The 285,698-nt window shown below is 39.8% G+C and overlaps 6 protein-coding genes and 1 non-coding gene across 16 annotated transcripts; 5 read left to right on the forward strand and 2 right to left on the reverse strand.

Moving 5' to 3' along the window:
• Positions 1–7,623: 7,623 nt before the first annotated feature.
• Positions 7,624–101,742, reverse strand: tcf12 (transcription factor 12). Of its 5 annotated transcripts, XM_042344067.1 has the most exons (21): positions 101,561–101,742; positions 99,484–99,576; positions 98,486–98,558; positions 79,852–79,925; positions 75,269–75,371; positions 54,809–54,873; positions 51,096–51,231; positions 49,180–49,232; positions 35,156–35,261; positions 34,424–34,569; positions 31,309–31,450; positions 31,007–31,071; positions 24,984–25,062; positions 21,356–21,426; positions 20,536–20,607; positions 19,856–20,062; positions 12,912–13,026; positions 12,601–12,763; positions 11,878–12,107; positions 11,111–11,313; positions 7,624–9,931 (listed from the first exon to the last, which is right to left on the reverse strand). In XM_042344067.1, the coding sequence occupies exons 2-20, from the start codon at positions 99,553–99,555 to the stop codon at positions 11,120–11,122; spliced, it is 2,166 nt and encodes a 721-aa protein (XP_042200001.1). In that variant the 5' UTR covers positions 99,556–99,576; positions 101,561–101,742; the 3' UTR covers positions 7,624–9,931; positions 11,111–11,119. The 5 variants fall into 5 exon arrangements, with proteins under 5 accessions (XP_042200001.1, XP_042200003.1, XP_042200002.1 ...); XM_042344069.1 differs by lacking the exon at positions 20,536–20,607 and having other exon boundaries at positions 19,856–20,059; XM_042344068.1 differs by lacking the exon at positions 20,536–20,607.
• Positions 101,743–113,346: 11,604 nt separating this feature from the next.
• Positions 113,347–113,418, forward strand: trnav-cac. Its single transcript has one exon. It is a non-coding gene; the product is annotated as a tRNA-Val (tRNA).
• A 9,866-nt stretch (positions 113,419–123,284) lies between these two features.
• znf280d (zinc finger protein 280D) lies at positions 123,285–160,256 on the forward strand. Of its 2 annotated transcripts, XM_007906528.2 has the most exons (20): positions 123,285–123,441; positions 130,150–130,300; positions 132,559–132,654; positions 133,108–133,244; positions 134,998–135,121; positions 139,347–139,523; positions 140,166–140,266; positions 140,538–140,758; positions 143,732–143,889; positions 147,139–147,239; positions 147,348–147,494; positions 148,766–148,900; positions 149,412–149,668; positions 150,341–150,481; positions 150,813–150,875; positions 151,237–151,358; positions 151,848–151,878; positions 155,480–155,525; positions 155,877–155,938; positions 156,250–160,256. In XM_007906528.2, exons 2-20 carry the CDS (start codon positions 130,165–130,167, stop codon positions 156,392–156,394), a joined length of 2,400 nt encoding a protein of 799 aa, XP_007904719.2. In that variant the 5' UTR covers positions 123,285–123,441; positions 130,150–130,164; the 3' UTR covers positions 156,395–160,256. The 2 variants fall into 2 exon arrangements, with proteins under 2 accessions (XP_007904719.2, XP_007904734.2); XM_007906543.2 differs by lacking the exon at positions 139,347–139,523.
• Positions 160,257–176,039: 15,783 nt separating this feature from the next.
• mns1 (meiosis-specific nuclear structural 1) lies at positions 176,040–182,883 on the forward strand. Of its 2 annotated transcripts, none has more exons than XM_007906544.2 (10): positions 176,040–176,139; positions 177,541–177,759; positions 177,901–178,028; positions 178,356–178,458; positions 179,176–179,405; positions 179,815–180,031; positions 180,152–180,259; positions 181,177–181,434; positions 181,773–181,898; positions 182,619–182,883. In XM_007906544.2, exons 1-10 carry the CDS (start codon positions 176,134–176,136, stop codon positions 182,709–182,711), a joined length of 1,488 nt encoding a protein of 495 aa, XP_007904735.1. In that variant the 5' UTR covers positions 176,040–176,133; the 3' UTR covers positions 182,712–182,883. The 2 variants fall into 2 exon arrangements, with proteins under 2 accessions (XP_007904735.1, XP_007904740.1); XM_007906549.2 differs by having other exon boundaries at positions 176,040–176,129; positions 182,619–182,882.
• A 492-nt stretch (positions 182,884–183,375) lies between these two features.
• On the reverse strand, positions 183,376–194,102 carry tex9 (testis expressed 9). Of its 3 annotated transcripts, none has more exons than XM_007906562.2 (12): positions 194,051–194,102; positions 193,165–193,265; positions 192,209–192,272; positions 191,836–191,915; positions 191,065–191,113; positions 190,767–190,843; positions 189,457–189,632; positions 188,883–188,965; positions 188,196–188,369; positions 185,282–185,416; positions 184,936–185,070; positions 183,376–184,764 (listed from the first exon to the last, which is right to left on the reverse strand). In XM_007906562.2, exons 1-12 carry the CDS (start codon positions 194,081–194,083, stop codon positions 184,690–184,692), a joined length of 1,182 nt encoding a protein of 393 aa, XP_007904753.1. In that variant the 5' UTR covers positions 194,084–194,102; the 3' UTR covers positions 183,376–184,689. The 3 variants fall into 3 exon arrangements, with proteins under 3 accessions (XP_007904753.1, XP_042200058.1, XP_042200059.1); XM_042344124.1 differs by lacking the exon at positions 194,051–194,102 and adding an exon at positions 193,363–193,520; XM_042344125.1 differs by lacking the exons at positions 192,209–192,272; positions 194,051–194,102 and having other exon boundaries at positions 193,165–193,213.
• Positions 194,103–201,419: 7,317 nt separating this feature from the next.
• Positions 201,420–226,412, forward strand: LOC103187181 (DNA-binding protein RFX7). The gene is made up of 9 exons (XM_042344059.1): positions 201,420–201,609; positions 210,435–210,468; positions 213,740–213,822; positions 214,198–214,320; positions 214,702–214,818; positions 214,970–215,054; positions 215,752–215,959; positions 216,708–217,015; positions 217,591–226,412. Exons 1-9 carry the CDS (start codon positions 201,443–201,445, stop codon positions 220,948–220,950), a joined length of 4,485 nt encoding a protein of 1,494 aa, XP_042199993.1. The 5' UTR covers positions 201,420–201,442; the 3' UTR covers positions 220,951–226,412.
• A 4,602-nt stretch (positions 226,413–231,014) lies between these two features.
• On the forward strand, positions 231,015–284,350 carry nedd4a (NEDD4 E3 ubiquitin protein ligase a). Of its 2 annotated transcripts, XM_042344060.1 has the most exons (29): positions 231,015–231,128; positions 232,190–232,263; positions 239,147–239,225; positions 240,288–240,326; positions 244,426–244,479; positions 265,243–265,293; positions 265,835–265,896; positions 266,854–266,953; positions 267,868–268,025; positions 269,261–269,384; positions 270,063–270,245; positions 271,429–271,491; positions 271,857–271,976; positions 273,796–274,002; positions 274,424–274,501; positions 274,668–274,722; positions 275,209–275,267; positions 275,716–275,781; positions 276,604–276,833; positions 277,284–277,405; positions 277,921–277,991; positions 278,219–278,314; positions 279,718–279,791; positions 280,251–280,311; positions 280,822–280,881; positions 281,534–281,641; positions 282,005–282,101; positions 282,340–282,412; positions 282,603–284,350. In XM_042344060.1, exons 1-29 carry the CDS (start codon positions 231,087–231,089, stop codon positions 282,703–282,705), a joined length of 2,709 nt encoding a protein of 902 aa, XP_042199994.1. In that variant the 5' UTR covers positions 231,015–231,086; the 3' UTR covers positions 282,706–284,350. The 2 variants fall into 2 exon arrangements, with proteins under 2 accessions (XP_042199994.1, XP_042199995.1); XM_042344061.1 differs by lacking the exons at positions 231,015–231,128; positions 232,190–232,263; positions 239,147–239,225; positions 240,288–240,326; positions 244,426–244,479 and adding an exon at positions 249,145–249,584.
• Positions 284,351–285,698: the final 1,348 nt, after the last annotated feature.

The following is a 285,698-nucleotide window of genomic DNA, read 5'->3' on the forward strand; positions in this document are numbered from 1 at the left end:
GTCTGACACACGTAGAAACCCATCACCGTGCTTAAGAACATCCACACCAAGCTGTGATCTCCATACATCCCACCCACACAAGATTGTGAATTCATAGTATAAATATATTTCGATATAAATTAAAAGTCTGCTGCATGCAATAGAGAGGAAAGCCTGAACTCAAATCCTAAATTCATAACGATAGAATTGTTAGCTCCCACTCCCCCAACCCCCCCCCCCCACCACCCTCACAAAAAAAATCATGATAATTTGATGTGCTCCACTCTCGACAGGGCTTTAAAAAGTGACATTTCAGCAACCGTAGTTGGGTTGGAACCAATTCTAAAGCCAAAGGCGAACCAAAAGTCACCTAAATCTGAGCTTCACTAACACAAGGGCCAGCCTTTATGTGCATAGATCACAGCTGGAGGTGCCTGTTACTTTTTAATAGTCAGAAGACAAAAGCAGCTTAAAATCAAACCTCTTCAGATTTATTCATTATCATTTCGCCTGAGCGTAGAGCCAGTTTTCAGCAGCGCAGCAATAAAGGTTCACCTACTTTTAAAGGACCAGTGTTACACAGATGAGCTCTGTCACCAGGAGGTGAGGTAGTGAGTGGACAAGTAGGAATGTGGGAGCAGCAACTCCCGTACACACACATAATAGTTTTACAAAATCCACGACTGTTTGTGGGACACCCCTGTGCGCAATTGGCTGCCTGGGTTTGCTCGCAAAAATACACAATCAATCCACTTCGCAGGATATCCTGTGGAACGCTTTGAAACGTCTCAACGCCGTGATAAAGCGCTATACCAAATGCAAGGATTGTTCTAAAATATATACGTTGAATTGTTTAATTATTATAGTGGCCCCGGCCAAAAACCCCCCAGATAAAATTGGTCATTCACTTCCCAGCCATTTGGGGGACATTGCACAGTGAACCCACGAGGCCCTTTGAGACATTTTGACGATGTGACAAGGCTCTGTATCGAATGCAAGGAATAGCATGTGTGTCTGTTATATTTTCTAAGTGATTTCATTTTTTGGCACATTCCCCACCAAAAAAAAATGTTGGCTCCACCATCAAACTGTTGCATTAATTTTATTCAATGCTTGTGATGATCTGAACAAATCTCACTGCTCCATGCGATGGATGTAAAGTTAGCAAACGTTGAACTGATTAAAAATGATTAATGTTTTTTTTTAAATGTTGTGGCATTGAATGAGTAGGCTGGGAACTATTTATATGTAAATCTATATTTAAAGTATATGTAAACCATGGTTCATTATAAGTCTTACGGGATTGCAAGTTATTTTTAAGGTTTTGTGCCTTTGAACTTTGGGTGCCCTATACCTTCTATTGCGATAATTATATTAATAAACATTACACTGTCAATAGGCTTCACAGAATGTTACTTTTTTGAAGGTCACGCTGTACGACACGCTCTGCCAATTGCTTTTATACATGAATGAAAGTTAATCAAGCAAAACCAGTACTAAAAACTAATTTGAAAAACGTTGGGGCCTTCACCATGTTGATCAGACACCCACAAGTCGGCACAATATCACAGTGCTTTTGGGGACTAAAAGAAAAAATGTAAATGTTGAAAAATCTCAAAAGAAAAAATGTAAATGTTAAAAAATCTCAAAATGCTCCAATGAAGGGTCAGGTACTTACTCCTGAAATATTAACCTAGATTTCTCTTTCAGATGCTAATTGACCTGCTATATGTAACATCTCTTTCAACCCAACACTTGCATTTGTTTTAACATTCATTTCCTTTGGATCTTAGGGTATGCAATATTGTAAACCTGACACACTGAATGTAGATAATGATAATAATAACTACATTTCCAGATCCATTTTATCTGCATTCTACAGCGCCCTGGCACGCCCTCCTGATGTGAAAGGAGCTGTACTGTTTCAATGCAATTTGTTGTTGTTGTAAATCTAATCTTATGATAACCATTGGCAGAAGCTATAACACTGATGAGTGAAGATATGCAATTGCTCTCACTATCCACCACCTCTAATGTTGCTCTCGTTGCCAGCTGTCACAGCACACGTGTTATCCAGTCAGGAAGCGTGTTAGGGAGAAGAATCAGCCCTTTATTATATTGGCACAGATAATTGGGAGCAGTTTTATATATCTTGTACAAATCCAAGCATAATCAATTAAATGTATTTTCAATTATCTACTGTTAATTAACATTGTAAGAAAAAAAATACCCTCAAAGCTTTGCTCTGCAAGGCATCAAAGCTCCATCCTGGTCGACTTATGTTTTTCCTGTCCCTGTTGTCCCTTCCCTTGACGGATCCAATTTTGATTGGAAATGGTGCCCGAAGCATTGAGCTTTCTCTAGCGGTGACAGTGAAGCCTTCAAGCCTGAAATAACTACTCAGAGAATGGCTCACCGGCAGCGAAATATTAGAATCTAAAGCAGAAGCCTGGTTAGTCAGCATACAATAAAACCAAAGAGGCTTTGTAAAGTACATCCTGCAAACGTAAAATATCCTTTCGTAAAAACGTTTCCTAAACGGATATTAAAATCCGTCTGAAGTTATACGAGGGTTGGTGACATTATCTGCAAATCTGCAGCACCCTCTAGTGTTTGGTTGAAATCAAGCAATTACCAATTCTAAAACCGTCTCCCTTCCGTTCTTCCTCCTTTCTGTGGAAGGGCTCTGGGGCGCTTACCCTGCTTTAGGGGCGCTTATATCAGTGCAAGTTGTGCTTGTGATTCTGTAGCCACACAATGAATAGGATAGAAATCACACGAGATAACGCAACAGAAGCTATCTCGGATATTACACAAGTAGCCAAAGGGGATTCCAGGACAATGCCATTTGTTTGTTTAAAAGGGCAGATATCCTGGAAACTTCAAGATGTGGGAATTATTAGCCAGAATTGCTTATTCCAAGACATGTGGAGGAGAACAAATGAGAGTACTTTCTGGAAATTGTTTTATTTTGGCACAGTATGACTTCTTATTCTTGCTTGTAGTATGATAGTTAGTAAGACACAAAAATCACTGCTGTACTAGGTTCTGATCCCAATGAACCCTGTTTTTAGAAGCCATGCTACATTTTAAGGGCAATCTTGTAAGCGTACCTCTGCTGTAACGTTTCCATTTGTCACATAAACTAATCTTATGGTCACTTTAAAATAGGTTGAAAATTTAGCCTTGAATTGTGGCCAGTTTGGGCTACAGATGCACACCCAAGAAGAACTGGATCAAGCTTGTCACACTTAATTTAATTTAGGAGCTTTACAAAGAACATCAGAGACAGAAAGCAACCTTTCATGTTAATCCTGAGGATTGGATTGAAGCCCAATCCAAGAAGCAAAAGAACTTTTTTTAAACTTTTCTCCAACATTTTGTTTTTATACCGCTGCTAATATTTCCACATCTGAAATACTTAAATTAATTCCCCTATTTACCAAATGTGCAATTTTCATGACACCAATGAATGGCAAGTAAACTCGGAGTGAAAGTTATTTGATCTATTTATACAAATAGCAAAAACAGCATTGACCTTGGGCTGTGAAATCTATGCCAAGTGTCAGTTTGGCTTAGTTAGAAGGACTCACGCTTCAAGGTCAAAAAGTTGTGGGTTCAAAACTTGAGCTCCTAATCCAGGCTGAAACTGAATAAATTGTGCGAAGTGTTGTCCTTAAACCAAGTCTCCTGGTGTTAAATATCCTTAAAGCATTTGTTTGGTCCTGTTGCTCTTTAAGTATTTGGTTATACATAGAATTCTACAACAGAATTTGCCAGTGGCCAAGGTAATGGATACTGATTTGTCAAGGTTTGTGGTTAGACCTGGGTGTCTGACTAACCACATTGAGTTGTGGTAGCAGGTCTGATATTGATACACAAACTTTGATTTAGTTGTGGGTCCATAAGATCAGGGTCCTCAGTGACACTAAACATGTTTCAACCACTTGAGGAGGAAGCTGTTTGGACAGACTGGTGCCTTCAACAAACCATGGCTCATTTCTTCCTCTCAATAGGTAGAGGTGTATTGTATAATTTAGTGACATATTGAGAGGCATTTATTCACTAGGTCAACAGTGGCCAATCAGTGCCCCCACATGGGTCGAGGTAAGTCAGTGTTCGATCTGTAGTGTGTTTTCAGTTGTTTCATGATTGAATATTTCTAGATTTACAGAGTAATTCAAGAAATTTCAATCAAGAACATTTATTTTGTTGGTCGACCATAAAGGTTGGTCACCACTGCACTCGGCCATCTGGATTGCTTATTCTATGTGGAGATTAAATAAATGAGGAAGAATGATTTAATGTGCCTGAAAACTATTAGGGCCATTTCGATTACCATTTTATTTTAAAATGCTCAATTTATTTTTCTTTTTCTTTCATGATCCTCAGTGCTCCACTAATCTTAATTATATAATGTCAAAAAATACCACACGGTAATTGCAGTTAATGATAGCAAGTCCAGCACTTTAGACCCAGACAGCAACCAACTGAGCCAAGCTGTCATATCCATCGGTTGACTTTAAACCATTTCTGGCGAGGCTACAATTTCATCATGATGAATCAGGTAGGAATACTGCAGCATGCAACATTGCGTTAATCTAATTAAATCAATTGGGAATTTTTGCTTCTAGTGTGTTCACGCTCCCTTAGCCTCAGTCACTTTGCACCCAAATCTTGCAAAGCCAAAGATTTCCTACAGAAATTATGTGGGTCATGATAGTTTTGAGGCATAAGGACTTTCATGTAAAAAACAAAATCACCTTGAAGTCTCCTTCCTTTAAAACAAATCGACTGTAGAGACCACAAACAGGGAGGAAACTAACTTATTAATGAACAAAAGACAGTTCTTTATTTGCATGGTTTCCCCCAGCGTGGTGAAAAGCATATGCAGCAGGGTGCAAGATGCATATTGAAGAATCAGACGTGCGCACAATTAGAAGACAGATTATTTTTCCCAATTGTTGTTTCTATAGACTGCATGTAATCTTTTTTTCTAATCACATTTAAAATTACATTCCTGTAGAGCAGGCGAAAGGTTGTCTTTTGTTGTTATTAATGCTTTAATATGGTTCTATGAAAGTTGCTTATGCAATTTGAATATACTTAAAACCAAATATATTTACAATCTAAGAATAAAGTTCAAGAATGTTAAATGCTTTTCGAACCATATTCAAAATAATTTGATTCCCCATAGCACATTTTGTAGGACGAATGCAATTCCTTCTTACAAGTAACACAGAATCATAGTACAGGAGAATGAGCAATACACCGTGATGAACAAATAATCCTTGAGACATACCTTTTGAAGCTTTTGTCAATGGCAGAGATGAAAATGCCTTTCAAAGCTAGCTCGTGCAACTTGAATAGTGGAAATGCGGGTATGTTTTTGGCCAAATATGTTTTGAGATTAGGGAAGTTACTTTGTGGTTGGTTCTCACAACACTCTGACTTGTTTTTAAACCACATTTTGTATTGTAGCACACTGGTTCATAACAACTGGAATGTTACTGTAATAACTTACGTCTTGTATGACACTTTTCCTGTCATGAAGGTATCCCAAAGCATTTCACGGGATATACTGTAAAGTGGAGTGGCTGTTTTTGTGGGCAAACAACATGAAGCAGGGGACGTGTATTGTGCAAATGACGACACAGGATTGCACAAATCTGGACAATCTCAAGATATTTTAATGGATTACGTCAATTTTTAAAGTCATTCAATATAGTTTCCCTTTGAAAATAAACATTGTAATTTGCAGTTGAAAGAATTTCATTCTCTGCCCCCTTCATGAGACTGAATAAGTATCTGGTTGGGAATGATTATCGTAATTACGGAGATGGTTATTAGGAAAATGAGCACAGACCGTGATGAACAAATAATCCGTGAGACAAGCCATTTGTGGCATTTGACAGTGGCAGAGATTAAAATGCCCTTTTAAAGCCAGCAGGTGAGGCTTGAATAGTGGAGATTTGGGAATGTTCTGCAGGCTTTTGCCCAAATACGTTTTAAGATCAAGGGACAGTTACAGATAACTTTCTCTTAAAAGAAAAAGTATGTGGGATGGAATCAATGACCAGAGTATGTGGTGGGTCACCTGTATGACCTGTATGTAATTTAGCCCATCTTGTCTGATAGTGCCAAATGGGAGGAGTGGAAATGGTGAGTCAAATCACGTGTAGTAAACTCCTGATGACTCATCTCTGACTTAACTTGTCACTACCGCTTAAGTCATCCTCTTGCCAATATCCCGACCGTATTTATGTATGTATGTATGCATGCATGCATGCATGCACGCACGCACGCACGTATGTATGTATGTATGTATGTATACTGAACTTGCCACTCCAGATAACTCGTCACTGAGCTTTTTTCCTTTGGAGTGATGAGTTATCAGTTTACTGTATTGTTATTCTTTGCTGAATAGCTGATAAATAAGATGTTACTCCTATTACTGGACACACAACAAAGTTTTTCTAAAAAAAATTAGGATTCAACAATATAATAAACAAGTACGTCAAGTCCTAATTGAAATGAGGTGTTGCAAACTTTACCTTGATGGGGACTTTGACTTCAAGACCAGATAAATTACCTGCTGATTAAAGCTGTTGTTTTTAAAATGAATAAAGAAATTAAATTTCTTTTCAGCATTAAGTCGTTCATTTTGTGGAATTATTTGTCACTTATAAGTGGGTTATTATTAAATGTGGTTGTTTTGAAGCTGTATTACTGTCCTTGTTCAAACAATTGAATGAATCATGCTATGGTTCAGAGAAGGTCATTAGGAAAATCAAGCAATGATTCATGAGGCAAGACAAAGTTGGCAAAGCTGTTTCCCATTCTCTTGGAAGTACATTTGCAGCTGCTATTTTTCCACAAAGAACAGGAATTCTTAAAGCGTGCACCCCCAAATATGTAGACTTTCCAACAAATTAAATGGGCAGTCAAACCTCGGAAGGTAGTATCAACAACTTGCACTATAATAGCTCCCACAAAACAGTCACTACACTTTATAGCATATCCTGGGAAGTGCTTCGAGACATCCTCCCAACGTGAAAGGCTTTAAACCAACTGTAAGTGGCATTGCAGGAGACGAGAGGATGTAGAGCAGTGGTGCCCCACAAACTACATTTTCTTGATGGAATATCTCTTGATTTATGCCATAGATCAAGAAATACTTAAACAAAAGAAAAAACTGAAAACACATTACTGATCAAACGCGGACTTACCTTGACTCGTGCAATTGTTTGAGGGATCGTTATTTCCAGCCCACGGGCCACAGATTGGCTGCCACTGGAGAAGAGGTATTTGAATTTGAAAGTAAAATAAGAATCTTTAAATTGATCCCTTGGGAACAGAGAACCATTGGAACTCAACGAGGCTAAGGGCGATTAGGTCACACAGCCTGGTGAAGGAATGATACGGACTAAGGTTCTGGGAAAGCTGGAGCTCCTGGGACAGCATTGGAGAAATCAAGTCTCAAGATGCCGAAGTCACGAATAAAGATTTTGGTTGTATTGTGGTGATATACAATAGGGGCAGAGGTGCCCAATACTGCCCGATCATTTGTTTTTACAACACATTTACAGATTTAGCTCCCACCATTCAAAGCACATTCCCAAAGAAACTTGAAACACATTTGACTTGTTAAAAAAGATGGCACATTTATTGCTACATAAATGTTATATACATAGTGTTTTCTGTTATCGTTGACAGAAAATTTGAACTTCTTGCCGTTGGATGGAAAGGTTCATCAACAATACCTTAAATTTGACACGGGTACAAATCTGCATTAACCAACAATTGAAACTTGGAGAACAAGATGTGAAGCAACTTATCTCAGACATTTAGCTTGTACAATACTTTATAGGTACTACACGGCTTAGCTAGAACCTACAATGGTTTTCGAATGCTATTTTATTTTTCTGATATTAATGGACAGGTTACGGTAAATAACCCTACAATTTTTCTACCTAATATAGTAAAATAAAGTAAGAAACTTTTTACTGAAAACTTTTGATTTCAAAAATCTAGAAAGAGTAATATTTAGAATTCAAGATTTTTTTAATTATTTTTTTTACAAGATTATTGTATAAAAGACTACCTACTGCGAAAAATAAGCCAAATGTTTTCTTTTTCGTGTTGAAGGAAAGCTTTTGGGCATAATCCAAAGTCTATTGTAGCCAAAAGGGAAAGAAAGCTTTGAACCAGGCTTAAGAAAAGGCCGGGCAGTGGCATGTGATCACTTTTGCACGTTTAAGCAACTGGCAGCTCATGAACACTGAACTGATGAACAAGGCCACAGATACAGTAAATTGGGTATTAATTTATCTTGAATTACAGTCATAATGAATCAATTAGTATGACGAAATCCTACACGACGGTCGAAAATAATTCATTCTTACAGAAACCTTCCAAAACAAGTGTTTATAACATTCCTCATCATCAGCCCGGCAAGACGACTAGTTTTGATATTTTTGTTCTTTCAGTTGTCTTTGCGAGTGCTCAAAGTAAAGAAATGCATAATTTGTTCATCCTGTAGCGGGCCAATTGCCAATATATTTTAGACATTCAAACATGAAGTAACCCGAGTCAGCTATTTTCTCTCTTATGCTCATTTTAAGTGGAAGACAGTTTACATGGAAGCTAAAGAGATGCAATCTTTTTTATTTTAAAAAAGGGGAGACAGTGGTTTGGAAATGCAAGCGATTTAAAACTCATGTCAGTTAGGGCTACATTGACTTCAAAGCTCATGTTATGGACTGCCATCATTCTCCTGAGCCCGCTCCACTGACTAGCCACATAGATAAGGAGATAACAAAAACAAAGTATGGTCTCAAAAAGCTGGTGACCCTAGTTCTTTTTCTTCTTTGGACAATTTTAATCAACTTCACAGCTCACTTGTTCGTCTTTACGCTACAGGTCCCGCTCAAACAAGATGAGCTCACAACCTTCAGAGCCTGAAACCATTGTTTTGCTTTTGTGCTTAATTACAGCAAACACTTTTCACGTGTACTAAATGTAGTAATTAAGCTGCTTAAAAAAAACTAAAGCAATTCTAAAATTAGAAATGTTCTAATTTGCACGTCACATTACAAGTTATGCTATTCGTATGAAGCCTAAAACATTTGTATAATTACAAATAAAACAAATAAGAATGCTTATTTTCTCGAAAGTTGCTCAAAAGAATTCTACCCTCAATCCAAGCTAAGTGAAGCTATGGTCACAGAACTTGCTCCTTTTCAAATAAAAAGCACATTTAATATAAAGTAAATTGATTACGACACAAGCATTAACTCAAGATAGGAAAATGTGTATATTGTGACTACAACTGTTCAAACATCCAGAGATCAAACAAATTAACAGTCACTCTAACAAGGAATTTTCTGATTCATGGAAAATGCTATTTGTGTGGCCAAAGGAATGGAGAGTACAATCTCTTCCCTCCCATTTTTAAGACACTAATAGGTTCTGGGAATGCTAGGTGTTAGAGGCTGTTACTGCTTTGTTCTCTGCATGCGAACAGCTTTGACGGATGCTAACATCAGCTAGCTGCGAATGAAACTACGATTTTAACAATTCCCTTTCAAAGTAGACCTTATAGTTCAATAATAATAAATAAAATTGTCTTAAATGCATTCATCAACCAACAAGTTTAGGCACAAGGCAATGTCCACAAACAGTGGATCGATTGCAACAGTCTCTGATTGTGTAGAAGCAGAGCCACTTTCAACAGACTGATATGTACTAGGTTTTGTATGGGCCAAAATTCAGATTCAGGAGAAAATATATTCAGAGAGATGAACATGACACAATGTTGATCAAGAGATTGCTTCTGGGTTTCTGATGTTATGTTTTTCCAACTGTGGCTTTAATGAAAGTTAGTTGGCAGGGTCCTTGTGTGGAAAGATGATTCACTTGTTATTTTACAAAAACTATCCAGACTTTTGACCTGGGGGCAAGAACAAACAAAAGTCAGCAAGTTTGCAATCCTTGCAGGTTTTTGCTAAGATATTTCTAATGGATAATTCCAAAAGCACATCCTGATTCAAATTGCAATTTGCAATGAACTTAACAGAAGGTCGATATGACTTACTCTTAACATGCCATTTACTGTTACATAAGCATGTCGATAAAACAATAATTTTGCAAAGGGGAAATATTTTCACAAAACAATTGTGCAAAGAATATTACACTTTCCATTATTCTTAGTATAACTATATCCTTTAATGGACAAACACAAACTCGTGGCTGCTAGTTTCTTCAGACTCATTCCTATTTACAGGAGGTAGCTTTTCGGCCCATAGTGTCTGTGTTGGTTCTCCTGACGAAAATTATAGCACAACTGTTTTTTTTTCAAAAAAATATTTCTTTGCAATTCCCGAGTCTAATTTACTTGCTAAACATGTCTACTTTAAACATGCACAATGAATCTTTCTTTTCCTTGTATTTTCAGCATAGTTTTTCTAAAAAGGATAATCAGACACCTCTCATTTCAAAGTGCAGATTTTCCAGTAATGTTGGATCCCTGACACACATTCTTTGCCTAACCACATCCTTAATGTTAAGCTGATCATTAACACTGCTTTTTCACATCCATAATCAACATAGGGCAAAATGATACCAGGCACTTTTCACTACAGGAAACTGGCATTTTTCACAACAAGAAACTAAGGGGGTGGGTGAGTGGATTAATTATACAGTCCACGTAGAGAATGCCTCATTCTCCATTCACTCTATACAACAGACCCATCTGTTGCTCAAAGACAATTCATTATTTTCATTCCATATACACGTATATCAATTAAAAATGTTATGTCGACTACATTTAGTTATTTCACAGCTTGTAAGTTTACAGTGAACACATATTTCACATCAAAATATGATGGATGGCAACTTTCGCAAAAGATTTCATTGCACAGTAAAGAGCATGAAACCAGAGCAGCCATTTGCTCTACCGTACAGACGTTTTTAAACGATTCATTTTTGCTCCAGAATCGATCGTGAGAAAGCTTCTATCACATGCAATTTGAGCAACTTTGTATTTGAGAGCAAACACTTAATTGTAACAATATTAAAGGTGCCTTACTCTTGCGTAAAATAAATTGCAATAATATATTCAGAAGAGTACCTGGCAGATTTACATATGACCAATAGGGTTGTTAGTGTCAGTGAGGCCAGAGTGTGCACCAGGGTGTGCTGCAGAGTGAGCTGCAGAGTGTACTCCTGAGTGTGATCCATGATGTGCTCCCGAGTGTCCCTCTGCTGATATGGCAGAAGCTTTCTCTTCTTCCCTTCTTTTAAGGCAGGCTGCTTTCGGGTTCAGGTTCCTCTCTTAAAACATTTAAAAGCCACAATCAGCGACTGTAATCCATTAAACAGTACTACACATCAGGATAAGACGCACCTCTTAAAAGAAGACAATTATGGGGCTTCAGATATCCTAAATCAACGAAAAACACCTATTTTTCGTGAATTTAGGAATAAATGAATTGGTTGGTCTGGGCTCGTCAGTTTCGAACAGTTGGTTGGTTTGATAAATTCAGTGTCAGGATCTCAAGACAAGAACAATGGATACTATTGCTGTGTCTCAAGCCAAGAAACTTGTGCTGTATGAAAGGAGAGGGCTAGCAGTGGGCTGCAAAAACTTGTTGCATGTGCAAGACGTATCCGCAAGTGCAAAAATACAAGACAAAACTGTCAAGGAATTTGCGATTGAAACGACTTTGGTTGGGGTGGGGGGTGGGGGGTGTTGGGGGTAGGAGAACTTTTAAATTCAACCAACAGGAGTAGAAGCACAAACCTTATAGACACAGTCGTACAGATAATACTCGGATAACAAACACCAATACACCAAGAAAATCATATTTAGAAGCGGTCTATCAAGTGCGTGCTGACCTCGGACTTGTTGTTCCAAGCTGAGGATAACGGCAACTGCCTGATGCAGAATAAGTAGCTTGGTTTGGGGTTTTTCACTTTTCATGTGAAGTTGACACATGCGGCCAAGCTCCTTAAATGCCTCATTGATGTCTCGTACGCGAAGACGCTCTCTAGCATTATTCGCCATCCTCCTCTCACGTTCCCGTTCTGCTTTTTGCTCGGGGTTTAAGTCATCTTCTTCGTGATTACTGTATTAGGAAATAAAGATACCATATTAATCACACCAGTTTTTAGCCAAGCTCCACTGGCTCCTCATCACCGAATGGATCGATTTCAAGATCCTCACACTCGTTTTCAAATCGCTTCATGTCCTGGCACCTCCCTACTTCTTCGACCTGCTTATCCCACAACCCGCTCGCTGCCTCTGGCCTTCTTCATGTCCCCCGTGTCCTCCGTTCCACCATTGGTGACCGGGCTTTCAACCACTATGTCCTGAAACTCTGGAACACTCTTCCTCAAGCACGAAGACCTTCTTATTCGACCGTGTCTATGGTCACCTCCCCCTCCCTCCGGCTCGGAGACGAGCTCCGCCACTGTCAAGCGCTCTGGGACGTTACCCTGCGTGAGGGGCGTTATAAATGCAAGTCGTTGTTGCAAATTGTGTAACATTCTACTGAAAACTGCATCGGTGACTTGCTGCCATAAGAAGGTCATGATACATTTTATGGCTTCTACATTTACCTGGATCTATCTCCCGATTGGAGTTTATCACTTTTTGATCCATCCTCATCTAATCCCTTGTCATCGGAGGAGAAGGAGTCACGTGTATTCTCATCTTTCTCTTCTCTCTTGACGTCAGCTTGACTCAGGGCAGCAGTCTGACTTTGCAAACTACTGGAGGGTCCTACACGCAAAAAAAACCCCAAGGTTAACTCCAGTTCCTGTGCACAAATGGCATAATTTATTTGAAAAGATTTAGATTGCTTCACTTTTTATTATTCAATAAAATGCACAACTGTGTCATTTAGAATTAGGTTACTACGAAGATATACCTCTGCAGTTATCCTGTGGATGGTGATTTAATTCTGTACTTGTTGGGGGGCCTGTACTGGGGAGGATCGAATGGCTGTTATGGAGACTGACAGATTCATCCCGATGAGAACCAACCTATAAAAGACGACAATTTATTCTACTATTGCCTACGACGGAATAATTATCATACGGCTAATTAAATATAAAGAAAAATCATGAAACGGGAGCGCTGTTACTCCACGGCTTCAGCATAAATTGTTTTTAAAAACAATTCACTTTATTTGGCAAGCTCTAAAATGTAGCTTTAGTAATAATCTTTAACGTGTCGTTGTCCCATTTCTTTTTTTGCGAATTAATAAGTCAAAACTCAAACGTTCTATGAATATGAATGTATTCAACGATATGAATATAAAATGGTGCAGGAATCAAAAATACTTCACTTTTATTACAGCACGAAAACAGTGATCAAGAATCCAGACTGATATTTTTCTCCCTCCTTATCTCAAGGCAATGAGGACAGCAGGGGCTCCGTTCTTCCAGAGTTGGGAGTGAGGAAGGAAATTATTGGAAGAAACGAAGGCAACAATATCCTACTTTAAACAGGTGATCTGCTGCAGCATTGGAAGAGCTTGGACGCATCATATTTGATGGACAATTTAAGAAAAGAGGAAATATCAACAGAAATCATGGTTCGATAATGCTGAACAATGACCCAATGAAAAGATTTGCACCTTCAGGCTGGAACACATTCATTTGGAATGGTGGAGCTTGACCTTGCAATCCTACTGGTTGGTGAGTGGATTAATGAAATGAAATGATGGCATGAGACACCTGATAATTTAGTGACTAACGCCATCCTTGTTAGGATGAGCTTATTTAACACCGCCCTTGCTCGTATCTTGATTAACTGAATGACTCAGTGCCACACTATTTACTCACTTAAATTTTCTGGAAAACTGAAAACATCAGAAATGTAAACTTCTCCCATTAGAAGTGTCGTTGTGAATGCCAAACCCCAAAATTGCTCTTGGGCGCACATATGTCTAATTTACTCCCAGAAGGCATCTAATTAAAATAGCATATGTTCAACTATCAGGTTTAACTATAGTAGCAATGGTAGCTCGCCTGCTTTTTTTAAAAAACGCACTGATTCAGAATGTCTGACTCATTTAAAATGTGTTTTCTTTCCTAAGCATGAAGATTTAAGAACAAAGTCATTCTGAATTTTTTTCCATCAAAAGTGTCTTCAGGTAGGATGGCGGCATTGAATTGGTGAAGTAGTAATAATGCTAAATTGATATCAAAAAGTGCAGAAGCTCAAAAAGGCTAACTTTTGTTATTATTGCCCAAAATAGAACTACGATTTATTACAACAGATGTTTTGAGGTTGTCGCTCATTCTCCTCCATTTTGATGAATCTCAAAATTAATCCCAGATTATTTTTTTAATTCTCCACAAACTGACAGTAAACAAGCAGTAGTTTATTTTAATCCCTAAATTAGCCTCAGATAACCTTATATCAATTAGAATAGGTAATCACTTCGACTAAAACCAAGTGAGTTCTGCAGCCCACTGTTAGCCCTCTCCTTTCATACAGATTCTCAAGTCAAGACTCTTGACTTGAGATCCAAGCAGTAGCATCCATTGTTCTGACGAAGGGTCATGGACCCGAAATGTGGACTCACTTTCCTTTCTCCATAGATGCTGCCTGACCAGCTGAGCATTCCCAGCGACTTCTGTTTTTGTTTCAACATCCATTGTTATTGTCTTGATATCCTGACAATGAATTTTCCATGGTATTTCCAAGCTATGTTAACTGTTTTACTATTTAATACTTGATTTTTAATTATACTATGCACAGCTCAAGATATAATTACAGTATTCTGTGTTACTCATATTCATAAAACTAAATTTGCTCTCATAATCTTCAGTTTCATTTTTCATTTTCTGGCAATAACTGAATTTAAAATTCAATTCAACCATTTAATTACAATAATCTCCTGATAAAGGACATAAAACTATTTTTCAGTATCCATTGTAGTATCCATGGTTTTGTCCACTTCAAATAGTCGCATTGAAATCAATTGTTTACATGGATAGTTTTGTGATCAAGTTGGATTTGTTTTATATGGATAGATGACTAAATGGTCTGATTAATATACAAGTTTCTTCCAATTCCATGCATGCTCTACTCCTGCAGACGCTTTCTTAGCCTTCAACCTGAAAAACTAGATGTGGAATTTTCCAACTTACCCACGAAAGATCGGATAGTAACTACACAAAAAAAGTGGGACACAAATGGAAAAATTGCAAAGGCTAAAGGAGCAAATCAAACACCACCATCACTCTGAACACACGGTGGCGCTTGTGCACCAATTCCATCCACAATCCAGCATTTAATATGCAATCGGCTCGACAGTAATTTTATACATAGGAGGAATAATTTTATTACAAGCACTTAGAAATATCTTTCTAGAGTTGTGTAAGATACATAAAAACAGTGTGTTCAGCCTTCATCAAAACACTAATACATGTAAATAGAAAACGTCAAGAGAGAAAATCCTGCGAACAAGTTCCCTTAACATAACAGTGCTCTACAAACAACCGGAGAAGAAACAAACTGGTGTACTTTTAATATTTTTCATTGGAGTCAAATTCTTCAGAAAGATAACACACTGTTCAGTGTTTTAAAACAGACGTCACAGGTGAGTGTTAGTTTGTCAAAATCTATTTCGGAAAGGAATCATTACCAACTCCTGAACTCCAAACTGGCTCAGACCAGCCTCAGACCTTCTTTTGATGTGAGCTATTCTGCAGCCACTGCTGCCCAGTAACATTTGGTATGGGTGGGGAAATCGAACACATATTTTAAAATTGTCATCATGCCATCTGGCAGCATGATGCAAGCATTTGTTATGCTGGAGCAATAGTGGATGCATGAGATTTAACGTGATTTTTAAAGCAATGTGTTGCAAATTAATAATACATCAGGGATATATATATACACATATATATATAGACACACACACACATACACACACAGGATTGGCTATAAACACTATTTAAAAATCTACCTACACACATCTAAATACCCGGTTTTGCATGATTTTATAAAAATCCAATACAGTGTAAATATTTTTTTTAAAAAAATAGATTTACGTGGTTTTACATATAAAGAAGATTTTCACCAGTGAACCTGTCCGAACACCACACCACAAAAAAAAAAGGAAAACCTTGCATTATCTAACCCTGTAAAGTTTACCAATTATTTTTTTTTTGCCTTCAATGCTCCAGTCCAAACTGTGGAAATAAAAAAATAGAATCTTGACATTTTGCCCAATTTATTATTCTCAGGGGTCCAAAGGCTTTGATGTTTACTGCCATGACTGTAGAATTAGAATAAATTGTTCCCAAATGCAAGAATGAGTCTGGAATCGGTTCAAACTGTAATAGGACCATGCAACAAAAAAAAATAACTGCAATGTTGAGATGTGACTGCCCTGTTCTTTTATAGGAGCAAACCAGAAATCAAGTGCATTTTCTGCCCAGAGTATTCGGCTGCTTTGTCACAAAGTTAATTTACAACCATCCTTTTCAAGAATTCCCTCAAATTTCAATGAATACAGTGCAGTGGTCCTGTCAGTATATCTTCACTACACTTCCATCTGGGCACCATGAATATTTTGTGGGTCTCATCAACAGCTTAAATTCATTTTCCCTTGGAGGACAAGTCATTTCGAACAAGATTTTTTTGGTGGTAGGATGGGAATGTTAGTTTCCTCCAAGTCCAATTAGAAGGTTCAAGCCTCAAGTAAGTTTCGATTAAAATTGGTTTCATGCATGTGGGAAAAGACAACAGAGGGAGGAAAAGGAGAAAGGATTAAGCAGGATGGATGGCATTTGTGTGGAGTCTAAACATGGGCACGGACAGACTAGTTGGACTGAATAACCGGTGGTTTCTGTGCTGTAATTTTCTATGCAATTCTATGTTTTTGAAGTGTGGACTGGAATGAGAAGAAGGTGGCAGAAGACAGTCAGGCTGTGGACGTCCATGTGTTTCATCTATAGTTAGTAAACAAGCAAATGGAGAGATTAGAATTTTTTTCCCCATAGAGAATAGGTAGGATAAGGGGGAGGCAGAACCCATATTAGCTTTCAAAATGGAACCAAATACCTAAAACGAAGCAAAGTACCGGGGTAATGGGGAAAGGGCAGGTCAATAAAACTGAAAGAATTGCTTTTAAAAGAGGCAGCACAGATACAATGGGCCAAACGGCCACCTTGCATTTCTATGGTTCTATCTGCTGTATGAATGGTTCCCACATTTTCAAGGAAGGTACGATCAATTGATACTGTCCGGGGACTAATGTACATATTGCTTCCCTCCACTGATACTTCCACTACAGCTGTGCTCAAACCCTTTCGCTAAAAAAGGCTCAATTTCAGAATCACAAATTAAACACCACATTCCTGCAGCTTGTTTCTCTGTTCATGTCGTTTTGGCTAGCTCTATTTCTCAAAGTAATTTTCCAAGTTTCTGCAGCTCAGGCCCAGCTCGCCTGTTTTACCCATTTGCTCCATAAAATTCAAGGACATTTGTGCCAGTTCTTACACATCTGGAAAAAATGCAACTATAATCTAAAAATTCTCTGTGGAAATGATTTTCTCCATATGATTACAGCAGAATCTCACAAGGCTTTGCAGTGTTTTCTTTTGCAGATTGGGAAAGAGGGAAGGAATACATTTGGACCACAAAGCAGGTGTACTTTACCTCAATTTTCCTGCTGTCCAGAGAACCCTCATTTAGTCTTGAGAAATGAATAATATTCTTATAGATTTAATGCCATGAAAGAAGTTTTTTTCTCTACTACAAAACTGGCTCAATTATAGACTGGCTAAACTCAGAGACTTAATGTGAATTTGATGATTTTTCTTAAGGCAGTATCCTGAGTTTCATTGTAGTAACTACAACTGTCCATGGAACAGAGACTTAGCCGTTAACGATAATAATTACTCTACTAAACAAGTTTTACACAACAAATCCTGCAATAATGCAAAATTCAGCCATCATGTGAAAAAAAATAGAAACTAAATTTGGCACAGTATTCCCTGGTAATCGATTATTTACATATCAATCCTTAATCCTTCACTATTCGTGATACCCTACATCAAGATGGGTGTGTACAGTCATGTCAGCAATAACTAAGCACCAAAGTGAACCAATCTTCTTCACCTTATAAATGATCACTAAATTGTATGCACAAAAATATACTCCAGAAAGTGTTGATAATAACCCCATCTTGTTTCAAATACTCGAGAACCATTTTATTTTTGTGGGTATAAATGAAATTTGCCATACTAACAGTAAATTCCGTTAAAGAAACCAAGTTCTAAATGTAGGCTTACATAATGTAGGACAAAGTGCAATATATGCATGTGCACATTTTAATCAAATTGACCCCTACGTAAATCATTTCTATTTATTCAAATTAAATTTGCATGGAGTTAATTTGATTTCAATTTATTCCTGATAATTCGGCTCGACTAAAAATATAATTTGCTAAATATTTTCAATAAAGCTTTCAACTTCCAAACTACACTCCTACAGATAATAAAATCCATAGTTTTTTCCAAATATAGATAGCTTTCTTTGACTTGGAAAATGAATGAAAAGCTTAAAAGCTTGTCATAAAACTAAGTGTTTTGTAGGCATGAGGAAAGGAACTTAAAGAGCAATCCATTTATGTAAAAGAATTAAACTCTTTAGATTGAATGTTCACATCGATCTTGTGCACTGTTATAAATAGTTAATCCAAAATTCTAATCATTTCAAAAGTATCTTAAACAGCAGAATTAAAATTAACAAACATTTTTGCTTTTCTTTCCCCATTTCCATTCTTCCTGTGACTTTTTAATGTTTCTTGTCCGATCTCATTTTGAAAGAAACTTTCTTTCAAAAATGAAACAGAGTTATTTCTTCAGCCTCCAAAATTCTCACTTCCAAAATAGATCGTGGGAGCCACATTAAAGGAAGTAGGTTTAGTTTGGCAAAAACTGTCCCGAGACACTGAATTATCTCTCAGCCAACCAAAAAGCCACAAGAGTGACGATTGACATGGTTGCATCAACCTATCTTTGATGTGGATGATTGAGAAATTGGGAGCATTTGAAAATTACTGTGTTGTTTCGACATTTTAATTCACAACAGCTGTCCAATCAGAACACGTCCACATCAGCAATGTAGTATAAATGCCGGTAATCGTACTGTGGCAGCAGATTATGCTTTACCACAATTTGCATGTGTAGCAAAAAAACATTCAGAATAGAACTTAACCTATAAACGACACATACCATCATTGACAGCTACAATAGATTTTCCACCTCTCATTGATATTTACTGAAGTCAAGCACAGTCACATTCAAACAAGAAAGCTAAATGCCTTACAACATAATATCAAACAAAAATCTCTTACACATTGTGGTTGAGTCCAATTGTACATAGTTGCAGTTTAAAGTGTGACAACATGTATTTATCCAGCATCTTTCATGCAAAAGTGTCTCAAAGAGCTCAAAACCAAGCAAGGAAATGAAAATGAGAGATTTAAGGATGTCGATGAAGTCATGGTCAAAGAGATGCTTTTTCTTGGGTGTTTTCTGAAGGCAAGGAGTAGGGTAGCAAGGCAAAGTTCCAGACCCAGAGGTATAGTAGCTAAAGATATAGTGGCTAACGCCACAAATACTGTTCTATACATTTTGACTGCTGCATTAAACCTGAACAGTTCATTGTATTGATCTGTTACACGAGTGGACACTCGAAATCCAACTGGGTTATCAAAACCTTATTTCAATAATTGCTTTTTGCTACGGCAATCAACTTTCCTTTCAAATAGTTGCTGTAGAAACTAAAATCAATCAATAAAGAACTCGGCAGCTTTCTGCTTTTCTTAATATAGAAAATAATTACCATTGATGCTTGTCGACTGGAAGTTACCAGCACAGATGCTCCATAGTTTGAATGCAATCCTCCAATTGGCCCATTTTGTGATGGTCCCAGTAAACTATGCATTTCACTATGGCAACCAGACATGCTTGTTGAAGGCCCTACAGCATGGTTTCTTAGAACGTGGATAGCATCATCCAATCGGTCTAAGCGATCCTCCATTCGAGTCTGCTGTTGAGACAAATACGGTGATAGAACGAACGTATTTTCTCTGGCACACGTCTGATAAAGGTAAATACACTGTGCGTCAGTTAATGCGTTAGGGTATAACCAGAAAGAAAATGACCACAAAAACACAAATGGTTGCAACAGCAGCTACAGGCATTTGGTGGGAAAAGAAGTTCAAATTATGTGGATATCTGGTAGAGTTTTTTTTAATATTAAAAAAAAGGAAAAGACATTCCATTTGAGGGACAATTTAAAATCTATGGATTTCTCCAGTACAATGAACAAACAGTTGTTTGACATGCTTCTTTCTCTGATGTGTAAATCTTCGAATAAACAGGAATGATTTAAAACAAAGTAAAATTGTGTTTTGAGGCCAGAAGAGATTCATGGAATAGTGTTGTAGTTCATGCAAATGGCTGACCGATTTGGAATGGCGAATCAGGGATGGAAATGTACTGTTGTAAGAGAAATAGTACCTCGCAGACATCCTTTAAGAAAGACATTGCATCTTGCAAATGCTCATGAAGTTGCTGTTCAACCCGATTTTTCTGGTAAAGCCAAGACAGAACAAGCAAAAGGCATTAATACAAACAAAAACACTTAGAAAGCTAAGCCAAGCCAATGGGTTAAATAAGTGAATGTTGAAACTATTTTAGCTGTTAAAAGAAGTGAACGGAAATTTAGATATCAATTATTCCGTGCTCATTTCAGAGTACAAACAGACATGCAGGCTGTTTAAATGGAAAGTAAATTGAACACAATTTTTCTTTTCCCTATCTAATCTACAGTTTCTGCCTTTGATCACACACCATATGTAATTCCCATCTGCACCAGCAACTTGGAGAATGACCCGTTCTCTTAAATCTTTCTGCGTCTTAGTGGAAAAGTAACTCTCCTATGAGCACCTCAATTCTGTTGCCCTTCCTCAGAATGTGTTTTGGGGGGAGGGGGGGCAGGCAGTGGGGATGAGGGAGACTGCACATGATGTCAGTATAGAAGATTGCCAAGAGAATCAATTTCACTGAGTAAATTAGCTAAATGTATTGTTAAAATGGAAAAGTGGAGAACGTTAAAAGAAATCAGTGGACCAAAATTTACTTGTAGAAAATAAGCATGAAAAGTGGATTGATGCATCAATAACGGTGATTACGGCCTTCACTGTTGATTTTCTCCAGCTCATTTGCTAGAAGAATTGGCACTCAGCAATATTATAACCATACACCAATTCTAAGCTTTCATATTCAAACTACATTTGGCAGAAAAAGGATTTCACAAAGTGGGTCCAGTCTGTCTTACCAGTGAGTGAAGAGAGTTTTCATAGCTGGGAGATGATGGGTTTGCTCCTGATCGAGACCACTGGTTAGCACCTATTTAGATCAAGATGTCCAAAGGAAGTTGCATCTCAGTGTACAATTTGAAAAAAAATACAAGCTTTAAAACACACAGAGACAATGAATGTACGATTTCAAAAAGTGTTTGGAATAAAAAATAAATATGTTCAGGCTCCCTGGGAAGCAAAATATGTCAGGTATGTCCCTTTGCATTCAGATAAATCAATGCAAAGTGACTATATCAGACATTCACCGTACAATCCTTTGAAATATTTTAATGTGTAAACAGATCACATTTTCACAGAAAATACATTGTAAAATACAATTTGGAGCATTACGCAGCAGGTATGAAACAAGAATGTACCTTTCAATATCTATTGCAAAATATGAAAATGAAATGTAATACTATATGTGGTACCATTCAGCAATGATGGGTTGTACTGAACTAATATTTGTTGATTTCTTTTCAAATTGTCAGCTTACAGATGTAAAAAAAAAAGCATTCTGAACAAGAAACACCACCATAAAAATTCAGTGATTACCTCAGTGACAAAAGCTAATCACTTTGAACGCACGGATGTCTGTTCATCAGATTGCTACCAGTTGGAATCATGCCATGCTGAGCCCAGTCATCACATTTAGAAACTGGCAGTGATGAATTTCAGAATAATTACATTTTACAGCTGTGAAAGTTTTCAGGAAGAATGTGCTCGCATTTCATATTAAACCCTACAATGGATATTGGGTGATCTCTACGTTACTTTCTCGTTAGGTACAACAAAATCTACCAAGACTTGTGTTGTTCATAACAACCCTTTCTTTTTAACTGAGGCTGGAATTGTCTCCAAATTATTAACCAAAACTCCAAGTACTGAACCGGTTCCAACTTAATCCGGACTCTTTCGAGGGTACATTTCATTCCTGTGGCCATTCCAAAATGTACCAATGTGAACTGGCTGCAATCTTGTAACATAAACCGTCTCTTCCCATACCATCTTTGTCTGCCCATCATACTAACAAAATTCACGTGTCATCAATGAAACACTGCCTGGTAACTGTCAATGTCTTTTGTTCACACTGAAGAATGACCGTCTAATAAGGCTTCTCATCGCTGCAGGTAATAATAATATTGCTTACAGTTAATATAATGCCTACATCATCGAAACATCTCAAAGCACTTTGTAGACATTTGCTGTCTTGTGTCATGATTATTTGTAGGCAAACATGTCGGCCAATTTGTTCACACTCGGCAATGCCCACAAATAAGTAGGCAATGAATGACCAATTGATTTGGAGAATTGTTGGACAGTAAGTAGATCGGGAGAAACTCCGCTATCTTTTCAAACAGTATCATGGGGACTTTAAAGACCACCTGAACCAGAAGATGGAACCTCTGTTTTAATATCTGACAAGAAGGACCACATCTCTAACAATACTGTGCTCCCAACTGGAGGGTCAGCCTAGACTATGAGCTAAAAGACAGTAAAACTTGACCAATAACTGACCCAAAGGCGAGAATGCTAACTGACCGAGCGAACAGCCAAGCTGACAGCTTTCCATAACGGAGAGTACATTTAAGAATGAAATCTGTAATTTAAAATTGAGTTGGTTAATGGAGGGGGGGAAATCAATTAGCCAGAAGGCTGAGTCCTATTAAGACTGCTAACTGGAGGATCTAGTGAAGGCATTCAAGATTTTGCTGCGTCAAACCTGCTATCTTTTCCATCGAAAGGGCATCCTTCACAACATTTTCCACCCACAGAGAAAAGGTGTAAAATTGATCAAAGTGTGTAAAATTAATGACATCTAGATCCAAATTTTGAAAAAATAAGTTTCATACTTTTTAAAAATAGGATTTGCTGTAATCCTACTCCAGAAAAATGTTACACAAAAGTGCGAATTAAAAAAAATTGGGATGTCTTTCTCGCTAACAGCTTTGAAATGCTGCTTTGTAATCAGCAAACTGCACCTGTGTAAACCTCCAGTTCTGTTCTGCAAGATCACACATATCAAATTGACACACGGCACTTTCATCTTCAATGTGACCACCGAATCAAATGAGAAACTCATTAATCCCTCATTACACAATTCAACAAGAAGCGTTTAGTTATTACTGTACGAACTGCCCAAAGCAGCTGTTCAGTAGATTCTCACAGATTCAAACTAAAGCTTTGCACTTTTTTTCCTCCCCCCAAAAAAAAAACTCAGCTCAATATTCACAACCATCTTCCAACTCTACATACACATAATTTTGTAACCAGTGTTCCATCGTAAATTAAAGATAAATACAAGTCCCAGGGTAAGTCAGATCACCCTCTCTAGAATTCTGACTTCCCAAACTGCTGCGTTTAAAAAAAAGTCAGTCTTAAGCGAGGTGTCTGATTAACATCAGCTGTCTAACTGGAGATAAGCAGCTGAGATAAACTCAGTGTACGTGGCAGGATCCAATGGATCTCGATATAGCGGACATTTGTACCTCATCTATACTGTAACATTTCACAGCAATCAGATAACTGAATAACAGTAAATGAATCTGAATAAAAGATTCTCATATAAATTGTTCTACAGATAACAGATGCAATGGAAAGAGCCACTAATCGACGAGGAGTCTATTATACAACGCAAGACCTACATGAAAACAAATGCCAATCTAAATGAAGGTTCAATAGCCAACTACAGTAATGTATATAGCAACACAAACACTGGATATTACGACAGTGTCTGTGGAAAGTTTAGCCAAGTTGACTTACGTCGCAGGTTTAACCAGAATAATGTTGTTAATAACATGAGGTCCACATTAATTCTATGGCAACTTTCATGGAAACTCCTAAAACAGCATTCAAATTATTGAGCAGCTGGAAAGTATTGCAATGCATTCATTATAAGCAACTTGCTTTGGACTCAAACTAACTTTCCACAAATGCTAAATACAGTAAATATAGACACTCCCAGCATCAAGTTTTCCAAAACCTACATTCAATCTTTACAAAGTTTGGAAGGTGGCGAACAAGCTATTGATGTTGGTGAAACCTTGCTGAAACAGATTAGCTGTCGCATTTTCCCCTACACAGCAGTCACTGCACTTTAAAGTAAACCATAGTTTGAAAGTGTTCGGCATGATAAGGAGCAACATCAAATATAGATATTCCTATTAAATTGTAATGTGCTGGATTGGAAACCTGAAACATATCCCAATTTCAAAAAAGTTTAAAAAAATCAGCATATCAAGAATTTGATGCTCCCTAAATATATGTTTCAAACAGCTGTAAATGCAGAAAGCCCGACTGCCAATGGTGGAGTGGACAGGGCAGAGGACAAGGAGCAGGCCACTGCCTGCTGAGTGGAGGGAATGGGTTGGCTGGTAACATTTTAGTGCGCAAAACATAAAACCCTGAGGTTTAAATCTTAAATTAAAGAGTCAACGTTTTGTCAGTTGCACAATACTTTGTGAGGTAAAAATGGAATTGCAATCAAGATACGGCTCCTAATTTGTCAGGACTCTGCACACTTTGGGAGTTGCCAGGTTTCTCATTTAGGATCGAAATGTGGATGTTTTTCCAAACTTAGAATGCAGTTTTGAAAACAAAACTTACCTGGCAGAGGTGACGGAGATCCAACTGGTGTTGATGGATTTGATGGGAAGCTACTGCTGGTGTGATCGGGTGAATAAATCTGCCAAAAGGAAATGTTATTTTACTTGTTACATGTATGAATATTGTACAACTGCAATATCTGCCAAATTTTGATTCAGTTCTTCTGTAGGTAATGCAGCAATTTTGCAACAAACGAGTTGCAAAAACTGGATCCATTAATCCTCCCAGCTGGCTCAACATCCAAGTGGCTATAAAGATGCTCGTAACATTTTGGAAGGCTTAAAATTCTAGAGCCCACCTTCAAATAACACGTCAAAACCCACAGAATACATTCTTTGTTGACACGGGCACAAAAGTATCAACGCATTTAAGAAACCTTCTATCTATTTAAACAAATGCAGTGCAAGTTACAGTTTTGGATTAGTGACCGTGTTTGGCACAATATTATGCCTCCACATACAAATAGGATTTATAATAATAATAATAATCCTTGCATTGGTATAGCACTTTTCACGTCAGGAGGACTTCCCAAAGCGCTTCACAGAACACACTGTAAAGTGAATTGACGGTATATTTGTGGGCAAACGCGGCAGCCAATTGCGCACAGCAATGTCCCACAAACAGTCGTAGATTGAAAATGACCAATTTATTATTGTTTTTGGTTTTTGGAGGGATTATTATTAGGCGTGTGGAGTAAGGAAACTTGCCCAAGGTTTCGCCCTCTGCCTGGAATTGAACTCAGGTCTCTCACTTGCAAAGCGAGTGCTCTAACTACTGAGCTACAGGACTCTGTATCCGTATTTGTCATCAGAAGAGAAAGATCAGGGCACACAACTCTGAGAAATTTCAAACTCTGTGCTGATATTTTCATCAGGTGATACTCCACACAACCATTAATGTATAAGGCCTTATAATGAAACACATCTACTTCTTTAACCAGGTGCTGACATAGCAGATAGATAAATTGAGGGTTTGAGTTAATGAAGCTTTTATGCATCCAGTTTTAATTTCTTCCAAAGCCAAAAAAAAGCCCTGGCACAGTGAATTCTTGAGAAACCTATAACTCAACAAAGCATTTTTCAGTAAAACAGTTGCAGATGTAATCGAATAACTACCCAGCAGACAGAAACCATTCCTCCGAATACCTTCTGTTGTGAACATTCTTTAAACAATAAATGAAGCTCCACTTCTCAAGTGTTCATTACTCGGTTGCCAATGTAAGGATTATGAGTAGGTGAATGCAATGCCACCCACATTCTATCCCTGGAGGTTTTATTTTTAAGCCTATTTAGATTTTACACATCTTTGCACAGGTAATTTTATTAAGACCACAATTTAAGAGACCTTCATTTATGGCTTGTTTACCAAAGCCTTTTTCATGCATGTACAAATCAAATCAGTGAAACAGGGCTATTGAAACAGCTATTACTGCAAAATCTCAATAACTACAAAAAAAAGATTTAATTTGTTATGGACGAAGCTTTGGTTTAAAAAAAACTGCACTGTTAAACTGCATAAGATCCAAGTCTTCTGGTTTGGCACTAAATGCTGAAATAAACCAGATGTTTCTGCTATAATACATCAGTTTGTGGGCATACACGTAAAAGGAATATGTAGTAGATTTGCACAGATTTTTGAAATACATTGAAAAACGTATGTATGCAAAAGTGATGCACGCTCTTAAAGAATAACTTAGTTTTATTTTAAGAGCACCATCTTCATTACAAAATGTTTGGCATATCTTTTTTTGGGGGGATGGAGAAGACTCAGAAAAGACATGTACCATTTCAGTCCTGCCATCAGTGCAGGTGATGCAACGATCGGTTTTGCTATAATCTGCATCATCATTTGATACGTTAGAAAAGCATAAACCATTTGCCAGACCTTTTTTTTAAAAAAAAAGTTGGTGCTGTTCTAATGGCTTTAATGGGAAAAGTGCAGGATAAGAAGATAAGAAGACAACATCGCAACAGTGTCCATGTCCAACAAGCAACAATTTAGTGTAGCACAAAGAAAAACAATCAATAAAAATGTCCATTTCAGACTCCAGTTTAGAACAGCAGAAAAGCTTAGCAGATCATTTATTAAAATGAGATTGAGGAAAAAGAAACAGGAAGAATGAGATGAGCTGATGATTGAAATATCTCTGTTAAAGTGGCAAAACTTTAATAAAAGATCCACACACGTATCTATTTTCTAATTTAACAAATAAAGGGCGACATTACATTATATATAGAATTTTCCTGCAAACTTTGCAGATCAATCTGGAGTAAAAATGTCAAACAGAACATCTGCACAGATTCCGGTACGCTTCTGAAAATGGGACACAAATCATGAACCTCGACAAAATAATTGATTTAACGTTCCCTGCACGATTGGCATATAAAGCAGGTATCAATCAGGCAATACATTAAAATTATAACCCAATTGAGGCCTGCAAAGAAAATATTTGCATCAGTTAGTCCCCGGAGCAGTGCAGTCATTTTTACCAAACAACATTTAATTAGTACAATGCAGTGGTCACAACATATGGCTCAAGGGCAAACTCAGTCGGTCTACTCTGGTGCAGTTGAACAATTCCTTTTCCATGTTCAGTACAGCAGCATTTTTACTCGTCTACAATGTGTGGCGCTGCACTGTTGAAGAATTCTCTCTAAAACAATGATCTATTTACTACTCTTTTATCCAAGAACCTGCAGAAAAAGAGAGACCAGTACTGTACTTTAACACACACACACATTAGAAAGTACCCATAAGATTTTCAAAGGCACATTGGTTCAGTTTTGAAATTGGGTCCCCAAATAAAAGCATGGTCACTGGTCCACTAAGACGTCAATTTTACTCTACCTGGGATTATTTACTAGGATGCACCCTGCACTATAGACATCTTCTGTGAACTCTAATGGCTAGGTGAACAGGTTCATGTTATCAATTCATATCATTTGAAAATGGAGTGTGTGACTATCTCAAACTGCTTAACGACAAGCAGGGCAAGTTTTAGGTCAGAAAGAAAAAGTATAGATGAAATTCAAATTTTATGCTGAAAATCAGGATTGAAAATATGTTGGATATGTTCGCAGCGCTGCGTGCAAAACGAGTTTTATTCACTTGATAATTTGCAACAGATGTTTTTTTTCCACCCTCCAAAAGAACTTTGGTGTTACAAATTTAATGTTGAAACAATTGCATAAAGTCAGGGAAAACAGATGGGACTGGGAAAATGAGGGATTTGTACTCCACAGACTGTGGTATGCACTGATAGAGCAGATGGAATGCATCACCATCAGCTATGACAGAAATGATTTATGGAGTGACCTAGCAGCTCCTGCCAAGCAACACAGGATGACAGAATCACGTTACTGTAGCAACCAATGCCCACCCACTATTGAGATGAAACATTTCTGTCCCGGCCTTTCCTCTAAAACCAGGCGATTTGTTCCAAGTAATAATTCAAGGAAAAGTTGTCGCACTCAATTCCTTGCAGTCACATTTCGCGTGGCGCACAGCTTGCTTTACCAATCCGAGCGACTATTTCAATTGTCGGTAATTTATAATTTTATAAGATCGTTACATTCCATATGAAAAACGTAAAACGAAGGACTGTAGGGTTCAGTGGATTAGCACATTAAACTTTCGCTTCGAGAGAATTCTGGCTCGAATTCAACGCAAGACCATTGGATGAAGGCCTCCTTTCTCCACTGTCTGTAAAGTGCCTTCATGAAATGATCCAGAGCAGTCTCAAACCCCGTACCCAAGTGCGTACACACCCACATCACGCTTTTGGGAGAAGGATGGAATCGCACTTCTTGCGCACAGTGTATATAGGATTAAACCTGACCTGGGAGGGCTTGATATCGTCTGTGGTTGACAAATGGAGGAGGAAAAAAGCAATCCATTTCCCTGCACAAGTCATTCACACGTCTTGTGAAGCACAAAAATAAACAGTAATATTGTCAACTTTCACACATTTATTGCAGTGAAAGTTTCCTCTCCACTTCTAAATCATTTGCTACGATTTCTGAATAAGTGTTACTAAGACAGACCCAACTAAATAACAGCTGCTCCCAGTCAGCCCAGACTATTATCTTTGGCACAAATAGTAACTATTCAGACTAGCAGCACTGGATTGTGTAAGCCTTGGATACCTCTGTATTCAACTTTCCTCCAACCTAGCAATCTTACTTACTCAGATGAGTAGTTTTTTACGTTTGGGGGAGAGGAGGGAGTGGGGGTAGGTGGGGAAAGAGAAAGAAAAGGAAGAATAAAATCTAGAGATTTATGTGCATTTCAATTAATATTTAGCAAAACTGTAGAACACAAGAAATGGAAAGAGGGAGCAACCCATTTTGCCACCCTACCATTTTACAATTATATTTTAGAAGCTCCTTCATTTTATTTATTCCTAAAAAAGTCACGCGCGACAATCACAATTTCTGGACACTGGTCCAGATGAACCAGAGAGACATGAAGGGATTTGGGTCAAAATTTTACAACTTTTACACACATTGTACAGTCTCTCTGTGAGCCAATTTTCTTTTACACTTATTTAACACAAACTGTAACAGAAAACTGGCTCACGCAAAGGCTGATTGGTTCATAAGAAAATGAATGCTCAATTTTGAACTGTAAACAAACAGATGATCTGAATTCCTCTTTTCGCAAATTTAACTTTAAACAGTCACAAATATTGTTTTTTTTTAAAAAAAAACACTTCAGCTTCGGAGATGTACAGTCTTTGGAAAAGTCAGGATAACAGTACTGTTTCATAAACAAATGAGCATACAATATTTATCGTGCAGTATTTAAACTATGCGCGTATTTTAAAGGAGAGCTATCTCCATTGAGGTAGTACTATAAACACAGAAATCGTGTGCACCTGTGTTAGTTCATTCAACAACCCAACACACTGTGGAACATGCCAAAGCACTGCTTGGATCTTCAATAGGCTTCATTCATGGACTGTATTTTTAATAACCTATCCTAACCTGTAAAAATGTGCACAGCTGTTATTCTTCAAATGATAAAGTAAATAAATGGAGACCAAATCTGAAAACGGGTGTAAAGCATTTCTATGATTACACAATGTGCATTACAATTGAGCATGTGTTGTGCATACTAGCATTTTCTTCCAACAATGTGTTGCAAATAAAATATGATTCAGTGCATTTTTTTTAAAAAAGGTAATCTCCTCCCTCTGGTCTGTGATCTAAATTCTAAGCGTCTCTCCCACCAGATATTTTCCAGGACAGATCTTCAAAGCCTAAAATATAATCAAAAAGGAAGATTTCCCTACAAAATAGTCCAAAGTACACATTGAAGCTTAAAAACTGTCACCTGACATTTTTCCCTATTCCACATTTTTATAACTATCATTTTGGATTATGTACTGCTTAGTGTTTATGAATATTTAATTACCATAATCCAAATATTAGTAGTAGGGTTTAGTCTACCTAATGTGACTAATCAGTTATACCTTTCGGATAACGTCAAACTTAGAATAATTCTGTTGGGTCAGTATTTTCCCTAAATTGGGAGCGTTTACAAGACTGCTGATATTATTACTGTGCACCAGAAAAGATGCTTTTTATTTTTCTTTTTAAAGAAAAGCATTAAACTAATGCCAATTTGAAAGAGAACTCAAATTGAAAATACAAATTCAGCCATAAAACTACACTGGAAATATGAGTTAACCCTTTGAGTACTGAATGTCCTTTGCAGCTTTCAAAGTAGGGATGTTTTCTACAAACATCTGCAAAATGCTATTCTTTAAACTTCAGGACAATTGCAACCTTACATTTTTGGGAAGAAATGTCACCGCTGTCCTCAAAGGGTTAAATAAGCAAACTTGTCAGTGGAGACTGGAAAATGAACCACACTTGAGGTCAGTATTTTGGCTCTAAAGATTGGTTGGGGAATGGGGGGGGTGGGGAGGTGTCAGTATTGAATTGATAGCCATAAAAAAATTAAGTCAGGCAATACAAGTTTTTTTTAAAAGATGCTAAAAGGTTTAATTCAGTACTCACAGATGCCAAAGCTTTTCCAAGTGCATCACCTGTCTGTGAAACCCCAGTTGTATTTCCTCTGTTCCCTATGCACAACATAATTAGAGCATAAAACACTCATTCAAAAGTTCAGCTAAACATTAGATTGTGGTTAAAGAAAAACTGGATTTGTGTTCCATACATCAGGTTTACTGCATAACAAATCTACGAAGTATTAAGGCACAAAGTTGCAAGTTACGCAACACAATTTTTACATGTACACTAACCAGCTAGCCACTATTTTCCACTTGGGGGTGGGAGGTCAATGCGTTCTTAGAACATACCCAAAAGGTTTTCTGATCCATTGATTGGTGGGGTGTGTGAGGCTGCAACATAAGGAGAGGAGCTGGTACCTCGATGGAAGCTAGACATTGGGGGAAGACTGGGGTTGATGTCTCTAGGTGAAACTGAATGTGGTGGAAAGCTCTATAAAATAAAAACACCAGACAACCCTGGATAAGAACAAATCAATCAAAATTACATTGGAACCAGTTCAATACTGATTCCCAACCGGCAAAGGTAATTACCTGCTTAATATTGGTTCCTAGTCCAGTAAAGCAAAATATTTAAAAGATGCATTTGATCTTAAAGACCCTATACTTTTAAGAATAATAAAGAAAATGTTAATAAAGAACCTTTGAACACCAAACAGACGGTTTATTGTTCACTGAACAGCAGCACCACTTTTTAAAAAAAAATAAAACCTGGATTTACAAATCATGCAGCAATTCAGTGAACAAGTTATGTGACATCTGAAGGCAGACACAACTATACAACCATACAGTTACAGTATTTTTATTCGTGTCTGCTCACATTCTAGCCCTTCAATCATAATGTCAAGCTACATTGAAGGATGATCGGAATATATATCTTAAACAGTACAGACAGACAATCCAGCAGCATAGTACATTGGCTCCATTGGTGCTGCAGTGATATAGGATGTGCATTCACCTCAAACCTGCCCCTCAGTGAGTTCAGTTTCTCGGCCAGCCGCGTAATATTTATTTTAGCAGAAAGACGTCAAACACTAGAGGCACTTGTTCAGGTCTTTGTCCAAGTGAAATGAAAAGAGATTTCACTCTTCTGTGCAATCTTCAGTTAACTATTTTTAAGAAGCATATTAAAAGAGGCAACCCTGATGGTGTGGTGGATAAAGCTGCAGCTTACAGACTAACCGCAGCAATTTATGCTTATATATAGCGCCTTTCACATTGGGAGGATGTCTTAAAATATTTAAAGTGTTGCACAGAGCTGACTGGGAGCCCAAGCTGGGGAAGGTAGTGGAGGGGGGGGGTGAGGGAAAGATGACTGAAAGCATGGTCAAAAAGAAAGCTCTTTAGACCAGGAGCTCGCTGATTTAAAATCTTAAAACGTTAAATGATGGATTCCATTACCTGCTGTAAAACACTACACGAGACTGAGTAGTAGTTTGTTCTTTCTCCCCCCAGACTTGCATTCAAATTAAATCCAGACTGATTGGATAAAGTTGGCCAACATTCTTAATCCAGATTTAGTGGGTTAAAGTGCACAGCGGAAAAACTGCGCACAATGCGTCAGTCTCAGACTCAAAGTACACAAGAGTAAAAGTAAAGGTAGAGAAGGAGCAGAATGATTAAGAAATCTATTCAAGAAAAACTAAAAATATTTACCCTCAAATCCAACTAACTGTTTTGATCAAAATGCTTATAAAATTTAAGACTTGGCAAAATCTATACTGAAATGAAAGTTTAACAACAACAAATTGCATTGATGTAGCGCTTCACACATCGGGAGGACGTCCCAAAGGACTGCACAGTGAAGGGTTTGCATCTGAACTGGAAGTTTGAATCAAGAGAAGCACAGGGCAAGTGGGATTGGTGGTGGGAAGGCAAGGTCAAAGAGGACGGTCAAGGGACGGGCTTTAAAGGAGACAAGGGAGGAGGCGAGGCGGAGGGGCTCCAGGATGGAGGCAGAATGGCTGAAGATCTGACTGCTTGTAGAGAGCAGCAAGGGGGAGATGGGGCAGGGCAAGGCCCTCTGAGTGGACATCACTGAAAATCTTTGAAATTCACACAGCAAAAAAAAAAAAAGTGTTTTACTTTTGGCATAAATTAAATGCCGAAGAAACTTAGCATAGTGCCCTGGACTTCGTGAAACCTAAAGATTACAGTGATTGCTCATTACATCACGTGACATTGCCAAAAAATTGCCAGTTTTGTTGCCTTCAAAGAGCACAAAGAAGTTATGTCTCTGAAACAATTTCAGAACTTCAAGGTAGAGATAGAAATCAAATAACCTTTCCAAATTCCGTGGGGTTTAAAACAAATTAAGATCAAGGAAGTGGTTTTCTCACAAGCCATTTTTAATTGTACAAATACATCCCTGAAAGACTTCAGTGAGAACTTGCTTGGTGTTTAAGTTTAAGTCAACGTTTCTGAATGCAAAGTTTATGGCACCCAATATGCCATTTTTAAAAAAAAAAACAATTAAGGTTTTAAAGGGACAATATTCATGGAAAGGCTCTTCGCAAATTATGTTTCAAACAAAACACATTACAGTATTCAATATAAGTGACACCACCAAGATAAAAATAACAGATTTTTTTTTGTTCCCCCCATACAAAAAACAATTGCCAAAGTACCTTTGATGAAGGTGTCCTTTTGAACTGGATACGATGGGAAACAAATTGTGGTTACATATTATTGCATCCTACTCAAACTTTGAAAGATTCCAGAGTGGAGAAGTTGATTATATTTAAGAAGTCCATTCCAGTCCTAAAGATTAGACCCACCCTCTGGGATTCAAATGGTCAGACTCGAGCTTAAGGCAACTCAGTAGCCCCACTGGACTTTCCGCTAGCTTGAGGGTTATGCGTTATTTACAGACATCTCTCTCTCTCACACACTCCAGCTATTTATGGAACAAATTCTAGTAAGGAGTTGGCAGAATACATTCATTCCTTCCAGCTGCTCTTCTTATTCTAATGAAATAAATAACAATCCGTGCAGATTGCATAATTTCAAAACATGAGGCACACATTCAAAATTGAATGCAAACCAGACGTAAAAGAGGTGATCACTCAATGCGAAGGACATGCATTCTCAAGACGTGCACTCTGTAAACTTTGTGTTGCAGAATTCAAAGATCAATGGCCATCTCTCCTTAGTTCTTTTTAAAAATTGATTCATTCTTAAAGCAGAATTATCAAGTTCACTGAAGCAAATGTCCTCGAATACAAGGCAAGCGTTGTCAAACCAGATTATTTATTTACATATACGTACGTTTGTAAATGTTTCAGGAGATACCTGAAGACTTTTGGGAAGGGGGAAAAAGGTGAAAAACAATCTGTAGCCGTAACCGGGTCTTGCAATTCACTGAAAAACATGGAAGGATCGCTATTTGAGCTCAAATCATGCTTACCAAACGGTCATGTGCATGCAGACTGCTGTAACTGCTAGACTGAGAGACGTGAGAGGAAGAGCTTCCTAGCATTCCTCCGTAACCTGGCTGATTCATCCCATTTGTGGAACTCCAAAGGTCAGAAGAATTGTGATTGTGATTCCCTTCTGAAAAAAAAATGTAAAAAATGGTATTTTATATTTATTTTTTCAAAAAGCTTTTACATCAAAACACAAATCTTTTTCTTGACCGCTGTGGGGAAACAAGATGTTTCTGGTAATCAAGGCTTTCAGCAAGAACAAGTTCCTTATTTCAGAATTATAATAACCCTTGCATTTGATATAGCGCCTTATCACGTCTTCGAGACGTCTCAAAGCGCTTCACAGAATATACTGCAAAGTGAATTGACTGCATATTTTATGGGCGAAACGAGGCAGCCAATTGTGCACAGCAATGTCCCACAAACAGTCATGGATTGAAGTGACCAATTTATTATTTTTTTTAAGGAATTATTACAGTAATTAATAGAACAGAAATAAGTTTTCATATACAGTATCAAAACGTTTTAACTTATTTGGTATCTGCGTCTTAAATATTGAAAAGTACATTGCAGATGTTTTAACCTGCAATGCAAAATGCGTGCACCACACACACACACACACACACGCACATACAAGTGCACAGTTGTTAGGTCTTTACTAAATGGTGAAACACAGATTGCTTTGTTTGAGTTTATGGAGGACTGCAGCTTGCCTTGCATAAAGAACGTGGTAGCAAACATACTGCCGGGTGGTTTGGGTGACGGGTAACTTGGAGACTCCCTGTTGAAGTCGTCTGAGCTTGGTGAAGGTGCATAAACCTGGAAGAAAATAATTTTAAACAGTCAGCCAGCAAATCATTTGAGTTAGAAAATAAGTTAGCTTTTTCTAGTTTAGGCACCCAGAAAAAGATCACAACAAAAGCAAGATCACATATTTAAAACAATGTCCTCTCATTTAAAAGACACATTATAAAATGTGCACTTCAATCAAAATGTGACAGTGAGATTCATTTAAACAAATGCTTAACAAAAATCATTGAGGAGGCCATGTTGTCTTACTGCGACATAAAATTCTGTGTGTGAGATAAAAATCCTGATAATGGTGACGATTTCTGCCCTTATGCAATGCACAATACGTCCAATGTATTGTATAATCTAATTTATAAACCTTTCAAGCATTATTAGTTTACCCAAATGTAATCCAACTCCCTACCATGCCGTGTGATCTTAAGCTTGAATGCAGAGCAACCTTTCAAGTCCAGTATTTGAAAAGCTCCCCGTTTGATTTGTCAAGGGAATGGCAGTTGTTTCCCAAACCTTTACCTCCGCAAAGTCGTGTGTGTTTGTAAATTTGAAACTGGCAAGGGCCCAACAGTATTGTCAGGTGTAAAAGCATTAGAGAAGCAGAGAATTATTCCCTCCCCGCCAAATGCGCAATTCCATCCGCAGCTTCTGCACGTGCGACAGACCAGAAGTCTGTAGCAAAAAAAACTGCAATGGCACAATTCGTACAATGTAGTCAAGTAAAAAAAATGAAACATCTCTTTGCTATGTGTCAGTGCAAACACATTAGCTTAAAAACAAGAAGAGTGACTTCAGTCATTGCGGGACAAACTAAAACAGCATATGCTGTAACTGCTGGTTAATCCATCACTGTCACCTGGAAGCAAAGGAATAAAGGCAAATTCACTGAAGAGACATGCCTTGATCAACAGACAAAAGCATCAGATAATTAAGAAGTCAGATGTATTATGCACACAGATTTTACATCAAATCCAGCTATAATTTCTGAACATGTTAAGGCTTCCCCAAAGTGGTAAGAGACGTTTACAAGGGCCACCTACTTTTAGTTTTCAATACCAGACCAAATCTTAAACACAAGTAGCCATATTTTTACTGAAGCATTATGTAGAATGTATATACACATATTATATATAATATATACATATATATTTATATATACATTAAGTGATCTCAGCTTCAAACAAGACAATTACAATCATTTTGCAAACCTCTTTATTCTACTTTCTTGCCTGTCCAAAATATGCATCCCTTCTGGCGATTGCAAATAGAAATTTAACTGCTCTGTTATGAAATGGCACGAGTGCCAGCCTTCAATCTGGGATCAAAGACTCCGTGCGGCAAAAGCCTTATTGATGTGGTCTCAATAATTTCATTATGTACAGATGGAGGCCGAACACTCAGCCAATACCACGGAAGGACCGAGTCTCTTTTGGTTATAATCAGAACAGTTCGTAAATTAGAACCAGATCCTTGGTCATCTGATCACCTGCAGATCATTTCCAATTCCTGGACTTTACCGTCTGCTTATGACTTTTATGTTGTTGTTGCTAAATGCAGAGCTACAAAACCAAAAGCAAACATTTCTTGCTATGGTGTGACACAGAACAAAAGTCATTTTTCCACTGTAATAAATTGTTATTTTTGCACATTTAATGAAAACAATTTCAAGAATTTATTATTATTATATACAGTTGAGATAAACCAACAACTTTTTTTCTAAATGTTCCAACTATTTTCTATGATTAATTTGCAACTTTTGGTTTACAAGACAAGATTGATTTGGGCGAACGAACCAGTCACTCTTAGACTGGGTACAATTTTAAAGAGTATAGATCAGGCCAGCAATGCACCTGGTTCACTCTCCCTTGCGCTTTGATGTGAGGGTGGAAATGGACCTAACCTTCACTTTGAAACATCAATAAAGTATGTTGTAGACAACATGCCCGCCTAGCAGGGAGTTGAGTTCAATAGAACCTTAGTGTAGTCCACAGGAGTGGAGCAAAAAGCCAATAAAAGTCTTCTCCGCTGACACACTTAACATCCCCCCAATGGTTTCAGAAAGAAAGCCACATTAATCCAGATATAGAAACACTATAAATTTATTGTTGGCAACAAAGCTCTCAAAACACCACATTGGTCGATAAAGGCCGCAGGACTTACAAATTTTAAGATTATATTTAAACACTGGTTTTTAAACTTTTAATTTTGATCAATGTCACGCTAATTAGCAAGGGCAAGAATTGCTCTGTTGGAGTGAGTGTTTATCTCCTTTGACTGCACTATTTATAGCTAATTTTAACATTGAAGTAGTGGACAGAAATGTTGGATTATTCTGATATGACGCGTGGAACTAGTTCAGAAATAACAAGGGTAGCGAACTTAAACTTTGTTTTTTTTAAATAAAATTGATCAGAAGGGTCAATATCATTTAAATCTTGTAGATAAGCTTCAGCTTTGACCTTGTCTCGACACCATATGGTAAAAGATGCATTTAATTATAGGCTATTCCCCAAGCTAAATGGTGATACATTAATAAAAGCTTCAAACACCAAGCCAGAAATTACCAAAGCCCCACGGTGAGAAGACCTGATTTCATATTAAAGTGCAAATGCTAAAATCCCTCCACTGATTCTTTGAAAAAATTAAAAATTTTAGAACTTGGTGAGAGATCAGAAAGAAAATGGTGATCATCAATATACTGAGCAAAGATAAATCACACCATAGCATCGGTTTGTGATTATACTTTAACACCTAAAAAATCAAACATGAATACTAAACAGTTAAAATACTTTAGATATAATCTTCCAGTATTCAACGTGGAACAAAAAAACTGAACAACCTACAGTAAGCAACTAAACTGTGAAATGATCATTTAGTCAAAACGAATCAAGCACTAAAGGAAAACCATCCATATCATTAAGCCACAAAAACATCTTGGGTCACAGAAGCCTCTGAAGAGTTTTATGTGTTGTTCGCCCAATACAGCACTAAGCTCAAGTGTTCAAATAGGGGATCTGAAACAAAGGCTTCAATAAACACGAATGCATTTGAATTACCAACACATAGTTTGACCATTTTTTTTTCCAAATTGGATATCTTTATGCTTATTTGTTTAGTTTTTTTGTCTTCATTAATTCAGTTTTTGATGATCCAAAAGGAACAGCCACACATTTCGCTATTTACTTATTTAGAATAAACAAATGGGGTTAAGCAAAGTATGGTGACCACAAGTAAAGATGCAACAATGTGTGTGAAATCTTCAATACCATCAACAAAGTTTAACCACTGAAAATAATCTACTCGTCTGTGCTAGAAGAACTTTTATGGTTACGGTTTGGTCAGATAGGTAACACAGCATCCTTCAGCCAAGCATCAAACTGTACTTTTGATGATGAATAATTCTTAAGGTTTTTATTGTACATTTTGCTACACTTCAAAATGTAGCTATTGTCTGGACAGCAGTGTGCAGCGAGGCTGAAGTGGTTAACTAAATGGTTAAGCTCTGTCCCACCGTCAGGGCCCTTTCCTTAAGAAGTTTCATGTTTCAAAGGTGCCGCCTTGTTTACACAGAACACTGGTACCTTGGACTCAGCAGTTGAATTTGCAATGCAGAACTAAATGGTACTTTTCAGCTTACAATGCTGGCGTTCAGCAATATTGTGGCATTAATAACACTGCATGCAGATACAAGGACACAATGCCATTGTTTTTAATTCGCTCATCAAAACTACACTGGAACTATGAAGATAACAGAAGGTTAATTTGACAGTATGTTCTTACTGCAAATAGTCCCTGAATGAAATATTACATTAATCCCTGAATGAACGATACCAGAGGTACGGTTGCTAAATATGCCACAACTGGTTAGAATGAACATCCCCAAATCAAGTATAGCACAGTTTTGATGCTCTGTGCATTTAAACTTCTCAATGATTACTTGAAATGTCATGCACATTAATGCTCGTCTGCTTATAATACTTCTCTATAAATGCATTCCAGTATCCATTTTGCCCCCTAATAGGATGCAATTTAGTGTTCAGAAGACAATACACATTGGGATCTCTTCTTCCATTCTTTTACGCAAGTCATTTACAACACTGCCACATTTATATTTAATGTAAGTATTGTACCTCAATCTTTACAATAATATGGTATTGGATCTTTGGGATAGCTGAGCAAATTTAGGGTTTAAATGGCCAATTCAGCCAAAAACTTTCAAAAGTCAACAAATATTAGATGGAAAGTTTTCTACAACACAAAACAAAATAATCTCAAATGCGGTTCCAATTGCAAGTATGTAAATTAACTTTGTTTTTAACAACAGTGTGAAAATATTTTAATTTGACAAAACACACACACACTTAAATTCTCTAATAGGAAAAAGTAAATGAATCATCTAATGATGGGATGACCCTGGTCATGGCAGTAATATGACAGAAACTGGAAAGTCAATTAACTGGTAGTGGTCTCAAAAATTATTTTGTTAAATTGTAATGTTTCAATGGATTTTAAAGTGGATACAACATTTGATTGAAAGGCTTTTGATGCCACCGGTTTCGAACTGGGTAGATGATAAAAACAACGCACTATGAGGCTGCAGTTAAGAAGACATTAACATACACCTATCAGGGCAAAGAATATGTTCCGGACAATATAGATTTACGTTCACAGCAGCTGGGCAGAAGACCTGATGAAAGGTCCTACCCAAACCATTAACCCGCTTCTCTTTCAAATGCTGATTAACCTGCTGTGGATTTCCATTTTTTCCGACCCAGATTCACAATGTTACTTTTAAAAGTACCACAGATTACAATGTAGAGAAAGGGATTAATTAAAACATCAATCTGATAAAATTGCAAAAATGGCAGAAATCAAAACTAACGCAAATCAGGCCTCTTTTCCCAAGTCTGGTCACAAGCTGGAGAGGATTGCCATCATTAAAATTAATTTAGAATTTTAATTGAATAAAAAGGGTTGTTTAACTGCTAAAATTGATTTTCAACAGGAACTTTTTAAATTAAAGTTTTATTGGAATTACAAAATCATTATTCCTTTTACAGATAGCAGAAATTATAAAAGTCCAAGACTATTATTAAATGAGATTTGAGCAAGTGAAACCCCAATTCCTTGTATTTATTCCAAAAGTTACTTTCCATTTGTTTTGGTTCCTCTAGTGCTACAATATTATGTACACAAATTATTGCAGGCTACCTTAATTTTGCTCACCTTCTAATAAAATATTTCTCCATTCACTGTGGACTTTAAAGCATTCAAGCCTGCACATAAGTCTCCGGCATAATTTATTATCTATTTACTCACTGTGCAAGCTCATAAAGGTCCCCTTTGACCTACTGCAGGCATATGCTATCAATTTTCTGTGGGTGCCCTCAACAGTATTGAACTCCACTATCCCTCACAAGCTGGAAATACTCAAAAGATCAAAGCTCCGCTTTACTGCTTCAAGAACAAAGAACATGTTCTAATGGAGCAATACAGCAAAGCATAAAAATTACATTAACTTTCTAAGACTCCTACGAGTAACACACAACATTGCATGTTTTTGTAATTAAGTGCACCATTCAGCATCTCCAATCAATTTTATATAAGTCAATTCAGATTCATTTTGCTCTTCAATGTTCAGTTGCTTTGCAAGACGCAAGGAACGATAATTTTTAAAAAAAAACTACACTGTACGGCAAAATGACAAAATCAGATTCGGCAGTGATCGGTTTAATTGTAACAAGGATCTTTCAATCGTTTGATATTGCACCTCGTACATTCACTCGACTTGCAAGTNAAAAAAACTCTATGGAAAACGGAAAAGGCCGATTGGTCACTTCCTACAACCATAGCGCACCATGTTGCAGGATAAAGTCCAATAAATGCTTACAAGGTCCTTGGTTTCAAAGAGAATATCAGTGACATGGCTGAGATTGGGCTAGACTCCCTGTAGGGTCAAGAATGCTGATTTGATTAGAAGCAGATGGAACAACGCTAAAGCCAGCTCCTGGACCTCATTTCTAAACAGGAAACTCAGAGCTAACCAGTGGGCTGTTCCTTAATTGTTCCCAGAGATTCATACGTGTTCTTCTAACTAAACGTAAAAGAAAACTGAATCTTTTTACTTTATCGTTTAAATAATGACCATAAACTAAAACACAAGATCGACAATTGACTAGAGTGCTTCACAACTCCAAAAGATTAAAAGCCACATTAAATTCATCCTTTTTTTTAAAACTGTACATTTTACAACAGCCTTCCGAATAAATGTGCAAAGCCACCGTCTACAGTCATCAGATACTGCATATGTACACTTTAATGCAGTTCTCACAACCAAGTGAAGCACTGTCTATGGTACTATGATCCTGTATTGAATCCTGACAGAAAACACGCACTGACTGGTATTATGGTTCAGCATCTTTCAAAAATGCTTACTCGTTTGAATCTCAACGATAATCATTTTCCTCTCTTTTTTAAAAAAAGAATTACATTAAGTTACAAGTGCCAACAGCTCTGTACAAATCTGTGCCACTAATCAGGTTATCCAGTTCTAACACAAAGAAAACTACCACTTACCGTTTTCCTATTGTAGTAATACATAAGAGAATTACCTCCCATACCAGGCACTGTGTAAGCACAATACATGTTGCTGGCTAAATCTAGTGTGGAGAGACAGCAAATGTGCACTTAACTGTGCAACACATTCATCTGCACAATTTCAGCAGACTAATTCCTTGAGTAATATCTTTCCACACATGGATCTACTCAGAAAGAACTTATGCAAAGTAGGGCTGAACCACTCTACGCAATAGTAGTGGGGGCGGGGAAAGAAGTTAAGCTTTATTGGCTGTACTCCATATTCAGTTATTGAAGCCATGTCAACAGCAAAAAAAAAGAACCATTTTGAAACGTTTACACATAAATATTAAAACAAGGGGAGGGAGTGGAAAAACATCTGCGAAAGTCTAAAGCAACTATTCTGCAACACTTATAATTTAGGACATTAACTTCTTCAAATGAAGCAGAGGCTAAAATATAAACAAGTACAGCTAAGTCTGCATTTAATCTGTTTTTGTTTTAATTAAATTAGCACACTTGTAGCAGTAAAGACTGTCTGATGCACTTCTGGCGACACTGCCATCTGTCCCTCTGTCCCTAGTCATTTCCATGAATGTAAATAAAGACATGAACAAAAGCACCACACAACAAAAGAGAAAAGTGACCACTGTAGTGATACATCCACTGCGCAGAAAGACAGGGCAACCACATAAACAAAGAAGTTCACTCCACCATCACAACAGTCAATGTGAGCTCAGCCACTTGGCACTTTACAATGAGGTGCCTGCAAAAATGAAGGTTTAGTGGCTTTATTTTGAGACAGCAACACAGACGGAGCCTTGCAATGAACAGCAAGCGCACAAATAAAACAAAAATCTCTGCAAAAGTGTAGGCCGAAAGGCTACTCATTTACCAGTCAGTCAAATATGTTTTTTTTTGCTGTGTATAGACAGGTCAAAATCAAGCCATTTGGAAAGTGGCTTCAAATTTTAACAAAAATACATACACCAGCAGAATAAGCAAATTCACTCAGAAAACACACACACACACACACACACACGACTCTAGCAAAAAAAAAGCAGCAGCTGCAAAAGAACAATATGCGTCAGGCTAATAAAATGCCAGGCAAAATGACGCTCGACTTCCTCCAGAGACCACGAGGGCCTATTTTGGTCCTCTGAGGCCAGTGGAAAAGCTTTGATTTGCAATTAGCAATTCCATTCACTAAACCTCCTTATGAGTTGCGTCTCGTCAGACAGTGATATGGTAAAAAGGGATTCAAATCTCCGAAATCTCTGTTGACATTAGTAGTCCACAAGATAAAAACTGAACTACTGCACGGAATTATAACGAAAAACAAAGATAGAATTAACTAATAGTTAACCGTAACGTAAAGCTGTTCAGTTCCCCAGCTTCGGGTCCAGGTTTGAATTATAGCAATAAGCAATCCACTAAAACTACTTTTTAAAAGGGACTTCATTGAAAAATGTTTCACTTTCTGATCAATGGCACCTCAGTTAGAGAAACTATTTGTTCCATTAACGTCATAGGAAACGTTAATCCTAGATTCCGTCTGACAAACAAGTCAGCTGGAGACGGTGCTGATTTTAAAACTATTTCAGCCAGACATGCGATTAACAGAAGGGATCACTTTGATGACATGCAGAAATGACCTGAATTAGTGCCACCCTGACCTCATTTACAGTGAGGAATCTTACACATAACAAGGATCAAAAAATATGCAAATTTCTATAAATAGTTGAAATCTAAAATTATGGAGATGGGCCTTTAAAAGCATTTATGCTGATCAATGCAGACCTCATGCATACTGGGAAATGAAATTCTTTCCCAGCTTTATCAACAAAAAAATTCCGGCTCACATTCAATGGATCAGATCAGATGCAGACCAAAGCTTTATCATGAACATAGCAAAATGAATCTTAAACCTCAGACTATACAAAAGTATCCCAGTGCACCAGTGGGATATTTCCATTGCACATTCCAATCATCCAATGAATTAGGGATGGCAATGAATGCCAAATTTTGCAGTTGAATCGTTACACAAGAAACTAGGTTAAACTGACCAAACTTGCCAACAGATGTAAGGATCTTAAGTGTTCGAAAAGAGAGGAGCCTCAATCCCATTAGTCTGGGCCGGATTGAAAGGTGAACAGAGTTCTAAGCCAGTCTCCTAAAACCAAGGAATTCTAAAAAGTCGTGTAATTTTTGCTTCAAGCACTATTATCCTAGGAATATATGCAACATCCGCAGCTGTTTAGAGGATTGAAATGGTGGTAAAGAATATCTTTACACCATCAAGTACTCTTATACACTGGGAAGCAAACTTATTTGAGTACACTTCTGAGCTTTTTTTCAAACCGAGCATTGTAGTTTGAAAATAAGGGTCTGCAATGCTGGAAGGAAAAGAGTACTGTACGGAATAATCACATTTTGAATAATGCTCCTAACTTATCTAAAAAAATCTACACTTCTTAGTTACCTCTTGCTACCCATTTTAAAGCTTTAAGAGGCAACATGAGAAGTCATTTTATGTGAATGTTCCCAGTGGGACACAATAACATTCCATCCAAACGACTAAGTGACAATGATAAGCCTTATATAAGTACAATTGGAAGAGACGATGGTGTTTGGATAAATCGACACAACAGCTATAAATTTATAAACTTTTTTTCCAGTGGTGGTTTCAAAAAATAAAAAAAAACAGATACACAGTAACATACAGATCACTTCAAGTGATTTCTAAACCGACTTGGCAAATTTCACACTTTTATTTCCCCCTACACAGTTCTTACTATTCATGATTGTCATGTTATATTACGTGAAAAGTTTTAAAATGTGAATGGTTTTATCTACCAATACTTAATGTGAACTTGAGTTAGTTTACTTCAAAGCATAGAGAAATTACTCTACTAAATTGCAAGAATTGTGCCATGTTTGCCTACAAAATCCAGCTACTACTCTTTTAAACACTGCAATTTTAAATATGCTCCTGACATGAAAGGCGCTATGCCAAATGCAAGGATTAATATGATTTATTAACCTTCAGAAATTTGATGGTCTTGAGGTAGAGAAGGTAAAGTATATTTTTAGCAATGCAATGTTAAACAATATATTGTAAAGCACAACATGTTACTGGAAATATCATGAAGCAAAACAATCAATATTCACAGAATAGGAATAAATGGTTCATTTATTTGTATAGAAATGCTACTTTAGTCGTCTATTAACCTGATTCAGATTGGCTCAGGTAAATACTAAAACAGTCTCAATTTTAGGCACTGAATAGATAATATCTGATGATTAGGCAATAAAGTGTTAAAATGTATTGCAGTACACTGTATTCAGTGGAAATTTGGAAAAAAGACATTATCTACACTAAGTACTTAATGTTGTACAATATGACCTCTAGGCACTGCCACCTAGTGTTATCAAGTTTCTTTGCTGCCTTTACAGCAGTGGCTAATGTAAATTGTTTGCAGTAAACGGCACTAGTTTGCAGCAATATAAAACTACAGTGACATCAGTCAATTGGCCATACTTACATTGCATTTGTAATTCCCATAAAACACAGCTCTCCAGTGTAAAAGTCTGCACTGGGCTCATTTAAAATACAGCTGGATGTTGTGGGAGGACACTAGGGTGGGTGTATTGGAAGGATGAGGTCAGATGGGCCGAAGATCTTTTTACATCCAAACCAATTGTGATCTTGTGATTACATTTAAGAATATAAATTTTTGGGGGGGTGTGGGGGGAGGGGGTGACACAGCTGCGTGCATGGATGCTCGTTCAATACTGAGGACCACTCTGTATTAATCTATTGCTGGTTAGGACAATCTCACTGCAGGGCAGAGCTTATGAGAGAGACAGAATTTAGAAAAAAAAGCCCAATTGGCCAGGATAAAGACTCAGAAGTCCCTACCACAGACACAAATGAGTTCAGGGACAAGAGAAGCCTTTTCTCGTGCTTTAAAGATTATTCTAGAGATATCGCTTTCCAGGAAAGAACACAAGGAAAGTGTTTTAAGATGTGATTTAGAGTGCCTGCACTATAATCACAGGGTGGCTGTCTAAATGTAGTGGGGAACAAAAGAAATTGCTGGAAAGAACCCAGATGTGGTACAAAAAAATACAGTACACATTGAAAAATGCTAGTACAATAAAGATCTAGTAAACTAGTGTTAAAATGTGATCTTTTAAAAATTTACCTCTTAGATCAAGATATCACCTTATTAGCTGTGTAGCCTACAGCGTGAAAGGCTATCTATCACGATGGATTTCATCTACAGCCATTTCACATTCCAGTCCATTTGTTTGCTGTACTTTCATCACTGTATGTATTTCTGCATGAGATCACATTTTACGTTAGATTATCTAAGACTACTGCATCAGCACATTGCATTTTAACCAGGGACAGAAATGTCTATTGCTGCTTCATGCTACAGCACCTCCAAATGGCCAAAAACACAGAAAAGGCTAAATATCTATTCAACCAACACATTTCTGATAGACAAAAACACCCTTAATTATTGCATAAGCACCTAATGTATGATCAAATAACTTTTGGCTAGACAGGACTTGAACATAGTATCATGAAACCTAATGTACAATGTTGCATATCATCATAAAGATGTGGTTAAAGCTTACCTCCCAGTGTCACGCCTGGCACAAGGCCCACAGTTCAATCATTTAAACCACCCTTTATCTCAAAAAGTTAAAAATGACAGAATGTGTCATTGCCAGATCAAAGAAAAATGTTTTTAAAATATAATGTATAACAGTTGCCTTTCACATCAAAGTTAAAATCATTTGAAAACTGAACTGTGTACGTTTAAACTGTAGCGTCTGATACAACTCCAAAAGGATCTTTGTTTAGTTTATCAGTTGCTTATCACATGTGTTTCTAACTCGCTGTAGATAAATCCACAAGGGACACAAAATCACACGTGTAAATGAACTATTAGAGGAATAAAGATAGCAACTTCCTTCAATTTATTCCAAAATGTGAAAAGGTTTGATCACACTAAATATTTAGGTCCCAAAAATAATAAATCAAAACATATGCAAGTAAATGTAAGGTAAACTATTTAGACAGCTCTACAATTCTGAACAGGTGCAAAGTGGTGCAACTTCTGGGTTTTCCAGTAGATGGCACTTTAATCAACAGGTTCATGTATTTGAACCTTACCCTTTATTTAAGTGGGTGTATCTTCTTGCAGTTTACTGTAATAGGAAACCATTAGACAAACAAAATTGCACTCTAAATAGAATAATCACCCTAGGTATTCTACAGAAGAGCCGATTGTACTCTAAAATAAGCGGTTGTGTCTGTCTATTCTCAATGTTCCTTGGATCTTGGCTCACCACAAGATCCAACAGAACAAGATTATTGTTTGAACAATCTATCAAAACCAAATGACAATCTTTTTGTCATTCACTGGCAGGGATCTAGAGAATGCTACTCCCTTAAGGGAAGTTTTCCTCATAAACTACCTCAGCTAATATAGAAATGTCACATCAGGCTTTGTGATTATGTCTGCAGGACACCAAGTTCTGAAGAGAGCCTATTCCCACATAAAGTATTTTAAACCACTTGCCAAAAAAACCCCAGCAGACAGTACATATTTCTTCTTTTTGCAGGTTCTTCACCGAGCCACAAGAATTCCTAATGAATATGTACAGATAAATCCTCGCTTCTTTTAATCATTATACCTCAATTTTATTTGCTGATGAAGCTGTCTTCACGTTTCCTTTCAAATGCTCTGTGATCAATTATAACACTGAACTGTAATAAAAAAATGTAAATTGCTAACTATCTTCACTTAATGCAAATTTTCCTGGCCTAGGGAATAATGATTGGAAGCTTTGTGTTTGTTCTGTTTTTCAAGTAGCTATTCAGCCTCCAGTGGACCAAGTGCTTATGCAAGCACAGCTTTTAAAGAGAGTTTGCAGCTGCACTCACAGCTTCCAGGTAGGCTGCAGGTTTGGCACACAGCTGCCCACAGCTACACTAACTAATGCAGTCCCATCTGGAAAGAAAGTCAAGAATATTTTTCAGGATCAGCCTGTGTGGTTTAGTAGAGGCAACTCTTACGAGATAACTTGTGAAAAACAGTCCACGTAGAGCACACACACAAAAAAAATGGTCTTCGCTTCATCCACTCTTTGTTCATACCCCGTGCTTTGGCAAGTCCATTCAGCGAACCCTGAATTATGATTCATCCCAAGTGCACCTGCGTCCATGTGTTAAGTGCTGACAAATAAAACCCTTGCATCCATTTACACAACAAAGAGACCTACCCAGCAAGCCAACACCACTTTCTCTGTCCTCATATTAGTTTCAGTAACCGAGCTCCCCTTGGCACGTAGTAGCGGGTTTTATTTCATACAGAATTATAAATGCAGAATCAGTCACAATTTTGTTTTAAAGAATAAAGCACATTTAATGCCACAGAACACCCTATAGCATTAGATTATCAGAGCCATTAATGATTTTTACCAAACCCTAGCAACCTTTTTTTCATCAAAGCATTTTATTCTCAAAGGATAAATTTTAGAGCAAAGAGGGATCAACAAACTAGTTGCTTGAAAGCCTTTCTGATGTAAGCCTGAAGTTAGGGAAAGGCTTAATGAAGGCTTTAAAATCCACGAGGGCTTCACAATGAACATCTGACTTGGTGATTTATGCATATTAATAACCTCAGCCTACTGAGGCAATCTGAGTTGTACATGTCCTCAGAATCTTAATGTCTTCAGCTCCACTGGGATTATTACAAATGTAAATTTCTAAGATTCTGAGCTATTAATCTCTGTCTGTCCTCCTGTTCAGCAACATAATGACTAATTAAACATCAAAAGACCTGTATAGGAGATCTTCTTTGACAGCTTCTGTCCTGGCTTGACTCCCAAGAGGACTGGGACAAGGGGCAAGATTGTACGAATAAGCCACATATCATCATTACTAAATCTAACAACTAGACGTGGCCTGTAAATTTAAGCTGCACAAATACTAGCTTGTAAATCTTACTTTTGTAAAAATTCACAGGATTTGTAAAAACCTATTTTCGTTTTTAAAAAATTGCCGCAACTAAATAATTATCCACCTTGGGGTTATAGGGTTGTATATAATAAATTGGTCACTTTGATCCACGACTGCTCGTGGGACACTGCTGTACGCAATTGGCTGCCGCGTTTCACCTACCAAATATACAGTCAATTCACTTTACAGTATATTCTATGAAGCGCTTTGAGACGTCTCGAAGACGTGATAAGGCCCTATATTAAATGCAAGGATTATTATTGTTATTATAGTGCATCCAATCGTACAATGTATTAAGACCAAAAAAGCTATACTCACAGAAGAAGGCAAACCAGGAGGCACCTTTCTTACTTTCTTTGTCTGCGGGGGATCTGTACAGGAAGAAATCACATCCAATAAGTAGGATATGGCAATTTAGCATTATTTTGGCTCTAAAATTATAGCATTGTAATTGTATTCCGTACATTGGATTTGTATCAGCAGACAGCAAAATATTCCTACAGGAATAGAATTGGAGAATTCTCCTAAATGTTCAAAGGGGATCCCTGAAGGAATAAATGGGGAAAGTTTATATCCTTTTCTGGATTGGCAGATCATGTACGATACTGCACTAGGATAGAAAGATTTCAAGTGGCAAAGCCAGCAAGTGGAGTTTAAATACAATATCTGATCAGTTTTTTTTGTTGCCGTATTCTTCTTGCTGTTGTGTTTATACATCATGTTTAAGAGCTGAAAATGTATTATTACAAGGAAAGAGAATTGTACCTTCTTTATTTCACTCAGATAGAAAACAAATCTATTCCAAAAAGTTTTACGTCAAACTTAAAACTATGAAAATGCTGGAGCAAAACACCACCACCAAAGAACTAGAATAGATTTAAAATTAAAAACAGAAAATGCAGGAAATTTAAAGCAGTTCAATTATGATCTGAAAGAGAAAGGAAATAATTCAGGTAGGTCCCTTCATTGGAACTATTTCTAACCTTTCTCTTTCAAATGCTGATCGACATGCTGTCCATTTCCACCATTTTCTGTTTTCCTTTTCATCTTTAAAATATAATTTGCATTTTCACTAAGTTCAATTGAAAACTGATTGGCAATTTTCTAAGACTAATAACCATCTTGTTACATATTACAGATTGCATACATCTGTGACCAAAGCTCGCAGACCATAGTACAATGGGACTGCGTAGCAGGAAAACTACGCTACGCCAATTATTACAAACACAGTTTGATTGCTTCATAGTAATTTTTAAATTTGATTTTCAGTCAAACTTCATTCAATAATTATAGAGGCACAAATAAACTACTAATACACGAATGCATCTGACAGCTACGTTTCAGTAATGTGTGAAATTAAATGTTATTTCTTCACACATTGGGAGCAGCAGTGAGACATGGTGGAAATAAATGACAAATACAGAAAGCAGCCTAAGGTTCTTGTTTTGAAGATGGAGGGAGAAGAATTTCAGCTTATGCTTCACCCTTCATTTCCAAACCAATAGATTTGAATGCCAGTTTCTTGAAAAAAAAATTGCTGCTGTAAACTTATTTCCTTAAGGCACATTAGGACACGATCCCTGGATTTCCGATGAATGTTTAGTACCTCACTCAAGCAAACTTGTTGGCTCTCTGATACAAGATCTCACCGAAATGTCGTGATTCTGCCCGCTCAAAGTGGACTGTAAATTTCTCTTGGCGTAGCATATGTCAGCAGATTGTAATTGTACAGAGATTTGGGGGAGGTAAGGGAACATCAAGGTCAAGCTTAGCCTGCCCTCACCCAACATCCATACACATGCACTTTCCTGCAGGGATCACATTATTATGAACCCTAGCTGTTTTTTCCCCCCTACCCCTCCCTCCCTCCCTCAAAGGTGCTTAGGTCAATTGTAGCATCCTAGCCCCAGCTGAGATCAGGTAACATATGGGGTAATTGCTCAGCTGCAACCAAAACCAATTCACTCACAGCAATAGAGTTATGGAATAGAAAAGCAGGTACAAACTTTCTGCTCCACATTTCGTAAAAATCAGGCACCAAAACAACCTCATAACCACATCCTTCAAGTTCTGCATGGTCTGCACCAGCTTAGTCCCTATCTGACTGGGTATTTGGCTGCAAATCCCTGCCAAATAATGGCAACTCAAATGTGTGCTACAATCTGGCAGTTTCTACCCGTTACAAGGAAGATTTGCAGTTAACTCAGCTCATAGAACTAGTGGGAAATACAAACCAAGTGCTGTAGAGTCATTAAGTGGTCTTCTGCGTGGATTTGTGGCAGTAAAAGGAAAGTACACAGTTCCAGGCTTTCCTGAAGATGGCAAAGTTACAGGGCTGCTTATTCCTGCTTCTGATCGAAGAATACTGGGCTGAAAAACAAATAACGTAACCATCACACAATTCTGCACCAACTGCTATTCTCGAAACACTAGCTGATACCAATTCACGTGTCGTAAATTCTGAGCAACAGCATAGTCTGTTGAATTTCAATCATTATTGAAAGTTTTTGTATAGAGGAAAAAAAAATATTCTGAATTGGAAAATGAAAGATCATTCTTGAGTACCTTAAAAACCAACTGGCAGCGAGAAATGAAGCGCGAATCATTGACAAAGATCAATGCGTAAAAACATTTCCAAGAATGGAGCAAAATGAAATACATCAGTTATGTCCAATTCAGCATGCAGCTCTCATGCCGTTCCTCTAATCGGTCATGGACTGCTGGTAGAATGCTGCAATATTAACCCAAGGTCAAAAAGTATGCCAACAACACAAAAGGATGCTTATTATGGATCCAGAGGGTTTAGCTATGGTTTTCAAATTAGCTTGTCATTTTAAAATCAATCATTGTTCCAATCCTCTCCAGTTATAAAAATGCACATGTGTCATCAAAAGCTCAAGATATTTCGACTCATTGCAGCAAATTTACTTTGTATTAATTCAGAACATGTGTGTAAAATTATTTAACTCTGTATTTTACACACAATTTGAATTAATCCGGTTCCCCCCGCGCCCCCCCACCCCCCCACCCCACACACACACACAGAATTGAGCTATAGGATTAATTTAATTTGCCTATGTATTCAGAAACAAAATAAATTGAATACAATATCAGAACTAAATCAGTACTTCAATGCACTCTACAGATTTACAAGTGTACTTTCATAAAAGACTGATGATAAATTGATTTGTCATATTGTTCAACGATATATGTAAGCAATATGCTTGTAACACCAATAAAATTGTATGGCAAAAACATAGATAATTATTTTCAGATAGACATTTTCAGGCAACTTGGTTATCCATTATTTTGAAAACTTTTGGACGTCTGTTTATTTTAAAAAATGTTACAACCTCAACTTTAGACAACAGTGTTACACCACTGATTACTGCTTGATAGTGCCCTTTGGGATATTGAAACATTCAAAGAGAAATTATCCCTGGGAAAAAAAGAGCAGAAGAAGTTCTTTGAACATCTCCCCCAGACTAGTGATACCAATTCTTATTAACTAGACAAACCCCAGTATAATTAATACAAAAAGGTCTGATTTTTTGCCATCTATTATTCAGCATTAATGTAGATCTAGTTAGTCTGGAATAGACAATGGGTGGTGGTGGGGGGAAGGGGTTATCTTTTTGAAATATGGCCTCAAATCCTTTAATTATTCCACATTGCACCCTATTTATTGTAAAGGACATACTGCAGTAACAAATCTTCACAACTTCAAAACAGTCTGAAAAAGACCCCATTACTTAGTGTTCGTTTTGAAATACATTGGCAGAAAAAAATCAAAATCGATAGTCTTCCCTACAGAAAATATAGTAGATGGAATTTAAAAATACTAAGATGAAGTCCTAACCAATCTCTCCCCCCCCCCCCCCCCCTCACCCCCAGGCTGTAGCTATCTTTCAAGTTGACAAAAGCAGTTTGGCAAAGTCGGATTATTTCAAACAAAACAACCTTAAATGAGTAATCAATAAGAGCCGGCAGAAAATGAAACCAATTACGATGCTTTCTCCAGTGTTTTGTCCTGAACAAGATTCCACTAAATGGATTGTGCTAACCTGCATGGCTTGAAGCTTAACAAATAGGCGTTACTACCCATTCAAATTTATTTTTGGAAGAAGGTTCAAGGCAAAAAAAAAATAAAGGTACGAATTTGACAAACGTCTGATTTTGCAACAGTAACAATCACAGCAAAAGTTTTCTTTTACTGAGCAACAAAAACATCTGTAAGATCATAAGGCTTCAAGGCAATCTCCTGAAATTTTAATTATCATCTTTGACGCTAAAATGTCTTGCAGACTTGAGGAGATAATGACAGTCATCCATCAACTGCATCCTGCCAGAGTAATCAGGCTAATCTAACTCACTGGAGTAAAAAAGACAGCAACCTGGGGTACTGAGTGCTGAAGCACTGCAACATAATAAACAGATGCAAATGAACGACATTAAGGCTTAGAAATCTTTGATTATCAGCGCACAAAATAATGCATCCGAATACTCGGATTAAAAAACTTATTTTGTCGTAATTACTGGAAACCAACAAACTTGTTATTTCCGCGCAAGATTCATTCGTTCCTAAACTTTTAACCGTGGCCAAACTACACGACGTAATGATGGGACACTGCTCCTCTCTGGAAATTCCCACATCAACTTTGCAGCCGTGTCTCCACCAAGCTTGGAAAAAGTCACATTTTATAATGGTTTCCATGGTTCCGAGACTTGGCCAAAAAGTGAGATGAACCAAGTCAATATTCTATTGTGGACCCTCAATCTATTAAGTGAGCCAGGCAGATGTTCAGTTCTTCGAGGCACTGGCTCATCATCAGGACTTCTGATGATCTGGGTGGAGAGATTTATTTTTCCAATAAATTTCAAGCAAATCTGCTGAAGTGCAGGGTGGCTGTCACTGGACAAGCTTAGCAATGGGTCCATTCCAACTATACCCCAATACACTTTGGGATCCATATTGCCTTCGCTTCTTTCACCCCATCTTTTTCTGGTCATCAGCAAGCCTCTCCTACTTCTAAATTAACCAATGTTTTAGTTGATTCGAGGCAACAAGTGCAAACAAACAACAACAACATATTACATTTGCACAGTGCCTTTCACGTCAGGAGGATATCCCAAGGCACTGGACAGTCTGCACAAATTCAAATGGTAAGCAAGTTTACCTAAAATTAAAGTAAAACTCCTTAGGTTTCTGATCAAATAAAATATTTGGTTTATTTCTTGAATCTAAAGATCGATAGGCGTTTTCAACTGATAGCATATCCCAACAGCTGCCATGTGCACACGTATAAAGTGGGTTTCAGATCCTATTTTAACAGATGCTATAAATATTCCAGAATAAATTGAATGTCACAAATAATCAGTGTCATTTTATTTTGAGACACCACAAGTAGGACTAAATAATGCAGTGTGTCACAACAGTGTCCTTTCACCGTTGGGACCTAGGTTTGAATCCAGCCTAGACTAACGGGCTGCAAGTCATCTTTCTGATAATTTTAACATTACTATATGAAAGGAATTCGGGCAGTCTCAAACCAGTTCCTTCTGGACATGCAGTCACACAAACACATAACTGCCCCAAATTTGTGACAAACAGACAGTTTCACGATGGATATGGAAATATCGCAAGAATAGGGAAGGTTCTTCTGAAATGGTGTTAAAGGCATGTGGTTGGAAAAGCGTGAAGGGAGCTTTGTTCTGCATCAGGCCTTGAATAAAATTCTATGTCAAGAGTGCTGCATGTCAACCCAGAATGTTAAAAGGAAGAAGTATTCTGTCACTTAGACAATACTGTACTTAAAAAAAACTTAAGTTGGAAGTTTTTTTAAAAAAAACTTCATTTTAATTAACATGTTCATACTCATGCTTTCAACAAGAATACCTACCAAATAGTAGTATGAAAGGAGTTTACACAACAAAACCATAGACTTACTTGGCACACTGGTATTCCTGGGTCTCTGCCATATAGTGCACGTGGCCCTCTTTCTGAAACTTTCCCTAGAAATGAAAACAAAATCATTTATAGGGTTCTATAGAAACTGTAAAACACTCATCCATAAAACTCATACAAAACGGTATAAAATCTTGCATCGTTTTTAAAAAATCCAATAAATTCTGTAAGACAAAATGGTATTCGAGCTAACACTGGGAGGAATATCAGGTGCAGGTCAAGTTGTTATACCCTTCATATGAAAACCTAACTAAAATCGCTCATTGAAGCAGAACCTATAGCAACTTTTGAAAGGAGAATTGGGCAAATATTTAAAAAAGGAAAAGTAATAATAAATAATCCTTGCATTTGATATAGCACTTTTCACCTCTTCTTGACGTCTCAAAGCGCTTCACAGAATAGACTGTAAAGTGAATTGACTGTATATTTGTGGGCGAAACGCGGCAGCCAATTGCACACAGCAGAGTCCCACAAACAGTCGTGGATTGAAAATGACCAATTTATTGATGTTTTGTTTTTTGGAGGGATTATTATTAGACATGTGGAGTAAGGAAACTTGCCCAAGGTTTCGCCCTGGCTGGAATTGAACCCAGGTGTCTCGCTTGCAAAGCGAGTGCTCTAACCACTGAGCTACTGGACTCCACTATGCATGAAAGTATAACAGAGAGGAGAAAGGGGAGTGGGGACTGAATGGATTGTTCTTTCAGACAGCCAGTGCAGACACAATCGACTGACTGGCATCCTTCTGTGCTGTTAAATTATATAGTTCCATAAGCAACACTTTATAGGTGATTACCTCGAAATGTAAATTGAACACTAAATGTGTATGAAAATGGAGTTTGTTGTATTTGGGGCAGAGGAGCTGAGAATAGTTTTCATTTAATATTATAGTTTTTTTTCAAAAGTTAAAGAATGAAAAAAATCATCATGTATGTCATACATCCATATATTTGGATGAGAATTAAGATGATCTACAAAAACAGCTGAATAAATCTAGGAATTTAATTGGATTCAGTCTATATCAGAAACTGAGCTTTTTAGCAATGCAACAATGATGCCTTGGTCATTATGATCCCACTGGAAACCTTTGCATCAAAACAATAAACAATTACGATGTAATAATAATAAAGCTTGCATCTTCGAGACATGTCAAAGCGCTTCACAGAATATACTGTAAAGTGAATTGACTGTATATTTTGTGGGTGAAATGTACGCTACAGAATACACCTGGCTCTTCCAGAAGCCAAAGAATTGAAAAAAGCACTATTAAATTTGAGTGGAAACCACCAAAACATTTTAAAAATTCAGTTGCTTTTTACAGTCTTATCAGTACAGTTACTCACAACTGCAGAAATGTCGATTTTAAAAATCAATGTAATTCTGTAGTCGCAACATTCCCAACACATACATCTTTATTTGGTCGACTGGTATACTTATTGCAGAAGTGGATGGCTCTTTAATGCACAAATATATCAGCACGCATGCCAACTTATCCCATTAAGTACACCTGACTGAAGTATCAACATTTTGTGGCTTTTTTGTAGTGGATATAAAACGCTTCAATGCACTACTGTCATATTACGATTTGTATATACAGGCATACTCTCAACACTGTGAACACCTGCTCTTGGTAACTGACATTCCAGTGATTCAAGGCAAACCACATAAATAGTTTTACTGTGCCATAAAGGCATCCATAGTTCCTGTGCATGCAACCGAGTGCAAGTCTTTCTGCACTTTGTTTTGCTTCGATATTTTTTAAATACTTGTATGCCTCGTAAATATCTAGCAACTGTTTCTGGAATGGACAGCTTAATCTTGCTCCTAATGCACACTAAAATACGTTCACTTTCTCACCGTAACTGCACTGTCACCAACTAGCGACTATCCTCGGGGTGGGGAGGGGTCTGAAGTGGCTCCAAGGTGACATGTTTGGCAACGAAATGTCAGAATTGAGCCAATTCTCTGTGGTGGTCTCATCAGCAGGACTTGGAAGGACCAGCAACTGGGGGTAGGGACTGACCCAAAAAACTGCACTTAACAGCAGATGCAAAAGAATTCACAATCCAGTCATCTACTCTCAAACCCAAGTCAAAGTTTTGATAAGTTTAAATGCCTGTTTCCCTTCTCCACCCACCCCCATAAAAACACTTAATTTAAGCACTATAATGCACAATTTTATATTTGATTCTATCCTTTTTATACTGAGGAACCTTGTTGCAATATGATTCTCTGGATCCAATAGCTCAGAGCTAGTGTTTTAAGAGAAGTGGTAAAAAAAAAGCTGGCTTCCAAGTTGAGTTTGACGTCATTTCCTAGATGCACTTTCATGAACATGTGCAGTGAGCAGACAACTTGCAACCTAAAGGTCAGATTTTTTTTTGTGCTCGGGAAGCCTGCTAGTCAGCACCAGAAGCCAGGTTTATCTAATTAGCTTGGGATCCACAGAAACCCAGTGCTATAAGTGACGCAGTGCTATATCCAGAGTGCTTAAATCACATTTCCCTGTACTATTCTAAGGTAACCACTAATTCTCAAGAAACCTGCTTAAGCACTTTGGCATGAAAAGGCTATCAAACAAAAAGTAAATGTGCTGTTAGCAAAATAAATTGCAACACAAATCATTTTGCTCACATTAACTAGAGTCGGAAATTTTCCCACGAGTATAATTTTTGTACAAGATAAACTGAGGGATAGTTTTGGTAGGCACTATGTAAATACATGAGGATGTCTAAAAACACAAGATAAATATTTTAGTGATTACATTTGTATTTGCTGTCAAATGTTTTTAAAATCACAGCAACTGTTTTATTCATTTGTAAGAACTATTCGTTGCATTTTTCTGAACAACCAAACAAAGTGATTAAGCCAGCAGCTGACAGGATACAGTTTAAGTCAACAAAAGTTCATGCAAAAAATGAAGGACATGGTAATATAAATTTATTCCCCACCATGTTGTGTGAAAAAACACAAGCATCTTCTAAACAATGCTTTTACTAGCCCAAGCTTTCAAGCCCACTCAAAAGGTTTACACAGATTTCTGTTTAAGATTAATGATAAACATCTTGTTATCAAATATAGGATTTGCAACACTACAGAGCAACTCGATTCTGCCATCGGGGTCAAATATCTCTGAATCGGTTATTAACAACACACCAAAAAATCGCCAACCTCCATTGTGTCATTACATCGTAGCTGATGTGCCTGCCTGTGCTCTATGCATAAGAAACACCTCCGATGTCAAAGGAAGGGATGTGACTGAGAGTGACTCTATGACCTGATACAGTTTTTTGATGAAGTAATGGGGAGGGTGGATGAAGGTAGTGCAGTTGATGTAGTTTATATGGATTTTCAAAAGGCGTTTGCTAAAGTACATAACATAAGAGACTTGTAAGCAAAATAAAAGCCCACGGTATTAAAGGGACAGTGGCAGCATGGATACAGAACTGGCGGGGAGACAGAAAGCAGAGAGTGGTGGTGAACGGTTGTTTTTCTGACTGGAGGGAAGTGTGCAGTGGTGTCCCCCAGGGGTCAGTATTGGGACCACTGCTGTTTTTGATCTATATAAATAATCATAAAATAATAATCCTTGCATTTGATATAGCGCTTTTCACGTCTTATCGACGTCTCAAAGCGTTTCACAGAACAGACTGTAAAGTGAATTGACTGTATATTTTTGTGGGCGAAACGCAGAAGCCAATTGCGTACAGCAATGTCCCACAATCAGTCATGTATCGAAAATGACCAATTTATTATTGCTTTGTGTTGGAGGGATTATTATTAGGCGTGTGGAGGTTTCGTCCTGCCTGGAATTGAACCCAGGTGTCTCGCTAACCACTGAGCTGCAGGACTCCAAATGACCTGGACTTCTAGGGAGTACAATTTCCAAGTTTGCAGATGATATTATGCGAGGAAAAGTAGCAAACAGTGAGGATAGTAGCAGACTGCAAATGGACATAGACAGACAGGTAAAATGGGCAGACAGGTGGCAGATGAAGTTTAATGTGGAGAAATGCAAAGAGATGCATTTTGGGAGGAAGAATGAGGAGAGGCGATATAAGCTGATGGTACAATCTTAAAGGGGGTGAAGGAACAGAGAGACCTGGGGGTTCATATAAACCTTTGAAGGTGGCAGGATCAGGTAGATAAAGCCGTTTAAAAAAAAGCATATGGTATACTAGGCTTTATAAATAGGGGCATAGAGTACAAAAGTCAGAATGAACCTTCATAAAACACTGGTTAGACCTCAGCTGGAGACTGTGTTCAGTTCTGGGCACCACACTTTAGGAAGGATGTCAAGGAAGTGGAGAGGGTGCAAAGGAGATTTACCAGGATGGTACCAGGAAGTGGGACTTCAGGTATCAGGAGAGGCCGGAGAAGCTACGATTATTCTCCTTGGAGCAGAGACGATTAAAAGGAGACAGAATAGAAGTTTTCAAAATTATGAGGTGGTTCATTAGGGTGAACAAGGCGAAATTATTTCTATTGGCGGGTGGGTCAGTAACCCGAGGACACTGATTTAAAATAGTTATAAAACAAAACAGGAGGTGAGGAGAAATTTTTCACACAACGAGTGGTTTGGATCTGGAATGCATTGCCTGAAAAGGTGGTGGAAGCTGATTCGATAACAACGTCTGGAGAGAAATGGATAATTATTTGAGGAGGACAAGTTTGCAGGGCTATGGGGAGAGATCGGGGGAATGGAATTGATTTGGGTTACTTTTTTCAAAGAGCCGGCACAGACACAATGGGCCGAATGGCCTCCTTCTGTGCTATATAATTCTATGACTGGCACAGTGCACACTTTAAGTAAATCCACATTCATTTGGGGGAGAGAGAAAGCCTTTCTGACGGATTGTCCTCGATTGCGTAAAATAATGGAGTTTCCGGATTGCCCCAATTACCACCTGATGTGCAACTTGTGTTTGTGCTCAACTCAGTGTGTGTGTGTGTGTGTGTGTGTATACACTGTGCTTGAGGAGTATGTACTTTGACCCCATTCACCTGCCGGAGCTGGTCAAACTCCTCTACTTGCTGTTGCAAAATGGGGTCAAAATAAGAAGCGAAAGCCACAAGATCTCGCTCATCTGAACAAATAAATTCAGCCGCAGAGCTGTAAGATTTAAATACAGGCTGGAGGCAGCTGCTCCTCTTACCATACAAAGAATTAACATAGCTTTTCACTTTTCGAGACTACAAATCCATAAAACAAAATGCTTCAAGAAACCTCCAGTTAGTTGAATTGAGGAAAAGGGATTTAACTGCCACTATCACTTCCTTCTGTGGTTCAGGGGGTGGCAGAAAACATTTTGCTGGTTTATTTTGGTGCCTAAAGGAATTAGCATGGTTTGTCTTAACAATTACAAGATTAGCATTAATGTCCACTAACTTATTACCTCCCAGTTGCTTCACACTCCTTTTCACTCTTTCAGAATACAATTTCTAAAATTAATAAACCTCACGGAACATGTGTTTGGCAAAGCAACAAGCTAGTTTATGTATCGCAATCTGACGGGATGTGTTTGTAACATGTGAGACGTTGTCTCTTGTTTGCAAACAAAAAAAATTCCAAATCACTTTTTTTTTTACAAAAACGATAGCCTTTTACTAAATCAGACATAATTAGCTGTTTAAGAGGAATCATTTAGTAACCGGCAATACACAAAATCGAATGCATCAATCGGTCCCTAAAAACATTTGGGGGTGCCTAATTTCAACCTTCCCTTTGAAGGTTGAACACAAACATTAAAGCAATAAATATGGCGCAGGCTTGACATTGAGAGGGGAAATTTCTCACTTGAAAAATCAGCATTTTCCTCTCACCAACAGTTCTATGCTAAATCCAAGCATTGCTGTGCTACAAATAAATCTAAGTTTCTAAAGCTTGCTACAACACAAGCCACTGCTTGACAACACCTTTACTTCCAAATATCATACAAATGTGAAGATTTCTGAATTGAGTATTTAGCGGCATCATATTTCAGAAATGCTATGGATACCAGTCAGTGATTTTTTTAAAATTATGTGAATGCCAGATTTGCATTTTGTCTTCAATTTGTATTTCCAATAAATATTCCAAACTCAATCTGGCTGCGATGAAGAGGTTAACTCTCCAGTGCCAGTAAGCACAGCTGCTGGACTAATGCACCCTCCACCCAACCTATTTGAGCCAAATTACTCATTCAGCTATTAACAATGGGAAAGCAGCACAGGAAAAACGCCAAGTGCAACACACAGCAAGATTAGTAATAAACTAAGACATCCCTACAGAGGTCGGTGATCTGTAATCACGACTTTAACCTAACCATTACCTCATCATACTCCGCACTCCATCTTAGCTCCATTCTGCCCTGGATGTCTACAGTTTTAAAATATCAAGGTTTGTTTTAAAAAAAGTGATTTTTAGCCAAACACCTCTGAGAAAATGGCCATTGAAAGCAAACTCAAATATCTTTTATTCAAATTAAGATTTTAGTTTAAAATAAATGATTTGGGCATAAATGACAAAAAGCTTAAAGAAACCAGATGTGCAAAACCAAATTCCTTTCACTTACAATCAAAAAGCTGCTTCTAAGAGTGTTTGAAATAATGTTGTAAACGTTTGTATTAGCAATGCAACAAACACAAATCCAAATTTGTAAGAACCAGTTCACATCCCGTTTCTGCACAATGTATTACCATCCACCCTGATTAATTGAGATTTCTACTAAAACTACATTCAAACTTCCACCAGCATTTAGATTGTCAGCTGATGGTAAATGCAGCTGAAACCAATATACTTAAAACTGTGTCTTAAAAGGTGGTGTTGCACTGAAGCAAGTCTTGAAAAACTGTACATGTAAGGTGTAGTTATTTAATGTGTTATACTTTTATGTAGCTTATGTAGTCTTTAAAAACAGTTTCATTCTAATCATTGTGGCTTTCTTCTTTTAAAGTTTTTTCCTATCAATTAAAACACACATTACCACCGTGGATCAGATTCTTAGTCAATTCACAGCAACACAACAGAGGTAAATGGAGAAGGACCAATTATTTGGTCAGCATTTCCTACACAATCTGTTAATGAGTTAAGACAAGAGTACAGTTTTTGTAGTGCCACTTAACAGAACAAAATGACATATCCTTGACAAATATGCCTAATGCCTGATACTCCCACTTTAGGGTGTGAAGTTTCCAAAATAAAAATTCTACTGCAACATGAAAAGTTGTTTCAAATCTCTTTCAACAGTTAACCATCTCTGCTCAGCCTGATAACGTTGTCACTCTAGTTTCAAGCAAGGAAATAGACAGGCTTGAAGTCGGTACTCATCACCTAGGATCCTTTGCGTTCCTCTTTGCAACTGACATCTGATGTTATTCAGAATCTCTGTGAAAACAGCTGGCTCAATGAATGATGGAACCGCTCTCAGTGGGAAAACATGAAATGATTTCATACGGGTTTACGTACATTCTGCCAAACTGTGTATAGACAGTCAAGTTGTCAGAGGCGCCCTAGAATGAAATTGGATTTCAACTACTATTGGATGGTGAACAATATCTGTACAATGCAAACATAAATATACACATATTTTCTACTATTGAACAGTTCTGGTTGTCATTTAAAATAGTGGCCCACTAGATTTTCTCTTCTTCTATGCTGGCAGCGTGCGAATGAAAGCCTAGACACGTGAAGCGTTATATTTTCTGACAGCCATAAGAGATGGTGATCTAGGTGGCTCCAAATTTGCATTATAACCTGTTCAAGAAAACTCTGCCTCCAAGGTTCATCAGGCTACATTTGAAGCTTGGTTACTGGGAATTGAAAACAGCACAAACCTTATAGTAAAAAACTTGGTGAAAATGAGGGTGGAGAGTTCACTTTCAACAAGGCCATTTAGGTTCACATGAACACATCTACTTTCTGCTGCAAGTTGATTAGTGGAATATTTGCTGTGTTTGTAAGCAGTGCTCCTCCACACAACCGATTAGGATATGGATTATGCAGGGGAAATTGTTTTTTTAAAGTGTATCACTGGTCAAAGACTTTCCCTCAAACATAGTAAACTTAATCATACATCCCTGAAATTGCCTAAAAATGGCACGGCTGGATGTCAGGTAATGGAAGAAATTCAAGTAAATTAGCTTTTGCTCTACACCTAATGAAGAGTGTTCTGAAATCAAAATTATTCCCTCACATAATAAGTCCACTTTTTCTTCTTGTCTCCTCTCCTGGGGGCATTTCACTTATGTTCCTTTTTCAGGGAAACTGTTCCAGAAACTAAACACCCTCCAATACATGTCCCAAGTGTTTTTTTTTAATTCTACATGATCCTTCCACTATGGGTGGACATCACAGCTGAACCCAAATCTGTTATTATCTAATATCTGCATGGAGTATCTCGATAAGAATCAGCTGGATGATTTTCCACTCCCTAACCCAGGGGCACGGAGAGTAATTGTAAGTGACCCCCAAACATTGCACTGGCTGAAACCAACTATCTGTGATTCAAACCTACAATGTTGTGTTTTGGACCCAGTGCTGTGTCCTTATCCACTCGGCCGCAATGGAACTTCTCTTTCTTTTTGATGACTTAGTTAAATACTACAAATTTAGCAAAAATTGGCGCTTGGGAAGTTTTGCTGTTTTTGTTGAACTATTTCCATATTTAAAATTGATTTAGTTTACAACTACATATTTAACTCTCTCTCTCTTTCTCTTCAACCGTGCCTTCAGCTACCCTCTCGACTGTCTACCCCCTCCTCTCTCCCTCCCTTCCCATCACCCTGACCATTTCCCCCCTGCTCGGTTCCCGACCCAACTGTCCAGCGCCTTGGGACGTCCTCCCGACGTGAAAGGCGCTCTATAAATGAAATCTTGTTGTTAACAATATTAAAAATGTGCATTACTGTACCAGGGCATTTGCTACTAATGCATAAATATGCATTTTTCTAAAACAAATTTGATATTATTTTTCCAAGAAATACTTTCCAGCGCTCAAACACCACGTGGTAACTTGGGACACAAATGAATTTACTTGAAGCTAAACAGCCAATTAGCTATCTGACATCTTCCCATCTGTGGAATACATTGAAACTTTCCTTTCCTCGGAGGGAGAGAGAGTGGGAAGGAAGGAAAATAAATCGATCGGTATGTACATATGGAAATAACCTGCATCCTTTCCTTCGAACCAGCATTCCCTGACCAGAATGAATTATAGTGAAGCTAGAGGCGAAATTGTATCCATACACGACAATCCATTATCCTTGTTCAAGTTAATGTTCCATGTTGAGCCAGATGGCACGGTACACATTCAACAAAGGAAATTTCTCAAACTTGTTACAATCAGCACTCATAGTCATCCAAAACACTGACATAAACAGCTTTATTGTCTTTTATGGATTTTTGTTACTATCCATGACAATAACAGGAAATGGAACAGGAAAATGGGAGGAATGTGCAGCGAAACTGGGGAAAAAATGCAGATGGTGCATATCAGGTACATTCTAAGATTCCAAGAAACTGATATTCAATAGCAATAGTAACTGACTAAAACAGGGCATTTGCAACTTCAACACAGATTTGCTAAGGATTGTAAAACATGTTAAGCTGCTAGTTTTGTCGGCAAGGATTTTTGTGCAATTAAATATTTTTCCAAAGGATGTTTTATATTTTACCTTCGTCGAATGAACCACACCTAATAAGATGTTACAAAAATTCACAAACAGAGAACGACCATTTACATTAGCAAAAATTTTCTGGCAGATTGGAGTTTCACAGCGATACTAAATTTACGAGTAAGTGTAAACCCACCTTGCACAATAAAAAGAATGTTTACATGCAAACCAATAAAACAATCTGAAATAAACTAATATTTCAAACACATTTCTCTAGAAATTTAAGATGAATATTTTAATGACTCGGAATTTGCAACTGATCTGCCCTGGTTATTTTATTTGCAGGTCAAAGATAACATTAAGAACTCCCAGAAGTCTAGTGTACCTGGTAGCAGACCTCACATCAAGCATATCTGGAAATACAACTAGAGCAGAACTTCATTTCAGCCCCCGCAGTGACAACAATAAAATGCTGAGAAAACACATGATCAAATCCTGAACTCAGCATCAATTTCTGTTAATTACAGCCTTGTCAGCAACACGATTATTCAAACTGCTCATGCAAATGTTAATGAGTCCTTATTTGCATATTTATTTTTTCCTTTGTTGAAATGTCATTGATTATTACATTCTATGATGATGAATGCTACTGCTGATGTGCTGTGATATGTAATTAGTCATTAGGTGGAATGAATAGATCAATTATGAGGAAGGACCAGGATTAAGCAATATAAAACAAGAAATGCAGTTGGCGTCCTCAAATATCTTTTAAAATCTTTACAAAGATGGCCAGCTATCCAAAGTACATCGCATGCATCTCCTTCCCGATGAAACTTGCTGTGGAGAATGTAAAGCTTCAATTTCCGTCACAAAAATCACGACAGAAACGGTATTTAAAACACAGCTTTTCCCATCCGGCCCATCTCGTGCATGGTTTAGAATTTTAATATCTCTGGTCTGCTGTCCCATAAAATTGCTTCCAAGACCATCAGACTGCAATTAGTTTACCATACGAGTAATGCAAATAAAATAAGGCCTGGACCTTCCAGTGCTGCACTGTTTCAAGAAAAAGACTAATTTGGCCTTTAGAGCCTCTCACTGTTACTATCCTCCAGCCAACACGAGCTATTCACTGACGACGACAAAAAAAAACACATTACTGCAGACCAGATGGGAACATTCCACATGACCAAACCAATCAATCACCTCTGTGGGGCGCAGGTGCAACACAGCCGTGCAGCAACACACCATTTCACAGTCTATCGGGCACAAACACATGGTCACCAATCAATGGCACCCTAAGGACCTCAGAAAGGGGGAGGCTCTCCTGAGTTTTACTGGTCCATGCCTGATGACTTCATAATCACACATCATTTCATTCACTGGAGGATACAAACAAGCAAACTAATAACCTTCCACTGGAAATGGTCATGTTGTGCATATTAATAAAGTTCTGTACTGATGATAGCAAAGCAATCTACTGTATATATTGTAATCTAACCACAGCATGCAAGACTGGCTGCAACATCAACCTAAAGTAGTATGCGCTGCACCTCAGGAGGTTTATGCCATTCAGACTATTATCAAATAAAATTTCAGTTCAGTGTTAAATTTCTATTTTAAAATAATCCACCTGAACAAAGCAACGATTCAACAATGCAACAGTGATGAAGATAAGGTCAAGTATCAAAAATGTCACAAACGTTGAACCAAAACTGAAGCGCAGGAAAACACGGCAAATTAGAATTGTTGGGACCAGCATGAAAAGATGTTGTAAAGCAAATTAATCTGGCGGTTTGACCCAACAAAATAAAAGAACAATACCACAGCATAGAGCAGCAAGATTCAGATGCCGCCTATGATTTTAACCCTCTAAACACCTGAGACAAATTTACTTATTCTAGTCAGGCGCCACACAGCAGCGAGTGCACTTGTTCCACATTCCTCTTCAACCGATTCTATGATTTGCCCAAACATCCAAATTCATTGCAATCTACCCACTTTCAACAATGAAAAATGTAAATAAATGCATCATTTGTCATTTTACATCTTACAACAAAAAAAAGCTAAACAGGAGGAGATTAATTGCTTTGTTCCTTGGTTTTAGATCTGCGCTAAGCTTACTTGGACACACATGTAACTACGTTTCTTTTGTAATGCATCCAAAGTTATGATCGATTGACAGATTAATTAACAAACATATGGCTTGCATGGAATTGTGTTAAAAGTTAAATTCAATAGGTTACCTAAAATGCATCAGGACTGCCAGTTTGGCTTTGAATAAAAATAATAATACTTGCACTCGATAACATCTCAAAGCATTTCACGGGTAATTGCTGTAAAGTGACTGTAGTGACTGTTTGCAGGCAAACACAACAGCTAATTTGAATACAGTAATGTCCCACACACAGCTATGATGTGAATAACCAATTATCTGGAGGATTGTTGGGCAGGATATTGGGACAAACTCTCTTCTTTTCTGAAACAGTGACATGGATCTTTAAAATTCATCTCAACAGGCAAATAGTGAGTCAAATTCGTAAGCATTCCATCCTGTGTAACAATTGGTTATCAATCAGTTCCAGATTACATTATAAACCCAAATGGAAATACGCTTGAGTGGAAATTGAGATGTGCACTAACAGAAAACATATTTGTAGTCCTAGCATTCCAATACACAATGCTAACCTAAAGCCAATTTCTGAAATATTTTTTTTAATAAGAATATTGAATGATGAGGAAAATTAACATTGGAATGAAACTAGATCAGTTGGCTCAAGAGGTTAAAAAAAATACCATCACTGACTTAAGGCCAAATGGCCTGCCTTCTGGGCTTTAACATTGCATGCTTCCAGGATATTCAATGTAAGGCCAATATATTAAAACTCCTAAATGCAGTACACTACTTTGAAGTGACAACAAAGGCATGCATGCACATTTTCTCTACATGGTGAGGTTTGCACAACCTGCTATGTATACCTTAGGATATTGATCAGAAATCAGGTACTTGCCCCAGTTATGGGGATGGCGAGAGGGAATAGACAGGCACAAATCACTCGAGACAATATTCAATAACTTTAAACTCATATGCCAAGTGATGAATAAATAGCATCACATCTGAGCACTACATGGATGTTTTAATACTCTGACAAGCTACTTCAAAAAAAAACTTCAATTGCAGCAAGACATCTCAACTTTGTAAAATCGGGCTGAACATATTTTCCATTTAGAGAATTACAGAAATTACCATGTAATCACACCGCTGCTTTATGCAATTTACCATTCAGAATGCTAATAATTATAATCATCAAGTATGCCTATCAGCAGCAACCACGTGAATATGTTACATCACTAAACCCTCTACCCATCCCCCAACTCTTCCCACAGAAGCTTCCTCGGGCAGATTGAAATGCAAAGTCTCAGAGCTTCGTGCAGCTGATCCAATGCAGCTGCATATCCCTTCAGGACAGGCACAAGCACGAAGGGAGAGCGGGCCACAGGAGGAAAGTGAGCCTTTTCGCTAGTACATGCACTGATGAATCCAAAAAGAGAAACATATAGCCTTGAGCTAACTGGGGTAACACAGAACTAAAAAGACTCACGTTCCAGTGTCTAACTTGCATCAGTGCTTTCCTTTACACACTATCACAAGTTAGTAATTTTAGTTATTGACAATTACACGACTCTGTAGGCAGGCCAGTATCATCTCATCTTAGGAATCGAATATTATTTTAAAGCACATAAGACAAAGTGCATAATATTACATCACAAATTATTTACGTAGGGCTGACTTTATAGTTTAGCTTTCAGATTTTACAGACTAAAGATTAATTGTGTACAAAGGAACTAGGATCATTTTGAATGTTTTCAATGTCTTGCGTTACAACCGTTTACTTTTCTTTTTCAACCAATGCATGTGCAGTCCTCAAAATAAAGTATCACAAACAGGATCCTCAAAGAAAAGCTAAAAGAATGGTATCAGCATCTTCCTTCTTCTGATCTGGCAAATTTGTTTTGTGTTTTGTTGCACAGGACATAGATAAATTTATTGTGAGCCTGGGCTGACGAAATTACTGAAGCCAACTTTGAGTAAGCTGAATTAGCTTCCATTAGAAAAGATAGTCATATCTAAATAGCCAGATACACTTCAGCTTCTATGCTAAATATTCATTTGAAACATTCACCCTTCTAAGCTGGCACAATGGTGATATGATCAGCGCTCTGTGAAGAGGATTTTAAACCCCAAACAAAACACATTAAAAACGTTGTTGATGTTAATCACAATTTTTTGTAACAGGCTGATTTCTGTAAGCAACCATAATGTGGAGAGCTGTTCAAATAAACCCTGTAAGCAGGGTCCAACACTGTACACAAGGGTGGGTCAGTTACACTGGGAAGAGAATACTATCTGGAAACACCTGGTTGTGGTACCTGATATTCTGCACATGATCGGCAATTGATGACAGTCATTGCTACTGCCATCACCACAGCTGTTAACTGGAACAGAGATATCTCTCTAGGGAATTCAAACCCGAGCAGACACCTGCTGCGGTGATTGTGCACAGGACATTAACTTGATGCTGAACTTTGATAAGCCTCTAAGTCCAATCAAAACGTTAAGCAAAAGCTTGAAACAATTTATTTTTCTCTATAATATTGAGAACAGAATCTAGCTGTAATTCAGACTTCATTTCTAATGCACACAAACCTTAGGCAATAAAAGCCCACCACACTTTCTGTTGTTGCTAAATGAGTGCATAATTTAATTTCCTGGAAGCCCATTATGTCTCATCAAAAGAAAATGAAAAACAGATGAGTGTAATTCCTCAGTGTGAGCAGAATTCATTTAGTACAATACTTTGAGAAAGACTACTTTTGTCTCATAAATTACATACGTAATAAAAACTGAGAATCAGCATTGAACTGCCGTGTATAAGACAATATTCCTTTCATCCTCTAAATAAATTTCTGTCCACAGCTAAACTCAAATTCTTTTAGAATTACAGATTTGCTCTCATTGCTGCTCATATTTACATTGCTGTACCACAGTGCTAATGAGAATTAAATGATTAATCTACAATTGAGGGAAACAAAAAAAAAAGCAGAGTAAAGCTACTCGTCTAGTTCACTGGAATGTCTATAGGATCTAGTTTATATTTCTAGTCATGATGCAAAGCCATATTTAATGGGCCAGTCTTATTTTTGCAGTTTTAGACTTTGGTGTATGCCATGCACTAATTATTAATCATGTCCCCCAACATACATATCAAAAAGGCAGCTTTGTTGTGCCAAAAGCAACACAATCAGTAGATAACGACTGTCAAATCACACAACAAAATATCAGTGCTAACCTTCATAAATGCAAGTTCTGCTAATGTGCCATTCAGTAATGAACTCTGAAAGTGATTTATTTTCATGCATTAAAGGCATTAACCATTCAGTAAAGCAAAACAAGAACCGTATGCACCTAATGGTCCAATTTACCTTATAGCACTGCCATAGGCAACACCTCAAACGTCAGCCACACTATAAAGTAAAAGAAGTGGCACCATTTCTTCCAAAGGCACTGAGATCTGAAGTAGTGGGTTACTTGACATATCTGCAGACAATATATCCAGAAATATATACCAACACTTTATATTGGCTGTAAATTCTGCTTCAAGTCAGTCAAGAATCGGGTTGACAATATTGAATAAATTTTGCCTCAGATGAGATGTTTAATTCATCTAATTTACAGAATAAAACAGTTCTTCACCATGTCACGTGTGCCAGAAAAGGAAACGAGCCAAGGGCTTGATTTACGCAAATTTTATTTTGTTTCTAAGAATAAGAAACAACATATATACCAAAAGCAGGTATTGCAGGTAATTGAACATTCTACTTCACTTGTTCAGCCATCACAAACAGAGTAACATAAGTGGTGGAAAAATTGACAATGAGGTTCGAGGACCTATACCTTCAAGTCTCAGCTCCAAATCGAGACAATTTTTAGTAAAAACATGCAAACGTGCGAACTCCTCTAGGTCACCACCTTATGGAGGATTCCTCTGGAGGCCACATATGTGGACTTAAAATGGCACAAATAGAATGAGCTCTTAATTTTTCAAGGCAGCTTCTATTATGATGCGGAGAAACTCCACTACCTGTTTCAACAACCTTTGTTCAGTCATGGGTTTATCCAAGGTATTATTCCCAAAGGAAAACTTTCCAGAGTGACGTTCAAACCAGAGGGGTCTGATGTGCCAGCAATTTGACAGTTATTAATTTGGTTTTCTCAGCAGTGAATATATCACACTACTTGATGCGCAATGTCTATTTTGGTCTATGTACAAGTAGCAACTCAGTCACTATTCACCTCTCTAATGTGTTAACATTTGCTATCTCTCTGTATACTGGAACTAACAGCTAAAATAGGAGTATTTTTACAGTTAATCTCAAGTTCAGAAAGCTACCTCTCTTCTCTACAGAATAGCACTCTGCCTGGCTTACTATGACTGATGACCCAAGCCAGTTATGTTGGCTGAAAATTGTGCTACCCCACTTCCCGAAGACCAATTAGTGGGCCAGTTTCAATCCGGTTAGGTCAGCTGAAATGTGTTCCCGTTCACCCCATTCATATTCTGGTGGACAACCAAGGAGGAATAGTAACAGGCTAATCTGGGGAACCAGAAACTCAAATGGTAAAAAAACAGTATTTAAAATAAGCAATATTACAGAGCACTGTTACAGGAAAACATAATTTTTTTTTGCAAAACGTGTGCAGGGATTACTAGCATACCGAATGAGGAAGCAGTTAAAATTGTAATTAAATCTGTAGCCGCAAGCCTTTGAGTTCTTTTAAGACTTTCTCAGATATCCAGCTTCTCCCTGGATTTTATACCACTCAACATCTCAGGAGAGCCCTACTGGTGACATTCCATAGATTCTCAATGCACATCAACAGCATTAATCTCTGCATCATGTCAGGACCAATTATTGTTGATGTAAACTAAACTGAGAGATAATCTATTATAAGATCTTATTATACAATGGGTGGGAAGTTCACACATTAAAAAAAGGAAAACGGACAATTGTTTTTATAAAACTCTTTTAAATGCACCCATTAATTACTACAACTGGTAGGTACGTTAACAGTCTGTCAGTGAATACATTTTACATATCAAGAGCACAAAAATGGAAGCTAGATTGAAATACTTCACTTATGCTGGTAAAAAGCCACCATGGAATTCCCTTGCCAATGTGTTCATAAGAAAATAATCGTTCCATCAAAGCCATAGAAACATTCACAGTATTAATGCAAGAGAATTACTCAGTTTATTTTTTTTTTTAAAACTACCAATCTCACAGCAACTTCATCTCCTGTGCAAAACAATTCAAACCTGAAATACATTTAAAAGTCCTTTTTTGAGCTCAATACTGCACATGATCTGTGGAGAGCGGCTAAACCTTGTTTTTTCAAAGTAAATAACTTTGGACAGGTTATACTTTATGCTGAATAATGTGCGTGACTTCAGTAATGCAGATCTGAGGATTGGCTTAATTATAGGATAATACCACTAGGCTAAATCCCAATCAGACAGTTGTCAATTGTGTTACTGGGAAACTCACGTTAGTTAATTTTATTTGTGTCAGAAGTGATTAGATGAGCAGTTGGTGGGTAAAATAAATAAAGGTTCCTTTCCACAATAGTTTTAAAACAGTGGTAATATCAGTAGCAAAAAAATGGGAACTGCCCACAAAAGCCAGTGCAGTTAGCAAAGTAAACAGCCATAAAATCCAGTGCTAGTCATTCTTTCTTACATGTTTTGATAATCCAAAAGCCTGAGGAGGAAGAGTTGCAAATTATGCACCTGTCTGAAAACCAGTAGTTTCCCCCCCAACCTAGTGATAAAACTAAACACATATGGTCTGGCTAGGTCATTGTAATGCCTTAGATCAGGGTGGTCCAACCTTTTGGTTGATAATGGACAGATGCCGGAGTTGAGAAATGCCTGCAGGGCACATGAGTAACATTATTGTGTTTCCCTTCCAGAAACATAACCTGTAAGAATCATAAAGTAATCCTATGTTTTAAATTGTGTAACTTAATTACTTCATTTCACTTTATTTCAGTTACAATGGAAACTCTAAATGGGCAACGTAAAAATGTATATGAATTTTAAAAGCAATAATACAGCCAGCGACGAGGTATCTCTGTGTCCAAATTATGTATTTCTGCTCATAGATTCTTGGCTATAACATTACTTCACACAAATATTCACTGACATTTTTTAATGGCTATATATGTAAACTATACATTCAAGGTCAGTGGAGGCAGTAAGCTGAGCGGCAATGGTTTTCTTCAAACCTGAAGACTGCAGCTGCTATTTTATTAAACCTTTGGCACAATAATTTTGCTCAAAAGGAAGGCTGGAAGAGAAACTGAAAAGAATATAAATTCAGCACATCCCAACTCTCACCAGTAATCAATTCTTCCCAAATGCAAAATGCAGTAATTTTCGCAGCGTGCCAGCTCACACTCAATTGATGGCATTGTGCCACACTAAAAATACCTCAAATCATTTCACTAGTTTCTTGCAGACTGTAGCTGGACTTCTTGGCAACAGATGGCAATAATCTTGTTTTTCTGGAGGCTGATACCACTTACTAAAGATCCTAGCTAGCCTTCTATGCGTTGCTACTCAGGTTTTCATGGTGACCTGCGGTTACTCGCCAACACACAGACTTGCCATCATACCCAGCGGCTTGAGACGTCCTCCCGACGTGAAAGGCACTATACAAATGTAATTTTGTATTATATTGTATTCCTGATCTGCACTGACCCAAGAATGTTTCCCCCCCACCCTTTGCTTTACATTTAAAAGTGAGATCTTGCTTAATACTTCAAATGCAATACTATCAAGTCCAAAGCCACAATTGGAAGTAACGTAATATAAACTTTCAAGTAGGTCAGTGAGAAATTGAGCTAGCTAACTCAAAAATTAATTGAGAAATATACAACTATGCTCACAGCAGTTTTGTTCACTGGCTTATTCAATTCAGTATGACTTAGGTTGGACCTTAAATATTAAACTGGAGTCAGCAAAATCAGTGAAACAAACTAGCATTCCCTTAACTTTTCTTCCACTTACTCAGCCCTAGCCTTCAACCAAAGATTAACAAAGACAAAGCAAGCAAAAGATTCTGAAAAGAAATTGCAGGCTTCTGGGATTTGGATTTAAGTAATCCAATTAGATTGCCATGGTTGCTGCTTAAGTGACAATGCTGAGATCATCCAAAATGTATATAAATAGGTCACGTACATGTGTTTTGCTATCTCAGCCTATGTTGTAATAAATAACTTACAATCACAAATATAGTTGTAATATGGCACACAATTCACAATTCGCAAGTGACCAAGCACAAAGTATATAACATTGCACATGTAATTTCAAGATCCCCAAAGCATACAATTCAATATCTTCTGATTAGTCATGGAAAATGATCCGGAAGGAATGATAACATCAACTGTGTCCAACTAAACAGATTTTGTGTCTCTACATTAATTATGAAAATACAAGATTAACGTCACATTGCAAGAGGAGTTGAATTGCATAATGTACTCCCACTGTGTGATACAGATGTGAGAAGACAAATTTTTTTTTTTAAAAAAGAGGTTGGCACAGTTGTAACATATATATATATATACACACACAAACATATATATATATATCAAACTGAAGTACAACAAATCAATTATATTATAAAACGGGATGCTCTTGTACAAAAGACCAAGCAAGTCGCTTGGTAGCTCTCAGGGTATAACACTCACTGGTCACCCAGGCAGAAAGCGAGGTTTGAATCGCTGCCTCAGGTGACATTAACTCAATCAAGCTTGCCCAGATCTCTGAAATGCCACACAGAGTGCTGTGCAGCAGCATAGTGCTTCACCTCCTCAGTATTTTGAGGCAGATTGTTTGTGTGTGTCGGGTGCGTGTGCATGGGGTGGTTGTGGTGTGTGTGTGTGTGGCGGGGGGGGTGTGGTGTGTGTGTGGGGGGGGGGGTGGGGGGGGGGGGAGTGTGGTGTGTGTGTGTGGGGGGGGAGTGTGGTGTGTGTGTGTGGGGGGGGATGTGGTGTGTGTGTGTGGGGGGGAGTGGTTGTGGGGTGTGGTGTGTGTGTGTGGGGGGGGTGTTTGTGGGGTGTGTTGTGTGTGTGGGTGGGGGGGGATGAATACTTTTCCTGCTAATCAATTAAAAGAATATCACAGATTCTAATGAGACATCCTTACCCCAAACCTTCTTGTTCTTCTGAAGGAATGGAACACGGATATAAAAACACACAGACAAACACACAGAAGTCTGTGTACTGGTTGAGGATCATGTCCCCACAGAATGGGTTTTTTTTAAAAAAAAGTTGCCTTCAATAATCTGAATATCTAACAACAGGATCACTGAATTAAAATAACTTTGAATAATAAGCTTATAAGATTGCTGCTAAAGGCAAAATGTTGATGAAGGAATGGAACATTGAAGCGAAAACTAGAAAAGGGATAACAGCAGAAGCCCAGCAGTCTACAACCTCCCAATTCTTACACAAGCAGAAAGGGCCCATCATGCTAGAGTTTGCTATGATTGTGGGTGCTTGTTAAGAATCCTTTCACAGAAAGCTAAGTGAAGACTCCTTTGTGATGAAAATAATACTGATGATGTGGCTCAAAGTCCATGGAGAAGGTCATCTCCCAGCACGATTGTCACAAACGTGCAGTCGCCTCCATTTGCATGATATATCAATTCAGACAAGTGATGACAAATGGCTTTTCCTGACCAAAGAGGCTTTGAGAGTCTACTTGGAAAGAATTACCTACTTACCCATTAGACTGGAGTTCATGAACGGTGTTGGTGACAATCCTTCATGGGATCCTAATCGACTGTCATTCAAGTGTTCACCATAATGAGGACTGTCTGTAAAACCCTAGGGGAGGAAAAAAGATCATAGTATTATAGAGATTATGAAGCAGTCACACTAATTATCTATAATGGTACTCATTACTTTGTAGACTAACAAATAGGTAACCGTCTCATTTTCTGAAATACAACTGCTTTAATCTCGTAGGCTCCCACTTTACAAAGGATTCTGTGACTTCAAGTTAGTATCAAAAATATTTCCCATCTGGTCACTTGACAAACTAAATGATGAGGTTTTGTGAATTATTACAACCTGGACTCTAACCATAGCAGTCAACTGCTGTGGGCTAAGTTATACATCTAAAAGCAGGTCAACAATGGAGACCATAAGTGTTTTCCCCTTCAAATTTAAGGCAAAATGCAAAAACAAGCATTTCTAACTTTTCACCACATTGTAATAAGTGCAAATATTATTATGATTTCTAATCATCGGTTAAAAATATATCTTCAGGTGCGGACACAAAGTGTGAGTTTACTGAAGGCCAAGAACGGAATTTGTTTTTAAAGTATCTGCACACTCAGATCAAATAACAAACATGACAAATGCAATTCAGACCTTTCCCCTTTATGATGTGCTCAATGTAAGAGCACCCCCTATTGAAACAGTATGACCATTTCCCAAACTACCTATTCTTATGGACTGAGTAAAATCAGACAGAGACAATTCTGCTCCATTTGTTTTTTTTTTAAAAAAGCAATTCATTTTAGAGATTCATTCATTAAAAAATTCCAAAGTTAGTTTGCTAACAAGAACTACATTTTCTGAACTATATTTGAACCGAGGACCCAAAACCAGATTCTGTTGTTGGTCAATGTGGCAGATTGTCCTCCAATTAACATCAGCAATTGAGAAGACAGACCGTACCATGACAATTAGAATGCTTATATCCATGAGATTGGGATTGCCCAACAAACAGTATTTCCTAGTAATCCTATGCAGGTGACATTTGTATAACTTTGCATCGATGACAATATATTTAATCCCCGGGGGTACGTTATACATTAAAAAAGTGACTACTCTCAACTATGTCAGCAATGGCACCACTACTGAAAAAGCCTTCCACAGACATCAGTACGAAATGGCATTGTTCTGTAGTTTAAGTCTACACCTGACCTGGGTATACTTAATGCCAAGTGCCAAAATTGGAAAGGATTTCATTTTCAAGCAACAGCCCTCCATCTTAATGGAAAGGGTCGATCGCCTGTTTGCGGGGTGTACCGTCCATGTAATGTAAATCCATGTAACATAAATCCATGTAACATAAGATCTATGCAACGTAAATGTTTTTCAAATCACTGCAGATTTTCATCAGTTTACAGAGAGAGAAAACATTAAGTGGAAAAAAAGTGAAAACCATGAAGAAAATTTTTAATATAAAATGAAATGTTAAAAGATTTGTTTTCCAATTCAGACAAGCTCTTGGTTGCCATTGGGACAGAAAGCAATACCAATATTGGAAAGCACATGTTTCTGCAATGGCAATCTGGTGTTATCTTACTAAGAAACAAGCTGTATTTATTATATCCGTTAATACTTGGGGGAAAAAAATGATTACAACTTGAATCAATTTGATGTCCCATTGATAAAGGTTAGCATGCAAAGTTTTTTGTGTAACAAGTGTTAAATGTCATTTAGTTAGACATTAGAGTGATGTGATTAGCGAAGTAGAATGAACATAAACAGTACACATTGTGGTTTCAAAGTTTCTGTACTAAAATAGGAGAATTAGCTTTGCTATTTTTATTATATACACATAGTCAGCTGTATATTAAGTAGCAGTTACCAAGTAATTGTTGAGGTTTGAGAAAAAAATGAAAACATGCTCTTCGAGTTACAAGAAAAAACTTAACGCACATATTTCTGCAATCTTCACTCGCATTACAATTACGTTTTAGCAGCAAAGTGCCGGAAGAAATAATGTAACCGGTGTTATTTTCAGTGAAAACACACCTCAAAAGAATAAAATTCTTGGACACAAAACCTTTCCTGCAAGTAATCACTCCACTACGATTCCTTTCAATTTCAGATAACAACCGGATGACCAAATGCTGCAAAAAAATAACTTCTTCACAATACAACGTACAAAAGTAGAGGCCACAAGGCAGAATGAAAGGCATTGGGAAAAAAATACTCAGGACCACTGCAGCCCAGAATCCTCTGGGACTATTAGATCATCAGTCACTGAACATTCATCATTTCCCAGACTGGAGGCCAACTTTCAAGACAACATTAATGGGGCCGAAACAGGCCACACTATCTGTGCTACGTGCTGTCAGTTCAACCAAAGGGCTAGTATCTGCTGGCTAAATAACTGTCAAATCACTAACTGCTTATGGATGCATGTCACAGCTTCTTCTGCTACACTGCCTTAAACTAATCTTTTGAGAGTTGCAAGTCCCAGGTGAATCCTTGCTTCAGTTTAACTACTTCAGAATCAATGATACACATGTGACAGACACGAGGAAAGCAATCTCAGTGACATTTACAGCTCAGCATGACCACAAGGGTATCCTCTGGAAACCACGACTGTAGCCTTGTCTGTCAGGAGCCAGCTCTCAGCAGTCACTGCCCCCCAAAAAACAGTAATGGCCAACAGCCAAGGTCAACATCGCATGGCTCTTTCTGCATTAAAATGAAACAAAACAAAGTGCAGAAGAAACACCCAAAAAGACAATGTTCTGAATTGCTGCGAGGCGATTCATGAACTGAACCACTGTTTATAAGAAAATGACTAACCATTTAAATGAACAAGGCATAGATTTGAAATCCCAACAGCATGCTTACAAACAACTGACGAACCCTTTATTCTTTCTAGCCACAAGAGACAGATTTGCCAGTGAAGAGCCAACTAAATAAGAGTACATGGTCTCCCACAATAATTTCTCCAATTATTATCCAGTTCACCATACTATTTAAATAACAAGTAACAAAATGGCAGTCATGTCAAATTAAACAACCCAAAAATTTGGATTACAAAATTTCTCTGTGTAAGCGGTTAGCTTGAGAAACTGGTAATAATCCTTCCTTGCTCAACAATACAAGAAGATTTTTTTTCAAGAGCACTGATCTAGTTTAATAACATGATGTAGAGGTTTTCTTGTGCTGGCTCAGCATAGTACTTAGAATGCCACAGTAATTGCAGCCCGCAAATTTCAGCAGGCGGCATCAGTTGACGGCTGGGCAGTTAAGAGGCAAAATCTCCCGCAACAGGGAGTATTGCCAGCTGCCAGAAATGACAGAAAAAGAAAACCTCCAGAATTGAGGGTGCTCTCAATGAAGAAAGCTTCGCAAACTGGGCCAACGGATCTCACTCCGTGTTGATGAGGAAGCAGTGTCGTGAATTAACAGTGGATCATACAGGAACGATACAAGCACATTTGGGACACTGAGCAAGGAAAGGTTTTATGGCTCGTTTCAAACGCCAAGAAGCCAAAATGAAATTTCCGTTCCAATTGTACTGGAAGTGCAATATGTAGTTTGAGGCACTTAAACTAGCCTCAAATGTTTTACAAATACATTTTAGGGTATGTGCTTGGGCTGTGTGATATTTAATTAGACAAGATCTACTGGAAGGTGTATAACAGACACTCAAAGGACTTTGCACCATGACTGCAACCAGATTCCTTCAAACTACAATTGAGCCAAAAGTGCCAACTTCTTGCAAGTATTGATGCTGCATTTCTCTGATAATTATTCTCCAACTTTAACTCCCGCTCCCTCTCTCCTGAAAAGTTAACCAAATTCAACCACTGTTAGCTAGAAAACTCTGGTACGGAGACAGACGCTGAATGTCTTTAATCAGCTTATTTATTTCTCACACACGACACAGTGTAACACTGGAGAGCTAAAAACTTCAACAATTATAAGCACTGCCCATTTTGACAGTTATATATAAACAATTAAAAATGACACCAGTGTGGAGTTAATCCTTGCTTTCAAATAAACAAATAACCAGCTATAAACAGCTAATTTAACTAACAAAAATGTAAATTCTGTATTATGCAGTTCCATCCATTTGGTTAACTACATTTTCCAATCACGGGAAACATCATGAGAGGCCCATTATGTTCTCATTTTTCCAGATTCTCTACCATCATCTCATTACAGCATCAAAAGGGATTCTTGAAAGAGCCCAGACATCTGCCACAACCACCATTTCAACCTTTACCTCCAGTGTAAAATATTTCCCACTGTCTTAAAATTGGGTCTTAAAACCCTGAACCTGTGATCCACTCGAAATGTTGCCTTGGAATATCTGAAAGAGGTTTTCTGGACTTACTTTCACTGTCCCATTTTAGATGAAGAAACTTTGTTTCAAGATGTGATTGATTCACATTGAAGAAATGCTACGTTGTTGGAGGTCCTATCCTTCAGATGAGACATCAAACCGAGGTCCCACCTGCCTGTTCAGGGGACACTTAAAAATCCCACCACAATATTCAAGAGAAGGGAGCAATAAAAATATTTATTAACAAAGCAGACTTACCCTTGAAGATTCATACGATGGGCTTGTTTGGCTACCTGTCCCCCAAGAGGCAGTACCTGTTCGTTCTTCCATTCCTAACGTAAACGAAAAAGGCACAAAATGTCATCATGAGTATGTTATGCAGACATGGACCAATAGTTTTTTAAAAAAAAAAAAATTCTACATTTGGCAACTTTTCTCACATAATTAACATTAAAAGTAATAAATCCTCAGATGTTTGTGCTTATAATTCTGTTCAAAGGTTAGTGGCGAAATTGCTGTTAGGCCAGTAGGGCAGACAGAACTCTACTGGCACAGATTCACAGAGATTGTAAAGCACTAAATCTGGCCATTTGGCAGTGTTTATTCTCCACATGGGCTTCCACTGCTCCCAATCTTCTCTTCCTATCCTCTATTCCTTTCTCCCTCATGTATGCATTCCCTTTAAAATCACTTGAACGATAATTAAGACAATTTGAAAACCATACACCTTCTAAAATCTTAAACTCATTCACAAGGTTTCCAATGTAGCAGGAAAGAAGTAAAAGTCATCCCTTTTAGAAGGTGCTATTGAAAAGAGTCCCCTTCAAAAACTACCACACTGACAAGTCTCCACTGGCCTAGCATTAAGAGGTTAAAAGCTTTACAACTGGAAATTAAGTCATTTTATAGAGTGTGGGCCAAACTATAAACAAGTTATTTAATAAATAATTCAGCCCAAGATGAACACACAAATGAAAGCAATACAAACTTTATTCTCAAAGCAATACAAAAGAACTACAGTCAGGCTTACCATCTGCCTTTGTTGATCAAATTATAGATCTTACCAGTACAATTAGATTTCTAATGGCTATAGTTTGTACTTTAACAAGAATATCAAGCATTGCCAAGGTTTCTAACTTTATTCTAAACGCAATAATGTGCCTGGCAGTACCGTTCCCGATAGTATAGATGCTCACTTAAACCAATTGCAGAACATTCTAGTAAATTAAGTTTTATTGAGAGCTTTCATTTAAGAAAGATTCAAATCAAACACGGCTAATTTTTCTCATTACATTACTATTTCCCCTGAAGATGCAACAACATTGAGGTTGCAGACATCTTCACCATTGGAGAAAAAAACCTTGCTTCAATTATTACAACAGTCTTGTCTTTAACCCATAAACAATTCCTTTTCATTTCCTGCAATGTGGTCAGGGACACAGTAAATTCCCCTGACACCAAAAATAGTTTTCTCTGCAATAAACTCGTCAGAATAACTACAATTACTAATTTATTGACTTGTTTGTCCATTTCATCCTTCTCTCCCCACCCTCCAAACGAATAAAACACACGCACACCCACAAACGCTTTAGAATAATTGAAACTTAAAAAGGAAACGTATGTTTCACTGAAGAGAAACAATACCATGAGTAATTTACTATCTTATTTGAGTTGGATGTATCAATCTATTACAAAAACAGAAGTCGCTGAGAACACTCAGCTGGTCAGGCAGCATCTATGGAGAAACTGAGGGAACCAATAAGGGGATTCTGTTTGTTTTTTAGCCCAGTTCTGACGAAGGGTCGTAGACCCGAAATGTTGACTCATTTTCCTTTCTCCATAGATGCTGCCTGGCCTGCTGAGTGTTCCCAGTGACTTCTGTTTTTGTTTCAGATTCCCAGCGTCTGCAGTATTTTGCGTTTTGTGACAATCTATTACCCTGATGCACAAGGATGAAAAATCTAAATCAAATGTTTGGAATCACTTTCTGTAGCTTTTTAGATTTACTAAAATTATATAAATAAACCTTGCAGTTGAGATAGCACCTAATGTCGAAAGCCTCAAAGTGCTTCACGGACTTTGCTGTGAAGGGTAGTGACTACTTTAGGTCAATGAAGTAACCAATACGCACAGGAGAATGTCCCACAAGCAGCCGTAAAGTGAATGCCAATTTTGATACATGCCAAGGATGACTGAGGCTAGTATGAAGACAACAGTTCAAAAAATTAATTCCCTTTGAAACAATGGCATAATTAGTTATACATTCTTAAGTGCCTTATTTAGGATTTACACCAAAATGGCATTTGCGGCTTTTTTAGCTGGAGATTTCATATTGCAAGGTCTTTTCTCATAGTGTGAGTGAACAGACTATTAAAGGTTACCTTATAAAGCTACCAAAATTACTTCCTATAAAAATCAGGAATGCAAAGAGAAATGGGAGAAATTTCTTTCCTAATGAGGAAGCACGTGCTACTCGAAATACAATTTCATAGGAGATTTCTTTATGAACACCAATATGGGTGTTCTGTTTGTATTAATCCTTGCTTGTGCGTGGGATAAAACTTCAACTTGAGAAGATAATAAAATGTTTAGGTAAAGAAACAGTAAACTGGAACAGTAGTCATGGCAGCTACAAATCCAATGGTGAATTCTAGAAGCTTTAACCATTTTAGTGACTTTTTCTGCGGTTACTTCTGTTATGACTCAGCTGCCTTCTTTAACCAGACACTAAATCATTGTAACACAAATGTCAAACGATACCAGGTCAGAGGCACAAACTGTAGATTAGTGGGTGACAGTTATAATTACCGCTACCTGTAACTGTCATTTGAAACTTAGCAATCAAATGAAATCTTCCGATTGTAAATGTACATAAATAAACAATATTTGATAAGGCCATGTAATATTACCGCAATCCATCTTCCCAGTACTGAAGATGGATTGATGTAATCTGATGCTGCAATCCAGGATAAATTCATCAGATTCAATTTCTTGATCATTTAGATGCTAAATGGAGTGGATGAAAGCTTTCAAAGTTACATTTGAGGCACGCTTTGGATACTCTTGCTGATGTCACCCACTCATCGACTTACTGAAATGCAAACAAACTGTTTTTCATCTAGTTTTGCAGGAGATTTCAATACATAATAGTTAAGTGGCATCACCAGCACACATCCCAGACCTGTTTATCACCACTTGCCCATTCTTCACATATTGCTCAACACTCATCTTTGTTTCAAACCCACATTCAGTCAATCGTTAAGAGCACTTTTTTCCAACTCCAGATCTGGTTTGGATGCTCAAGACCTGATGATGTGTTTCCATATGTGGCAGAGACCTGGCTGACCACCTCCCCCCTCCCCCAAAAAAAAATCCACTTCCAAAACATAAGCCCTCACTTCACGCCATTCACATTTCATCAAGGATAGATCTTTCCAATGCACTCCTCACCCGCTGTTCAGTAGGTAAAAAATAAGTTTAAATAAAAATTCTCATCTATGCAAAGCAACTGACCTTTTTTGGGATAGACAAAGAGGAACAAAATTATGGAAAAAAATCTTTTCATTGATGGTTTTGGAGAATTTCAGAAGTGCAGTCTTTGTTACAAAAAAAAGTGGTATTTTGAAGGGTTTTAAAGATCTCATTAAAGCCTTACATTTCCATTCATCATTCATCAGACAGAACTAATGTCACTGTTCCAGTAATTGCTTACACGCTTCTCATCTGTTACATTAAATCTGTCACGTTTGTACAAACATTTTTTATTTTTTTTAAAATGTATCATTCTTTGGAAAATGATTGAAGATTACAGCAGAACACCCAATACTAATCGGGGTGACACTCTTGAAGTCATGAAAACAAAGTTATCAAATTAACCTTTCAAATGTAAGTATTGTGCAAATAAATAGTAACGAACCAAAAATCATGCCCATTAAAATCTTTCATGTTATTGTGAATTATAGTATTTGCAGCACTATGACAAAATGCTGGAAAGGTTTTTACAGGCAATTACAGCTCCCATTAGAGCTGGATCATTTGCAAAGCAGTAGATGGGTTTCACCACTAATAATACCATTCAAATCACATGGGAAATCTGATATTCTGAAGTTCCCCCTTCCCCCAGTTGTTCAGGAACTACATTAGCTGCTATTTTAATAATGTTTCAATTAATTTTAATATACTGAGGTACTGTATTTAGGATTCCCACTGCAATATCAAGGATTTATTTCTGCAAGCTATGTAACCAATCGATAAATGTAACCACCCATTAGATGTATTTTGACTATTTATGTTTACTTACTTTAAGTAAATTCACGAGGTATTGGGAGTAGATCCAAAACAAGGGATCTCTAAAAAAAAATTATCAAATGTATTTTATTTGATCCTTATGAACTAATCTCAGTACAAAGGAAAATCATGCTGCCTTAAACATTAGGCATCCAAACAAGCAATCAACACACTGCAGTGAAAGTGTCAATTTGGCCGTACCATACGTCAGGACTTTGAGCACATAGGCTGACAATGCAAGACACTGTTGCAGGATATGCTACAAGTCTGGAGATGCCACCCTTCAGTTGAGACTTTAATCCGAGATCCCGTCCGCTGCTCAGCAGGACATTAAAGATCGCATTGGAACTTGAACTGGAAGACGATTTAACCATGAGAGCTAAGGCCCTCCAGGTTCAGAACAGCCATTTGATGCGTTAGCTTATTGTTGAGTTTCCTTTCAATGGAAAGGCATTAGAACTGCAGACTTAGCTCAAAGTCTTCAATCACCAAGTTCGCAATTAGAAGCGCCAATGATTTCTATTGGACCCATCAAGTCTTTTTTGGTTTGAAAACGGAACTTTTTCAATCTAACCTCTTAAAAGCAAACACCACCGTAGCGTTAAATCAGTTTGTGTCTCATTCTTTAATTAATTCCCTGGGACGTCCTCCCGACGTGAAAGGTGCCGTACAAATGTCATTTTGTATTGTATTGTAAAAAGGCAACCAATACCGCAGGGTAATCCACTCGGGTCTAGTTAAGAGGATGAAATTAGTTAAAATCCAGTTTGCATAATAAAGAAATGGTTACAACTATCTAGGTAATTCCAATTGACATTGACATTTTTCCTTTATTACTTAGTGTTAGCGTAATGGAAGCAGGTGGGTCAGAACTAGGATCAGGTTTGCCCTTCTTGTTCATTGCGATTTGGGGAGATTTGTAAAGTAAGTACGCCACTTCTACAATAAGGTCATGATATGATCCACAAACTCCTAAGTCATGGGCCCTTCGGTGGCATTCTCCAGGGGCCGCCATTTTCACAGCCAGTGCACCAGGACAACTTTCCGGCACCGAGACTGAGCTTCCAGCACCCCCTGCTGGTCACCATGATGAATGGAGACATTTTCCCTCTGCTACATACAGGCTGTCCATGACATGGAAAATCTATCACAATGCTGACATTCAGGGATTCTACGCCAAACTGCTGTATTAGGATTTCCACACATGTACAGTTTTCATTTTCTGGTATGAAGTGCTCACTCTACCTACAGAAGGATGGGGCCCTTTGACCCAATCTTGGAGAAATCAAGTGCAGGTTGGCAAAAGTGTGCGTAGGGGTATTGGTAGAGTCCAACGAGATAAAACCACACAGCTTACCATTGCAGAACACCATTTAGTCATCGGACAATTTGATTTGCTAATATTCGAGGGCTCGAGTTGGACCGGAGGTATTCTTCAAGAGTGTCTCCACTGATTAGACTAAGCAAATAGGTTGCAGGAAGTCCAGGCGGTACACTGAAATGTCCTTCTCATATACTGCTTTCAGTAAATCCAAGAAATAGTGGAAATGGCAGCAATTACGTAGACTTGCCCCCAATTATTTCTTTAAATATTCTCTTAACCTGCACTTCCACGGTAATCTGCTTCTGTCTCCAGTTTTCCTTGAGGAGTAATTATGCACTAAATACCTTATGAACCAAGAGGACAGGCTGAAGACCTTCTTCATGGTTCTGCCAACATCAGTCAACATCAGACATGTGAAACAAGTTTTAGAAGAACTAGACTTTTCAAGCTTTCCTATGGCAACGTATTAGCCTTGATCTTACCACCTCTCTATGGTTCCATGGTTGTTTGTCCTCACAGAAAAGAGTCTGTACCTTGGTATTCACAGATCACAGTAACTGTAGCTTCAATACACATAATTACCAATTTCCCCAAATTTAATATTCTATATTCCCAGGATCAATTAATATTTTTCCTTCATCTAACCCTGAAACTCATACAGGATGATTATAGAGATGACATATGCAGGGTTATTTTACAGGGGCAGGTTATGTGGATTAAAGTCACTACTTAATGCAAAATAATCAAACAAGCTCAGAGAAATAAATATGGAAGCCATTAGCTAAAGATGAACATTAAACCCAATATGGCTTTCAGTATTAATCATCCCTTTATGGCCTGAGGTTTATTAATCTTCAACTATTAAATGGAAAAAAAGGCTGACATACCTATATCATTGGGATTTCTGTAACAAAAACAAATGCTATCCTTTGAAAGCATATTTTTAGAAAACTATTCTAGGAATTGTTTTACGGCTTAACAAACAGCAGCAGAAGCTCAGTTGGATAGCACGCCCATAATAAACTAAGGTTACATTAGGATTTGTTGGTTTAACACTATATTCCTTTATCTGCACCATTTGCTATTGATGTTGGCAAAAGTGCCAGGTCTTCAAATAATCTACCTGGTAGCATTCTGAATCACGTCTAAGAGCCCTAACCCTAGACATCACATTTTAAACAAATATTCAATGTAAAAGATTTAGGATATTCTGAATCTGAAAGCTATAAGCCTCCCACTAATCCACCAACATATTGTAATGGATTTATGTGCACTTCATTTGCATTCTCATGCACCAGGCAATGCTGCAGATCCACAAGAAAAATGGCAGGTGGTGACAGCTGTGCAAGTACCTGGCTGAAGTTACACCATCAGTCAACTGCAAAGCTATCAGCAAAACCGCAGAATGTTTTAATGTCTAAAAGAAAAAAAAACATTAAAATAAAAATCTGTCAAACGAAATCAGCAATAAAGCTTTCAAGACAGTGGGCATCGACTCTTTTGGATGGAAAACACAACTGTACTTACGAAAATGGCCTTAATGCTGTTATCAGGGTGGGATCAGAGAGGAATTAGAACAAAAACAAATTATACTTGTATAGCACCCTTCACGTCGGAAAGATGTCCCAGGGTGCTGGAAAGTCAGGAGTTTTTGACCATAACATCAACCTAGACTATGATGTGGGGTGCAGACATGAGGCTTGAATTCACAAACTTCAGGCACAGACAAGCAACTCAGCTAACTGACTACTGTAGAAACAACAGGTACATCTAGAATACGGCTCAAGATCTCTATTCACAATGTGCCTCTGGTAAACTTGTTCAATCTGTTGGGGAATATACATACATTTTAATAGAGCCTCACAACACAGACTCAAGGCCCATAGAGGTACGGCTGCTTAAGCAGATATGAATTCCCAGATTTAAATTCTAATTCCACGAAAATTTGGAAACAGAGACCATAGTGTTAAATGTTCCATTTTAAGTACTTGGAGCAACTCTGGTTGTTTTTATCCACCAGTTAATGATCTGTCTGGAATGTTTACATTACTTTTAAAAGTGTACTTTTGGAAAAAATACAAAAAAAAAGAATTCTTTCAGGTTATAATCTGGTCTCTCATAGGAGAGCACTGCAATATTATGGAATCGTTTGGATCTAATAATCCTTTCTGAAATTATGGAATATTTACTTGTACCATTTGAAATGTTCTGAAGGCGATTGTATAGTCAATTTGCCTCAATACACTTCAATTAAGGAGGGGAGAAATTAATCAAGCCTTTTGCCTGCCAAAACTCAAACACATCCTCAGAAAGGTAAAAACACTATCTCTAGATCCTGCATCTCTCAATTCCACAAGTTCCTTTTACCAAGTTTAGATACATTTCAAACATCAAAACCTGAAATATGTACCCAGCTGCCCACAAAAAAAATACACCAGAAATCTTGTGACCTGGAAACACTTTACAATGCAATAACATGAAGAGCACACAGTCAAAAGGTTTATTATACACTAACCCCATGAACTAAAAAATGGCCAGCAATAATCAGTCAAGCGTACAAATCCTCATACATTTTACTTTGGAAGGAGATTTGGGACCAGCATTATTGTACAATAGATGTGACAGCCCAATCAACTGAGAGGGGGACATACAATGCAAGCTGCAACGACAAAATGTGTTTGTGCCCCATTAGGAAGCAGTGTGTTGGGATAAAACTCTACGTAATCCCATCAACTGATCTGCATTTTCGACATTTTAACCCCCGATTTAAAATACATAAACAAGATCATGATAGCCAAGTTTCAGAAGCATTTGATATTTTGTTTAAATCCAGTCTATTCCCCTTCATAAAGAAAGAACTTGCACTTGTCTTATATCAAAACTTCTCAAAGCACTGACCATCAAATGAAGAGATGGCATGAGTAACTTAAATAAATGACCAATTAATCTGATGGATTGCTGGCCAGGATACAAAGAATTTCCCCTCTCCTTTCAAATAGTACCTTTAACTATCCATATAAACAGGCAGACAGGAACTCAGTCTAAAGTCTCGTCCAAAAGACGGCATCTCCAACAATGCAGCGCTCCCTCATGATGTAAACATCAGTCTGGACTGAGATGCAGTGCAGACTTGGGGCTTGAACTCACAAACTTCAGACACATAGACAAGCAACGCAGACAACTGAGCCAGTTCACAATCCAATTTGACAAACCCAAAGCCTAGATCACAATTCAACGAGGCACAGGGCATCAGAAGACAATCCGGGTTAGAATTTTGTTGAAGTAGTCTTCCTTTGTCTGGTCCATATAATAACCAATCTTGTGTGGTGAATCTTATTGAGATGAGGAGGTCCTGCATAAATATTTATAGGCAACATTAACCAAGACTTGTGTGTCCAGTGCAGAATTTTATATAATTTGATTATCTCACTCAGATGATCCATTAATGTGGGACATGGAAACGTTCACACAAATGTGCTGGGTGGAAAACGAGAAGGCTCTTTGCATTTGAGATCAAAACTCTTTTAAGTCGGAAATTAAACCATTTAGCTAAACAGCTCCCCTATACCAACAGAGGAATATATTCCAACACCAAGCCTCAATGTACTGCATTTTGGCAAGCATTACATTTTAAAAAGTTAACATTATTAATACTGCATGCATCTTACAATGCATTCTCCAAATAGGTTGCCCTCCACCTTCCAGCAGAATTGCAATATAAGGCATGCCCAATTATAACTCATCAGTTGCTTAGCCTACTAACGCACATTTCTAAGAGAGAGAGAGTGTGTGTGTGTGTTTGTGTGATCACTGACTTTACCACATTTTCTGTGGAAAAGAATTCGAATACCATGACCAAAAGTGTGTTCACAGTAATGTACCATACCAACAACTGCTTTCATGGCAAACTAGTTATTCAAACCCACTGAATATAATCCATCAGTTACAATCAATATAGCTTTAGTTAATGTTGCATTCAATATTAATCTATTTTTGTTAAGCCGTTTCATAAGAAACATTCCAGTTTTCTATTTTTGGCTCCGATCAAAATAAATGTCAGTGGCTTACAGTTAGCTGCTCTTTTTGACTTAGACTTAACCCTGTCAGCACTTATAACAGGATACACAAGATCACTAAAATGGAAACTACTTAATCAACACTCAAGAGAAACAGCCTATCAAAGAAAATGGGCAAGCCACAACCTAAACTTAAAGTACAGAGAGATCATCTTAAATTACTGCATCAAAATCATATTGCACTTTTAAAAACAAATTGAAGAAGTTCTCTGGCACTCAATAGATCAACATAATTCCTATGGTTACAAAATGACATTTCATCCACCCCCATAGGGAAATAATATACAATGTAGATCATAGTGATACAAAATGCATTATTTATTTATAAGGATATGTAAACGCACAAGCACAACATTTACAGAAAATTCAGTTTTACAACAGTTGTACACTAATACACTAATACACCTATAAATACACAACAGAGATGGACAACATCATAGTTCCTTGAATCGACACCTCACTGAGTTTGTTTTAAGAAATTTGAACATAATTAAAGTGAATGTTTCTTGATATTTCCAACGCACCTAAAGAACAAGCGTAATTGAAAATACCAGTATAGTGGGATCACTGGCAAGGCAGAGACAAAGTCCGTAAAGGATACCTAGAAACAAAAATATCCCACAGACAATAGTGGGGAAATGCTCTGAATTTGGGCTCAAGGGAATGTGTTGCAGCAGAAAACAGGAGCTCCTCTCAGCAGTTATCTTATGCTACACCTGACAGTCGAGCGCTGAAAGAAAACATGGAAAATAATTATATTCCTACTTTAATGACAAATTCAGAGCTTATTATGCAACTATGAATTTCCTTTATCAGCTGAAAAACAAGCACCATCAGAACATTTATACATCTATGTAAAACATATGATCAAAAGAAATTAAAAGATAATAATAATCCTTGCATGTGATATAGCGCTTTTCACGTCTTCTAGACATCGCAAAGCGCTTCACAGAATATACTGTAAAGTGAATTGACCATATATTTTTGGGTGAATCGCAGCAGCCAATTGCGTACAGCAGTGTCCCACAAACAGTCGTGGATTGAGGTGACCAATTTATTATTGTTTTTTGTTTTTTCTCGAGGGATTATTATCAGGCGTGTGGAGCAAGGAAACTTGCCCAAGGTTTCACCCTGCTGGAAATCAAACCGGGTCTCTCGCTTGCGAGGTGAGTGCTCTACCCACATAATCTTGTGAGCAACAAGTTTGAATTTGTCCACGAACATGTTGCGTTTTCTACATTTGATTTGAATAAATTCTAACTCAAACTGGGGGCACGGATTCTTTCCACATGGCTCCTGCTAACGCTGTAGATAAAAGCCCTGACTGGTAGGGTGGTCACAGGTAGACAAGGAGCAGGAATCTTTAGCGGGTTAAACTCTAGCAGTACTCCAATGGTCACTCTGCGGTTCCCAAGCCTTGCTCCTCACAAACCAGGGCCTAATACTTTCCAGAATTAGTTAAGCAAAGAGAGTGTGCGTATTCCATTCCAAATGCAGGGAAACCTCCACGTGTATATGGCACACGTATGTGGAAGTCTGTCTGGTTCAGATACTCTGAAGCATGCTGATGGTTTTCCACACATTTCAGACACCCGACTGACCAAACTAAAACATTCAAATTAGAAGACAACTCTATCTGAACAGCCACTGCCAACCTCCGGCACACAAGTTGCGCAATGGCAATGCCAAGAAACAGCAACAAAACACAACCCAATTATCACCTACAACAGGGAACAGGGTGCACATCGGCAAACACAATTATACGAAACCTTTGCACAAAAACACGGAACAGTCATGGAATTTGGGTAGTTGCAGTGAATTCTGCTGCTTCTTCAGCCTCGCATGGAACAAAGTGAAAGTGTAATAACTAGCTTCAGCCCCCATGTGGATTTATAGCATCTCTTTGCTTCCCCCTTAACGCAGTTCAAAGGATTGAAATCTCCCTCACACCGCTTTATTTGTAGGCAAAGGCTGAGATATGCAGTTTTGTTCAGCACCCACTACAGGCAACGAGATGCTAGGCATCATGTTAATCAATTAACATTAAGCAGCGCTGCATGACTTCAGAGTGTCAGCAATTGTGACATATGGGATTGGGGGGAAGCGAGTGAATAAGCTTCAACTGGAAATCTTGCACTACAATTTGATCTGAACACACAAGCGACAACCTTCTGAAGCAAAGAGTTGACGATAAATGGACACAGATAGGAGGTTTGTGATGGGAGTACAGCAGAGTTGGTCAAATTACAGCATGCAGCCAACAAGTTAGCTATCCCTGGATGAGAGGATTTCAACCAGGCTGATAGGAGGATGACTAGAATTGCTCTCAATGCCTGTGATCCGGAGGGAGGTGAGGAAGTATTAACTGGAATTCCCGGCATAATAGTTAGCTAATAATGCCCATTGGAAAGTGTACACATGGACCCCAAGATCAAGCTCATCTGCAATGCCCTCATTCTCTGTGCTCCCTCCCAAACAAACAGATTATATACAGGAGTCTGGGAAGACTCGCAGCTTAAATCCCCTATAAAGTCACAAAACCGCAGACGTTATTACCAAGGCAATTTAAATGTTGCATTAATATCCTGCAATGTCAGTTTTGTCATCAATGAAATAATTCACACATCCGAGTTGAATGAATGAAAACAGCGCACAAACTAAGGTCAGAGGCCACAAATTAATTGTGCTTCTTACTCATGCTCTCCAAACTATAGTATTACTAATAGTCATTTCAATATCCTGTAGGACATTCTTAAGAAACTAAAAGACCGAATGTGAATATTCTTTCTACAGAGATTTACAATGATGTGAATTAATACAGATTTTAAAATAGCTATTCCTTCTGGTTACTTCCCATGGTCTATTTTGCATTAAACAAAAGAAACTTATGGATAAAAAGATATGGAATTAAAATTGCTGCTCATTATGATGCATAGGTCAACAGCAAGCAAAAGTGCCACGAGACAATAACACAAATATAGATGCTTCCCGTAGCAGCAATGATGCAGAGCAGAAACTCACCTAAAAAAATCTCACTTGATCAATCAACTCCCAAATACAGAATAAAAGTAGTCTTGTGAAATTTTGAATCATTTTATAAAGATAGAAATGGGAACATGATTGAAGATTAACTTGCAACTTCATTTTTTTAATAAAAAAATCAATTTTACTGGGATTTGATTCAAGACCTGAAACGAAGATAAATAGGCGGACAAACCAAAACACAGTGTATACAGAAACTGCACTGAAGTAGTTACCTTCATTGTGATGGTATACAACTACACCCATTATACCATCTAAAGGTACAGAACTTACTTACTGATAAATCAGTTCTTTAATACTAAATGAGTTTCTTAGAATCTAATAGACATGCAAGTTGGATTACATTTTTTTTCAAAATAGTTTGCTGCTTCAAGCCTTGCTATGTCCCATATTCACCAGGTATTGCTAAATAGTTATGTCTGGTTCACATTTTAATGGACTAGCAGTTTAATACCATCCCAAACAAGTCTGTTTTCAATTCCCATAGCTGCCCTCAGTCCTGACCCTCCTTTCCACCTGTAAAAACCTAACCTTTGACCATACAGAATTCTAAAGATATGTATTCTAGAAAGCAAGACCAGATGGACACAAAAACATTTAAGCAGCAAAAGCTAAAAGACAGCTTGTTTAAAAATCTATAGTTAAGTCCACCTAATCCAAGATGTATATTTATAACCACAAAATTGTAATGTTTTCATATTTAAGGAGTCCTTTGAAATCAAGACGCTACGAAAGATTCACGAGCTCTCTCAGCTACTGCTTGTCTTCAATAAACCACAATTGCTATGGCAACATCATGTTCCTCAGTAACGAAGTCTGAAATGACCTATGACACATGAATGAAAGATGTCCAAACTCTGACTGAATCATCCCTACAGCATCAGACACATTGTCATTTGAAGACACCAATTTTCAGTTGTGGGATTAGAAAGCATTGAAACAGAATTTGCCAGTGGTTAAAAGGTCGGGTAGGTTACCCCAAAATAAACAGCTGCTTCCAGTTAAATAAAATGCCTCTGACATCACAAAACAGGTGTCAAAGCTATACAGCCCTGTGATTCAAATAAGGTATTACAGGTATGAAGTTAATGCACAAACAATACAAAACAATTCAAAGATTGTGGGTGACGCTTTTTGATGTAAATTTCTGAAACTCAGTGGCACGTACTTACAAAGATTTTATGTTTTATGATTTATGCATCTACCCACTGGAACAACATTTCCATAAATGAAAGTAGTCTAGCACAACACAAGACCTAAAAAAAAAAAAATAACCCCACCACCAGTTAAATAGTCCTAAAGGATTTTTTAAAAATTCTCATTTGAATGCAAACCAAGCAGGAACGAAACATTATTGCAGTATGTGATTCACACCACTAAGTGGTGCTCCTGTAAACTTCCATATTAAATTTCAAAGTGGTTAGGACAGCCCATTTCAATCAATACATGATATTATTGGTCTAATATCGTGTACTTGGTTTCCACATAATGCAACCGAGTTACTGAAAAAAAGCTTCCACTAAATTAATAAGTTCCAATACACTTAGCCTATGCTTACACCTAGGTTTGAGCCATTCAAAACTGATTATTTGCTCAACCTCAGATGCCCATCAAAACTCTTTCACAAACTCTTGCTCAACTTGACAGCTTACTTCAAAATTAAGAGCCTGTTGAACAGCAGATCAAATTCCAAAATCAAATTTCGCTTCACCTTTCCAGTAAAATATTCTTCTGTCATTAACTGTCACAGACAGGTGCATTTGTCCCTAATGGTCAAATAGGTATTTGCAGCATCTTCCAAATTTGAGAGGACAAACAGATGTTATTGTACCGGTTGTGATGTTGGGAAACAGTAATGCTTTCAAAGTCTGCTTTCTACAACATCAAGTACTTCATGAGGACACATGCCACTGATTTGCAATTTACAGTGGAAAGATAAGCCATCAACAATAAGTTCTGCCTTAATTCCAAAATGAACAAAGCAGGCACTGATCTTGCCCCATTGTTAACTCATTGTAACAGATGTTACAAGCACATTTTACCCAGCCTTTGATTTACTGTTTATGATAGGCAGCAATTTTCTGGAGATGCTGGCATCATAAACAATCCAGTGAATAAATAGACAACTGCAGTGTTTGAAATATGCAGCTTTTCCAGAGACGAACTCTACTTAATTTGACATTTATCATATTCTGGAATCTTGACTATCAGTTGATTTCTCTAATAGAAGATGTGAAAAGCACTATAACAAATGCAACGATTATTATTTATCAGTATTATAATAAAGGGCTCATCAAATTTTGGTTTACATCAGTGTCATCAGCTCTGCTCTCAAAATTGTACACGTTTATGGTGTGATGTGGATCAAAAATGGTCAATCAATACTTTCAGGAATGATTACCAACAACCCATGGGCTGTGCTGAACTCACCAAAATTGAAATTATATGACTTCTCTCTTTTCAAGGATCTCAACACTGTAGAATTCCTCCTTCAACAATCTAAAGTTTTTGAAACCAAGATTACCATCAGCAAACTATAACTGCGGTTTAGGTTTTGTCTTCCACTGTTAGATCCACTTGGTGAGTTCACTTCTGAAACACTATGCGGTCTCCATATCGTATTTCAGATGCAAAATAATTTTAGAGGGCTACGAGATTAATTTCAGAATGGAGGAGAAAGAGCTATGATGAAAGACCCTAAGGCTATTCTCTTTTGAAAAAACTGAGGAGGAACCTGATAGAGCTGTTAAAAAAATTAGAAAAATTGTCTGCCTGCCATATTGAAAACTTAACGAAACATAACATTGCTTCAAAATAACAAAAACAAAGTCAAGAAGAATTTTACTTTTGTAAAAGTGAAAGAAGCAAACTTCCAACACAGGTGTTGGAACGGGGAAGTATGACTTTAAAAAGGGCTTTAAAAAGACAAGTTTTGGGAAAATAAAAGGATTCTGGGTGATTCGATCAGGAGAGATACGAGAAGTCTCAAAGAAATATTTTGACAAGTTAAATGAACCAATGATTTACCCCTGCCTAGAAATATTATTACTTTGCAACCATGGATATGTTCTTTATTGTGGAAACTTTTATCAGCTGCTGAAACACACAAAATGTTACACCACTTGCCAGTGCCTTGAACAGCATTCACCAGAGTCACTGTCAGTTCTTTACTTTCCACTTAGCAATGTAAACAGAGCAGGATCTTAGTTCCAGTTTGCTCCCTCAGGCCATTTGAAAAATGATTCTAGAATATCCTAAAATCTGAATGGCACATCAGTCTTCTATCCACATGTTAACCCAAAGAAAAATTCTTCCATTATTTAATCGAACTCGTACAAATTCCTGATGAGGTTGGTAAAACAGTTCATATAAGATCATTTCCTCCCTAAAAAAAAGATTGCTGGAACATTTTCTTCCAAAAAATGCAAAAAAAAATTAAAATTCACTTCATAAGCCAGTTACTTGAGGGAAATGTACTCAGGTTTCAAGGCTGCTTTTGCAGGTTAAAATCTGGAGGTTTTGCAATCAAAAGGTCTGAATGTTTGGTCTACAGAGCAATTAACCCCAAATGAGGAATAGGAGAGCAAATAATGAAGACAATATTTGGTCTTCCAGACCATTCCACTGACTATTTCATCAAATACAATACAAAGCTAGAAATGTGAACAAAATGATGTTCCAATTTAAATACCTTTTATGTGACTGTGCAAAGCAGTAATTACTAACAGTACACCATCAATGGTCATTTAATATTCTTAAGAATCTAATGCATTAAGTACTGCAAGAAAATGCAGTATATGCAATGCATTATAATGCATTTCAACATTTAAAAACCCAATAATTTGAAATAAGGGCACTGTGAATGCAGAAACATTGACTGGCCATCATGCCCAGTTATAGCACTGTTTCGGATTTTATGGACCCCAATCACTGTGTTATAATTTGTCTCTAATGTACTAACTTATCTAACAAATTAACCCACGTTTGGATCCAGAACATCATAAATAGCTGGACTACCTGGTTTTATGCGGTTTTTTTCAAAAAAAATCACTGCAAATGATTCTCAATCAAAACCTTAAGGATGGTCAAAAAATCATTTAAACTTAACGTTGAAGTTTAAAGGGTCGTTTAGAATCAGCTGCTAGAAAAATGGGAGTTTTGTGTGCAATCATTCATTCATATTGACTCAGTTCCAAAAAATCACCCACCGGAGGTGGTTGCAGGAGCAGGGATCAAAATCACTTCCAACAGAAATTATACACTAACTACGCAACATAAAAAGGACATTAGATGTCATAATAAATCAGATATTTTCACACAGTATAGAACATGTCCAAAATCAGCATCAATGGATTTCTTTCTCCTCTTCCCCCCCTCCCCCTTTTTGCAGTTGTGCAAAGAGTGAGGTTATCTGGTAAGACAGTCAAGCTGAATATTTGTGATGAAAGTAGAGCAATCCATGACCTTAGGTTTTGCTCTCAGGAACTGGAATATATATAAGCATTGCAACAAATATCATAACCCAAGACAGAAAATATCAGAAATTCAGTCACCTGAAGCCCAAGAATTAAAATGCTATCAAGTATTCAGAGATATCCACAAATACATTTAGATTTTGTTTGATAATGGGACAAGGGAGGGGGTTTATGTTCATTAATCATCAGTTTACTTCACATCCTTGATGCATGACGTTTAAACAAGAGGATTAAGAGTGACATAATTATTGAAGATTGAATTCCAGATTAACCCATAGTTTAAAAATATATAATTATTGAAAAAACTGCATCAGATAGCTAAAATATAAATGTAAGGATCAAAAACATTTCTTCAATCAAATACCAATTATGCTCATCAATGACTCTATGAAGGTTCTGTCAAATAGTGTGCCTATCCGGATAAGCATCCCCTCCCACTGTGCAGCATATTGCAAAGAAAATCTCTCGTCAGGACTAAGGAGTCATTAAAAAGCCTGTTTAATAATGATCCAATATTTTCCTGCATATCAAACGTGTAAGGAGACAATATATATAATCTATTACAAATTCTATGCAGAAACCACAAAACATCTACTTTCCCACATAAACCCACATATCCCCAAACAATGCAAACATTTCTCATGAATCTAAGATTTTGCTCAGTCCATAAATTGTTCTCAGAATCCATTGCTATACTAATTCCTCTCATCACAAGCCTAGTTAGGTGATGAGCTCTACTCCCAATCTGTCCCAAAAATACAAGAATTCATCCAAAATAAACAAGAGACCAAACTATAATACAACAACAAAATTACCTAGTTCTTATCAAAATTATAACTTCCACAACCTCATTGGGAGTATCAAGCCTTAAAGCTGTATTACAGAAAGGAATCCATCACTTGAACACTGACCTCCCACGTCCACTGTAATCTCACTACATGTAACACTGTAAACCCCATATTACTACGACACTATATCCAGTTAAATAACCAATACATTGTACCAAATTAATAAGAACCGCACTGCAGTTACAACTCACAAATGAGATCCACTGCATCAAACATTACAATTTAACCCACTCAACACTGAATGATTGAGGATTCCAAAAAAAAACTACAATTTATTAATCAATCTAAACGAATAATCTTTGGACTATGATTAAAGCAACTGCCACAGATTCAATGAAATTTCAAAAACAAAATTAAATTATTTAAAAATTCGACCACATTGTCAAAAAAGCACATTACACATTATATATGTTCACATATATAAAAGTATACCGATAAATTCACACTACAAGATATTGATTTTTATTTCCTACTGAACAGTAAAGATATTCAACAATGGCTTCCCACTTACAATCTTTACACTACACCCGTTTGAAACTTCCCGAATTACGATTAGCTTCACGGTAAAAGGTTTAATTGGGCCAAATCATTTTGGACACAATTGCGATTGGGGGGAAAAAAAAACACACACACACACTTTCCAGGGGGTTCGTGCAATGATGGCATTCAGACTATTTCTACAATAAACGCACAAACAAACAAGAAAGGATTTCTGCCCAACACAATTAGAAAAACGATTTGGCGAATTGTAAATATTGACAATACCAAGATATATATATATATATTATAAAAACTGGCCACTCTATAATTTGTACCCATTGATATTTCATTCAGTCTTACCTGAACCACTAAAGTGACTGCTGGCGAGCGTGATTGGTCCGTTTTTTCCGCTGTTAACAGGGGGAGAAAACATCTAAAAGGAAAGAAAAAACGATCCTGATTAATTATTACTGTTCGAGACCGGCTTCTGAAGTTACATTGTTACAAGCGCTGCTGCTGATAATAAAACACATCCTTTTACAATGAAAACCGACCGAAGTTTCTCATAAACAAAACAAGGCTCCAATGTGTGGTGCACATGTGTAGATGCAATCAAATGAAACCCGATGTTCAAAAAAATAAGCTTTCTTCACAACACCTCCTCGAGACAGTGTTACACACCCACAATTAAACAAACTGGATTTGCCTCAACCGCCTTTTCCCTGTTTTATTCCTCCTCTGGAGAAAAGCACTAAAAACCATGGATGCACTACCAATGCATTTTCAGGGTGAGGGGTGGAGGGGGTGGGGAGGGGGGAATGGGGGGGGATGGGGAGTTGATATCTAGTTTTTTTAAAAAAAAGTAATACGGGACGATTGCTTTACTCCCCCCCCCCTCACCCCAAAAAAAGATTTAAGTTCTTGCCAATAATTGAGGTTATCTGAGAATCTGATCAGTCGCAAAGCCAGAAGTGGGGACAGTTATTTCCACTTCAGTTCAAAGCGCAAAAACAAAATAACTCCACAGTGAAAACCTGAAGCTGGGGCTCAGGTGAATGAATGGTGACTGGAACCACACCACAACAACAACAACAACACACACACCGTCCAAATCATTTCTGAGTGAAACACGTTTGCCCCCCACACCCACACCCCCCCCCAAAAAAAAAAGTACTTAAGTCTAAGGCAATTGCATCAAACTTCAGGTGACTCCTTTCCACTAAAGCTGGACTCAGACCCTCGCCACACTTTTGAAGACATGGCAAGTGGGTGATAGATATTGGGGCAAATGGCAATAAAAAAAAGAAAGCCTCCAAATATTATTATTATCATCATCATCATCATCATCATCATCATACCGCACTAAAATCCAGCAGATCGCTCAATTCCTTGTCTGTTCCTATAACGGCCATCCGCTGCTGTGGATTCATCTTGATTTACTCTCACTAAACCTAAGAACAAAAGATACAGTTACAACGAATTACTGAAACGTTGGGGGAGGATTTTCTCTCTCTCTCTCTCCTCTCTCTCTCTCCTCTCTCTCTCTCTCTGTGTGTTCTCTTCTCTTTGCTTTGCTCTCAACAACAACAAAAAAGCTCGTTTGGGAAGGTTAGGGTAGGGTGGGGTGGGGTGGGGATAAAAAAAAACCTGCAAAAAAAAAAGGTGGTGTGGGGGGGGGGGGGGGGGAATGGGGAAAAAAAATATACACACGCTCAAAAAGAAAAGTTAAAAGGGGTTGGATGGGGGGTGGGGTGGGGGGGGGGGATAAATTCAAGGGGCAAAGCTACTCACCCACCGAGCGAGACACTCACAAAACAAGACAGACAGACTCCAGTGAACTTGTCGTGCAAAAAAAAACACTATCTACCATCCAGGTTGCAAACACAGACACATAGACCTGCCCCCACCACCCCCTCCTCTCCTCCCTTCTCCCCCCTCTCGCCTCTGCAAAACACAGGGGGGTGGGGGGTGGGGGGGGAGTGGAGGAAATTACTGCACAAGAAAAGGTGACAAGGCTCACTTTCCACACAAACAAAAGACCAATTACTACGACCTTCCACCAGCAACAAAAAAGCCAACAATTATTTATGTACTTTTTTTTGGATTGGGGGGGGGGGGAAGGGGGAGAGCGTGAGGGAGGGAGGGAGGGAGGGGGGTTGAAGAGAAGAGGGAGAAAAAAAACACAACAACAACCACAACAACCCCACAACAAAAGTAGTAGGTAAATCATCAGTATTAGGTTTTGCATAGAAGAGTCTCCAGGGGTTGGGGAGGGGGAGAAGAGAGAGAGAGAGGGAGAGAGGGAGGGAGGGATGGAGGGAGGCGGTAAGAGAGAAGAAATAAATGTCGCCTTTGGGTTATGTTATAGTAACTCTCTCTCTCTCTCTCTGTGTGTGTGTCTCTCTCTCTCTGCTTTGGTTTCTGTTTTGGAGGCGACTGTGAGAGGTTGGAGGTGACCCGCGCCATCCATACCCGAACTGTGTCTGTGTCACAAATATATAGTACAGAATGAAATGTGCGCGTGTGAGTGTGTGTGTGTGTGTGAGTGACTGTGTATAGGAGTGTGTGTGTGTGTGTGTGAGAGTGAATGTGTGTGTATAGGAGTGTGTGTGTGTGTGAGAGTGAATGTGTGTGTACAGGAGTGTGTGTGTGTGTGAGAGTGAATGTGTGTGTACAGGAGTGTGTGTGCGAGTGAGTGTGTATAGGAGTGTATGAGTGTATAGGAGTGCGCGTGTGTGAGTGTGTATGTGAGTGAGTGAGTGTGTATAGGAGTGCGTGTGTGTGAGTGTGTATGTGAGTGAGTGAGTGTGTATAGGAGTGTGCGTGTGTGTGAGTGTATATGAGTGTGTGAGTGTATCGGAGTGCGTGTGTGTGTGTGAGTGAGTGTGTCTGCATAACAGAGAGAGAGGAAACAGGGTAGAAAGCGGTGTCAGGGTGTCCCCAACACCATAACCCCCTCTCTCTGTGTGTCTCTCATTCTCTCTCTGTCTGTCTGTGTGTCTCTGTCTGTGTGTCTCTGTCTGTCTGTCTGTGTGTCTCTGTCTGTCTGCGTGTCTCTGTCTGTCTGTGTCTCTCTGTCTATGTCTGTCTATGTGTCTGTCTGTGTGTGTCTCTGTCTGTCTGTGTCTGTCTCTGTCTGTCTGTGTCTCTCTGTCTCTGTCTGTCTGTGTGTCTCTGTCTGTGTGTCTCTGTCTGTCTGTGTGTCTCTGTCTGTCTGTGTGTCTGTGTGTCTCTGTCTGTCTGTGTCTCTCTGTCTGTGTCTGTCTGTGTGTCTCTCTGTCTCTCTCAATGCCCAGTCCGGCCTCGACCGCTCCTCCTCCAGTGCTATTCCTCTCCCCCACAAACACCCCCCACCACCACCCAATAAAAAAAACACCAACCCCCCCCCCCCCCACTCCTCACTAACTTTAACCCACTCCCTCCACTTCCACTGACCTTCCTCTCCTCCCGCACATCCAAAACGCGTAGCCCGAGGAGGAGCAGTGAGTGAGTGAGAGAGAGAGAGAGAGAGTTTGGCCTCTGTGGCTGTTCCCGTTGGGTTGGTTTGGGTTGAGCTGAGCTGCTCTCGCACTCGCCGCGCTACCAACCCTCCACTCCTTCAGGCAGACATATTTTTTTTTGGCGGGGGGGGCGGGGGGGGTGGTGGAGAGCCGCCTCACCACTGTGAACCAAAAGCACCGGATCCCTCCGCGACGTCCTCCCCTCCTTGAACCTGAGCCACAGCCACAGCAGTGCACACAGAGAGAGAGAGAGAGAGGAATACACAGAGAGCAGTACACACACACAGAGAGAGAGGTACACAGAGAGACAGGAATACACAGAGAGAGAGAGGAATACCCAGAGAGAGAGAGAGGAATACACAGAGAGAGAGAGGAATACCCAGAGAGCAGTACACACACACAGAGAGAGAGAGAAGTACACACACAGAGAGAGAGAGGAATACCCAGAGAGCAGTACACACACACACAGAGAGAGAGAAGTACACAGAGAGAGAGAGAGAGGAATACACAGAGAGCAGTACACAGAGAGAGAGAGAGAGAAGTACACACAGAGAGAGGAATACACAGAGAGAGAGGAATACCCAGAGAGCAGTACACACACAGAGAGAGAGAGAAGTACAGAGAGAGAGAGGAATACACAGAGAGAGAGAGAGAGGAATACCCAGAGAGCAGTACACAGAGAGAAGTACACACAGAGAGGGGAATACACAGAGAGAGGAATACACAGAGAGAGAGAGAGAGGAATACCCAGAGAGTAGTACACAGAGAGAGAGAGATATACAGAGAGCAGTACACAGAGAGAGAGAGAGAGAAATATACAGAGAGAACAGTACACAGAGAGAGAGAGAGAAATTCAGAGAGAGCAGTACACACACACACACACAGAGAGAGCAGTACACAGTGATAGAGAGAGAGAGAGAGCAATACAGAGAGAGCAGTACACACAGAGAGAGCGAAATACAGAGAGAGCAGTACACAGAGAGAGAGAGAAGTACAGAGAGAGCAGTACAGAGAGAGAGAGCAGTACACAGAGAGAGAGAGAGAGAGAGAGACCAGAGTAGTACAGAGAGAGAAGTATAGAGAGTGAGAAGAGTAGTACAGAGAGCAGTGAGAGAGAGATCAGAGCAGTACCTCGTGCGCTGATGGCAATAGGTGCGCTTTAAATCACAAACCACATCCACCCACACACATACACCACGTACATATATACACACACACAGGTGCAAGTTACTGTTTTATTGATTAAAAAAACGGGGGGGGATTGACAGCCTCACTGCAATTTACAATTTGTCGTTTTTTTGCTTTTAAAGCTCCTTTGGAGGGGTGGCGGAGTGGGGTATTGGGGGGGGAGGAGTGGGGAATGGGGGGGTGGGGGGAAGAGTAGGGCATTGGGGGGGAAGAGTGGGGTATGGGGGGGAAGAGTGGGGTATAGGGGGAATAGTGGGGTATGGAAGGGGGAAGCGTGGGGTATGGGGTGGATGAGTGGGGTATTGGGGGGGAGGAGAGGGGTATGGGGGAAGGAGTGGGGTATGGGGGGAGGAGTAGGGTATTGGGGGGGAAGGAGTGGAGTATTGGGGGGAGGAGTGGAGTATTGGGGGCAAGGAGTGGGGTATTGGGCGGGGGGAAGAGTGGGGTATGGGGGGGAAGAGAGGGGTATGGGGGGAGGAGTGGGGTATTGGGGGGGAGGAGAGGGGTATTGGGGGGAAGAGTGGGGTATGGGAGGAGGAGTGGGGTATGGGGGGGAGAAATGGGGTATGGGGGGGAGGAGAGGGGTATGGGGTATTGGGGGAGGAGTAGGTATTGGGGGGAGGAGTAGGGTATTGGTGGGGAAGGAGTGGAGTATTGGGGGGAAGGAGTGGGGTATTGGGTGGTGGGGGGGAAGGAGTGGGGTATTGGGTGGGGGGGGGAAGGAGTGGGGTATTGGGTGGGGGGGGAGGAAGGAGTGGGATATTGGGTGGGGGGGGGATCGCTGTTGCCTCTCACACACCCCCACCCCCCCCACTCCCCCCCCCACCACCCCGGAGGGAGAACGTGTGTAAAATGTTTTGCAAAGCAACGAAATGCCTCGACACATCGACACTGAGCGGAGTGAAGGATCCTTTGTTTGCGGTGGGAGGCGGTGGGAGCGGTGAGGCGGCCCTGTCTGTGTGCGTTGCCTTCTTGTCACTGAGTGACAGGAGATGACTTGCTGGGGGTGGAATTACACGCGTGGCCAATCCGAGGTTATCTCGCTCCTTGGCTGTGCCAACATGTAATGCATGTGTGTGTGGTGTGTGTGCGTGTGTGTGTACAGTGTGTGTATGTGCATATATATATATATAATCCTTGCATTTGATATAATTCCCAGTAGAGATGTTTATCAAAGTATAAAACGTTTCACAATAACACACACACACACACAGATGCAAAATACAAGTCAAGTCTCCAGGAATGGGTTGCAATTAGCATTCCCACCCCACCCCCATCCCCCCCCCCCCCCCCCCCACACACACACACACACAGTGTTAGCTTATTTGTTTGCTTTCCTATATATATATATAGAGAGAGAGCGAGAGAAATTTCTATATATATATATACTGTTGACATTTATTTTATTGCCTGCGGGTAAATATTTTTTAAAAAATCAACCAGGATCACAGGCATTTTTTTTTTAAAAATTGCAGTTTAGTCGTTTATTTGTTTGTTTTTTTTCAACCCCCCCCCCCCCAAAAAAAAAAATAACCCGGAAAAACAGATCAAAGCTTTGAAAATTTTCACGAGTTCAAACTTTTTTTTCTCTCTCTCAATCGGAGATCTCTTGGTGCTCTGTAAGTTAAGTAGTGGTGGGAGGAGGAGGAGGGGATGGGGAGGAGGAGGAGAGGATGGGGGGGAATGGCTTAAGACGTTGAACGATATCTCTTCATAAAATATTAATAAAAACATGTTATTATGGGACGAACTTAGGCACTGAAGTGCCCACCGTTCAAAATCTGCTCTCAAGTTCGAGTGCTTTCCAAAGGAATCACCAAAAAAAAAAAGCCTTTGAAACAAATCAGACAGTTTCATGGACAGTATTCCACAGAAATATTTACCAAAAAGTAGCAATCAAGAAAAATAAGCATTTTATTGTAACCTTTTAAATAAATATTTACCAAACACTATCAATCTTAAAAAAAAACATAAACAAACGTTCTGGTCACAAAAATGATGGGTAGATTTTTATCCCCCCCCCCACCCCCCCATTTGAGACCAGCTGCCCTTCACGCCACGCAAACAAAACATTTTCTGTTAGGATTGGGTGTTATTTATTTGCAGAAACTTGTAAACCGAGTCTATCTGCCGAAAATTGTTCCAGTTCTACTTACTTGAGGTGACAAGTTGATCTTTTCTAAAGGGGAACGCGTGATACAAGAGAGTGTGTGTGTGTGTGGGGGGGGGTGGGGGTTGGGGGTGTCGGTGAGGGTGTGTGTTGGGGGGGGGGTGTGGGTGGGGTGTGGGTGGGGGGGGTGGGTGTGGGGTGTGTGTGGGTGGGGGGGGGTGGGTGGGGGTGTGGTGTGGGTGGGGGTGTGTGTGGGTGGTGTGGGGTGGGGTGGTGGTGGGGGTGTGTGTGGGTGGGGTGGGGGTGTGTGTGGGTGTGGGGGTGTGGTGGGTGGGTGTGTGGGGGTGTGTGTGGGTGTGGGTGGGGTGTGGGGGGGGTGGGTGGGGTGTGGGGTGTTTTAAAGGGAATCTCTCGAACTCAAACAGGGATCAGTATTTCCCTACAATAGATCTTCAACCGATTTTCTTTGTGTTTTTAAAGGTGTTATTGTATTGTCTGGTCCTATCCTATTTGTGTTACCCCCCCCCCCCCCTCACCCCCATTCATCCCCACCTCCGGAAAGGCAACTGTAGCAGCGGCGATGGTTTGAGGATGGAGTTCAGAGAGGTCTGTGCTGTGGTGTAGTGAGTGACATCTTCGCGAAGCGCAACATGTGATAACGGGATTGAGAGAGAAAAAACTGTCTGAAATCAGCCCTTTAAAACCCCGGAGCCTTTTGCAGAAAGAAAAACTGCAAACAAACACACACATACACACACACACACGCGGGGAAATGCCCTCGTTTGCTTACTTTATGTTGCATTTTACGGTTTGGGTGGACAGGAGAGCCTCAGTTGCTGTGAAGCACTGACGATGACAGCAAACAAAAAAGATGGAAGTTAGGGCTCGATCCACTCCATCCCAACATCCACTGCTGTTTAAAAACCCACAAAGAGCTTTGGACAGACAGACATCAGACAGACAGACAGAGACAGACAGACAGTGTGTGAGTTGAGCGCAGCACCAGCTTCACAGTGACAGACCGCACCGCACACACTGACTGACGGACTGAGCGCCTCTGCGTTCCTCGGGGGCTTTAACGTTGTTGGTTTGGGAACTTTGATTTCAGCGTCAAGGCGACCCCCCCCAAACCCCCCCCCCCAAACCCCCCCCCCCCCACCACCACCACCACAAAAAAAAATTGACGTGAGTCCCGGGATGAAATTGGAAGCCCATCGGAGCCCTTAACACTTAATGTTAGCCATTGAAATCACGGTCTCCAAAAAATATCTGATCCCTGACTTCGATCGGGGTGGGGGTGGGGTGGGGGGGGGGGTGGGGGGTGGGGGGGGGGGGGGGGACCTGTTCTGGAATTAAAAGAGGATAAACGATTCAATAAGTTGGAAGCACCGTATAGGTAGGCAAGGCTTCAGCATAATGTCATGGTCACTTTGCTGCTAAAAAAAATAAAGAGGGCTTTTAATGACTCAGATGGTACTTAGCGAGTCTGATATTTAGGATATTTTAGCCATTTTAATGATTGATTGAATTGATTGATTGATTGATTGAATGAATGAATGAATGAATGCAACGATGATATTTTTATTGTGAGGAATAGTCAGTCCCACACGTTGTGGTTAGCAAAAGGTCTGATTGAACTATTCCATTGCTGAACTCCCCCCACCCGCCCCCCCCCCAAAAAAAGCACAGCAATCTCAATTTTTTTTAAAAAAAACTTTTATCCTCATTTTACAGCTGAAGAGCCAGAGACAAGTTTCTCTTTGGATACTTTGGATGAAGATCGACACCTGCCAACTGATCTGCGTGCAACACAAATATGTTTTAACGTGTGTACATATAGTACTCGTTTCTGCAAAAAGTTGAGCTGAATGGAACATAAGATGGTTTCAATAATCCATAGCTGTCTGTCCACAATGAAGAGCTCGATAAAAGTGTTTGATTTGTACGTGGTGTCTCGTGTGTTTTTAAATAACCCCTTAATTGGTTTAAATTTACACACAAACACACACACAACGTGAAGTTGTCTGACATTACAGTTCGCACTGTTTACCCCAGTGGTGCAGTCAGTGTGCAAATAAGGGATGTGTGCACACAAGGAGCAAATTGGCCGCGTTGGAACCAATCTAACGTATTGCTTTAAATATAACTTATTGCAAAAAACGATTGGAAATCGTACAAAAAGTCACACAAAGCGTTGTTTTCCGCAGACGTCCCCAATGAATGCAAACCAGTTCCTGTTTTAAAATAGAAACGAGGACCCCTGTGAAAGTGGCTCCGGATGAAAGTGCAAGAATGTTTTCCAATACACCTATATAATTTCCGCGAATATTTAGATCTTCAATGACAACCATTGGGAGATTTATTTCAGCCTTAAACCGTCAGGTAGCTACTGGCAAATATTTATAATAATAATAATCCTTGCATTTGATATAGCGCTTTTCACGTCCGGAGGACGTCCCAAAGCGCTTCACAGAATAGACTGTAAAGTGAATTTGTACTTTGGTTGAACAGTCGAATTACAAGAACATGGCACGCGTCCGTCTTGGTGTTGTTGATCGATAGATTTCAGTTCACTTTGGAGTCCAATTTGAAGTTGTGACAATCTAACTGTGTTCCCTTTTCTTTCCAAAATCTAATGATTCGCTGAAGTTGAAATGCTGAGCCTCTGATAAGACTATTCCTTCGAAAAGGGTGGAGGGTGGGCAGTGATGTCCTGGTGTGGTGCAGTGTCAAACACACTGTGGCTGACACCAAACGCCAATAATCTGATGCCTATGTTTCGTATGGATTCAGTGTTCGATGTCAAATTGGTTCCAATTTCCAATCGGTAGTACGGTAATAAGATTGTTGGAGGGAAGGGGCAATGACTTGATTTGATTTTGAGTTCCATTTGCAGCAAATTGCAAATCAAACTTTGATTTTTTGGAAAGAAAAGGGTACGCAGTCCAACCCAGACAAATGAGAATTGGACAGTGGATTGGGCAATGCACTGAACGTTTCTAATGATACGCCAAAGCCACTTAGGTATTGCCTAACCCTTTAATAAGGCACTGACAGCATCAGCATCCAAGGCTGCACTCTCCATCTCTCAAAGCCAGTCAGGAACCTCGGCGTTCTGTTCGACCCTGAGCTGTCCTTTCTTCCTCATATCCGCGCCACAAATGGCACCTCCCTCCACAAGTTGCAGGTAATTCAGAACTCTGCAGCTCGTGTACTGTACCGCACCAGGCTTCGCGACCACATCACTCCCACCCTCTCTCGCCTCCACTGGCTCCCCATCCCCCAGAGGATCGAATTCAAGATTGTCATCGTCACCTACAAGGCCATTCATGGCCTCGCTCCCTCCTATCTCTCCGACCTACTATCCCCCTACTTACCTGCCCGTACCCTCCGTTCCTCTGGCTCCGGTCTGCTCCACATCCCCTGCCCCAACCGCCCTACCATCAGTGGCCGGGCCTTCAGCCTCTCAGCCCCTAGGCTCTGGAACTCCATCCCCAGTGCCTTTGCCTTGCCTCCTCCCTTTCCTCCTTCAAGGCCGGTCTCAAGACCTTTCTCTTTGACCGTGCCTTCAGCTCCCCTCTCGACTCTCTACCTCCTCCTCGCTCCCTCCCTTCCCTCCCCTCACCCTGACCATTTCCCCCCTGCTCGGGTCCTGACCCAACTGTCCAGCGCCTTGGGACGTCCTCCCGACGTGAAAGGCGCTCTATAAATTAAATCTTGTTGTTGTTGTTGTTAATAACATTTAGTGCCAGTTGCCAAAGCTCTGTGCATTAGTGGTGCAGCACTTTTGGGAGCAAAGAATCACTGGTAATAAAAGGGCCATTACTCTCCTTTTCCATCGTCCACTTGATCAAGACCAAACTACGAGTGCACTTCACAACTATTATTTTTTTCAGTCCTTCACTGATTCCTGGAACATTCTCTTCCAACCCTGTATGGTCCACCTTTACCTTCCCATGTTACCAAAGTTAATCTCATGATTCTCCTGTTCCACCAAACATTGATGGATTTTCCTTGGCTCCACTCTCTCTCTCTCTCGTTCAATCTCTGCCAACCTCTCTTGGTGCATTTTATTACTTCTATGTCAATAATTTTGATGTGTTTTTTTCTTTTAAACAAAAAAACCCATCTCTCACCAAGAGAACCTCTAGGTCCTCTGCTTAATCATTGATCAGCATCCCTGCATCCAGTATCGCCCTTCCATGCTTGGCTGAGTTTGGGCACAGAGGCCAAATTGTGAAGCCTTATCTGCTGACAGTACGATTGACGATCTCAGCAAAGACCTTTGATGGAAACATGCACATGTGTGGCCAGGCTGCAGACAGGTTCAGGTGCGGTTGTGATGTTCCCACACCATCTCCCCCCAACCCCACACACACACACACTTCTCGCCCACTTCTCCCCATGTGAAACAGTTTACTGATATCCCAACTCTGGGTTCACATCTGCCCATTTGGTCACGCTCCTGGAAGTCAGGCAGGAACCTGCAAAACCATACCCCAGCAATAAGTCAGTGTCATCAGGAGAGAGGGATGGAATCATTTTCTGCAACCCTTTAACATCGCCCCAACACCTGCGCATTGCCCAGTAGTTAGGTTTGTGTGTAGACAATACTATTTTCAGTTTGAGCAGCTTTAGCTGGTAAGAGCTGAGAATAAGTCTTGCCCTCCGAAGCTTGTCAACCATCATCATTTTTTTTAAAAAAAGACAACCTCAAGGGCGAAAGGGCTGAATGGAGCCATTATGAATTTGAACCAACAATCTTCCACTGCCATGTCATCTGTGGTCAACAAATTAAAAGGCAGGGATTCTTCCCACTGTTAATCCTACAAGCCAAAGTCCCAATGGATTGGGTGATCCTAACTGGACAAGTAGCAAGAAGCTTGTCAGAAGTGTTCACAATGGCAAGGTAAGTGACTGTAGCTGGTGGAACTGCATCAGTACTCCCAACATATAGTCTGGGATCTTGCCAACCTTCTGAAATAGGGGTAAGCAGGGTGCATCCTTCAAACAGGGTATATAGTCCATCCCAGACAAATGGGAATTTCGATGCCTATATGGTATGCATAAGTAGAATTCTCAGTCGGTTTTGGATACTCTTAAGCATGGCGATAGGTTACCAAATGTGTCAAACATTCGTCTGACCAACAAAAAAAAAAGTTAGTGGATAAAATGTTAACTTCTTAATGTCTTCATTTTCTCCATCTGATCCTCCTTTGACCTTCTTAATCTTCCAGGCTACTTGTTCCACTCCCAAATCATCCATCTGTCTTCTCTTTCAGATGTCGAGTGACCTTTGTGCATTTCCAGTTTTGTTATCCACAGAAGACTAACCAGATAACACAGTCCAGTAACTGATAAAAAATACAACTACAGTAGTTTGTCCTGAAATACAGTATCTACTTCAACAAGGATTTATGCTTACATCTGAAAGAAATGCTGTAAATAATAATAGAGACAGAAAAAAAAACAATTTGTAGATGCTTGAATCCATTCCCATTTAATTGTCCATTCAACAAAATACGTATTTTACATTTCCAAAATGTGCTGCTAAATATAAAATGCCGGTGAATTGACTGTGCGTTTTGCATTAAAACACAATAATTGGGCATCATTTTCTGCTTAGATTTCAACTTCCAGTGAAATGTGTCCCGCTGTTTATTTCTGTCAATAACAAGCAGTCAAACCCACTTACAATGTATGCGAACATGATAAAAGGAATGAATATACAATGGAGCCAGATTCCTGGCACAAGTCCTCACTTGCAGTGTTGTCAGTGTGTTGCTGTTCTCGTCAGATTATTATAAGAATCCTTTGGTTTGTCCAGGTTTAAGCTACTCCACTTAACAGTGCAATTGTGTCCATGTATCAGACTCCTTGTAAACCAGAGTGGCCAATATACTAACAGTGTTGTTTTCAGCATGACTTGATCAGTGCTTAGAAAAATGGTTTACATTTTACTGCTGTGAATGAGGACCGTAAAAATCAGTGAGCGATAACGATTGTGGGCTTGAAATAAACAAATACTGAGAGTCAGCACATTAAAACGATGGTGTCTGCTACACAACACTCCCAACACTGCACACAAATATCAGTATTGTTTTTCGTAGTCACAGCTTGGCTGATCCTGTTCCAAATTTAGAAGCGCATCGTTACCATAAGATTACGGTGGTACTTTTAACACGTTTACAGTAACGCCACTAAAAGTTGCTATCGGACTCCACCGCAATCCTTTCATAACAAGAGAATAAATAAATAGATACAGCAGGAATGTTATCAATGAAAATGCACGTACCTCAGGAGACTAAACTATGACAGTGTCAGTGAAACACTTTGCAAACTTCTGTGTGGCTGTGACTTGATTGAACAAAGGTGCTTTCTGTTTCATTTTTTTTTTAAAAAGGCGAAGAAACGCAAATAATCTGCAGAGAAAAACGTGCCAAACTCAATTGAAAAATGGCTAGTAAGTGAAACAATGATGTGTTATGCTTAACTGCATGTTAGCTATATTGGCTGTGTTAATAAGTGGTTCTTTTTTTCACAAAAAAAACACAAACTTACGTTATTACTTTTGTAAACTTAACAGCTGAGAGTAACCCACTCAGTTGCATAATGGATTTGCTGAGTTCATATTAGAAATGATTTCGTTCCACCCGGGAAATACTGGAAACAGTAGGCTTTGCTTTATTACCTTTACATGTTATCCGCAGAAAGGAGAGATTTAACCCCTGGATAATTCGTTTAGAAATTCAATAACACGCTGCTCATATCTGTGGGAGGTAGAGCAAGATTGTGGATCAGAATTGTTATCACTGGGTAATTCAGTTTTCTCTTTTTTTTGTTCAATTGCCACAGATCTGTTCCATGCAATTAGCGTCACCTGTTGGCTGTTGTGTTATCGCTCAGCTGAAATGTACAGAGTCAATGCTGCAAAAAAAGGACCAGATCCCAACTATTGAGAGCGCCGCCAACTGGGCAAGTTGTCACTCACTTTGGTTTTTAGTCCTTTGCACTTGCACCAAAGATTTTCTCAGGTGAGCCACGTCTCGGTGCAAAGATTTTGTCGGTGTGGTGCTGAACCGTAGCCAACAATCGCTTTTTAAAAAAAAAACACATAAATAAATAAAATGACCTGAAGCGTTACCAAAAAGCAACACAGTTGAAGTTGCCTTTGGCGATGGTGCTTGCGCCTGCTGGAATAATACTAATATTTCTTGCGGTGGATATAGCGCCTCATCACCTCGTTGAGACGTCTCAAAGCGTCTCACAGAATGCATTGTAAAGTGGATGGACTGTGTATTTGTGGGCAAGACGGGACAACAAATTGCCCCCAGCAGTGTCCCACAAACAGTCGTGGAGTGAATGACCTCTAATGTGTGAGACTATGCCTTTCTCAAGAAAGCTGTCAAGAAATTGTGCCACAGGCTGGTCACTGTCAAAAGAGGCAGAAAATATTTCTACATTTTGATTCACTGATTAGCAAGGATCAGATTTGATGTGAACTTCAACTTCAGAATTTGATTGGGAAAACCAAGAGGTCATTCAACCTCTTCGGCCTGAGATGGCGTTTGCTCATTCACTTGGCTCTAACCTCTATACTGTACTGCCAATTTATTTCACCCTTTAATATTTTCCTCTTCTCGTGTTTACAGAATCGCCATTTAGAGGAACATAGGAAAGAATCTGTGGTCTAATGCTCCATGACAGCCTGTGGGTGAATCAATACATAAAGGCAACATGGCACCAAGCCACCTGTTTGTTGCAGATGATTTAAGCTTCGTACATCATTTACCAGCAATCTCCAACCTATCTACGTTGTGTGTGGAGGAATGTTGAACTGTGAAGGAACTCTGCAAATATTATCATTGCGTTTCATTTAAAAATTTCATTCTTGGCTTCGGTCTCCTGATTGAGCATCTAGATATTATCATTCAGTTGACCATAATTAAGTTACAGATGGGACATCTGTCAAAATGATAAAGTTAGCCATATTTCAGAAATGTTCAGCAGAGCAGTGAACTCCAGCAGTATTATTGCAAAAATGTACTTTCTAACAATCTTAAATGCAATGGTTCATTCATCGTATAGTTCTTTGAAGAACTGTAAAATGTAGAACGCACAAATATATTTTTTTAAAAAGTACAAGCTGCTCGTTTAAATCTATAAAGGAACAAAGATAAGCATGTTATTTTGATTAAAAGTTCTGAGCTTTCTTTCAGTGAGCAATGCAAGTCACCGAAACAAAGTGCACATCTATCTCTTAATCAAAATAGTTTTACTTCCCTAACCCAGGGATATTGAAGTCAATTAAAGTAACACCTCCAACAATACCCCCAACTAAGATCAACTCATTCACTACTGACTTGGAACTATGAGATGAGTAAACTGAACAAGTAAGCTTAGATAGAGGTGGAAGCATTTGGAGCCCTGTAGCTCAGTGGTTAGAGCGCTCGCCTCACAAGCGAGAGACCTGGGTTCGATTCCCAGCAGGGTGAAACCTTGGGCAAGTTTCCTTACTCCACACACCTGATAATAATCCTTCAAAAAAATAATAAAGTTGGTCACTTCAGTCCATGACTGTTTGTGGGACACTGCTGTGTGCAATTAGCTGCCACGTTTTGCAGTCAATTCACTTTACAGTATATTCTGTGACGCGCTTTGAGACGTCTAGAAGATGTGAAAAAACACTATATGAAATGCAAGGATTATTATTATTATTATTTGCTGGTATGGCACGCTCCTTGACCTCCACCCTCCCTGATCCACCCGATGTGAAAGGCGCTGTATAAAAAATTACATTTTGTAAATTGTATGTATGGCTCAGCAGTATACACTGAGACATTGGAGAGACTTAAACCGTATATTTCTTTCTTTACCTAGTTCCTTGAAATGTTGCACAATATTTTGTGTTTTGCTTCAAGCAAGATTTTCAGTGGATTTGGCCTGTGAGTGCTACTACTTATCTGGAAAGAGTAGCTGTGATGTTTGAATATAAAACTTAGTTACAAAATATGCCTTCTGGGCTTTCAATAAAGTAAATTCTCTTATAAGAAGCAGTTTTTTTCTCTTTTTGCTGGANTTTTTTTTACATGAATTCTCCTGTTGAGCTTGAGTACATACTACAGCTGTTTTGATCTCTGAGGTATTGTTCAAACTCTGCCTGCCTAGAAAACGTAATAAATAAAGTGTGCATTTCACACAAAAAGGAAATTCATATGTCTGGTCGATAGCACAGGCTATGCAAGATGTATTATTCATTTTTTTTTACATTCTGAAACTAAAAGTTTTAAACTGGAGGGTGATACCCATTATCACAACTCTCAGTTCTCATAGTGGTGTGAGTTTCTTGATACCCTGTGCGTTTACTGTAAAATAATTGTTATACAGTTGAATTTAATAAAATTACAAAATAGTTTTTTGTACACTGTAAACATGTTATGATGGTGGATTTCATCAGTGTTGCCTTCTGTTGCAAAAAATGTAAATATTCCTTTGCATACAAGTTATTTGAGCCTCAATACAACCAAAGATGGCCCAAGACACCCCGAAGAAGTCAAACGTCAACAGTGCAGACAGGAGTTATTGTTCACCACAGGGAGAGCATTCCTCTCTTTGTGAAGCATTACAAAATTGACGATGTGTGTGAAGAGTAGTGGGATATTAGGAGAAAACAGTTGTGGATTATCTTTCAGTATCGGGAGCATTCCTACCCCTCGACTTAGAAACCCTTGTGAAAAGTTGGAAAAGACCAATTTAACTTGCCTTGTTAAATGTCATTAATGATCAGCTATGGGGGCATATTAAAAGGTTTTTTTCAAAAGGAAGTTCAGACGTGGAGCATATTAATTTGCAACCTGTCAAAATCATAATGTCAAAATTTGTAAGAACATTAACAAAGGATCACCAAACAGATTTGCGACAACCCTGAATACTATTTTAGCAAAAGTGATCGAAGGGTTAATTAAATGAAAAGGTTCTTAAATAGATGACACTACAAATGGAAATTTTACTTAGATGCTGAGGACTCCTACTGAGACTGAAGTGATTATAGTTTGACAGTAAAACAGCTGCTCTCTGTAGAAGCCAGAAATCCGCACTGTGTTACTGATATCTTTTGATAAAAATGGAGTTAAGCTCAATGATGTAGAAAGGATCAAAAGAGTCAGTGGGTTAGAACAACCACAGCAGCAAACAAAACTGCAAAGGGATCGTTCTGTGTCAGATCAGTCAAAATGGAGATACTGGCGCTTGTGTTTCTGCTACCTCAGGTTTTTCTTGTGCCCAATGTACTTGAAAGCACACGTGAGAAACCATTTATACCTAATACATTTTTGAGCATAACTTACTACTGAGGCAGAAAATTATTTGGAATAGGTTCCAGGAAAGCAGACACTGTACTTTGGGATTAGCACTGCTTTGTTGGTTAATGTAAAGGAAACAACAATGTTGAGATTGTGGCAAGAGACAAATTGTTGTGTTCTGCTGCATTAATTAAGGAACTGAAGCATTGTTTTATAATGAAGTCCATTACATGCATCTCAGCAGGAACCAGGAGCAGACGAAACACTACAGGCAGGGAAGAAGGTGCCAGATGATCCTACTGTCCACTTGCTCTAGTGAGCTCTACAATTGGGTACTATTATTTTTGTTTAGGCTTATTTACTAGCTATTACTTGACATTCCTGTTTAGCTTAGCCTTATGTTACATATCTTTTGTTTGGTTGGCTTTGCTTTTGTACAACTGGTACCTTCATTTTCAGCAAACGTAAACGCCACTCTGTGAGTTGCATTAAGATCAATGTTAGAAGTAATGGTGAAAATCTTTAAAGGACTTTGCTCACGCATTTCTCTTTTGAATATTGAGAAGTTGCTGTTTGAGATTATTCAGCTAGCAAAAATGCCATAGCATTCCATTGATATACCCGTCAGGAAGAAAGAAAATGGTCAAGAAAAATGGTCAAGAAAAACATAAAGAAATGATAGGAAACTCCAAGAGCAAATGTGAAGTCTGATCATGATATGGAAGTGCCGGTTACCTTTTGTTGTTCCCTTGTGTCAGTAAAGCAATCTGCCATCCTAAGCAAAGCACCTGTCATCTGACTTATGCAAAGCACTGACACCTATGGAAGCCTGAATGTGCTGGAAGCGTAAAGATGAGAGCAGCTGTTACCTTCACTGCTGCTGGTAAGGTTGTGGTCACTGCAGAATATATCAATATATCAGCCATCAACTCCTGACAGAGGTCAAGAATTGTTTGTGTTGACAACCAAAATGTCCTATGACATTCCTTGTCTGTCAGGTTAAGAATACATAGTTGGGCCAATACATCAGCATGGAACGGTGTCTTCTGCTTCATTGTTTCTGTGGTTCAACACCACTGCACACCTATTGACAGTTGTAAACTTGCCAACCCTGGACACCACAGGTTTATTTAACAGATTCAGCAACACAGAACTGAAAGGGAAAATTGCACAAGGTGGGCAAAGGGGCGACCAATACTCTTAATTAACGCATTTTTTAAAAAAAGTGCAAAGGTAGTCATTCACGGTGCTCCTGTTGCAGTATTGTGCACCGCAACAATACGCGTGCAGATCAACTCAGTGCAAGTACTGCATCTGGTGCATATGCAAACAGAATGTGATAATTGCACATTAGTGTAAGCTATTATGTCCTGNTTTTTCATTCCCAATTCTAGAAACTTCAAAGTGACATAAAATGAAAGTATCTGATGCATGTTTTTCCTCAAATACCCCAAATAAAAAAAATGGTCATTAACTCCGTGGCTATTTGTGGGAGATTGCTGCATCCTGGAAAAAAACTGGCTCCCCGGTTTCACCCACAAAATACAATCAATCCACTTTACAGTACTGTATATCCTATGAAGTGCTTTGAGACATCTTGAAGACATGATAAGGCACTATATCAAATGCAAGGATTATTATTATTATTATTGTTATAAGAGTATTCCTCTATTTCTCAAAAGCAAGAAAATACACCTCTACTGTTTCAAGCCGATCTATCAGACCAGACCTCTTGTTCCACCTTTACATACATTTCATACATTCTCCCCCTTCCCCACACAAATTTAATTTAGATATAACTTTTAAACAATACAAACATTTTGCAACAACAATATCATATTTATCAGAAGAAATATGGCTATATATAGGAAAACAGAAGGCTTTGAGTTTGTTACAAGTTGAACAAGAATTGAAGGATTTGTCCTCCCAACAACAAAAAACCTGCGAACAAACAAGCAATTTATCAATGTCATCTAAACCCAGAGAGGTATTTCTGCCTCGAAACACACACCTTGACAAACTATTCTTATAACTGATATATTAAAAGCCCCACAATTTGAAAGTGTTGGAGTTGAACAGTAGACTTCCAGGCATGATAGAATGGGCAGGCAAAATGCATACATTACATGATATGGTCCAATGCAGCTAATACAATATGTTGTAACTCAATGCAATGTTGTGTGTTGTTTTCTTAATTGACTGGTGGAGACAAATATAGGCTTTGTATATACTGTATTGCAAGTGAATAATAGAAAACATTTTGGACTTCCTTCGAAGACTTCACGCATTGAGTTTCCTGATAACTCAAAAGTTGCAAAATACCAATAATAATAATATAATAACAATCCACTGTGTGACTTGAATCTTTGCTCAGCTCAACCATTTCATTTATATTTTCTTCTTGTATTTAATTTATACCAAAGACAGTAAATCAGAAACTTTTGAAAGCTAGCCTCAATCAGAAATTACAGATGGCGAATTTTCTATTTATTAAACAAGCTGATAATAATCCCTCAAGAAAAAATAAATTAAAAAAATTAAAAAATTTGGTCACTTCAATCCACGACTGTTTGTGGGACGCTGCTGTGCGCAATTGGCTGCCGCGTTTCGTCCACAAAATATTCAGTCAATTCACTTTACAGTATATTCTGTGAAGCGCTTTGAGACGTCTAGAAAACATGATAAGGTGCTATATCAAATGCAAGGATTATTATTTATTATTATTATTATAACTTTTTAGCAATTGGGGCAATTTAATCTGGCAGGGATTAAACGTTTGCGGTGGCAAATAACATGGGGGTATTTAGTCCTTCTTCAGATTATGCACCGCGACCAAGGCTAATGCTTATGCTGGAGGTATTAAGAGTTAATCAGATGACAAAATTGAAGGCAAAAATATTCCATCACAATTTGTAGGGATAAATTCCAACATCAACCACTCGGGCATTATTTAGTCCAAATCAAATTTGAACTTAATACAACCAAAACGCTTTAAAACTAGTCACAGAAGCAGAACCTGCTCAAATCATTCAGGCAGTAGCTGTACACCAGTCTGGAAATAATCAACCCAGTTTAAGAAGAAAGAGCACCAATTTACATCGCCCTCACAAAATAACCTGTCTCTTACTAAATTGTGTTCAAGGCTTAGCACGCAATGCTTGAAGTAAGTACACGAAGAACTGAAAAGTGAATAAACTTTTCATAACCATTTATACTGTCCTGTCAATTACTCTAGGTCATTCAGCACACTATAGTATTTTCACTGAACTTACAATACAGAGGCAGTCTAAATTCCGTAGAAAAATTATATTAAAGAACACTTTGATTCTTCTCTACTACTTCCAGAGACCCACACAATTAGGTGATTCATCAGCAGGGGAGCATTTTGTCAGCTCCAGGATTTGCACTAACTTGTAGATTTAAGATGCACGCAGCTGAAGTATCCTTACCACACACATCAGGTGATCCAGTTTCTTGTGACAATTGGAACACTAATGTGAATACACAGTGAGCAAGGCACAGAATGTGTGAACCAATACAATTACAGTGTGAATTACAGAGCTTGTGACGAGGCTAACCTGTGAAGTTCTCTTATCTGCTTCCTGCCATCTCTTCTTACTTCTGTACAGCTCTCTTCTCTAATTTCCTTACTGTATAATGTTTTATTCTTCAACTCCAAAGCATGAGCTGCTACATTATTCTTAACAACTATCATTTATCAAGGAGCTTCTGTATTGATCTATATATAGACATCCTCTAGATTTCAGTGAGCCAGACTCTCCAAGGGGCTTATAATGGTTTTGGTAAACTTTCTCAATGTTGGTTCTCAGCTCTAAATTACAAACCATTTTTGCATGACTGAACATAGTCAGATATTCACCTCCATTATATCCCATCTTAATTATTCCTGGCTTATTGCAGTGTCTTCGAAGGGCGGTCAATTTGTGGGATGCTTTAGCAGTAGTAAGGAACCATTCAGGGTGAAGTCTTATGCAACACAATCTTGTATGCTTTATTGTCAGAACCTATTCCATCGATCCTACTTTGCACTCTTCAAGCTTCAGGTACATTAACTGGCAAACACCATTTTTGTAATGATTCTAACTTCTAAAAATCCAAAGGAACTTACAGTAAGTTTCTTTCATTTTCAGTCTATCTAGCTACTGGCAGTTCTAACCCATCACTGTCATCTTCCCCATCCATCATGACAGCAATCACTTCCCAAGGTGTAACATCTCTTTCAATCTTTTGATGCAGTGGTGTATGTCAGTGAATACAAGGGTAAAGCTGATAACTCAGTCCAATTTGATTGTTATTTCAAAGCGCTGTTTTCGGAGACGTGAAAAATTGTCCCTTCCTAAGAAGGGTATATATTTTTAAGTTCCCCAAGAATCGTCATGCATTTATATTCTATTAAGTCGCACCAACCAATATATATTGGTTGAATTTGAGCAAAGAAAACATTTCAACTTAGTGCTTATGTTATGCTTGTTATGTGAACATGGTTCACATCAGCTCATAGGCAAATTGAAGCTGGTGACCTGGGCCAATAGAAAAGTGCTCAAATATTTGTCAAAAATTGTGTGTGGGGTGGGTGGGGGGGGGTGGGGGAAGGAGGGGTGTGAGGGATGGTGGGCGGTTGAAAACTTTGCGGGAAATTGCGGGAAAATTTGACAAATTTTGCAGAAAATTGCATGGGCTTGATTGGTGCTATTGAGGTACGTTTTACTGCCAACTTACATTTTTTTTACTTTATTGATAAAAGCTAAACATGAGGAAATAACACATATTAGACTGTTGCAAACACTTATTAATTTCTTCTTTAACAAAAACTGTTTGGCCCATTTGGGATGGGGGGGTGGATGGGGGGAGGGCTGTCGCAGTGCGGGTCCATTGCGCTGTACTGCTTCAAGCACCCCCCACCCACAGTGATGTCAGGTAAACAAACAGAGGCAAAGGCCGGGGCTAGAAACTTCATGTTAGTGGTTTTATAGCTAAACCGGCCACACCTTTCTATTGGTCCAGCTGGTGACCCTTGGGGGTGATGTTCCATGTACTACACTTGCACAGTGTAGTCGTATAATAGGAAATCTCATTTACAATGCAAATTTGGAGTAAAAACCACTGTTCACTCATGCTAATGAACGTTTCAAAGAATGCTTATAATGTGAATTGTTCCGTAGCATTAGCAAATGGTACACATTAGATCCTAAAGTATGCTAAACGTATCAGCAGCACATGGAGTAACCCTCCTCAGAGGCAGAGCCAGCAGCGATTAATTAAACACAAGCAGATTTTTTTCAACTAAAAGTGGTTGGTTTTTCAGCTATCATCATCATTCATAAAATACTGAACTAAACTTTAATCACTTTCTGCCAGTCCTTCTGCAGTGTTTACCAGTGCGTTCAACTGTTAACAGCCTCAGCTTTTGCACAAAAGTGCAAAAACTTTTTGTGTTTCAGTTTTTAATTCTATGTGTGGGATTCTCTCGGAAAGCAGTGGCATGGTGCTTTTGATCTGGCTCGCCACATGTAATCTACAGAAAGTCATCACAACTATGAGAAAACCTACTTTGGGAACAGAAAACTATTTCAAGTGAGACGTGTTGAAATCTGTTCACAGCACAAGGAAAACCACATTGGAGCTGGTCGTCGAAGTAAACAAATCAGATTTTATTTAAATGAAAAAGACATGATAAATGTGATTTTTACAGCTTAAAACGGCATTCAGTGGTGGGTTAACATTCCACTTTGGGAGGCAATCAAATTTGGCACAATAGATAAACAGGCCACCCCAATGTTATTGGATGTGTTGAGTTACTAACCACAATGTTTCTTCTGGCAGGGAGGATCTGAATTGTCTGCACTGATCTTCTCCAGAGAAATTGCTGAATTGTATTGTCTCATTTCCTGACTTGCATTTTTCTTTTACTCTTAATTTATTTGTTGAAATGCAGACAGATGGGACAAAATGGAACCATGGCATGTTCCCCAAACTATTGATATGAGATTTGGACCGAACCCTGAACACCCTTGAGGAAAACAAAATACTCCTCCCTGGGCTCGCTTCCAAAAATCGCAGTCAAACAATAAGCATCAACAGCATTTTCATCGGAGCACAGACTTGATATTTAAAAAGAAAGAAGCCTGACTGAATGAGAATCATGGAGCAAAAGTGGGAAGGGACAAAACATGTGGGGGAAGGGAGGGGAGAGACAAAGTGTAAAGGTTCAGCGCAAAAGGAAAACAAGGCTGACGATTTGAAGATGGAGAGAAGACAGCAACTCTGCAGTAATCTTTGCATTTGATATAGCACCTTATCACATTGGGGAGACAGCGTCAAAGAGCGTCACAGGACCTGGGTTCGATTCCCGGGTAGGGCAAAACCTGAGGCACGTTTCCTTACTCCAAACACTGCTGTTTACCGAGCAGTAAATCGAATGGCGGAACGCTTTCCGGGGGTAATAATCGGGAGGGAGAAAGCAAATAGGTGAATTATTGAGGAGGGGGATAAAATGGGAGGTGAGGGTTGACGGGTAGTGCCCTGGGGGGTGTGGGGATAGTTGCAGTGGGAGGGGACCGGTTAGCAGTGCATGCCCGGCTGCTGGAGGGAGCAAACAGGCAGTGCAAAGAGGCAGGTAGTGGCAGGCAGACCGGTGGCAGTGGCAAGGAGGCAGGCAGTGGTAGAGGCAGACAGGAGGCAATGAGTGGCAAAAGCAGGCAGGAGGCAGCCAGGAAGCAGTGAGTGGCAAAGGCAGGCAGGAGGCAATGGTCGTCACAGGTATGCAGTGGCAGTGAGTGGCAGAGGCAGAGAGAAGCAAGCGGTGTGGAAGAGGTAGGGAGCAGACAGGCAATGGCAGACAGGCAGTGAGTGGCAGAAACAGGCAGTGGCAGAGGCATGCAGGGAGGAGGCAGTGAGTGGCAAAGGCAGGCAGGCAGTGTCAAAGAGGCAGTGAGTGGCAAGAGAGGCAGTGAGTGGCAGAAGCAGGCAGGAGGCAGTGGTCCAGACAGGTAGATGGTGGCAGTTGAGTGGCAGAGACAGGCAGGCAGTGTCAAAGAGGCAGTGAGTGGCAAGAGAGGGAGGCAGTGAGTGGCAGAAGCAGGCAGGAGGCAGAGGCAGGCAGGGAGGGAGGAGGCAGTGAGTGGCAAGAGAGGCAGTGAGTGGCAGAAGGAGGCAGAGGCAGGCAGAGAGGGAGGGGGGGCAGTGAGTGGCAAGAGAGGCAGTGAGTGGCAGAAGCAGGCAGGAGGCAGTGGTCAGACAGGTAGATGGTGGCAGTTGAGTGGCAGAGACAGGCAGGCAGTGTCAAAGAGAGGGAGGCAGTGAGTGGCAGAAGCAGGCAGGAGGCAGAGGCAGGCAGGGAGGGAGGAGGCAGTGAGTGGCAAGAGAGGCAGTGAGTGGCAGAAGGAGGCAGAGGCAGGGAGGGAGGGAGGAGCAGTGAGTGGCAAGAGAGGCAGTGAGTGGCAGAAGGAGGCAGGAGGCAGGGAGGGAGGGAGGAGGCAGTGAGTGGCAAGAGAGGCAGTGAGTGGCAGAAGGAGGCAGAGGCAGGGAGGGAGGGAGGGAGGAGGCAGTGAGTGGCAAGAGAGGCAGTGAGTGGCAGAAGGAGGCAGGAGGCAGGCAGGCAGGGAGGGAGGAGGCAGTGAGTGGCAAGAGAGGCAGTGAGTGGCAGAAGGAGGCAGGAGGCAGGGAGGGAGGGAGGAGGCAGTGAGTGGCAGAAGGAGGCAGAGGCAGGGAGGGAGGGAGGAGGCAGTGAGTGGCAAGAGAGGCAGTGAGTGGCAGAAGGAGGCAGGAGGCAGGGGGGGAGGGAGGAGGCAGTGAGTGGCAGAAGGAGGCAGAGGCAGGGAGGGAGGGAGGAGGCAGTGAGTGGCAGAAGGAGGCAGAGGCAGGCAGGGAGGGAGGAGGCAGTGAGTGGCAAGAGAGGCAGTGAGTGGCAGAAGGAGGCAGAGGCAGAGGCAGGGAGGGAGGGAGGGAGGAGGCAGTGGTCGAGGCAGGTGGGCAGTGGCGGAGGCAGAGCCGGGCGGGCAGTGTCAAAGAGGCAGTGAGTGGCAGAGGCTCGGGGGTGGGGTGTGAGTGGTGGTGGTGGTGGGGGGGGGCTGACTCCCTGTTTTACCCATGATGCTCCGGCGGCGGCCTCACGCCACAAACTCCCCCAAAAGAAAGATGCCGCCCGGCGGCGCCGCGAGCCGCGCCTTCTCCTCGTGAACCCGGCACCAGCTCGCGGTGAGTCGTCATATTCTCTCTCTCTCTCGCTCGCTCGCTCTCTCTTTTATTTATTTACCTCCCCCCCCCTTCCCCTCCCCTCCCTCTCTGCATCATTTCCATCTCTCTCAAGGCAACCGTTTACCTCACACACGTACACACACACTCCCTCACACTCTCTCTCTCTCTCCCCCCCAACCCCCTCCTCCTCCTCCTCTCCCCTCACCCCTGGCCGGTGGTTTTTTTTTGAGGGAGGAGGAGGAGGAGGAGAGAGAGAGAGAGGGAGAGAGGGGGGGAGTTGTGAAGCGAGGCCCCCGCCGGGAAGGCCGGAGCCGTTGAGCTCGGGCCTGGCTGGCAGTTGGCGGGCGGGTTTGGCCGCCGCCGCCCGCCCGCCGGCCGCCATGTTGGCTTCTTGTTGTTGTTGCTGCTGCTGCTCCTCCTTTGGTCGAAAGGCCCCCCCACCCCTCCCTCCCTCCCTCCTTCCCCCGTCTCGTCTCCCCCCCCCCCCCCAGTTCATTAACTTGTCATCCGCCAATTTCCCTCAGCTCTCGTTCGGTGCTGACCTGCCCCTCCCGATAAATATATTCATTATTATTTTTTTATATAGAGAGGAGGGGAGGGAAGCTGGTGATGGCATCCCCCCCCACACACACACACACCCCACCCCCTTCTCCCTCTTTTTCTCTCTCTCTCCATCCATCCATCCTCTGGGAGGGTGCAGTGGGTGGGTGGGTGGGTGGGGGGGGGGATTGAGTTCTCCTCCCTCCTCCCTCCTCGCCGTTAGGTAGAAGTCGGAGAGGGAAACGAAATGGTTTTTAAAGAGAAGCTCGACCTGACCCACCGAAGCCGTCCTGTCCTGTCCTGTCCGGTCGGTGGGGTCGGTGGAGTCGTCGCCGTTATCTTAACCCGAAAGCAAACAACGCGAGGCAGGAAGGAGAGAGCAAATAAACCCCCCAAAATAATAACAACAACAATAATAATAATAATAACGATAATAATACACCCCGCACAGTTACTCAGCTGTTGGCCCACAAGAGCAGCGTTCAGCAAACATCACTTTACAACGCGGGGAGGAAAGGAAAAACACGTGCAATAAACTGACACTCTTTTGACAGCCGTGTGTGTGTGAGGGGGTGGGGGGAGGGGGAGGGCGGTGTAGGGCTGTATTTATTTTTCTCACAGGCATCATGCGAAGTTAAGGTTGCAAGTGAAACGACAGAGGGGAGGGATGGGTTGACTAATGCGTAGTTTTTTTTTCCTCTCTCTCTCTCCTCCCAACCCCTAAAACCTAAAAGAAAAGCGCGGACCACTCGTACTTTTATACACGAACCGCTCGTACTCATTAAGGTACAGCGGTTGCAAAATGTCGAGTCACTCACTTGGCGTATTTTCGCCATTGCGATCGATTAGAAGTTCCGGAAATTAAACGATTGGGCCCCGACAGTCGCTACTGTAATGTATATATTCGGGGTGGTGGGGGGGGGGGGTTAGGAAAAAGAGGGAGAGAGAGAGAGAAAAAAAGAACAGTGACTGCTGAAGTTCCGAAATAAAAAAAACACACACATACTGCTGGAAATGCGCAGCCGAGCAACCAGCATCTGAAAGAGAAAATAGGTTAATTGTTTGGGTGGGATTCCTCTTCTGGACGCCTTATTCTCATTTCATCAGTCAACCATGTCTATTTTTAGAAGGGCCAGTGCCATGTGAGTGAGTGCACGCTTACTTTTTGATATGATGTAAATATACTTGAGCAAAGTTAAGTGTTACCAACTCAACCATTTTATAACGGAGACCGCTGGTTTTTTAACAAGTGGTGCATTTATTGTGATTCATAGCACTTAGATTGAAAGGATTAATGACGCCCTTGATGACTATTTTTACTCTTTATGTTTCTCCCTCCCTGAGGTTCCGGGTTCTTCCTGGCCTTGCTTTGCCAAGGGCACTGGCATTCTTCTGGTTTCTTGGTCAAAAAAACTATTCATAATAATAGCTGATGATTTAATCCAGCATTTATGTGTACACACTTTTGAGTTAGGCTACTAAGTAGTGAATGACCAATCTTTCCGTTGCCTACAAAATACAGTCATTACACTTTACAGTGTATCCTGATATGAAAGGTGCTATTTCAAATGAAAGTACTGTATTACTATAAATAGTGATTGGGGAGAAAGAAATACCAATTATTTCTACGGGATTCTAAAGCTAATCGTAGTATTCTGAACTGTTTTTCCCCCCCGTGTGCGATTGGTCAACTCAGTTGAATTTGGGTGCTTTATCCACTTCCACGGCTTGCAAATAGTGAATTCAGTAAGTGGTCGAACCATAATTAACTATAAATACAGCATGATCACTAACAATGTAAGTGTACCAAATATTTAATTGACAATAGGTTAAATACAAATCCTATCTTCCTGTTGATGCAGTAGGAATTGTAAATTGCTCGATTGATTTACGTCCAGAACAGGAGTTAAAATATTGTATAAAGCAATTAGAATTTTAAATCAGTTGAATATTTTTCTCATTTAAAATGGTGTTTGGGACCTTTTGACGCTTTCCTATTATTAGTGGTACAACAAGTTTTTAAAAAAAGTTTTACTGAAATAAAATTATTCCTACGGAGCTATTGCTCTTCCCTTCCAGGGAGGCAAACTTACAGTTGTAGGATGCTACTTTCTAGCTGAGCCATAAGAGTTGTGTTCTGATTTCATTCCATTGGAATAAAATGGTGAATCGCCTTTATAAATTCGACTACATAGCTGGATATTCATACGATTAAAGTGGTTTCAATGTTCTTTTCATTTATAGCAAAAAAAGGCATAAAAATGATCTACTTAATTTCAGATGTAACTGCTGCTAGTCATTTTTTGAAACACTTTCAGCCAATTGAGTGATCACCTTCTTGTAAAAGTCTGTGTGCAAACCATTTACCAGGAGATTTGTTAGTCTGTTTATAAATTGGCATACTCATCCAGTCTGATCAACACACTGAAAAGCTGGGAAATTCAGTAGATTAATTTTGATTAAATTAGAATAGTATTGATTTTAAAGACGTATAAAGTAAGGAAAAACAAAGCTGAAATTAATCTGAGAGGAAACAGGTTAGAAAATAAATGACCCAAATAGTAATCGACATAGCTATTAGAAACATCTAAAAGTAATTTGTTGTTGTTTAATATTTTTATGGTTTAGAAATGAGAATTTTTCAACTTGTAACTTTTTTCAAATTAAAAATGAACTTTTCAGTTTGCATACTTGCAATTCTTTCCCCTCCCCTTTTCGTTTCCTTTTTTATTCAGCTACAGTTGCACAGGTGCCAGTGGATTAATTGATCATTCTTCCATGTGTAAGACTTGACAATGGGTGTTCATTATTTTTACAATAATGAAATAATGGTGTATACAAAGTTCAGTGAGATTAACTCACTATAGATAGAACGTACAGAGCGCTTGTGAACAATGAGCAGAATGCTGTCTTCGTTTAACCCTGCCAAATCTTAACATCTGTGTGAGCCTTTTTAATATGCACAGCTCGTATCAGCAAGCCTCCAGCTCCTCCCAACCTTTGAGGCAGTTGTTTGATCATATAACCAAGTTCTTAAGATGTGTGTGAAGAATACAGGTGCAGCAAGGATACTTAGCCTTGAACCATTAATGGACCATTAGTTATACCTTTTATTTTTATAACATATATACACTTTCCATGCATAGTCTTTCTTTTCTTCCCCATCACATTATTATTCTAACGTACAATTATTAAAGTACAAATATATCCAAACTAGATTATACGTACACTGTGGCAGAGAACCATCATATATTGTAAATGAGGAAAATGCTGTGAGTGCTCCCATAATTCTTTGCAATAGCATTTGATGGAAAAATAGGTTTCGAAACATCCCTGGAGAGATTTGTCCACAGATGAGCACATAGTATTGGGAACAGATAGTAGGGAAATTCAACCAAAGATGGATAATTAATAGTCCTATGCAAAGGGTTCAGTTTTTTCTGGATTTTCACTTGAACTCATGTTAACTTGACGACAACAACAACAAAATGACATTCATAGGGTGCCTTTCACATTGGGAGAAAGGCGTCACATGATAAATATTCATTCGGCTTTGCTGCCTATTGTTTTGTTTGATAAATAATTAACTTAAAATGAACAATTGCATCTGTTTTATGCTGTGTTTTATTAAAAGTTTGTAATGTTTAATTCTTAAAACTTGCTACTAAAAAATTATTCAGGGGTCAAATCAATACCAGGAATCAAAAATTGACCCAATGTCTCTTGGAATTCCCTCAGAAGATTTCCTTAGATGCTGATATCAGTTAACTTATTGACTACTTTCTATATGCTGAAAATCCATGCATTCTAATCATATAGAATGTTGTTATTATGCTCTTTCTAGAAAATTGCTTTGGCAGAATCGTATATGCTGTGTTTTCTGGTTATCACAGTTATACTGTACTAGCTGTACCCGTTACAGAAACTTGGGCAAGTTTCCTTACTCCACACGTCCAATAATAATCCCTCCAAAAAATAAAAATAACAAATTGGTCATTTTCAATCCACGACTGTTTGTGGGACACTGCTGTGCGCAATTGGCTGCCGTGTTTCACCCACAAATCTACAGTCAATTCACTTTACAGCATATTCTGGAAGCACTTTGAGATGTCTAGAAGACGTGAAAAGTACTATATCAAATGCAAGGATTATTATTATTACAGGTACACTTGCAACCAGTTTCATTTAATCAACCTTCTCTCTTTCGTCTGGCATATTTATTTGTCCTTGAAAGGCTTGATCTTCGCTTCTTAGGCATCTTTATCTCTTAAGATTAAGAAACTGTGCCATTGAACTCGTTAGCATCCCTTGTTTACATCCTTTTGGGAAAACTCCTGGTCGGGAGGACTCCTTGGTGGGAGGACTCGTGTTGGGAGGACTCCTTGTTGGAGTTCATACATGTGTGATGAGCTTGTTTAGGTCACAATAGGTGATCCCCGAAAAATATATGCCCATGACACTCCCCCATGCAAGACCTTTTTGATGAGGTATAAATCATGTTGGTTAGACAGACACACAGACAGATATTTCTTCTTTGTTAGTATATATGTATCTCTCTAGAAGAGTGTGGATCTCTGCCGTTTACTTTGTTGCAGAATAGTAGTATCTTTTTGGGGGCTTAATTAAAGCATTTTTTAATATAGCTCATCAACAACAGGAGATGCCTGAAAAAATATGCCCATGACGCTCCCCATGCAAGACCTTTCCGATGAGATATAAATCATGTCTCTACGCCAATCGGTTATTGTGTTCTTGGTAGACACAGACACACACAGACATTTTGCCTTTATTAGTATAGATTATACCATATTTGTGGCATTGTCTTTTATTTTCCTATTTGTGTATCGGATATGTCAGGAAACTCCTTAGGACATCCTGCGTGTGATTGGTGCAATGGTGAAGGATCTAAGAAGTGCATCACATTTTGTATAGGAACCCAATTGATCTACTTAAATATATGCTTATAATCATCTACAGACCGCATTGATGTGTGAATTGATTTAATTAAAATGTATCTATTTTAGATACTCGTAAGTACTGATTTAGGTCTACAATGTGTGTTATAACCCTAAATTCAAAATGCTTTTGCAGTTAGTTAAATTGGTCATTGAAACCTTTTAAACTGAATTGTTCCAAGTGGATGAGTACTGTTAAAAGTTAATGTTTTTCTGTGCTTTAAAGCACTAGAATTAAAAGGCTTGTTGGTAATTACAGAATTTGTTTGGATTATAGTGCAAATCTATTTTTAAATTCTGGTTTAATTTTATTGGGGAATTGGGGAATTTTATTCACTGAGACCAACTGCAAAGACTTGATGTTTAAAGCCATAACAATCTAAATCATTGAGGGATGTGTTATGCTCAGTTGGAAGTGATTTGAGCTCGCCTGCAGAAGTAAATTGAGGAAGAGCGGGAATACTTATTTGTAATTCTCTTTTGAAACTCCATTGGCTAGAGGCGAGGCAGAGCATATACAATTAAGAATGCGCGCAGAACTCTGTAGTTTTCATTGTTATACAATCGTTCCATTCTTGGCTCTTCAATTAAACATCGCAATAAAAATGCTCCCTTCAGTGTTCTTGAGGGAGCCACCACAAACTTTAAAGGGGCCATTTTTGAGCAGAGACTGAATCAATTTGCAGCATCTTCAGTATATTTGCAATTGTATGAATTAGCGTGCTGGCAGAAGCATTTCTTTTTAGCAGGTGGCCTGCAGGGCAAATTGCAATGACTCAATTCTGGTTTAAAGTATTTGGCACATTACAAATAGGCATAATATGGTGGACATACAGTTAGAAGGAGAGGCGTGTGCTGAGTAGTAATGTGGCCTTCAGCGGTATATTTCATATTCCATGTTTTGTTTGGCTGCATTGTCAGGTATACCACTGTGATGTAATAATTTTGATTAGTAATTAGTCTTCAACCACAGTGACTTGAAGCAACTAGATTCACATTTGATGGTGCGTATGCATAAGGAGAGCCTATTAGAAGAAGAACTTAATTTTGTATTTAATATTTTAAAAATAGAATTCATATCAATCACAAAGTGAATTGGATTTTGTGTTTTTTTTAAAGTAGATCTGCATCCAAACCTCTTCCAATTTTAAGTTTGTGTTATAACTATAAATCCTTTTAGTAAAGGAACATTTTCCTTCCCCTCTCAAATCAGGTCTGAAGCAGCAGAATGGCAGAACTGTTTATGGAATGTGAAGAAGAAGAACTGGAGCCCTGGCAAAAGGCAACTAAAGATCCTGAAGAGGATGATGATGAACTGATTTTTGTGGGAGAAATTACAAGTTCCAAAACTTCCAACTATCCATGTATGATTTTTCTTTTTGATAAATTGACACTCTAACCCACACTATTTATCTGGTGTAAATAAGATTTTGACACAAACGGAACAGAACATTGTTTTCCCTTACATAACAGATGAACATTCACTCAGGTGTAAAGCAAATAAACCACTCGAGTGAATTGTGACTAAAGGAGGCTGGGGTCTAATTAGTTTACTACACAGTATTTTGCCCTATAAATGGATATGAGCAGGAGCAATAGAAAGTTGCCAAACATTTTATTGGAATTACAGGATGTTCATATCTTTTGAATGAAATAATGTAGGAAGGCAGTGATGTAACTATTAAGACTTTAATTGCAGTTGATTACAGTCCAATATGAAACTCTTTAATTGCAATGATTTTCCACCATTATTATAATTTAAAAGTATTTGGATATTTTCAGCTTTTGAAGTGGGTGGAGATAGCTGTTTTTGGTTACTTGAGTGCAAATGTTAAACCAAGCATTAAATCCCAATGAATATGTTCTTAAAATATTCTTCTGACTTGGATATTTTTGTAGAATGCTATAATTTGAAACATAATTGTTTTATGCCCAATGTGAAGCATTGCCAAAAAGTATATGTTGAAGTGACCATATTCTCTAGACAGTCAATTATGATTTTGTTTGTACTGTGCAAATCTAATATTCAGTTTCATAGTTGACGAGAAGGATTCCCTGCGATATTCCTTGCCGAATTGAGGGGTGACCAAACCTAAGTCTGATCCCCCAGTCTTTCCTGAAGTCTCAATTCGAGGATTCAGAATCTGCCTCCAGTAAATATTGTATTTATGGAGCTGTGAAGCTCCTTAAGCTTGGCCTGTCACACTTTTCAAGAATCATTTGGCAAATAGGTCCTCTGGGTCAGGTGTTTTATTTACTGCCTATACAACATGATATAATAATAAAAATCATCAGTCTTCTCAAGAGAGAAAAATATCTTTAGCTGCTCAATCAATTTAACCCTCTCTTCCCTCCATTTCTCTATGAATCTACTATAATTATTACCCCTTAATCCGTCCTCTTAAAACCAGACTTGCTCTTTTTGTCATGGTTTATTCTACACAAATAAAATTTCATGTATCATTGAAAATTCATCCTTTCTCTTTTTTCTATGAATCAAAGTTCTGTTCTGGAGTTACTGGGTTGGGTAGTGTATTAGTCTATTTTGTGGGTGTGGTCAAATTAATTCAGTATTAAGAGTTCTAATTGCTGTCAGAATACTTTATGGTTGGAGGGGAGAGGAGAATGTACAGAAGGAACATAATTCATTTTGGACGTGGAAAAGGGCCGGAAGCTGTTTTTTAAAAATGTTCTGAATAAAAGAACAGAAAAATTATTCACTTAAAAATGATTATTTTGCCCACAAAACACAAGGTAAATTTACTTTATAGAATATTCTGTGAAGCTCTTTAAAACGTCTCAAAGACATGATAAGACGCTATATCAAATGCAAGGTTTGTTATTATCTCTTATCAAAGTTTGATTATTTTAAAACTTAAACTTTTAAGAATAATTGCCATGTTTTCATTATTTTTTATATAAAAGGAACATAATGATGTTTTCAAAATTTCATGATTTATTTGGTTTGCAGTTTGAAGATTGGTTGCTGTTTGTACTTTCCAGACCCTTGTCAACATTTTGTTGAATGAAAACCTTGTATGCAATATTGATGCTGTTTATGAGTTGAGACCTGGTTAGCATTTAACTTTAGTTAACTGTGTTACAGCGGTATTGTAACCAGACCAATTTTGAATTGTGTGTCTTTTCCTGATACAGTAGTATGTGAAGTTATTGTTTGGTTCTTTGCCCAGATAATAACTTCCACATGATATGGGCAAGCTAATGCCAACAACAACAACAACAACATGCATAAATCTTAGCTATTTTTAACAAACGCTTACAATTTGTTTTGCCTATTTGCAGCTTTTAAATGATAATACTCTTGAGCTCAAATATCAGTGAGACTGATAGGCTGCAGAACAAACCTTGGCCATTATTTAACACTGACCAACCACTGAATTGTGCTTCGACTGTGGTGAAAGCAGAGAGGCAACAACAACAACTTGCACTTATATAGTGCTCTCCCACACAGGGTAGTGTTTCAAAGCGTTTAACAGTTGCGGAGCAAATCCTGACAAAGAGGATTTGCAGAATATTATAGTACTTCTTATTTTAAAAAACATTGCCCAACTTTCCTGTCTTCTGTAGAAAATGATTTGAATTGCTTATGTTTTTTTTTAAGGCAACAAATCAGCAAATACAACTTTTAATGTGACACAACAAGGAGGAATCCAAAATGGTGGACTTAGTAGAGGCATGATGGTCTCCTTTAATAGTGGTAAGACACATTAAAGTAATTCATTCTTTTAATCTTAAAATTATTTCCTTGTTCACAAATAAGTAGCAAACGAACAGCATCAAACTTTAGGAACATGGGCTCTTAGAAACAAGACAAGTGACTGTTGCCAGTCAAGTAATGATTTTATAAACTCAGATTAAAGTCCCTAAAATTTTGATGACACTAACGTTTAGAAAAATAGCTGTTGAAACTTTCTAAGGGGAGAAAGGTGGAAGTATTGCAGTGCTTGAGAGTTCATCTTATGAAACCTTTTGCAAAGTGCAACCAATGAATCAGTTTAAAAGGTATTGTCCCTGTGATTACCCCCTGTGCTGGTACCTAACAATAGATGAAGATTGCCTTCCATTCAAAGAATGAAGGTGGATGGTGCTTCACATGATGGATAATCTTTGCATCTTCATGGCCAAATTATTTTTTCTTTCCTTTTGCTAGGCTCATCATCCACACAATCAACCAACCAGCAGTCTGGGGCTTCTGCTCTATCAAATTCTAGCACTATGGCAGGATATCAACCAGTAGGCCGACCTCCAACTGCTTCATTAACAACACAACCTATGAAATTAACACAGGTAACTCTAATTACATAAGTTGTGCATCTCAATTGCTCTATTGAGTGTGCTGATAAATTAATCTTGAATGAAATGGTTGCTGTATTTGTTTCATTTAGATCTCTCATGATTCCCATCCTCTGCATCAAAGCCATCAGTGAATTCTAAATGGCTATGGGATGAATGTTGTTGGGGGTGGGAAGGTTTGAGGAGAGAGAGGATCGTTAAAAATGGAGAGCTGGAACCAACCAACTGATTATAATTCAGTAATTGCAATGTGCTTCTCATCTCAGCTGGGGTTTAAGATGACAATTAGAAATTGTGACGTGGTTTCAACCATAAGATGGTAAAACCATTTTGTTTTTAGATTTTTTTTCTAAATGGTAGTCTTTTTACTGCAAGCAAACCACAGTATGTGTTTTAAATCAACCCTTTCGAACATTTTTTTTAGAAGCATTCCTTTGTAGACTGTATTCTCCAAATATATTGAAACTCAGTATTTGTCCACAATAAACATTAAAAGTATGCTGAATATGCTTGCCCACAGGTGCTTTTTTTAAAATTCGTACTCAAAGAATAAAGACAATTGTTCTTGAAAGGAATATAATAGTTGAAAAATTGCTTGGAACTGGAAAGCTTATTAGGATTGTAAATAGTTCGATTGGTCGACTGAAATTTTGCACTGAATAACACTTATTTTTATATTTTTTAGTTATTCTTGATCTTACCTTAACCGCATATTTTTTGGGGGGTAAATGGTGATGACACTTGTATACATTAGATGAAGTTCCCTTTTATAGAGATTTTACCTTTGAAGTAGTTGGCTGCATTTAAGATGGTATGCAGGGTGGTGAATGGGGCCAGTATGTTGAAGTGGCAACACCTTAGATTATGAAGTGCTAAGGTTTGTGTTTACAGCTTCCCAGATGGTGAAATCCTTTTTTCAGCATATTGTGAGCTTTGAGGTGGAATTTGTTATTCCAGAGGGACGGACGGAAAATCGGGCGATTCTTGCACATGTCTTTATGACAGAATCATGTGCGGCTGTATCAGAGGCACATGAGTAGATTTTCTGCCGACCCTGTTCCTTTGGGAAATGGTGCATGACTTAAGACACTAGGGTTGAGAGAACAATGATAGCAAATCCAAAATCTTCGTATTTTTATTCAACTGATGGTCAACAGATTTGTGTCAAAATTGCCAAGTTCTAGGATGGGTCATATGCTAAGATAATTTCTTCCAGTAAACAATGTTCATGATTGTTAAACTTCACAAGTGATTTCTTGTGATAGAAGTTAATGGTACATAACCTTATGTCGTTTTATATTGATATTTAAAATAGATTCCTATTATGCTCATGTCATGTGGACATGTCTTCCTTTGAAGTTAGTGATTTGTACTAGAGACCAGAGTACGGTTGCAGTTTCTATAAATCCTTTGATGCTTTGCCCACTTGGATAATCTCCATGTGAGAGTGGTCAGTGATGTTGGCAGGGGAAGTTGATCTTATTTTTGCCTGACATCCACATATTACTTTCAGCAGTAACAGGAATTAAAGTAGGAATTCTGACTGATACTTTCACTTTTTCTTCCTCCTCCTTCCCCCCTGCCCCGCTTATACTTGTGATTGAATATACTTACTTGGTAGCATGAATTTAAAAGGAAAGCATCTTAAAATGGTCTATGATTAGTTGTCAGATTGATGGCATTTAAAACTGACTTTAGTTGATTACATCTTACTTATTTTTTAAAAGCTCTTTTTTCCTTTTTTTAGGGCTTTGTTTTAAAAGATACAAGTTCATCTGCATCTCAAAGTTCAGGAGGCGTACTTTTTAATGCAAGGCCGAACCCAAGTGTAACACGCTATCAAAGCCAACCAACTATTCCTGCTGTTTCAGGTATGTATGCTTTGTAAGACTAAAGGTACTTGATTATTTGTTTTCACCCAGTAACATTTATTTTTGAGCTTAATAGGTAGCTTGGGTGTAGGTTAGTAGTTTCTCTGAATCAGGAAAGCATAGAAAAGACAGTCATTTTGGGGTATTAAGCATGATATTCCACTATTGTGGATTTTTCCTCAAAAATTAAATGGGTAAAGCGAAAATTCAGCAAAGTTTCTGCCTGTTCCCTCACCAAAGGATAATTTGAGCAAAACTCCAAAATATCTATCCAATGTTGCATCCTACATTTAGTCATTCTTGACTAATTGGCTTCCTCAGTCTCATTTGTGGCATCCTAGTTTTTTTACATGTCCTTTTAGTTCTTTGCTTACTGTTCAGCTGAAAAGAGTCTACCTCCATCTACTTTATCCATGCTTCTCGGCATTTTAGAGACCTGGATCGCGTTCCCTCTCAATCTTCTTTTCTCCAGTTATAACAAGGTCAATTCTGGGAGTCTCTTTGTAAGTTGGAGCCCTAAGTCCCGAAATCAGCCCTGGGACTCTCCGATCCCTCTCCAATATACCGATGGCCTTTTGAAGGTAGGATGCTCAAAATTGCACACAATATTCCAAATGTGGCTTCGTCTCTACAAGGTTAGAATTATCAAACATCCACAGGATGCATCTCAGCATTCAATGAAAGGTAATAATCATATCCACATTCTTTTCCTTTCCACCTTGCCAGTGACATCCCTTAGTTAAATCCCATGTTTCATGTTCCAATTTCACAACCTTTTATTATTTTTCATTCAAATAATCCTCTATTCCTCAATGTATTTGGTGGAGAACCTTTTTTCCTTTAATTGTCAAAAAATGTATATGATGAAAAATCCCTTCTTCATTCCATTGGTGAATAATGTGAGTAGCAGAGGCCACAATTCTGATTTCCCTCCTCCCGTTACAAACCTGCCATTTTTTTTCCACTTACCATTACTACCTTATCTGTGTTGCCAAGCTAGTTTTCAGTACAATTAGTTAATTTCCATTTAATTTCATGAACTTTAATTCTATTTAAGAGCCTTGCTTGTGAAGCTTTATGGAATGCCATCTAACACTATCCAACTAAATTATATTCAACGGACTGCTTTCATCAACCAATTTAGTTACGTCCTTAAATAATTCCAGTGGGTTTACGAGGCCATGATCTATTGGTTTTAAATTCATGTTGACAACTCCTATAGCCTTCTTTCTTTTCCAATTGAACATTCTTGATATGTTATTACGATGGATGTTAGGCTAGCTGATCTATAGTTTCTGGATTCATCGTCTTTTTTTATCAGCTTAGATTTGCTGTCTTCTGGTGTAGCTCCTGTATTTACAAGGCTCCTGGAAATATTAACCAGAAGCTCACCTATTTCCTTAAGGATTCTGGGATGGTTGCCAACTAGACCAGGTGTCCAGACATTTCATTCTTCACGTCTCTTAATAGGACATGCTTTGCTCTACTCCTAATACGATGCCCAAACTCATTTCATTTAGTACTCTTACAGCTGGCAGAAAAGTAACTCAATTTCATCAGTCAACAAGATTCAAATGAAGAATTTGAATCCATTCTCTTTTTTAAAAAAAAGTAACCGAAAGACGTGGCCCTATATATAAGTGTCATGCCATCTCAATTTTATAACTGCAAACTTGATCATAACTATTATTCAGTCTTCGTGGTTAGATTACCTGGAAATAACTGGTGTATTATTGTTCCACTTAAACATTGTCACAAGTTTGTGATCTCGGTTTAAATATTTATAGACTGAGAAGAGATTTCAGATGCTTTTTTTAAAACAAAAACTGAACTTTCTGTTTCCGAAGCAAAAATGATGTAGAATCCCCAAACCAAGGTCTTTTGCAGGTTTTTAAACTTCTTTTGAAAATTGTTTTGTTGCAATGATGCTTGTTTGCTGAAGAATATTTTCTGTTCTTGTTGATTTATTACTAGTTCAGGTTTGTACATTCCATGACATTTGCTGGCTTTTGAGCACTGAACTTCATTAGTATCTTCAGTAATTCTTGTTTGAGTTTTGTATCCTTATCTCACTAAGCATTAGCGAGCACTGCCACTTAATGTCTACCTTTTGGTACCAGTTAAAATTTAATGGAGGGAGTATAGTTGGGTTCAATGTGCCCAGGCTAGGGAGGGGGGAAACAGTCTGGGATTCTTGCTGCTCATTGCTTGGTTGTACAGCAATTCTAAATATCAGCCATATTCCCATTCAAGTTAATTCACCTCTACAGAATGTTGCTGCAAATTCAAGTGGGCAAAGTTGATCCAGATGAATTATTCAAAGCCACCTCAGGTCATCAGTCATCCCAGTCTAATAGTTAAAACAGAAGAAAGAACGTCAAAACTTTTCACTTTTAATGGGGTGGGGCTCAGTGACATTAGATGTAATATTATTTTTGTGTGTTTGGTTGAAGTAGCAATTTTGCCCTTCCGTCTCACTGCTTTATGAATGTTGTAATGTACATTACACATTCTCTGTTCAGACAGCAGGTGATTGTCAGAGGTCTGTAATGTAATGTTGCTAATGACCAATTTTCTAGTAAAACTACTAAAGTATCTTGTCAGAATTTTTCTTTGGTTTTAGGCTATGAGTAATTCATTTTATTTTTTAACATATTTCCAGAAATCAGTGTTTACCTTTCAGATGTTCTTTTCATGTTTTATTTCAAATCCTGAACTTGTATATTTTTGAATTGAACTTATAATAAGCTTGGAATATCTGAATGGAATGGAATTGAAGGTAGTAGGAATATTGAAAGCCAGCAATAAATGAACTACTGTATTTAAAATGCAGTAACTGTGCTCTTCATACCAAGAAAATGTAATCTGCCACGGTTGAATAGAAGAGATGTACATGTGGATACATGCTCTGGAATTTATGCTTCATTACCTCATAAAAGTTAGGGAAACGTGCAGAATTTTTCCTTCACTAAGTGGAGATTCACGTAGTGGAGTACATCTATGAAAAAAGGGGCTTGATGGGCTGAATGGTCTAATTATTTCATGATTTTTCAAAGTTCTAATCAAAATGCTAAACAGTAAAAGTGAATCCTATTAAAAATTACCAGAAATCTTTGGATCATAAAACCTCATTTAAATGATTGTTGGAGAAAACTGGTTGTCACTGAGAATAGATTTTTCATAACTATTAAAGATTAAGGCAGGAAAATAGAGAAGAAAAATTAGTGGGGTAAAAAACGAGAAGTATGGACTTATTTTGTGACCTTTACTTTTACGTAAGTTGAGGAAATCCAAGTTTAGTTTAGTTTCTAGTGCATTATACACTTCTACATCACAGTTGCTTTCTAATTACAACTAATCATCTGTATAAAGCTCATGGTTTAAAGAGAAAGCTACTGAGAGGGAAACAGATGAAATACTTTTATGTATAGTTCACATTCCTTCCTCTCAAGTTTGTTATAAAATAATTCAAACAAAATATCAAGCACGTCTGTTTTGAGCTGATAGAAAAAGTCTATAAATAGATTGTGCATGTATCTGTGAAAAACATAGGCGATTCTCCACTGATCCGTAAATGCATTGATCTTTGTAGGTGAGTTAAATTATTGATCTCGGTGAGCAAGAGTATCTTATTCTTTACTGATCATAAAGTTTACTTGTACCATGAAATTTTCCAGGAGTAAGAAATCAGCTTGATTAATTTATCTGGGTTCCTTTCCAGTCAATTAGAAGAACATTGAGAGCAGTATTATTATTTCTTGAGTTCCTGGATGCTAGTCTTGGCTCAAAGATGTGCCACTGGCTGAGAAACTGCCTCAGCAGGTTCTTGGATATAGACGTGCATCTCTGAAGGTTTCAGTAACTTTCCATCATATAAATTATGGGATTGGCCTTTTCTGTGTGGAAATCAAATATGGCTTTTCTCTTCAAATTATTTTGTAAGTATTTTTTTAGGGAGGAATTTGTTTTTTTAAGGGAAGTTGCTTTGCATTGAAGTCCCAAGTGATTTTCCTCTTCAAATAAACTGGATCGTAGAAATTCGGTGGTCATTTTTGTGATTCTTCAACAATATACTTCAACTGAATAGGACATTTACTGAAGCAACGTGTCAGTCTATGTGTCAGTAACAGAGAAAATATAACAGTATTATTACTTGAAGAATACTGTAGTCTAAATAACCCGGCACTTTTAAAATATATATATTTTTATTTGTTTTTCATCACAGTGAGTACAACTCAGTGCACGAATGTCAGTAACAAGCGTCCTGCAATCTGTGAGATAAATAACATTACTTCAAAGAAACCAAAAAACATTGAAGTTGGACTTGGAATCAATTCACCAATTTTATCATCTTCAAACAGTTGTCCTACATTGGTGCCACCTTATAGCAGTACCTCAAAAGGTATTTTTTTTATTTCATCAGAATAGAGCATGCATATACATTACATATATATAATCCAACATTTATTTTCATTTCCAGTCAAAATAATATTTCTCAAAGTACTTTGCGACACTTATTTTTTATGTGCTTCTAAAAGTGCTTTATCAACTTGTTCTTGCATTATTTATATGTAAGAACAAGTTGATAAAGCACCTTTAAAAGCGTAAATTTACCACATTTATAAACTTGCATTTTTTCATCTTTTATATTTGATGAGAAAAGGAGTATGTAAAATCTTTTTATAACTTTGTGGGTATTAATGGCTTTACAGTTTGCGTTAGCTTCAATGATTATGACACTGTAAAAAGTAGGAGTTTAAAATTGTTAGCATCACTGCACAACACACAGTGATGGTGGAGATACTGTGCATTGAGACCTTGTGCATTGTGCAGGACCTGGAAAACAGCAATTGTTGTACTTCGAAACAATTTTTTTATTCTAAAAAATGTAACGATGTGAATTTTCCTCAAATTGGAGAAAATTGGAAAACTTCATCAATAAATACTATGTTTTTTTTACTGATATAAAATTGGGAGATAAAATATAGGATACAACGGTGTGTTCCAATGTACCCTGGCATATAACAATAACTTTTTTTGGCAGGAACACAAAGTAACATTAAGAATGGCGTGCCAGTCCCAAGGGCTTGTCCAAAATGTAACATTCACTTCAACATCTTGGATTCTTTGCGGCAACATATGGTTGTAAGTATCTTGATAGCAATTGCTTAGGAAATAAGTCAAGAGAAATTTTAATATATTAGTTATACTTGCCTGTAATTCAAGCAGAAATTGATATTCATCACTTTGAGATTTTTTTAAAATAGTTTGAAAAGCAGTTAACCAATATGTTTATGAATATTTGTCAGGTTTTAATTTCTGGCATGTACTTACTCTCATTTTAAAATTGTGTTAATTGAATTCAAAATTTGAATCTAATCCTGATAATTGACACCAAAATGTCTTTGTACTTGAGTTCTGCTGCCCAGATTTGGTGTCCAGCTACTGTCCAGTACCATCCTCTGAACATTGTCTCAACATGCTTGAGGAAACCGAGAGTGGGAAATTGATTATGTTGGTCAATGACTTTTATTATGGGAAAGATGATGGTGAAGCTCACCAAATATTGCCAGATCAGAAGACAAACACAACGTTTAAGTGCTACAGCTGTTTGAAGATTCTTAAGAATAATATAAGGTATTCATGTGCATTTTAATTACTTAAATGTAAGATATAACCGTAATACTACTAATATTCAAATTTATGGATTGAATCTTTTGAAATATTGAAAATGACTGTGACTGGAGGAGTTTTAAAAGCATAACCGAGTCCCTTTACACACTATTTATAAAATAACTTAGAGGAAAATACTTTGTGCAATATTATTAAAAAATACTGATGATTCAAAGCTACAATAAATGGTCAGATGAAAAATATGAGGTAGATGGAAAATTCATAAACAATCTTAACCAATAAAGCAAATAAACTAAGGAATGACATAGAATTTAATTTAGGTAAATGTAAGGTAATGCATATTGGAGCAGGAAACAGCAAATGTGGACATGATGAAGGATGTCCATTAAAAAGGTAGAGAAGGGAAAGGAATTGGCTATGATAAATCTTTATTCTCTAGGGGAAAAAAACTAATCAATTTGAAGATGTTATCAACTAAGCTGATCAAATGCCTGGGTACATCAAGGACAATTGACTCAAAGTCAAAATAAATATTTCAGCCTTGTATAGATCACTGATTAAGGCAGATTTGAAATATTATGTGCTGTTTTGGCATTGGTGCCTTGGAGTATCGTCAAAGAATGACAAGGATGATTTCAGGACATCGAGTGTTAAATTATGATGAGAGACTTGCAGAGCTGAAGTTGTTCAGTGAAGAAAAGAAGATTGAAAGATCTGATCTATGTCTTTAAAATGCTGAGAGATAGAAGTGTTATGGATATAAGCAGGATATTTGGTGTGGACTGTGAGAGCTAAACAAGAAAATAATTAAAATAAGCTTGAATGTAGAGGAATTTTATTTTCACCGGAGGAATTGGTTCAAAATGTGAAACAACCCCCAGCAAAAACGTGATGAAACGTGGATTTATTCTTTCAAAAAGGCACAAAAAAATATTATTAAAATATATGTTTGGGAATGGGATTAGTGGATGTAGGGTGGATATGGAGTGAGAAAATTGAACACATTGATTCTTATGTTGTGGCGGTAGATAGTAGGCCTGGTGTTTCTGTTTTAGGGTAGTTTTTAATCAAAACTCAAAGCGAATGTGGTTGTGGTAGAATGTGAGATACAAAGAATAATGCACTTAAAAAGACCATTTGGCTCAACTGGTCCATGCCAGTTTTATACTCCACATGAGTTCTGATTTACTCCATTGATAATGTGTGTTTTGTCTTTTGTTTTATTTTCAATCACACTTTACATGCTGATGATTCAAACAAAGAAAATAACCTCAATTGTATTGGGGGAACAAAACTTCATACACAGTCAGGAAACCAAAGTAAAAGTGGTGAATGTGCTTATAACAATCCCAGAGGGTGATTTTGCTGCACCATGAGAATGTAGTACAAAGCTGCGCAAGCTTCATTACCATTTTTTTGTACAGATTGATGGCATTATCAGCAGATTTCAGTGGAATTCCCTTCAGGGATGTAAAGTGAAAAATAGTTGTTTTATACGGTGTAAGAACTGTTCTTTTTGATTGAATAACTTTACTTTAAAATGCAGCAAAAAGGCTTCTGTAAGCTCTTTTAACAGCCAGACCCGTTTGTATCATAGTCATTTCCTGGCAGCTAAGGTCATAGTTGCCTTGAGTAAGAATCCTTTAAGGGAAGCTGAAATAGCAAAATGTGAAAATTGAAATATGGGCAGGGCTTTTAAGGGCACAGCTTGTATGATAAAATAAGTTGAGTAGTAGTAATAGGTGAGGTGAGCATTCTCAAGTAAAGAAAGAGCTGTTCATAATTGAGGGTATTTTAATCGCTATTACATGCACTTAGAAATAGAGACCTAAGTAGATGTACAAGTGATTTGTCATCAGAGCAACTAGAAAATCTAATGAATACTTGTGAGACGTGTAACAAGAAATAATAAATATGAAAGTGAGCTTTCTGTATGGATTTGCACTCTTTTTGGTACAAATAAAACGCAAATTAGCTAATCGTCTTTCTGCTCTTATATTCATCTTTTTTTTGCATGCAATTTTATTCGAACCACTGCTGATTTCCGTGGAGGCAATGTCAATCTTAAAATTCCTATAGGTGCAGTGTTCAATTAACAGTGATGGCTCCAGTGTCCCAAAATAACCTCTCTCCAATAGCAGCCAGTATAAAACTTCCATGTGCCCATTCCTCCAAAACCCAAGTGATAAAACAATAAACATAGTTTTTAAAAATGCGTTTTATCAGTCTCCATTCCATAGTTCAGCTCCTCAGCAGCAATGCAAAGCTTTGTACTGCGTGCCACACGTGAAACTGAGGTGTAGAATAAATTCACAGCTAGGGAATTTCTCTGTAATTTAAGATACATTTATTGAAAACTTAAACCTGTTAACACAACACACCTGACTTCTTGCAGGAGAAGTTGAGTGTATACAACTTGTGACTAGAACCATCGTATCTGAGAAGCTTCCTTGTTGCTTGGTACAGTTGATCTGAAAATGAGCATAATTCCAAGAAGATGCAGTTGTACTGTTATATGGTCATTTAGAATGTGTTTTTCAATAACTAAATAGGTCAAGGTTTTGTCAAGCAAAGAAGTCTATAATAATTTTAATACAATTATTATTAAAATAAAAAGTAAAGAACTTTTGGTGTGATCATTTTATATAATTTAACAATCATTATTGAGGTGGATTCAAGCTGCAGCGAAAGCTATTTGGTTGGAGGTGCAAAACAATGCTGTCTTTTTATCTCGATTATAATCCAAAATTGATGGCAAATACATTAAAGTGAACCTTTTCACTGTTTTTTTCCTTGTGTGCTGCATACATGAAATGTATTAAAAAATTCAACATTGTAACTGTATTTTGCAAATTTAGGATATTTTGCAGGTTATTAGCTATGTGCAATCTATTTTAATCTTATTTAATGTGATAGTTGCCTATGTTAAGAGATGAAATGAAACGTTTTAAGCAGCTGGCTGGTTGTCATCATCAGGTTTATGAACCACATGAAACATCACATGGAACTCGAGAAGCAGAGCAGTGAGAGCTGGGAAAACCATACCACCTGTCAGCATTGTTATCGCCAGTTTCCCACACCGTTTCAGCTCCAGTGCCACATTGAAACTGCACACAGCCCATATGAGTCAACGAGTAAGTGATTGCCCTTTTGTACGTTTCAACAGAAGTGTCAACAGAAAAGTTGCTTAATACCATCCTGTCACTCCCATTGTAAGTTTGATTAAGTGGCTCGAATGTTTCAAAGTGGATATTATGCTGCTTCATATCAAAAGAAACAAAATAAGAATGACAATCAGGTTTCTGTCCGCATTTAAGAGATCTTACATTGACATTTGGCCCAAATTCTCTGACTTGTTTTTCAAATAACTGCCTGCGGAATCTTGCATTGATCCCCTAATACTGGAGAAAACCCTGGTCAAGAATCTATTGTGAACTTTTTCAAGGAAAAATCAAAGATCTTTCTGAATTGGTCTGGGGATTTCAGTCATTACAGATAGGATTTGAGTTCAGAGTTGCCATGAATTGAGAATTGGTGTTGTGTGAGATGTGTCTGAACGTTTGTGTGTGTGGGAGTGGGGGGGGAAGAGGTGAATTAGAGGGAGGAGGTACAGTTGGAAGGATGCACTTTTGATTCATCTGAATAGTATAAGTAACTAATTTTGTATGGAATTTGGGGATGAAAGGGAGAAAAATATTAAACTAGTTTCCATCATCCCAGAGATATGATTACTGTTTGTTTTAAATGTATACTGTTGTGATGTTGGAGTTGTCTCGATGGGCAGTTCCAATAACTAATTGTGTTTGTGATCACGACTAATATTGTCAAACATTTGGGAAGGATTGGAGTGGAATTCAGTCCATTTAAGGTGATGGATTAAACTCTTTTCACTATGCCTGAATGTTATTGTGGAGGAATTCTGGGGTGTATTCAGCTCACCTCAAAACAAAATTCCCAACAATATACTGATTATTTTTGATTGAAATAGCAGCATTATTATTTAGACTGCAGCTCACGCTTTTTCTAAGCTTTTCTCAGTAAAATAGAACAGTCCTTGGTTTTTGCATTCGTGGGACCTTTTGCAATTCTTGTTTTCTTAGGTCCCCTAAACCACTTGAGAGGCCTAGAGGAATAGAACAACATTCTCATTATTCCTGCAGTCCAACTTCACATTTACAGTAGAATGTTGTTATTTTAAAGCTTGCTACAACTGGCCAAATAATGGTTCTTATGAGGCTCTTTCTTGAAGTTGTAGATTATTTGCATTGCGTGGAATTATTAACAACAACTTGTATTATCAAATATCAGTTGAGGTCAGTCGGTGCAAGATTTGGAAGAATTTTTTTTTTTGCCGCTTTCTTTGACAAACTATGTTTGGTCTACAATTCATTGTGGAAAAAATACAAAGAGTTTCTCTACTTGTCAGTGTCAAGTTCTATGTGCCTATGTTTATACTTTCCTGAACGGTTCAAAAAATTTAAGATTAAAAGAATTACCTGGCAAGTAGCTCTGTCACGCGTAACTTGAAAAATTTCAAAGTACTATCTTAGCTGAGTTTCCAAATCATTATTTGTTTTCTTCATAAATCTTCATCAAGTCAGAGCCTTTTAATCGGTGTTCTCTTTTCTCTCTCTCTCTCTTTTCTCTCTCTCTATCTCTCTCTCTCTCTCTCTCTCTCTCTCATTCATTGCCAAAAACAGCATAATGTGAAGTATTTTCCTTTTGATTGAATATTCATTTGAAAAAGTTGGAGCACCAGTCTAAAATAACAACGCAAAGTAAAGGTCTGGTGGTCACGGCACTATTCTCCATTTTTACCTGGTTATTTAAAGCGGATCCAGGAATAAATTGGGTGTGTGCTTTCGAAATGTAATTTGCTTTTGTGTTCTTTTTGCTGCCCCTCTGAACATGAGGAAAAATGATGTTGTCTGAGCAGTAATTAAAACAGCTACTTTGTACCACAGTAGACCAATGTCATTTACAACATGAATAAAACCTGACGCTGGAAATCAATAATGGAATCAGCATCTGAAAGAGAAAAATAAGTTACGGTTTGAGCATGACCGTGATGCTTTTTTGATGAAGAGTCTGACCCGAGAAAATAAACTATTTCTCTTTCAGTTGCTGATTGACCTGCTGCGCATCTAGCATTTTTGTTTCAAATTTCCAAAATTGTAGTTTTTCTTTTTACTTTGCATTTTTTTTTTAAATGATCAGATGTCACAATTACTCAGGACTCACAATTACTCACAAAGGATCTTTTTGATCTGTTTCTGCTAACATATTTTTAATAATGCGAACTTTGTTTTTAATTGAAGTTAATCTCTGAAATAACATTGAATTACTTTTGTGGTGCTCAGTGACCAGTGCTTTTCAATTTTGAGAAATGATTGTGAGCATTGAGTACACATAACAGTAGTTCATTGTGGCAAAATACAAAGGAAAGTTTAATTTTTTTTCTACTCCAAATATGGTGGACACTTGTGTTGAGGGTTCATGCCCACCACACATAGTGTAGACAATTCTCAGACTTATTTTCTGCAACTCGTAGAAAGAATCTGTTTTGCAATCAAATCAAGGCCCCAGAGGTGAAAGGACGTGAGAGGTGGTGTAGTTAGGGTAGTATTTAAAACACCTTTGTGCCCAGTCCACCAGTATTGGTTGACGTGATAGCGAAATAAAGTCTGCTGGAAAACTTGGAGAATACAAAAATAGAAATTTTTAAAGAGATAATAATAATCCTTATACTCCTTATATTTGATATAGTACCTTTCATGTCGAGAGGTTTTCTTAAGAGTGCTTCATAGGATTTAACTGTAAAATCTAATAAGTGTATTTTGTAGCTGAATGTTTCATGGAGGCTGCCATGGAAAGTTAGCATAAATTGAAAACTGAAGCTGAGTTAAAATGTGGAAAGTTTTTCAAAACTGTTTTGTAAGAGAAGAACAGTTTATTCAACATATAAATAGGAGCTAAGATAAAACGAGTATACATTTTAAACAAAGAAAAATAGATGCCATAAATATGAAATGTGGAAATGAACCAAAAGTAAAAGCCATTCTTGTCTTTTTTTTACTTGAAGCATGTGATGTCCACTCTGATTTTCCTCCTTATGCAATAAGAGCTCAGGTGTCTTAATTTCATTCATAAAATGCGTAACAGATTATACTTTTCAACAAAATGCATGAGATTGGTACTATTTTAAAAATAACTGATAGTTTACCACCATCAAATAATATTGTTAGTAAACTCGCCTCGGTGGCACAATTCACCTCCAGTTCAATTTTATTTTGATTTCAGTAAAATTATAACATAAAACTTGCTTGCAGAGGCAAATGCTATACTGCACTTTGTTGTAATTGTGGTCATTCTTTGTCAACTAGCAATTTGCAGAATTTGCGAGCTATCCTATGAATCTGAGCAAGTACTTCTACAGCACATGAAGGACAATCATAAACCAGGTGAAATGCCATATGTTTGTCAGGTAATTTAAAAATTCATTGACTTCCATAAATAAACAAATATCTCCTCTTGAAACTTTTTTTGTGTGAAAAATCTTCTAATGGTTTTTATTTGTCCCTTTCCCTTGTAGGCATGCAACTACCGTTCGTCAGTATATTCCGATGTTGATGCTCATTTCCGCATTATTCATGAAAGTACCAAGCAGTTGCTATGCCCTTTTTGCCTTAAGGTCATTAAAAGTGGAAATGCTTATGTTCAGCATTACATGAAACATCAGGTGCAGTATTGATATTAACATGAAATTGAAATTTTGTCAGTGTCTTGCTAAATGATTGTGAAGAATATTACATTTCTCCAAATGACAAATAATTTAGTTTTTAGTTCTTTTTAGTTTAGAATTGCCGCCATACATCTTCAGAAAACATTCCCGGTTTCAATACGTTTTCAATAAGAAACCGGGATATGCGGAAACATGCTTAGCATAAGGGGGAAAGGGGGGAAGAAGAAGTAGGTTGGTAATCAATTACATATTTTTTGACATTTACTGTTGGGTACATTGAACATCTCAGTTTGTCACTGTCACTATGGAGAAGTCTATTTGTGGCATACAACTGAACAATTTGAACAGTCAGCATAACTGAATCCAGCTATGGACCAACGTCTCCAGTTATGTACTGTCCCCGTATTGAACTTGAGGCACGGCTCAGACCTAATAGTGCAGCTTTATTATAAATTGAAATATTCAGCAAATATTGTCAGTCTTATTCCTCCTCCATCTTACTGGTTGTAATTTTAGAATTCAACTGTTTTGTGCTGACAGTCCAGTAAGTTCTGGTAAGTAATCATTCTCTTGATTTGTTTGTGAGAGCTTCAACCCTCTCCCATGGCTTGAGATTGCTCCTTTTCTAGATTGAATTTTTTTTTCTGTAAATGGTGTAAATACTTTAAAAACAACAACAAAAAATAGAGTTTAGCCAAAAAGAACGTAGACAATGTTCAGATAGAACTTGCAAATGAGATGTTGGAAACCATCTTGTTAAATGGTCCTTTTGCATTTTTTTGCCAAAGGCACTGAAAGAGTCATTGTTAAATTCAATGATGTTGTACCAGTTGGTACTTGGGTTGATTCTTTCTCTGCTTTGATGGAAGTTCTCAAGTCCCCACCCAGTATATTTGTTTCATTGAAATAAACCATTGAAATAAACCAACCATTAAATCAACATTTGTTTTAAATAACCGTATATTTTTGTTCCAAAAAAATGATGCTTGGCAAAACAAAGAATGTGAGGCCAGTGTCAATTTTTTTTACAATAATAATCCTTGCATTTGATATAGCGTCTTATCATGTTATTGAGACGTTTCACATCGCTTCACAGAATATATTGTAAACAGTTTATCCTCAAATGAGATGAGTGACTGTAGCCTGAACAAATTACATGTGAAGTACAGTCTAACCACATTCATAGAAAAACTCACAAATTTCCAGCATTTATCTTGCATAGCAATCTTACATTACAAATTCAAATTAATATTTTACACTTTTTTCAGAAAAAAGGAGTTTACCGCTGCAGTAAATGCAAACTTCAGTTTTTGACGTGTAAAGAAAAAGTGGATCACAAAACTCAACATCATAGGACATTTCGAAAACCTAAGCAGTTAGAAGGTCTACCTCCGGGAACCAAGGTCTGGAAACACTCACACTGCTTTGCTTATGTTTGATTGGAACTTAATTTTTTTCTGTTGGTGTTGCAAACCGAGCACATAAGTACCTCTGATGTTAATTTGACTACATCTCAGTGTGGTTTCATTTTGAAATGTTGCTTTATGCAGTGAATGTGAATTAAAGTGATTCGAGTAGACAGCTCCATTTAGAGATGATATAAAAAGTGTAATTTTTAAAACATAAAAGCTTAAAACATGCTATTGGAAGTGAGTGTACAGTTTACAATTGAAAAATTTAGGACTCTATAGACAGTGAGGTTGCAAAACGAATGTTGGGTAACGTGATTCAGTGGAATGCAGTTGTTAACATTTTTAAACGTTATATTCTGCTGTATACTCTATGAGAAAAAGTATTGTGTGAAAGTTACCTGGTGTTTATCCTAAAAGCTGAGCCATGCTCCTATGTTGGAAAAAAAATTGTATTTGTCAACAGGGAATTGTAGTCATTCTGATCATGCCTTTTTTGTAACAGGTTACGATTCGAGCTTCCATGACACCTTATCCGGTGGGATCATCTTCCGTGTCTTCAGATACAGCAACCGGTTCTGCACTCCAGTGCTCATCACCAGTCACATTAAACACTAAATTATCCTCATCAACCGCAAACCAAGTTAGTCATGAGAGAAAGTTACTTCTGGATCAGCAGGACCTTGACCAAGATGAGAAGAAAGAGAGTACAGTCAGCAAAAAATTAACCAAATCTTTTAATGTTGTGTTGCAGTCTTTGAGGTAGAGTCTGCTAAATTTATAGTTTCTATTATTTATAACCAATAGTTTCTGCATGCATTTCTTGCATTCCTTACGATTCTCAAGAATTCTGCAAGTTTTAACCACAGGCATTTTGCATTAAAGTAGTTTAAGTATCACAAATTCTTCATTTCTTGTGGCATATTCCCATGTTCAGGACATTCAGATTCTATTAACTATAAAGGCCATCTTCCACTGCCTGTCTCGGGTTAAGCAACTGCAAAATAACCACATAGAATAATCTACACCTGGATAAAATTACCAACTGAGGCTGATCTTAGTTGGACAGGTCAGAGATATCATCTTATTCCACACTTCCCTTCTACTGAATCAATGCAACTTTGATTCAGCTGAATTTAATGGCATCTGTAGAAAAGTCTTATGTCCTCATCTTCTGGTAGTAAGTGATAATATAAAAACTTCAAAGATGTTCTTGAGAATGTGATGTGCCACTTTGACAGTGGGTAGTCATGATATAGCGTACGTAGACATCTAAAAGGTTTTTTGATGAAGAAACACATGAGACGTTCCATTACAAACAGCAAAACTGGTTCTGTGATCTTGAGAAGGGAGAGCTGATTATTTTCTTTTCTATTTGAGCCTGTAGTTTTGAATGAGTAGTTCTAACTGTTCCCCTCTTTCTATTTCGAACAGAAACGAATCAGGTGTTCATAAATGTATTGAGTGTGACACAGAAATCAAGGACTTTCCCAGCCACTTTCCAACTTATGCCCAATGTTCCCTTTGCCGCTTTGGCAGCAGCTGCAACAAATCTTATACAACACATAGGATGAGGTAAGATGAACTTTATTTTGGTAACAATCCATCAAAAACTTCCAGTTTCTTCTGTATGTTTGGCAAATATTGAAAGTTAACTGTCAACAACAATCTCTTTCCAATATAGATGTTCCATGATGCAAAATAGAATTTCAATTTCAGATTGAATCTTATACAACACACTTAAACTGTATTTTTTTTGATTTGTCATCAATTTTTAAAATTAAATATTTTATAGTGTCAGTCGTATATAATTTTAAAAAATCAACTGCAGTCTGTGGACTGCCAGATTAACTGTACAGACATGTCTGCCTTTATTGCTTTCAATAACCATTGTGTATTTTTCTAGCTTTCATACTGCCCCGAGTAAAAAGAGATGTTGGATGTTCACAGATTATTCAAACAAACTGAGGTAGGAAATGTGCTATAATTTTAATTTTTGCATTCCACAAAGAGAATTACATTGCTTAGATTTGGTTCAGTGTAGGGAAGTCTTTAATTTGTTTCTGATGAGTAGAGGTTTTCAAAGCCAATCTTAAAGAGACCGTATGAATTCAATGAAGAGTCATTAAAGTGCTAACCTCAACTTTTTTTTAATTGATGGCATTGTAAGGTTGTTCAGAAAGTGTTCTTGATCATTAAGTCTTTCCAATTGAATGTATTTGCTAATAAAGATTGCTTATCAGAGAATTTATATATTATCCGATTGAAAACTATTTTTCACAGAGCTAATATGAAATGCATTTTGTTGTTTTTTAAAAAATCTATTACAGAGGTATCAAACTGGTGTGTGTTAGTTGCCCATTTCAGACAGATGGTACTGGTTCAGATGAAATGGCAAAGCATCTTGATCAAAATGAATTCCATGACTGTTGTTTCGTTTCGGAGTCTTGTGGTAAGTGCACAACTAAGTGAAAACCTTTTCTCCTTTAATAGCTTTTGTCAACATCAGTCCTCCCATTTCTAATACTCCCATCAAATTTGGTGTTTTGCTTGTATGTTTCCGCCCTTCTGTATCTTAAAGGAGTTACTCGCAAGTCAGTATGAGGAAGTTGAATTGTTAACACAGAGAATCATTCACACTACTACATATTCAGTTCTTTCGCATATTGAATTTGGAAGCTTCCATGCCAGTGTCTACATCATATCATCAGTGCTCACATTTGAACTAATGTATTGAAGAGTGTCAGTCGGAAAATAAATAGAATGATATTAAATATTAAAGCAATGCTTCTTTGTAATTTTGTTAAGGTTGTTGATAGTGATGGTTTAATTCTCTTAATATGGTAATAAATATATACTTCCCTTGCTATTAAATGCCTATGTTTATTATTAAGTGTATATAGGAATGCGTGGTTCTTAAAATTGATTTTTTTTCTTGCAGTTTCCTCCACTGCAGACAACAGTGCTGTTGAGTGAGTATGCTTTTATCATTGATAAATCGTGATTTGTGATCATTATTATTTTGGGGGTTATGTTTTATTGGTACATTCTTAATATACTTCACACTTTCTAACCACGAAAACGTCTGGATTATCTACATGATAATCTGGAATACCTGCTGCTGAAGCCGCATTAATGTAGTTGAAATAATTTTTTTCTAAGCATGCTAATGGTCTGGCCTTATTGCAAATGAAATCTGTGTATGGCAAAATTGTAGGTATAGCTCCACACTTTCCTCAGAGTACTTTGTTTGTCATCTTAAAAATTCTATGTTTGGGATTTGAACTAAAATTCTGAGCAGGTTTAAGCAATGCAACCTCATCAAACGTGATCTTTTTCTAACTTGCCATGTCCTTAAAATGTATTTAACTTTCTACCTTGTGACTTATTTGCACTCTGAATTTTACAGGAATAAATTTCATTTTTATCCATGACAGTCTGCATCCTTTATGCCAGGTTTGGTGATGGGCCACCTTCCTATTTCATTTCCAATCTGACATTTTATTCCTTATGCTCATAGTTCCATTGAGCCACAGGGATTTAAAATTGCATAGTATCCCGAAACAAATTATTATCTGTGTTTGGACCATTGACTGATAACTCCCAGGATCTCACAATTCAATTATGCAAATGGTGGATTGTTGAATAACAAACATTAATGAAAGATCTGTTTTATTCTGAAGAGGTATTGAAGTCTGTTTTTATTGATTAAATCTGTTGCGGACAATGATGTGCTCCCAAAGGTGTATTTCACAGATCTGTTGCATAATTTAAAAGAATACATTTTTATTTCATTGTCTTTGAAAATAACGTGATTTGATTTGAGGCCCTTAAGTATTATTAAGTATCAAAGCAAAGCCTGTGTTTCTTGTTAGAATAAAGGGCAGTTGTATAATTTGGATCCCCTAAAATACCAAACAATTTTAATTTGAGACCCTCTCCAGGCTTGTTTTCCACAAAAGGTTAGCATGGCTGATAATTCCTAACTGTACAATAATGGGCAGGTTCTGATTTATGAGGAACATTCAGTGTCTTTAAGTGTGAATGAGCTTTTCCTGTGTTTCAGATGTGATCTACCCAGTAACTCAGCATTCAGTCTCTGTCATGATTCTCTTTCGGTGCTTTAACCGAAATGTTGTTATCTTTCAGATCAGGTACTAGATATGTATGTAGATACATTTATCTATTGAACAGGTTAGTTGCTGGGAATTATAGATTTGTAATTGGATACTCTGTCTGCTCTTCAGTGCAGAAGACATAAAATAATAATAATAATAATCCTTGCATTTGATAGCGCTTTTCACGTCGGGAGGACGTCCCAAAGCGCTTCACAGAACACTGTAAAGTGAATTGACTGTATATTTGTGGGCGAACGCGGCAGCCAATTGCGCACAGCAATGTCCCACAAACAGTCGTAGATTGAAAATGACTAATTTATTATTGTTTTGGGTTTTTTGGAGGGATTATTATTAGGCTCTGTGTGGAGTAAGGAAACTTGCCCAAGGTTTCGCCCTCTGCCTGGAATTGAACTCAGGTCTCTCGCTTGCAAAGCGAGTGCTAAATTTCTAAGATGTTTTCTAAATTCTGAGTGGTCAGTGCTTCAAGACCTTATGATGTTCCAGGTAACCTTGCTGCCACTCAATACTTCCTGTAACTCCAGTTTCAGAATCTGTATTCAGTATTCAGTTTGGGGGCTTTTCAGTGTGAACACATATCTGAACCTATCAATGAAAAGAGACGAGCAAACCAGTGGAATAAATGTTGGCTCTTCTATTCCCTGTGCCATAAATTTTAAGTAAATCGTTGTTTATAACTGGAAATTACATCACATAATAATTTCAGGGATTTGGTATTGTATAAATGATGCAGACTATAATATAATTTCAGTACCCTGATTGAATATAGCAATGGAACTGAGAGTAAACACAGCTTCTGTGTACTCCAAGCTGCAAAAGGAGGTTACAGAGACTAATTTGAACAATGCACCATTCTGTTAGATCTTAAATAAAATAACGAAAATCTATGTTAAAATCCATTTAGTATTATGAAGATTGTCATTAAGGCCATGATAATTAATTATCTTGAAGCTGTGATGAGCAGTACTATGTGGATTTTTGAATCTCTGTATTTAGCAGTAAGGAATGCTACCCTCATGATTAAGTACATTTGGGAATTCTAATTCCCTGACCTGAAAATGGTTTGGAAGCATCATTTATTGTGTTCGGGTTTTGTATTTTCTCATTATTTTCTGTGATATTAATGATTTGTACTGCTAATTACCTTTAGGATATGATAATCTACTTGATAATAAAGCAGCATTTTATAAGAACAGATGTGGTTTGAGTAATTTTTAAATACTATTGCACAGCTTTATGTCATAAATCAGGCCGTTTTAAGGTAACTAATGGGGAAAGATTGTAAAGTAGTACCAATAGGTTGCTTTTTCCAGTAAGTGTAGTCAAATCATTAATGAAAGTTAACTTTATTATTCATCCATAGAGATAGTTTAAAATAAATTGTAGCAGTCAGGTTGGTTAGACTATTTTTCTTAGGCTAGACAATCTACTGGAAAACCAATTTGTTACTAAATTAGTGATCCATATATCATGTTTGAATGGGCATTACATCAGTACTGTTCTGGTTGATAGAATCAATGTATCTGTTTATTATGTTTAATGTAACATGTTTGGCAGAAAAGAAGCACAATTTAAACTCACAGGGTCATGAATCATACAGTGAATGATTAATAACTACGGTTTCAGACTATATAAGAAGCTCAGTTCTTCAGTGGATAAAACTTGACAGGTAGTATTTACCAAGCAAATAGTGGCTAATAATATTCTTTAAAAATTTGAATGAATGAAATAGTATTGGGAAAAAAAGTTAGTATTAAATTAATGTGCCAAACCTGAAAATATAAATGTTTTTTGAACTATTGTAGTTAACGGAATGTAGATACAGTAGTTAGTATATAACTGTCTTATGTGTTTTAAAAATTGTGATTTATTTTCCATTTTAAAGAAACAGTAACATCGAACAGCTAGCTGATGTACACAAACAATAATAATAATCTATGCATTTGATATAGCGCCTTATCACATCTTCAAGACATCTCAAAGTGCTTTGCATAATATACTCTAAAGTGAATTGAGTATATTTTGTGGGTGAAACACGTTAGCCAAATTACGCACAGCAGTGTCCCACAAACAGTCATGGATTGAGTGACAATGGAGGTATGTGTGTATCACAACCAGTCCCCAACCCTTTTCCATGCCCAGTGTTAACGCATGTCCTCTCCAGGGTCACTGAAAAGTGATGAGAGAGGAGAGTGAGAACTCTCTCTCTCTCTCTCTTGCCCATAGATTTAGATGAAATGCTGTGTTGTTTTAACTGAGAGTACACAACTTGTAACAGCTCTCGAATCAGACCTTTGACAATGATCTGATACATCTTTACACAGAACTGGATTATTTTATGTGTTGTAGGTTATAAAACATGGTAAGTTTCCTGAACCGTTATTGTGTGTGGCTGATCAAGAATTTCAAACCTAAGTACTTTTGTTTAACTTAACAGGTGCAGTACAGACGTTTCAGAAACTAACAAAACCAAGAAATACAAGGTAACTTCACTGTTTTTGTGGACTTTGAGGTGTTGAGCAAACATTTTATGTATTGTTCAACAAAATCTGACTGCTGATCCAAACTTTCCAAATAGCTGAAATAAAGATATCTGGTCATCAATGAAAACAGATCTGAAATGAAAATTGTTCAGATGGATTCAATTCCTACTTTTTTAAAAAAAAGACTGAAAATTTAGCACAGTTTAATTATAAGAACTATTATGCTAAATTAGTCTTAACCTATGTGCCCAAGTATTTTTCAACAATCATGTACCTAGTTTAATATTGTAGATAAGAAAATTGACGCATTTGTTTTCAAGATTTTAAGAAAGTTTTTCTTGTATCTTTAAGGAGAATCAATCGTCCACCTTACCTGAAGCAGAAAGTTTGGAAACGGGGTTATCTTTCGATGGGTAATTCAATTTTAATAATAATAATCCTTGCATTTTATATAGCAGTTTATCATGTTGTTGAGATGTCTCAAAGCGCTTCGCAGAATATACTGTAAAGTGAATTGACTATATGTTTTAGGCAAAACCTGGATTATCTACACATTGTTTTCCCAAAATTGCTAACTCAGCAAGATACACATACATTTTGCACTAGTTTGTTGAAAACTAGAAAATAAAAATTTGATGCACTTGAAAATGTTTCTGATTTGAAAATAAGTTTTCCTGCTTGCACTATTAAAAATGTTTACATATTGCCCTTTTATTTTTGACAGAACTCAAGAAAAGACTGACCAGACTTTAAGAACTGAGGTTGAATTGGTGGAAGAATTATCTTCACCACAAATTCCTGCTGAATTAAATAATCATCAAGAATCTGATGGCAAAGAAGTGAGCTCTGCTGAAGAATATAGAAAATAGTCACAATCCTGGAGAGAGCGATGGTCTGTCTGAATTGACTAGAGGAATAGAAAAAGAAAGCAATGCACAGACCGTACATGATGGATCCTCAGAAAAAGAAGCTGCAGCTTCAAATTCTGATCAAGAACAAGGTTTTTGTTTTGTTGACGAGGATGTTGATGTTAAAATAATAGAAGAATGTGAGAGAAACACCGTATTTGATGAAACGAAAGATCAAGAGACCCTGGAGAATACCGTGCAGAAATCCCAAGGAAAGGGGAAGGAGAGGCTTGGTTGCTTCGGTAGAAAAACGTTTCATCGATATGAGGGTGATAGTAAAGATGAAAATGTGGGACAGGACAAAGATCCCAAAGAAGATGTTTCCTTTGAACAGTTTTTTAGAAGCAAAGATGAACCAGAGGCCATTGGTTCTGATGTGAGTGAGCAGGGCAGCATTCAGCTCGAGCCACTCACCCCTTCTGAGGTTCTGGAGCACGAAGCTACTGAGATTCTACAGAAAGGGGGTGTAGTGATCTCAACAAAGAAAAAGGGTTCAGCTGCATCCGAGTACGTAGATGAAAATGCTAAAGACGCCAGTCCGGGCACAGTACTAATGAGCACAGAACATCAGGAAGAAAATGAAAAGAGTTGAAGTCTTGTGTGCGAGACTTATTTATCTTATTAGACTTTGTTCATAAAAAAAACACAATTCAAGCACACAAAATGCTTTGTTCATAAAAAAAAACTGTTAGACTCATACTGTTAAAGACTTTGATATTCTTACCTTGCTCAGACTCGAGTTCACATTCCTGTCTTTGTCAAAACAATTTTTTTAAAGAAGCATGTGAATAGAAAAGACTTACAATTCTGTAGAATTTCTGTATAAACTAAACACCTTTGTATAGGTGTAACTTTGCCAGGCTATCAGCTTACCTAAGTAAACTTTCAGTGAAAGTGGAATCATTACAATATACGTGATTGTCATTGTGCAACTGTGCAGAAACATCTGACTGCAGTCATGGACAACAGGACATAATACTGTAAGTGCTGTTGCTGTAACCCAGTGCTTATTGTTTTAATAGTCTTTAAAATAGGGTTAGACCCTTTAGGATGGGTTTCATGGTAAACCAAAGTGCTTCATCCTTTCCTTTTACTGTAGAAAATAGAATATATTGTGTTAAGTACTTATTTCTTTATATTGGCATGTATGTTTTGTTCAGCAGTTAGTCCTGCTTACAGAGGTAGACATAAAAGGCAAGGACTGCAGAATATGTAACAGTGAATAGTAAAAACAAACAAACTGCAGTACTTTGCCGTGCCAAGCTAACTGTGTATGAGGAAGAATAAAGCTGCTTAAAGTTATTCTAAATATTTTTGCTATGTATTTGGTAAATAGCTTCAGACATGTACTTTGCTCGTGACAGACAGTGGCTTGCTTTGATGTACTAACGGTTTGCATAAAACTACAAAACCTTATTTAAAAATCAAAACCATAGACTTGAATCCTTAGATGTATCTAATTTTACTTTGTTATAAAGCTTGTTTTATTTTAGTTATGAGAATAATAACCAGAGAGAAGGGTCATAGTTACCAAAATTTGTACATGGTGTGAATGCAAGATCGCCCTGATGCTGGCTGTTTTATTCTGAGTGCATTTTGCTAGAGACTACTTTTGCGTAAAGCAATTTTAAAAATAGCATGCATCAAACTTAATGGATATAATTTTTACTTGTTTTAATTTTGGCTCTGATTTTCATGTGGGTTCTTATTTTAAAATATTTAATTGTAGCCTCTTCGCTCTTCTAAATCTCACATTTCCAAACGGAGAACACTATCTGAAAGCTTTCGTGTTTGTCTGGCATTTTAAAAAAAAGTTAAGATTTTAAACAAAATAATTAATACTTAATGATGAAACATCTCGCTGATATGATAAGACGCTGTATCAAATGCAAGGATTGTTAAATAGAAACTTCCTTAAAAGGCCTGCAGATTCCAAGCCACAAAGCAGTGTTTGTGCCATTCACAAAAATCTTATTCCATAATAGACACACCGACAATATCAGCAGTTGTGTTTTCATTTCTGAGAGACAGATAATAGATTGTGAATATTTCATAGCTACCTAGTTTGGTTATAGGTTATAGTCTATTTCGAGTTGCTATTATTGTGCATTTTCTCAGTGTTTGCAACCCACCTAAAGTGACCATTGGTACTGTCATATTCTTCTAGATGCCTTATGAGATTAACATGAATGTTTGGGTTTCTGGTACCTAAAACATTAATCCGGAAGTGTGACGATACAATTTTCTGTCACTTATCTCTGCAGACTTTCAAACTTATAAACATTTCCATGGTTTGTTTTCATGCGTCCTATTTGAGGGAGTGCTCTGGTTTGAGGCTTGCACACTTGCTCCTGATTGCCATCAATGCCTTTCTGTAATTATCTACCTGGAGGTTTCTTTGATAAGTGTTTTTGTGTGTGTGTTTTCTCTTTCTCTCCCTCTCTTTCTTCCCCATTTGCAGTTGACACTGGCCAATTTGAATTGAAGGAATAACAACAGCGGCAAATTACATTTGTGTTGCGCCTTTCACGTCAGGAGGACGTCCCAAAGCGCTGGACAGTCAGGGATCCGCACCCTGTAATTCCCTACTGGGGACCTGTGATCGAAAAGCTTGCCTTATAATCGGAAAACTGCAATTCTCCCCTCGAATATCAAGAGTTCCTTTAAAAAAAACTGCAGATTGTCTAAAAGGTGCCCATTCTAATACTTACAATTACAAGAATAAACCTCTTGAAATCCTGGTTTGCTGACCAGATTTAACATCACAAAGTACTGTGTGGTGACCTAATGAGCAGTGTTCCATTGTCTCTGCCTTTCTCATTGTCTTTTTATTTACAAATAACATCACAAATCAAAATTAGTGGTCAGTCATTGATAGTATGAAAAGCTGATCTAGTTGCTGCTATAGATTTGTGCTCAGCCCTCAGTTTTTTTTTAAAAAACCAGGCAGATGTAATCCAGGGTAAATGCAATAGATTGTGCCAGGCCTCCTTCAAAACTATAAAACTCTCAAAATGTTATCCAATCTATTTGCTGTGGCATTAGAAATTCTCAACTATGTTTTATATCTATGTGGACATCACTCAAGATTTCCTTCACTGTAGCTGATTGTGCCAGTGGTTTTAACACATGCAATCTACTTTGTAGGGGAATTGAGAACTGATATAGAGCTCATCTAATATAATTTCCTTCACACAGCTAAGTTATAGCAGGGTTGTAAATACTTCTATTTTGTGTTTTCAAAATGCTTAATTTAGAATCATTTGCAGTATTTTACTTTAAAACAATGTATCTATTTGTATGTTGGATTTATGTTGTTTTTTGTTTTGCTGTTATACCTCCAAAGTGTGAATTTACTTGTTCCACTCCAAGATGCTCGCACTTGAGTTTGTGATCAATTCATGGACATTGGGTATCAAAAGGAACTGTAAACAAAGCAATGTGCAACTGAATACATGTTATAGATGCCTGTGCTTACGAATGTTGGAAAATGGACAGATTAGGCAATTTTGCATTATTGGACTAAGCTAGTTGTCAAAACAGATTGGATCTTTGTGAAATGTAAAAATTAGTAGTGCACAGTGCAAAGGCTTTTCCTTATTTCCATGCAACTGTTTTTTTTAATGCTGGTTAACTTTGATAATGACAAATATTTCCAATCATACAGTTGCCACTTGGGACTGAAATGATTCCTCTTCAGAGTAAAGTTGCTGTACACGGGGAGGGGGTGGAAAATAATGGGTTGTATATTTTTCTTCTTGTAGAAGTTAAATGTAACTTTAATGCCAGTGCCTGCAAGCTCAAATAAAGAAAATGCATCTAATGACCTGGAACTGCAGTTTTTTTGTGTCTGCATGTTTTCTGCATGTAGTGCAGTATCTCATTCAAGAGACGACTCGTCATATTTGAGAGAATGCTTGATGATCGTGTGCTCATCTGATGACTTTTCAACAGGGGCCACTAGATACTGATGTTGTTGTCCTTCTCACCTCTCCACCTTGCTACATGGTGACCCAATTGCACTGGCCCAGGTTAGAGAATTAGTCAAACCAGGAGAGACCATAATCAAATTTGGGACTGCTCTGTGTTTTTCCATATCACTTGACACCAACCGCCTCAGGAGTAGCTTTCATTGGAATAGAAAAGGTATGAACCCTTTCAGTACAAAAACTACAAAGCTGAACAACATTAAGAGGCGGTGAAGGAACAGCTCCTCCTGATGGAGGTTTGAAACACACTATGTACATTATAAACAAAAATAAAGCTATTGTTCCACATAGTTTACTGATGTGATTGAATCCTACTGATTGAATCCTTTTGAACACTAAAACTAATTAGGATGGAATCATGAGTCTTCAGTCACAATTCTAATAATAAGTTCATTTTTTTTCTACATAATCCTTTGGTCTGTTTCCAATACAATCTGTTGGTTTTCCATGTATGACAGATCTGCTTCAGTTGCTGCCCTTTGGGTAACTGAATTTATGGTAAGAGTACAGTGATTTGCATTTTGGAATATTCTCCCCAAATGGTTGCTTTGTCAACTGTGGCTCGGGCATAATTTAATATTTTTAATCGGAACATTGTTGATCATGGGTCTACCAAGGAATTTGAAATAGGAAGATAAAAGAACTTTTGTGGAATTAATAAAATGGCAGAGAAACCTCAATGGGCCAAATGCTTTTCTCTGTCTTGTCCCTGTTTTCCCAAGTGCTGATATAAAAATGTTTCAGCATCTGAAGTCTGGTAGTGCACAGTGCACCAATTTAAACAGCATCCTCATGGGTAATTTATTGTTGCGAGCTGTTTCAGCTGAGTAATAAAGTCATATTTTTAACCAACAGGGTATTGACAGTTACCATCACTAACGGTAATACTTGACTGCAAGTGCAAAGCATGTGTGTCAGCATGTAATATTAGATAATGTAGGTCTCCTTTGGAATAATAATTGCTTTTACTCGAATGCTACCAGTTGTGTTCAATTTGACACATGCATGCAGATTTATGTGAGGAAGATTCTGTCCAGGGACATATTTATCAGTACTGGGCATTTATGTAACCTGCAGCTTATGGAAACTCATTAAGTGACTGAAGCTGAAAGTCTGCTGCTCCAAACAAGCAAAATCACAAAGGGAATAGTGAAAATAGCTGACACAAGATGGACTCAACATATTTTAGGGGTATTGCAGTTGTGCTGCTGTGTAATCAGAGAACTGGGTTTTCAAACATGATGCCAAGGCATTTGGTGTATTAAGAATCAGCAAATATGATTTATAATTACAATAAACCTCCTGATGATTGTACTTCGGAGAGACAATTAGGCATTTGCAGTTGAGGGAATGAAGGACAGAATACAAAATGAAGACATTACATTACTAATTGCTGACAGTGCTCAAACTCTTCAGCTCTGCCTTCCTAAACACGATTTCTTCAGCAGAGAGTCAGGAATTCTGTTTTGGTTTTTTAAAAAAAAAGCTTTTACTTAAGCTAACCATGCCACGATGAATGTTTCTGTAACAATGACCTGGAGGGCTGTCTCATTATAATATTGCCTTCCATCAAGCTGCACATTTACTACAGTTGATATTTTTGTATGAAACTGACTCCAACATTCTTTTCAAATTTGGCCAACAACCCAGGAGTAACTCCCTTCTTTTTTTGGATAGTGGTGATTGGGATCTTTAACCTCCTAATGACTGGCAGATGGGACAGTCAGTTAATGTGTTTTCTGAAAGCCAGCACCACTGTCAATGCAACACCCCCCCACCCCCACTACTGCTCTATATAGTGCCAAATTAGACTTAAATGAGCTCAAGTTCCAGCATAGGACATTATACATTGTCACTCAGCTTTACGGACCAAGAAATCACTTTCCCTAATGGAATGCCAAATAATGTACCATATAATATTTGTGTTGCTGATCAGGATGAAAGTAACTCATTTCAGTTTATTCTCAGCATGGATTCCAGTCATTGAGCCTTATTAGTGAGAGTTTCACAGTGCACGATAAATAATTTTCTGAATCCCATTCCACTCATCATTGTACACTTCTATTGCAAATTACCACGAATTCAGCTACATTGAAATCCATCAGTTGTTCCATAGTTCCATCCGATTAATTTGTTTGTTTTAAATGCTAACAATCTCCTTCACACAAGTCCTTAAAGGTTAATGGGGACTGATATTAATAGGAAGGACAAAATTTCCTGTTGCGATAAGAATCTATCAGGTAAAATAGGTCAGTGAGTTAACAATCCAAGGAACATGATCATGATCAAACACTGATCAACCTCAGTGTTTTTCTGGTTGCGAAGCAGTTTGTTCTCATTTTCTCTGGTGGTGAACAAGTTCTGATCCAATCACAACAAGGAGCATTGCTGCGGCTTGGTGTAAATGTAGCCCACTGCACTATTCTAACAAGGTGCCTATAACTCCAGCCTCATCTCTATCCTCTGCTTAAATAATAATAATAATCGTTGCATTTGATATAGCATCTTATTACGTCTTCGAGACGTCTCAAAGCGCTTCACAAAATATAATGTAAAGTGTATTGACTGTATTTTGTGGGTGAAACGCGAAGCCAATTGCACACAGCAGTGTCCCTCAAACAGTGGTGGATTGAAGTGATCAATTTATTTATTATTATTTTTTTGAAGGAATCATTACACCCAGAAAAGTAATCCGCCAATCGACTAACGACCGGGTTCCTAATTACTGCTAGGTAAACAGAAAGCTGCCAAATTGCGACCTTGTTCTTCCATGGGTTTTCAGTCACTTTCACTGAGAAGTCCTGAAATTCTTTTCACTGAAGTCTCCTACAAACAGCAATGCGAGAACTCGCAGTTCTTCATTCATTCCGCAGAAAATCATTTGATATTTGAATATCAAAATGCTCTCGACATGACCTTCTAAATCGTAGAATATTTACATCAAATGAAGTTCAGTATTTCGAAACCCACAATGTTCCTGCTTGCTGGTTTTTCCACAATGTCCACAATTAAGTGGCAACAGACTTTTAATTTCAAAGGAGGGAGGGGGAAACTATGTGTTGCAGTTACATTAATTATTTCCATAAATCAGTTTACTTTATAAAGGCTTTATTGACTTTATTTCTAAATGTAAAAAGTACCATGAACTGTTTATTAAATGCCCTGCAAATCGGTATACCCATGATTTAAGAAGTAAGATATCTGCTCCTGATCTTTAAAGATAATCTTTATCACTTATTATCTGATCTTGAAGTCATAGAGTGCTCAAACATTAAAACCAATGCAGACTGTTAAAAATCCATCTGTTCCTGAGATCAGAGTAACTCCTGTATTTGTTCTTGTCTTTTTACTAAGGCAATGTCCGTCTGTACAGGAGCTCAGGGATGCATTGTCGTCCAATATGGTTACAACCACTGATGCTATCCACAGGGATTGGAAAGACTCAGTCATTCCTACCTTCAAAATCTCCAAGACATGCTGTCAGAATATTTCTTTTCCAGGGCAGAAGAGCAGGATTCCTCTCTCTTGGGTGTTTCAACTCTGATATCAATCATATGGCAAAGAGTTGTGGCCTTGCCTTGTTTAGTTATCAATGTCTGGGAACCGTGCCAGCAGATCGCAGATTAGGACAGCGGTGCAGCCAGCACAAGACAGTCTCCTACACATCTCAAGCAATTACTTATAGCTGCTGGTGCAATTCTTTCCTTGCTGTTCTTGGCTCTGGGTTAGAAGGTTGTGGGTTCAAGCCCCACGTCGCAACTTGAGCTTGTAGTCAAAGAAAACACTCCAGTGTAATGTAGAAGGAGTGTCGGATGCGACGTTAAATTGGCGTCCTTTCTGCCTGCTCAGGTGTGTGTTAGAGATTCCATTACACTACTAGAGAAGCAAGTTTTTCTTGGTTAACAATCCTCCAGATTCATTTCATGGTTATTTGTGGTATCAAATTGTGCAATCACAGATGTCTACAGCTATAAGCTTAATACAAAGCGAGAGGGTGTTGGGGACTAGAGCAGGATCCACTGACTGAGAATAGGGGAAAATGGAAAGAAAGATAATATAATCCTTGCCTTTGATACAGTGCCTCATAATGTTATCAAAGAGCTTCGCACGATTTATACTAAAGTGTTGTGACTGTCTATTTGAGGTCAATTGTAGGTGAATGCGGCAGTCAATTTGGGCAGAGTCATGTCCCACAAACAGCCATGAAGCGAATGATCAATTTTCTTTGAGCTGGGGATTGTTGGCCAGGATTCCAGGAGAAACTCCCTTCTCTTTTCGAATTGTGCCATTTGGATCTTAAAAGTCTTCCAGAACAGGCAAACAAGACTCCAGATTACCGTCTCGTCTGAAGCACAACACATTGTGACGATGCAGCGCTCTCCCATCTATCTCATCGCCTATTTATTATACCCATCATTAGCAGATTAAGTTTACGACATTCCTGCATTACTTTAAAATGCACCAATCAATGAGGTCAGATAACAAACTTTCGTTTGTTTGTCGGTTTTCATGGTTTTAGCCACAAAATGTCAACGCTGAAGGTTTTTTTCGCCATCTTGTGGTCAAAGTACCGCATGACACCCCGAGAGTAAAAACATATCTAAACCAAAGAGACCGTAACTCATAGTCAGTTTGATAGTTCAGAAGAGATTGAGTTCTGATTTTGAGTTTGCAGTCCTTCGATTGAATCATGTTCACTGAACACAGTACTATCCATCTTACTTACATTTGGCCAACTTAAAAGTTATTTTCTCCCGGGTCTGTTAAAACATAATAACAGAATAACAAATTCAGACAGGAGCAAACCATCAGTTCATCCAACAGGTGTCTCAAACGGCACCTTATCGAGAAATAGAAGATAGTAAATGGGTTAGTGAAAATCAACCCCAAGTAATACTTCAGGATATGCCAAGGCAACATAATAAGAGGCAGGTTTGTGTTTGTGAAGGGCAATTTTAAGGCAAACCAAGACTTATTTTGTTGCACAGAGGATAACCAAACAACTGGGAGGGTCGGTAAAGGCCAGAACTATGGACTCATGCTGGAATGGGAAGGTGATCGGTGGGAGGGGGTGCGGAGCTATTCTGAAAGAATGAGATCAAACAGGCTGATGGTCTTTCTTTATCTGTATCATAGGAACATAGGAACAGGAGTCAGCCATTCAGCCCCTCGAGCACGTTCCACCATTCTATTAGATGACAGCTGATCTGTACCTAAAGTCCATTTACCTGCCTTTTCTCCATATCCCTTGATACCCATACTTAACAAAACTTGTGATTTGATATCCTAACTCAAACACAAACCAATAACACTTGACTTGATTGCTAGTATGCAATTTGAAGCACACTTACACACGTTGTATATCTCATAGCAGTTGGGGGAATACAAGCTAGGAATACAGCAATGAAGTGTGCAGTAATAAATCACTCTTGACAAGGATGGCTATTTTGCATAATATCGACTGGACAAATAACAGTCCACTAATGTTTGAAGGGGATAAAGCTCATCTGATAAAGTTAGGCAGAAATCTAGACAACGGTTTGAACTTGTGATCCTTTGATTTGGAGCTGAGCACTCCATCAACTCAGCTGCAGGTTTTAAAAATGGGGCTTTTATTTTACAGTATTGTTCCTTCTGTTGCCTTTATGATTATGCTTTAATACTCCACAATCTTGTTTAAATGGTGTTCTCTCTATTGCCGTCTTTGGGGATCTGGGGAATCAATCCTTTTAAAAACATAAATACTCAGGTAACGTAACAGCCTTGAGTGACTGAAGTAAATGGCTGCCAACTAGTGCTTGAAGAGGGTTGGAGGCAACAACAACAAGAACAACTTGCACTTATATAGTGCCCTCCACGTATGGTAGTGTCTCAGAGTGCTTAACAGTGGCAGAGCCTGATTCCGAGCTGCTGTGGGGGGGGGGGGGGGGGGGGAGGTGGCCATAAACACAGTCGAAAAGGAAGGTTTTCAGGCGGGATTTGAAAAAGGGGAGAGAGGGGGAAGGCAGAAGGATTGAGGGAGAGTGTTCCACAGTTTCGGGGTGTAGTGGCTGAATGTGCAATCTCCAATGGTGGGGCGGAGGGTGCAAAGGACGAGCAGGAGGCCGGTGCCAGTCGAGTGGAGGTAAAGGGTGTCAGATTGAGGAATGAGGAGGTTAGAGAGGTAGGATAGGTGCCAGGGGGTGAATGACATGGTAATGCTGGACATGATGAGTTTTGCTCAGTGTGATGGGAACATAAACTCATTCATTCAGTCATTATTCAGATTTTTTGGTTACCCACACTTATGGCTGTTCCAGTTTATTAAATAATCAAACTGCTCAAGACATTGTGAGTGGAGGAAAATAAACCTAAAAAACACTGGAGAAAAGGAAAACCGAAGTCAGTGCTGCCTCGTTCACTCGCTATTAATTACCTTTCATGCAAATGCCTCAGAACAGTGGCTGGTGTCGTTACAAGATTGGTTTGGGTGAAGAAAGCCCTTTGGTCCATTTGGTTTCATCTTTCCATGAATCCTATCCTAACCATTGTCTTCCTATCATAGCATGAAACAAATTTTCAAATGTCTCCAGTGTCCTGGCCTCAAAAACCTCCCTGACAACATTATTCTAGGTGTTAATTACTCTCCGGATAAAGAAATACTTCCTGAAATTGTCATGTCCAACTCTAAACCCGTCTGCTCTTGTTTTACTATCCTGGTGCATCCGAAAGTATTTTTCTGGGTTTATTTTTTCAATCCCATTTAAAATGTTACATCTTTCTGTAAGATCACCTCTGAGATATCTCCTTTCAAGACTGAAGAGCTGTAGCTTGTCTAATCGGACTGCACACTATTTGAATAATCGGTCGATGCAGTCATTTTGTTTTGGAAAAAAATGATCTTTGAATGTCTCATTCTTTCTTTCGAGAGATATTCATGCACAGAAAATGCAGGGGGTGACTTACTGACAAGAGTATCTTTTTGCTGTTTTTATTGCTCTAATTTGACAAAGATGTAATTAGGGCCAATTCACAACATGTCCAAAGCTTCATGAATAGATTCCCACTATGGGCCCAGTGCAGAATGCTGATAATAATGATTTCCTACCTCCTCCTTTCTCCCAGTCTGTGCAGCTGACAATAACATTAACTCTGTCACTGCTGAATCTCGTTAACGTAAACTATGCATGTGAGAGCATTTTTCTGCACCTAAAACTTTTGGTTATGTTTTATTCCAGGCCACTGATGTAAGATAAAACAAAGAAATAGTGAAAAAAAGGCCTCGCTTTTTATTGATATTCCTTCATTTTGGAATTTTTAAATATAATAATCCTTTCATTTGGTATAGCGCCTTTCATGTCAGGAGGTCATCTCAAAGCAAGTGCATTTTGTAAGTGAATGCAGCAGCCCACTTGTGTTCAGCAAAATCCCACCAAAGAGCCATGAAGTGAATGACCAATTTTATTTGGACGATTTGGGCCAGGACTCAGGGAGAAACTCTCTTCTTTTTCCGAGTAATGCCACTCGATTGTTAACCTGCATCCAAACAAGCAGAAGAACCTTGGTTTAACTTCTCATCCGAAGGTTGGCACCTCCAAACATTCAGTTCACTTTTTCGGAGTGTAAGCCTAAACTATATGAATTCTAATTCCTAACTTGGGGCTTGAACCCACAAACTTCTGATTCAGAGGTGAGAATGCTACCAACCGAGCCAAGCTAAGAACAGGAGGTTAATATAAAATAGGAATGTTTGGCTGAATAGGCTTTACATGACTTTCCGTTTTTCACATGTATCAAAATTGATATTAAATTGATTAATTCAGATGTATTTGGGCTCCACTGATGATCGTGTCTATCAAATCAGGTGTGGTGGTTGGCTTTCTAAATTGACCAGAAATTTCCTGTGTTAGGGAAGTGGGAAATCAGCCTGAAATTCACAATCCTAACCCAGAGGTGCACAGGTCAGTGCAGCTGTGATCAAATAGCTCAACACAGTTTTGAACTCATCTTCTATTGGATTAAATCAGGGCTCGTAAAATGGGTTAAGATAAAGGAAGAAAATTCCTTGGTACCAGAGTCCTTAATTTCCACATTCTGGATAGAATGTTAAGGGAATCAGTAATATTTTTTACACACTCACTAAATGCTTTGTTAAATTGATTTAACATTGTGTTTCCAAACCTAGAATTGTACCTGAATAATGTAAAGCCTGGCCTCCTACAAGGAACACAGATGATTCATCTTCTGTAAATTGCTTATCCTGCAATGAGGATGTTGGAATCGCAGTGCGTCTAATGCTGTTATGAGGCACCACAATGTAATTTCAGTTTATTAGAACTATTTTAATGCCCATCTCCTGCCACTAAATCATGCTTTGCAGATTACTCATGCAGGATGATTGGATGGTTCTCCCCAGATCCAAGGGACCAACGGTGCTCTTCCTGCTCTGGTCATTGGGAAATACTGGTGCTTGAGTGAATAGATACCTTCCTTTTTCATCTCCCATTGCATTAAATCAGATCCCATAATATCCCACCGACCTTTCCAGTGCCAGTCTCTGGTAAAGTGCTAACCATGCCCCTGTCCAGGCTGAGAGCCACCATGGCTGGGAGTGAATGGATTGATAACCACTGCCCACGGCTCTGGTGTCAGGTTGTGCACATGGCAGAGTGTGTGACCTCAAGGCTGGTGCATGTGGGCAGGTAACACGTGGTGTTATCTTCGTTTGGTCTCACCCAGGAGCTGAGGCTAAGGTTTAGATAGATGTATGTGTAAGTGTGTGCCACTGTGGGGATTCCAACTCCCTCCTCGCTACGCAACGGGGTCTTGTAGTTTTGAATTACCTTCTTATTTTGTACATCATAAATTATTTATGCATAGTGGCTGCAGTCATTATGTTAATCATAAATCAAGTAAATGCGGTGTAAAGTGATACATCTGATACTTCACATATTTTTATGCATTATGAATGTTTATGTATTTTTTAGTGAATAAATTACAACCATTAAGGAGGAACCTTGGAGGCTTTCCTGCTTGTGTATTCTATAAATTACAAGGCAGCTCCACTCCATATTATTTGGGATTTGTTTTATTTGACGTTGGCCTGTCTGCAGTTCATTTTTTTAATGTGTTCTACATATGCCATTGCAGGTTCTTAACAGCTGGGTAGAGAATTTTTTTTCTTACTCTGCACCTGCATGTGTAAGTACGCACATAAACAAAAAGAAATTAAATCTTATGCCTAGGAGTGGAACAAGCAACCAGCCGTGAACCACAGGGGAACGGTATGACAAGTGCTTAGCTGTAAACAAGCTTTAGAGGGATTTAATTCTTTTGACAAGTGCCAGTAGTGGCAATCTCGCATGGGCTCGGCATATGCAGAGATTTGAGGAGAGGAATCACAGAGGAGTTTGCGTTGGGGGCTGTGAGTGAATCAGCCTCGCCGTTTCTAAAAATAATCAAACCCGCGACTGATATAATTACCCTTCTTTTCAAGATTTTTTTTGACGCTGTGCTCCGAGAGTGGCTGACATTAGCATCTCCCCTCTGAATGCTGGTAAAACGTTCCATAAATTTACATTTATATCGTGCAACGAAAAGAAACAGAAAAAAATAATAAAAATAATCATCCTTGTATTTTGATACAGCGCCTTCTCATGATTTCGAGACACCTCGAAGCGCTTCACAGAATATACTATAAAGTAAATTGACCAAGTTCAACTCAAACTGTTTGCACAGGAAACACACGTCCAGGACAAGCCACTGGGGTACGATGTGATGCACTTAATTGACAAACCTTCTTGACAAAGAAATAATAGAAAAACCTCTCTTTAGCTCACTCGGTTTGTTAGAGATGTTACTTTACTGCAGCGTGCATTGGAGGGATATTATATTGCAAGATTTGAAATCTTTACCAACAAATATCAGAGGACTTCATCTTAATTAATCTGAGCATTAATGCGATGGCTTGCAAAAATAAATGAATGGGTCCTGGCCCCTCTCTGTAAAGAGATTTGCTTTTACCGTTATTAAGATTGAAAGGGAGCAGAAACTAATCAAATTGGACATGCAATCATCAGAAGAAAAACCCATTAAGTCTGAAACAATATTAGAGGAGTTTAATCCTCACTCCATTAATTTTAATGCTTTGTGCTGTGTTTGCCTTCTCCGCGGCTCACAGCAGTAACCTGTGAGATTTGTCAAAAGCTTTCCTTCGCTTCTTTCCCCAAATGGACATTTAATGCTGACAGCTGGTGAAATTCTCAAGGTGCAGCTTCACATCTAAACAGCCTTCGTTTCTCAGACACCTGTGATGTATTTCCTCCTCTCGTACCTCTGTTCCCTGGGCTTGTTTCAAAGTGATTTGCATGTCTCTCCAAGCCTCTTGAATCACACTTGTATGAAACACAAAGGGGAGAGAGGAGGAGCTGCCCCTAAAACCCTCTTGTTTTGGTGACTGATGCCAGCAACTTTTCTAACAGGCACAAATACCAGCACGACTTTTAACTCTGGATAACTCTTCCTGGTCTCTCCCACATAATAATGATAATCGTTGCATTTATTATAGCGCTTTATCATGTCGTTGAGACTTCTCAAAGCGCTTTGCAGAGTAAGGATTATTATTATAAAACACTTTCTCTAAAGTAGGTCTCAACCCTGTGACCATGTTGTTTAAATTGAAGGATGATATTTGTGAAAGGCAGATAGGGTTAACATAGAAAGCAATGTGCAAGCAAGTGTGTATGTATGTGTGTATGTATGTATGTGAATATGTGTGTGTGTGTGGGGAGGGCTGGAGATTTCACATTTCATATTCCGCAAAAAGATTTGTTCAGTAATAAAAGTGGGAAAGTGGTTCGGTTCACATTTGCTGTGAAACAAATTATGCAACATTGCAGTACTTTTCTCGTGAAGAAGTCCATAAATCAGACAGAAAGCATGTTTATCCCCCACTCCCCTCCCCCAGGACTGTGTAGAAGTGTAGCCAATCACCGAGGAAAGAGTGCTAAATACATTCATAAACTTGAGACAGGCATCAGCTGTACATTCTGGCTTCAATTTCTGAGAGAAAGGTGGAAGTAAAAACTTGTCAGACCGCTGTACAAGCTCTTAATCTCGCTGTTTATTCCAGGCTTCATTAAAATCAATCTCCAGCACTCGGGCTGTCACTCAGGCCATGCTCACTGTCCTGCTGTCTGCTTTCCCCGGAGAGCATCCTTCATTCTGATAAATGGTCTGTTACCTGCACTGAGGCAAAGAGGAGAATGGTCTTACAGCTCAGGAGATAGAAGGGGACAGCTTCACTCCAAAGTCCCTGAGGGGAATACAACAACATGTTTGTGAAAGAGACCTGTCAGGCAGAAAATAAGTTTGGTGTCTGCGGGAAAACTGAATAATTGAGCCCTTTCCTGCAGGAGTAACGATATAGTGAAGCAGAACGAGCAACAGAATGTGACATCACTGGTTGGATTCCGAGTTTAGACTTCAGTGATACGGGTTAATCAGACTAAACATTTTTCATATTTAGAATTGAGTGGTAATCTCAAAAGAATTTCAGTACGTTGTACAAAACAAGGTCCATGTTACGTTGTCTGCTGTGATTTCAAAAGAAAAAACTCAATTCCATTTATAAAATGGTATCTACTAGGCGTGCCTGCCTGCCTATTGCCTACCTATCGTTCATCCTCTCCTCCCAACCCTACAACCCAATTAAACTCAGTTTGCCTCAGTTGCTAAAATTCTTGCCTTTGGCTTAGAAAGTTGCAGGTTCAAACCAACTAAAGTCTAACTTTAGTCTAACCAACTAAAGATTGCCACACCCTGGCAAGTTTTCCCACTGCTTGTCCAACTAAGACCACCCTTCCCATCAGAGCTTTTGTCTTGCAGGGTTAGCAGGAGCTGAGTGGGAAGACTCCCTGCTCCAGTAACTGGTCTGCCCTGCCTGCCAATGAGCCAGGCTGGCTGTGCTGTCATCAGCAGGACCCTGGAATACTGCAGATCTGCTTGGCTTAGGAACCGGACTAGAGACCACCCCCCCCTCCCCACCCCCCCCGACCCCCCCCCCTCCCCCCGGAGGATAGTCACTAGTTGGTCATTTGAGCCCCGACAAGCGTCGGTTTGAGCCCTCACAAAGTGGACGGTAACAGAAACTCCCTGCAGCGGTTACCAGTGAAGCTCAGATCATCCCCTGTTTGCACGCGTCTTTATTTTCCCCCCTAAAATTAGCCAAAATTGTCATATTGAGACCCAGATATGTTCACTGGACCAGAAACATATTCCTCCCCACCCCTCTCCCGAGACAGGTCGTACTGGCAGGAATGCAAATCCTACACAAAACTGCTGGTGCCATGTGTAAGTTTAAATACAGTATGCAAATGTTCTCTGGGGGGCCAAATTGTTCAGCTGGCACTGACTGCTAGGTAATTGTGTTCAAGTGGCAAGTGAGGAGGTAAATAATGTTTAAGACATGTCATTTTTTTAAAGCATCTTTTGTGGTAAGATGCACAGCCTTAATTACGACCTCTGAGCTCCTGGTGGCTGGAAAGATAAAGCCAGTTTTTATCTCATCTTATCACTGCTATTAGCAGATCAGACACAAGCGCTGTGCTGCCTTCCACTTCTCTTTCTGCTCAGATATCCTTCGGGTGTTGGCAATCATTCCTTATAACAGAGATGAGATGCAGCAGAGGAAAACTGGCCCTTATTTTAAAAAAGGAGTGTTCTTTAGAGGAAAACTAAATTACCGCAAGCAATAGTTCTACGGCAATTGACCCATCTTATCCTAAAAGGTAAATAAATAAATCAAATGAAATTGAGGACTGCTGCCTTGTTATTCAATACTTCTATTCAATTTGGAGTTTGTAGCTCACTGGTTAGAGCACTCGCTTTGCAAGCGAGAGACCTGAGTTCAATTCCAGGCAGGGCGAAACCTTGGGCAAGTTTCCTTACTCCACACGTCTAATAATAATCCCTCCAAAACCCCCCCCCAAAAATTGATCATTTTCAATCTACGACTGTTTGTGGGACATTGCTGTGCGCAATTGGCTGCCGCGTTCGCCCACAAATATAGTCAATTCACTTTACAGTGTGTTCTGTGAAGCGCTTTGGGACGTCCTCCCGACGTGAAAAGCGCTATATCAAATGCAAGGATTAATTATTAGGTCTCATTAATGCATTGTAATAAACCCCACCCCAGTAATTTATGCTGTGCCACATAAAGTCTTATATAAAGAAACAACTGGATAAGTACATGCTTGTGAACGGTATTGTGGGGCCATGGATGAAGTCCATAATAGGAAAACGTTCCATAGACTGGAGATACTTTTAAAATTATCGGAGAGCATTATTGGGTGAAACAAACAGTCAATTGATTACTCAAGTTTGGGTTATGTTTGCTTGGAGTTCATTTTAAATAAGTGTGAGATTATGAATCTTGAAGAACTTCATGAAAAGTTTAATGAAACTCACGTCTAAGACGTAATCCATTTCACATATTACAATGCACCACCATAGGCATTCACCAACAAGATTAATGGTGATACTTTAATTTATTGAGCATTGTTTTGTGATAATAGTGCTCTTTTAAGCATCAATTAGTTTAAATCAAAAGAATGATGTACAGTGATCATTTGTTTTCAAGCAATACTAAGACTTATTAGCATAACTATGCCCTGTGGGATTAGATGTCATGCAAGTGAAAAATTGCCATTATTACTATTAAAAAAGCAAAGTTTAATGCAATAATTCAATTTATTTGGCAACCTTCATTGTACAGTGTTTGCATAAAGAAACATGTAAGTCATTTATATTTACAAAGTGTAAGTATTACATTTTAGAAAACAATGAAATCAACTGCAGTCGCTTCCTAAATTCTGCATAGCTCTAGCCATACAAAGTCAATACATTCAGAAGTATTGTCTACCCACATCATTTGTTAGTGTCATACATCCTTAAACCAATATTATGCTTTCAGTGAGAAGCTCTGGGGAATTTAGAAATAATTTCACCAGAGATTAGAACACGGATATACTACACAATTACGTTACCTCAATAGAATATGCATTCTAAATTGAGAAGCCTAGGTAATGGGTCAACAACAGAGTCCAAAACAACACTAAAGTTTGAAAAATTAGCAGCAGCAGGGGCTAAAGTGTTGATAATGGCCCCAAATTCTTCAATTGGTAAAGCAGTTTCCATTAATAATTTTTAGATTTAATAGAGATTATTTCAGATCACATTCTAATAAGTGGATTTATTTTTCCTTTCAACATTTATTTGGAGATAATCTTAAAGGTATAAACAGCCTAAAAAGCAGTATGGTTTTAATAAGGAACACATTTGACTAAAGTCCACACAAAATACATAATATCTTGAACCCAACACTCTATTATACTGCAATTTCCATTCTTCATCAATTATTTTAAATATACTGTAGTTTGAACAGAATAGAATATAAACACCGGATGGGTGATTTGGGAATGTGTCAATAAGAGATTGTTTTGGGGATTTAAATTGAGAGGGACTTTTTTTAAATCTTTCTTTTCTCATGCAATAAAGTTGTAACGAATAAACTATCCACTTGCATCCATACATTTTTACAACCATCGAATGCATTAATGCCTTTTTGTTTGGTTTTAATGATCCCGAATTGCATTATATCCCGAAAGCTGTTTCGCCGCTATTTATTCAATAATAATAAGCCTTCCATTTGATATTAGCTCCTTTCAAGTCGAGACGTCTCAAAGCACTTCATAGGATGTACTGCAAAGTGGATTGTATATGTTGTGGGTGAAACACAGCCGTCGAAACGAAGAGCCGAAAATGGATCTGTTTATAAAATCTAAGATATGTCTCAATGACATGATAAAGGCACTGTATAAAATGCAAGGATTATTATTATTATTATTATTATTATTGGTGCCATCGGATCTTTAACATCCACCCGTACAGGCAGAAGGGACCCCAAGGTTTAAAATAAACCGCGGTTTCTTTTAGAAAATAATAATAATAATAATAATAATCCTTGCATCTGATATAGCGCTTTTCACGTCGGGAGGACGTCCCAAAGCGCTTCACAGAACGCACTGTAAAGTGCATTGACTGTATAGTTGTGGGCGAACGCGGCAGCCAATTGCGCACAGCAATGTCCCGCAAACAGTCGTGGATCGAAAATGACCAATTTATTATTATTGTTTTGTTTTTTTGGAGGGATTATTATTAGGGCTCTGCGTGGAGTAGGGAAACTTGCCCGAGGCGTGGCCCTGACCCGCCGGGGATTGAACTCCGGTCTCTCGCTTGCAAAGCGAGCGCTCTAACCCCTGAGCTGCAGGACTGCACATGGGAGGAATCCGGACATTAAAAAAAAAACGCACACACGTAGAAATAAATACTGGAAAAATCCAATCGGTGTCTGAACGAACAGTGGAGCAGAGGTCAGACAGACAGGTGGGAGTGGGGTCTCCAGCCATCAGGACCTGCAACACACGTGTCCCTGCCCAGAGCAGCTGCTCCAGTTGCGCGCGCACCCCCTCCCCTATTTGTTGACACGCGTCGCCTAGCGACCGGGGGAGGGGGCGGGGCAGGTGCCGCAGCTCCAGCCAATCGGAGCGACCGTTACTGGCCGCGGCGTGTCCACGGCAACGGGCGGCGGCGGAGGCTGGAGCGCGAGCAGCGGCGGCGGCGGGGCGACGATCTGACAGCGGAGCCACTCGTGGTCTTAACCGCCGGCGGTAAATGGCTGTAAGGCTCGCGTCGGCCTTCCCCCCCCCCCCCCCACCCGCACCTTCACGTGGCTGTGTCTCGCCCCGCGCCCCTCTCTCTGTGGCTGTCGCTGTCTCTGTCCGCCCTCGAGTCTGACTGAAGTGTCGGTTGGTGGAAGGCCTGACACCCCGTCACCGCGGTGGGTGGGTGGGTGGGAGGGAAAGGCAGTGGTGGGTCGGTCGTCGGTGGGTGTGTGGGTCAGTGGTGGGTGTGGGTCGGTGGTGTGTGGGTCGGTGGGTGGGTGGTGTGGGTCGGTGGGGTGGGTGTGTGGGTCGGTCGGTCGGTGGGTGTGTGGGTCGGTGGGGTGGGTGTGTGGGGGTGTGGTGGGTGGTCGGTGGGTGGGTGTGTGGGTCGGTGGGGGTGGGTGTGTGGGTCGGTGGGGGTGTGGGTGGTGGGTGGGTGGGTGGGTGGTGGGGGGGGTGGGTGGGTGGGTGTGTGGGTCGGTGGTGGGTGTGTGGTCGGTCGGTGGGTGGGTGTGTGGGTCGGTGGGTGGGTGTGTGGGTCGGTCGGTGGGTGGGTGTGTCGGTCCGGTGGGTGGGTGTGTGGGTCGGTGGGTGGGTGTGTGGGTCGGTGGTGGGTGGGTGTGTGGGTCGTCGGTGGTGGGTGTGTGGGTCGGTGGGTGGGTGTGTGGGTCGGTGGGTGGTGTGTGGTCGGTCGGTGGGTGGGTGTGTGGGTGGGTCGGTGGGTGGGTGTGTGGGTCGGTGGGTGTGTGGGTCGGTCGGTCCACTATATAATATAAAATCATATAATTAATGTTTCACCCACAAAATGTAGAGTGAATTCGCTTTACAGTACGTTCCGTGAAGCGCTTCGAGACGTCTCGAAGACGTGGTGAGGCGCTATATCAAGTGCAAGTATTATCATTTATTATAATAAACCTTGCATTTGATATAGCATATTATCATTTATAATGGGACATCTCTAAGCACTCCACAGAATACAGTATATTGTAAAGTGGACTGACTGTATTTTTGGGGGCAAAACATTTAGGTTTACAAACGGATAGGTTTATGGTGAAAGGGGTATAGGACGGAAAAGGAAAGTTTACTTCTGTGTCCTATATTTTAAATGCAGGCAATATGTAGATTCTTTTTTAACCTTTGAATTTCCAGTTATCTGAAGAACTGTAAGAAATCACAGATTATATAATAATAATAATCCTTCCATTTGATATAGCGCCTTAGAACGTCTTTCAGATGTATCAAAGTGCTTCACGGAGTGAATTGACTATATTTTGTGGGCGAAACGCATATTAATTTTGTCCATCCATGAAGATTGGAGCTCACTTGTCTCCCAGGGTTGATTTTGAAAGGAAAAAAATCTGCTTAAACACGTGTTGCTGCTTCTGTTGAAAATGTGCATTTCTTCCATCGTTTGCAGGAATTCGGTCCCCAGCGAAAAACAATGTTGCAGCGACAGAGGGAAGGAGAGCAGGCAAAACAAAAAGAGATGTTGTTTGAAAGTAATGTGAAAAAAATTGAAGAGGAACGAGCGCTTTTAAACAGGCTACAGATTGAAGAAATGGTGGAGAAGAAGCGCTTCCAAAAATTACTTCAGGAAGCAGAACTGGAAAAACAGACTGAAGAAGCAATTATAAAGGCAAGCTAAATTTATTGGGGGTGGGGGATGAAGGGAGTGGGGGGGGGGGGGGGGGGGCGGGGGGGGTGGGGAGGGGAGGGGTCTGGTTGAAAACCTTGAAAGCATGTAATGTTCCCTACTCATTGTTATGCCATCCAACAGTCACAAAAGAAGAGATGTTTGAAAATAAAACAACTGGAACAAGAGGAGAGAATGGCCAAGGAGCTAGACAGATTAAAGTATGAAAAACTCAGAGAAGAAAAAATGAGACAACATATCAAAGAAAATAGGTAATTTTAAAAACAACAGGAATATTATCAAGCTATTTACCCAATGTACTGACCAGAAACATGTCACGGTAATAGTGAAGGGAAATTGAAATATGCAACATTTCTTGTGAAACCTTTTCTTCTACAATACTGTACTAGTTCAGAGTTTTGGAGTGTAAGTTTGGAAGTTAATTCTTTCCATGGAAGGCAACAAGGTTATTTTTGGATTTGGGATCAGGCATAAGATGCTCATGCAGTTTGCCTGCACTAGAACACCACAAGTGCTGATTATGTGCTTACCTAACTTATTTTAGCTACTCTTGTGGGTTCTTTTCATATCTAAATTAGCATTGAGCTTCGTGAGTTGGAAGCCAAGCTGAAAGCTGCTTACATGAACCGAGAACGAGCTGCTCAAATCGCTGAAAAAGAAGCCATCCGATATGAACAGATAGTAAGTAAAGTATTTACAATGTAGATTACTATTGCTGAGTAACACATTTCTCTGAATGTGTATGATAAGCTTCTGTTATATGTGTGGTGAGTCCAGAAGCTGGTGGTATTTCTGTCCCGCCCCACCCACACCCCCAATTCCCTGTTTATTATTATTAATTCTAGACAACCGGAAACGTTTAGGAATTCCAGATTTTCTGAGCTAAACAATGTTTTCAGGGCGGACACGAATGGTGCAACTAACAGAAGTAACTATTACTGTATAGGAACAGAAATAGGCCATTCAGCCCCTTGAGCCTGTTCCACCATTCTGTAATAATAATAATAATAATAATAATATTATTATGTAAGGTAAGGTCATGGCTGATCTGTACCTCAACTCCAATTACCTGAATTACTGTATGAAGCCCACACAAATATAATATGGGAACAGGTATAAGCAGAAGCTTTATTTAAGGCAGAGGCTAATTTGTTAATGTATTAACATTAGCTTAGTATTGATGTATATTTTGGTGTTTGGATAAAACTATATGGAATTTTCTCTTCAGAATGTATTTTTGTAGTGAAAAATTGTTGCGTGGGTTTTGTAGGCTAAGGAACGCTTTCAGATCAGAAAATAATATTACGTAATCTTTATTGAGAAGCAAACCAATCGCCTCTTTCTTCAATAATATTTTGTAAGTTCTGTGCTGACAGAGATACGTTTTTTTTACACAAGAAACGAGATGCCGAGATTTCTAAAGTGATGAAGAAAGAGAGTGAAAGGGTTTTACAGGAGGAAATCAAAATAGAGCAGAAACGGCACGACGATACTTTGAGATATCAGAAAGAATTGGAACTGCAACTTAATGAGAAGGAAAAGAAGAAACAGGAAGCTTATGATGAATTCCTGAAAGATAAGCTAATGATTGATGAAATTGTAAGAAAGATCTACGACGAAGATTTTAGGTAAATTAAGAATATAAAAACCAGCAGGAATGAAAAAATCATTACAGGCCATCTGGCTCGTTCTCATTTTCAAATCTCATCTTTCTCTGGCTCTGAACACTGTTTTTGTTTTGCATTTCATCCGACAGCATCTATATCTGTGTTTTGTTTGGGATAAATGAGTATCTAGTACTGGTTATAAATCGACAGCCAAAATATTATAATCACGCATCATCTATTGAAAAGAAAAAGTTAACCCTCACACAGCAATCTCGTCAATTGTTTAAAATCTATGCTGTTTTCTTGAAGCTGCAATCTGCTAGTGACAGGGCTGTAAACTTCTTAATGAAGTTATTAATTTATGCTTTTGATCTGAGAATTGATGCTATTATCTGTTTAAATTATCTTTAACTCATCCCTTTCTGCACAGAGAGAGGGAGCTGAAGCTGGAAAAGGTGAGGTCCACTCAAAGGTATGTTGAGGAGTTCAAGAAGAAACGGACTGAATGGAAACAAATGGAACATGAAAGAATGGAAGAAGAAAACAGAAAAATTCTGGAATACGCGAATACACAGAAACACCGAGAAGAGGACCGAATGGCCAAAGCTCGAGAAAGGGAACAACAGAAGGAAGTCACGTACAAGAAGGTAACCAACCGTATCTTTACTTCGCTGACCTTACATGTATCCTTAGAAGTACAGTAGTATGATCCCTCGGAATTAGAGTTTTAAATTTCTAACAAGTGTTTGACTTGCTTTTACCCTAAGCTTTCTGAGGACATCGAAAAGGAGCGTCATGGCCGTGAAGAGATGGAAAAAATTCGACAAGAATTGTATCTTGAAGAACAAGAGGAGTTGTCCAGACAACAAGAAATGGTAAGTGTCAAGCTCGACCTCCGATCATTACTTTCTGATAGAAACATAATTCTTTTTAATTCTAAATACGCTAAGTACAATTCTTTCCAAATCAGCAACAAATATCTTGACTTGAAACGTTAAGATATATCTTAGCCTTAATCTTTGCTGGGATTTTTTTCCTCCTCAGAAAAAATGTTTGTGTATTGCAATTCAAATTGATGAAGTTCTAGTTTGAAAAATAAAATTGTGACACACGCTTAGAATTCCAGTAGTTGGCTTGCAATGTATTGGCAAGCGACAGTTCAGTGAGTGAGAAATAGAAGCTGCTAACATGAGAAAACACACATTGGGATATTGGTCACAACCTACATTATACAGAATTTATAAATATTGAATCCAGATGGTACCCAGAGTGGAGTTGGGGTGAGACACATCCAACATTTACAACCCCTTAATCTTGGGTGTTTTCTGGAAGTTTTCAAAAATATTATTTCTTACACAAACAAGGATTAAAAACGTGAAAAGGCTGTACATTTCAAGATTCAACTTTTGTTGCTACAGATTTCTAACAATTGCTTGTGCGATGTGGTTCTCACTTCTACTACTGTAGATATCCCCTTATGTGGGTAACCTAACATTAGTTGTTGTCGCACAAATTATTTATCGCAGCACAGTTGGAGACTTTGGAACTGTCTTCTGGATTCCTGATTGGGTGTAGGATGTTGACGTTGACTGGCTAATAAAATGATTGAGCTTCAAAAGTGAAGAATGGGAGACTACAATACCCCCTCCCCCACCCCCCCGCCCCTCCCATCCATGGGAGCACAGCTGAGGTCAACACTCCAGCATCATTAAGGATGAAACTTATGGCACGACACATTGGTGCTTTCGCTCACTGTGCAGCTGCATCAACACTTCTTCTTTTGCTTTTCTAGGAACAGATGGAAAACCAAATCCGTCAGCGTCTTGAAATGCAGCGGGTCTACCAGCAGCAAATGGTTTTCAAACAGAAACTCCAGGAGGAACACAAGAAGGAGGAAGCGGAATTACGGGAAATCATGCTGGCCAAGTTTGCAGAGGATGATCGTATTGAGCAAATGAATGCACAGAAACGTCGTATGAAACAGCTTGAACATGGAAGGGCTGTAGAGAAGCTTATTGAAGATCGGCGCAACCGATTCCAAGAAGATCAAGTACGTAATGTCTTATTTAAAATGGCACAGTATTTACATTGCAAGGTCTTTATCCACATTTTTATTTCTATAATTTAATATTTTTAGGCTGTTTTCCAAAATATTTTATTTTGAGGGTTACTTTATTGCACCTGAGGTATCTGATTATGAGGAAGTGCTTTGTATTTTATGTTGCCCTGGGGCTCACATTTTAATGGTTTTATATGTAAGAAAATTTTTCTTGCAACTGCAGTAGAATCGTTCGTGTTCTGTATTACTAAGTTTATGAAAAGAACTTCATATGCTTTGTTTCTCATGGTTTCCGGTGTCTCACGACAAAACAATTGTATTTTAATTAGAAACGTGAAATGGAACAACGCCAAGAGGAAGAGAGGCGAGAGGCAAGTCGTCAATACATAATTGAGCAAGAAAGACAAAAACTTCTCAAAGAGCATGCGAGTAAACTGCTTGGCTATCTTCCAAAGGTGAGTTTGTACCAGTTTAAAATTATACACCTGTTAATTTTTCATATAGTGCTTAACTTGTACTACTTGAAACAAAAGGTCCTGCTTTTATTTCCTGTAAAACTGGAAATTTAATTATTAATAATTATTATTAAGAATCGGTAAATTTCATATAACACTTTTCACGTTGGGAGAATGTCTCAAAGAGCTTCACTGTATTTACTGCAAAGTGGAGTAACTATTTCATAGGTGAATCCTGCAGCCAATTTGAGTCCGTTAAACAGCCATGAAGCGAATGGTCAATTGTATGTGTTGGTCAGGACACCATGAGGAACTCCCCTTTTCTAATGGTGTCGTGCAGTCTTTGACGTCCACCTGAACAGGCAAGATGTGATCTCGGTCAAATGTCATCCAATGGATGGCACCTCAAATAATGCAGCAATGGAATGTCAGCCTTGATTATGTGAGTTCATAGTCCCGACATGAGGTTTGAACCCACAATCTTCTGTCGCAGATGTGAGAGTGCGACCGGCTAAATTAGTGTCAACCAACCTGGTATTAGATATGCCAACAATATTTTAGAAATAAACTAGAAGTTTTCAAAAGCTGATCAGACAAATATTGACTGACCAACCTTTTTAAAATATTCTTTTAAGGTTGTTTCTAAACATAATGAAATTGTGCTTGCTGTTTGTTTTTTTGGTTATAACAACAATTAATTTCTCTCTGTGCATTTTAAAGGGTATATTTAGAGACGAAGATGAACTTAACCTATTTGACGAAAACTTCAAAGAAAATTTCAAGAAAAGAAGCGTTGAGCTACCTTCATGTTAAGGATGGTTTTAAAATGAAGAACCCAAGTAGACAAGTTTAATAATGGATATCAACTTCAACTATTTTATCACAACCATTAGCCTGTGCAGAAATCATTTTTGGTCGTTAATTTAACAGTGATGAATATAAGAGATTATTACTTGAATAAAACCATGTGAACAACTTAAAAATGGTATTGCTCGTCTTTACAGAAAGGATATATTATGAACAGTATGACATTGCTCCTTGTGGGTTATCAGTTTATAAATTATTTTATATTATTTTATTCTTCATAGTTTGTTCTTTTTAAATATATCAAGTTATATTAATTAGGACAATACAAACCCATAGTTGTTTGATACTTTGTGACAGCCACAATTTTTACATCAATTACTTCATTACTTGAATAAAGTCTCTATAATTAAATGGAAAACTGAAATAAGTTTTTTAAAATTTAAGTGATCATTTGGTTGAACTAAGTTATTGTAACTTTCAAAATCTATCACTATTTACCTTTTTCATTAAAAAATTGCATTCATTCTAAAGGTCGGTGTATTTTTGCTCATTGCCTTCTCTGGGTTCCATTGTTTTCAGTGGAAAATACAGCAAAAGGCTTTAGAGCTAAATGTTAAAAGCACACAAGCCTTTTAAAACTATTTCAGCAGTGAATGACAAAACCAAAGAATTTGTACTCCATTGCAAACATATTTATTGACATTCAGTATAATACAGTTTGTAGCTATGTAGGGTGTCAATATGTAGGATTCACCTGAAATTTTGTAAACATTTTAACCATTGACATTTTATTTTAAAATATATTGGTACTATATACAACTCAATATTTTTACATTCACTGCAAAACTTAGGTTAATCAGATGGCCTAACTGGAGAATTCTTACTAAATAGTACTCAGTGAGTTCTTGAGTTCTTAAGCTGTTGATGTCATTCCCTCTTCCCTCATATAAATTAGTTAGGTTCCTGAGTATAACTTATTTGTTCTTTTCATCCAAGCAGAGAGCTTATTACAAAGCACAACAAACAGTCGAACTTGAATAAAATCCTGCTTCTAACAACCCTCCGTTTTTAACAATTCCAACAGCAAAACCCGATTATTTTCAGTGGAAATGAGTCTTAGCACAAGAGACACTTAAACATGACCAACCCGGACACAACAATGGATTTCTGGGCACAAACTGCAAACCAGGCTTGTTACTGGTGCTTCAGAGCAGAATTTCATTGGCTTCGCTTTTTATTTTGAATCGTCTCGCCCTCAATGGTCCTTCAGCCCAAGCATGTGATCGGACGGTGAGTAGGCTGGCCTCTTGGCGCTGTGGTGAGGGGGTCGCGGGTGGCCTTCAGCTGAAGAGGCTGGGATGATGGCAGCTGCTACCGATGTGCGCTCCTGAGGGCTGTTGCTCGCTGGCTTGGCAAACCTGACTGAGTTCTCGGACCGCTGGTGAGATCACAAAGTATCTGGGAGGTCGGCTCGGAGATGCACCTCTTTAACTCTGACTATAGTGAACACCCTGATATAACAATCTTTTCTGACGGTCTCAAGGGGGTTCATTACAGTGAAATTTGACTGTAAAACAAATAAGGAGGCAGAGAGAACATATTGCCCTGGCCACTCTGCCCAGTGAGCATCACCTGGTCTTACCCAACCCACCACTGGTGGGCAAGTTTTCAAACATTTTGCTCCCACTCTCTAAACTCAGGATTCAGTGTTTGTGCTTTGCATGGGAAGGAGAAAATTAAATCAAACATTAAATGAAAACCAGTAACAAACCCTCCTCCATTTGATGCATTGCTATGTGAAAGAAAGGTTTGCATTTTTATGGTGCCTTCTGTTGCAACTTCAAAACATCTCAAAACACATCAATAATCCTTAAAAAAAAGTTAAATTGGTAGAACAGCGTATAAGTTTTAATCACAAACAAAAATGATTCAACACACAATCACTACTAAATTTATATTTTGCAAAGCCAGCTTTCTATTCTAATCAGTTTCCCCATTCCAATGCTTTGATAAATTCCTCTTCAGTGAAGGAGAGCATCTTAGCGGCTTCTATATGCATCTGTAAAAAATGAAAATCCTATAATTCTCATACTGCTGTTATAAGTTATCATTTAAGTCTTTTACATGTACTGAAGCACAAACATGGTTTCAAAACTCCAAACAAAATTATTGTCATTGTAAACATACTAATATTGAAAATGAAATTATCTTCTGAAAACTCACAGCTTACCTTTTGCCTTTTAAGAATATCTATTAGCTTCAGCTGCTTTTTAAATCCTGTCATTAGTTCAGCTTTCTGCTTCTCCAACCTCTTGTTTTCTGTCTTCAGCTGTTCAATCTTTCCTCTGTCTTGATTAGCTGTGTCCTGATGTTAAACAGAAACATTTAGTGTGTGCTCTATGTTAATAGCTTTCTAAAAATGGCATTTATGCATTTTTTAAAAAAAGTATAAGCCTTTTGTGTCATCTATTCAAAAGACATTCTGGCAATATGGTTATGAACCCAACATTAGCAAGTCCTTGAAAGTACTCATGTCTGTGTTAACTGGAGAACTAAGTATGAACTTTATACGTTACCTTATTGCCCTGCTTCAGTTTATTTAGCTCAGTCTTGTATTTTTCAACTTCTTCTAGTGCCCTGTTCAGACGAACTTCTGTGGCATTCTGGTTTGTGATGTTCTGTCTCTGGCTCCTCTTCAGGCTCTCCAAATCCTACAACAGGCAATGTACGACTATGAACATTTCTGGAATATTTTTAAGATGATAAATGACAGGAAATTGTGTTTGCTATTAATCAATCTTATTAATGGTGCACCCACTCTAGATATACATAATAGTTCTGAAAATTACTGACCCTATTTTATATGTGATGTTTATGTCAGCTTAGTGACACGCAGAAAACGGCAGAATTGACACAAATTCTTGCTGAGGAACTGCTAATGCCAGGTCTTATTTTCCATTATTGGTTCAACACAGCGGTAAAAGCTTGCCATCAGCAGATTGAGCATCAGTTAAGCTAATTATTGGGTAGTGGATTTAATTAAATAAGGCAGTATTTTCTGATATAACTAACCTTTTAAACAAGCCCTGCTATAAATCCCAATTGGAGAATTATTATTATTATTACTGCTGAAGGCAACTTCTGTGCATGATACAGCATTTATATTACTCGAAAATAGCACTAGCTAGGGATGGAATGGAGAAGTTTTACAATTGGAACTGTATCATAGTGGGAGAAAAACGAGTTAAGTTACCTTCCAGTAAAGGGAATAAGGCAGAAAATTAAAAACAAGTTTTGGCAAGAAAATAAAAAGATAAGTATAAAAATCTCTTAAGAATCAATAGGAATTCTACCTACTCACCAGCAGATGGCAGCAACAAGCCACTTTGTTTTTTAAAAAATGTAATTGTAATTTGGGGACAAAAATACAAATGTGTCTTATAGTCCATAAGCTATTTTTTGAGCTGTTGTTTAATTTATGGGTTGACCATTGTTAAAGTCAAATTATAACATTTAATTATGCAGTTAACCAATGAAAAGGATCACTGAATCACCCGCATTTCTGTTCATTGGTGATTAGTGTTATTAACATGTCTGACCAGTTTGCTTTATAGCTTCTCTGAGTGAGACAACCTCTCAGTGCTGAATTATATTATAAACCCTATTTTTGCTGGAGCTCACTTGTTTAATTAGTCCAAAATATTTTTGGGCTCATTAATAGCAGATCTCAGGCCATCATTACTTGTGGTAAATGTAACTTTGGGTCAGTAATACTGTACTATTCACCTACCCCTTTATTCATCATCAATCATTTTTCCAAGCCATAGTGGTAGTCAAGAGAGGGGAGAGAGGATAAGCTGGAAATTTACCAGTAGTTATTTTTACAGCATCTACCATGTGGAAAATTGCGTTACAGCCAGAAGCGGGATCAATCTGCACTACTGGCAACATGGAAACTTCAGCCCTCCCTAAACTCTGTTCTTCCATTCCACTTCTTTATTTTAGAATCAGTTTGAATAATCACAAGTAAATAGAGACTGTAAAATCCTACAATTGAGGAAGCAGTGTGCATTTTGCCCTAAAATGATATTTGCATCAATCTAAGTTATAATTAGACAAATATCTGAATTGAAATAAATAGCACGTCCAATCCAGCCTGAATTTCTATTCTTAGTGTATTTGTAAACTAACACTATCCTCCAAAAGCTACCTTTGTTTTACTTAATTTTTGTAAAAATATATTTCTGATTATAGAGAATGTAAAGTAAAAATACAAAGAGCGTTTTTTTGAAATAACTGTGCAACTAACATTTGACAACTTAAGATATTGAGTAGCAATTCACTTGTGTGAAATAATAGCAACAAACAGAAAGCCTATCAACAACACGGCCACATGTGTCTATAACTCTCCTCTTGACTCCTCAAGGCTATTTTTACTTGATATTTAATTTTATCCTGCTTCAGTTGAGTTGCTCAACAATTTTATTCTGGAACAATATTCATTAAAACGTCTACGTTTTGGCTCCTCAGCAAGACTGAACTACTCTTTTAGAGAGACTAGTTCAATTCTCCTCATATCACTTTGCAACTTTAAATCGATAATTTGTTAAACAACAAATATTTTTTTCTGCTAACCTTTGGCAAAGAAGATTTAAAATATCTTAAAAACTAAAAAAAACAGCTGCTGTATGGACATCTGAGCAGTGGACCCAGTCATGGGCAGATCCTTATAGGTTACCCTTGGTAACCTGTTCCCTTCCTTGCTGAGTCTCTCACATGGTTTGAACACTAGCTGACAAATAGAGGTTAAAATCATAACCTCCCTTCAGTACAGTCACCATGTTTGTGTTGCATGTTAGATTTTAAAACTGAAACAAGTACTGAAATCTCTCTGATACTCTTTGTGATCCTCTTTATTTTTATTGGCTATTGCACAATAAACTGTTAGGGAAGCAAAATGTAGCACTTTAGATTGGAAAATATTTTGCAATAAGTGTATTCTGCTAACATTCATATTTTTAAAAATCATCTCGGGTTTGGAAGTTTTTTTTAAACATAAGATTTTCAAAAGCGATAACACACACTAAAGTTTAACCCACATGAAATATTTAAGTTATGAAAAACTATCAAGTTTCCCACTTTTTCTCCTCTGTACCAATAATCAAAGTAACTCAATTCTGGTTAACTTCAAAACATTTTTCTGCTCATAATATAGTTATAACGTACAAACTATTAGCTCTCAAGGGATTCAGTTAACAGGGCAACAAAAATTGCAGGTTCTACTGGATTAAGAATGCCATATAATTGCCATGCACTGATGGTTAGTGTTAATGGGTAACGGCAATGGGGTCATCAGGCCTTGAGAAGGATGACTGGGAAACAGATGGTACCACACCTCCATCCTGGGAAAACTAAACAAACTCAGAAAAGACAATGGTCTTCTACAGGAGGTGAATTTTCTCAGACGTCATTGTAATGCAGAACAGATACCTTTTGTAAAGAAGACAGTTGCTGCTGCAGTCCATCACTTTTCTGGTGTGCCTCATCTGCCAAGTGTTTGTATTTTTCGATTTGTGTCTGCTGAATGCCAGCTGTTTTCTGTAATCTGCTCCGTTCGTCCTCTGTGTCTTTCAGCCGGTTGCTCAAAGTAGTGTTTTCATCATCCTATTTTTCACCAACAGAATAAGAGACCATAAGATACTGAGTAGGAAATATCCTTACCATTAGATTTCTATTGGAACTATTATTACCAATTGAAATGCTCACTAAAATTTTATTCAACAATGAAAGGCAAAGTTAGTGATGCAAAGTGGAGAAAGCTGGATCAATATGTAAATAAATCACGAATTTGTGCATTCACAACAGATTTGCGAAATAGGAATACTGATCGACCATTACAACCACTTAGTGAATAATGCATCAAGGCTACAGATTAGATCAGAAAGTCATGGGTAGAATATAAGTTATCTGATCACAGCCGGAGCAACATTTGGAGTGTTACAATTGGCTTTGTGCTCCTGGGTTAGGAACGGGAAATGAATTTTAAATCCCACAATTCCTGTCATGGGCAGGAAATAAATATAACACCGAAAATAATAATAATAATAATCCTTGCATTTGATATAGACTAGGAATATAACTACTACTACTCTGTGTAACTTGTATTTCAATTCTTACCTTCTTGTTATACTCATGAACCAATTTATCCAATTCTTCCTGCATTACTCGTAGCTTTGCTTTCAGAAATCGAATCTGGGCCTCTGTGAATTCAGATTAAATAATTATGGATTTTCGTAATTCTTTCTGCAAATAACAAGAATGTCTTAATATATTAAAATATGAATCATTAATGAATCACTGATAAAAGTATTAACACATTAAAAAGAAAGAACTGCATAATGATAAGGAAGTACATTCATACTGCAGACTATAGTAAAAACGTATTATATAAGCCTCAGTCTTGACACCTCTTAAATACAATATTAAACTGCCATTGCAGTTCAAAACACAAACTAATTTGTATAAATAAAGTCAAGTTACAGGTCTTCTTTAAATAAGATTCAAAGTATATCAAATGTTGATAATAATTTCCTAAAATATAGCTGCCAATGATACAGCAGTATTCATCTTCACCTCTAACTATCAAAACAAATTAATTCAATTATTTTTCCACCCAGTGTCCATACATGCATTTTCTCCAAACAACCAGAATTAATAATGCAGACTAACAACTGCACAAGGTCAAACCCACCTGTTCCCATTTCATTGCATGCACTGGGCATCACATCATCTTCCACTTCAACAAGCGAGCCATCCTCCAGTTTACCTTCAATCTCATGTATTATCTTTACAAGGGAAAAATCAGAGTTGTCTGCTGGAACTGCAACATCATCAGCTGCATGCAATTCAGTAGCTTTGTGTTTTACACTAAAAGTTAAAAAAAATGAACCCATGAGAACTGACCTTCCTATCTACAGTTCAGCATATCAACTTTTTCATCAATTTAGAATTAAGAATCTCCAAAGTGCAAATGTTAAGAAGAAAACACAGTTCAAAATAGGTAAATAAATTTGCAACTTGGCAAATTTTGCCAAGCATGTCACAGTACATTAGTGAATTAAAATTGGCTGTCATGTACAATAAAATAAATAACATAGAAAAAGCCTTAGACTAACAATACTATTGGCTATTTAACTGTATTTTAGCATCAGACATTAATCAGGCTTGAATTTACAGAGTGAATGTAAATGTGAGCCAACACATGTTCTCAATTATTTCAAAAATTCACAATTTCAGTAATACATTTGGCTGTTTTCAGATGTGAAAATTCCTTTTGATATTACCATCTGAGCTTTCAAAGTTAGACGCATTTCTTGACTGGATCATTAGTACACCTATTAAAAGGGTACCTAGAAATTCCACAAATTCTTACACCTAATCCACATATCCAAAAGGACCTTATTATAAAATGTTTTTTTTCCTCTTGATTGATGTGATAAATGCCAGGAAATATATATTAAATTCTCAAGGCTTACATTGAATCTATTCATAAAACTATGAATATTTTTTTTCTAACACTGCACTTATCCTAAAGATTGAAAACATACATTATTCATTTGTAACATAACCATTTAAAGCTCAAGTCATTCTGATTTGCTGTGAATTGATTCTATGCATTGCAAAGTACCAGTTTTTTTGAAGACATATAACCCTTCTCTCGATTCTATTTCATTATCCACCCATTCCCCTCTCTACCAGCATCTCTTGCATAACAGTGTGGATTTGGCAGGAAACTGCTGTTTCCCCACAGTGGTTTGCCCGAAACTAGGAATTCAGCAAAGCAGGAGGAAATCAAACCTCTGATCACCCGTTTGTAGATTGCCAGTGTGTTCTCCACTGTGCCAATAGCATTCAAATGTCACTTTTGTTTAGAATTAATCTACAACTAATTATCTTATTAAAACAGTTAAATGTGGTTATGTTTCTAAGCTTGCATTTTAATGAAGTTCAACTTTTTAAAACCAAGATGAATTAGATTTATAGATATAAAATATACTGTACTTTGTCACTTTCTTGCCTTTATTTGCTGAACATGGTCTGCTATGCTGTGTGGCTTTCAATCCAACCTTATTCTTATTCTGAGGAGAACAAAGAACAAAAGTGACATAGCTGCTAATGCTTCCTTATCAAAGTTGAAAGTGTTTTGAAAGGACACAAGTTTTACAGTGCAGGTTTTAACAATCTTTACCAATATTTAATAATCTATGTCATTAAAAACTGATGAGTTTAAATCCTTTATGTCCAAACCTAATCAATGAATTATCTGAAAAAGCTGATGTGAATACACTTCTGTTAATACCTTTGATACTTTACTTTCAAGAGATGTTACATCAGAGGAAAGGAATTCTCTAGGGAAAAAAAAACATTAAGAGGGTAATTGTTACTTGGAATTGGTAAAATACAGGGGATAAGGTCCTGTACGGATTATTCATTGACTATAGAATAAAATTGTTATGTTATTTCTGTTCTCAAATAACGAGGAGCCTACTGACTTCAGAAACTCAGTGCAGAAAATGAGCATCCTTGTACATATATTTTTTAGTCATATGTGCATTTTTAAATCATTAGAAAACCTTATCACCAAATTAATCTGTCTTATTGCTGCATTCAACTTCTAAAGCAATTTTCTCTTGCAGATGCTTATCAAAAGTAGAGAAAAGCTCAATGAATATGAATTATTTATCTTGATACCATCAATGCAAATGAATAACAAATAAAAAGCTTAGCAAGACTTCAAAACCCTTTTTAAAATATGAACCACATCAACACTGCAATGGGGTCACCATCTTTAGATGTACAGTAATCAGCTACAAGAGACTCAATCTGGTTAAGTGCGATAATACACGTTTGTCACTCTTCTTTACAGAGTATCCTGTGAGGAGCTTTGGGACATCCTATCGACATGAAAGGCCTATACTACACGTAAGTATTATTATTACTATTAATAACATCTATGGAATATCAGACTCCATTTTGTGAAGTAAGGAAAGAAACAGTTGGAGAACATTCATTATTCCAAACTTTCCTGCTTAACAATTCTTTCATTTTATTTAATGCCCAATTATCGTACCTTAGTTTCTCGTCATCTTCTAGGATATCAGTTCCAATATGAGACGATACTGGTTTAGACAGCATTTTTTCTTGTCCCTTCTAGATACATATAAAATAATATAAATATTGACACAAATTATTGCAAAAAAATCTGGAACCAACCTTCCTCAGAACATTTCTCCCAAACAAGGGCAATCATTGTAAAAACACTAATTGCCAAGGCGCGCACATAAAGAATGGCCAATAGGTTGATGGAAACCATACAATGATATCCCAGCATAAGAAAGTGAGTCAAAACAGGAAGGGAGGAAATAGGAGAAAAATGAAGGAACATCCTCTGCAGAGAGCAGTAAATTTCTAAATCCAGTCTCTAAATCATTGGCTGCACTTACCATAACTTCTTCAGCCTGGCGGACCAGCTCAGCTGTTTTTGCTTCAAGTTCTGCATTTAATCGCCTAACAAATTGTAGAATTTATTTTAGAAATATTCGATGATGACAAATTTAGATTTCAATTACAAACAACTCCAGACTAATTATCAAAGTTGCCACTATCCCTCCAACTCACTCTCTCTGTCTATCTTCAAATCCCATCCCCTCATCCCCAACTCGGTGCCCAACCCCTCCACTGTGAAGCGCTTCAACATGTTATGGGTGCTATATAAATGCAAGTTATTGTTACAGGAATGGAATGCAGTCTCCCTCCCTAGAGGATTGCACCCTGCTTACTTAATTCCACAGAGTATTACAACAACAACAAAATTACATTTGTATAGCGCCTTTCACATCGGGAGGTCATACCGAGGCGCTGGACAGACAGAGTTACGGACCCGAGCTGGGGGTTGGGGTCAGGAAGGATGAAGGACGGGGGGGAAGCAGAGAGATCGAAAGTACGGTTGAAGAGGAGGGTCTTGAGCCTATTCGTAGCAGGTTGGTGAAAGACAAGGCTTGAGGACCCCACAATGTGTATTCAGGATTGCTGGAATTCAACCAATTAAAATTGTACAGCTTGCTGACTGAGAGCATTGTCTGGCAAACTTCTCGCTGCTAGGACCGCCTTACTTGTTAGACCTTTGTCTTCCAGGGTTAACAAGAGGCAATGGCACGAATCCTGCACCCATTAGCCAGCCTCACCCAGCCTGATGAGCCGGGCTGGCTGGTCTGTCACCAGTAGTGCCCTGGAATACTGTACTGGACAACCGAGACCACCACAGTAGGGTTGACTCAATTCCAGCTCAGCTCTTACCATCTCTCCCCCTACCCCCCCCCCCACCACCTACCAGTCACATTATAGGACATAAAATGCAACATTAAACATATTGTTTGTTTCATTCAAAAAGGTGTTATACTTGTATTCTTCTTCCTTGGCCAGCAGATCTCTTGGACGCTGTTTCATTGCTGGTGCTGAAGATGGATGGATGTTTGATCTAGCAGGTACAAAGTCCTTTACCTTGGTGTAATTACAATAGAAAATATCGAGGTTAAAAAGACATTTTCCAAACAGTACTGTCAAACAACATTGCCAAATTTCAAGGTACGTTTCTCACAGATAATCGCAGATATTCAAACGGCAGTACTGTCAGGAGTTGTGGGAGCCTCAGAGCTTTTTAAACTTATTTAAGTGGAAGCAAGCAGACATTATAGAAGGATCTCTGCCCTCTCCATTTTCAAAACTTGTCGAAAAATTTCTCCAGTGCCCCCCCCCCCCACTCCAGTGGCCCCCCTTTTTCCAGGGCCTCCCCTCCTCCAGAGGCCCCCCTTCCTCCAGAGGGACCCTTTCTTCCAGAGGCCCCCCCACCACCCCCTCTCCAGTGTCCCCACCACCCCTCTCTCCAGTGCCCCCACCACCACCCTCTCCAGTGCCCCCACACCACCACCTTCTCCAGTGCCCCCACACCACCCACTCCAGTGCTCCCCCCACCCCTCTCTCCAGTGCCCCCCACACCACCACCCTCTCCAGTGCCCCCCCACCACCACCCTCTCCAGTGCCCCCACCCCCCTCTCCAGTGCCCCCCCACCCCTCTCTCCAGTGCCCCACCACCCTCTCCAGTGCCCCCCCACCACCACCCTCTCCAGTGCCCCCCCCCTCCCGGCTGATTGAAGGGGCGGGAGGGAGGCCTCAGCACAGTAACCATTGCCAGGGCAACCGATGGTGTCGGTGACAGACATTAAACAAACCCAGGCTCCCGTTGTTGCTTTCGGGCGACCATCGCGGAATAGGTTTTGTCCGTTTACCTGCGACGCCGCCAACCTCCGGCCCGCGCTCATCCCCCCGCCCCACACACCGCCCCGCCGCCGCCTCTCGGTCTCACAGCGTCTCCCCGCCGCCGGAGCGCGGGCCGCCGCTCGCGACAAATTCAAAATAACCGACGCCAACCGAAGAGTGGGCGGAGCCAGAACCGTGTCACTCAGGCCAGAGGGGAGGAGCCACACGACCCGCGTCGCTCGACAAGGGGGGGTGGGGGTGGGAGGAGCCACATGACCCGTGCCACTCAACAAGGGGGTGGGCCCGGATACCCTGTCACTCAGACTCGAGGGGTGGAGCCCGATACCCTGTCACTCAGACTCGAGGGGTGGAGCCCGATACCCTGTCACTCAGACTCGAGGGGTGGAGCCCGATACCCTGTCACTCAGACTCGAGGGGTGGAGCCCGATACCCTGTCACTCAGATTCGAGGGGTGGAGTCCGATACTCTGTCACTCAGACGCGAGGGGGTGGAGCCGATACCCTGTCACTCAGACTCGAGGGGGTGGAGTCACAGGACTACTTGGTGGGGAGAAGCCAGAGCCCCCTGATTTTATGTCACTTGAGAAAGCTGGAGCCCCCGTCACTCAGAGAGGTGTTCAACATGGAGCTGGTGCTTCGTTTCGCCCCCACGAAAGATAGATACACAGTCGATCCACTTCGCAGTATATTCTGTGAGGCGCTTTGAGGACGTCGCAACGGCGACGTGACGAGGCGCCGGTCTCCAATGCAAGGATTATTATTATATTATTATTGTGTTCGTGCCTTGTCTGCTTTTGCAACGACTGCCCCAGATACTGATGCTGTTTCAAAGTTCCATTAATAAGCTTTTTCCATTTGCAAAACAGCTAAAAATAAATTGGACTGGAGTGACAAACTACAGTCCAACAGCTGATTATTTAATGTGTTTTCAAATTATGATTATTATTATTACTATTATTGTTGCTCAGTAATGCTAAAGATTATTATGACGGCCATTCATTCCATCTCAAAATAAAATAATTCCTTTTGCAGTAAATCGATCAGCTTGTTTCAGACCGAATACTCGTAACAACAACAAAACTACATTTGTACAGCGCCGTTCACGTCAGGAAGACATCCCAAGACGCTGGACAGACAGAGTTTCGGACCCGAGCTGTGGGTCTGGATTGGGGAGGGTGGAGGGCAGGGGGGGAAGCAGGGTGACCGAAAGCACAGTCGAAGAGGAGGGTCTTGAGATGGGCCTTGAAGAAAGCAAGGGAGGGGGCGAGGTGGAGGGACTGCGGGATGGAATTCCAGAGGGTGGGGAAAGAGTGGCAGAAGGCCCACCGGCCAATGGTGGGGTAGGCGAAATGGGGGACGTGAAGCAGGCCGGAGCCCACTGAGCCAAGGGAGCGGGCAGGATGGTAGGAAGTTAGGATGGCGCAGAGGTAGGGGGAGCAAGACCATGTTTGTAATAAGATCTGCCATGTTTCGCCCACAAATATACAGTCACTTTACAGTATATTCTGTGAAACGCTTTGAGACGTCTAGAAGACGTGAAAAGCAGTATATCAAATGCAAGGATTATTATTATTATTATTATTTTATGGTATCAGCCTGGTACCTGGTTGCACTCTCACCTCAGAGTGAGAAGGTTGTGGCTTTAAGCCCCACATCAGGACTTTTGAGCCTGAAGGCTGACATTCACTCACTGCTGGAAGCTGTGGTTGAAGTAAAAAACATTAATGTATTTAAGAGGAAACTTGATGCATAAGTGAGGGAGAAGAGAATAGAGTGGAATATGAAGGATGGAGGCTCATGTGGAGAATTAACACCAGCAAAGACTAGTTGGATCAAACGGCCTATTTACATTCTATCTAAAGCTATGTAATTTTTTTTGAAAATGTGTCACTGTTACAAATGCAATTTTGCTGCATAGGACCTGTGAAGGAATGCTAAACAAATAAAATTATTCACACACATATTTAGAACAGCTAAAGAAGTATTCTCAAACAGAATTTGAAAAGGTTTTGAACATCTATAAAGCTTTACCCTGTGCCCTCTCTCTTGGTTTTAAAGAAGTGTTGATAAGTGTGAGAATGTGATCAAGAGATTCCTATATATTTTAAGCACATCTGCCACCCATAGCCACCAAATAAGAAATCAAAATAGTGTGACAGCTCCACAAGGTGTAAAGTGGATATAGACTGACCTGGGAAATCTATCCTCAGTGAGAGTACTTAGGTACTTGGCACAGGTTAGATTAACTTGTAGTTGTTAATCTTTGTCAGCCTCACTTCAACAATTACTTACGGGTTCTTTTCATCCCCCAAGGCTACGGAGACCAAAAACAAAACACGTCTGTTCTATGGTAAATTTTAACAAAGAGAATCTGCCATTTGAGGTGAAGGCACAAAGACGTTGAAGAAGCAGAGAAATATGATGTTCTGTTACATGAGAGGAGTCTGAAAGGGTTCTTTGCAAATTTTGTGACTGATTTAGAGAATAAACCTCTTTTGCATACGACTGGAAATCGGTTTCTCAAAGGCAACAAGAAATCTATTTTCTGAAATGTTCTTCGGAATAAAAAGTCTTGTTTCAATGGCGTCATCGCTCCTCAAACAAAAAATCCATTGCAAGTTGGAAATTGCATAACTAATGTCGAATGAAGATGCCCTCCCCTCATGAAGGCATTGGACTCGTTTCTTTTATTTAAGGTAAAATTCTACGAATCCTGGTTACTGTGCAGAATCGTGCTCATTGTTCACTTCTGAGTCTTATCACTGAGGATAAGTAGATCATTGAATGGGCGGGGGGGGGGGGGGGGGGGGGTTTATGGGGAGGTGTAAACATCCACACATTATCATGCAACAACCACACATGCAGGCCTCTGCCGGAGATTGCTGTCGTACAAGACCATTCTCCTTTGACCTTGTCAACATTGCATTAAACTGCAAAGTGAAGAGGATTGCGAGTTGACTCATGTTTTAACATATCCCCTGGGAACATGGCTGGGTCATTCCAATGCACAGACCAGTTGAAATCAGGATCTCAAAGCATAGGGAATCATGGTGGAGTTCCAACAGTCTCTCATTATAGTATATAGCATTTTAGTGCTAAACCAACAGTGCCAGACAGGGATCCCTTTAAAGACCTTTAAAACAACAACAAAATTACATTTGTTAAGCACCTTTCACGTCGGGAGGACGTCCCAAGGCGCTGGACAGACACAGTTACGGACCCGAGGTGAGGGTTTTGGTGGGGGAGGGTAGTGGGGGGAAGCAGGGAGATCAAAAGCACAGTCGAAGAGGAGGGTCTTGAGGTGGGTCTTGAAGGTGGCGAGGGAGGAGGTGAGACAGAGGGATGTGGGATGGAGTTCCAGAGGATGGGTGCAGAGTGGTGGAAGGCCCACCCGCCGATAGTGGGGCGAGCAAGGTGGGGGACGTGAAGCAGGCTGGAGCCCGCTGAGTGGAGGGAGCGAACAGGGCGGTTCACAGAAATACTCTTATCCCGCAGAACAACTTCTACAATAAATTACCAATAACTTACTATTTGGGTCTAATCTTTTTGATGAACAAAACTGTCAGCTGCATTAACCTTAGGCCTATCTTAAATTTTCTTAGGCCCAATGTGTTTTCAATCTACATTGTTATGTCTATTTTGGAGTTTGCCGGACTTCACTGAATGAAGCCAAAATCAGATAATTGACCAGACTAAACAAAACTAGACCGACTGAAATGTTGGCGGCCCCTTCATCTGTTTTCCCTATTTGAAGATTATCTTCATATATAGAAAACTCGAATTTGTGATTTGAATAAGATATTTTACAGATGTCTCCAAGTTCTATGGAAAAAACATCTACTTATTGTGAAAACCTTCATTGCTATAAGTAAGTAGCTCCTTGCTTTCTTTGCAAACAACAAAGCAACATGACTTTGAATGTGAAAACCAAAGAAAAATGTGAAAAACAAAGTCAAAGGGAAGAGACGGCTTACATTTAATAATTAACAATCAAGAGTATATTTTCAGCATCAGACAACCATTGTAAAGCAGATGCAACCAAAGAATGAAGCCATGAGTGACCAAGTGACTGAGGTTCAATGACATGATGACAGTGGAGTCCTGTAGCTCAGTGGTTAGAGCATTCGCCTTGCAAGCCAGACAGCTGGGTTAAATTCCAGGCAGGGCGAAACCTTGGACAAGTTTCTTTACTCCACATGCCTAATAATAATCCCTCCAAACCAAAACAATAATAAATTGGTCATTTTCAATCCACGACTGTTTGTGGGACACTGCTGTGCGCAATTGGCTGCTGCGTTTCAAATATACAGTCAATTCAATTTACAGTGTGTTCTGTGAAGCGCTTTGGGACGTCCTCCTGACGTGAAAAGCGCTATATCAAATGCAAGGATTATTATTATTATTATTCTGTGAAGCGCTTTGAAGAGTTGAGAAGACGTGAAAAGCTCTATATCAAATGCAAGGATTATTATTATTTATAAATGAAAATTGAAATGATGTACCTTACAAGTTTTGTGTGTCATTGCAAAGATTATGCAAAACTCTGATTTGGACTGGTTCACTTTCCCAACGAGAAAAGGCTACTTCAAGGTGAGAGTTTATGGTGGAAAAACAGAATGAACAAAAACAGTTTGCTTTGTACTTCTGGATACGACAGACAATTATTGAGCGCTCTGTGTGATATTCCCAATACCTCTTATGGTTTGTCAGTACTGTATTGCTCAGTGTGTTTTGCTCTCCCATCACCTGGGTCACTTAAGTGCTCTGAGACGTTATCCTGCTTGGATATAAGTGCAAGTTGTTGTTGTTGAGTCGGTTTTTACAAACGTTCCTGTCTCCACCGAAGGCTGCAAATCTATACACTCTTATATATGACCAAATCTGATTTGACTCATTGAATTGCATCGTTCATGAGTCACGAACAGAGGTTTAAACATACCATTGGTGTCACAGCAGTGGTTACCAAATACAATTGCAGCAATGCCAATAGAAGTGCACACATAAATAACGCTGATTAACCTAGAAGGACATGACTATTTGGCCCAAATAGTCTGTGTTGGGATTTATACTTCACACAAGCACTCACACCTCCTATTTCCCTCCTTACCCCTCTTTTCCTTTTCCACTCATGTCTCCTCTTCAATATGTTGATATTTTGTGCTTCAACCATAGCTTCCGGCAGTGAGTTCCACATTCTCACCCTTCCCCCGTATAAAGAAGTTCCTCCTAAACTCCTAATTTAGATTTACCAGCTATCATACTTGTAAATAAACTTGTTGAAACCTTTCATTATCTTAAACATCTCTTTTGAGCCCCCTCTCAATTGTCTCTTTTCCAGAGCGGAAGCTACAGCCTATCTCAAACCAATCTTTTTTGATAGCTGAATCCATTCATTCCAAATAAAAAACTACGCTGTCCTCTCTCCAAAACTACAATATTCAGGATGGAGACCAGATCCGAGTGAACTGTGACGGCCGCTTATGTTTGAATGGTATTTACCATCTAGGCTCACACTTGAAGACGTGTAAATTTGGGCAAAGCATTGGAAGGCTGACACCTATCTCTGGCTCTCCTCTTGTCGTTCTCCGCACTGCCTCGGACAACCCTCCGTGAGGGGTGGTGCGGAGAGAGCCGGAGTGAGAGGGATCAGACAGCGAGGGCGGTGATGGGAAGGGAAGGTGGCAACACAAGTGGCCCATTGACACCCCCCTCCCTACACACTCCCCCCACCCCCCACCCCCACCACACACACTCACTCCCACCCCTCCCCACACACTCCCCCACAACCCCCATTGCAAAATCCCTCACTTCTTACCCACCCTCTGCTCTCCCTTTCCCCAATCCCCTTTCTCCTTCACTCTCTCTTCCTACCCCCCCCCCCCCCCTCTCCCCCCCTTCCCCCCACCAACTTCTTCCACTCACACTTTTACCGCACGGCGCTTGCGCTGTGATTGAAGGTAGAGAAAGAGAGAAAGAAGAGGACAGAGAGGGAAGAGAAGAGAGGAATAGAGTCGTTGTCTGCGTTGGGAGGGTTCTCAAACTTTTTTTTACATTTTTTTTTAAAAAAGGAAAAAAAAATATATCTATATATTTCCCCCCCTCTCTCTCTCTCTTTAATCCTTACCCTCCTCCCCTCCTAAAATATATTATATATTATACAGAAAAAAATAAGCTTCGAAAACGCCTTTCGAGAGGGCAATCGCACTTTTATCCTCGAGAATTATATATATGTATATTAATATATATATTGTTTTGTTTTGAGGTTTTTGGGGGTGAAAATTCGATGATTTGATTTGATTTTTTTGGGGGGTGAAACCCCCCCCTCACACACACACACACACACACCCCCACACAAAAAACGTCAATGGGTTTGATTTTTCTCTTTTTTTCTATAAAAAATATAACAACGTAACAAGAGATCAAAATTAATTTCATGCAATAATAAAAAAAGAGAGAGGAAAACACATTGCACGGAAAGAAGAAGAGAAGAGAAGGAAGAGCGAGAGAGAGAGGGAGAGAGAGAGGGAGAGAAAGAGAAGGAGAAGAGAAAGAAAGAGAGGAAGAGAAGAGAGAGCGAGAGAAAGAGAAGAAGAAGAAGAAGAAAGAAGAGAAGAGTTTTTTTTTTGACGTGTGTGTGAGGAGGAGGGGTTGTTTTTGAGAGAGAGGGAGAGAGAGAGGGAGGGGAGGGGGGTGTGGAATAGAGAGAGAGAGAGAAAAATATTAAGTCAGAGAGAGAGAGAGGGAGAAGGAAGGAGGGAAGGAAGGAAGGAAGGGAGGAAAGGAAGGAGGGAGGGAGGTGGGGTAAACAGAAGCCCCCGGTGGTTCGGCTGCCGAAATCATGGAGGCCCTGAGCGGCCAACGGTGTCCGGGTGAGGTCCAGGCGGCGGCGGCGGTTTGAGGGAGGAGAGGGCCAGAGAGAGAGAGAGAGAGAGAGAGAAGAAAAGAGGGAAGGAAGAGAGAGAGAGAGAGAGACAGAGGGAAGGAGTGTGTGTGGTGGTGGTGGTGGGGGGGAGGGAGGGAGGGAGGGAGGGAAGGGTGTCCGCCAAGAGGCTGGTTTTAGCGGGTGCTGCTCTACTACTACAGGCCGGTCGTGTTTGCGGCCTAGTCGCTTGTGCGTCTCTCTCTCTCTCTCTCTCTTCACCCCCTTTTCCTCACTCCTTCCCTCCCTCACTCCTCCTCCTCCTCCTCTTATCTACCCCTTCCTCCCCCTTCTTTCTTCCTTCCTTCCTTCCCTCCCCTCCCTCCCTCCTCCCTCTCTGGCTTTCCCATCGCACCTCGGCTTGAACTTACTGGGAGCTCTCCCCCCCCCCACCCCACCCCCGCCCCCCAACATCTCTCTCCTCCTCTCCTCCCTCTCCCTCACTCCTCCACTCCACCACCACCACCATCATTCCCATCATCATGGCTGAGGAGCAGCAGCAGCAAACACCAGAGCCGGGCCACCATCACCAGCCGCCGCAGCAGCCGCTGGAGAAGCTCGACAAGGCCGGGGCTTTGCCCTCCATGGTACCCGGGTTGGCGGAGTCGGAGGCCAGTGCACTGCAGCAGAAACTGAAAAACTCCATCTGGTGAGCCATTAAAATAACACCAGGGCCTTCCCCCCCCTCCTCCTCCTCTTTCCTTCTTACCTTCATAAACAACCCCCCCCCCCCCACACACACACCCCCACCCCCCCCCCTCTGTCTGTCTCTCTGTCTGTCTCCCTCACTGTCTGTCTGTCTCCCTCTCTGTCTGTCTGTCTGTCTGTCTCCCTCTCTCTCTGTCTGTCTGTCTGTCCCTTCGACCACAACCACAGAGAGACATTATGTGTTCAGTGTAAGATCTCTACTGTTGGGAGATAATGTCTCTCTCTCTCTCTCTCTTTATCTCTTTAACTCTCTTATCTCCCTCTCCCTCTCTCTCTCCCCCTCTCCCTCTCTCTCTCTCTCCCCCACCCCCCCCCCCCCCCCCACATCGAAGTTGGATATAAATAATTGGACCTAACTTGTATTTTGTTTGCTTTATGTCACCCCCTCACCCCCCCCCCCCCACCGTGTATTAATATACTGTACTGTATTCATGTTTTTTTTTTGGGGGGGGGGGTGTTGGTGATGGGTGTTTAATTTTTTTTTCATGATTTAATGTCATCTAGGATTATTTTTGGATTATTATTATTTATTATTAGGAATATTATTATTAGTTATCATTTAAAATGTTATATATGTGGATGTATGTGCGCGCGCGCGCGTGTGTGCGTGTATATATAGTCACAAAAGAGTTTTTTTTTTGTGTTAAAAAATATATATTTTTACGTGTTAATGTGACCAGACGTTACGTCGAGGTTGGTTCTCGATGATGTGCTGAAGGTACAGATTAGCAGAAAGTGATGGTAATTGTTCCAAGGGCAATTTATTTTTATGAGGGGGGGAAATATTAATAGGGTCAAGCTTGTTAACTTCTGGCTGTTCTGAAAGGATGCGTCAAAGTAGAAAGGCAGGATCTATCTGGGAAACGCTATCATTTCAAAAAAAAACAGGCAAAATATTGTTGGTAGATATTTATCATTAATTGGTGGTTTGCCATCTCAAAAATTCATAAAAGGAATATATATATATTAAACAATTCTTGCACAGTTATTCGTAATTCATGATCATGCCTCAAAATATTTAGTACAATATCTTTATTGGACCTATTTTTGTTTTGGTATGATTCATAAGTGCACTGTAGTATTAATGTTTTATCATAGTTTAGTCCTTAATTTTCACAGGTTCACTTAGTGTAAATAGTTTTACGCTCTCTTGCCAATTTACTTCACAACTTTCCTGAAGGTGTGTGTGGAAGGAGGGGGTGGTGGGGTGGGGGCATGTACACTTCCACCTGACTGTCAGGAGTGAGAATCCTGTTGGAATTTTTTCCTCACCTTTCCTACCTGGCACCTCCACCATACTCATGCCCCCAAAGTTCCACTTGCTAAAGATCAGGTAACTCGGAATAGATCTGGGAGTGACCCTGGGATCTCTATGGCTAAGCTACTCACTGAACAAAACCTGTTGAGCCATCAGGAGGGCTAATTTAGTAACTTTTTTTGAAGCAGGGTATTATTCTCAGTGCCGAGATTGAAGTTTTAGTGCCACTAGGTTTTCTTGGCTAAATACAATTTAACTATATACAACGATTATTTGAATGTGGGTCTCTTCATCCATTTTTAGCCTGTAGATTTATGGCTGCACAAGTTGTACATATTATTGGCCTAAAATTAATTTGAACTCTGTTCTTCCATTAAGCTTCTTCCTGATAATGAACTACTTTGAATTGAAAGTACAGACAAAATGCTAGGTGCAAAAATCTATTACAATTCTCTACATTGTGCTCTTTCTATTGTTCGCTACTGCATAGTGTGTCATCTCTGAAGACACTATTATTTGTGCCGTGCACCTCAAAAAATTCAGTAGCAATTACCAATTTGCGATGATAGATCTGAAAGTATTGAATATGGAACTCATGAAATATGGCAGCATGAAGTATGGAAGTATTTCAAAGCTAAATCCATTTGCACTCAATTGTGTGGTGGAAAATAACAGAAGCTGACAGGAGAGAAGGCAAAATAAGACATTACCCCCTCCCTTGTCCCCTTTCAAGACCCATCTCAAGATCCTCCTCATTGACCGTGCTTTCAATCACCCTGCTTCCTTCCCTGCCCTCCCCAATCCCGAACCCCAGCTCGGGTCTGAAATACTGACTGTCCTCCCCACGTGAAAGGCGCTATACAAATGTAATTTTGTTGTTGTTATTGTTGTTGAAGAATACTGATGTTGGGCAGAGGAATTCAGGAATGATGGAGAAGAGAAGGGGATGTAATAAATTGTACTTGTTACACGTCCCAAATCATTGTTGCAGTCTTAATTGTTACAGTGCAACAATTTCCACTTGTAAAGACAGTTACCTCATATTATTCAGAAATACCACTGTGCTGCATGAACTGGGGCTGCAGCAGGGTTGCTGTAATTTGCCCCGGTGACCAGCGTAAGGGAAGAAGAAAATCTTCTTTAAATTGGGCTCAGCTCGTATTCGAATATCTTGTCAACCCAAAATGTACACAACAGCTTGCATTTATATATTGCCCTTCACACAGTGAACTTTTTTGAATTGCTTAAACCTATATCTAGGGCCGTGCATGGAGTATGGGGTGATTTGGGTGAGGGAGGTACTAAAGTCTGGTTGGAACTAATGGGATGGTGATCACAGAATGATTTTGTCCCTTGAAGAAGAGGGAAAACAACAAAAAAAACTATTGCTTGGGTGCTATCAACATCTTCATTATTGCAGCATGTGACTATCTGGATGGTAGAAGGCAGAATGGATGGACCTTAATCTTTTTTCATTTAGCGATTCTTCTGGAGATTGTGTTGCATCGCGATAACCAATAGTGATCTCCTATTATGCACATACTATGTATGTTCGGCTCATCTGAGCATGCGATAAGGTTTCCAAAAGGTGTTCGATAAAGTACCACATAATAGACTAATGAGCATGTGGAGTCAGGGCAAAAATAGCAAAATGGATAGCAAGCTGGCTGCAAAACAGAAATCAGAGTAGGGGTAAAGGATAGCTACTCAGACTGGCAGGGGGTGGTCAATGGTGTTCCACAAGGATCAGGATTCGGACCACTGTTGTTCACAATATACATTATTGATTTGGATTCGGGAATCAGCAGCACAATTTAAAAATTTGCGGATGACACCAAATTTGGGGGAATAGTTAATACAAATGGCAAATGCATTTCAATGTAGAAAAGTGTGAGGTGGTACATATTGGTAGAAGGAATAAGGAAGTTGCATACATCCTAGAAAATAAAAACCTAAATGGGGTAGAGGAGCAAAGGGACCTAGGGGTACACATACACGATTCACTAAAACTAGCAACGCAGGTTAATAAGGCCATAAAAAAAGCAAACCAGGCATTGGTGTTCATTTCTAGAGGCATGGAAATGAAAAGCAGAGAAGTTATGGTAAACTTCTGTAGAACCTTGGTTAGACCACACTTAGAATACTGTGTGCAGTTCTGGTCCCCACATTATAGAAGGGATGTAGAGGCACTGGAGAGGGTGCAAAGGAGATTCACAAGGATGATCCCAGAACTGAGAGGTTATGGAAAGGCTGAACATATTTGGACTCTTTTCTCTTGAAAATAGGAGGGCAAGGGGTGACCTGATAGAGGTCTTTAAAATGCTGAGAGGTTTTGATAAGGTGGACATAGGGAAGATGTTTCCACGTGTGGGGGAAACCAATATCAGGGGCCATCAATATAAAAGTCACAAATAGATCAAATAGGGAAGTTAGAAGAAATTTCTTCACACAGAGAGTAGTGGGAATGTGGAACATGCTCCCACAAGGAGTTGTTGAGGCAAATAGCATAGATGTATTTAAGGGAAAGCTCGATAGGTACATGAGGGAGAAAGGAATAGAAGGTTATGTTTGAAGGCTTAGTTGAGGAAGGGCAGGAGGAGGCTCATGTGGAGCATAAACACCGGCATAGACCAGTTGGGCCGAATGGCCTGTTTCTGCTCTGTATATTCACGTATTCTGGTTAATATTGGTGTAGGTGTAATTATCTTACTGCCTGAAATGGAGTAACTGTCTTTGTGGGTACATTGCCTATCCAGCCATTGTCTATGCTGCCTTTGGCCCATCTTTTCTGCCAGCATTTTCTCGTCATTTAATCTTTAACAGGCCCGGATCAGTGGAGGTGCCCTGCTATATTAATTGTCACCCTAGTATTTAAAGGTTTACCCTTTTTTGCCTATATGGTAATAATAACTTTATGAAAATCGTTCAAAAGGAATATATATCGGGAAAGAGTAGACAGAAGTACGGATTCGGTTTGCAAATCCTGTTGACAAATCATGTTGCCATGTGTTGGGATTGTCTTCAGAGAAAGTCTCATCTTGGCGGTTCATCACTTGAGTTGATTTGGGACTGCCTTCCTCACTCTATTCGCCTCGCTCCCTCCCTTCCCATTTTCAGGTCTCTGCTGAAGACCTTTCTTTTCGACCGCGCCTTTGGTCACCTTCCTCCCCCTCCCCCTGGCTCAGTCCTGGGATCCGTTACTGTAAAGCGCTCTGAGACGCCGTCCGGCGTGGAGGGCGCTATATAAATCCAAGTTGTTGTTGTTGTTGGAGAGCCTTATCACATTTTCGAGGCATCTCAAAGCGCTTCACAAAATATACCGAAAAGTGAATTGACAAATCGAATATTTGAATTATGTAATTAACTACTGTATTAGGCAGTTTAAACAGCAAGCTTTGTATACTTGAGAATAAGATTAACAGCAGCCTTAAGTGAGGTTTTATTTGAGACTTGCACCTTGCACTTAACCTGTTGAAAATTTCTAGCTATACATTTAATGTGCACAGGCCAGCAAGAGTGAAGCAAACCAAAATATTTTGGGTGTACAAAATGGAGTGAATCATTTAATTTGTTTGGAATAGGATTTCTCGAGGGGCTGCACTAAACACAATGGATTCTGATGCTTTGAGAAATTAATTTTGTTGAACCTTTGAGGAACTGGTGGTAGGCCTGCGATCTATTGCTTTTGTTAAGCTTGCTTTTATTCTTAAAGGGGAGATAAAAATTCACCAGGTAGCTCAGGTGCCGCGAGGAAAGGTTTAAATAACCTGTGACTATGCACTTCTAGTTTTGGGGCAATTTAGGCAGTGCTGTAAGTCATTGAAATGGGACAGTTGTGAAAATCTTAATAATTAAGATGATCTGCTGTAATGCTATACCACTGTAGGAGAAATATCTAGAGGCAATAAACGTTTGCGTTTTTCTGAAGGCATTTACAATTGTCAGATTATTCAAACAGAAAAGAAACTAATATAGTGCCAGATTCTCTATTGTCTTGAGTGGCTGAGCAATGCTTCCTTCAATAACATGTCTGTAAAGTCACTTGTTGCAGTATATTTAATAAACTAGTGGGGCGGGTGGAGGATACGGGTAAACCCAGAAACAAAAAGAGAATACACTTCCCCTATTGTTCACTCAGATTGCAGATAGGAATATATGCTTGTACTCAATGGCGAAAACATAGGGTATCCTGTTGCTTTAACACTTTACACCCTAGCAGTAACTACACCGCCTTGCTCTAAATTGCTTCTCAGTTCTTTTGTCTTACATTGGCAGTCGCTCCATTTCACTTCTGGATAAATCTCTTTGACTTGCTGTTTGTTAGTTAATTTCTACATGATTCATTGAGTTAATTATTAATCTCGTAGTTAGTTATGCCTCCCGATTGTTACTTTTGTCAGATTTCTTAACATTGCCAGTGTTTCGGAGGTTGAAACAACAACAAATTGCATTTATAGATTGCCTTTCATGTCTTGAGGTGGACCTTGAGGGAGGCTCGGGAAGGCGAGAGGCGAAGGGACACCAGCATGGAGTTCCGGAGGGTGGGGGCAGAGAGGCTGAAGGGCTGACCAGCAATCGTGGGGCTGGCAGGGTAGGGTCTTGATACGGGCGAGTACCTGCCGAGCAGATGGATTGGGCGAGTTGATGAGATTTTAGCACATCGCTGTTTGCGGGATACTCTTGTGTGCAAGTTGGCTGCAGTTTGCCTGAAAAATACAGTCACTCCACTTACAGTAAATCCCATGCAACACTTTTGAGACATCTCGTCGACGTGATAAAGCCGTGCATTAAATCCACGGATTATTATTATTATATCATTAACAACGATTGCAGGTACTTTTCTGGTCGTATTCTGGCAATCTGCTGTTGAATCGAGGTTCTGAAGAGCATGATACCGTTGGAAAGTATGTATCGACATTGGATGAGGACTAGATTGGAACAGGCTGATATTCTTTTTCTTCCCCCGTCCCCCCCGTCCCCCGTCCCCAATCCCACACACAGTTGTATAGTCTGCCATTACTGACTGACTGTTCAGCTGCCCGGGCTCATACATGAAGACTGATCCTCACCGTTGCGCACTGCATTTTTCCTCCCAACACCTAGTGTCACCTGGCACACATTCTGGCGAACATTGAACATTTCTTCTTACAAACTAGAACTGGAAGTTGTGAACATTATTCTGGGAAATGAGAAGTATTTTTTAAGTTAGATTTCAATTTTAGTGGGAACTATTAGGGATTGTTTGGCCCTGATTTCATTCCTCTACATTTGACTGAGGTACCTTGATTTCTTCAGCAGCTTTACAACTGTATTAATGTTTTTTAAGAGGGGGATTGGTTTGCACACTATTAATTGTTACAACCTCAGAGATAAGATTTATTGTTAGCTACAGAATAAATGCAAGTTTTTAACTTTGTAACTTAACGGAATAGTACTTGGGAAAAATCAAGCATTGAATAAAAAGTATTCTAAAATGAAAACCAAGATCTGACCTGTTATGACATTAGTTCAAAAATTAACCGTAAAAAGAAACTATTACCCTGTGGGGTTAAAAGCCATATGAGAAACATAAACAGTATAAATTGTTTGAAATTATTTGCTTGACATGCAGTAATCTCTGACATTTTGCATGGCATTATTCGGGGATGCATAAATTGATTTACTGAATAGCAATGGGTATTTTTTCAAATTATTCAGTTTGCTAAATGCTAAATTAATAGCTGCTTCATTTCATCCGTCCCAATTGTTCCCTTTTTGCGAGGCTACTTACTGCTGCAGTATTGAGGAAAGCGAGAGTAGCTGGAGGAATTGAGGATGTTTGGCAAACTGACTTTTCTGGTTTTGCTGAGAGCTCTTCAATTACACAGTGATGTTTGTGACTGTATTAAGGGAAAGATAGATGAGAGATATGAGTCTGAAAAGCAGGCTGTTCTCCAGATGAGAGTTGAGCCAATGGATGTAAGTTTAGATATTGGGAGTTACCATCAAACTAACTCACTAAAATTAGGAAAAAGTACCTTATTAATTGTGGCGATAGGCCTGATGGGACAATGTATCTGCAAGTGATAAGCAAGTGACTGGAGAAAGATATAGATAATTGGAATTAAAATAATTTTTTTAACAACACAAAAAAACTGCGATGGACTAAATTAAAATACAATGCAAAATGATTGCCTTTGTCTGCATTTGAGGCGTAATACGGAGTAAAGGAAAGGAGGAATATTTGTAATGAGCAGAAAGTTTGAAGCGGGGAAGGGAAATTGCAGAGAAAGCCAGTACAATATGGTCAAGTATAGATTTTAGTTTTATTCTTGCAGTTGGACGGTTTTGAAACAATGTGTAGGATTTCTAAAATATCTCTGTCATGCTTCATCAGAATTGTTTGTATCAGCAGAATAGACCTCGATACGGCTGTATGATTTCATAATGTATTCCGGGGGATTGAATAACCCCTTGGGCATTTTGGCCAGGATCTGATCAAAGTGATCAGGCCGTGTACTACTGAATTTCAACCGCTGGAGGCCCCAGTTACACTGTGCGCTTGTTAACCTCCCTCTAGTTGCAGAGAATATGTACTGCTACATGCAGTTGTTTTTCTACTCTTTGGATGTGGGTGATGATGACATTGAGAAAGTGACAGTGGGTTTTCTTTTTAAAATCATTGCAGCGATAGTGCCAACACAATAGCATTTTTTTAAAACCCCAAAAAATCTTTTATGATTAAAATCACAATGTTAAATATGTCCAACTCATTCTGCGACACATTAAAGATTCAGATTTGATACTGAACCAATCAATCAATGCAAGTTGTTGTTGTTTTTGAGTTGTACTGCACCTTTGAGCAGATTCTGTATCGCTTTTTGTTTTTGATTATAATTGACAGTTTTCGATTGATGACCTGAAATAAACTATTTTCTGCTTTCCTGTTTTGCGCTACTGCAGATGTTTTTTTTTTAATCGGTATCTTGGTTGGTGAAGTATTCCTTTCTGTGACTTTTATATTGCTCAGTTGTTCCGTTCAGCTTTGAATCATGTAAGCAATTCTAATTGAGACAAGATTAGTATTAGAACAGGCAGCCTTTTTTGTGGAAAATATGGTATTTTCTGACAGGTGATGTTTCATTGAAACTCTAGCCCTTTATGTTATGGTTGTTTCATTCTACCATGTGCAAGTTTTTAAAAATATATTTAACCTGAGTATGATTAGGTCCAGGATTTCTGTAAATTTTCAGTAATGCCAAATACAATGCCAATAGAGTAACAAAGCTCGGCAAACACCAGAATATCAACCCTGATAAATAACTAAACAAAATGGCAAGAAGATTTCTTTCGGATTTTAGTGATGTTAAAATGTTTTCAGTGATAATATGCATGGATATTGCAAAACTATAAAATCTAGTATCATTATCGTTTCACTGCTGTAAACATTGCAAATGGTGTTGTTCTCATTGCCAGCATTAGCTGTAATTACATGTTGTGCCACTGATTAATTTTATTTCTTTACACAGCAAAACAGTACAATCAAAAGTGGATTGCATTTTGGTGAGTATAAATTGCTTTATGTGAATTCAACAATTTGAATATTTACAGTGTTCTGAATTTATGTTGCTGACCTTTTTTTCTTTTTTCTTTTAAATCATGATGACAGTTTTAGTAAAATACCTGTCTCTATTGACTGTGTAGTTAATGTGCAGTTTAGCTCCTACAGTTACTCTGACAGCAATATTGATGCTGCAATAATAAGGTTAAATATTAGGAATAGTTATTGCTGTAATATTAGCCCTAAAAAGTTAATAATTATTGACCTTTTTTAAGCTTAACGACAACACCAACTTGGATTTATATAGTGCCCTCCACCCTGGACGGCGTCTCAAAGCGCTTCACAGTAATGGATCCCGGGACCCAGCCAGCGGGAGGGGGAGGAAGATGACCAAAGGCGCAGTCGAAAAGAAAGGTCTTCAGCAGAGACCTGAAAATAGGAAGAGAGGAGGCGAGATGAAGGGAGTGAGGAAGGGAGTTCCAGAGCCTCGGGGTATAGTGACTGAAGGCACGGCTGTCGAGGGTGGAGTGGAGGACTCGGGGGACGAGGAGGAGGCCAGACCGGGAGGAACGAAGGCAATGGGCACTGTTATGAGGAGAGAGGAGATCAGAGAGGTCGGGGAGTGCAGAGGAGTGGAGGGATTTGAAGACGATGGTGAGGATCTTGAAGTCGATCCTCTCTGGGACAGGCAGCCAGTGCAGTCTGGCAAGGACTGGGGTAATCGGGGAGCGGAGTTTGGTGCGGGTGAGAATGCAGGCGGCAGAGTTTTGAATAATCTGGATTTTGTGGACGGTAGTAGATGGGAGACCGGCGAGGAGGGCGTCAGAATAGTCCAGCCGAGAGGTGACAAAGGCATGGACCAGGGTTTCAGTGGCTTTTGGAGAGAGGTATTGGCGGAGACGGGCAATGTGTCGGAGGTGGAAGAAAGCGGTGCTGGTGAGGGACCGGATATGGGGGAGGAAGGATAATTGGGGGTCGAACCTGACGCCTAGGTTGCGTACGGGTTCAGAGAGTTTTAGGGGGAGGTCAGGTAGGTGGAGGAGGTTTAAAAATATACTTTGTGATTTCATTCCTTTTTAACCTTCTTTTCTAAATGGTTATATTAAAAAAAATTCTTACACATAATCTGTCCTATCCTACTTTTTTTTAAGCTTCTTTGCAGCTTCCACCATCTATTTTTGGAGGTGGATGCAAGATATTGTGGGAAAAGCCCTTTTGACTGACTGAATATTGATCTTAGAGAGGCTGAATTTGCAACCAACAAAAGGCCAGTCTGATTCACAGTCATGTCTGTGTCACAGTTGTAGGTAGCCAGGTCAATTTGGGATGCAGTAAAATGTGTTTAATCTGGCAAACAATGTAGTAAACACCAGAATGATTGAGCTCTCAGCAACGCTCATAAACCTAGACTAAGCTATCATGGCCTGAGCAAAACTGCTTCTCACACTGTCAGCTAACACAAATTAATTGCATTATATGTAATGCACCACTGTTATTTGCAAACAGAACAGAAATACAAATGTGGATTACATATTATATAAAATTTATCATATATAATTGCAAGCCATCATCTCATCACCTGAAAATGTACCTTTTGTGATAAATAAGTGAAAATTAATATTTTCATGGGAGGGGACATCGAACATTTTTAAACACGCACAGGGACTGAGCGATCTAGGCTTAGATGGAATTAAGGCAGAGATGAAAAACAGTGGTATCTTTTGCTCTATCGGAGACAAAAAGTAGAAGTTTAAGAATGAGTTTAAATGCATCCAACTCCACTTCCAAAACAACGTTCTCTTAAGTTTCTGTTAGGTTCTACATATGATGTAGAAGCACTCAGCTTTGGTGAAAAGCCAGTTTATTTCCTCAAGATTTAGCTCTCATTTCGCAGTGCCTTCCCACTCTGAAAAATCTTTGGTGTTTTTGGTCTTCGAGATGTACTCACAGTAACATAATACGTGTGCAACATTAGCAGATTGCTAACTTTGTTCACATCCGAGTGCATCTGCATGTACCTTGAGCCAGTTTTCAATGGAATACTGCTGGTCCAAACTGTGAGGAGATGAGATGACTCACTATCAAATTTTACTCTTCTACTGGATCTGGAAGAGGTCAACTGAAAATGGAGAATATAGCAACACAAAAAAAATCTTTTAAGTAAATAGGAATGACAAGACTCTTGGCTTTTCAAGCCTGCTCTGCAATCTTCTTAGATTGTGATCTGCAATCCACATCATCCTATAATGAAGATACAATCTGCATTTTAGGAATCCATCAGCAATTGTGATAACCAATTCCTTTTGATTCAATCTTTTGTGTTGATAGGGGTACCCAGATCAGAGTAGTAGCTGAATATAACTATCTGAGGTGAATTAATATTGACAAGGGTGCAGGGTGCCTCCAGCATTATCTATGCATACATTTGCCTGATCAGGTGGACATTAAAGATGACACTTGTCAAGAAGAGAAAGGAGCTTCTCCCTGTTTGTGGGACAAATTGGCTGCCATGTTCCCCTACAAAATAAAGTTGCTTCACAGTAAAAAAAAATCCTGTAATGCTCTTTGAGATGTTCCGATGATGTGATAAGGCACTATACCCCAAGCAAATCTTATTGCATTTTGTACGTGTTCGTACATAATATATATTTTTAAGCGCAAAATAACCTACAAAGGGTAAAAGAAAATATAAAAATGAATTCTTTCATTCTTTCAAAGAAGGATTGGTGATCAGAATCCATTTCTCAATTCTTTCTCAATTCCTTACATTTGAATAGTCAGACCTGTGGACTGATGGACATAGATAGGCAGTCGTGTAGTGTTGTATTTAGGAGTTTGAGTTTGTTGGGTTTGGGCCTGGAGACTATCAGGTTCACATGTGTCTACTTTTCAAGGCTGAGGTTAAAAGGTATTACACTTCTTGGTCTGCAATTATGACATTTTAATTTAAAATAGGCAGGTGGCAACACAGTATAACATATCACACTAATAATTCAGTTGACAATTATGATTATTTGAAAGCATTCTGCTAGTTGTATTATATAAAGAAAAGGCAGATTAATAGACACAAATATGCGCCTAATGATGTAGAGTGCAATATGAGAAATTAATCTTATTTTTGAGGCAGCAATTCACCTCCTTTTTCCTCCTTAGCAAAGTAGTAAATCTCCTTGGTTTTACCTAATTTTTTTTGTAGTTTCTTCTTATTCTGTGTGTTTCATAATTTACTTCTCGAAAATATATATTTAAATTAAGACTTGGTTCTGTTTGCAGCAAGAAGTGATGAAGTTTACAGATCTAGAAAAACTCTACCTCTACCTTCAGTTGCCTTCTGGTACCACCAATGGAGACAAAAGGTAAAAACAAATACTATTAATATTGTGTCTCAGCTCTCTACTTAGCATTTCAGCAACAGCAACATGACAGGCACCAAGTAAAGCTTGGTAAAGATAGGGGTAAATAGATGTGTTTGTGGCTTAGTTTGGGCGGGAACACAAGATGAACATATTTCGACAGCTTTTGCTGGGTGGAGATAGAGAGGCCAACAAAATAAGTTTAAACAACAAATATGTAAAATATTCTACACATACTAGTTTTGATTTACAGAAAAATGAGTTGCAATTGAATGAAGGAAATATTATTTACTCAGCTCCTTGATTCATCATGGTAGGAATTAACATTTATTGTTGCCCATATTTACAAAACCTGATGAACTTCTGGTTTCATTGCAGCAATCCGAATTCTTTGACATCCAGCCGTACCCAGCAAACGCATGCTTTCAATTGGATCCGGAATCATTTGGAGGATCATCCAGATACGTCACTGCCCAAACAAGAAGTCTATAATGAATATAAGTAAGTAGTGATGTTAGAATATCATGATGTTTCTTTGGACAGTTGAACGCTTCCAAGCCAATATATCCTGAAATCTCCAGTTATTGGGCCAGGCAATCACAAAATACCTCCCTTTTGCAATCACTGTTTTCTAAAATTGATACAACTGAAAGTACTTCATATCTTCTCAAATTCTGATTTCCTTAAGTTCCTTTTCAACCGTGTTTATGGTCACCTCCATCTCGGAGTCAGGCACCGCCACTGTTAAGCGCTCTAAGACGCTACCCTTCATGCAAGTTGTTATAAGAGCATTTACTGGGTTAATCTAGCATGGGACCACCATTAGGTGTTCACATGTTTTGGGATTCGTTGACCACATGGAACTTTACATTTATTTTCCAGAGGCTATTGTGACAATCTTGGCTACCATTCTTTAAGTGCAGCTGACTTTGGAAAAATAATGAAGAATGTCTTTCCAAACATGAAGGCTCGACGTCTGGGCACAAGAGGCAAATCTAAATATCCTTTTCAAAGATTCTTCTTTTGTTTCAGTTTGATTTTTAGTAATGCCGGTTCATTTGAAGCATATTTTTATTACAGAACTTTGTCGCCATGTGTACCCTTTTTTTTTACTCTTAAAAAAATATTTTTATCCTTAACTTCTTAAAACGTATTGCTACAGTGGATTGAGAAAAAAGGCTTTTGTACACATGCCATCTCTACCTTGTCTGGATTTTCACAAAAATGGAGATGGGGTAAATGTATATTCACAATCACTGTTATTAAACTATGAAGATAAACAGTTACTATAGAATATGTTAAAATCTGAATTTGTTGCAGTAAGTTGCACGTAATTAGGATTTAATTCAACAGAATTATTTTTCATTTCTGGATAGCATTCCAGATGTACGCTCTTCCCTCATTCAGCCATTGTGTACAAATGAGTACTCAGTCAGCTAGGAACACTGTTCCTTTACGATCTTTGTGTAATGCACAATAGTCTTGGTTTAACAGTCTTCCTTATCCCTAGTGTTCATAAAGCCACATCTTGTTAATTTCTCCTTTAACTTTAGCTTTTCTTAGATGTTTTGTTTCATTGGACTTTTATACAGATGTCATCAGTGCCCTCCATCTGAAATGCACTTATTTTGCATTTCAGTTGGTTGAAATGTGGCCCAGTGCATATCGTTGTTAAATAGCCTTTGGCACTAGTTGCCCCAGCTCTAAGTATGAGTAGCTAAATGTCTTGTATGTGTTTTAGACCAAGAAGCTCCAGTTTTAAAAGCTTTTATGACAGAAAGTCATTGTAACCTGAAACAAACCAATTTTTATTTGTTTTAAATAAGCATTTTAGCTTGAAGCATTTTGATGTCCAAGTTCTTTTGATGAATTTTAAAAACATTCTTGCTGTAGCTATAACTGGAGTCTGATGTTTGTTTATTTTGTTTCTAGTCTGATGGATCAGACATTACAGGGCAGCTGCAAAATATTGATGAAGAGGTCAGATCTGCTGCTTGCAGTCTGGTGTGTGAATGGGCCCAGAAAGTATTAATCCGAAAATTTGATTCAGTTGTTGATCTTGCTCGCTTCCTTGTTGCCAGTCATTATATTGGTACCAAATCTGTTGCTGCGTTGTCTGTGATGGCTGGTGCACCTTCAGGTGAGTAATAATATGCCTTAATCAGAATGTTTGATATTTACATTTCAACCATTTATTTTCATCTTTTAAGACCTAACTGCTTCCTTCTGTCAAAGTTCTTCAGCTGGTTTGATGGAATGAAAAATCCACCAGCCTGGTAAATGTCAGTCTGATTAGCTTTTCTGTGGGCATGCCTGGTTCTTGCCAGACTTTATCTCCAAAGATTGATCTCCATCTCGCAACACGTCTTATTATGATGACTTAAAATTGCTGAGAATTAACCAGGAATAATGGATGGGTTTTATACTGAGTTGAAATGGGGACATAACTTTAGAATCCCCTTGGGAATTTAGGCATCCACTGTTCAAGCTGCCAGTCTGCCCAGGTGTAGTTTGCTTTTGTACGAAATATAGAAAATTTGCTTAACACAATCACCATATAGGTGGGATGCTGGAAATCTGTTTGTATTGGTTACTTAAACTTGGTGATGGGTGTGTCAGACACCCAACAAATTGTATCAACGATTGAATCAATTACTTAAAAGCTGCACATTGCAAGATTGAGAACACCCGTGTTGTGTGTGTGTGTGTGTGTTTGCAAAGTAATTGCATGTAAGTTTGCCCCATCTTTCTCAGCCATGCCAAATGGGTGGCACAAGGCGAGGCTAAGTTTAATCTTCAGACAGATGAGGGAAACCTAAAGTTCTAAAGAGTGACATTAGGAAAGCTAAAGAAAGAAGTTCATGTAATGACTGTTTTTTCTTCTACAGGAGTGACACAAGCTAGTCAGCCTTCTGCATTTGTGCCCATGGCTGAAAGCAGTTCGTTTCAGCCCCAGGTGAAGACTCTGCTAACTTCCCCGTCAGTCGATGCCAAGCAACAGTTGCAGCGTAAAATTCAACAAAATACGCTGAAGAAACAACAGGAGCAGAAACTCCAGTCTCCGGGAGAGCAGCACATAAAGAGAGTGGAAGGTGCCACTGTTGGAGTGACCAACATTCCCAATGGAAACTCTGCTCTACTCGCTCCTCAGCCTACTATTGGCATTGTGGTGGCCACTGTTCCCAGTCCTATTCAGGTAGGTTTCTCCTAACTTCAGTGTTGCGATTGAAAACTCCAGTAGGATGATGAGACGGAAGCAAGAAGGGAGAAGGGAAATGATACCAACAAAGATTGTGTTATTTGGGCTTTGAATTATTGTTTGTTTAGCTTGAACTTACCGGATATGTTATTGATTACCCTGACCAAGCTTATTTTTTTCTAAATGCAATATAGTTTACATTTATGTTTTTTTTTTAACGTCAGGAGGACGTCTCAAAGAGCTTAAATCCCAAAGCACACAAAAATGAAAATCACTCCAAATATTGCAGTTTTACAACAGTATCGCATGAGCGAGATGGTATTACTTGGGGTGACCCAAATGAGAAGTGGGGGGAGAACATTAATGTGAGCAAAAAGAATATGTTTGTGGCACAGTTCAAATTCATTTACATTTTTAAAAATAATTTGGATATATCTTGAATAATTGAGGATGGCGGGAACATTTTTGATACCACGGAAGTTTAAGTTGACGTGCATTTTTTGTCTCTCTCGGATGAGTTGATGATGGATTGCCATCAATTGATTTTCACATATCTGATGTTTCAATTGCAGGTGCAAAGAAGCAGACCACTGATGACATCGCCAAGTCCGTTAGGCTCACCAGACAGCAAGGTCCTCCCTTTGAATGTTCAGGTTGTTGCTCAGCACATGCAATCAGTCAAGCAACAGCAGAAGACTGTCCAGAACATTCCTGCCAGTCCACATAATGATCGCTCAAGACCTCGTTACCATCAAATCTTGCCGAAACCAGCCTCAACCAACGCACTCACTCTCAGCTCTCCAACGACAGTGCTTTTGGCCAGTAGCCCTATCAAAACTGTGGTATCTGGAACCACCCACGTTAGCCCATTGAATATGGTGAAGATGACACCAATATCTCTCCCACCTGGCAACACTGTTGCATCTCCAAAACTTTTATCTGCAGTAAATCACAGTGCTGCAACGGTTGACAAATTAAAAACTGGCCCGACATTAAGAGTCAGCTCAGCTGCCTGCCCTTCAAGTGCTGGCTCCAAAACACGCAGTGCCACTAGTACCCCAACTGCTGAGGTCATTAAATCCGAGCATGAATCAATATTCACTGATGAAAACCAGACTGATTGCCAAGACCATTCAATTCGTTCAAAGGATCCCAGACGAACCATTGTTTCCTCTCCATGTGGTCAGAAGAGTAACGGTGAACCTAGCACAAAAGTGAAGATGTCAAATGGGAAAATGGCCAACGAGAAGATTTCAAAAGTCTCCATTGGTCAGAAAACTGAAGTAAAACGGACCAAAAATGAAGGCAAATTTCTAGCGAATGCAAATATGGTAGTTTCGCTTGCGAGCAGTCATCAAAATACTATTTCTATTTCTTCTGTTTCACATTTCTGTACCACCAGCATTAACTCGAATTGTACTGTCGATACTGCCAGTGCTCACAAAGACAACTTGATGTGCCCCAAAAGCCCAAGAAAACGCTCTCCCTCTACTACTGCCTTTGAACCACAAGGAACTCCTGTAAAGAAACTTATGCTTTCAGAACACCCTTCAGGTAGTGCAGACCATCAGACGATATGTAATAGCATTGCAGTCACGACAACGCAAAATTTGTCTGTAGCTTCGCAAGTAAAACATGAAAATGCACCAGCAACGATTCTGACCCCGAGTAAAGTTACTGTGAAATTGAATACTACAGGAATAACCCGTATATTAGCAAACCCTTCCTCCGATATTCAAGCAAGGAACCTGGATTCCCTTCAAGTTGTTGAAGAACCAAGATCTAGCTTTCCTGAAAACAAAACTATAGAAATTAGTACATTCAGTCTGCAAGATGACCGGAATGCAAAGAAGATTAATAATCATTCTGATGTCCAACATATCAAGAATCACCAGTATTTCTTGACTAACACAGATGGGCAACAAATTATCAATGCGAACCTGATTGGGCCTTCTGGGACAACTGGCATTCAAGTGTCTGTGTGGGAGCCAGTACAGTGCAAAGGACTGGAGCAGCAGTCTTTTGAACAGTATGTGCAGCCTCAGAACCAGTTACAGAGTTCCACTTCAGGTCAGTTGCAGGGACTTAATCAAGTACAGACCCCAAACCAAATACCTCTGCAGGATAATTTGGTGGAACTCGCACCTTCAGGTTCACAAACCAATGAGAACTACTTTCAGTTTGATGATGATCTTACGCAGGACAGTATTGTAGAGGAACTAGTATTATTTGAGGAGCAAATGAATGCTGCTCATGCTTACGGAACTGGTCTGGGAATACCTCCTCATAGTCATTCCACAATAGTGCAAGGTACACTGATGTCATCTCATCAAGCTGGACAGTTCTATCATTCAGTGCATACTAGTGGCACTCCAACCCCAACTCCCACACCAACTCTGACACCTACGCCTAATCCAACACCTACATCAGAAATGATTGGATCTCAGGCTTGCTCAAGTCCCAGTTCCCGAATGGCTCAAACAACACCGGTAGATAGTGCTCTTGGAAGCAGCAGACACACACCGATTGGCACTCCTCACTCAAATTGCAGTAGCAGTGTGCCTCCTAGTCCTGTTGAATGCAGGAACCCATTTGCTTTTACTCCAATCAGTTCCAGCATGGCATACCATGATGCCAGTGTTGTCTCCAGCAGCCCTGTTAAGCCTATGCAGAGACCGATGGCCACTCACCCTGACAAAACAAAAATTGAGTGGATGAATAATGGATACAACAGTGGAGTAGGCAATCCTGCAGTTTCTACCAGTGGTGTTAATATCCCAAGCTATCAGGAACTGGCTGAGGACCATTTTCGAAAACCACACGCCTTTGCTGTGCCTGGACAAACGATGCAGTCATATCAGCACAACGCCATGCAGTCTCAGACCAGACATCACGATGCTCAATTGAGCCGTTTGACTCCAGGTTCACCCCTACAGCACCACATAGCTTCTATGGTGAATGGCAATAAGCAGGAAGGCTTTGCAGTCCCAGCACCCCTCGATAACAAAGGCATCCATTCATCGGTAATGAATAACTTTAGGTGTCGCAGTGTCAGTCCTGCTGTTCGTCAGCGTAATCTTAGTGGAAGTACTCTGGTTCCAGTGACTAACCTACCAAGATCAAGTTTGGTACCTTTTGGAAGCCCAGTGACTCTTGAAGTTCATAACATCTTCGCTAATAATCTTTCAAATAACAGTGCCAACAGTATGGCGCAGCGGAGCCAGTCTGTCCCTTTGTCTGTTATGATGCAAACACCTTTTCCATCTTATCAGAAGCAAACCAACACTAAGAAAATTACAAACGTGTTGTTAAACAAGCTTGACTCTGACAGTGATGATGCAGTAAGAGGTCTAGGAATGAACAATATGCCCTCGAATTATACAGCAAGGATGAATCTTACGCAGATTTTGGAGACAACATCTAGTTTTGGTAGTGCCAACCAGCAAACAATGGTTAATTCAAGCCCTTCTGTCTATGATTTCCAGAAGCCTAGTTACCTCACAAAACACACAAGTAATGATCACATGGGTTATTCTTCTGGGAATAATCAAGCACAAACAGAAATCGGAGAGCAATCATTGGATTTCAACAGTACAGTCAAAGACTTGTTGGATGAAGACAGCCTACAATCAAACCAGCAAGGGGTTGGTCAGGTACCATCAGATCTTAATAATGTTGCCTCTGATTTCTCCAGTGAACTCAGGTTGTCCTCTGAGCTCTCAGGCAGCATAAATGATCTGAGCACTTTAGACACAAATCTGCTGTTTGACCCGAGTAAACAACAGGGACAAGACGTTGATACCACACTGGAGGAATTGAATGATGATGCAGTGTTCCAGCAAATCTGTAATGAGTCCATGAACTCCATGCAGTCTTCAGGATTTGATTGGATGGAAAGTAAAGATCATCCTACCGTTGAAATGTTGGGTTAAATCAAAGAGTACTGTTAAATATACTGCCCACAAATTGAATTTTCTGACGCATCATATTTGGCCTAACAGAAGTGCCTGCCTTAAGAGAAACACTTGCTCCTAAAAGGGTTGTGTTCTAGGAGAAAGCTTACTGCTCTGAATACTTAAGTTTCATATCTAGAATTCTAACTTTTTTTTAAACATGTATCTCATTTTTAGATGCCAGCATTTGAAATATCTTCATGCATGTTTTACTGTAAATATAAGCACATGTACATAAGGTTGTTAAAGCGTTAATCTGTTTAATGCAATTACGTTGATTTACATACAGGGCTGTGAGTTGGATTCCTGGAGGAAATGTAAATGCAGAGGACCCCATTTATGAACAATTGTAATGAGATCAAACTGTGCTCAAGATCAACTTGTCCCATGTACAAAATTGTTTCCATTCACTGAACTGCTCTATTGCTATTTACCTTCATGAAGACCAGTTGTATGCCATCCAGCTAAATTTACAAACTAATTTAATTGCCACAGTTTAAGGTAATTCAAGGTTAAATTCACAGTCTGCCATCCTAAATTGCAATAACTTTTTGACTGGCCACTGTGCGGAAAGGTCTTATTGGCTATCCATCAAAGTAATACCTGACTTGCATATAGAAAGAAGATTCTGTATGTTTGCGGAACAGTTATAAGGGGAAATATCGTTTTACTGTGTTTTGTGTGTTAGTAGTTGACTAGAAGTGGGCATTTGGGTTAAAGGTTTTCCTTCAGTGAGATCAAGATGTTCCATTCTAGGGGTAAGCATTTTCCATTCATAATTGTCACCAGAATGGAGTTCTGCAGATAATGTGGGATGCCCCTAACTAGAAGGTTTAAAGCACAAAATAAAAGGATGAATGGAGAACACTATTAAGTGTTCATTTAGCTTGCTCTGACATTTAGGATTATGTGACAGTGAAGTGGATTCCTTGGACCATCAACAATGCTGATGTTTGTTGAATTGTTCAATGTGCAACCATCAAGAGCTCCATTTACAGTACATCATTGATAATGGTGCAATACTCAGCTACTTTCACAAGCCAGATGGTATGCAGCATTTGCATTTTTTCTTTACTTTTAATTCCTGAGATATTGATAAGCTCACCAACAGCTTCTAGGAGCAAAGTGGTATTTCACCCTCGCTTTAATCCAAATGACCTTAGATAAATAGACCTCAAAAAAGAGTTTGATCGAAGTTACAGTAATTGCTTTTAATATTTATCCCCAAAGAAAAGTGCATTAAATTAAATAATCAAGAAAATACACTGGTGAGAAAAAATAAGTAGAGAGCTCTGAGTCTTTGAAATAAGAATATTGTCGAAAGGGAGAAGGAGCTTTGTTGGTATTAACATATATTAATACACTGTATTTATAACCTGGATTTCTGAACAAAACAGACAGTGTTTTTCCCTCTAAGTTTGACAAAGTCCATGTTTTCACAGGCTATGATACATCACACAATATATACCCTGCAATGCAGGCTATTTGCATTTAACTCTTTACATAGTAAATCTATAGTCTATTTGATCTAATAAATTGGAATTGATCTTAAGTAGGCTACTGTGTATCTTAAACATTTGTAAATTGATATTAAAAAAAAACTGCTTCCCTGATAGCTCAGTCGATAAATTCACTCTGGCACTAAACCCTGCAGGCTATGAAGTTCCTGAGTTCAATTGCTTGTCTGTGCTGAGTTAGCCGATTTTAGCTGAGACAGTCGTGAGATGAGTGCTAATAGTGCCCTGAACCGCCTATCTTTGGAAAGATGAAAATTGACTATGGATCCCACTTCTATTCAGTTATTAACTACTTCCTTGGTGGATGGGTGTGTTTGAATGTCTGATGACAGGCTTGATTGACTGCCCCCCACAAATGAGTAGCCTGCTCGTACTTTCTGTCACGGTTCATAAATCGCCACTCATTCGAGGTATTGGAGGGTGTCCCATGGAACTGTACTCAAGCGTAAATCAATGCCTTTAAAAGAAAGATTGGGCAACAGATTTGTTTAAAAGAACTATATTTTTTAAATGACAAAATTGTGAAAGTACAATAAATTCCCAAGTTTTAAATAATTTTAATTTACCGGTGAATTCCTCCATAGTATATATACATCACTGTCAGGGGAGTGAATCATTGAACACAATCGTAATATAAATTTTAAGATAACTTTTAAAAACAAATTCAGGCAGTTCATTTTGAAAATATACTTTTAAAGGTGTTTGAAGATTAGCAGAATTGTAACTTGAATTGAACTGAAATTCCGTTAGGGAGTGTGATAGTGCACAGACACTGTGATTTGTAATTAATTCTAGAGCTCAATAATTTACCGTAATAAGTTCACATAATTTTAGCAAGTTTTGCTATTGAATGGTTTGTCAAATGTTTGCAAAGCTATCTACAGTAAAAAAATATTTTTCAACATCCGAGGTACATTTACACACCTGGTTTTAATTTGAAGTACAAGTCTCTAGCCCATTAGTACAGTGGATAAGGTCTCTCAAGGCCTGGGTCCAAGCTGTGCAAGTCCCATCGCCCTTCAACTTCCACTGCTCTGACTGAAAGCATGATTAGTTATGTGGTGAGGTAGGCAAACTGATTAAATCTGAATCTGTAGGTGCAATTAAAGCACAATTGAACCAAGTGTCTTTATTTTAGCTTTGTGAGTTCTACACAAGCAGATATTTTATGTTCTGTTGGGTTTGTTAGCCTGTAACACCAATTTTTATGTTAACAATATATTTTTTAATGAGAAGAATTGTGTTGTAGCTTTCTAAGCACTTTCTTTCCATCACTCCATCCTGCATATTTTGATGGTGTCTGTAATTCCAAGCATTGCCTCTATAATGCGCAGGGACAGAGATAGAACAAGTGCTTATGAATGAATTGTAACTCTTAACAGAATTTTTATCCCATGATTTTATACATTGCTTCCAAAAGAGGCAAATTGACACACCTATAAAAAAAGAGACTTAAAAGGTTACTGCAGAACAAAACCTTGTGATGAGAATCTCTGTTGCAGCTGTATTTCATTGGGTTTATGTATGCATATTAGCCACCAATTGCCTTCTGTTGTCATCCACCTTTGTCTTTTTAATTCATTAATATAGTATTGTCTTTTTAACTGGTCACATTTATGGTAAACCTTTGCAAGGCAGTCAGTATTTTCCAGGTTCTTCATGACGAATCAGGCTGCATAAGCTGGAGTTTGTCTACTTAAACAAAAAGTAAAACAAATTGGGGTGGGGGAGGTGAAACAACTTGGCTGGTTATATTTACACTACTAACATCACCAATAAATTTGGTCAAACCTAGTCTTGCAAAGAATTTTATCTGCCATCTCTAAAAGTCAAGAGTGCAGTTGTAGCTTGAAATTGGATTTCATTAGGGTATTGATTTTCCTTTCCCAAACTTTGGCTTGAGACATGGATAAATAGAATTATTCAGGTTACAAGTGAAAGGTGTTTCCCTGTATTTTTAATGATAGGAATTCTCAAACAGCAATTTGGAAAAACATCTGCTCCAGATTTGCTCTGTTTTTTTTCCCGATAAACTTAGCTTTATTGGCTCAAATGTTAGGGTTAAATTCTTCAGATCATGAAGATTGCACCCATGTAGAATGGCCAATATAGAAAATGTTCATTCCGTGTAGCTCATAGCTCCGTGAAAGAACTGGCAAAACAGTTGGCAGGGCTAAATGTGAATGACATTTCCCGACTGTTGTACAGGAGGAGTTAAACCATTTCCAAGCTTTTGATTTATTTTGTTTTTAACCACATTTAATAATTCACATTAGCACACAAAAACATGTTAATTTCTGAAACAATAGCTCCAACTCTACTGAGGAATCATGAACCAATAAACATAATTACAATATTTCATATTGTAATTAATTAGCTAAGTGATTACATTTTATACATGAACCTTATTTTAAAATTCCATATTTTATTTTTTATATAATTTCCCTTTTGCATTTTTCCCCTGCATCCATCCATCTCCAATCCGACAAAGATTTCTCCAAAGCAGACAAGGCAAGTAAAATGGTCTCATGTTTGCTTATCCTTTCTATGAACAGCAACTCTGAAAATTGACAACTCCACAGAGTGAGTGATATCCAAAAGAGGGGAGAGTGATACACACATAAGCTTGATTATTTCAGTATTAGCCTAAGAAGAAAACAAATTTACTGTACTTATAAAATATTCTAAACAATAAATGCAAAGCTTAATAAACATGCTATTTCAAATAAAACATAAACAGGCTAACGCCTCTTTCTGTCAGTGGCTCAAAATATTTTCCTTGTGCGTTACATTCTTAATTCTGTTTGTTACTGATGTGAACTCTAATACTCATAGAGCATGAGAAATTGATGTGTACCAACAGCTAAATTCCAATGTTAGTAAACATGGTCGCCATCAGTACAGCTTTTTGAGACCGGTGTCCCAACTCTTGTTCATGATTCACTGCTCAAACGTCAAAACAATTGTCTTCTTTACAAGCTCTGATATTCTCAGATGCTTTGGAACAAATTTCAGCTCGGGGTAGCCTATTTCTTAGGCCAGATTTTCGCGAACGATAGCTATACATATAGGCAGTGATCGCAGTAAGTACATTAAATTCAGTATATTAATTGCTTTAAGGTAACTAATTCATATTGATGCGCAGTCATCCCATTTTCTTTTGAGAAGTGTTTTAGAAAGACATTTGGCATTAATTACATTTATAAAAACCACTTTATCCTAGGATGTGAAGGATGATTTTCTAAAGTTGGTACTTGAAGCTGCAGGCAAAATAAAGTCAGGAGGAAAATAGCAGTTCTATTGGGGCCTAATTGTCAGAAGTGTCTGAAATAGTAACTGTCGCTAAAAATTCAGATTGAGCTGGTCATAATTAGCGTAACCAAGAAGGAAATCTTTCACCTTGATTCAATATTTAACCAAGCTGATAGTTGTTCGATGAAGGTTATTCAAGTTTTAATTAAACGGTGCAGGGGTGGAGCAAAGGGAGGGATTGCAGTACCACACTGCACCATAATGATGGATTTGAATTTTGTTCCTTATGGGAAAATGCATTTAGGTATAAAGGCATTTTAAATGTTTGCATTGGGTACTGTGTTGTACAGTCATTGCTTTAAATGTGTATGGCTTAACTCCATGGGCAATTTAAAGGCCTTGTGGTATTGATTCACTGAAAACCTTTAAAATCTTGAATTCTGATTTTATTTTGTGTATGTATGTCACGCAGCCTAGGCTTGAATGGCTTCCTTCTGTCTTGTAATTTCTATGGATTCTGTGTCATGTAATTGTTTTCAGAATAATTCCTTTTCCTAACGAGTATTCCAGGGCAGTGCAAAAAGATTTTAACGTCATTTTGGTAAACCTCCCATAAACTAGGCCCTTTCGAGATGCATTCTGACTGAACAAATTTTATTCGGATTCGGATTTTACCAGCATCTTCAATGTTTCAAAGATGTTTCATTCATGCAGTAGATGACGTTTGCAGTCTATTAAGCTTGAATTGGTCAATATTGCGACAGGTGAATTAAGCTTTCCAATTTGTATCGGTGCTGAGTTTTAACCGTGCGCAATTAAACATTGCAAGCAGAAGTTTTGACCTATTTGCACCTTAAATGATATTGAAGGTGCATTTTGGTTCAGTCCAATTTCGGTAAGACGTGAGTTTATTTCTTTTTGCACTAAATGCTTAAAGGGAGTCTCTGACCTGGCACATCGCTTAGGACAAATGCAGCAGTTACAAGCCAACGAAACTTTCATTGAATACTATTTAGAAAATGAGTCAATATACAAAAACAAGTGAAATGTCTTTGGGAGAATGACAGATCTGATTGTTTTATGTAGCAATGTACATTGATCTCAATGAGATAATTGTTTTCCTTTATTCTCTTGTACGAGAATATTAAAACAGGATGAAAATTTAAAGTTCAGTTTGCTTCACCATGTTCATAAATGATCACAAAGTGTGCATGTGTGTTGAGTTATATTGTACAGTGCTAGGTATATTTCTGTAACCACTTTTTTGCTGAAATAAATCTGGTTTGTTAGTGACCAGGAAAGTGCAGTTATAAACATTACAAGTTATTTACCTTTTTGAAGTTTTAACAATTCACCTTAGACCTTGTTGGATATGTTCAGTTTTCAATTATGTTCAGTTGATTTTTGTGAGAATTAGTATTTCGCAAACTACGATGGAAAGGATTCCAAGTGATTTGCTGTTTTTATTTGCTATGTAATTGCCATTAATGAATATGGACTGACATGAATCAACTGGTTTCAGTTGTCATTGTAACTAAAGCACATCAAATGAACCCATAAACTGACCGCAAGCCCCAACTCTTTACTACACCATAAGGTAATGCTTGCCTGTACCCACAATTTTATTTAGCGTAGGACCTGTTTATTTTCCATGGTGTTTATCTGTTGTACTGCTGGGGGGGAGGGGGTGGGGGGGGGGGGAGGGGGGCGGGGAAACAGTAGTGCAATAATGTTGGAATAGCATTTCAGCTGAGNTTTTTTATTGAAAGTGCTCACAGATATTGTTGAAGTTTTGTAAATGGTTTCAAAAACCAATAAAAAAAATTTGTACGCAATCCAGTCTAGAAAATGTCTCAATAGCAGTCCTGTGAAGTAGCAAGAGTCCACTTCTCATTTGTAATTCTGCATTGTACTTGCAAATAATTTTGTACTAATGTTTTGAATAACATAAACCTCAAACGTGGTGATTCATTTTCTTATAGCTCTCTCTGCAACAGAAAGTGCTCTTGGCACTTAACTCGCGATTCACCATGTTGTGTCACAGCACAACTTAATTTCCCATGATGTATGCAATAAGGTATTCCCAAGTTTTAACAGAACAACCTATATTTCTCCCGTGCAAAGCAGCATTAGTAAATACAAATAGCGACTAAATAATATAATTTGAAATGTCTATTGTTTGCATAAGATGCAACACCTTCAAACCTCAATCCCCAGCATGTGGCCACTTGGTTCAATTGAGAAGTATGAATAATCAACTCGATATCACTTGTGGTTAATTGCCTCAGAATTGCACTACATCGACCAACATTCAGTTTCACAGTAGGAATTGCAACAGTTCACTGTATTTTAAATCTATAGATAGAGAAAAAGGAACCGTTTTTAATTTCGTACAGCGGAGCTGGTCAAGGAACAGCTATAAAAAGCTATAGTCCTCACCCTTAGAGAACTATGTGCTCCACCTAAACTTAAAAGATTTTTTTTACATCGCAATGATTGAATCATATTTGTAATGTGCAGCTTGAACTTTTAAGGCACAAAGTTGCGCTAGAGCCTGGCATGGTTTTTTTTTAAAAAAAAGAATGCAAGTGAAAGTTTCAACATAGCTGCTTTTGTCTTTGTAACGGAGTCCTGTAGGTCAGCGGTTAGAGCACTCGCCTTGCAAGCGAGAGACCTGGGTTCAATTCCTGGCAGGGCGAAACAATGGGCAATTTTCCTGACTCTACACGCCTTCAAGAAAAACAATAATAAAATCGGTCACTTCAATCCACGACTGTTTGTGGGACACTGCTGCGCAATTGGCTTCCACGTTTCGTCCGCAAAATGTACAGTCAATTCACGTGACAGTATATTCTGTGGAGCGTTTTGAGACGTCTAGAAGATGTGAAAAGTGCTATGTCGAATGCAAGGATTATTATATTATTATAACCAATATCTCATCCAAAAAAGCGAACATCCTTGATTAGAGTTCATTTTCTTTAACCAAGATGAACCTGGATGGAAGCACCTTCTGTGTGTGTTAAACCTCTGAAAATTGTAACACATTCCTGAAACATAACATTTTTATTTTTTGTTTTTGTTACTTGTATAAGACTCCAGAGTATAACCCCCACTCCCTTTCCACAGAGTAAATATTTCTCCAAATACAGTGTAAACAAAATCATTTGAATAAATATTGCCATAACACACAGGCCTATTTATATATATTATTTTCCCCTCACACTTAATGTACTAAGAAGCAGATCAACTGATCTAAAACTAATCTGCTTCACATTAGCAGTTAAGGAATGGGCAGCCATTCTTCCAGCTCTATCGGAATATCGGGAATGATTTGTGTGGGATATTGCAATAGATTTTACCAGCAAGTTTATATTTGAACACGGGTTTGAAGCCATCTCTTCTGGAGGATTTTGTTCACTCGAACCTGATGTGGAAATGACCAATTCAAGTTTTTTTCCAGTATTAACAAACCAGGTTTGGATTCTATATATATATATACACGCGGTTCACTGACCATATACACAGTCATTGCACTTTACAGTATATCCTGTGAAACACTGTGAGATGGGACCAACATGAAAGGTGCTATACAAATGTAAGTACTGTACCATAAGTAGAGTAATAAGAGCTGCTATTCTCTAAACTACATATCAATATACTATGTCAAATGCGGTTGCTTAATTGCGCCATAAAACTTTTCAGTTCAACGCTTCTGCTGGGAGATCAAACCATTCTAAATATGTGTGTGAAAGGTGCAGTTGCTGGTCAATGTTTTCCTAATCTTGCAATTTCATAATAATAATAATAATAATAATAATCCTTGCATTTGATATAGCGCTTTTCACGTCGGGAGGACGTCCCAAAGCGCTTCACAGAGTACACTGTAAAGTGAATTGACTGTATATTTGTGGGCAAACGCGGCAGCCAATTGCGCACAGCAATGTCCCACAAACAGTCGTAGATTGAAAATGACCAATTTAATTATTGTTTTTAGTTTTTAGCAATAAAAGATCATTCCAGCTCTCCAGCGAACACTGAAATCGCAATCCAAACAGAGATTCGTTATCTGCATTTGCTTCGTCGTGACGTCTTTCAAAACTTGAGAGGAGAAAATTCCAAAGGCCAAAAAAATGAGACGTTTCCAACTTACTCTTAGTGATTCAGCATTTTTTTTCCAGAGTGTAGAATTTGGTCGAAGGAAGCCGTTTGATTGAATGGCCAACCGTTTTTTTTGGTCACGATGTAACTAACCCTATTTCAACACATTTTGGGGGAATAATAACCTTTGCGGGTCTTTGAATATGGCGCTACATTGTTCTTTTTCAGTATTCTCCGCAACAGTTTCATTTAGTCTTTGCTACATTTTGATTTTTTTTAATCTGGAAAAAAAACGCTGTGTTTATCCAGTACTGTATTGGATGAATATCAAATCATATCACACATGTACTATTAACGTGAGTACAAAGATCACACATGCACTATTACATGTGAGTACAAAGATCATAGATGCACTATTACATGTGAGTACAAAGATCACACATGTACTATTACACGTGAGTACAAATATCACACATGCACTGTTACATGTGAGTACAAATATCACACATGCACTGTTACATGTGAGTACAAAGATCACACATGTACTATTACATGTGACTTTTTTGTACTGTTCATTGACACATTGTATCATGTGATGTGTAGTGGGATGGGGCTGAGAGGGGGGGAGTGGGGGCTCTGTCTGTCTGTCAGGGTTGGCCCCCTCCCCCCCCTCCCCCCCCTCTCTCCCCTCCCCCCCCCCCTATCTCCCCTCCCCCCCCCCCCTCTCTCCCCTCCCCCTCTCCCCCCCTCCCCCTTGTTCTCCATTCAGGAAGTTTACTCAGAGCGGAAACCACAGTCACAACAAGGAGGTACAGATGAGATACGCGCAGAGGGAGGGACAGGGGGAGTGTGTAAAGGGAAAGCAGTCAAAGCACTCACTCACACACACAATTACACACAGACACAACGACCTGAACTCGTTGGCCACACGTCTGGGAACCCAACAGCAGCCCCCACCCCAACAGCCCCCACCCCAACAGCACCCACAGCACCAGCCCCACCCCAACAGCACCAGCCCCCACCCCAACAGCACCCACCCCAACAGCACCCACCCCAACAGCACCCACCCCAACAACCCCAACAGCACCCACCCCAACAGCACCCACAGCCCCCACCCCAACAGCACCCACCCCAACAGCCCCCCCAGCCCCCACCCCCCACCCCAACACTCAGCCACAGGAGAAAGGCGTTTTGAGGAGCAGCCCTTCACTGGGAGGTGTGTGTACAGGAGACCGACCGACCGACTAAATGGCATCGTTTCCAGAGGTGCGGGGGCTCTCCACACAGCAGGTACATCGCCTTCGTTATTTGCAAGTTGTTGTGAAACAACAAGAGGGAGAAAGAGAGAGAGGGGAGAGAGAGAGAGAGGGGGGGGGGGGGGGAGAGAGGGGGGGGGGAGAGAGAGAGAGGGGGGGGGGAGAGAGGGAGAGGGGGGGGGAGAGAGGGAGGGGGGGGAGAGAGAGAGGGAGGGGGGGGAGAGAGAGAGAGGGGGGGGGGAGAGAGAGAGAGGGAGGGGGGGGGAGAGAGAGAGAGGGAGGGGGGGGGGGAGAATGTTAATGGAGTGCAGGGCAAGGGGTGGGGAGGGGGTTCTTAGAAGTTTGAACCTCAGAGGGTCGTGTCCAGGGATAGAGGAGGAGAGAGAGAGAGAGACTCTCTTCCTTTCCCCAAGTGAACAGCACAGACAACCCCCCCCTCTCCCCCCACTGTGCCTCCTGCTCCCCCTCCAGGAGGGGGTGAGGGGTGGGTGGGTGTGGGGGGGGGGGAATGGGTTGGAAAGGGGGCAGTTGGGAGTGGATTTTGGGGGTTGTATATATGTGTTTAGTGGGCGATGCTCCGTCAATAGCCTCTGGTGCTGTGGATCACTGGACATGTACCACAGCAGCCAGTGAGGGAGCAACAGCCATCAGCTACAGCTTAGGCCCCAAATAAGGGGAGGGGGGAAGGAGAGAGAGAGAGAGAGAGAGAGAAAGAGAAAGAAAGAGAGAGGATGGATGGATGGATGGGAGGGGGCTCTTAAAATCAAGTTCATTCTCGAACATCCCCCCTCCCCCCCCCCCCCCCCCCCACACACCCTAATCCCCCCTCCTTACCCTTTCCATCAGTTGCAACTAACTCCCTGAGTGCAGGTCTGACCAGTGGGTTAGATCTCTCTCTCTCTCTCTTTCTCTCTCTCCTCTTCCTTCCCTCTTTCTCTCTCTCCTTCTCCCTGTGTGTGTGTGTGTGTGTGTTTGTGGGTTTAAAACCTATTTCCCCCAGTTTTTTTAAAAAAATAAATGGAACCCCCACCCCACCCCCCCCTCCCCACCCCAGACACAGACACAGACACAAGGCATCTCTTCTCTGATCCACAGCAAGGCTCGAGGATCCTGCGAGTCAAAGTTTTCGCTGGCATCGGCCTGGCCAAGAAGGACATCCTGGGGGCCAGGTAAGGGGGGCTTTTTTTTGGGGGGGGGGGTGGGGGGGTCGACCAGAGAGGAAACTCCCCCTCTTTGTGTGTGTGTGTGTGTGTGTTGCTGCTCTGGTGTTAAAGGGACGAGCCACAGATTGCCACTCACTGACAGTGACAATCATTGGGGATTGGATCCAATCTTGTGAAGTCTCATCCAACCCCCCACAACCCCAACCCCCCCCCCCCCCCACACACACACACACACACAAACCCCCCCAAAAAGAAACATACTGGAGGGTGATTTTGTTTTTTTTAAAAAAAAAATAAAGTTTAAGTCACAGATTGCACTCAGACTGCACTAGATGTGGGTGGGTGGGTGGGTGGGTGAAGGTGGGAGAGAATCAGTAGGGTGTTGCCCACTTCCTGAATGGTGTAATGTGAAATCTACACACTTTTGTCACCTCCACCCACCCCCCCACCCCACTACACACACACACACACAATACAATCAATACTCCACTTTATAATATATCCTGTGAAAACGCTCTTGAGATGTCGCGATACGGCGGCGTATCAAATGCAAGTGTTTTTATCATTATTTTTATTGCGGGCGGGTGGAATGTTTGTGACCTTCGACTCTTTAAAACCGAAGTTGGCTAATGGCATGGATTTTTGCTAAATGAACCGTCTGGGAGAAAATTCCGGCCCGGGAGAGGTCAGTGTGCTGAGAGAAAAGGGGGGAACGTATTTATTTACCAGTGTTTACCTTTTTGCTTTTTGTTTAAGTTACTGAAGTTGCCAAAACACACCTTGTGTTGTGGGGAGGAGTGTTTCTTTATACATACAATTGAACTAGGTGGTACTTGCGCAACTATTTGGTAGTAACCTGGGTGAGATTTGTTTTATCCCCAGTTTCTGGATCCTTCCCCCAAAAAATTTACTTTGTGTCAAATTCTGACAATGTCGTGTTTTTAAAAAAAAACCCTTCTATATTCTGTTGTTTGTTGCACTCTTGCTTTCTGTATTTTTTTCTCCTTAGGGTTCTCCTGATAAGTCAGCTAAACTGGCAAATCTGGGTAGGGTGTTAGTTGTGTGTGTGCGTGTGTGTCTGTTGGTAGGAAAGGTTATTATATCAACTGTTCAGATTAAAATGCACGTGTTTCGATAGTTCAGTAGGTCAGTGATACAAAGGCAAGCTTTTCAGAACGTAGGGAACTCTTAGGCAATTTAGGGATTTTCAGTCTTGTGAGAAGATGACTCAGAGGGGATCTCATAGAGTTATACAAAATTTTAAATGGGATTGAAACAGTAAACCCAGAATCCGTACTTTAGGGTGTATCAAGACAGTAGAACAAGAGCACACGGGTTTAGAGTTGTAAAGTATAATTTCAGGACAGATACCAGAAAGGGTTTTCTTTATGCAGAGGGTAATCAACAACTGGAATAGGTTGTCAGGAAAGGTGACAAAGGCCAGGACAGAGACTTAAAAAAAACACAGGATCAGGAGAAGGCCATTCAGCCCATTGAACCTGTTCGAGCAGTTTTATTCGGTCTTGGTGGATCTTTCAATCCCACCCTTTTGCCACATTCCTCAGTACCTTCAATATCCAAGTCTCTGTTCATCTGTACTTTAAACATCCCTATTGATTCTACCTCTACAGATTTCTGGGGCAGAGAGTTCCACATATACGTGACCCTCTGTGTGGAAATGCTTCCTGGCCTCAGTTCTAACCTAGTCCTTTGTAACAGATTTCTCCATCAAAGGGGAGAGTCATCTGCCATCTAACCTGTCGATTCATGTCATTATTACAAATATCTCAATGAATTTATATATCTCAATCAAATCACCCCGTTCGTCTACCCTGCATTACACAATAAAATGTTTTTTTCCTATTCTCTGTAAAAAAACAATAAAACTACATTGTGTGTGGGGCACTGCTGTGTGCAAATTGGCTGACAAGTTTGCTGAGTCCATGATTAACTTGAATGTATATCATAGGAACACAGAACCATCTTGTTCCATTTATTTCACAGTGCCTCAATCACTCATTACCTTGTCATCCAAGAGTATTGTGGAATATCTCAAATTTTCTTTACAAATCTTTCTAGGGCACGACTTTTGAGGTTTTCCTGTGCCAAAGGATTAAATGTTGCCCTGGGACTGAAACATACACAGTAACATTAATTGCTTATAATTAACATTAAAATCTGGTTTAGACCATGTAATTTTTAGTTGATTAGCTGTAACAGTGAGTCATAGATGGTTATAACTAGATTGTCCTGTATATGAGCCAATGTATTATTTATACGAGTTTATTTAAATTGACAGCAAAGAATTTGTATCTTTATCAAATGCTGAAAATTGTTCACAGATGTTAATAGTGCATAACTCATCCACTGAGAGTTGAATCCGGGGCCTTTTGGTCCTAAAATCACTGTTTAACCAACTGAGCACTTTTACGGGTGATCAGTAGGTAATGTGATCATTTTAAATAATAACAGTAAGTACACTTTACAGTAAATCCCTTGAAGTACTCTGCGGTGGCCTGATGTGAAAGGCGATATAAAATACCAGGATCATTATTATATTAAGAGAACTTGTTCATGCTTCCTAAATCACATCATTTATTTATAATAATAATAATCCTTGCATTTGATGTGGTGCATTATCACATATTCGAGACGTCTCAAAAGTGTTTCACAGAATACTATATACTATAAAGTGAATTGACTGTATATTGTGTGGGCGAAACTCAGCAGCCAGTTACACACAGCAATGTCCCACAAACAGTCGTAGATTAAGTGACCAAATTACTATTATTTTTATTTATTTTTTAAAGGGATTATTACCCTTGGAAAAGTGATCCTTCAATCGACTAACAACCGGGTTCCTACTTACTGCTAGGTAAACAGATGGGAGTTAGGAAACCCGCCTAACGTTTCGCCGTGCCTGCAACCTGGGTCTTCTCGCTTGCGAGGCGAGTGCTCTAACCAATACACTACAGGACTCCAGGATTTGGTGCTTGTTGAATGGGATTGTGTTTTTGCTAGGATAAGCTTTCTGCACTCCTGCCCTCCCGGTTTTTATGGCCATGTGCTTCCTGCAGCTAAAGATTAAGGATTGACCGATTTCATTCTTCCTGACATTTCACAATAGTCTCGCCTTGTAATAGTTCTTGCTCTCAGTAGGATTAAAAATCATTACTTCCTATAGAGAACACCTGGTCAGTCACTAGTCAGCATCATATGATCACAGCGTGACCGAAAAAGGCGTGGGGAGGAAGTGAAAAGCAATAGTAAAGTTATAAGACTTTTGTTGTTGCAAACACTTGTTGCGCAAAGGGGCTCCAATTCACCCACCAGCAAATTGCCTCCAGTCTAACCTGAAGGAGAAGTTAAAAAAGTTAAAATATTAAACATTCCTGTTTGGTCGGATATCACATCATCTCCTTTGTTTTGAATTGTTTGCGTTTGCAACATTCTTGATTGTTTTTCTGAAAACAAAAAAATCTGTTTGGGAAAATCCCTCATTCCTTTGCACTGGTTTCCTGTAATGTCGTTCGATTAGATTTGGGTGCCAGATTTTTATTTGACGTGCAATGACTTACTTCACAGGATCGAGACCATACTGGAATTTGGACTTTGTAACAATTTGATGCCATCAGGCTACTTACAGAAAGTTTTATTTTGTGAGAATTATTTAGATTTTAAGCGTTCGTCATTGTCTATCCCAACCAGCCCTACACACTCTCATAAAGAATCTCTCCGCTGTGAATAATAACACAGTGATTTAATAAGGTGGCTGTTGATGGACTGTTTCCACCTGTTGGTGGGTCCAAAACCGGAGGGTACGGGTATACGATAGCTGGTCTAATAGGGAGTTTAGGAGGAACGTCTTGAGGCAGACAGTGCTGACAATGTGAAACTCACTGCTGGAAGCTTTAATTGATAGCAATTGGCATTGACAGAAAACTTAATGCCCACTTTGGGAGAAGGGAATGGAGAGGTTCTATCTAGGTGAGGAGAATAGTGGCTTGTGTAGAATATCAACTCCAGCAAGGACTGCTTTGGCCGAATGGCCTGCTTGTTTGCCTCGTCACTCGAGGTAACTCAATGTAAGTGGCGAGGATTATCCTGGGGATTAATTATTAGGTGTATCTTTGACTTTAGTTAAGTTTAGATTTTTCTGGAGGAGGGGAGATAGGGTGGAGGTTTTTTTTTATTGAGATTTGACAGTGTTGTAGTGAACGATTGATGCCCAGATTGGAAATAACTGGCAGTTCCTTGGGTCACTGTCTTTACCTTGCCCCTCGGTGTTTGGTGGTCCGAGATGCCAGCGTTCAAATGCACGCTCCCAAACTAGTTTTCTGTAGGGAGCAGCAGCCGCAGATGAAAATGAGGCAAAATCATATCTCCGTGCCTTCAAGATCTGGTTATTTTTAGACGTATCTGCTGTAGATGCATTGTGACATGCTCAAACCCTGGTGTGGTATGTCTTTGATTAAAATGTGCTCAGTTTCTGGATTATGGCTTTATCCGCTCCTATTCTGTTATAAACAGGAGGTGATAAGAAAAGCAGATTGGTTGTGGTGTCCCCAGTCTCTTTGATTTATACTTGGCTGACATCTCAATGGTTTTAAAACCCAAGCCACCAAATTTCCCACGGCTTCAACCTTCTTTTCAAATTTTAAGAACTTGCGCCGTTTTTGGACAAGTCTTCAATCCAATTTTGATTCGGAAGCTGTTAGAACTTGCATCAAACTGAAATTATATAATAATAATCATAATAATAATAATAATAATCCTTGCATTTGACATAGAGCCTTATCATGTCGTTGAGACATCTCAAAGCCCTTCACACGATATATTGTAAAGTGGATTGACTTGTCTATTTTTCGGGCCAAACGCAACTGCCAATTGTGCAAGCAGTGTCCCATCAACAGTCGTGAATTTAACTCGAGTTCAAACAATTTTCGAAAATTCATCATAATTCTTTCTCTCAGTCAGGAATGAACTTAAAGCTTATTCCCCCCCCCCCCCCCCCCCCCCCCCCAAGTAGCACAACAAAGTTTCTTTGAGAGCACCTCAGCTTCAGACAGTTATCACCAGGGTCAGTGTGCTTTATTGTAAGTGACATATGGTAACGATAAAAGGGAATTCCATTCCCCTAAAAGTTCCTCTGCCCATATTTCCTTTCCCCTGTAGATGGTGCTGTTTATATTATTTCAGCAATAAAGCTGCTTGGAGCAGCAATGATTTCATACAGCAGCGTTTAGTTTTACAGCACTGACACAATTATAGTTCATTTCCCTGGTCTCTCTGCAGGGCCACCAAAGCCTTTCACTGTATAATACCTATTGGTGAAAAACACCAGACATTACTGCAGTGGTCACAGCATGTTAGTGCAACCAAGTTAGCTGGAACAAATCCATTAGCCTCACTGGTTTAATGCATGTCATTCAAAAGCAGGAACATCTTAAAGTTAAACTACTTCACATGTGCACATGTTATAGGACTGCTTTAATGAGAAGCATTTCTTGAATCCCCTCGCTGTTGCCGGTGCTGTGGAATTCGTTCTGGTTGTAAAGCGACAACAACTTGCATTCGTCAAGTGTCCCTCATGCAAGGTAGCGTCCCAGAGCGCTTACATCACCCGTTGTTTGGAAAACAGGGTTTTGTTTCTGGACACCGCAAGTGATCCTTTCAGAAATTAAATTCTGCCCAAACCGATGGGGTAAAAGTCTTTCTGTTCTGTTCGCTTTTAACAGCCACATGGTAATGCCTCCGCGCGTCACAACCTGGTTCCTCGCGAGGGTTGAGTGAGTCTCAAAAGAGTTTCCGATGAAGGAGGTCCATTTGAGTCCATAGCTCGCAATAGCACAATCTTATTGGTAGAATGGCTATTTGTGTGGGAATGGAAACATTTGCTCTGTGCATCAGAGTGTTCTTCTAAGACTGGGATATGACTCATTGAGTGACAGCGTCGAGGAAGCTGTCTTGTGCATCTGTATTTTCTGCTTAACGCAAAGTGGAAAAGTGTTCTATTTTAAGAGCTAATACCCTTCACGTCAGCTCGGCGTGCCGACACTCTCATCCTGGGTCAGAAGGTTGCGGGTTCAAACCCCACATCGGGGGTACTTTGAGCTCATAATGTAGTAACATTACAGGATAATGTTGAGGGCGCACTGGATTGCAGGATGGGCCGTTCTTTCAGACAAGATATTAAATTAAATAAAGTGCAGCGGGATTAGAAAGATTCCATGGCACCATGCGAAAAGAGAAGGGTTGTTCTCTAATGTTGTGATCAACAGATAAATTGGCCATTCACCTCCTGGCTGATTGTGGGACATTTCTGCGAGCAAATAGGCTGCCACATTCACAAACAAATACACACTCATTACACTTCACTTTAATTACTGTAAAACATCTTGAGATCTTATAGGCGTTGTCACAAATCGTCACAAGGAAGCCTAATGGAAACGCAACAGGTTTGACGCCATTTTTGGGACACGATTGACCATTTAACATGGGGCGAGGGCTAGGTGTTCCACTCTACTATTGTGTTGCCTATTTTCCGTGTAATGTTGAACAGTATTTTGCAGAGATAATTGCAAATAAACTTTTTTTTCAAAAAAAAAATTTCTGAGTTCGATGAGGATGTCAAATTGAAAATGAGTTTGACCAAATTGATCTGAACCGTGACTGAACAGGAAGCCAATTGAGACTTGGGTTAACATGTTGCTTATAATAAAGGGTTACCAGGCAGGAACTGATGAAATGTGTAATTGGTAATATTACTGGGAATTTGTTTCAATATCTTGCTTATCTGTGCTAAAGACAAAGGATTTGCGATGGACGACCGAGATTTAATGTACATCTGGAGCGATTTTCACTGGAAATTTTCTTTCTCTCCACACAGTGACCCATATGCCAGAGTGTCTTTGTATGATCCGATCAACGGAGAGCTCACCAGTGTGCAAACCAAAACTATCAAAAAGGTAAGTGAGGAATTGTACAGCGAGCTTTTTGGCTTTTCCTTCCAAGATTTTTCAGAATTGTGTAAATTACAGAAAGAAATGCCAATTGAGAACCGATCGACATCAATGATGTAAGGTCCGTCACTGTGAGTAAAGTAAAAATGTGCTCCATTACCCCACACTGATATCTTTCCCTGTGGAAACCCACTCACTCGAGGCTATTTATCTTAAATGCAGTGACTCATCCCAGCAAGGCAAGCAAAGTCCTTTCTCGTAGCACAAATTCAGGGGATGGGAAATTGGCTCTGGAAAGGGATTTCAAATGGTCAGTAACCTGATCTCTCAAATAACAACATGCCTGAGTTGCTGCACATAAATGGGAAAGACTCTTTAAGACCCGAGGAGGGCAGTGGGAGGGTTAGCATCAGCAGAGACCGAATGGCCTCCTGCTGTGCAGCGAATTGTCTGCGGTTGATACCCATGCAGTTTGGGTCTTGATGCAGCCTGCCTGCTGCTCTACCTGCGACAGTGGGTTCAGCCTTTTAAATCAGACCCCCACCCCCCGATGAGTGAGATGAAAGTGCTTCTCTCTGACTATGATAAGAATCAGGTCCTGGGAGAATCAAATCAAGGGATTTCCAACCCAGGTTGCAATTGGGCATGGGTACCCAGCAAAAAAAAAAACACACGACAGAATAGCACTCAGAATTTGGCAGCAAATTACTTTTTAAAATAAAGAGTTGCGGGGAGGCTGGAAACATTGCTCGTGCGAGGAATGGACTTATCTGCCCTTTGCATTTCAGACAATGTAGCTAAAACACGAAGCAAATTTCTCCTTTTCCCTTTGGCTTTAAAGAATTATCATTTATTCAGTGTGAAATTTTGATGCTGCGTGTTCCACGTTTGAAGCATGAATTTAATTTTTTTTACAAAATTCACACTGACTGACTCATTCCCCAACAGAAATTACCCACTTGGATGAGCACAAATTCCAACAGACATTTTGCTCTCTTTACATTTATATTTAGTTTAGTTGTATTACTCTATAAGCATTTTAATCCCGGTCTTATTATATTTCCTCAGACTCTAGATCCAAAGTGGAACGAAGAATTTTACTTCAGCGTAAGTGTGCTTCATTTGTTGTGTTCATTTGTCAGTCTGGCTCAGTTGGTCATGCTCTTGCCACCGAATATGAAGGTTGTGGGTTTAAATCCCCATGTTGGGGCTTTTCGCTCATCACGCAGATTGATGCTCCACTGCTGGGGGGAGAGCTGTTTTGTCAGTGGAGCCATCCTTCTGATGAGACGTTAGAAACCAAGTGTTGGTTGCAGCAAGGGATGTTAACAATCCTGTAGCACTATTTATAAACAGTTTCTGCTGGCATCCTGTCCAACAATCAACAAAAGTGATCATTCACTCCATTACTGTTTGTGACATTGCTGTGCACACATTGTTTGTCTACGAATACACAATCACTGCATTTGACCAAAGAAAAGCTGTGAAACACCGTTAGCCATTTCAATATAAGGCGCTACATTAAATGCAAGGGTTATTATTAATTGTAGTTGAAAGTTGAGTTTAATAAAAGCAAGCAAGCATTGTTGTATATGCAACACTTGACAGAAGAATGATTGTTGTATGTATGTGATTTTTAAAATGGTGAATATAGGAGGGAATAGGCTGTAGAAAATTAGGATTCTGTGAATTAATAACATTTCTGTTGAGAAATAGCTTTGGAGAGAAGGTTGCAACCTTAAACATTTGTAAGTGGGATTCTGCATTGATCTGTTTATGATATTGATAACGATATGGCACAGTTGATATAAACATTTGCTGAAGAGACAAAATCAGGTGATCAGGTGGTGAGTGTAGAGAGATTTGTACCATTCACAGTGATCTGGACCAAATAAACAAATGCTCAGATATTAGTGTGAAGAAATGAACTGTATTTCTTTTTGAAATGGGAAACAAAGAAATTGGTGAAGAAGGAAGAAGTCTTTGTTATTTGACAAGGGGAACTAATTTGATTCCTATTACTGACCATTCACTAAAAGTATTCAGACAATGTGAAGATGTTATTAATGGAGCTAATCAAGTACTGGGAGGCATCTCAAGGGCATTTTGTTATGAAGTGGAATAGGTTATTTTAACCCCATATAAATCACTGGTAAAGGCACATTTAGAATATTGCGTGCACTTTTCGAAGCTCTGCTTTCAAAGGAACCTGCATCTTTGATCATTGTGAATAGTTCAGGTCAAAAAAAAAATGTAAGTTTGTGTGTATTGCTGTTGTCTTCCTAGCAGGAAGTCTGAAGCAGTGTGAGTGAGTGGAATAGCTCTTTCTGTTCGTCTTGCCTGTTTTTAATCCTGCTTTCATTTTGAATTGTCACAAGTTGAAGTGAATGGAAAATAATTTGACACACGAAAATCACTGCAGAAAATAGTGTGTATGATGCTCTGGTCACCACTTACAAATGGCCTCTTAAAACTTCTTGCCCCCGCCCTGCTGAACTTCCTGACGGAACATTTTCAATGTTATTTAAAGAGCTCTTTGCTGACATTAAGGGCAAATGCTGGGTAGCGGAGCTCTGCATGTGTACACATCCTCCCGATGTTTAAGGTGCAATATAAATGTAAATCTATTGTTGTTGTACTTTGTTACATAAAAAGACATTATCGCTGGGGTGTCAGTGATGTTTAGCTACATATTTACTGCCTGCAAATTAAACTACAGTGTCCTTTAACTGGGGATCATTTGGACTGACTGTGACATTTTCGATGATAGATAAGTATCCTTGATGTTTCACTGTGAATTGTATGCAAGGTGTTGCAATGTGAGTTGTATTTCTACAATTATTGTCTTCATTTATGTGGCAGACCATTAAGTAGGTGTTGGCAGCTGTAATATACAGCCCTTACGTCAGTTTACACTGAGGGTAAATTTCATACAACATCTGCGAATTTATTGTGTATTTTCATATCCTATTAAATGTTCTGCTTTGCAATTTTAAAATCACTTCTGTGCCAAGGAAGTCCCAAGTGCAAATAATTCTCTGACCTAACTTGTTTCACAAAACCCTGTGATTATGAAATAAAAACAGAGAGAGCTGGGAAAGCTCAGCAGGTCGGGCAGCATCTATGGAGAAAGGAAAGTGAGCCAACGTTTTGGGTCGTGAATCTGAAACGTTGGCTCACTTTCCTTTCTCCGTAGATGCTGCCTGACCTGCTGAGCTTTCCCAGCTCTCTCTGTTTTTGTTTCAGATTTCCAGCATCTGCAGTATTTTGTGTTTTGAGCCCTGTCATTATATTCGGTTATGAAGTGCTGTGCTTAATACTTAGAAACCTTGCGTTTTGAGTTCTGGTTTAAGGACCCAGTGTGAAACAGGAAAACCTATTCAAACTGAAATGCCACAAGAACTCACAGTCTATAACCAAAGCAGTACATCACCTTTCGACTGGAGCGGAGAATAAATTAAGTCAGTGAAACCCTAAACTGCAAAGACCGTAAAGCAAAAAAAAAAAGAAGTGGGAGCATTTTATTTTCTTGTTTTATGGCTTGGAGGAAAGAAATTCACACACGATAAATTCAGGAAAACTTTGAATTAACTTTAACGTTAAGCTGCATGTAATTGCTGTCACACAAATTGACGTTATCTGCCCGTATAAGCTCAGTTCTGCATGCTTTGAAGCAAAAACACTTGTGTTTAAATAGCACCCTTCCCACGGTTTAGCAACTTCCTGAAAACAAACAACCCTGGTGTAAGAGCTTTCTATTTTTGTTACTAAGTTGTATCCAAATTGATTGACAGTATCTTGATTAACTTATTGTTGAGACGATGGGTTCCAGGGGCAGTCACTTAAAAAATACTGATGCGAGTGTGGGTGGGCGGGGGATTTATTTAGGGAGAGAGGTTTGGAGAGTAGGGCAAGGTATCTGAAGGCTGGCACTCCCGTCGATGGGGATGAGAGATGTGGAATTAGTCCAGAGTCGGTTGCGTGGGCAGAGTGAGCGACAACTTACAAACCAAACGAGAGAGGCCCTTTGTTATTTACTCGCTGTGTTGTACAGACCTGCTCCAGCTGTAAGGAAAGTTTGGCAGCTAAATACAAAGTCCACGAAGAGCAACTTCATAACTGAACACATTGCAGTTAATTTTTGTAAGAACAGGAGCAAAGCCAAGGATGAAAAATACCATTCGGCCCCACCAAAGCCCACTTCACCAACTCACCCAAACTCCGCCCGCCCACGTCCTCACCAGAATTTCATCAAGACTTTGCATTTAATTGGGGGGAGAAGCAGAAGCAGTTTTGAGAATTGAGTCTTTTATAGATGGGAGCTGTATGTTGATGACAGGTCGTGCAGAGGTTTTGATGATTTATTCAGCGACTGGCAGCAACTCAGAGAAGAGCCTTTTCCACACGAACATGACCAATGTTTCTGGACTATTTTTCTAGTTCCCTCTGCCAATTTTCTCATCTGCTCCTGTTCTGGAGTGATTTTTAGCCCCTTTTTTCTATTCTTCCTCCGGCAGGGCTGGGTTCCTGTTTCTCCCACGTTCCGTGTGTCAGCCAGGATCTTGCATTTCAGCTGGAGTTTAAACACATCGGCACTGCCCAATCCTACCCACAGCCACCTGCCAGCCATAACATTTACTTTAGTATGATGATAATAACAATAATAATAATAATAATCGAATAATAATTGCTTTCTGGGATTATAGTCCCTTAAAAAGAAATGGCCACTTAATCCAAGAGTGTCTGTGGGACACTACTATGTGCCACATTTACAAAATACAGCACACAGTCTATCCAGTTTATTCTGTGAAGGGTTTTGAGATGTCTCACACACAATGTGATAAGGCACTTTTTCAAATTCAAGGATTATTATTATTAAATACTGACTGATTGGGAGCAAATAAATTAATTATCATCCTCGTCGAGATTTAACTGCTCGCTGCCAGTTAAATGTCTGAACGGTAGATGGTACCCAGTGGCACTGTTACCCGAAAAAGTTGCTACACCGATTTGTGAAGAAAATGCAAAGCCAGTTTTGAAATAGTTACTGAATTGTCCACCAGGAATCCTGCAGGTTTAACAATGCAGAAAGAAAAACATAAACCTGCAATGTATACGCTATGATTTTTGATTGCATGAAGTTACAGCAGATACAGGAACGATTTGCTAGTGTTTTTAAATGTTTTTTTTGCCTTTGTTCCGCCAGGTTCACCCAAAGCAACACCGACTCCTCTTTGAAGTGTTTGATGAAAACCGCTTGGTAAGTGCCTCATTCTGAGGATGATTCACATCAATCAGGATTATTTTTAGAGTGAAATCAGGGGCTGTAGGTATGTTGGAAGCGTGATCATGTGCTGTGACATAGTGCAGAAATCCAGCTTGTGTTTTGTTGTCTATTTGGAAGAGAGAGATGCCATTGTTTCACCTCCTTGTGGTATATTCTGGGTTGGATGACCTAGCTGGCTTATGTTCTGTAGCTGTTGTACAGCACGAAGTTCGACTAATAAATCATACGGGCGAATATGTTTTCGAGCTGACATTCCACGGACAGTAGCTGCAGTGAAGTCAGTTCAGTAGGATTGAGAAGCCAATGGGAAGCTATGCAGTGTTACCACTTGTATTTCTGTATATGGTTCAAAACTCTTGGCAGAGACCTGTTGAAATGAATGATTCCACCAAAGAGGAGCGTGCTTCTGCTTAAAGCAGCAATGTCTCCCGGTTAACAATCTCCTCAGTTTCATTTCTTGCTGACTCTGTGCGTCCTTGTAACTTCTCCAGCTGGAGGAATGGGTTGGAGACTCATGGATCAATGACTGTCTTGCTGTAAGGCAGTGTGCAAGATTGATGCCTCCTCTGATTTCCCTTTCTCTTACTGTGGTGAAGTGCGTGGCTGGCTTCAGCTTGGCGTCTTCCTGCACACAGAACTGTTCGAAATTGGGAGTTTGCTCGGTGGGATTTGCAGGTGAAATGAGCTTCCAGTGCACTGATCTCCCGTGTCAAATGTCAACGTGTTGTGTGTTCCAGTCCTCCTGTGGACCGTGATGTTCTGTGCCTTTGCACAATTTTTCTCCCATGTCATTGACTAGTCTTTTAAGCTTTCAATTTGACAAGTTGGCAGTCAAATGTGTTCAGGGGGTGGGGGGTGGAATAGACAAAGACAACATAACAATATCTTAAGCAGAGGAACATGACTGTGTTCTGGTGAGGACACCACCGAGAATGAAATCCACTCATTCCGACTGTCAGTCTGAAATTCCGGTCGGTGTTTTGCGTAGCGACTGACTCTGGCGATGCCCGATTTTTGACTGGGAAAGCCCTTCAGCAGCTGATGTTGCCAAAGGCGCTCAGCTTAAGGTCAACTGGAAGTTCAGTCAGCACACGAGAAGTTTGATCGCTGCAACTTGAGTCGGTTGATCATAACTGGGCAGGGCTCGGGGTGGGGGGGGGATTACTGTTTTCCAGGGCTCTCATTTCTGATTGCAATCCAACAGCTCTGGGGGGGAAATGCCTGTGTATGGGTGACGAGTGGATTCGGTTATTGCGATTGACTCATTCCCTACGTGGTCTAATAATCTCCGGATCATATCATTTACAAATGCGCAGTCACTACAGGAGTACAGTGACTGTGCGTTTGTAAATGAACAGATTTATTGCGTCGCGCTTTGAGACGTCCTCCCGACACAATGCAAGGATTAGTATTTGATCACGTAAAGAATGGCTATTCTGATATAAATGGACATCACCAAGCATTTTATTATAGGTGCAGGGATTTCTTGTTAAGCGGGCACATCAGCCAAGTTACACACAGTGTTGAAGTGAAACCTGGACAACTTGTGTGTTGGAACCGCACTGAATCTTACCTCTTGTCTTGAGGAGAGGTGAGAGAATTGGAGTGGGCACATCAATTATTTCTGTATTACCTATGAAGCGTAACCAATTATTCCTCCACCCGCAATAGTAAGTCAGAACATAGATATTGGCGTAAGTGTGAACACTCGTGGTCAGCAAAATGATTGGGAAAATAGAGCTGGTCTGTTATGAATTCTTGCTGGCGATGTTGGCTGGAACTCTCTTTAGGAAAAATTCTGGACTCGAAATGCATAATGTGGATTTTCTTCCCTATAAAAGGAACATTGTTCTTTCCAGGTGCATATGAAAGTTTTTTTTTTGCTATAAAAATGTAAATCGAGCATTTATTCCACACAAAGTCAGTACCTGTGTAGTTTGTGAAAAGTTCTTCAGTCAGGTTGGCCCCTTTTTTGTTGTTTTTGTTTTATCAGGAATGCAAAGTGAAATGCTCAAAGGGCCTTTTTAATTTTTATTTCCAGTTCAGAATAACTTTTCCCCTTCGACTCCGCGGAAGAAATATTTCTATAAAAGGCATCTGTTAGAAACACAAGAGTTAAATCGATGTGGTTCTTATAGATTTTGATTAAAACCAGCACATTTTTCCATTGTGTAGCCTATCCACTTCCAAACCCTCAGGACACTGAGACGCCCCATTATACAGTATCCAAACACTTGCTGTGGCTTTGCAGAGAAAATGCCACACATTGTACCTGATGGCTTTTGCTGAGTTGAATGACAGTTTTCTGCATTGTAGTGGTTGATTGTTGAATGGTGTCTTTTTTGGGGGGTGGTGGGGGGGCGCGGGAAAGGTATTATGACGAGGTTTGTTGTTCAAATCTCTTTTCTGACGTTTGTGAACGGAAATCATTCGTGTCTCTGAAAAGCTTCAGAGATTCCCTGTGTTAGAGACGCAATATAGATACAAGTTGTCGTTGGGCAATTGTGTGCAGTAAACTATACGTTGGTGGTGGGTGGGGGAAACTTGCTTTGCATTTTTTAAAAAAATTACTATTGAATCTCTGCAGCTGATAGTTGGGGGCGGGGGGAATAGAGAGTGGGGGGGGAAGCTTCGGGAAGAAAAGAATGTAGCTCCCTTGGCACAGACTGTGAGTTTCAAATGTCAGAGGATGTGGCATTTCTGTGTGTGTACGCGGAGAAAGGGTTTTCCACAGTCAGCCACACTGAACAGGCTTGAAAAGTCCTATCTAGTGTTTCAGTCCAGTGGGAGACTAATAATAGTTTTGTTTTTGTTTTAATTTTTTTTCTTTACAAGCTGCTCTTAAGTGGCTGGATTTCAGTGCACAACGATTTTTCCTGATTTTTTTTTTTTCTACGTACGCACTGAATGTTTTTTTTTTAAAAAAAAAACAAAAGCGAGTTCAAAAAGTTAAGGATCCATGACGAATCGATTCTCGACTCTCCTTGTTCCATCAAAGAGCCGGTGGATTCGCGTTTATTTGTAAATGCGATATAGCTGTTCTCTCTTGGAATAACTGGCGGTAGCTTCCTGCGCATTTTCCTCATCCCAGAAATTTCATATCATGGGTATTAGTTGGAAACCCTTTGATACCGAAGTGTGCGAGATGTCTTTCCTCTAAACTTCCTGTAACTCAATACTGTGGGGTAAAAATATGATGTTGGAGAACCGATAGAGGCTTTTAATACGTAGAGTGCTGCCGCATACTTACTTAGCCTGCCCGGTGAGGCGAGAAGTAATGTATACGAAACTGAAATGAAGGAAGATTGTTGTTTTTGGGTTAGATTCAGTCTTTCATGCAAATCAAAGAAGTTTAATTGAAGCAAGACTGGCTGGAACTCAAACAGTGCACAGCAGCTGAGCTCCTCATAAAGGTTGTTGAAATTTCACTGCTCTCGAAAGGGAGCGTGCCTCGATTTCTTAACAGTTCTAGATATTGATGGTGCCTCGGACTTTTGGGAGGTATTCCTGCACTCGTGGTTTTCGCTGCTGGGACGGTGGGCACTTCTGACTCTGCAGCCGAATAGCTTTTCGTCCAGTAATGATCGGAATGCTGGTTATCACTTCGGCTACTTCTATTTATCTGCAGCAACTGATGGCGACTGTATCCTAGAGTCCCCGAAGCTGCTTATTATTGCCTTCAGCTCTCCCTGCAACATGTGAGTTTTTTTTTTACCAGTTCAGTTCAGACCCATTCCACCTCAGGACCACGTTTCGCCTGCTTTTTTTTTAGCGAAAACGATTGTATATATTTTTTAAAAGCGAGAGAGAGAGAAAGAGAGAGACAAATGGCTCGTCGATTGCGACTACATTTCGCGACCAGGCGCAGCAACACTGACCCACTGTCGGAGACGACCGGGGAGGGTTTGGAGAGCAACATTCGTATGACCGTAAAAACCGTCCCCGTGAACTCGGCAGAGGATGGGGCCCGAGTGACAGCGCAGGCGCCCGTCACCCCGTCGTTGCCGAGGGACCCTTGCGGCCTGAGGCGGAGCTCGTCGCTCTTTATACCGCAGGTCAACGGCCAGGAGCAGCGGCGGCTCAAGAGCTCGTCCCTGCAGATCCTGCTGCAGTCTCGCCGGGCGGGCGCGGGTGCGGGCACCGGCGCGGGCAGCGGCAGCGAGGATAGCTCATGCCACAGTAGCAGCAGCAGCATCTCGCTTGACCAGGACCCGCAGGACCGTGTGGCTCCGGCCATTCCCAGAGACTCGCCCGCCCTCGGCAAACCCAAGGTCACGCTGAGGCGCTGCACCTCGCTGGTCATCTTCCCCCACAGCCCGTGTAGCACACCACCGGCCACCCCCACCAGCCCGGACCCCGTCTGCGGGGCCAACCCGCCAGCCAACCGCTTCCCCGCCTCGGCCCAGGAGCCCGGGGCAGGCGAAGAGCCCGAGGCCCCCAGGGGCAGGGATGCCAGCCCCTGCTTCGTGGCCACTGCGGTCAACGGGCTGCGGCTGTCCAGCCCCGCTCACCCCCCCGGGGAGGTTCGAGACATCCGGCCACTTCATCACGAGGGGCACCAGCGCGGGACAAGCTCAGCGGCGGACAAGCAGGAGAAGGCGCGTCGACATTCGTGTCTGGTTCTGTATTTCAACCAGCCACGAGCTCCAGGCCCGGGGAGAGAGACCAAAGAACGGCCCAGGCTTCCCGAGTTGTGTCCGGAGGCCAAGCTGTACCCCGGGAATGCTGGACCCACTTGCCACAATCCCGTCAAGTTAATCAGGAGCACGTCAGCATGTTTACCTTCGTACGGGCATTCGGAATGCCAGGTCACCGTCAATGGAGAGCTAGGGAGGGAGTTTGTAAATACGCAGAAGAAACGACCCGTCTTTCAGAGGAGTCACTCTCTCGAAGGCCCTTGTCAGCCGCTCTCCAGTTATCCTTCCAAACCTAAATGTTACCGTTCAAAGGTAGGGATCCCTCACATACACATTCACCTCGACCCAAGTTCGGAGCAAAAGATTCTTAGTTCCCGAGAGCAAATCAGTGGAGTCTACAGGAGGAAAGCTATCGGAAGTCTTTGTGGCCAGGATTACAAGGTAAGCTGATTTCACGAGCGAGAAGCAAACTTTTTTTTGTATTGGATTCTGGTAATTAGTTTTCTTGGCGGAGTTGCACGGTAACCTGCTCCCAAAGACTGCTTTCAATTAAAATAACATCACATTATCCTTTTCCTTCCTGTGTTTCATAAACTTGACATGGATGGCTAAATGCTCTTGACTGTCGTGTAGTGACTGGTTTGCTCTGTGCGTGATGCGAGGGCACTTCGGGAATTGTAACTTGCAAACAAACAAAACCTTATTTAGTGTTTTAAATCTTAATCCAGGGAAAAGGGTTGGTGGGGGGGCAGATAAAGGTTGTCAGCTACTGGGACCTGTTGCCAATTTGTTTTTGGTGAAAATATACCCATAAATAAGACCTGTTTTCAGTAATAAGGACAGATTTGGGAACAAAACCTGTACCTGTGATCCCAGCTGCAGGCTCTTTGAAACTTGGTGCAACTTTTTGTCGATAAGCTGAATGTAAAGTTATGTTCTGGACCCAAGAATTTACTCTCACAGCGGTAGTCAGTCATATAATGAGAAACTGATCACAGCAAGAGAGACTAGGTGCTTTAATGGATTTCTATCATTTACAGTAAACAATTTACACAAGGTGCATGAATTTCCCAGATGTGACTCAAGCCAGCAGGGAACCATGTGTGTGATTGTGATGTTTATATATCATTTTCTTTAAAAAAGCGCCTTCCTGGATCTGTGTAACTGCTCAGAAATGGGGAGACATGCATGAGCTCTGAAAATATGCGGGTTATGTCACTTACTGTCGTCCTCCAGATAAATCTAGTTTACAGTGAGATTGATATCGACTAACAATTTAGCTTCACACGGCACCAGAAAAATCCCCTTTTCCCTCGTACTGAGAACATCGCATTGGAATCTTTAATTGTGTCGCTGGCGCGTCCCTATTTAAACATTCTGTCTGGTGTTGAAACTCACATCCGAGTTCAGAGACGCTGCTCAATGCTGCGCTGCACTGAAAATATCTTACCCAGTGCATTGGGATCTATTGTACATAGGAATGCTAATGAGAAGTGTATGTGTTTTTTAAGGTACGTACAGTAATACCCCAACTTACAACGTGCCTGTTCAATCATCATCTAATTTTAATAACAATATTATAATAATAATTGCATTTGATGTAGCGCTTTTCACGTCTTCGAGTCGTCCCAAAGCGATTCACAGAATATACTATAAAGTGAATTGACTGTATATTTGTGGGCGAAACGTGGAAGCCAATTGCGCACAGCAGCGTCCCACAAACAGTCGTGGATTGAGTGACCAAATTATTATTGTTTTTCTTTTCTTGAGGAATTATTATCAGGAGAGTGGATAATAATTTAACACAGTTAAATGCATCTCTTTCTTGAAAGGCTGTGTGCCACAGCAACAAAGCTTTATAATACTGATGTAGGGTCTGTCCACCTCTCCCTGTGAGTTCCTGATTAAGCCCATGCTGGATAGGAAGGAGATCAACATCACCAAGTTTGTGTGGGAACAAGGAAGTCAAGTGTGAGAAAGCTGCTCCTCACTGTCACAAATTGTGAAAGAAGCAAAAAAAGGTATATGAGTGGGGCATTAGGAGGGGTATTAGAGGCTTGTGTGGAGCATAGACCCCAGCCACGGACTGGTTGGGCTGTATGGCTCATTTCAGTGAGCTTTGTAACTCAGAGTCTGAGTACCTGATGCTCATGTGGGCAGCTCTCCCTGGTGGTGCTGAGCTTGCTGTGGGGGGAGGGGAGGAGGATTGAAGTCTGCCACCTTCTGTATCGCTGCCACTTGTGCCAATTTGGGTTTGGCTGACAGTGAAGCCCAATTGCAGTATTTTTTGCCAGTTACGTGACTGGCATTTAACAATAGTTACTAAAACAGACACCTGCCTCCGGTCACGTGCGCAGACCGTTAACAAGGTTGCTGTTGTTTTTCCCCTGGCGAGATTGAAAGCCATGCGGAGGAGACAGCTTCCTGTACTCTGGGTATTGGTAGCAAATCATCGAATAAAATCCGACATTCACTTCATGGCTGTTTGTGGGAGATTGCTGTGTGTTAACTACCATTACCCAACAAAATACACAAGGCACTCCACTTTACAGTACAATCCTGTGAAGCGCCTTGAGATATTTTCCCGATATGAGAGGCGCCACATCAATTGCAAGGATTATTCATTTATTTCCCGCTTGGCTTCCTGCTATATAACCGCAGCATTGATGTCAAAAGCATTCCCAGCCTTCAGATTTAGTAGGTGACCCGTCAAAGCCAGGCATCCTTGAACTTATTCAGGTGTTTGGAGGGAATGTGAGCTAGACCCAGGCTAGTTGGCCTGGCCATTTATTGCCTCTCTTGCTGTGAAGAAATGTACCTAATCTGACTCTGCTACTGCCCACTAACAGCAAAGACAAGACAAAGGATAATTGCCATGTGGAAGTGAGGAGCAGCATCAACTCATTGCACCACCTCTGCTTGGATTGTTTTAAGATGTTAAGACGCATTTCCCCCGATGTGACCCACCCCCCCCTCTCCCCCCTCCCCATTTTTCCCCATTCCCCCTTGCTTTCCGCCTGCGGGGGTGGGGGTGGGCCCAGCGATGCCCTTTGTTTCACTGCTGCTCGCTGCGGGTCTTTCTGAGAAAGTCGGCAAACGGTAAAAGACGAAGGTTGAGGTTTGTGAGTCGGAAACAGGAGGGCGCGCATCAATTAACGCACCCCCGGTTATTCCAGTGTTGCCGTCCACTTTGTGAAGCCCAGCCCGAATTCCACAGAACGTCTGGGTCTCTCTCGCTCTCTCTCTCTCTCGCCTTGTAGAGCGGCCTTGACGTGCGATGAAGACACAGCTTTGAATTAATTACTCAATTAGCTGTTAAAATCAGCCACTTCTAGATGATGCCTATTGAGTTTCCCATCTGGCCTGGGACTCGATTGCACTACTGATTGTGACAGAACAGATTTTTGGATGTAATTTAAAAAAAAAAAATTCTTTGGGCTCCGATCAAATTCATAGCTCTCTGCCCATGATAGTTACATTGAACATTTTTGTTTTGTTTTGCAGGAGGCATTTCCCGGGTTGTTGGAATATACAGACTGTTAGGCTATCCCCTTTGTTTTATCAAGTGAATCAAAGTTGGGCCGGCTAAAATATAGTAACCTTTGGACCCAATTTAAATATACTACTCCCAAAATATTTCACATGACTCCAGATAGTCTGGCCTGGCGTACTGATATGGAAGGTCTCAGTTCAAATATAACAACTTGATATTAGAGTAGTGCTGGTGACTGTCAGCCATCTGCACACAGCAGTCATGAAATTAGATCAGTGCAACGCTCAGGTTCTGTTGTGCTTGCAGACGTGAAAGGTCTAGTTCTTCTTTCGCTTGGACACTGGTCTTAAGCAACAACGTATTGAGTGTCCTCTCTATAATTAACAGCTTGTTAAAGGCTGCTTTGAAAAATATGTAGGCAGCAGGATCGCACTACTGTGTGTGTGACAGGCCACTTACCCTCACACCCACCAGTGTCTATAGGTCCTTCCTTGGTTCACGTAGTGAAATAGAGTAAAGGAGGAAGGTGGGGGGGAAGAGAGTTAGATGTTTAATTTCACAGGTGAGCTCTTTAAACCCTGGTTCCTCTTTTGTACGACTCTGACCAACAATCTGCAAGTTGCCATAACTGCCCAGGACCATTATCCCTTTAAGACATGAATTCCCTGAGTGGCTGGGTTATCTCTCTTCCTCTTCCTGTGTGTCAGATCTCATTCTTTATCCTTATATCACTCCCCCCACCCCACTCTCCCTTTGTTGGTGATGGATCTGTGTCGCTCTGTGGAACCCTCTGAAATAGCTCCTGATTATCAATTCTTTGGCGGCAGATCAACTTCAGACATTCCCCGCAGTCCTGCCACCTCGTCTTCTGAAAGATGTACAGAACGCAGAACTTTATTTGTAGTTTAAGTTGTTAATGTTATGGGGGCAGGGGGGAGGAGGTTCTGAACCAACCTGAAAAGCAGCTTGTGTAACTGTGCTTCACCTCACCTTGATCACAAACTAACCGGGATATAAGAATCAAAACCTTTACCGTGTGACCCAGAGCCTCTCACATGGTTATCTCCTCTGTATGGCTGAAACGGATAGTCAATTAAGTAATTAATTAAGTAAAAGCAGATTCCTCAAATATATTTTAAACCCCACATTGCCAGCCTCTGCCACTACCTCCCCCATCAGGCAGTCGAGACCCTCATCCATGCATTCATCACGTCCAGGCTTGACTTTGCTAACTCACTCCTTGCTGGACTTCCCAACTCTTCCCTCCACAACCTGCACATTATTCAGAACTCCGCAGCCTATGTCCTTTCCCGTCCCAGCCCTTTCCCAAATAAATGCAGAATCCAACCTTTTTTTTTCCATCGCATGTTTTTCCTGTTAAGAGCAGCAGTTTTTTTAAAAAAAAAACACATTGAATGCCTAGAAAAAATGTTGTTCCAATTATCAGTTTCATCAATAAGTGCAATGTAACTGTAGGTGTATCCAATGAAGATTCAGAGTAACACAAATGGAAGCACAAATTTTTGATGACCGTTGTTGATCAAGTCATGCTTACCTATTTCACGGCCCTTTAGTTCAACTTTGTCTTCAACCCCCTCCCCACGCGCCCATATCATTTTCAGCTGTGTCAGCATTTGACACTCACATAGTCTAAGCTGACACTCTGATGTGGTGAGCTAGCTGCCTTGTTGGACATTAAAGATCCCGTGGCGCTATTTTAAAAGAGAAAGCAGTTTTTCTCGGTGTCCTGGCCAACAATCCCCCGGATAAAATTTTCTCATTCAATTCGTGCCTGCTTGTGGAACATTGCTGTGCGTAAATCGGCTGTCACGTTCACTTTACAGTATATACTGTGAAGTGCTTTGAGACATCCTTCCGACTTGTAAGGCGCTATACCAAATGCAAGGATTATTATTACTATTATTTAAATTGTAATTGTTGTCATTTCGACATCATTTCAGCTGTTGGCTGTTCATCAAGCAAGTTGAAGCCGTTGATTTAAAAACAAATCCCGCGTGTTCGTTCTGACGCTTGAAAATATGTAGAGAAGCATTTCATTGCCGATATTGTCCAATTGCCACAAACTGTTTATTTAATGTACAAATATGTTTGCCACCATGTGGAGCACAAAGCTTCAATGGTGTAAGGTGCCCACTTCTTACCCCCTGACCCCCTCCCTCCACCTGTATAATTTAGTCATCCAAAAGGTTTGCTTGTAGTTTCTGGTGGAAATTAACTGGGGTTGATCTCTGTTGACAACTGGATCTTTTAGTCTTATGAAGAAAGTTCAATGTTTAGATGTGAAAGATGCACTATTTTTTAACAAGGGAAGCTTCGAGTCTTTGGTTTTCTTCCCGTGTTGGTCCAGATTGCTGTTTGCTTTTTTTTTGTTTCATCTGATATGTTCCAGTCCTTTCAATAAAAAACACACACGATCACCTTCTCCTGTTAACTGTTGCAGACCTGTGTGTGTAACAGCTGAACTCCCATCTGATGGCGCACACAACTGCATTCTGTGGGAAAGTTCATTCAGTTCACTGCCTTGAATAGAGGGACACATTTGAGTGTGACTTAACCTGACTCTTCCCACCCCCTCTTCCCCTCCTCCCACACTCCGCCTTTCCAGGAATTGAAAAAGCTAATGTTTTTTTAAATACAACCTGTCCATTGCACTATGCTCAGGAACATTTGTGTTGCAGAAAATGTACTTTATACACAATTGTTACTCCCTATAGTTTGTGTTTTGAAGAATAATAATAATAATCCTTGCATTTGATATTAGCACCTTATCATGTCTTCGAGGCGTCTCAAAGCGCTTCAGAGAATATACTCTAAAGTGAATTGACTATGTTTTGTGGGCAAATCTGTTGCAAATACATTTATTGTATCAAAATGATGCGTTGCTCTGGCTGGTAATAATGCATTTGGAAAATTATCCCAAGTCCAACAGATACCATATCAAGCAACAGCCTGCAAAAGATGGACGGTCTCCAACTTGGATAATAATCATCATTAAGTGATGTTTTATTCTACGAGGAGGAAAACCAAAGCCATAAATCAAAGCAACTTCCTCCAGCCCTGTTGCTTTGGTTCCCAGAAAGGTTGGCTTGATTCTCCACAGCAAGGAGGAGCATGGTAAACATGGGAAGCTCGTCTGGTCAGACGATGGAAAGGGCCACTAAGATCGTTAATTGAACAATGCTGGCTGGCCGTTCGATCGACCAAAGCCGAATACACTTGAAAAAGCCTTGTGTGCTCAACAAACCTTCTCGTTCAATCTTTTCTGACAGCTGGTCTGTCGGTATTTGGTGAGGAAGCCTCGCCTTTTTGAGCGCAGCAAAGTAAACCATTTCCAAGTGTTGTGATAAGGTGCAACCTCAAATGCAAAGATCAATATTATTATCACTCTTAAGATGACAAATGTTATGCATCAGAGTTGCGAAAGGCGCTATATAAATGTAATTCTTTATAAATGTCATTTGTTGTTTTTGTTTAGTGCAACAATATCAAATCTGACAAATAAGTGCAGAGTTTTTGTTATAATATCCTTTCTCCATCTGCAAGATATGTGTATCCATTAGAGGTTAATACTGTGTGTATTTAGCAGAAGCCCCCATGGGGTGAGGATAATGACTGCGTTCAGTAAACGAGCATCTTGTAAAATTCCGCAGTCTGGTATGTCTTGCCCAGACAACATAAATAAAAGCTGCTCCGTGGCCAAACTCGCTGCTTTTATGTGTGCGAGTTTCTTGTTTCAAACTTTTGAGAACCCTCGGAGAACTTTTGAATTCCAAAACCTAAGCTGAGTGCTATGGAAAGGTCATAGCAGAAGTGGGTGAACTACCAAGGCAGCGGACTTTATTTTCCCCGTTTAAAGTTATTATTATTATTGTAATATTATTGGCCCCATCCAGGAAGATCTTTTTGCATAGCTCCTTGGGATCATTAACTTCCACCTAAATAGGCAGACAGGGCCTCGGGCTAACAACCCCTTATGTCTGAAGGACATAATGCAGTATTCCCCCAGCACTGCCTTTACGTTTCAGTTAAGGGCTCCTTTTAACGTTGCAAATGGTGTCAACCCTAGAAAGATGCTCCCGTATTTTTAAGTTCTGCTGTTGCTCAGAATGAAACCTCTGGCATTTGTGCAGCGCTTTCCACACTGACTGTGGGTATTCAGTGACTCCAGTAAATAACGGGCTGATAATGCTGAAGAATACAAAGCTCAATAGGGAAACTCGGAAGGGAAGGCTCGCTTAGTGGGGGAGGGTGTTGGAAAAGAAAGTCTTGCCTTTATCAGAGAGAACAACAAGGGAATGACTTCAGAGTCAGCTGCAGTGTGTTTGTTTTCTCAGTTAATGATTCATCCCCAGTGTGCTGTACAGTTTAAACAGAGCAAGTGACACTTTCAATCCCACTGCCCTGGCCTATCCCTATTCCCTGGGATCCCTCACACCCTTCTGTCAACCGCTCCCTCCACATCGTACTACAGAACGTCCTCTCCCTCTGTAATAAGGCCCTGGTCATCAACGATCTCATCCTTGATGAGAGCGTTGACATCATGGCCTTAACTGAAACCTGGCTCACCCCAAGCGACACCTTCGCCCTCACGGAGGCCACGCCACCCGGCTACACCTCCCACCACATCCCTCGCCCCAACCGCCGTGGCGATGGTGTAGCCCTTATCTCAAGGACACCACTTGCCCTAGCCCCCTACTCCTCTGGCTCTTTCCCCTCTTTTGAGCACCTCACCCTCTCCCACCCCTCCCATCTCCCACTCAAAATCCTCCTCCTCTACGGCCCCCTAAAACCTCTCCCACCTTCATCTCTGCCATTCTACCCTCCTAAGATCTCTCTGCCTCTGCTGTGATCGCCTCATCATCCTGGGCGACTTCAACCTGCACTTCACCCCCTCCTGCTCCACCTCCTCGGACTTCTCCTCCCTCGTCTCCTCGCTCAACCTCTCCCTCCACATCAATTCCGCCACTCACGTTCACGGCCACCCACTCGATTTGGTGATCACCCGGGGCCTCAGTGTCTCGGATGTCACCATTACCAATAAGGCCGTCTCCGATCACCACTTCATCTCCTTCACCACTCCACCCCCCTCCCTACCTCCACCAGACCCACCACCATCTTCTACTGCCCCTGGAAGAAGTTACACCCACAATCCCTAACCGCTGCCATGGAGTCCTCTGAACTCCTCTCCCTCTGGCCTTCATCCCTCACTGACCACTCTTCTACTCTCACCCTCCTCCACAACACCCTCTCCTCCACACTTGACATTCTTGCCCCCATCACCTCCTGTACTGTCTCTTACTCTCGCTCCTCCCCCTGGTTCACCACCCACCTCTGCTCACTGAAGAGCCAGGTGCGGGCCGCTGAACGAACCTGCCTCAAATCTGGCCTTACGGTCCACCGGCAAATCTGGCTGGACCTCCTCAAAACCTACCGCTCCACTGTAGCCTCGGCCAAGTCGTCCTTCTACTCCAGGATAATCCTGGAGATGAAGAACAACCCCAGGCTTCTGTTCTCTACCACGTCCCGACTCCTCCATTCCCCCCCGCCACCCCGCGCAGGTCATCTCCTCCAACCTTCACTGCGAGGAGATGCTGGATTTCCTTGAATCCAAAGTCAAGGGAATCCGCTCCACGGTCACTGCCCCTTCAACTTCCACCCACCCCCCACCCCTTCCTTCCCACACTCCGACTCCTACCCATCCTCCCGTGCACACCTTCGAACCCATTTCCCCACCCTCTGTCACCGACCTCATCATGTCCTTGAAACCCACCACCTGCTCCCTGGACCCCAATCCCCACTCCACTCCTTATCTCCCAGCTCCACCTCCTTGCCCCACTTCTCACAGACACCATTAACCTGTCCCTCTCCTCTGGCTCTGTTCCCATTCCCCTCAAAACTGCCACCATCACTCCCACACTGAAAAAACCCTCCCTTGATGCATCGCAGCTATCGAGCTACCGGCCCATCGCCAACCTCCCCTTCCTGTCCAAGGTTCTCGAAAGAGTCGTCGCCTCCCAGCTGCGCTCTTTCCTCTCCACCCATTCACTTTTTGAACCCCTCCATTCTGGTTTCCGTGCTGCCCATAGCACGGAAACCGCCCCGGCAAGGTCACTGATGACATCTTGACCATCTGCGACCAGGGCTCCCTCTGCCTCCTCGTCCTCCTCGACCTATCGGCCGCATTCGATACGGTCGACCACTCTATTCTCCTCCACCGCTTGTCCTCCCACCTCAACCTTCAAGGCCCTGTCCTTGAATGGTTTAGGTCCTACCTCTCCCGCCATCTTCATTTTGTTTCCACTAACGTTTTTTCCTCCGGCCCCTGCACTGTCTCGTGCGGTGTCCCTCAGTGTCCCCCAACTGTCCAGCGCCTTGGGACGTCCTCCTGACGTGAAAGGTGCTCTATAAATGCAATCTTATTGTTGTTGTTGAGATGTGCCGATTTAAGCTCATCCTGGCAATTCCAGGCAGTGAAATGTTGGGCAGGTTTCCTTACTCCACACGCCTCTGTTTATCTAGCAGATTAATGGTGTCTGTGAGAAGTTGTTAGTCGATTGACAGATCACTTTTCCGGGGGTAATAATTCCTTCAAAAAATAATTGTTAATTTCAATCCACGACTGTTTGTGGGACACTGCAGTGTGCAATTGGCTGCCATGTTTCGCCCACAAAATGTAGTCAATTCACTTCATGCTATACAAGGTGCTATATCAAATGCAAGGATTATTATTCGTATTATTATGCTTCCAATATACCTGCCTATGTCCCACTGTGTTACAAGTGGTACTGCAAGTTACTCTGAAATGTGAAAGGATACAAAGAAGGTGAAATTTAAAACAGTATGGGAGTAGTCTACCATTCTGGTTTAAGAGTAGGTCAAATACTAGATTTCCTTTCAAACCCCCCCCCCATCCCACCTTTCTCCCCCCCCCCTCCCCCCCCCCGCTCCATCTCCATTGAAGATGACTCATCATCCAAGCTGAATCTTGGCTAATTGCTTTTGGTCCTAGTTACACTCTCCGTGAGGGAAAGCGCAGCCAGAATGAGGGCGTTTGGATTACGAGCGAATGGTGGTCTGCTTGTGTAATTTGTGTGGAGTGGGTCAGGTTGCACAGAGCTGGAGTCCTGCGCTGACGTGGGATTGATGAAGTTACTGGAAGTGTGGGGGGGTGGGGTGGATGATGAATCAGGGGTGAGGACGTACATTTGGATGTCCCCGGGGAAGGAAGAAATGTGTGATGAAATCAGAAACCCCCTTGACTCTGGTTTCGTCTCGTTTCGCAACCAAAAGCCACCCACGGGTGAATCAGAGTGAGCTTTTCCTGCTGCAGGTAACAGGTGGTGGTGTCAGTAAACTGCAGGTATGTCTGTGCTTGCAGAGAGCAACGAGTTCATTTTGATGATTCCATCCACCCTTCGTGCAGAGTGTGCTGAGCACAGAGCACAATGCACATAATGCAGAGATTATTATTATTATCATTATTATTGCCCGTACAACAAAATTCCGGCATTCCTACCCGCTGACTCTGATTTCCATAACAGCATTTACGGTTTCCCAGCATCTGTATGGCATTGAATCCATGTGGCTCTCAGGAATTTATAGTTCTGGCTGCTCGCTGCCCTGTAAAGCAGGAGCGGATAAGACATCCTGCCAACTTGAGACCGCGCTTGCCACTGCGGATCCCTGACTGTCCAATGCCTTGGGATGTCCTCTTGATGTGAAAGGTGCTATACGAATGCAATTTGTTATTGCTGTTGTTGCCAAACCAGTGCCAGCCAATTCCTGGGGGTAGGAAGCCAGCTCGAAGATCAGACAACACAACACTCCCTCCCCTGACATGTGACTAGGTTTCCATTGGAAAGGATTTGTCACTGGTCAGGTTTCATTACTCCAGCACCTTTTCAGGGAAAACAACAGCCGCCATGCTCAAAACAGAGGGAAAATGGCGTTCTTTGCTCTCCTCTCGGGACATGGCAAATGTAAATGAGTTTTAAGAAGTTCGGCTCACGTTAGGATAAATTTGCAATGGGGAGCTCGACTGACGACTTTAACCCTTTAGCCTGGGCAAGCACATTCTTTGGAGTGTCAGAGTCCTGTGCTGTTTCTGTGCAGAACAAAGTACCTTAGGTTGATGTTTCCATTCCAGTCCGATCCTCCATTGGGTGGCAGGTTAATCTACAAAGTACTAACTTGGCTTTCAGATGCTGACTGACCTGCTGTGGATTTCCCAGCATTTTCTGTTGAGGTTCAGGCTTCCAACCTGGTTCTAAACTCCCAGAACAACCAGCCTTCAGACTAGCCTGCGTTTAAAACACAACCCGATTTTAAGTATTGTTTCTATGCGATCAATAATGAATTAAATGGAGTGTCTCTCCAGGCAGTACTTGCCCTCTCTGCAGGTGTGTGTTCAAGCCACTATAGCGCTGAACAACAAAACTACTGTTTTTCTTTCACAGCAGAGTCCCAAAATCCTCCCCACGTGCGCAGAGGTTGGAATGCAGATTTGTTTTTTCAGTTGTGGCAAAAAGCACGTGACTGCTTCCGTGGACTAACAAATAAAGACCGGCCTTCTCGAAACTCGCAGCATTTTTGCCAGGCCTCTGTTTAGACAACACCCAGTCCAGGAGTTTGAGACACAGCATGATTTGTGAGTGATCTGTGTTACAGACAAATACAGGTTTTACTGAGCCTTTTGCAGTGGAATTGTTGGTTGGGTGTGGGGGCGGGGGTTTATAATAATAATAATCCTGGCATTTGATACAGCTTTTTGTCAGGTGATTGAGGCATCTCAAAGCGCTTCACAGAATATACTGCAAAGTGGATTGATTGACTGTATATTTTGTGGGCGGAACCCGGCAGCCAATTCCACACAGTATGAACCGAAGAACAAAAGAGAGTTTTTTTTACGAAAGTTAAAAAGTAAATGCAAATACAGGGATCATCTGTCTGCCTTCAGCCAAGTTATAACACAATCATCGTCATCCTTGAATTTAATGCAGTGCTGGATCACATTGTCAACGTCGATTTTACTGTAAAGTGGAGTTGTCTAGACTTGTAGGTATACGTGGCAGCCAATTGGCACACTGCAAGGTCCTGCAAACATCAACGAGTTGAACGGCTACTTTATCTGTGTGTGTGTGTGTAGTTGGTGGGGAGCCTGAAATCCGGGAGGAATTTCCTTTTTGAATAGTTTGTTTGCGATTTTGAATTGTTCCACTCAGGAATGTTAATGTCCACCCGAAGAAGCAACAACAGCTTGTATTTATATAGGGCCCTTCACACTGGATGGCATCCTGGAACAGGCAGGACATCAGTTTTATGTCTCATCTGATAGACAGTGCTCTCTCAGCACTGCACTGCAACGACAGCCTGGACTGTGACGATTCGGGCTGCTGACACCGAGTGCTGGTTAGCTTTGTATCTGTACTGTTCTGTTTGCCAAATTAGAACTTCCCAAGTGAAACCCCAGTCAGGAGCACGTTCGTTCTTATATTAGTTACACGAGTGTTCTCTCTGCAGCGACATTCCTGGAAGCGGGGCGGGGTGGTGGGGGGAGAAAGAGAGGGGAAATAATTTATTACAGTAAGTTGATTCCTTTTCCAAAAGGCCCAAGTCATCTTGAGTTCTGGAGACCAGTTCTTGTGATTATAAAAATAAGATTAGAACAAATCGTACGCAGCTTAATGCTAGAAACCGCACATAGCTCAGCCCTCCCAAGGCTTGCAGTGAAATCTAAGCTGTTGTTAGCAGTGCTCAAGGTGCTGAGCACAGTGGAGGGTTTGTGTTTGAGAGCAATTACAGTACTGCTGCAAACAAAAGCCCCGTCTTTCATAGCTTGAGATTCCTTTATTGATGTAGCTGTGTGAAAGTGTTCGTACTTTTGTTTTGTTTAGGGCTGGGTTGATCCTGATACAGGAGGGATCATGCAATGACTAATTGTTCAATATTGGAATATCAGATGAGGTTCACCCCATGTTAACAATATCAACGGAATGGCTTCAGCTGCAGAGCTGAAATTCCACCTGGTCTTCCAACTGTTTAAGCTCCATGTCAGGACTTTGGACTCGATCTCAGCTGACACTCGGTGCTGGGAGAGTGCTGTGTTATCAGATGTGCCATCCTTTGGATGAGAGAGACATTAAACTGAAGTCACGTCTGCACCTCCTCAGGTGGACATTAAAGATTCAATGACGTGAATCGAAAAGAGAAGGGAGTTTCTTCTGGCATCCTGGCCAACAATCCACCAGATAAAATTGACCATTCGCCTCACGGCTGTTGGTTGAACATTGCCTTGCGTAAATTAACTGCCGCATTTGCTCACCCCAACAAATACACAGACATGTCACTTTACGGTAAAATCCTATGAAGTGCTTTGAGATGTTTCCCCGACTGGAAAGGCGTTACGTCAAACAGAAGGATTATGACGATTATTAAGTTCGCAGAGGTGGAAAGCCACGGAAACTTTTGGGGTGGGAGCTGGTTCTCTGCATCAAGTGCTGGAAGGCTGAGAGGTAATGTCCTCAGGCCGGTCAGGCCACCGTCCATCTCGCCAACCCAGTGAATTCCTAGATTCCAAAATTCCAAGTGGGCCACATGCAATTCCTATTCTTAGCTTCAGTCAGCCAGGCCTGAACAAACCTAATAATAATGGCTGTCACTGCAGTTCATCTCCTATTATAACTGAAGCTTGCTGGACTCTTTGCACTATTGCATTTCACCCAGAAAGTGAAATAGGCAAATGGCAAAGCTACTTTGAAATAGGGAATAATGTGCAACGATGAAGTAAGTTCAGAACGACCGTCGGTTAACCCACATGATCAAAGAACTGTGATTAACAGCGAGGTGCGTGTTGGGATTCCCGTTTACACTCTCACACGCTCCTGCTTTGTCTTGCACACTCGCCGATATGTGAGCTAGTGCACGCACACTGCCGACTGGTACTTGGCGTTCTCTCTCCTCGTGCTTTTTTTTTTCGAATCAAACTTAATAATCCTAGCGTTTGATACAGCGCCTTTCACTTCGGGAAGACGTCTCAAAGCGCCTCCAAGGATAAGCTCTAAAGTGAAGTTGTTGTGTGTTTTGCGGGCTAAGCAGAGCATAAAACTAGGCAGGTCTGATCAAACCGCTCTGCTGGGTTGGCAGAGAGTTAATTCTCCACCACAGATCGGTGTGGGCAGCCTTCCCGACATCAGTTGTTGTGGGAATTCTAGCCGTCCGTGGCTGTTCCCGGGGCACAAGTGCCTGCTGCGTTCTGCGAAGGTTAAAAAAAAAACTCTACACTTGGCAGCAGTGACGCTGAAGAGCTTTGCGACGTTTTGACATTAGACTTGTTAAAAATGCAGTTTCTTTCAATTAAAAAAAAAGGTTCTTTCCAAAGCTATTTTTTTGATATGTGGAAAAGAATGGGCGTGAGAGTAAGGAACAAAATCATCATTTATTCACTGAGATTGGAAATTTAAATGAGGGTCGGGATGTAACTTTGGTTTTAAAATGTGTACCGTTAAGACCTGATGGTTTTTTTTGAACAGTTAAAATCTGGGCGCATCACAGAGTGTGGCGCTAGTTTAATGTTAATAAAGCTGTTGTTAAATGCGTGTTCTGGTCCTCGTAGAATGAAAGTGAGTGCCTGTAAGTGTTTAGTTCTGATCCCAGACAATTCAGTCATTCGAGTTACTTTGAAAGGCCTTAGTTCGGATCCTGGGTGCTGAGCTGAGAAGATTTTTGTTTTTATCAACAAGGTTCAAAAGGAGCAGAAAAAACATGAGCAATCCAGATGTAGTTAGATGACCACCCCCAGCCCTCAAGCTTGGGTTTTGACACAGGCTGTAGATTGTATGAGGAAGATTGGGAGAGATGAGGCATGATGCTGGAAAAGAAGGAGTTAGTCGAGGCTGAGTTGAGGTTTTATTATAACAGCTGAATGTTTGAGAATGCCATCATGAAGGCAGAGGGAGGGGGGTATATTTTCATGCCAGGAGGTGATGTTCATGACCTTTATTTTGTAAAAGAGCCAAAAGGTTGCAAGCATTTGAATTCATTTTGTTGCTCAGCAATTTCAGGCACCGTGAAGGTACATCCATTGGTGAATGGGTAATCTGGAGGAATAATTTGTAAAGAACAACAGGTTACAATGGTGCCAAGAAGTGCAGACACTGGGTAAAGCAGACAGGAAGGAGTGTTCAGAACAAGGGAGCATGAATATAACATGGCTAATCACAGATCTGAAAGCAATTTTACGCTGAGGACAGTGAGAATGTGGAACTCACCGGCGAAAACTGTGGTTGAAGCAAAAAGCATCACCGTATTTAATAGAAAACTCAATGTGTACCTGAGGGAGAAGGGAATAGAAGGGTACGGGAGGGGGCTTAAGGGGGGAGTGGAGGCTCAAGTGGAATATAAACAACGTGGGTACAGACTAGTTCGGTGGAACAGTCTGTTTCCGTGCTATATCATTCTGTTTAATTCTGTATAACCCTGGAAGAAATTGGTGCAATATTTAAAAGTTCTGTTACACCATCTAACTCTGCTTATTCTTTACCCAAACAATTAACCTCCTCTTTCTTTTCTTCTCTCTGTTTTCTTCAGACCAGGGATGATTTTCTGGGCCAAGTGGATGTTCCCCTTCAATACTTTCCGGTAGGTTTTCTCTAATTCCAAGAGACAGAGAGTGAAAGAGTGATATCAAATCGTAGCGAATGTAAGAATTATTCTGCCTCATAGGTCAATTGTTTATTGCATGTTGCCTTAAAAAAAACTGTGTGAAATGACACTAATTAAGAGATTGCACTAAACAACACTAATTAAGAGATTAAGAAAAGGCTTGATGCTATAATGGAAAAACGGTAGCGTTGGCATTCTGCAAAGAGGAGCTCAAATGAACTGAAGGGCCTTCTTCAACCAAACCTCTCTTGTGATTGTGTGAGGAACATCATTTTCTGTTGGGATTGAGGATGGGTGAGGCGTGAAAGAAAGGGGTTCGAACCCTTGCTTGTTCCTTGAATTGACGCTTTAAAAAGTATTTCGACCATTTCTGGTTGAAAGGAGGTTATGTGCAGATGCCGGCAGCCAGTCTTGAGGAAAAAATAGAAAGGTTTAAAAAAAGACAGTGTGATGGAAATGTAATCGCGTATGACCGAAACCCACAACCAATCATCATTGGATCCCCTTTTAACTGCAGACTGAAAATCCGGATCTGGAGACTCCCTTCGCTTTCAGAGATTTTCTCCTTCTTCCGAGAAGGTAGGTGAATGTGTCGTGCTCAGCAGTTGCAACATACATTGAGCTTCCCCTTGGATCACCCTTCCTTCCAGTACATGTCTCCAGTGCACCAATTATTTGATCCGAGAGAGTAGCATCAATGGAGAGTAGTGTCAGTGCATGGTTGGATTGGCCCAATTGACAGTGATTTTTTAATTGGAAAATCACACCACATTTGCTGTTTTCCAGCTTGTGCAATCCTGGTGCAGTTGCTATGTGTTATTTTAAGGTGGAAATTTTAAGTGCACTGAAACTGTCCTTCAGTTAAGAAAGATGCTGACAAGTTGCAATAACTTTTCTTTTATATATATATATATTATGCACTAATGGGGAGAAATTCCCCCTCTGGGTTTAGATTTATTTTATGTCACATTTCAGGACATCCAGAATTTAGCAAATTGATGAAATCATTACTTTGCAAGTATTTTTCTTTCTGTAAGTCTTACAGAAAACTAGCACCAAAATACAGGCTGTATTTGAGAACTTGCCAAATTCTGTACACTGTAAAATGCTGTATAAATCGAACAAACCTAGACCCATGTTGAATTTTCCTCCTTAAAGCCAAGACAATTGGGCTGGGAAGCTTTGGTTCATCCAATCCCAGTGTCTATCTCCTCGCACAGGCAAATGCACCTTCAATCCCCTGCAAAGTGATGACCAGAGCAGTTTATGGTTGTTTGCGGGACATTGCTATGTGCAAATTGATTTGGCTACAAGTACCCAGTCATTACATTTAGCAGTGGAATCATGTGAAGAGCTTTGAGACGTCTCCATGATGTGATAAGGCGCTAGATCAAATGCAAGGATTATTATTAACGCTATTATTTAGCTTAATTGATTGATTGATTCATTCATTCTCAAAGTACTCGGAGATGCAACCCTGCATGAATGGCCCTATATAAATGCAAGTTGTTGTTATTTGTGCTGTGCTTCCCCCAGTTATAAATCAAGGGTCAAAGGGCACCTTCGACTAAAGATGACCTACCTTCCCAACAGTAATGGTGAAGATGACAACACAGAGGAATCCGAAGAATCCGAGGTGAGTGCAATCTTATAATCTGGCTTCCTGACTTAGTGTTAAACATTCTTGTGGAGTCATTTTTTTGCCAACGTATAATATTTTAGCTTTCTTTCCCAGTAATGCCTGGAAGGCCTGATATGGATCTGGTTAGATTTTGAAACTAAAACTACACATTGTTTTTGAATTGCTGCTTGTAATGATGTTCAGGAATCTGTAAGGTCCCAAAAATACCTTAAAAAAACGTGGAGAGTGTATTTTTTACTGTTTAAATGCATTTTTGCAATATTTTTAAGAACTTTTAACAAAGCGGTTGAACCTTCAAGAAAGAGTACTTGATTACAAGAGAGGCTGGGTTGAAGAAAGTTCTACGACCCATTTGATCTCATCCTCCCACTCACCCTACCATCCTTGTTACAGCATCACGCTGTTTCTGAAACATATTCTAGCCTGGACCACCCTTCCTGATAACCCATTCCATTCGTCAATTGCTCTCTGTGTAAGGAAATTACCCCAAGTGTCTGCCCTGAAATTGCCCTTTACAAAACATTAATGTTTTTGAGCACGCCCTTGCAGCGGTAGAACTTAGGACAGAATGGGTGATTATAGCCGAGGTTTGTATTCCTTTTCGTCCACAAAATACACACATTCACGCCACTTAATAGTATATCCTGTAAAGCTCCTCGCGGTGTCTCGATGACATGATAAGGCGCTATATCAAATGCAAGTATTATTATCAGTGCTCCCAGACAAGATGTTTATTCAATTTTTTCAGATCTCTCGCAAACTGTCTGTTGCTTTCCAATATATCAGCCTTATCAATATTCTTTGAATGAACACAATCTTAGTTTTGGCCCCCTAAAATAATCTGAAATGCTCCAGTACTCCTCAGAAGGTTTGACTTGCTGCATTTGACTTTGCTATTTTTCTTTTAGCCCAGCTGGGAAATTCTGGACCAACAGGATATAAATGTCCATCAGCAACAACTCCCTCTACTGCCCTCTGGCTGGGAAGAGAAGCAAGATAACCTGGGCAGGACTTATTACGTAAACCATGAAACCAGGACAACGCAGTGGATTCGACCAAGTTCTCAGTAAGTCTTCAGAATTTTATGTCGTTTTGCTAAGGAGGTAACATCTAAAGAGCAATAAGAACAAATGTGCAGAGGGGGAGCTAAGGCTGAAAAGAGGTGCTCCTGTTTGATTGATTGCCTAGAATTATTCCTTACAGCAGGCTTTTAATGCTGCACTCTCTCTTCACTTGCAAGTTGTTAGCAGTTTCCAAAAATAACCAGTGCCATCGGCCTCTCTGTGCTTGTCGGGGACACATTACGTTGAGCGTATTAGATGTAATGTACAGATGTAATGTATTGTAATCTAATGTACTGTCAGTGAAACTAGGCCAGACTATAGATTGGAAGGGATGCAGTTTGGCAAAAGAGGTGAAGAGACTTTTTTTTTTAACTCTTCTTGATGTTTTTGTAACTCAAGCTGTTTAAACTTTGAAAGAAGTTAATTTGGACTATCAGTAAAATCAGCCTTGGAATCTCAGTGGCTTTCATTGTACAATCCAAATCGAAGGGGGTGGGGGGGGGGGGTCAGGCCCTAAGTCATTTAATGATTCTTCTCCCATTTAAAAAAAGATGTGCACCAAATGAACATACAGAAAAGGTGATCTTTTGTAATGTTATAATAGACCTGTTTTGCACCATTACTAAGGGCAGTCCTGTGCATTTGATTGAGATGCTCTGCTAAATTCACATTTATTTCACTTCAACAACAACAACAAATTACGTTTGTATAACACCTTTTACGTCAGGAGGACGTCTCAAGGTGCTGGGCAGTCAGGGACCACACCCGAGCTGGTGGTTGGGATCAGGAGGGGTGGAGGGCAGGGAGGTTAGGGGTAAGAGGGTGGCTGAAGGCGCGGTCGAAGAGGAGGATCTTGAAGGGGGCAATGGAGAAGGTTAACCACTTTGTTCCCTATTAAAATTGGAATTCGACAAGTCTAATGCTGTGATGGGAGGACAGGGTGGGTGGGGTGGGTGTTGGAGAGATGAGATCAGATGGGCCGAAGGGCCTTAGTTATCCAAACCAATCTTGTGAATCACAATTAGTGTAGGAGTCCCCTCCTTGATAGATGAGGCTGTCCTTGAACTATTATTGTATCATGGAGGGTTGACTTCTTTTGATGAATCAAGCACCTTTAATAATGGCTGCAATATTTAAGACATAACTGATGAGAAAGCGATCGCAGGCCATAATTTCTGAAGCGTTTTGACCAACTGCTCCCGATCTGTAAAATGAATCCTTCATCTTTCTCCTACAGGGACTGCGCAGCTGATATAAACCGTTGTCGGAATAACATTGACCTGGAAGCACAGCATGCATTCAGCACACGCAGACAGATATCAGAAGAAACAGAAACTCAAGAAAACCGAGATTCCCCTGATGCAAGTCTCAACATTTTGCTTTTTTGTCTTAAAGATCAAGTGTACAAAGAGAACATGATGTAAAATTATGCTTTGCCATCTGTCAGTTGAGACAGACTTTAAGCTGGATTCTCCCCTGACTGGTCAGATGGATGTTAAAAGATCCCTTGGTGCTATTCGAAAAGAAAACACATTCAGACAGATAAAGAATGGTTGTTTACTTCATGGCTGTTTGTGGAACTATTGCTATGTGCAAATTGGCTCCCCCGTTTGTCTACACAGTTCAATACAACAACTTGGATTAATACTGTGGCCTTCAGGCAGGATAGCGTCTTGGAGCACGTAACAATGACGGAGCTTGTCGGCACTTTACAGAAAATACTTTATAGAAATCACGGTTAAGCAATTTGAGACACTTTAGACGCTATATCAAATGCAAAAGATGGTTATTAAAACTAATTTAATAGCGAACTGGAAAACAACTGGATAATTGACTTTGAATATCTTGAATGTCACGAATTGATCAATCTAAGATCTTCTTAGGAATCAATCCAGCATTTGCCAGTTACAGCATTAACAAATACACTGAGCTGCTCTAACTGTATGTGCGCTTTTTTGTTCATTGTAAATGTATTTGTAATGTGTAAGCAAAATAGTGATTTGTGATCATCAATAAAAAATTCTCTCTTCTTTCCCCAGGGCTGGGAAATCATAACCGAAGATGAAACTGCATATAACAACTGCAGCCCTCAGTCCCCGCCACCTCCCCATACCCCCACAGGGCAGAACGCTTACTGCGATGTCCAAGGCCAGCTTGCTGAGGAGCTTAACAGGAGGCTTCAGGCTTCTGGATGCACAGCAGATCGACGCAGCTCCTGCTCAGTAAGTGGATGGCCTGGTCACATTTGAGCTTGTACAATGCATTGGGATCGTTGGGTTATCTCTCCTGTATTTGGGAAATGCGCGTCTGGGAAACAACACTGAGATTTGTGTGTGCATGTGTGTGTGTGTGTGTGTGTGTGTGTGTATGTGTGGAGTCCTGTAGCTCAGTGGTTAGAGCACTCGCTTTACAAGTGAGAGACCTGAGTTCAATTCCACGCCGGTCAGGGCGAAACCTTGGGCAAGTTTCCTTACTCCACACAGAGCCTAATAATAATCCCTCCAAAAAACAAAAACAATAATAAATTGGTCATTTTCAATCCATGACTGTTTGTGGGACATTGCTGTGCGCAATTGGCTGCCACGTTTGCCCACAAATATACAGTCAATTCACTTTACAGTATATTCTGTGAAGCACTTTGGGATGTCTAGAAGACATGAAAAGCGCTATATCAAATGCAAGGATTATTATTATTGTGTGTGTGTTTGGGTGTGTGTGTATGTGTGGGGGTGTGTGGGTGGGTGTGTGTGTGGGTGTGTGTGTATGTGTGTCGAGCATCATGATCTCCATCTGAAACTCTTCCTGGATGATTCCCTTTTAGTAGCTTACGGCAGGACTTGTCATTGAGGGCAGTACAAGTTATCAACTGTCACACTGCACCAAATTCTGTCTCTCCACTTATCCCGTACGCATGTACACTGTTTGCACATGTCATCTGTCTCCCTTCGCCAGATGAAGTGGGCAACAGACAGACGCTGCCTTTTTTTTAACCTGAATCAAAACTCTTGAGTTTAAACTGCAACACCCACAAACTGTGTTACACTGTACTGTGCCACCCGTCGATTTGAATCATTCTTAGACTGAGAATATTATTACTCTTTGAGCAGTTGTGCTTGCTCGCTTATTCAGTTACGCTGATACATTTTTGTACGCATCTCCTAGAGAAATGCACAGTGAGTACACATGACAGTGAATCCTGTGAAACGCTTAGAGAAGTCCCCTGAAATAGCAAGCACTATATCAAATACAGGCGTTACTATTTGATCTTGCCACACAGACTTCATTCTGGACCTTTCGAGGAGGTGGCTTCTCAGGGTACTGAAGTGAATTGAACTTTACGTTGTAAAGTTTTCGTTCATCTCCCTGCTCGTTACATCTTACGATCTGCTGTCTCTTTTCCAACAGAGTCATTCCAGCAGACGGGGAAGTTCACAAACTATCGTTGAAGAACAGCCCATGTTGCCAGTCGTAAGTTTTAACCTTTTGTCGCTCGGTTCGTTGTAATGAAATGCACAGTTCTCCTTCGTTTGCTCAGCACTCACATTGGGATGAACAATGTCTTGAGTCTTGGCAGTGTCTTTACCAATTGAGCCATCAGGGAGTATATCAGACGACAAAATTATTTTTGAAGTATCCATTGGGTGTTGCTGTTGTATTTTTGCGGGTGTTTAGAACAAATCCTATTGGAAACGTGTAATTCAACAGAAAGGACCAAATCCTCTTTGACTCTGTGGTTGATTTCAATGCAAAATTCTACCTCGCCCCACTCTTTACAATGAAATGTTGTCACCGGATACGTCAGGCTTTCAGTTTGATTTGTTCTCCTTTGCCAGATTTTACCCACTTCGGCGGGATTGCCACCGGGCTGGGAAGAAAAGAAGGACGACAAAGCGAGAACTTACTACGTCAATCACAACAACCGAACCACCACGTGGACGCGGCCCGTGATGCAGGTGTGTTGTACTTTGCAGGTGTTTCTGGGACGCCGCTGTGCGCAATTGGCTGCCGCGTTTCGCCCAAAAAATATCCAGTCAAGTCACTTTACAGTATATTCTTCGAAGCGCTTTGAGACGTCTCGAAGACGTGATGAGGCGCTGTCTCAAATGCGAGGATTATTTCATTATTATGATGCCACTGTTGTAATTGGATGAGACCTGTGCCAGCGTTTTGCTGTGACAGAGGGAGTCACTCTCGAATGCAACTGAGGGAGCAGCGTTTGAATATATATATACATATATATATATTAAAAAAAATACTTTTCAATCCCGATTTCTCCTGCAACTTCCTCCCACCAGCGCGACACGACAGGGCAAGACAGGCTGCACCATCTATTTCTCCCTGGTCTGCTTGGCTCAGTCGCTAGCACTCTAGGCTCCGAGTCAGAAGGTGGTGGATTCAAGCCCCCACGACAGGAATTTGACGTGGCGCTTGAACACACAACCTGACGCTTCAGTGCACTGTTGGGGGAGTGCTGCATTGTTGTTTGATGAGACGTTAAAAACCGAGGTCCTGTCTGCCTGTTCAGTGGACATCAAAGCTCCCATGTTACAATTCGAAAAGCGAAGGGAGTTGCTCACAGTGTCTTGGCCAATAGTCCCCCAAATAAAATCGGTCACTCACTTTGAGACGCTGACTGTGTGCAGGTTTGGCTACTGTGTTCGCCTGCAAAATACACAGTAATTATACTTTACAGTGAGTTCTGCGAAGGGCTTTGAGACATCCTCCTGACGTGACGAGCACAATATCAAACGCAAGGATTGGTTATTGCTGCTTCTGTTGGATGCCTGGTGTGCTTTGCTTTTGTGGGTACGAATTTATGTTGAAAAGTTCTCCCGACAAGAAAGGTCACGATTGAATCCTCTGCCGCCAGTAACTTTGTCCCAATAAACACTGCTGCTGAGAGCTGGTGAAAATTACTACTTGGTGTTGATTAATGCAGTGAATCAACAACAGCACAACAAGATTGCATTTATAAAGCGCCTTTCACGTCGGGAGGACGTCCCAAGGCGCTGGACAGTTGGGTTGGGACCCGAGCAGGGGGAAATGGTCAGGGTGAGGGGAGGGAAGGGTAGGGAGGGAGCGAGGAGGGGGTAGAGAGTCGAGAGGGGAGCTGAAGGCACGGTTGAAGAGAAGGGGCGGATTCCAGTCATTGCCAGGTCAGTTGATCTCAAGTCAACACTGGCCTCTGGGTTGTCACACCGGCGAACCCATCACCAGTGCTCCAGGATGACAGCAGATTAACCAGGATTAGTTTTCAGAATGGCTTTACGTCCACGCCTTGCCCATGTAATGGACTAAAGTTTCTGAGGTCTGGTTCAACTAGAATTACTGGTGCTTTTTCTTTGTCTGAGACTTAAACAGCTTTGAGACTTGAACCGTTTCTGTTTGGACAAGAATCTTGTGGCAAGCACTGGGCAAAGTTCTGGTGAGGTGCCCACAATTGGTAACAATGTGAAACAGTTCCCATACTTGGCACAGTGAGGTCACCCATATTAGATGCTCACAAGGGGCGGTTTCCAGTCATTGCCAGGTCAGTTGATCCCAAGTCAGCACACAGGTTAAGAAGATAAATCACCTGTTGTTTTCGAAAGTTTCAACCCTTCCCCAATAATCACGTCATCAAGTTTCATCGTCAAATAACCAACCATATCTACAGGCTTCTGGGCCATTATCCTCAATTTGGTATTTGTTTCACGTAAATTTTGCTGTTCGATGCGTTGTAACTCGCTACTTCAGCCGAAACGCTGACGATTGTGTTCTTGTGTGTGACAGACCACCACGGAGGCCGTACAGCCAAAGCTCTGCCTGAGTCCCACCGCTTACCTTCCTCCACAGTTCTCTCCTCAAGACTCTCCGCAAAGCTCCCCCAGCCACAAAAGGAAATACGAGTCGGGCTTCCTCCCCCCAGGCTGGGAAGTCCGGTACGCTCCCAACGGTCGATCCTTCTTCATCGATCACAACACCAAAACGACCTCCTGGGTAAGGAGCCTGCTGTCGGTGCTCTGGGGCGTTACCCTGGGTGAGGGGCTCTATATGATTACAACTTGTTGTAATTATATAGAGGGTTGTTCCCCTGATTTCCCCCACGGCTCTCCTGCTAGCGTGAATAATTTGGGATCTTTCATTAAAAGAAGTTAGAAATCGGTTTGAAACAATGTCTTGTTGCAACTCATCTTTCGACACTTTGTCGCCTCGGTCGGGTTGAATAAAATGCGTCAGTGTATTTGAGAGGGCACTTGGTGCCTGTGTGAAGGTGAAGGGACTAGGAAGGGTGGAGGCTCATAAGGAGTAAATGCTGTTTATATTCGGTCATAAAATTCATATGAAGTAGTTGGACCAATGGCCTGTTTTCATGCTGTATCGCTGAATGTTTTTTTATTCCCTTTATCCGTGTAACCAGGATGATCCACGATTGAAAATTCCAGCTCATATGAGACATCGACCATCTCTAGACCCCTCAGACCTTGGACCACTTCCTGTAAGTGACTGTCTCTTCTCTTTCCCCCTAAACCCCCAAACCCCCCCACCCCAATCTGCCCACCCCACATATTTTCATGGAGCTGAAGCATTTTGTCTTATTTTTAACCTTTTTTTGATTTGCCTTTTTAATGACATTTTTCAATGAAATATCTATTTCCCCGCAGCCTGGATGGGAAGAGAGGATTCACTTAGATGGCAGAGTTTTCTATATCGACCACAGTAAGTACAATGATGAATGCAGAAAAATAAATCCTGTTTCAAGTTGCATCACGTAGCATCACACGGCACGCACACCAGGTCATTTTGGCCGAACTGGCTCACGCTGGTCGGTGTTTATCTTCCACATGTTCTTCTCCTTCTTGTCTGCAGCAGGGAGATCCACATTCTCACCACCCCTCTGCGCTAACAAGCCAGCCGCCCGCGCTAAAATATAGGTCAACTTCCAGGACGTCAGGTCATCGCTGACGGCACTTCCTGCGTATTGCAACCCTGGCCTTTAAGATCAGGAAACTCAGCATAAACTTGGCGACACTTCCTGGCTTTGTGTGTCTCTGTTTCGCTCGTTGCCGGTGGCTTTGCCAGTTGAGTCACGGGGGCAGATCAGTTTATTTTTCCCATTTTTATTTCATACAATGACTTGCTTTGACGTCTCAAAACTTCCCTTAAGATAAAGACATAATAAATGGAATCCTTTGTTTGTGACAGATACCAAAGCTACCCAGTGGGAGGACCCTCGTTTACAGAATGTAGCAATCACCGGACCTGTAAGTGGGAAATTGTTCTTTAATATCCTGACTTTAGTTCATTGAATTTGATTGCCTTCGAGTCTTTGAGCGCAGACGTGTGAGCAATTGTACACGCCCTGGTCAAGGATTTTCACAGGTTTATTTTATTGGAAAGTAGGCTGTTAAACTGAAGTGTCGGAGCTGTTAACCGCAAATAGTTCACAAATAAAAGAGAAGCGAGTTTCTCCGGGTGTCCTGGCTAACAATCCATTGGATAAATTGGCCACTTAATTCATAATTGACTGACCCTACAATACGAGAATTGACTGCTGCGTTCGCCCACAAATACACAAAGTATAAATCCTGTGAAGAGCTTTGAGCAATGTTTCCACAATATGATCATGTGCTGTATCGAAGGCAAGGATTATTATTGTTGTTATCAATAATACAGAATGTGCTGTTATTGTCCCTATCTTGTTAATTGCAGGCTGTGCCTTATTCAAGAGATTACAAACAGAAGTATGATTACTTCAGGAAAAAGTTGAGGAAGCCAGTGAGTATTACTAAACCAACATTCGGAAGCGTTCTTGCTTCCTTACAGCAGAACACAGAGTGATTTTGGGAATTGACACGTTTAGCCAAAAAAGGGCCAAAATGATTAGTTAACAGATTCTGTCCCTATAAAATAATGTGCACGGTTTCAATTGAGAGCAAACAAGCTTCGGCTTACCAAACAAAATGACTTAACTACTATTTATTTTTTTCTTGAACACTTTTTTTTCTTGTACAGAAAGCTGTAAAAACAATTGGGGAACAATTCCCAGTTACACTGGTCTAGGTTTACTCTTGTTTATGTCGTGTTTTCCATTATTTTGAAGTTGGCTTTCCTTTTTTGTGGTTTTGGAAGAAATTTACAGTAAAACGGCATCAAAATAAGAGCTGCATTTAAGAATTAGCTCATTTCTAGTTGCTCTGAAAAGCTACATAAATGCAGTAAATCCAGAACCAGGGAGAATTTCTACCTCCAAAAAGGACGTTACAAAATGTCACCCAATCGCTGGGTGTATTAAGTTGTAGCTTTACATCGTGTCCTGTGGCTTGGGTCCCATATTACTGAACAACTGAGCTAAATCTAAGCGTCTTAATATTCCAAGCTGTGTGAAATAATACAGCGCAGAGAGACCTCAGGCTTGTAGCTGCTTATTGTTAGCAGCCTATCAGCAGGAAATCGCAGTGTTTATGAATTAGAAAGCCTCTAAATAGTTTTACATTTCCTGTTTTTAGTGGCTTATGAAAATCATTACTTATAAAAATTGGAAAATAATTTGCTCTCCTCACTCTCCTCACCCTGCGGTGATTTTGTTTTCTTATTCAGATTGAAGTTCCAAATCGTTTCGAAATGAAGCTAAGACGTAACACCATCTTAGAGGATTCCTACAGGAAAATAATGTCCGTGAAGAGGGCAGATTTCCTGAAAGCTAGGCTGTGGATCGAGTTTGATTCGGAAAAAGGTCTGGATTACGGCGGGCTGGCCAGGGAATGGTTCTTCCTCCTCTCCAAGGAGATGTTCAACCCTTACTATGGGCTGTTTGAGTATTCTGCCACGTAAGTAAGTTAGTTCTGCCTCGTAGGCAAACACTGCGGTGTTAGAACATAAAAATTCCTAGCCAAAAGAAGACCAAGGTCTATCTGGTTGGCCTTCCACCATCCTGGCAGTCATAGGCACATGTCATGTCCCAAACTATATCCCATGATATTTCCTAAAAGAAATCTGTCTAATTTGTTTTTGAAAGATTCAATACTTTCTGCTTCCACCATGTCCCGAGGCAGGAGGAAAGTAGCAATGGTGGGGGGGGAGAGGGGGTAGAATCGGGTAAAAATTCTCCCTAAAGGCACAGTGTGGAGTTTCTCTCACGAGCTACTGCCTGTGTTTGCTCGTACGCAGCGATTCTGTGCCACAAATTGCACAAGATGCCGGGGCAAAGGATACGTACTTGCTGCTTACAGAACTTTTCTTTTTTGGACAACCTCCTGACATTTGCCTTTCACTTTCAGGGACAATTACACTTTACAGATCAATCCAAACTCTGGCTTGTGCAACGAGGATCATTTGTCCTATTTTAAGTTCATTGGGCGCGCTGCTGGAATGGCTGTTTACCATGGGAAGCTGCTGGATGGTTGGTAATGTTTTACCTGAATAGAGGCTTTGTAATGCTCGGTTAGCAGAGACATTGTGGTGCAGATCAGAAAGCTCCAAGTTCAATCGCTGCAGTGTGTCCACAAAGACCCATGTTTTTTGTTTTCGACTGTGCACTGACCAACAACTGAAACATGTGGAAGAATGATGGTAACTGTGTTTCACTGTATTCAGACGTCTCGAGGATTGGTGTGAGCGCCAGTGTTTTCACGGCAGATAATGATCCGTCACCATGTTCGGTGCAGTATCTTCCGTGAAATGATGGAGTGATGAAGCAAACTTGTTTCAGCTCCTCTGTATTTCTCATATCACTGTTTTGTAACAGGGAGTAAGAGGACTTTGTGGACACCCTGTTGATGATGGTGATGGATGAGGAACATTATTCATCCAAGTACCGAAGAGTCTAAATAGTCAGATAATTAACACTCCTGGGTTTTGGGTGGATTTTTAAAAATATATACCCAATCTGCTTCAACTTCTCTGTTCTTTATACAGGATTCTTTATCAGGCCCATGTACAAGATGATGCTTCAGAAGGCAATAACACTGAAAGACATGGAATCAGTGGTAAGTATGTCTGTCACACTTTGAAAACCTGAACAGGTTTTTGCATTTATTCAATTGGCATCCTCGCTCTTTTTAACGCTCGGGAAAGTGAGGTAGTTATTGCTGGAACAATATTGAGAGCTTGTGAAGCCGAGCTGCGGGCGTTTTTGAATACTCTGCCATTTCTTTTAGTTAACAAGTGGGATAGTGCAATGGACCCTTTTAATAAGCCACCTTTCACCTTCCAGGACAGCGAGTATTACAATTCACTGATGTGGATTCTGGAAAATGACCCTACAGACCTGGACCTCCGATTCACGGTGGACGAGGAGCTTTTTGGTCAGGTTAGTGTGGGTGTTTGTTACTTGGACTTTCGTAGCCTGTTGAACTTGTGTGCGACGGAGTCAGAACTCACATGGCCCGTTTTAAAAAAAGAAACTTTGACACGTACTGAACACTTGTTAGATGCATTGACATATTTGGACCCCTGTTTGGTTCTGTCTCCGTGCCTGTGGGGATCAATATCCAAACAGAGCAGTGCATGCGGCATCCACCGCAAACGCTTGCTGTGTGAGAAGAGTTTTCCGACCCCAACTAAAATTGAGTTGAAAGGCTCTGTGTTCCTCTATCAGTGCTCTGGTCTTCAGAGAGTGCCTTTTGTGTTAAAACTGGGCTCCGACAGACACCCACATTTACAAAAGGCCCATAATCCAGGGCTGGATAGCGTCACCTACTGGTACTGAGCAGGGTACTGACCATCCTGGTGACGGCCATAGCATTCGGGTCCTATTCGCGACTAAGACGTTGAAACTGTTTTGAGTCCACAACATACACAGTCGCATCACTTTGCAGGGTATCCCGTGAAGCCCTTTGAGGCGTTGTGATGGCGTAATAAAGTGCTATATCAGATGCAAGGAATATTATTTATTATCTTCAAAGCGGTGGCTTATTTCAGTACTTGTGCCTTTCTGAGTGAGCGCTTTAGGTATCTTGCTGCAGTGCTTTAATCGCTCTGTGTCTGCTTCCAGCACTGCCCAGCTGTTATGCAGGACACTGTGAGTTTGAGTTCAAATTCCTGAACCCCGACTTTGGGAGAAAAAAAGAACAGCAATTAACTAAACGCTTCATCCAATTCATTGTTTTCCTCTTTCATAGCCTCACAGTGGTAGCAAATTCCAAGTGCCGGCTTTTGACACCCGTTGCTCAGTAACACAAAATACATAATTGATACCATCGCCTTAGCAACTGACCCGGCCGGGCACTGGCAAAGATTAACTTGTTCCAAAAAGTCTTGAAGGCTGTTTCCGAGTTACTCGTCCTGTTATTTACGTGGGTGTGGAATATATTCTTCGATTAAACTTCCTCATTCCAAACAATAATAAGACTTATATACTTGGTGTCAGCTTGGCTCAGTTGCCAAATTTCTGCACCAAAGTACCTAATGGACTCACTAAAAAGTACTGAAATCAGCCACTTTTTTGAAGATGTAAGTAATAGTCTTTGCGTTTGATACAGTGCCTTATCACTCTCGGCTCCCGAGCCTGAAGGTTGTGCTGGTGGGGCGGTGGGAATGGTGGGGGAGAGTGCTGCACTGTTTGAGGTGCCGTCCTTCGGATGAAACTTAAAAACTGGTCTTGGTTTGAAATGAACATGCATCATTTTCAACCGACTGCTCTCTCGTGGTCAATGACATTATAAGTGTTATAGCCATTAACGTGCAGTTGTTTTTAATTTTAACCCCCATCAGACTCAACAGCATGAACTGAAGCCTGGCGGATCAGAAATATTAATTACAAACAAAAACAAGAAGGAGTACATTCAGTAAGTCTTTTTTAACTTTGGCGTTTGGGAAGAGGGGGATGACAGTGATATCATTTAAGTCGTATCATTTCACATTTCACGTAAAGAAATGCTCGCACAATATTGACCAGTTGTAGTTGCAGTTTAAATGCCTCAAGGCGCCTTTCTTCGTGTGGACTTTGTGATTGAATAAAATTGGAGAAACAAAATCCTTTTGTTGAGTTTCTTTGTGCTCAGGGATGTGACTGCTGCAGAATGCAACGCGATTTCGGGCTTTTGTTCCCCCTGTTTAGCTCAGTTGGCGATGTTAGCTCTGCTCAGTCGAAAGGTTGTGGGTTCAAACCCCACGTCGGAGGCTTGACCTCCTGGAAAGAGGGGGGAGGGGGTGGGAGGGAGGTGGTGTGGGGGTGGGTGTGGGTGGGGGTGAAGAGGAGAAAATGTCTGTTCATTTACAGTTCAAAAGTATTGTTACTTTTCTAGCCTGGTGATGCAGTGGAGGTTTGTCAACAGAATCCAGAAGCAAATGAATTCATTTCAAGAGGTAAAAGGGCTAAAACTCTGATATCCTTAGTTGTGAGGTTTAATGCTGTGTGTGTGGTGAAGGGGAGATAACTTATTGACACATCTATAAGTTTCATGCATGAGTAATGGCTAAGAAGAGCCCAGCTGCCTGCATTCTTATTGTGCACTGGATGATTTTATTGGGCGATGTGATCCTGGGTTCTTTCAGGGAAAAGTTATCGCCACTAAGCATCTGAATCGCCCAAGTACAATGCCTTTAAAATTACTTTCCACTTCTGGGGATGTTTTTTTTCCCCCAAAACAATTAGCAGCTTAAAATTAAGACAATATCTGTCTGGTGAGATGGCGCCCCATGGGTCTTCGCTGACATTGATTCTTCAGAGCCTGAGGGCAAACTCCATTCTGTCATTGCTGGGGTGGGGGGGTGGGGGGTTGTCTCAAACCGGTTAAGGACACCTTTTAATTGCACGCGCTCTCCACTGTGTTGATCCAACGCATCACGTGATCCGTGTGATTGGTTTCTTTGCAGGGCTTCTTCGAGTTGGTACCACAAGATCTCATCAAAATATTTGACGAGAATGAGCTGGAGGTAAATTGCGCGTTGAGCTCATTTCACGTACAGCTATTTATTTCTGTTGCTGCTTATTATTCTGTGTGTTTTAGGGAACTCTCTTGTGACCTCCTTCTGCCTTGCCTTGCTCTACCCTCACCCCTCTCCTCTCGCCTCTCCCTCCAAAGGAGTCATCTATTTTATTCCAATTTCAACCACATTCCCTCATCCACCCTGCCTTACCATCTCTCTCCCTGCTCAAGCTCGCGCTCTGCCTTTATAAATCGCTTTGAGACATTCTCCATCATTGGAAGGCAGTGTATGAGTGAGTGTTGTTATGATGCTATGTTTGGAGTCCTGTAGCTCAGGGGGTAGAGCACTCGCCTCGCAAGCAAGAGACTTGGGTTTGATTCCCGGCAGGACGAAACCTTGGGCAAGTTTCCTTACTCCACACACACAACTGATAATAATCCCTCAAGGAAATAAATAAAATAACAATTTGTTCACTCAATCCACAACTGTTTGTGGGACACTGCTGTGCGCAATTGGCTGCTGCGTTTTGCCCACAAATATACAGTGAATTCATTTTACAGTATATTCTGTGAAGCGCTTTGAGACGTCTAGAAGACGTGAAAAGCGCTATATCAAATGCAAGGATTATTATTATTATTATGTTGACAATGATTTCCAGCTTCTCATGTGCGGGCTTGGAGATGTGGACGTGAATGATTGGAGACAGAACACAAAGTACAAAAATGGCTATGAAATAAACCATCCGGTCATCCAGTGGTTTTGGAAGGTAAGGAAAGATCAAAAACAATAGTGAAGCATCTTATTACCAACATTTAAGTAAAAAGTCTAAACCTAAAGGATATTATTAAGCTCTCTGAGATGCTACTTGCGTGAAAAGCACTATATAAATGCGAGTTGTCATTTCACCTACAAATCCAGTGACACCACAGTTAACCCTATGCTTTGAGACTTCCTCCTTGCAAAGTTTGTTTGGCCTACCAACTAACATTAGTGCAGTATTTAGCCATCGAGTTTCTTTGAGTTAGAGTAACAAATTACCCAGAATCAGTAATAAACTACCAAGTTACTGTAACTGGAGTCAAACCATGAACGGCAGCGTAAAATGTGACATCTTCCTTCTTGTGTACAGGCCGTGCTGTTGATGGATTCGGAGAAGCGTATTAGGTTCCTGCAGTTTGTGACCGGCACGTCTCGAGTACCTATGAATGGATTTGCCGAGCTCTATGGTGAGCGTTGCGGAAAAACACTCCTTTGTGTCTGACGTCACTGTTGTCTTCACTTCTCTTGACATTTTTTATTCTGGTGATAAATTGGGATATTCACTGGCAGAATTAAGACTGGTGATTACACTGTTCACCTTTATTTCCTTTTAAAAAGAAGTAAATGGATCAATAATGTGGCCGGTATCTCTTGATTGGAATTTTTTTTCCCAAGAATAAATGAATTCCTCTGTGTCTTCTCCAGGATCAAATGGACCACAGCTATTTACTATAGAGCAATGGGGGACCCCTGAGAAATTGCCAAGAGCACACACATGGTAAGTGTATAGGTTTTAAGAACGGTATTAAAGTTCTTTTTAGTGGCTTATAGTACAGGTTGTGACATGATATTGGAAGGTGAAGCCTTAAATTAACAATTAAAAAAACAAGACGCCTATTCCATCGTCTCACACCCAAAGTTTTTTTTAGTTCCTTTAGGTCATTTTGTCTGATAATTTTTGCTTCCAGTTTCAACCGTCTGGATCTGCCGCCTTACGAATCGTTTGAAGAATTGCGAGACAAGCTTCACGTGGCGATCGAGAACGCAGAAGGGTTTGACGGAGTAGATTAAGGTTGACCACAAACCGGCCGGTGTTAGGTTTACGGCGTCAGGCTGCAAAAATGCACTGGAAAAAAAGAACACAATATTTATTCGGTGATCCGGATGTGCAGCTTCAGGGTTGAACCTTACATGCAGGAAGGAGCGAGTTATCTTTATTTTTAACATACATCACTAAACTAACATTCTGGATGTTCACTCACATGAATTCTCTGCGCTCCATCCACCTATATATAGTTGGTCTGGTGAGGGATGCTTTGTGAGTTGTTTAACACGGGCTTCTTTTGGCCTGATGGCTTCCTTCGTTAAGGTCTGTTGTGACAGCAGCTCTCAAATATGCATCTGTTAATTTTGTGGTTCCAAATAACATTGGCCGGGAGAAGAAAATAAATCCCTAGTCAGTCCAGTGAGCCTGAGCAAGTGTTCTTTTTTTGGCTGAGTCACGCTGAGAGGCTTGATAAACATGCGTCATATCCCCAGAAGCCCGAAAGCTGTGGAGGTTAAAGGGAGAGAACTGATTGAGGTGTTTTCAAAGAGAAGAATTCACAACTTGGATGAGCAATGACTCTTCCCTCTCGTAGAGGGACCCAAAACAAGGGGATATAGTCTTAAATTTATTTAGAGCTGAGATGGTTAGAAATGAAATCAGAAGACATTTTTTCACACGAGGAGTTGGGAGAATGAGGCCGCAGGAGGCTTTCAATGCAAAATTGATTGGGATATTCGAACGGTAATTAGTTAAATGGGAAGTAAGATTATTATGGGATACGGGGGGGGGGGGGGAAGAGGCGAAAAAATGGGATTGAAAGTTCTTAACTTGGCGTAACTGTCCAAATGGCTTGAAATTTCCCCCTTCCTTCCCACCCACTGAGTCAGAACATTGCACCAGTGATACTGTGCCACTTTAGTTCCATAATTAGTTTGGGAACCTGCTGGGTTTGGGGCGAAGCATAGCATAGAGTGTCCAGTACGTGTTTGAGCATTTACGACGTGTTAATGTCACGCGTTGGGGGTAAAGGCTCTTGCTAATAGAACTTCAATACAAGCTACTGAAAAGATAACCCTGTTCAATGCGGAGAGTAGATAATTAAAATGTGAATGTTTTGATTGAGAGAAGGTGAAATCACTGCGTGAAATCTTGCCGCAAGTAATGGAATATAAAGTATGAAAAGTCGATCCACCTTTGGATTTCGGCTTTTCGTTGTCACACCCGTCTGCGATCTGTAAGCTGTTCTCATTTGTTGCATCGCTCCCCAAATATATTGCTGTTTGCACCTTCTGCAGGGGCTGGGGTGAGGGGAGTCTGCAATTATAATTATTGAAGCAATTTTTTTTTAAAAAACTAATTTTTCTACTGGAGCATTAATCGCACATTTTAAACATTTCAGAGATTGTTACTTAATACTTGGCAGTGGTCTTGATTTTAGAATATGGCACTCGCAAACTCACCTAGCTGGGCATCTGTCTGTGCTGGCGTGAGATAAAAAGAAGGAATGAGGCGGAGGGGGGGAGGCTGCTGAATATTTGCCATTGCACCATGTTATTTTACACAGAGAACGACTGTGTAAATATTATAATGCACACTTCAACTTTTTACACAGTCCGCAGCAGTCACCTGTAATAATGTTTGATTCATTAAAATTTACTTTCTGATTGACTGATCGATGATGGTGTGTGTTCCATTTCCAATATTTGTGGCGGAGGTTGAAATCTTTGTAAGTTTGCCTTTGCCAAGATATATCATAAAATATTACGTTTCACTTTATTTCCTCTAAAATGAGCCTCGAATTAACTGTTACTGTAAAACAGTGAAAAATGCGACAGAATAAAGTTTACACTTTTTGAAAATTGCACATAACGATTTACAAGTTATTGTGAATTGTTATTGTGGTTTATTGTGAATTGTATAATCAAAGGAGTGAATTCTTTACCAGAACTTTTTTTTCCTCATGCAGTTTGAGATACTGTATTTGCATTGATCTGATTCAGAATGTCTATACTGAGAATTTAATAAGAACGATGATACTTTTAAGTAAAGACATTTACGTTGAAGATGTGAATCCTGGTTTCTTCCTCTTCTGGGTGGAAAGAGATGAACTGAATGTTGTGATAAATGGGTCTTAATATTTGAGACTTGCCTCATGTAGCAAGACAAATGACTGTTAAAAGCCTCACCCCCCACCTTTAAATATGACATGAGTGTTATAACAGGAGCTGTGTTGTGTAAATATACTACGGAACAAAAGTGATTCCAAATTGTACATGTTCCTTAAACTATGTTTGCACACTGCACAATATATATTCACTTCTGTTTGTAAATATCTTCTGAGAACAATCAAACAATCCACTAACTTTACCGTTACCAAATGAATAAAAGTGACGCATGCAGAAGCATCCTTTCGCCTCTAAGGTCACAATTTTTAGAATAGGGTTGAAAACAATCCTGCAAATGTATAATGCACTTATAATTAAAGGAATGCAACTAATTTGGGGGCGAGATTGTGTTGTACAACAGCGCTCCGAGATGCTATTGCGTGTGAAGGACGCTATATAAATGCAAGTTGTCATCGTCGTTTAAGTATTAATTGTGTACTCTATTTATAACAATGTGTTCATCAAAGCTGTATTTTGAATTTTCGTTCAGCTGAGTTTTCAAAAGGTTGGAAACTGTTTTTTTATTAATCCAGCACTCTTCCGTGCCATCGCAAGTTGTAAATGTATTTTATTTTTGTCTAAAGTGTTCTCTGCCTTTGGATACGTTGTCTTATTACTACAGAAAAAAAAGTGTTCCTATCGGGTTTGCACTAAAGTTGCTAGGATAATTCTCCATGCTATGCCTGGTCTGCAGCATGGGCAGGTTCCATCTGTGTTGGACTATCTGACTGGCTTGTTTTTACCTCCAAACAGATTGATAATAAAGTGGTGTGAAAAAAAAGTATTTTGTTGTTTCCCCTCCTCCCCCTCTCAGCGCTGGTACCATTACCCACAGCCAAGAGGTGTGTATG

The sequence above is a fragment of the Callorhinchus milii genome, unplaced genomic scaffold (assembly GCF_018977255.1).
Source record: "Callorhinchus milii isolate IMCB2004 unplaced genomic scaffold, IMCB_Cmil_1.0 Scaffold26, whole genome shotgun sequence".
In the NCBI taxonomy this organism is placed as follows: Eukaryota; Metazoa; Chordata; class Chondrichthyes; order Chimaeriformes; family Callorhinchidae; genus Callorhinchus; species Callorhinchus milii.

Excerpts from the sequence above, each read along its gene's own strand:
- tcf12 (XM_042344067.1), bottom strand. The coding sequence starts at position 99,555 with ATGAATCCACAGCAGCGGATGGCCGTTATAGGAACAGACAAGGAATTG. Across the intron at positions 20,063-20,535 it reads TCTTAAAGGATGTCTGCGAG|CAGACTCGAATGGAGGATCG; the intron begins GTACTATTTCTC and ends TTGTCTCAACAG. Across the intron at positions 12,108-12,600 it reads CAATCGGGAGATAGATCCAG|TAATCACGAAGAAGATGACT; the intron begins GTAAATGTAGAA and ends TTCCTAATACAG.
- znf280d (XM_007906528.2), top strand. The coding sequence starts at position 130,165 with ATGGCAGAACTGTTTATGGAATGTGAAGAAGAAGAACTGGAGCCCTGG. Across the intron at positions 150,876-151,236 it reads GATTATTCAAACAAACTGAG|AGGTATCAAACTGGTGTGTG; the intron begins GTAGGAAATGTG and ends AATCTATTACAG. Across the intron at positions 155,526-155,876 it reads ACAAAACCAAGAAATACAAG|GAGAATCAATCGTCCACCTT; the intron begins GTAACTTCACTG and ends TGTATCTTTAAG.
- mns1 (XM_007906544.2), top strand. Across the intron at positions 177,760-177,900 it reads CTGAAGAAGCAATTATAAAG|TCACAAAAGAAGAGATGTTT; the intron begins GCAAGCTAAATT and ends GCCATCCAACAG. Across the intron at positions 181,899-182,618 it reads TGCTTGGCTATCTTCCAAAG|GGTATATTTAGAGACGAAGA; the intron begins GTGAGTTTGTAC and ends TGCATTTTAAAG.
- tex9 (XM_007906562.2), bottom strand. The coding sequence starts at position 194,083 with ATGAGCGCGGGCCGGAGGTTGGCGGCGTCGCAG. Across the intron at positions 192,273-193,164 it reads GCCAAGGAAGAAGAATACAA|GCGATTAAATGCAGAACTTG; the intron begins GTATAACACCTT and ends ACAATTTGTTAG. Across the intron at positions 188,966-189,456 it reads ATGCAATGAAATGGGAACAG|AGGCCCAGATTCGATTTCTG; the intron begins GTGGGTTTGACC and ends CTGAATTCACAG.
- LOC103187181 (XM_042344059.1), top strand. The coding sequence starts at position 201,443 with ATGGCTGAGGAGCAGCAGCAGCAAACACCAGAGCCGGGCCACCATCAC. Across the intron at positions 210,469-213,739 it reads CAAAAGTGGATTGCATTTTG|CAAGAAGTGATGAAGTTTAC; the intron begins GTGAGTATAAAT and ends TTCTGTTTGCAG. Across the intron at positions 214,321-214,701 it reads GAAGTCTATAATGAATATAA|AGGCTATTGTGACAATCTTG; the intron begins GTAAGTAGTGAT and ends TTTATTTTCCAG.
- nedd4a (XM_042344060.1), top strand. The coding sequence starts at position 231,087 with ATGGCATCGTTTCCAGAGGTGCGGGGGCTCTCCACACAGCAG. Across the intron at positions 277,406-277,920 it reads CCATGGGAAGCTGCTGGATG|GATTCTTTATCAGGCCCATG; the intron begins GTTGGTAATGTT and ends TTCTTTATACAG. Across the intron at positions 280,312-280,821 it reads AAATGAATTCATTTCAAGAG|GGCTTCTTCGAGTTGGTACC; the intron begins GTAAAAGGGCTA and ends GTTTCTTTGCAG.